The 263,711-nt window shown below is 40.5% G+C and overlaps 2 protein-coding genes across 2 annotated transcripts; both read right to left on the bottom strand.

Moving 5' to 3' along the window:
* Positions 1-10,923: 10,923 nt before the first annotated feature.
* On the bottom strand, positions 10,924-207,812 carry DISC1 (DISC1 scaffold protein). The gene is given in 16 exon segments (XM_068676788.1): positions 10,924-12,698; positions 12,700-12,804; positions 19,519-19,629; positions 29,202-29,246; positions 35,936-36,179; positions 56,516-56,576; positions 110,204-110,392; positions 122,751-122,853; positions 127,348-127,402; positions 141,983-142,218; positions 146,091-146,220; positions 149,655-149,802; positions 184,841-184,910; positions 188,208-189,196; positions 206,885-206,941; positions 207,529-207,812. Coding segments are annotated over 16 exon segments (2,691 nt in total). The 5' UTR covers positions 207,602-207,812; the 3' UTR covers positions 10,924-12,623.
* A 19,237-nt stretch (positions 207,813-227,049) lies between these two features.
* TSNAX (translin associated factor X) lies at positions 227,050-248,057 on the bottom strand. Its single transcript, XM_068676793.1, has 6 exons — positions 247,913-248,057; positions 247,101-247,208; positions 244,398-244,512; positions 242,681-242,811; positions 230,024-230,151; positions 227,050-228,853 (listed from the first exon to the last, which is right to left on the bottom strand). Exons 1-6 carry the CDS (start codon positions 248,016-248,018, stop codon positions 228,479-228,481), a joined length of 963 nt encoding a protein of 320 aa, XP_068532894.1. The 5' UTR covers positions 248,019-248,057; the 3' UTR covers positions 227,050-228,478.
* Between the last annotated feature and the right edge of the window lie 15,654 nt (positions 248,058-263,711).

Genomic DNA, 263,711 nt, shown 5'->3' on the forward strand with positions numbered 1-263,711 from the left:
GGTGTTGGAAGAGCTTGTGGTATGAACATCTCACACCTGTAGCACTGAATGCTTTACGCCTACCTGGGGAACAGCAGGGAGATTACAACAGCTGATAGTCCAGCCAGACAGAGCTGATGCTATGTCTTGTGTCGCAGAGCTTGCCTTACTAATGTTGGTTGAAGCCAACCTGGGAAGGCAGCGGGTTCTGTGACCATAACTTTTTGGGCTCTGGACCTATTCTGTGTGCTTTCCTTAAAGATGTACAAAACCACACAAGACAGATGAGTTTTGCTGTGGAGAAACCCACCTTCTGGAGTCTTTCTGAAAAATCTTTGTAGGAATCCAGGTTGGGGGGGAGAAAATATGTAAAATGTACCTTCCAGCTACCAGGGCAGGGGGATAGTAATACACTCGGGAGAGGGAGCAGGTCTCCCAAATGTCATTTGGGAAGAGTTACAACAGCAACGAGTGAACTTCTGAACTTCAGTGTTCTTGGAAACTGCTAACCTGATGTGAATCTGCTTCCTGGCATGTAAAGCAAACTAACCTAAAAAATGCTTCAGCCTGTGGTGTCGCCATCTGCTATGGGATGGAAGCATCTTAATAGTGGATAATAAAGTATTTTTTCCTGTGCTAGCTTCATGTATTCCTCTGGAAATATGGATGGGCCCTAAGTACTTTTCCCAATTTTCCCAAAGGTCTTTCACGGAGCCAAAAGGCAGGGGACAACCCCAATCAAGGATCTGGCCCAACCCCTAGGTGGAGCAAACTGCTGTGAATTTAAGAGGTGTGGGGATGCAAAGCCTTTAGTTAGAGGTATGGGAGGAGGGCAGAGACAGTTGTACTTGCACTGCAGCACACATACCAGACACCCAGCACAGGGACACAGGCAGACCCCCTTGCCCTGCTTGGCTTAACAGAGCCATTGCTGGACACATCTAGTGCCTAATGGTCTCTAACAGCAACGCTTGCTAATTCAGAGTATGTGGCTGGGTATAGCAATGGGTACCAGTCCATGGGTCTCAGTTTGCCCTAAGATGTTAAAAAATTAGCTATCCTGTCAACTCTTAGTGATCCTGAAATTAACCATTCCCTCACTTTCAGTCACAGAGTGCATTTCAATGGGGTGGAAGACTGGCTGTTCTTCAATATTATCTGCCCTCCACTGCCCAGATTGTTAAGAGAGGTACTGAGGCTTCATTTAGAAGTCAGTGAACTGGAAATATGGCCCTGAGGCTGGGGAGTGGGAGAAAAAGGAAGTACCATGTTCATGCAGAGCATTTGGTATTTAAGACTCCGCAATGCTTGTGGAGTAGCCCGATCTCTGGTTCAAAATGGCATGAGAAACACTGCTTTGCCAGCACTCCCAGGGCTGCACGTCCTGTTCCCTGGTTCAGTGGGGTTGGATGGAGCTGCCTTTCCTCATCCACAGACTGCTTGGCACCACCACCTGTGATATGTCTACTGAGTCAAGATGGGCTCTGTGACTCCTGCAGAGCTACTTTGAAACTGGTTAGGCATCATCTGACAGAGATACGGACGTGTTGGAGCTCTCATACACAACACATCTTATGCATTGAAGTGTGATCCGGCTCGATAGGATGATTTGTCCCATGTGCTGTGTGCTCATCACGCAAACATGCCCTTAGGGCACATGATGCAGTTTGGGATGGGTTGGCAGTGGCGACAGCTCTCCCAGTGGGCAGCTTGGATACTGTGGGCTGTAGGAATGGATGCTGAGCCTCAGGAACAGGCAAGGACATGAGAGGTACTGTCTGTGCCCTGGCTGCTCTCCACCCAGCCTGGCTGAGGAGTAATGAGCTGCCTGCCTAGCAGAAGAGACTCTTGTGAGAGGGCTCCATCTTGTTTCTTGTCCTGACTGCGGGTGTTTTCTGAGCAGATTGGTTCTTGCTGGTCCAAAGGGTACAGTGAAGGAGGTCAATTGAGGGAAGATGTCAGGGAGCTCCATTTCACCACTGTGCTTCCACGTGATGTGCAGAGGAAGAGCAAGGCAATGTCTGGGATGCACTGGGGGGTGATTTCTGAGGTAGATGTGGTCTCTCCCTTGCTCCTGCTGAGCATCCTCATCCCTCCTGATGTGCACAGCAGCTCCTTAGCACCACCCAGCACTCCAAATTGGCTGCTGAGTTCTGCCCAGCTGTGTGTTAAATAGCAAAACATAGACCTATGGAGGGTTTATTTGCTGCATTGGAGTGGGCTTCTGCTTGGCAAGTGCATGTTATTCACGTTATCTACTGGGGTGGAGGACATGCAGGGGTTGAGAAGGGTGTCCTCCTTGTGGGGTCCAGCGTGGGAAACAAGCAGAAGGCAGAGGGAAACCTGGCAGGAGCTCCCTGCAGACCAGGCAAATGGTGGGGGGGGCCCTTGCTTCTTTGGATTAGCTCTGCATGTGGGCACTGCCTTTTACATCCTGTTCCTTGAATCTGGGTGAAGGAGGCCTTTTGCCTATTTATACCAGATTTGTAAGAGTCTACAAATCCTGTCAGGGAAAAAGAAGTTACTGTCCCTGTTTTGACATAAAGTACAAAATTTGTTCCATATAAAATCTGCTGTCATAGTAATACTGCTGCTGTCTCCAGGTGAGCAATTAGATGATGCTTGAACTCCTTACCTCACCAACTCTTTTAACCAAGAAGGCATTTTTTTCTCCTAATTTTATTAATCCACACAATGCAAGGAACAGCACATACACATCCTTCTGTAACGTCACGCTGTTACGCTGTTCACACAGCGATAGCAGTGACTCATGTTCTGGACCAGTGTGGCAGGTATTACGTGTGAATATGTGGCCACTTCTGCTCTCGTAGGGCTGCTGAGAGCATAGGTTGGCGTCGATACCTAATGAGAGAGGGGGCTAAAGACAGAGCATGTTTTGGAAACCTTGTTCTTCCCAAATGATCTTCAGCATTGCTGGCTAATGTTTCATCCTTTCAGTATAGATAAAAATGAGGACAAAATATTTCATTTGTCTTTTTGAAACAGCCCTGCAGTGTCATTACCCTACAATGACTCCCACACTTTTTACAAAATGAGACTTCGTTTTAGCTGGAGGAAAAATGTTTGCAACATTTTCGGATGAGAGTTGAAGCAGAAATCTAAGTAAGGTATTATTTCCCTTAATGAATGCAGTGATGGCAATGCTGCTGCCACTTTTTAATGTATATTTGCCTCTGGGGTCTTGCTGGTCCTTACAGAGAGGGACCCATGAAGTAAGCTGCCCTAACTTGTGCCCTTTGAAGGGACCTGCCCCATGTCTCCTGCCTCACCAGACGAAAAGTGTCAGGCTCATGAGTAATTTGTAGAAACTCAGCAGTGTCTGGCCTGGGTCTGAAAAGCTGTTTTCTCTTTATTGCAAGAAGAGCAAGTTGCTATCGCACTCTGAAAGCTTCACATCTGTCTCTGGGCTGGAAGAGCCAGCCTTGTAGTTTACTTCTGCAATGCCTAGCCTCTGTTGCAAACCTTCATTGACAAATGTCATCATTTTGGGGTTTTATGAGTGAGAAAAGAAGAACTAAGAGGGGCTGTCTTATACCAGTTCCAGGAGAGAGATGCACAAGGAGCCCTAGCATAGTTCAGATGCTGTAGGGATGTGGTGGGCATCTGTGGTTGCAGACGTCAGAGCTCCTTATCTCCTTGTCACCTTAGGCCAAGCTTTCCTTAAGCAGCTCAGCTGTTACTCCCCAAAGGGCAGGAAATTGTTCCTTGTGCTTAACTCTTATGTTCAGGTCAGTGCTGCTTGTGTAGATGCAGCTCAGGAATTAAATGCTCATACTGATTGCCATTACAAGCATCTTACGTGAATATCTGTCTCATCTCACGTTTTCCTAACATCTTAAGAGCAGAATTTGGGAGCCATATCAGTGGCGTGCCTCTTGCCTCAGTTTTTCTCCCAGTATCACTGTGTGACTCCCCTCAGAGAGCTCTGTGTGATGCTGAACACTGAAATGTTCCCTCCAGCAAAACCTCTTAAAGGATTACTTTGACTTGTGATTAAAAGTGGCAGGGAATACTTGGCAGATCTGAGACTCTCAACAAAGCTGTGCAATTTGATTTCTGGGCTTTTTTTTTGCCTTTTATTTAGTTACTTATGTTTGAAAGCTAACAGGCTGCCTACCAGGCTTGGGAGGGCAGGTGAGTTTTGGTTCGTTCAAGACTTGATGTTTAGCCTGGGAGAGGATGAGGTTGGAAATTGTGTACCAAGGTTTAAGAGAAGCTTTCCTTTTAACTCTCGTTGGCATAAATTCTGATACCATGTCCCCTGCTAGAGGGGCTGTGTATCTGCAGGGGGAGGCTCTGGAGTGCAGTTTGTGCAGTCACAGAGCACGCACCCTTTCTGTGGCATGTGCTTCACAGAGGATGTCTTATGAGCCTGATCCATCTGCATCAGCCCAGGGTTACACAAATCCCTGCCTAGCTGCAGGTGACCGTGATGCATTTTCTTCTATTTCAAGCATTTTCAAAAAATTTTTTACTGCAAGCATTTTCAAAATCAAGCGATGTGTCTGCTCAGGAGAGGTGTAGACCAGAAAAAAGCACCTGGTGCACACCCCTTGCCAGATGCAGTGTGTTGTTGCAGAGGGGTTCCCATAGACTGGCCAGGGCACCTGATTGCCTGCAGGGGAGAGGTGAGTTTGGCTGAGGCTAAAAAGGACAGAGAGGCACTTGGTAAAATTTATGGGGATTTGGGCTCACATTCTCAAAATCATTGATGTGCTTAAAAACCCTGAAGGATAGAGACTTCTGCCCTTCCTTGACTCTTGAATTTGTCTTTGTTGTACATGTATGTTGAGGCAGAGGAGTTAGCCTTGTCCTTGCACAGACAGGAGAGGAGGGATGTGAGCATATTACTGCAGTGTCTCAGGGTTCAGCTGGTGAGGGACAGTGAGTTCAGTGGCTCAGGTCTGCGCCGCGGGTCCCGCAGCTTTTCCTCCTCTTGGGGAGTGACTGGGGCAAGCCCATGCCTGCCCAAAATGTGCTTTCTGCCTCTTGCTCCAGCTGCTGGAACTAAACTTTCTTGCCTATCAGGTTGTGCTTCATCCGTGTTTCTGCAGTGATAGGGAGAAGACGTGCAGATGCTTTGGGCATGCAGTTGGAGGCAAGTGGTTCTGCTCCATGCCCAGCTGGCCTCCTCTGCATGAGGCAGATGTGCACAAGATGTGGCTGGAGCTGACCTATGGGGATGCTCGCTCCCTGTGGGGCTTGCCTGCCTCCTCCAAGCATCGTGCCCTCAGCAGGCTCTGACCTAGGGGAGGTGGGGAGGTCACTCAGGCTCTGCCTCAGAGCCAGGGTGCAAGCCCATGGCCAGGGGAGGATGCTGTGCGGATAGCAAAGAGGGGAGCTGGAAGCACAAGGAGATTGGCAGTGGGGAAAAGTCCTTGAGTTCTGGGATGAAGCTTGCTCCTTTCTTTTGAATCTGAGATTTTAGGACATGCATAAGCTGTGTATTAAAGGGATGAATGTGGAGCATATGTGTCTGCCTGAGCTGTTACCTGTGTGGATTGATGGGGAGAAGCAGCACCCTGGGTGCTCCTGGACATGAGACACCAGCTGACTTTGCTCAGGCTGCTGCAGAGGACTGCCCATTTGCAGGAGTCATCGTTATTTTTTCCTACTGATCTATCTCCTAGAGCTTAAGAACACCTCCCACAATAAATAGCCCAGTAACCATTAATAGTTGTAGAGGCAAAACCTGATCCTTACCAACATCCTTTGCTAAAGATGAGCAGGCTCTGTTACCAATTTATAGGGAAAGTGAGTAAAGAAATCCCTGAGTGATCATCCCCCTGACCTCAATATTTCATCTGGGAAGAACTTTCCAAAGATTGAGGACTAAGGCTACAGAAGGGGAGACGTTAACCAGGCCCGGTGATTTATTTGTCTTTCAGGAGATAACATTGCTGTTTCAATTTTTTCTTTCTACTGCAGAAGTTCTTTTTTATTTTAATAGAATTATTAAGCATTGACATTTAAGCAGACCCAATCAATATTACATTTCCAATTCAGGATAATAAAAAAAAAAAAAAAAAAAAACACAGTAGAATGAAAGGGAGGGAGTTGGTGATGCCTTACTGTTCCCATGTCATAGCCAGGGAGTATTGCTGTGCTGGGAGAGCTGCTGTGGGTTGCTGCCTGCCACTCAGTGCTGGGAGAGATTTCAAGCAGAGCTGGGGGTTCGGTACAGCTGCTGCACATATTCACTCAAAGAGTTTGGGGCACTTGATGGGAAGACAAGGAAGAAATGTTTCCCGTCAGGATTAATGGAGAGAGACTGGCTTCATTTGCTACAGCTCATTACAGAAAATTAGCAATGACAAATCACGTATGGCTGTGAGAGACAGGGTGCTCTTTTCACCTTTTCCTTCTCGTTTAATGAAAATAAGCGGCAGCGGATTGATCACACGCCAGCACCCTGAGCCAAGATAGGCACTGCCTGATGGGTGCAGTGCTGGTTGGGTTTCTTTGGGCTTTCTTCCTCTGCAGAGGATGTAGTGTGGTGCTGCAAACAGTACAGTTGGGGCTGTCTCTCTGAATCGCTCCCTAGAGAAAGCTGGAGAGTCTCTGGAGGATTTTTTGAATATATCACCAAGTGCTTGAGAGAACTCCTTTGCAAAAGCAGGGTGCAAAAGAGCCAGGTACAGCAGCACACTGACCCTCAGTTTGAGCAGAGCTCTGGGTCAGGGTCTCCCTGAGTGAATGGTGGACTTTACACAATGTGTGAATGATGATGGCGTTGGATGTTGTGTACATATCTATCTTTTGAAAATATATAGTGCAAGGACAAGTTCTAGAGAGAAGAGAGGTGAGAGGAGTAAGAGCGGCATTTTCACCCTCTACAGAACCTACCAACAGTTACCACATGCTTCCCCCCCACACTTTTTGTTATTTTGCTTCGTTTCCATGAATAGTTGCTTTTCAGCCATGGAGAATTCTGTTCGTGGTGGGCAATCCCTTCTCACCCTCTGAAACAGCAGCCCAGGCCATGGACGGGGTGTCTGTAACCCTGAGCAGCAAGTCCAGGCCAAGTGCCACCCTCAGGGAGTGACCCCGCACTCCCTGACTTCTCGGCGGCACAGACACACCTTGCAGCCCCAAGGAAACTATTTGTGTTAGACAGGCTGCAGCCTGGTCCCCCCGTGCTGTAACTAGCCCCAGCCACCAGCTGGGTCCACCTCGGCCACTGGAGAGCGGAGCGGCTTTCCTCAGTGTGCTGGCAGGGTGACGCGGGGCCTGTGGGGCAGCCATGTTGAGGAGGGCTGGGTGGGAGGCAAGGACAAGGCAGTGCTGTCGGCCTGCCCCTCACGAGGTGCCCTCAGGTGGCCTGTTGGGATCATTGGGACTTATGATAAGCCCTTACCTTTCGGTTGTTTTTACTGGCACTTGCTTTCCCTTTTGAGTTAAGGTCCAAATCAGGGAGTAGGTAAACAGGGCTTTCCAACTTGCAGCCACCCAGCTGCTACGTCCACCTCCGCAGGTAAACAACAGCTTATCAAAGCATCTCTGCTTTCTGTGATTTGTTTTTCTGGTTTTGTTTTAAAGCCATTAAGGAAAATGTCTATGTTTAAGGCAAATGTGGCCCTTCCTCAGTCGCATACGTATAACGCAGGCTGGAAAGACCTGAGTTGTGGTGGTTTCTGTGCTGTATCTAGGATGCAGGAGGACTTGTTTGCATACTTTCTGAAAAAAATAAATTAATAAAATCCCAGGTTTGCTTTAACTTCCAGTGATGGAGTTTCTTGCTCCAATGGTCAGTAACTCTCCCTGCTAGAAATGTCTTGGTTTTTCATTGTGAAGGATTCTGCTAGATGCAATAGCCAGTAGGAAATGGAAAGCCTTCCCCATGTAAATACTAAAGAATGAGTGGGTCACCTCTTGAGCTTTAGCTGGTAGTTATTCACAGTGAGAGCTTTATGGTCTTTTGTTGTAAGGAAATTTTCCTAACCTCCAACCACGTTGCACCTCCTTTTGTGAAACTGCATCTGCTGTTACTTTGTGGGGACAGCAGAACTGGCCGTACTTGTAAAGTCCTGTCAGTGCCTTGTGCCGGTGGCAGCGCCATGTTCCAGCTCTTCGCCTTGGTGCTGTCCACCTAAGTGGGGAAATAGTCTGGGCAGCCATTTAGCTGCTGCTCCAGGAATTCATGTTGCTGAAAACTCACATTTCAGCAGCAGAGTAAAGAAGCACCCGGGTCCGTACGTGCAGAGCCGTGCATGGCTCCAGGTCACCACTCGAGAGTCCTGCACTGGGGATGCTCGTACTGGGAAGCAGGCACAAAGCTCTAGGTTTTTGGGAGTGAGCTGATACGCTCAAAATTTTGCGCCTGCTTGGCAAGACAACCCGGAGGGGTGTCCTTTATCATTTCATTGTTGGAAAAGTAATAAATCTGACATTGTTTTCTTCCCCTTGTAAATTGGGTTGTCATTGTGGAAAGGTCTTTTAATTTTCCATTTCTACAGTGAGATCTATCATGTGTCTCCTAGCTGCGACCCTGATTATTTGCCTATTAACTCTTTTTCCACTTAGTATTCCTGTGTTGCTGCTTATTATTATAAACTATTTGTTCAACTTTGCAGGCTATTATAAGAACAAATAGCCTAGTGATGTATTGATTTTACCTGTGTCTTTGACAATGCCCCAACAGCCCCTTCCCTAAGATACTATTCTTCCAGACCAGAAATGAAGGAGAGAGGGACTGAATGCTGTGCATGCTAAGAAGACAGACATTTCTTTACTCACCCAACCCCAGATGCTCTTTTCCCAGGCCTCATATTCAAAACTTCATTAGAAATTTGAGAGAAATGCTTTACTGTGGCTGCTGGCTTGGCTGCTTTTCAGGTTCAGAAAGAACCTCTTGCATTCACAGGCGCTTTTTTCTTTTATTTTCTTTCTCTCTTTTTTTTTTTTTTTAATATCTCTCCAGAAACTTGTATTATCCTCCTTAGCAGTGCAGAAAAATATCCACATGTGCATAATATTTTAGAGCTTCTTTGTAGCATATGTTAATCTCTGAGACTAAAAAATCTCTTGGTCCCAGTCTCATTTTTAATAGGATAGTAAACTAAGAGGATACACGAGGATTATTCTAATCTCACCCTGGAGCTCCCTCCAGCGTGACTGCCTATCTGGGCGCTATTATTTAACTGTCTTCTCCAGCTCTCTAGAAAAGATGTGCTTATCTTGATTTAACAAGTAATGATAGGAAAAGCAAAAGACTGAGACGTCAAGCTTTAAAAAAGAATGGATTAGTTAATTGAGTGAGAAAAATATTAGGGTAGAGCTAAACACCCCTTTGGGGTGCTGTTCCTCTCACATCCTTTCTGCCCCTGGGTACATTTGTGTATGGAGGGGGGGGTGTTAAACACAGCCCACTCCTCCTCCTCCAAAGCAAATGCAGTGGTGTGCCTGAGGTGAGCTGCCCTCGTCTTGCAGCTCAATGCTGTGGCAGGGATTTCTGTGCACAGAGCCTCTATGGCTCTTCTCTCGAGAGCCTCAAGCCTCTTGAGGGCTGGACTCTTAGATAGGGAGAATGCATGTGCCAGGCATAAAAGGGGCTTATTTCTGCTGACATGTGTCTGCAGGTGATGGGAGACCAGTGGCTACCCGGAGGTGACAACATTCTAGAATGTGTGTGCCAAACTGATCCTTGGGGCACTACAGCTGCTCTCCTACCTCTCATCGTTCCACCATGGCAATGAAGGTGTGTGAGCGTGATGTTGACCTCAGTGTTGGAGCCAATGCACAGACACAGTTCCCTCACCTGTGGAGAAAGGTTGAGGGAAGGAAGAGCCTTCCTCCCTTGGGTGAGAGAGGCAGGCAGGCTGAGCCAAGCCCGGACGCAAACACAAGTTTTATCTGCCTGTATAGCTCACTGGATATTTCTCTCCTTTTCACACTGCAAATAGCTTCCTTTTGCTGTGATAATCTAGTTTTGGATGTGTTTTTAGACTGTTTCCAGAAGGCATCACAGAATTTCCCAAGCAGAGGAATCACTGCTGTCAACAGCTTAGTAATAGTCATGCACATTTCTACTTTTTTCTCCTCCCTCTCCATCCCGCCTCCCCTCTCCCGAGAATGAAATTTGTAAAACCTTGTGCACTGCTCAGAATCCAAACAGACATTTGGTTAGTTAAAAACATATTTCTCTTTATTCGGAAGTTTTCTATCCACAGATAAAAGGCAGCCGATACATTGCATAGTATACCTTCTATTTTTTTTAGTATGCTTATTATTCAGTACATTGAGAAGGAATGATTGCTGGCTCTAACTTCCCACAACAAACAGTGAAGTTAATGGAATAATAAATTAAAGTAGTAGTAGTCCATATTATGTATAAAATAAATGTTAATACATACAAATATGATATGAATGATTGATTCAGTTTCCCTCCTCCTCAGGAGCTCAGTGTCTCATCAGAGTGGTTGCATGAGCTGAGTTTTTATTAAAATGCAGCAGCACTCTGAAGCTGCAAAACACAAAAGCCACGCAGGTTTGTTAAGCGAATGGGAACGCTGTCAAGAAATGATGCTAGGGAGAATGAGATTGCTTTTGTCCCATTCCTATGAGGGTAACCATGCCTGTTGTTGCTGCTGCATGGAGGAAGGCTTCACACTTGACCTGTGGCTGGTCTTGGCTCTAAGGCACTTGGAAAGGAGAGCCATCAGGCCTTACTTAGTGTGTTATTTATCTCTGGGCTGTCCTTGCAGCAGGCTTGTCATCCTATAAATGCTCATTGCTGGATATTTATGGTGGTAGTGCACAAGCAGCTTCTAGTGGTCTTTAGGATACCGCTGTAAGGGAGCTCTCTCCTGTCAGTGCGCGTTGTTTTTTTGTTGACCTGAACTCTTGTGGGTTCCCATCAGTGCTTTCTGGCTGACCGCTGTCCCCAGGCAGCCATGGGATGTGTGCCCAGCCAGGGTTTCCCAAGTGGGCTGAATGTCAGCAAACTGCAGGCTGCCACCTGCACTTACCAGTTTCAGAAAGTGCCAGATCTAGCAGGGGAGGGAGCTATCAAAGAGGGACTGTCCAGCAAAGCTGAAGAAATAAACCTAGCAGGGTGGCAAGAGACCTCCATCCACGACTGGGGATGGGAACAGAGAGCTGGAGTCCGTGGAAGGTAAGGATCCAAGAGTCTTTACCACAACACAGAGGCTGATCCATATATAATACAATGATAAAAGTCAACCACATTCTGAATTACAGGGTTGTAATTCCATCCCAAGGATCTGATGACATCAGAAAGCACCTGAGCTCTGCTGCCCTGGTTTGACAACCATATACACCTGGATGCAATTATAACCCTGCTGTATGGCTCAGCTGCCTGGCACTTTTTTCCTCCCTATGTATTAAACATTGAGGTAGAAGTTTCAACTGGCATTAAAACACATGGAAGAAAATGAACACAATCTTAGTGGGCTAGTAGTCCAATGACCTTCCAAATTTAAAAAAAAAAATCATAAATTGGCTATAAAACAAGTAATTGAAGTAACAGAAGCAAAATAATTCTAAAAATATCATACAAATAGTATTAAAAAGTACAGTAATGAGTTGCAAGACACTTGCTTGATCTACTGGCTTAAAATAAATGAACCAGAGACATTTTGTTTTTAAATTCTCCCTCTGCAACCAAATGGCAGAAGCAGAAGTTTGTGGTATCAGATACATTCTGGTATCCAAGAGTACATTATGAATTCCTAAAGGTATTAACCGTTTTGAACAATGATCTAAAGATAGGTCATTTGTTCTAGTTGGCTTCAATGGAACATTGCTTTTTCTTTCCTATTAAAAATACGTGTTTAAGTATGTGCATATACATACGTGTCTATTGCAAAAAAATCTGCATTCCTTCTTAAGTTTATAAGGAAGCTCAAAATAATATAGCAGTAATAATAAACTTTACAAGGAGACCTAAATGATTTACTGTTCATACAATACTTAAATACAAGGAGCACAAATCAGCAACATAGTATTTTTGTGCGCTTTACAACCCCTGTAATACTAAAACAAGTTTATATTAATACCTAAATGAAAATAGTTAAACTACTGCTGTAGGGGCTGCTGTTAGTTACCTCTACTGTACTCAAAACCACCGAGTAAACAAGCTCCAAATTTCAGTTAAAAGAACTTGGTTAGCTTGAATTTCATCCTATTGATTTAATTATTGGCAGGAATGTGCAAATACATTCAGTGTAAGAGAGCTGTTAAAGCCAAAGGGAAAAAAAAAAAAAGTTCTTATATTCTTACAGCTATTTTACAAGAAATACTAGATGTTCCAGCTTTAACACTACATTTTTAAATCAGGGAAAAAAATCCATGAGTAAGGAAGACAGATACTGTTTACAAGTCTTCAAGGAGAACATTTCACTGACATTAAAGGCAACTTTGCAGACTCACTTGAAATGTATCAATTTGTAATCTACACATTTACAGGGGATGCTCTGCTCCGAAAGCTGTTTCCCAATCTGTGCCAAAGCATGTGAGGCTGCGTGGAATACTTCTGATGATAGACCTCCGGGCTCTGTTTCTCCATAATTGATTTAGTTATTAGTTATGCAGGCAGAGAAGAGATCCCTGAGGCTTGGTAAAACAGTATTCAGTTACTAAAAGCCACCCTTTGTGAATTAATGTCATCCTACCAGTTCTTTCTGCTCATTATTCCTCCAAGTCTTGTTTTCCTGGACACCAGCTGTCACAGAGGAAGTCTCCAGCCTTTTCTTCTCCTGCCTCCCTGGCTGGCTGAAGTTGCACCAGCACGGTCTGGAGTGTCTCCTTCACCACCTGGATCTCCCTCTGCAGAGACTGTGCAAGCTTTATTAAGGAATAAATCGATAGGTGATTGGCAGCCCCTTTTCTCTTTCCAAGTTATTAAATAAATTGTTGTTCCGTTGCTCACACCAGATGGCCATGGCTATCTAATTGTAGCTTCAAATTCTTCCAAATTGTTTGGATTAAATATTAATACATTTCTCTCACTTGCTTTTAAAAAAAAAAATCCAGGAAAAGTTCTCAAGTAGCATTATTTAGCACTCAAAAAAAAAACAATCAAAAAAAAAAAAAAAAACAGAAAGAAAAGAGGGGATGGGGGATACTGCTCTGATGCTGTTCTCATGGGAAGGAGGGAGATGAAGAAATTGTATTGTGGATGCAGCAGACTTAGCCCCTGGTTTTCTGCTGGATGGTGAATTTTTGAGCACCAGACATAGGGTGGCTCTGACCCAATGGCAACAGAAGCGGTCTGAGACATAAGTGACCAGAGCTAGTGTGGAGTTGGTGAGCTAGGCACTGTGTTCCAGGACAAGGGAGGGGAGTAGGGGGGTCTAGGCAAGGTGGCAAAATTAATCCTCTCTACTATAAAGCAGAGAAAGTGTTTATGCCCTACTTATTTTCCATTGTCTACTTCAGGTTTCGTTCCAGGCACTTAGAATGGCTCATGTCTCTGCCTCTTACGAGGCGCTGACCTTCCCCTTCCCTCTTTCCCCAGCTCCAAAATGACAGGGAGAAGGAATTGGGGATGGTAACCAAGCTGTGAATGGGTGCAGCAGTGAGCAGACAACAGCAGGCAGGACCAGAGATACACAGACACAGGAGGCAGTAGCAACAGCTGAGACATGCACAAGATTTCAGGTGGCTGGTCTTCCTGGGGCAGTAGAGCTTTCTGTTTTGTTCACTAGTCTCTCCTGGGAATAAACACAGCTTGTACTATCAATAGATCACCCTTTCTGCAGATAAACTTACTTTTACATCAGTGAGACTATCCACCTCTGAATCCAAGTACAAGGGCTGGACATAGCACACTAAGACAAACAACTTTATCCCCTCTCCCCTAGCTTACACAATGCAGAAAGCAAATCAAGAGGGAGCCAAATCAGAGAGATAAACCAAGAACCAAGTCTATGTGAACAAAACTTAAGGCCCATCTTCAACCACGCTGAGAACAGCATTCCTTCCTGTACAGATACAGCTACAGGGCAAAGACCCCAAAAGGGGTTCAAGGGAAAGAGAAATAAGTTCATCCCTAGCAGTAAGTCACCATCAGGATTTCTGAGAGAACCAGAATGTGCTTCTTCATGGGAAATGAAACAGGTTGACACTGAAACAACTCGCTTTCAAAACCACACTGCACAGGGAGAATAATGCACAAGGACAGGCTTTATCCTTTACACAGCCCATCCATTATGAAATGTTGTTTTACCCGACCCTGATGTCAATGCAATGTCAAGAAAAAAAAAGACACCCTCAGGTTATGCGACTGCAAAAAGTGAGCTTCTACTTTTGAAAAATTGTGACTACAGTGAACCAGAGGAAAGCCACACAAAACACTGCTTTTCCAGGCAGTCACAGTTATGCCTTTGAGAAGCCTTTTGGCTGCTTTTGATTCTGCTATCACTTCCTCCAAAATTCATCTTTATGCGTTTATGTAACATTTGCTATGATGTTTTACTTTTAATTCATTCACCAGGAGTATTCATGCATACTTTCAATTTCTGGACAGCTCTAATGTAAAGGGATTCTGTCCCTGACTACCCAGTAGCAGCACTAATGACTAATCAGTAACAGCAGCACACGCTCAACTTCTCCTATCCTAGGATCTCAAAGCACTGTACAAGGACAAATTAATTATGCCTTACAGCTTCTCTGAGGTAAGAAACATTATTATTCTCTTATAAGTGGTCCTGGACTGTCCACAACTCTGCAATTTAATCAGGAGACTCTGTTGAAAACCTGACTGTGAAAAGAGAAATTCTTCAGTTTATGAACACCATGAAGCCTCTGAAATTTAATTACTTCTGATGTGCAGTCTCTGACTACATGCTGTTATTTGTAATATCCCAAGAGATGACAAAATTCTTTTCAGGTATTAAAAAAAAGGCAAAATTGAAACATTTCACTGCCAGTGGATCAGAAATCTTGAAGCATGAAAGAAAAGGAAGGAGACAAGGAAAGAAACAACCATCAGAAAGACAGAGCAACAAGAAAGATGACTGTGTGGTCTTACCTACAGCAAGTTTCAGTAAACTCACGAATAATACCACAGTCAGGTGTAGACCTGCAACTGTCAAACAAACCTTTATGGCTACGCAAAATACATGACATAAGGCTGAGAATGGAATCTCTATCTGTATACAGACGTTATATCTGTGTAACCGGCTTTATCCATTTTAAAAACACAAAAAAACTTCAATGTGTATGGGTCCACATGCAAATGTTGAGCCAGTATCAAAGGCCAGAGCCAAACCAAGTTTCAACAAGGAATGTTTTCTGGTTCTGCTATCTTCCAGTAAAAAAAAATGGCAAAATCTCTCTGATGTCTAACAAGCAGTATGTTAAAGTAATTGCAAACAGCATCACACAAACCCAATCCATTTTCTGCAACAATGCTGCAACACAAACATAGTCTTATTTGAAGCTTTTCACCTGTTTGACTTCCTCTGTCTTTAAAAAGTCTTGAGGAAGATCGGTCAGTATCTGGAGCATGTCTGGCACAGGCCTGATTCAACGGACCGGAGCTGAGAGAGCTGGGACTATTCAATCTGGAGAAGAGAAGGCTCGGGGGAACTTATTGATGTGTATAAATACCTGAAAGGCAGTAATACAGAAGAGGGAGCCAGACTCCTCAAGAAACAACAGGCACAAATTTAAAAATAGGAAATTCTATCTGAACACAAGAAAGCGTTTCTTTACTGTGAGGGTGGTCAGCTACTCACATAGGTTCTGCATAAAAGTTGTGGAGTCTCCATCCTTGGAGATAATCAAAACCTTACTTGACATGATCCTGGACAACCAGCTTTAGGTGTCCCTGCTTGAGCAAGTGGATTGGACCAGATTACCTCCACAGGTCCCTTCCAACCTAAAAGACTCTGTGATCCTACACAGCATATGCCAAAAGATCTGCAAAAGGGTAAGTCATTTCAGTGTTTAATTGGAAAGACCCATGTTTCAGACTGACGGCAAAGATGCACATGGGTGGAAAAGCACTGACCTACCTCATGGCACGAACAAGAAAGGTGGAACCACATTCTCTCAACGTGACAAACACTGGGAAGGAACCACCACCCTGTCACCCAAAATTAAAATCAAAGAGGACACCACTGCTAATTCTTACTCTTGTGGGATCCCAAAATTTCCTACAGGTGAGGTACAGTCAGGGCCTGAACTCTACTCTCCTGATTCTGTGGAAAACCTACACTAGTGTAAAGCAAGAGGTAAATGAAAGCCTACCATATCATAAACATGAAGGATTAGCAATGTGACCTGCAATGCTTAATAAATGTTTAGGCACAAAATTCTGTTTTCAAAATAACTTTAAAATGTCCATTTTATGGCAAGGGGGGAGGATTGTATGCTTTTAACATAATAGTATAGCCAGGTTTTCATCCAACAAAAGCATTTTCACCAGGAGGAACTATTACATGCATTCAAATTGTCTATCAAAACGCAACTGCTAATTAAGAACAAAAATGACTGTGAAATTGCAATATAGGCTCCATTTAATTTTACTGGGAATTCCAGGCCTTTACTGTCAGGAAAGTAACACCTCTCATCAGTTCTGCAGACACCAGAATGAGTCACCTCTCCTCCTTTGGTTTTTCCAATTAATGATGTGGACTGTTTTCATACACTTTCCAATGATTAACTTTAATTGAACGTTTTGTGGGTTTATTTGGTTATACCACACTGAAGTTAGCAAATATGTCATAGTGCTCCAGATGAGCTCTTCTCCACACTCCCCCATTGTTTGATGCTTTTTATACAAAAGTAGTTTAATATTTACTGTGGAAAGCTTCAATATTAAATGAGAATCCCAAGTGGGTCTGTGCAAATACTCAGGACCAAGAAATTTCACTGGATTTCTCCTTTGTTCAGGTTGTGCTGACAATTACAACTAGCAGCACAGTTGATTTAAGTGTTCTGTGCCATCAAAATGTAGAATGAAAAACAGTGACATCTGGGATTTTTCTTCTAATACAAACTTAATTATTAATCAAAGCTATGACACACACTAAACATTGGCAAATGGCTCGAGAGCATCAGGAATTTATTTTTCTCAGTGGGGTCTTTAAAAGTATTCTAATAATAAGACAACAGTACTAATCTACATATGTGCAGCCCCCAGTCAGATTTTTGACCTAACACAGTTTGTAGGATTTATATATAAGACAGTTTTTAGGGGGATGAGGAGAAGGGCAAAAATAACCAAAACCGAGAGTTTGAAAACATATCCTGCCTTCATTACAATTTCAGATTTTTATAGATGCTACTCACAGAGTGCTACAGATTTTTAACGAAGACTGCATAATTGCCCAACATTTACGATAAAAAGTAATTTAATTTAAAATCAAATGAACTACAGTGCAAACAGGATCTCCATCTATTAATAATTGATTCTTCTACTGAGGCTAATTATTGGCACCAGTCTCAGTCCTGGTTCCTGCAATACAGACTAGTTACCTATAAGCAAAAGTTTATTTTATAGGCACTGGGCAGTTTTTAATTGAAAACAAACAAACAAAAAAACTATCTACAGCTCTGTAGCACTGTACTAGTTATTCTCATTCCTTTTTTGAAGCACAGCACAGTGATTACATGTACCAGATGGTAACATTTTATGCACATTGATCTGGACTACCTCTGAAATAGCAACTGAATGTTAATGAGTGGTAGCTGAACTGCCGAAGTGCTTCTCTCTGTGTCCCTATGTTTTAAACATGGTTTCTTATTTTGTAACTGATGGTCTTGCTAGGAGGACCGAGATATCACAGGGTGTGCATTTCTGCATTTAGATAATGTGAACTGAATTTCACCGATAGGGGAAATCAGATCTGTATCAGACAACTGTGGCTAGGAATGAGATTAGTCTACAACTCTCCTCAACTTCTAGTGATTAGATCTTTATCTTTTCAGCTTACTCATCCAGTTTCAGCAGCTACAAAGAAATATACATGGTCCATAGAAAATACAACTAAATACTATTATACATGCAGTGTGTTTTCTTCAGGAATCAACAAATCTTTCTTTAAGTGTATTGCACCTTGCATAGCAAATAATAACTATGACAGGACCTGTCTTAGTGAACAGGTCTGAATATGAACTTAAGTCTACTGCAAAGATGGGAACAGAACCCATAAATCCAAGCCTCAGTGTTTTTCTACTAGAGTTAATGTGTAAAGTTCATTTGAGAGCAAACATAACTATGAGAGGAAGGACTCTGCACATACACAAGACACATACGTGCACGTAGTTCTAAAAAGAACGGAGTCGAGGGAACTAAAATTGCAACTAAGCATGTGTGCTGCAAATATGATCTACAGAATATTGCAGACTGTCCTGTGGCAAATACAAGAAAATATTTTTTTTTGTACATTGAAATGCTTAGAAAAGAAAGATTTGAAGTAGTGACAAATTAGTGACACTTTTTTTTTTTTCTTAAAGCTTTTCATAAATAACTTTAAAGAAATCAGGTTTCTAGAAAACAAACTTTGGAATAGTTGGCAATAGATGCCCAATTACCTAAAACAAGGTAGTAGTTCCACGTGTTCTATTGATTCTCTTTTCTAGTTTTGTGCTAGAGCTCTCTACACTCTTTCCTGGAGGACTGTGCACTTCTGTTTGGGAGAAACTGAATCCTTCTTAGTTCCATTATCACCTCAGCTCACCTTCAGGTGCCTGCTAATCTCTCCAGACCTGAATGCATTCATCTTTCTTCCTTATCCCCTTGTCTACTATCTCTTTTCCATTACAAACTAATGAACTAAGTACTCTCATCTTCTTTAGTCTCATTGGTTCTTATTCTCTTTTCCCTTTCTTAGAAGAATAAAATCTCTTGTGTGTTTTTTTTTTTTTTGAAAAAATACTCTGTGCTCTTAAATTCTGAAAAATTTCCACAGATGAAGGCCCAACAAATGCCTCTGTAAAGGTTAAGCAATCTTCAATCAGATACTGAATGACAGATGAAGCACAGAAAGAGATAAGAGTGCTTTATAAGACATCTCATCTGGTCACTTGCACTGGAGTGTTAGAGGCAGATTAGATTGCATAGGATACCATATGATGCCTCTGCTGGTCATTTTTTTTCAAAAGGTAAAGAAAGCCAAATTACATGTGACAGTATACACTGTCTGAGTCAATGATGTAGCATTTAATTTAACTAAATCATGCTGGGAAATGCATGTGTGTCGATGCTTAATTTTGGTGCACTAGTTATTCACTTTTGTGTGCATTACCAACAGAAGGACTGTAACAGTAGAATAAAAGCGTTTCAGTGCCTAATTTCACTTTACAAAGAACTAACTATCTTGTGCTGAAATCAATTAAGGCTGGATCAGACCACAGTGCAAATGCACTGTAGGGAAACTTAACTACAACAAATACTCCCACTTCAGCAAGACAATCAATTCTTCTTGTCTTAATATATTTAATCTACCTTAAGAACTAGTACTCTATGTGAATCTGAAAGGCAAATATTTCACATACATACTTACACAGATATATATCTACAGATACATCAAAAAGGATATGAATAACTCCTTCATCAACTCTGCAGACTGAAGTTTGCAGTTGGTCTTCCAGATGCACCAATTTCTCACTTATTGCTTCACATTTTTCATCCAACTCTGTGGAAAATATGAAGAACTCCTAAAGGAAGTTGAAAAAGAAAATAAAGCAGGTTTGCTGCTGATGATACATTTCTACATGATATTTCCATCAAATTAAGGGCAAAATAAAATATTAGTGATGGGATATGATATTTTGCAGTGCTAAGATATTGCCTGAAACCAAATTCCGGTTAAAGAGATAAAGTTGTTACTATATAATAATTTGGTGATTTATATGGAATGGAATGTGCTTGTGGTCGCAGTCTATTTCCCAGCAGAAAAAAAGTCATGATCTCACTTTCAGCAGAGGATTAAAGGGGTGTGAAGACTGAACTGCTCTCCCTCTCCCCTGTTGTCTCACCACAGCAGGGGAGGGAAAACTCATGCTGACTACACCATTTAGGTTCCTAAATTTCAAGTTGTTTTCGTAAATATGATTTACACATTTAGGCCATTTCAACATTTCAAGAAGCATCATTTTTGGCATCTCACATAAATACAAAAACGCACTTGCCTTTTGAAGAAAAATCTGGCTAGAATACTCAGGGACTTTGTTCAACTGATCAGAGAAAACACATCGAAGTCTTACAGAATACAACATGAAACTACACTTTGTTACTATGTTATGGTGAAATAAGTATAAATTTTCAAAAGTAATGGTTGTCTACCTAGACCTTTATAGAGGGAAAGGCTTTTTCTATTTTAAATCAAGTATTCTAAACCCATTACAAAGGCTGTTCCTATAGATTTGCTTGCTGTCAGATATACTGCAGAAGGATAATTTGTATCTTTTATATTTTGTATTGACTTCCTCTTTGAGAAATGACTCAAATAACCAGCATAACTGAGTGGGGAAAAAAATCAACCAATTTGTGCAGCACTGAGATTAGCCTTTCACCCTCCAAGGCATCATAGTGCTGTCTACAGTGAAATACAGGGGACATCTGTAAAGAAAAGATTATGGTGTCAGGATGAAGTTTGGCTGGAGCTGCATTGAAAAAAACAGATCATTCATCAGCTGGAATACAGACAACTAGATTTTCTCTAGACCTAGAGTATGTACTCATCTATAGCCTGCTACATATGTGTCCATATACAAATATCAGACAATTTTTGCTCCTTTGAAGAAGTACTGGAGTCCTTTGCACTGATCTATAATATCATGCATCGGTGGTTGTTTGAGTGAAATCAAGTCTTCAGTCAATGAAATTGTGCCAAAAACTGTTGGAATGCTGCCCACTGGGAAAATCTGATTTTTGGTAAACACATTTACCAGACCTCAAGTTTGTGCTACCCTTAGTGTTTGCGTCATGCAGTGCGTACGTAGAGTCAAATGTCAGAAGAGGTCTGCTTGCTGGTACATCCTCTGTTACAGCACAGAGCTTTGACCTTTTGCCTTCCTATGTCTTCTGCCAGACACAGCTATTCAGCAGATCGCATGGGTATGCAATGAGCTCAAAGCCTGGACAAGTGAGCTGGAAACAGGTTATGTTGCAAATGCCCACAGCTTAGAGGCAGAGAAGCACAACGTGAGAACCAGCCAGCTGAGTCCCTGGCTCTGTATGTGATACCTGAGCAGCCAAATTCAGAGTTGTTATCAAGTATCAGAATCTACAACAGAATTCAACAGAGGTTATAGATGTAAAATTGACCCATTGTTTTCAAAAGAAGAACAAGGTAGGAGAACATGCACATTCTCCCTACATCAACTAGGAATGTCCTTGTCTCTAGACTGAGGATGAAAGACGAGGAACAAGTCTTCCATCCAGCTGTTAAATCGTTACTCAATAAAACAGCAGGACTCCATATGCTTCTAGGGAGTGGGATAACCCAGGCAATTTATATCAACAGAAAGCTTTTCATGAATCACTCTATGACACTGACACACATGCAAGAACAGATGACAGTTGTCTAAAAGAACTTAGGTCTCATGCTAGGAAGAAGAGAGTCCATAAATTGTAAGTAAAACTTGCCTGCTCTGAAAGAACATCTAAAGTGATGGCCATTCTGGAGAAAGCTCAACTTCTGAACACTTTTCCATGGCAGTTCATTACCCATGGAAAATCAGATCTTCACATAATCATCATCTCAAATGCAAGAAAAACAGGACAAAAAACATGCAGTGCCACCCCATCATCAGTTAATTTAGGAATTTATATTTAGGAAGAACAGCTTTTATTAACACACAAGCTTTTCAGGACTGCTCTGACAGAAAAAAGCCACAAACAAAGTTTTCAAATCAGACTCTTTCTACAGCTTGTGCACTTAGGCAAAATGAGTTAGTCCTGTACAGATCCTGAAGAAGTGGTATCTTATAGAAACATGTAAAAAGCAGGCTTTAGCTCTTGCAACATCAATATATTGTATACTTTTGTCTGATCCACTTACTGCTTTTATCAAGGGGATACTGTTGACAGTAGGACAGTGTATCCAGAGAATTGGTCAACAAATTAGCACTGCCACTGGTGGCTGTAAGAGATCTATTTCTTCCACTTTAAAATGGCCCTGTTTCCCAGCTAGTAGATGCAAACACAAGGAGTTCACTGAGCAGCTAATCCAAATGATAAGTGCACTGTCTGCATTTGTTTAGACCTGCTGCGAACATCCGTAGTGGAAATTTTTCCCTAATCAGTGCCAGTGAGCATACAGGGCAAATCGGATCTCCTAGACCTACCCCTTCTCTGCACTTCAGATGGGATGAGAGATGCTGACAAGGGACAGTGCTTAGAGACATGGTTGGCAAAAAAGGCTCCAAGTTGCAAGTATGGCCTAGTTCTAAGGTGGTCAGGTCCTTAAAACTCAAGATAAAATATAATTACAGCCTGAAATTCACACTGAAATTCATCAGTAGGTGTGTGCAGCTACCTAATCTGATTTCACATTTGACATTTTCTTTTCCTTTTAAAATAAAACTTTACAGTCAAGTAAAGAAAGGTCCCAGGAATGACAGAAGGAATCCATGAGCCAGCCCTCAAGCCCCTGGGACTTCAGGTGAATGCTCATTCTGTAGCAAAGGCATCTCACAGTGCTTTGCATCAGTACTCACCCATATTTTGGGCTTTCACCCTGCTGCAGTTTCTGACAAGGAGTCTACTGGTGAGCTAAACATGCTCAGAAGTAAGATTCTGTGCTTCTTACAGCCATTCACATTAATTCCTCCGTCAACTAAATACTTAAGATTCTCCCTTGGAGTAAAATTTCCGTTCTAGCTCACATGCAACAAATACAGTAAATCTTCCTGATTTATTACATTTTGAATACACAATGAATTACCTAAAATGTAACAGAAATCGTGTTTACTTTGGAAACTAAGATAAATGAAAAATGAGTACTAGGAAAAATTGTGTGCTCAATGAAGAATTGTTCCATCAATACAGAGAAGCAGGGAAATCTAAAAAAGTAGAAATCCAATCAAACTTATTTAGGTCTTTGCACACTTGTACCCAATTTAATCGTAACTGTATGGTTATGACTGCTCTGCGGTGTAACTAAAATATCTCCATAAGGTAGATGTTACATTTTGTTAATCTTAAAAACTTAATGTGCATTCTGCAGCTTTAATCTAGCAATAATAATGTATGGATGAACTTTTTTGCATCTGTATGACACAGAACTGCCTTTTCAGCTGAAATGAGAAGATCCTCCATAGTTTAGACAAGCATTGTCTCTCAAGGACGTACTCACAAACACTAAGGGAAAAATGCAGGGGAGTTTTCCTATAGACTGTATATAATCATACATGGATTATATACAGAACACGTATAGAATGGCCATTCTTATTTTGGATTGGAAGGATGTGGTGGTGCAGACGTTTATAACTTTGGTTTAGGTACCCTAGTTTAATATCAAGAGCTATACATGTGATGGTAAAAACATGCACTGCTCGCAAAAACATACAGGAAGAATTCTAAACATTCAATCAATTCCACAGCTCCTGTCCCTGGACCCTCATATGAAAACAGTATGCTAACCCAGAGAACTAGATAGGAAAGGTCCCTCTCAGAGCCTTCCATGCCTGCTAACATCACCGGTAACATTTTTATTTGACATTTGTCTATATAAACAGGAAACCACTGTCAGTGACACACAAACTATTCAGAACAGCTCCTGGTTGGAAAGTGGCAATTCACACTGATCAACATCTTTGAGAGGAAAGTGGAGGCTGCCTCCAGCTCAGCGTATTAATAAAACACAATTCATCCAAGCTCGTAGGTTATGTCGATACTACAAGCTGGTCTAAGTCTTAAGACTTCTTTGGTTATTTCTGCACTAACAGCGCTTTTAGGAAGCAGCTAGCAGAGACTGCAGCAGTCAGGAAAGAGCTGAGATGCAATTTTGCTTTATGGATTTTTGTGTGAATGGGTATATAGCTGGTTGGGATTTATTTTTTATTTCTAAATCCTTAAACATGTTAAAATGGTACAAACGTGGGTCTGACTTGTTATTTGTTATGGTGGTAACTGAAGAAATTCTTCTGCCTTCTCATGCAAAATATAAATTCTTATTCTGTCCCAGACGCTGCACAGCATCAGTGCATCGAATTAAGAGCAGAGGAAATGGCTTCTACTTTAGTCTTCTGCATTTCATTTTACCCTTTTACAAGCCATTTTAGTCACCTATGAGCAACAGCTCCTCGACAGCATTACTCGAGTAAAATGTTTGGTCAGCTTTTCCAGTGTAAACTCCTTCTGTGCTCTCTTGGATCCAATTCAGCAATTTTATACGGAAGAATCAGTATTCTAGTAGCTAGATTAATCTAACTCTATTAGGGATTAGAGCCTCTATTAGTCTGGTTGTTGTGCTGAGAAGCAGGCTTCCCAGATAAATCCTTAAAATTTGTTCTTAATACACAGGAACTTTTTAGGAGTTGCCTTGCTTTAAACTAGCAGTGTCATAACGCTAACAAAATAAGAAAAATAGAAGCCTTAAAAGACCTTATGCAAAACATCACAGCCAGATTTTTTTTCGCCTCTACTAAATCCTCTAAGAGTCAAAATCATTCAAAGCAATATAAGTAACAACTACAAAAAGCTGCCCTTGCAGACAGATACTTTTTGTTACGGCACAAGGCTTAGAACAGTGACTTATTGTTTGCAGAAGTGCTGCATGCTTGCCCTCACCCCTAGCAGAAGTTAATGGAAATTGTGAGCACTTGAAACTCCAAAAAGCCAGGCTAGGGCATCTCTTAAATCATTTCTAGAAACAAAATGGAAATGTCCATATGCTTGTCCTGCTTGAGCAGATGCTTCGGTCGCATGCTGGCTACATGTGCGTGCCCTTGGTTAGTGAGCTGCATAGCCACAAAGTGTCTGCAGTGAAGGAAGCCTTTGCCTCTGCCCTGCATCCCAGAATTGCTGTCCTGTGTGCACGGTCCTGGGCAGGTGCTGCAGGTGAAAAGGGCAAAGCAGCCACTGACAGCAGGCCTGATCTCATACGCTGAAAATAATGCTTCTTACTTCCGACCACCGCCATCCTAGAATCATGGCAAGAGCAATCAGGACGCAACAAAGGGCCACAAAAGCCCCCTCCATGGTTTGTGGTGAGATCAAGCACACTGTTACTGCCCTCAGCTGATGCCTGTCCATACAGCTCTCAGCAGCTGACAGGGATTTTGTGGTTCCAGCTGTCAGGGCAGAGTTTGCTCCAGGGCTCAACCATCCTTACAGTGAGCAAGTTTTCCTAATCCGAACTTCCCTTGCTACAAACTAAGATGTTTTCATTTCATTTTACCCTTACGCACCACACAATAACTGATCATTACCCTCTTTACTATTATTTTTTCTGTGACGGAAGATTTTGACTTTGACCAGATCTAGATTTCTAAACATTTTATTTGTATTCCTTTCTTTTCTTCGGCATGTCCCTATCTTCCACACGGATACCCAGACCAGTGCCATACTCCTGTGGAGGCTTTGACATTCTCAGCTAAGCACAGTAATTATTTCTTACAACTGACATTCCCATTAATGAAGCTGCAAATGACTTTTGCCCTCCTTTGCAACAGGATCAAGGTAATGAATCCCACTCTGTTTGCAATCCACTATAACACCAGATTTCTATTCCGCAGTATTGTCATCTTAGCTGCTATTTACCATCTGTATACGTAAACACGACTTTTTTTCTGCCCTGAGTGCAATTTGCACCTGTCTTTTAACATATCACATCTTATTGATTTCAGGCTAGTCTTTCAATCTATCAGGAACATTTGGAATTCTAATCCTAATTGAAATTACATTGGCTGGCACATAGACTCCTGGCCTATCTCCTTTTTAAAGGCAAATACCAACTCTGCCTTTTACTGATCCCTTGGGACTTCAACTTTCCTTTAGGAGTTCTCATAGAAGCTTGTTAATGGTTTGGAGATTGTTTTTGTTGGCTCCTATGCACTTCAGAAGGAATTTCATCAGTCTAGCCCGACCAGTGCATCTCACTTACCTTCAGACCCTTCACCATGTTCTTCTCTTGCTACCTTGTTGTGAATACTAACAGCGTTATATATATAATGGTTTATTATTTTTAGAAAGACTTCAAGATAAGAAAATAAAGAAAAAGTTCTGCACTCTGCTCTCATTTTATCTTCTCACTTAACTTTCTTATTCAAGGACATACTGATGCTTTCTTTCAGCTCTCCCTTACAGACAGCTTACCACTGAAGTCTCCTGCCAGTATGCATCTTTTGCTTCCTGAAACTTAGTGTGTACTGTGGTCTTCCTGGTTCACTCTTATAGTGTGCACTACTCTTTCACAGGGTCATCATTAGCAATACTTTTTCCTTTTCTTTTCAGTATTCTTATGGGCCACTGAAGAGTCTCTGACGTGGATGGATACATGGTCTGTGACTGCTTGCTCTTTTCTGCACCAAAAGAACGTGTTGCCTTATTAGAAATATGATGTCTTCTGGAGGGTATCATCTGCTGTTTCCTCCTACCTGTTGTTTCCCTGATTTTCTTTTATGGAGGTGGCTCTCTGACTTTCCACAGAACTAAGATCAAGGATGTTCCCTGGTTACTTCCGCTCTTATCACCTTCCACTTACAGACTGCTAGCTTGTTCCATCAGCCTGTTTATGCACATTTAGGAGACTTCAGCACTACAACATGCTCCTGTTTCTCATATGCAACAACTCAGGCATGAAGCTTTCCAGACAGCTGTTTTGCAACTGTGAGCTACCTCCCCCACCATCACGTGCTTTTCCCACATTCCCTTTGCTTGCACCAATCCTTTTCCCTCCTCTGCAGGGATACAACAACACATGGGAGTGTTAAATGACTCATCAAAATTACAGCCTGATGCTGGCAATCCTTCCCTTCGCATATCTTCCATTACAGCTATGGAGGAGCATCCTTGGAAAATCATCTCTGCGAGAATAGAGCTCTCCATTGCCTTCCAGCACCCTGCTGCAGCCTGTGTGACAGCAGTCTTCCCATTCTCATCTCGAGTAGATTCAAGATCTTCCCTGAGTGCAGGCTTCCTCAAATCAGTACAGACTACTGCATCGACTCATTTAATTAAACTGGGACAATTCCAGTTCCTGCTGTGGGAGGATAAGGCTATTTACCGACTTACAAATAAAATTCACAGTGGGCCAGGACTTGGAAGAGAAACAAAAGCACCAAATTGTTTTCTAGTGTCCACGTCCCGCTGTGCTAGGAGTCAGCATAGCTGGGTATCATTTATAGGTGGTTGGTAGTATTGTTTGCTCTGCTCCTGAGTCACTAAAATGCAACAATGTGGAATGAGTAACAGAGCTCTCCTGCAGGCAACAGGGAGACTGACAAGGATTAAGGGACCAGAGCGTTAAAGGAACATTTAGGCAAAGCCTTGACAGGGCAGAGGGTGCTGACAGTTTCATAGATCCTTTATAAAGCTGTCTACAACTCTACCTCAATCCAGCTGTGGCAGCGTGGTAGAGCCTGGCTTTCTAACTGATTTCCATTTCCTTTATTTATATTATTGCTCTTGATTCTCTTTATTTGTTTTTTCCCCTCAAAGCTTCAAAAGGGTAAGGTTCCTCTGCCTGCATAAGATATTCAACTCTTGCTGAAGACTTCCCTAGCAGTACCGCTGCATGCCTGGCTGCTCTGGCACATACATAAGCCCAGCATGCGTGACACTCGCATGTCCTGGGCACATCTCCTGCTAAGCAAAGGACAACTTCTTTACTGAGGGTCTGGGTGTTCAGTGCAGCTCACAGCTGCACACAAGCACACAGTAGAGCTTTCATATGTAATTTTTAGTCTCAAGCAAATATTTTGTCACCTTGGCATCTATCACTACCAGCATTCCTCTATGCTGCCTTTTTGGCAGTAGGGCTTTTTGGTACCTTTATCCTGTAGGACTACCCACTCCTACTTCACATCCATGGACATAAGCACCTGCAGCTTTGCTTTAATTCAAAGCAAAATTCACAGTTGAGAGAGTTTTTTTTGCATTTTGTGGTGAACGTTCTTTTGCACAGTTCACATCCACTGTCAAGGATTTCCATTTTCATTTATGCTGAATTCACACAAAGCTAAGCAGTCCATCCGAGGCATGTTCTCATGTCAGTCCCCTTGTATACAAGGTCAACATCTGAGCTTGGTCTTGCAGTAGATTATCTTTCCTGGAGCATTCCAGCTGCTCCACAGCCTTTGGATTCATTGGTGAGGATCCAAAGAAATATCTCATATGAATAGTTATCCCAAATTGCAACTCTCTTCTGGTTTTGTGTGTGTTGTTTGTTTTTTTTTTTCCATTTGCTTGGCTAACTCCTTGTCCCTTGTACTTGTCAGGTGGCATGCATACTAATATGGGAGGTGAACTGGGGGTTACTTACTCATGTAATTAATTTGTTGGCTGGACAAAATGCATGGATACTAAATTTCCTTAATATGTAGGCTTCAACCCAGGGCATACTGATCACACTGAATCCATACAGCTCCTTTAACCACTATCAATCTCCTTACACATATATTACCTAAACTCTTAGTTTGTATGTAGACAGTAACAAGCAGATTTTTCTCATCACTTTCATAGGGCATCTTATATTACTCAATTATCCTGGACTTTGCTCAAATATATAGACTATGATCTGACATCTTTTTATTTATGAAAATAGAGTAAAATGACAAATATCAGTTATTTTTATTCAGATGAAAATCTTATTGATATGTGTTCTGTTTTATGCTACTATACTTTCCAAATAAATTCAAGAGGATTTATAAAGGCATTTTTAGTGGTACACAAGAAGCCAAGTAAAACATCATGATTTTGTTCCATTCTTAAGCATTATTATGGTGCTACAGCGAGGTTGGCTGACTATAATTGGTTCTACATTTCCCCAACATATCCTTTCTGTTGTTCATTTGAATTAAAAGCGCTGGCAAAGTGAAATTTAACTATAAACTCTCTGAAATATGCAGCAATTTTGCCATTATCTTCGATGGAAAAAAAGAATGGGCCAACTCTGATTGTGCCTGTGTTGTTTTTCTAAATGCTTACATACTACATAGCGATTTTGCTCTCAAATTTTTACCAAAAGGTAACACTATAAGAACAGGTATCATTAGTTCTAATTCAACCCCAGAAAAGTCTGTACAATGTCACCACTTTATACTGCCTAGAAAACACTTACCTCAGATAAATGACCCTCTGCTCCAAATGAAATGTCTTCCACAACCTGTTGCAGATAAGTTATTAAGTATATGGTACATACATGTGTAAACATTAATATTTCAATGGAACTTACAAAAACAGTATAGCACATAAAAAGTTATATAAGCTGAACAATTACATCATTTTACTACAGATGTATGAAACATTTCAATTGCTTTTCTAATGGGGCCGTGGCAGCCACCCAATATTTAAAGCTAAATTTGAATACATTTTATTAAAGCCTGAATTTTGGCTTCCCTGTTAAAACCCACAAGGAACACTGCCTCTAAAACTGAAACACTAAATATAGATTGAGACAAACTTCTCTACCAAACTCTTACTGATCTAAACACCATTCAGAAGTCTACAGAAATTTTCTGGCACAAACCCTGTAAATGATTTTGGGCAGGAGATTCTGCCCCCACTGATGGTTTTTATTAGTAACATGTGGTAACTACAGTTCCTCTTTCAAAACTTACTTTGTCTGTAAAGTCTGTAAGAAATTGGGCAATTTTTCACTGAATGAGGAGCAGTCAAAAATTTCATGTTAATGTTCCTGGAAAATCATTAATACTTATCTCAAACAACAATATTGGTAATATCTAAATAAACAGATATAGGGATAGTGCTTTGATAGGGCAATACTTAGTATCACAGGTATGTATGTATATGCATAATACAGTAGAAAATCATTACTCTTCCATAAGACCATTACAAGTTCTGCATATTTCAATAGTCTATATGAAGAGAAGCTGTTTAGATGTATTTTACCTACCATACTCATTTTGTTATTCTATTTTTACTGCAACATACTTGTAAGCATTAAACTTACTGAGATACTGTTATCTCTATCTAAAGAGTTAGCGTGTTTACCGATAGATATGACAGTATCACTCGCAGCTAAGGGGCATCTTACTGCACAACCACATGTGTGACTGTACAACAATGATCTGATCATTGTATACAAGCCAGCTTCCTGTTTTTACAGCAACCCTTTCCAGCTTGGATTAATACAGAAAACATTCAGACACTGACTTCCACTGATGCTTAATGCTGACATTCAAAAAGATGATTAAATTTTAAGTTTCCAAATTACATTTGAAGCTCCACAAATACAATATTTAATTAAAACTCAAATGAATGCACAGTTTATTTAGCTTTCTAAAGGCTTTGTCCTTTACACATTGCACATTTGCCTCCTGGATCACAAGCTATCTCAGTGCACAGTAATGAGTTGCAGCCCGTTAACTGAGGCTTTCTTGTTCCTTGCTTTTGATAAATTCTGAAAAATGTTGTGTCATATGCTGTGATGACTTCTTTTTAATGACAGACAGTACATTAAATATTATAAATATTTCATAGCTGCTCACTTAATATTACTTAAAACATTTAATATCTTAAAAACAGTGAATAAAATGAATGCTTTACAATGATAGAACCTTCCCAACATTAATGCTTTCAAAAAGACTTCTAAACATCTTCCCAGATGGCAAAACTGAAGTATGCAGAGGTGAGGAAAGAAAACCAACCCTTACTCTTACCTCTTTTCTCGCTTCAGTAACAAGTGAAAATATGAGAAATGATCTACAAAGAATTCTGATGGGAAAACTACCAAAAACGCTGACTTACAAGAAAGGTAACACTACTGAATTTTGGTTTTTACCTTGTAACTTTAATCACCTCAATTTTCTTGAAATCTAGTAGGTGTTTCTTTCCTTCATAGTGATTAAGAGGGAACACTGCACAGCATGCCAGATAGCAGAAGAAGAAAAAAGGATAGGTCAGGAACTCAAGCCTGCGGGTACACACATACTCATGTTCATCAAGATACTTGGTGTTAGGGAGGTCCCAGCACACACACATCTCTATGTTTATTAGTTATCATTGGTGCTGCTAGCATTATTAATATGCGTTGCTTACACATACATTATCGACAAACAAAAAATAAAGCAAGATTTCATAAGTAGTGGAACAAGCAAGCATTAATGTCTGAAGAGAAATGAAACGCTACTGCATACTTTAGGAATCGCTCACATGTTCATATATATGCATCTAACTACGTATTATCGACCACAGCAACTTCCATCTCACTCACGTGCAACCTGAGCAATATTACTTGCAGTTTAAAAGTATGGATCATTTCTGGGATGAAAACTAGAACCCATCTTGAATTCCTCAGAGACTTGGGAGAAAAATCAATCTCAGTTAGTTAGCAAAAGACAAACTAGAACTGCACTGGCAGGGCACCTCATTTTCGGCAAAACAGCCACTACCTGGAGAACACACACTTACATGAAAAATCAAGAATTTATTTTAACTTCATTAGAAAACAAGTTGACTTTGACAAGACTGAGACTAGAAGTACTGTCTACAAGTTTGCGTCAGCACTTTTTAAAATACTATATTCTAATAAATTATCTGTAGCTGAGAAGGGTAAACCTTAATTTTAAGTAACTTAGATTGTTTCAGGATTAATTTTACTGGCCTCACTTTATTTAGTTTTGACCAAAAAATTAGTCATGATGTTTCAGTAACCTGAGCTGCCAAGCCATGTGATTGTCTTCCTTGCTTAGCAGTCAGTTTTATAAAGGAAGCCTGGCTTGCAGGATTATTTGGGGTATGCCATAGTCTGCTGCATAAACAAACTGATAAAAATTTCTCTACTGTCTTAGAAAACACAGTTATGAGGACTATAAAGTAACTGTTGACAGTTAATAAACCTGTGCTCACACATGACAGTAAAATATCTGAACTTTCAAAGAATTTATACCTTGCATATTTTATATCAGAACATTCATATCTTGTGATCTAGTGAGGATATTTAATTAAAAATGAAAAATGTCCCTTCTGCAAAGCAGTATCTGAGGATCTAAGCTAGGGGTTATTTCTGTTCTCCTATTCTTTTTTTTTTTTTTTTTTTTTTAATTCTTGTGTTTGTTTGTTTCTTTGTTTTCTAATGAAAAATACACAGAAGGCTAATTATATGCAGGAAAACTGCATTTATAATATACATCGATAAAAACAAATCCACTGCTCAGTAATATTTAGCCAGGTAGAACATGATAAATAATTGGGGTGCTTTATTTATAGCCTTTCACCATCAGGAGAATTAATTACCTGGGAAGGCAATGCACCTTCAAAGGCATATATACTCATATGCTACGAGTACTTGCAGTACTGTTTTGAACTGAGCAATTCAGTAATCTCTCAATACAAAGAATGCCACTCTTTCCTTCTGCTTCAGTGACCAACAGCTGTCTGTTTAGAAATTCCCTAATGGAGAGCAGAGATGACCCAGCTGAAGAGAAGGGTCCTTCTAGAAATGTGGCAACCACATCAGGCTACCCCTCTCACAAGGAGGGCACAGACTCGTTAAATAATATCTAACTAAGTATATTTGACAAATACATGTTTTTCCACTAGGTACCTCCACTTGATAAATGCTATCTCTTGACTAATGGTTATAAAACTACTAATGCACAACAGTAAGATTTTCTGAATGAAAGTGAGAGACATGGCCAAGGTAGACATTAAAATCTACATCGCCACATTTTTTTTGTTTTGCTGCTGTACTGGCTCTGGCTGGGATGGAGTTAACTTTCCCTGCAGCAGCCCATACGGTGCTGTGCTCTGCACGTGTAGCTAGAACAGCCCTGGTATCACACCGGTGTTACCTCTCTTGCTGAGCAGTGCTGGCACAGCAGCAGGACTCCCTCCAAACCACCCCAAAGCCAGTGGACAGGAGGTGGGCAAGAGGTGTGGAGGGGACATCATCAGGGCAGCTGACCCAAACCCAACCAAAGGGATATTCCATATGGTTTGGAGTCACACTCAGCAATAAAAGGTGGGAAAGGGAATGGAGAGGAGGGGCTCTCATTATGAAGACATCTGTCCTCCCAAACAACCACTACATGTATTGAGGCCCTGCTTCCCAGGACACGGCTGAACACAGCTCATTGATGGGAAGCAGAGAATTTTATTTTTTCTCTCCCTGTGTTTCTGTGTGGCCTTTGCTTTGTTTGTTTTGTTTTGTTTGTTTGTTTTTCCCTCCTCCTTTTCCCTTTAATTAAATTATCCTTATCTCAACCCGTGAGCCTTTTCTTTTTTTTCCCAGCACACTTTCTTCTCCCCCTCTTCTTCTGCAGAGGGGGAGTGAGAGAGTGGTTGTGGTGAAGTTCAGCTGCCCAGCAAGGTAAAACCACCACAGCCACAAGTATAAACCACTTTTAAAATGAAAACATTACAATACCATATAACAGAGCATTTAATGCTGCAAAAGTGGATTGCCTTTCATAGAATCACAGAATATCCCAAGCTGGAAAGGACCCATAAGGATCACTGAGTCCAACTCCTGGCCCCACACAGGACCACCCAAAAACCAACCCATGTGTCTGAGAGCATTGCTCAGATGCTTCTTGAACTCCAGCAGGCTCGGTGCCCTGACCACTGCCCTGAGGAGCCTGTCCCAGTGCCCAGCTACCCTTTCAGTGAAGAACCTTTTCCTAACATCCAATCTGAAAACACAACTTTCAATGAAGTCAATTTACAAATCAAGACATTTTCTCCCTTTTAATATCTTCTCCACTTCAAAGCATTAAAAAGGAGGTTAGCACAATTTTTAAGAAACGTGTCAGGTTCACATGTTTGCTTTTATATTCTGCCTTGTGACGAACTGCTGGGAGATGGCAGGAAGCAGTATGCTACAGCTAGCTCTTCTCTAAAAGGTTAGATACTGCCTGTCACTCCTACTGAGATCCCACCAGCATTACTACCTAAACTGTAAGATGCACTTGATTGTGTAAAACTTCTATATCCCATAAGGAAAAAAAAAATCTCAGATCCTTAAAATACAAAAACTATCGACCAGCCCAAATTCCAGAACCAGAAAACAGTCTATGGGTTTTGTTCATTTTTTATGGTTGTAATGGGTTGCGGTTGTCACTGATGCATAACTTATATTCAATGGTCTTAGCTGCAGGTAGCACTGAAGCAGAGGAAGGCTAGTCAACTAAGCTGTGGTAAAACACTGCTCTGTTGCTCAACCCCTTCTAAAAGCTGGAAAGTGAATGAATGTTCTTATAATAACATAACTGCTGCTTTTTTTCCCTTCAGTTTTCCCAGTCCTAGGAGCACTGTGAGAACAGAAGGACCTCCATAGGTCCTTCACTGATGGGCATTTTAGTGTTTGTATTTACACATCAGCTTCTATATAAATTATGGCACATTCTCAAAGTGGTGTTTAATCAGGATGCCTGGACAGACCAGATTGCAAGCAAAGGCATTTATCCTACGAAGTTTAAAAGCAGCTAGATGAAGAGCTGAAGTTAGGTGGATAGTGCCCCTAAGTTCCATCTGTAGTTGATAAGAGACAGAGAAGAAATTATCAAAAATTGTGTAAATATACTTTCCCCTTCCACTAAACATATGGGGAACCCGTCTTTCTGATTCCTGCACCTCTATCCAGAACCCAAAGTCACCTCACTTCAGTTGGCTTTATGTTATTCTAATGCCACTTTCCAGGGAAATGATACTTGCAGAGATGAAATGGCTGATATCTCCTGCATGAATCTCAAGAGTGCTACAGAAACAGTAATAAAGCCCCAAACCTTCCAGAGCTTCCCAGATGCTTTTTTAAAAGGGAATCACGGCTTTCCATGACCAACAGAATGGCTCATATTACTTCAACCAACCCATAAGGATATGATGAGAGAAAAAAAAAATCTCAGAGGAAAAAACTAAATCAAATCCACAGTTGACCATTTACAGTAAAAACCCTCTCCATGTGGATTCAGTCTGGAAAGTGTCTTTCCTAGGCTGCAAGTACTGTTGAAGCCCAATTTAAAAACAGAATTTTACTAAAAAGAAGAGACTTTACAGTAAGGTAACACCCTGCTTTCTGCTAAGTCTCAGCCAGTATGAATGCAAAATATGGTATCAGCTTTCAATGTAATGCACAGTTCAATGGCTCCTAGCACCACGTGGGATTAAGCACACTTTTAATTTTTGTCAATCAACTGAAAAAATAACTCCCGTCGGAGGGTCTTTTTGTCACAGTGCAGCTACTGGGTCACAAAGCTTTTCAATAGCTTTATTTATTTATTTATTGCCTTGACAGTGCAGTTAAATGATTTTTAGGTAGTTGCAAATATTTAAGCAAGGATGGCATTCCAGAGCAGAGCACAAAAACTTAAAAGAAATTTCTCAGACCCTTTAAATCTCATGATTTTTTTAATTCTTTTAGTATTTTCTATATGCCGGAAGCCTACCTGCATCTGAGCTAGGAAGCCTTTGACCTTTTCACTAGGGAAGGAAAAATTATCCCCTCCCCACTACAGCTAACACAGATCCAGGGCTAACTAGTCAGTAGAACTAACTCAGAGTGAAACTCATCAGTGAGATGAGGAGTAGCTGGTAATCTGAGTTAAATACTTAGAGAATCTTAAGATAAATGTTTTTCCTTTAAATCCAGATGTAGAGTCTGGATTCACTGCCTCATTAATTTCTAAATTTTAAGAAGACTGATGGTTAAAGGAAAAAGGGTTGAAGGGCTTCGGAGAAGCTAATAAGCTTTTTTATTCATGTCCCATATTGGAGGCCAGATGTTAAGTTCATTCTTAAACTGCCCTGCTGACCCATCACCCAGATTTAACTCCTCCTCTCAAAATAAAAACCAGCAGTATCACTTCAAATCCAGCTGTAGAGTATTTCAGATACCTGTTTCAGCTCACTGTGCTTGGAGCAGGGAACACTGCCCCACTCTGTGCCCTTCGAAAAGTGACTTTCTTTTCTTTTCTCAGAATCAGAAGGGCCATCAGCAGCCATCTCCAGCTCATCCATTTGGTTGTCCTCTTCCTCCAAACCACAGCAACTGGTTTCTTTCAGTTGAAAGCCTCGGATCAACAGCTGACAGGCCTCCAAGTCAGCTTCCCACACTCTTTGGAGCAGCTGGCTCCCGCAGCTGAAATAAAAGCCAAAAGAAAATAATGCAGATCAGGGAGAATGGTTGCTATTTCAAGTGGGGTGACTACTTGCGATCAGATAGAAAAATATAAAAACAACGGAAAAACAACAGCAACTCAAATACTTCCACAGAGATAGCACAAGCTATTTTGAACTGAAAAGCAGCAATATGACAGCCCGATGCAGAAGTCACTTTAAAAAACTTTGTGTTAAGACGTTGTTTCCAACAGTAGGGCATACACTGGCTACGTGTGACCTTCTCCTGATCTGATACAAGTCCAGGAATCTTGTGATCAGAACCAGCACTTTCTTTGCTCTGTCAGGTATACAGACCTGTCAGCAGTCATGTGGCTTTCCTGAATTTCTTATAAAATATCAACTATGAGCAATCACACTATTTACTGCATTAAATCAGCTCTAGTTTTTGGAAAATAGATAGAGTGACTGCTCATTTTCTTGTTACACTGCAATGTACATGCTTTGACTCTAGTGAATCAATTAGATAAAGCTGGTAATACTCTCCTGTCCTTCAGTTTTCTACCTTTGAATGTTGTCCTTATCTCTCCCTAAAATGTTTTTGTTTTATTTATTTATAATTTTATTATCCCACTAAAGAAAAACAATTTATTAGGCATTTCAAAATACCAAATTTCTTCACACTTTCAATCTATTGATCATCTCTGAGATGGCCACATACGTTACAAATACTAATCCTGAGATATGTCCAAGTAGATATTTTTATCTGAAGTAAATGGCAATTTTATGTATAGCCAGTTTTTCAGAACAAGATACTGAATACTAACATCACACTGCTCTTAAGAGATGTGGTCACATCTCCATTTAATACATCTTGTCTCTAAGGAGCCAAAGGATTAGGTTGCCTGCTAAAATATCATTGGCAGAGCCTGGAATAGGACTCAGAAGTGCTAATTCCCACGGCAATACACACTTCTAGACAGATTTGAATACTATTATCTAATAACCACAATACTTCTTCTCAGTGCTTTTCAAATCATATCACTTGCTATATAATAGGAGGCAATTATAAGTGATTAAAAGAAGGAAAATAACTATCAGATTTTAACTTTTCTGACCAAGTTAAAAGCTAGCTTATCTTTTATTCTGAATGAAGGATAAAGGAGATGCTCTGCTCACAATGAATTCATTAATCCAACAGAGGTATATTTTTAAACTCTACAAACACAAGGCGCCAAGATGGAAAATTCACAAAGCAGTATTTTGAAACTGAGAGCAAAACCAGGCTCCAGAAGCTGTGGTACTTGATGTGAACTTAGCATCAGTATCAGTGGTTACTGAGGGTAGGATGCAGCATGAAGTCCTTAAATCAGTCCCCAACAAGAAGTTCAGAGTGTCACTAATTAGAAAGGGAAAAAAATCTTCACTGGATTGCAACTCTATGCTCCATCGAGGTAGCGTTTTACTTACCAAGCCAGAAACATAAAATATCCCCCACTGTTTCTCTATTTGTCAGTCACACCATCATGGTTACACAGTCAAAACATCTCCCTGCAGATATACATATGCCCATTTACTTGCTTTTTGCAAAAGTTTGCTTGCAGCTATATATGACATATTATAAAAGACTCAAAACACACCAGAGACCTGAGTGATAATTTCCAGTGGATTGCCTGTTTTTGGTTATTCATTTTAATGAAGAACTCTATTGACAAAATTGGGACAGAGATAGTGATATATGTAGTATTCACAGCAGAGAAGATGAACAGCATATATAAAAGCAGAGGGTAATAGTGCCTGGGCTGCAATTATTCACCCATGACTCAGCAATTCAGTCAACATGCTTTTGATTATGTCTTACTCCCACTTTACTAATCAGCAATTACTGAATGTGCCTCTAATAGCTTGCTCTTATTTTAAAGACATCTTTGTTTTATCATTGTATCAATAAAACTCTGATATATCTTGACCTCAGATACCAAGTAAGAATGTTAAATGATGTTACGCTGAACTTTTCAACTGCAACCAGTAAATGCAAATATACCGGGATAATCTAGGCCTACTTAAGTCCAAGGACTCTGAATTTTTTAGTCTATATTTTGAAATTCAGCATTTAGAAGCATTTTTCAAACATGCTTTTAAAGTGAAAATTATTTGAAGGCTGCAAATAGCTTACAGAGAAGCACGGACCAAATAAGCATTAAAAATTACGTTGTCCCCAACATGCAAAATCTTTACATGTTATGACAGGTATAAAAGTAAGCTCAAGTGGATTTCAGAGTTTGGTTTGTGTTTAATCCACTGTAAAAGTGCATTTGCAGTCTCTATGAAATGAAAAGTATGTGGGTGCCTGTATTGAACACAGTGGGTTTCTCAGGTACACAACTTTTCCAAATGATGCAACAAGATTGGGTGAGATTTTATATTATTCCTGTATTCATAAATCCTTTATGATGTATTAATCTCTAGATGTTATATGCCTGTTTGTACAATACCAACAAAGTATGGTGTGGGAAGTTCAACAGAGGTGGGAGGAACAATTTGCTGGAATCCACAACACATCGCCATCCATCATCCATTTATACAGACCCAGCAACAACAAAGCATACCTTAATCACCCAAAGATTCTGCATTTCCAAGTGCCAGAGGGCTCACAAGTCCCAGGTGCTAGCTGTTGTACAAATACCAGCAAGATTGCAAAGAGCTAGATACAGACAAGGATGTTCAAAGAAACATTGAGACAACAGTGGACTGAACACAGCACATTAGTTACAGTACAACAGTTTAATTAGATACATCAGCAAGTAATTAGTCTAATCATCATCAAGCACACCGAGATATCATCGTGAATGAGAATTTGCAGGAGGCCAATGAAACAGGTCTATGGTTATCTAAGATCTCCATCCCTCCATACAGGAATCACGTAGGAAAGGCAAAAGATGTTGCTGTAAAAATGTAATGGGATGCCACACTGGGATACTGGTGTCTTTTATTATCTTTAGATGGAAGTCAGTCTCAAAAAAAAAAAAAATGAATAGGTGGAAAAAGATTGTGAACAGCCTTGACATTGAAGACTAGAAGTTATGTTTAATGTAACAGAACAGAGGGAACCAATGGAGAAAACCAAAGTGAAATGATCAGAAAGACAGAATTTAAAAAGGGGAAGGGGGGAGGGAGGGAGGGGGGGACGGAGGGAGAGCAGTCATTGCAGTAGCAACAGCATTTGGACTGGTTGTAGGGCAAGACTGCTTTTGTCAAGTAGATGCCAGAGAAACGAATGTTGAAGTAACTGAGATGCAAGACTCAGTACAAGTGATTTTTTAGCTGGATGGATAGCTTGGACAGGTCTTATCTCCAGGATATCATGCAAAAAGAATCCAAATGAGCAGGCCTACATTGACTTAAAGAATGGCTGAGACATCCACAGGAACTCAAACAGAAGAAGCAGGAGAGAGAATTCTGGATTAGGTCAAGTTGATGAAGATAAAAGAGCTGTCAGAGAAAACAGAGCTGTTTATAGACAGGAGGAAATGAATGTGGAATGGAGAGGCTTATCTGCAAGTTCTCTTTGTAATGTGGCAGTTGAAATTATAGTTACAGATGCCTTTACGAAGTCTCAAGTAGGAAGCGGCAGCCACAAGGAGTTTTCTAGGGAATGACAGCACAGACAAGGGGGTGCAGGAATATGGAGGGTATCTTCAATCTACATGTAACACTGGGTGAAAATCATGTTGAGAGTCACATCCAACAAGGATCTTCTCTTTCCTCCTTCAAGTCCAAAGAACATTGCTCCTCAGTCTTTGCACAAGATTCCCAGAGACACCAGTGGGGGCTCTTTATGTGACTCTCAGCACAACATTACTCTAAAACTATTTATAGTGCTAACTGGAACACTGAGAACACAACTTTTCTATTGAAGGCTCTGCAGACATACAAAAGGCACATTCAGTCCTGGAACATTATAGCCTAAATGAAAACATGCCCATGTAAAAATAGCCAAAAGACTTTATATTAAATATGATAATAAATAAATAATAATTTTTAAAAGCCAACACCACAAAAAATGTCCCCCCCAAAACCTCCTGGAAAGCAAATTGGAATCAACACGCGGAGATGTCACAACTTGTAAATCTCACCATCTCTCGATTTTAGGAATGCCCCTTGGTGAGTGAATCGTTAAAAGTGGTTTATAACACCCTGAGGTCAACATTGTGTGTTGATACAAGATATTGCTTATTTTAAGGACAGCAAAGGGAAATCCCTCTAAGAAGCCACTGCAAGTGAGACTGAAGCTAAAAGGCTGCATAGCAAGACGTCTATTTGGAAACTGCATAAACAAAAGCTAATTTACCAGGTGAGATTAACTAAGAAGAAACACTCCAGACAACTTCCTTCTAACAGGCAAGCCACACTAAGGTACAGAGTCAGGAACACACATACATACCTTTTTCTAGTACCAGGCACATTTGTTCACACACTGCATTCACTGACGCTAAAGGTAGCTTTCTCTGACCAGACAGCAAATGAAGTGCAACAAAAATACTCTGGCAGAGACAAAAGGGATTTTCACTAGGACAGTTAAAATGACTGGAAAATTGTGAAGCTTACAGAAAATGGCAACGCAAATCAGAAGACTTCACTCCATATCCCCCTCCTTTGTTGATCTGGGGAAAGTTGCTCTGTATTTCGGTCACTCAATTCTATTTATATTTTGCACCACAGGGAAAGAACTAGCTCTTCCTACTCTCTGTTTAGTTGTCTTTGCTGCTTTTTCTTAAGGCAACAGTCATGCAATGAACAAAGGAGGCAACCAAAAGAAAGAAAGTATGGAGCAATAATATTTAATTTACTGGGGACTAGAGGAAGAAAGCTGTGGTGCGTTACTCTTTGCAGAAACCCATCCCTCTGATTTGGTTTATCGTATTAATTCAGTCATGCATGAATAGCTCAGCTTATATTTGACAAATATTTACAACTTCAGGAATATATTTTGCTTTTCTCTTTTTTAAAACAAGGTTACCAGCCTGATCTTTTCTTCATCTTCCACGTTCACTCTTACATTTAAAGATGCCTACAACCAATCTGTTGAACAAATCAAGAACTGCAATGTTCTTATCAGTGGGTCATGTGAGGCTCTGGTGAACGGGAGTCACATAACCCTGTTTTCCCTGTCTGGCTGGTGTTCAACAGCAGTCTGATAAGGAAGAAGGTACAGCTAGGGCTCATCAGATCGCAACTTGCAGCTGGCAAACATGAAAGTGAGAAGAGAAAAGGGTCAGGAAAAGAGAGGAAGAAAACCTGGACTCTCGTCTGAACAGCAAAACTTATTTTCTCCTTGCCTGCACACTAGAAAGTCACCTTTTATAAACATCTGAAATAAAAAAAACTTCTGTTTTTTTCTTCCTGCAACTTTCTCTAATCCTATAAAACCCCTCTATACACACCAGTTATAGAATCTCAATTTCACAATTCAATTCCTTGCATTGTGTTTCTTCTCTGCAATCTCCTCAGGAGCTGAAAATCTCATGAATTCACTTTGTATTGTTTTGATCATGTGTTTCTCCCCCAGTGCGCGAGACTTATTTTTCCTACTCCCTTATTTCAAAGCTCAGTGACAACATTTATTTGCTGTTCAGCGTTATTATTGCACTTCTCCGTGTAAAAACAAGACTCACTCCCAAGAGGTTAGGGGTCTCCATTCTCCCTTGTCAGATAATAACCTACTTTAACTCCTACCTTAGAGACTAACTAGAGCTCCTTGGCAAAGTCTGAAGCTTGCAGTATGTTTCTCTGGCACAAGTGATTTGCTTCTTTAACCTTGCCTTCTCCCTTATAAAACATACAATAATATCTAGCAGACTACACAACGTAATATTTTACTGAAAGCATGAAGAACATAACAAGTAGGTGCCCCTCTGTAGATGTGTGGTGTAATGACCTACTGGAGAATGCTCTGAACCAGAACCACATAGCCCAAGAAATCAGTCCTCAGAATCCCAATCTGATTTCTGGATTCTTAAACTTCCAACACCCAAAAAATATGCTCTGGGCTGACTTTTCTAACATTTAAATCTTATAAGCCACAGACATGTTCTCTGTACAACAGTCCTACCCAAAAGACATCCAGCTCATCCAGCCAGGATGTCATGGCACAGCACAGAGACATGGACACTGCTTTCCTGCAGCTTGGAGAATGGATGGTAGCGGTGGCTCTGCTTTCTATAGGATGCCAGAAATGTCCACAGGAAGAGATTTGAAGAAAGAGGTGAGCAGAGTCCTCAGCCCAGCCCTCATGGTGGTGAGAGCTCCTTGTGGCATTCTTCTCTCTATTACTCAGGGATGTAGCAGGGCAGAGTATACCTGCAGATGCAGTACTTTATAATATGTGAGGGTATGAAGATGTATGTATGTATGTGTGTATGTGAAGAGGTACACATATAAAGAAAACAAGCCTTTTTAACTTATAGAATCACAGAATCACAGAATTTCTAGGTTGGAAGAGACCTCAAGATCATCGAGTCCAACCTCTGACCTAACACTAACAGTCCCCACTAAACCATATCCCTATTACATAAATACCTTCCTTTTAACACAATGGCAGCGACACTGAAGTCAAAATCAGTGTACCGTCTATTATGTATTTCACAGTGATACAAAAGTAGGTACTGAAGTAGGTGCTGAAGGATCAGAATCTAAACTAAAATCTAAAAATAATCTGCTAATAATCATGACCTCTTTCCCTTGTCCACAGAAGAAAAAAAATGATATAAGGTGTTAAATCTGTCCGATGCTAATATTTTATGTGAAATATGTATGTTTTATGACTGCTCTTCCTTTCCTGAAAGGACTGTTCAAAATAAGGAGGAAGAACCATTTTTCTAGTGCTTAAAACCAATAATGGAAACTTGATTAGGGTTATTAAAAAACAAGACACCATACAATGCTGAACAACATTTTTGTTGTTTTCTCTTCAATCCTCCAGCCATTTATTTTACCCAGCACAAAACTTTAATCACGGCCTGTCATTTTTCTATCAATATTCAATGTCACTGTGTTATACTTAAATTATCTCCACTGGAAACACAAAATGATAGACTGCTGCAGCTGATGCTTTTCACTTTGGTTCTTAATGCAAGGTGGATACTGGAATGGAAACTGACATGTCAAACGCAGGAAATCAACTAATTTACAAGGGAAGGAGGAAGGCACCTTGTAGGAAGAATTTACTACTCAATTTAGTCCCTACATTTACTGTACAGTTTATTTTTACTATATTACCTAATCCATAATGTAAAAATTTACTGCATGCTTTTAGGACTATTTATTTCTCTTAAAAAAAAAAAAAAAAGGTATAGAGTAATGGACCTCTATCCCCACCTCCACTGAAGCATCAATTATAAATAGTCTATTCTAACAGTGAAAAACTTAACTTTGATAGATGAGGAGAAAACGATCAGGGGATTCTTCTTATTAAGCAGGCCATAAAGCCATCTTCTCAACCATAGTTTATCATTCACCTCATTCATAATCTGATAAAGCACCTTCAAGTTTGGTACTAACACTGATAACTCAGTCTGCATCCTGCTTGCCTTTGGCCTCTGCAATAACAGCAAAGCCCCACAATGTCATTAAACAGTTGGATTTTTTTTTTTTTTTGACTGGATGGGAATTGCTGGAATGAGATTTTTTTTCTGCTCCATTTAGTATCTGATCTCAAATGAGAATCCAAGGAGGTGCGTGAATTAGCCCCAGTTTTGAAATGCTTGCATCTCAGGATCCATGCATTCATCTAAGGTCTGTTCAAACCACTGAGCTGCTGCACAAGCCTAAATACTATCATGAGTTTGAACCTCACAATATTCAAATTCTAAGTGACTTCCACTGAAATTCAGTGGCTTTCAAAGCCACAACCGGTTCTAATTCAAGAAAATACATTTGTTTCCAAAGGCATACAATGGGAAGAAAGCACAACATTTGAATTGAGGCCACATTCTCAGCTGTCATAAATCCATGCTGTTGCAATAGCAGCGATGTCTATTTATACCCCCAGAAGAATGCATCCTTATCGCAAACCAATTAGAAGAATGAGCCTGATCTCTTCTTGTTTGTTACAGCTTCTGACCACAAGTGGTAGGAAGCATATAAAATGAATTTACAATTCCCCTATGTTTATTTTTTATTCACCTCTGTTCTCGAATATAAAAAGCCACAGTTTATGATATATTCCCTCTCTGAAAGGGCAACAGATTTAGAATTTCAGTGTCAAGTGAATTTGGGAACATGAATCATCTTGTGTACTGCTGACTGAGCAGGAATTAGGCATGTGTGATGATAAAAAAAATAAATTAAAAAAAATAAAAAAGAGGGCAAAGAAATGCCCTTTTAGAAGGGATACAATCAGGAGAGATAACATTCTCACCATGTAGGAATGTACCTTGAAATTCAAACTTTGTAACCAGGAAGACACACCTGGAAAAATGAGAGTTGGCCAAATACTGATGCCAAGAGTTGTGTGCTTCCGGAGCTCCCCTGGAAGGTCTGAGGGCACGGTACAAGCTGCTGTAGCTGCAGGGTTGAGTAAGGTCAAAGAGTCAAATCCTGTTCTGGCTCAAAAAGAGCAAGGCAGAAAGAGCAGGCCCTGCAGACCCTCCCTGGCTGGACCCTGTGAGCTACGAGGCACCCTGGGTGCTGTGTGGTGCTGCTGGCTGCGGCCTGCACCTCCTCCCAGACTGTGTGCTCACTCCCAGTATTAAGCAATTGAAGGAATGAATGCTCCCAAATGCTAGTGGGAAAGGCTGTTAGAGCTGCATGCAAGACAGAGCTACACTACATCTTCACACTCAGGTTATGCAGGTGGTGATACTTGTTTTCTACTGGTTTAATTACCATGACACTTGTATCTAAAGGGCCAGTCAGGACTTTGTGCTAAGTCTTGTCCAAACATGGGATAGGATCATTTGGCTGTATCCCTGGACAGCAGGCAGACGATATCAGATGTCCATCCTCATCTTCCTTGGGCTCTCTACACTCATTACTACTGTTGATGGCAACCCTGCTTGAGAGATGACAAAGCTTTTGAGAAATGCACAAACTGGTTTTGAGTCTTGCCTGCAGGGATGCACTCAAATCCAGTAGCAGTAGGAAAATACACATCCACCTCTGAACAATTTTCTCACCAAGTTAGAAGGGATCAGGTCTTTCTCACCATGTATATTCACCTATATGCGACCACCAGGGGACTTGGTAAGAGAGCACAAGCTGAATGTCACAGACACAGAGGCGACAAACAGCTTTGCACATCCCTCCCTCCTTCACCACATGTATCCGCAGCTGAGAAAGGTTTGCATGAAAAGAGCTCAAAGAGAAGGTAACATCTGGGTGGGCAGAGTTGGGCAAGGGACAGGTGATGGTGGTGGGCACTTTGAAGATGGGTACTTTGAAGAGTTTGAGGCCATGATACACTCACCTTTATCTCAGTAAAAATTGACAGACTGAGAAAAAGTCTCACAAGACTACTGAAAACAGTATCCTACTTAACTGGATGTTTTCCATTGATTTATCAAACTTAATCCCTAGTTTGTGGAGTGCCTCTCAACTGACATGCTCTTGCTAAACATCTGCAGATAAAGCTAGCATTTCCTGTTATACACTTTCTCCATTAACTGGATGGGAAAATGAAACCTCTGTCCTTTAGCTTGGCAGAGCTTCCAAAGGTAACTAACTCCTCAGCAGCTACAGCACACAGCAAATATGCCCTAATCTTCCCAGAGAACACAGAGTCAAGCTCATGGTCTTGGACCTTATCTTCAAACATCCTCCCTAAATCGGAGGATGAGATCAGTCGTTGAACATATTCTCTTTTTGAAGCAGGTGGAGCTTTCTGTCTCATAGCCAAAGCCTCTTTGCGAAGGAAATGGTAAACTATTAAAAGCAAATCAACAAAGCTCATTGCTTCAACCTTCCTTTCATTGATGCAAATATACGTTAGCACAGACATCTACAAGGAAAACTACAGGCTTCCAGGTCAAAATGCCAACACAACCTACTCTTAGGGGTGAGGAAGCCAGTGTGGCTGATGTTAGGCATGTAAGACATTCAGCATTCACAGAACAGGATCCTCCCACATTCATTAGAATCGCTGATTATCAAACAAATAAAAAAGGAAAACATTACTTCTGCTCCAAAACGAGTAAGTCTTAGCACACCAAAGCAGCAAAGTGGTGCAGAATTCCTTATTCTTGATGATGCACGAGTTTTCAGCCCAGAGGACTGTCATAATATTAATGAGTTTCAGCAGATTGTTGAACCGTGGCTTTGTAGACATGACTGACCAGCACCAGAACAATACAGCACAGGAAAAAGGCATACTGAGGAATACAAGATCCTAATAAAATACACAATTACTAACCATCTAGAGAGGCTGCGAACTTTCAGCACATTTTCTTTTTAAGCAAGAGCAATACTTCATGTTTTTCTAAGGGGAGACCCAGCCTTGCCCTCTGATGATTTCTGCTATGCTAAGGATAAAATGAATGGAAGACAAAGAGCCTGGAGGGAAGGAGCGGGGTGGGGGTGGGAGCTGAGGGAAGCTTTCTCATGAATAGGCTGCAAAATCCTCTGTCACCTTGTCTTTGCCAATGCTGCACACTAACTACGGAAGTTAATTCAGTTACTTAAACAAAACAAAACAAAAACCTAGCCTGGATAAAATCTGAATTAATACGGACAGCGAGTTACTAAAGGCTATGTGACTGTGTGCTCTTTGTGCTTTTTTTTCCTAAAGCTTTAAGAGATGTTAGAAACTGGCCCCAAATCTGAGCTCCTTTTTTCCCCAAAAAAGATCTATTTTCAATGCTGAGATTAAATTAAAAGCAACAGAGCTCTCCCCTACTTATCATAAACCGGTACCATCATGTACCAGTTTCCCCATCTCCCAATTAAGAAGATAAAAAGAAATTAATATTTGTAACCCAGAATTCCTGAATTAGGAAAATAAAACTAAACTAAACTAAATAAATAAAAGGAAAGAAGAAAAGGCAACAAAAATTGGAAAGTCAGCCATTCTTCTGTTGTTCTTCCATTTATGGTTTTATATAGAAGCCAAACATTACTTTAAAAATGTTCTGGGCACAATGTATACCAAATAAACATTGGTGCGATATTAATTCCCCACTAGGACTTAAAGTGGAAAAATAAAATTTGTGTACGTCCTTTTTCCCCCTGACAAATGCTGGACCTGGGCCTTCTCATCGCACCCCTCCTCTTCTGCAAAGAGCTCTTTCCACACATCAGCCAGCATATGCTTTTTTGGGAATCGAAACAAAGTCCTTCTCCACTAGCAGCCCTCTCTTTACCTCTGCAGGGCCAGAAGATGATCCTTGCTGCCACAAAAAACATAGTGGGCTCCACGAGTGCAATTATCTCCTATCTTGTGAAGGCTGCAGACAGGAGCAATGGTCTTCTGCCAGCAAGTGAGAAGATAAAGAAGTAGATTACATCCTTTGCCCTCCCTCATTTTTACTGCCCAGGCAACTTGTATTCATCTACAGATGGGTGCAAATATTGGTTCTGCTGCTGCTGAAAGACACAACTGAGAGGTTGGGGACCAAGAGCTGCATCCTGGCAGAAGACATGAGTTTATCTACCAAGGATCTCCACCATGGGACCAGATCACCATGACGATGAAGAGAACATTATGCCAGAGAGACATGATTACAAGTTCTAATCTGCTGCACTTTCAGAAAGATCATTTCAGTTTCCACCCTCTGTGGGTTTTAGCTATGGTTTCCACACCCAGAAACAAAAAGAACAGCAAAGAGTCTTGACTTTCCTCCATCCCCAGTTAATCTAGGCTAATCCATTTCCATGAAGCAATGCCATCAAATTTCTCACGAGGTTATTTAAATTCAAATTTACTTAGCATTTCCAAGATACTACATGCTGGGAGGACATTGCAGACATTTTCAAATATATTGCAAATGATTGTGAAGACACATAGAACATTTAATGAGAATCTGTGCTGTGGTCATGCAGTCTAAGATATCCTGAAAAATAATCTGCTCTGTTTTAAGGGTGAGAATGGATTTTCCGTGATTTAAGTGAATTTTTATATTTCTACTTTCTGATACTTTTTTGCCCTCAGTGACATACAGAGAGGAGATACACAACAACAATAGTTCTAAGGAATGAAATTGGAAACAAAATAAAGAAGGTAAGAATAAATTTTTAGAAGCGGAAATGAGACAAGTAGAAGGAAAGGGGAGAGAAAAATATAAATAGAGACCAGGGAAAGAATTGGAAAGCCCTCTCTCCAAGAATACTAACTTCAAGAACAGCAAACAAAAGAGCCCACAAATGCTTAAAGTAGAGGAGGGAATAAAAATGAGTTAGAAAGGATATATAAGTTTTTATTTTTTGTTAATTGGATTCACCATTGTGTAAACTAAATTTTCACAGCTACCCCCAAAAAAAGGACGTATCTCCTAAATAAGGCTGGGCTAGTACAGCAAGCAAAAATTACCTGCCATTTATTAGCTAACACACTTAGCTGTTTGCTTTTCAATATTCACAGCTCATTTTATTCATGAATATTTTGGGTGAGCAAACTTCCCCTCACCAGAATACTTCCAATGCAAAAGATCAGTGGGGTAATAAAGCAGCTTGAATATTGTTTCCGAATACTGAGTGGGAGCAACTCCGCATATGTACACTATCTTCGCTAATTTCTTCCTCCCCTACAGAAATCTATTCAAAATGCTATTTTTGTTCATGAGTTCCTAAGTTCTTGTTACCAGTTACACAGCTGAAGTGATAATCCTGCAATTCATGATATTATGACCTTTCCACAGCAAGTAAGCACAATGACATAAGTTGCTGTTTTCAGGCTGGAAAAGAATATCAGGAAAACATAAGCCTTTAAGAAACAATAACCCTGTTTTCATGACAGCATCTCTCACGTAAACTAAAAAATAAGGTGACTGAAACAAAGAGTATCGTATTGTTCAGAACAAGGAGAATTGATTCTCCAAAGAGAAGTGTTCGATTGTCCCTACGTGTGTTTGGTGACACTGCAGTGTTCTTTAAATGTTTCTGAACCCAGACAAGTGTTTTGCTGCTGGTGGTGGCTGAGAGTTTTTTGTGAACCTATCAGTATGACAAAACACCACAATATGTTAAAACAAGATGGTTTTACTTTAAAGAACAGCAAAACAGATTTGAGGCAGAATCCCTTCAGATGTCACAGAAGTGTGTAATTTCCTTCCAGTTTTGCAAATCTGATAATGTATGTACTATGTTCGCTTCCAGTGGCACCAACATCTAACCACGTTCCCAATTTTCGACACTTAAGATAGCCACACAGGGCCTAGTCCTACAGTCCTTTGTTACAAAGGGAGGCAACACAAGTGATTGCACTGACATGCACAAGCACTTTGTCAGGTAGATAAGAATAAGCAACACCTTAAAGGCATTGGCAAACAACATTTTGGGAAACTAACCTCATATATTAAATGTTATATAAATATATATACATATTATAAATACAATATAAATATATAAATATATTACATATATGTATTATATTACATATTTATATCCCATACGGACATGACCAATAGAGAAATTTAACCAGATGACAGAGAACCACCCATCCACAAGGACATTTGGCCCTTTTCATGTTCTCTGAGCTCTCAGACCATGAGCCTGTCCCCTCAGTGTGCTATTGAGAGTATTCATACCCAGCTCTGCTTCCAAAATCATTTTGGAGACTTAGCGTGTTATAAAGGAGACCCAAGACACATGGTATCTAAACTAATGAGATGAATAACAGGCGACAAAAATGACTGTTGTAAGATCATTCATTTTCAAGTAAACTGGAATGTGATGTGTTAGCAATTACTGCTGAGTTGCTCTGTTATGGCTTGGGACCCTCAGGACATTGGAGGTCTTGTCTGAAAGATGCAGCTCAATGTAGTTGACATTCAAACGCATTAAAAATATTGCCTGCATGAGAAAACCACAAATTTCCTTTACAGGAATGCAAGTCTTGCTAAATACACACAATCCCCTTCACATTTCGGTGAACAGGGAGCTGCAAGGTGTGCAAATGAGCACACCTTACAGCAGGGTACGACTCTGCTACACCGCATGTCCTGAGCACCCAGGAGTTGAAAAAAGCCATTAAAATGAAAACAAACACTGCTGATTAGAAAACAAACCAGGACAAATAGCAAAAGACAATCAATTGAAGAAAAAAGGTTTTACATACATTGACAAAGTTACAAGGTGCTGTATCATTTAAAAATCAATAATGGCAAAGCACCATCACTGCAATATTACATCTTACTAGCAGGCATTTCCTACTAGCTTCATTTCCACATTCTTGCAGATTAACACAGAAAATAGCTCAATAAAACACCTTTGTGTAATTGTCACCAGTTATTCCTGAAAAATATTATTCCCCCAAAATAATTTCATGATTCCTATCTGGGAATTAGAAACAGCAACTAAAAAGCCACGGTTTTGTGATGAATGGAAGCCACAGGATAATCTTTGAGGCCTGCGGAAGAGTACAATCACATTAAATTCCCTCAGCTCAAGAAATGTCATCTTTACATCGGCTGGTACAAAAAATTGTTTCCAGCCTGAGGCAGTTATGATAAGGGATTTAGAAGCCATCACCATGTGGGCCATGAGATACAAAGGAATGCATCACTGCATATAAAGCGTCTCTTGCTCCCAATTTCGGAGCTAATGTTCTCACAGCTGTGTATGACTTAGACCAGCTGGGAAGAAGAAAGGGACTAAATGAGTCACTGGAAGTATCCAGCATTTTGTCTAACCTGTGTTTAACACTACTGCAGCAGAACTGTTGGTAAGCAAAATAAGATCAGACGATGATACTGCACGGGCTGGGGCTGTGTCCTCTTGGAAGCAACATACAAAACGCCTGATCTTTAGGGGGAGGTAGGCAAAGATGGAATTTCAGTCATATCCATGCACTGCTACAATGCTACTGCCAGCTGAAACAGCCCTCAGTGCAACTGAGGTGGGTCACGGGTTACACAAAATTACCGCAGGCCATCTGGCACTCCCCAACACGCTCGTGCCGCTGTGTATACGAGGGGGGGAAGCTTTTGGAAAGCCTTACTAGCAGCCTTTGCACAGCAACTCTGCTCTAGCAGCTGCCAGACTTTGTGCACAATGACATGCAGGACACTAACAGCCCAAGATGAAATCTCACCCCTGCAGAAGATAAGAGGCTGCAGACCGCCGTAGAGGGGTTTTGTCACCAAAATGCTCAATATTTGCGAGCTTGTGCTTGTAGGCTTGGATACACAGCCTGCTCTTCAAAAGCACGGTGCCAAACTTCAGACAGGGCTCTGAGTGTGTGCACTTGGACATGAGGACCTCACCTGACTGCAGAAAATCATGACTGTCTTGAGAAATCCTTAAAAGCCTAATTATTTAATTAGTGATGAAACCAGCACCTCCTGGGGTTTCTGCTGCCTCAGGGTTCAATTTTCCATGGCAGGTCTGGCTCTTGGATTTTGAGTGTCAGCAAAGGGATAAACGATAGTCTCAAGCTCTTTCGTTTCTCCTGATGTTTCATTTTCTCTCTGCCTCCTTCCCCCACAAAATGCATTTTTCACTTGTTAGATGTCCCTTCATCACGTAGCGTATCTATCATTAATTGTTCAGGCTATGGTTCAGGCATAAATCGTATATTAACATGCAATGCCACCCAGGAAATATTTGGTATGTTAAAAGAAGTTCTTAAAGCAAATGTCAAATGATCCACAGCATATAAAAAAGAAATATTCAGCTGCCACTCTCTTGCAACAATTCTGCCACATTTATTCCATCTGCTCCAGAGAGCAAATTTCACAGATTATCAGTTTCTAATGAATTTCACAAGGGCAATGTATTCCAAATATGTTTCTACAAATATCTAGCAGATGGACACATGAAAAATAAAGCATTGTTATCTCATCCTATATCTCATGAAGCTGATTTGCAATACTAATGATACTTAGTTTTCTTTGGTATAAAAGCCTCATAAATATATATATATATATATATATATAAATAAAACAGGTATTTTCCTCTACTACCGCTAGAACATCAGCAGTGTCTCCAAAGGTAAGAAAGAAAGAAATCCATTTGCTGCCTATTTTGTCGATATAACCGAATTCCTGGTTTTTACACAGCACTTTGTAAGATAACCGTATTTGCCATGGAACATTTACTAGCTTCTGCAAGGGCAATGGTCTGAAAGATATATATATTTTTTAATTCTACATTCTTCCACACATTTTGGGGGGTTTCTCCAGCTATCAAATACAGATCACACAGAGATTGATCTTGATATGCACATGCATTCACACAGCCCCCTCTGTGATAGAAGTAAAATAGACTGAAGCTAGGACAGAGATTTAATGAGACATAGGGCACATGTAAAATGTGACAGACGTACAACTGGTCACATAGCATGGCTTTCATTGTGATATGTAAGCTATCAGATAACTCAGATGATGACTTTTCAGACAGAAATACAGATCAGAGGTTTCTTACCAATTTAAAAGGCAGGTGATTTTATGGATAACTTCAAAACCAGGTGAGTAACTGCAAACGCCAAATCGAGACTTAGATTCCAACATCTAAGCACCTAAACAAATGTGAGTAGGTACTTACTCTCGGTTTCCACTGGTCTCAGAGGTGTTTATTAGTACCCCACACATTTTGCAAATTGTGGCCACTTTCATTAAGTGCTTAAGTGTTGATCAAGGAGAGCATTCAGCACTAGTGGTGGGCAGAAGTTGTCCACGTAGGACTTCTTACATGTGATATACCCATAGAAATGTCTTCACTGAGCACAGTCTCATTGTCTTGACTCTGACTACTTCTGTACTTATCTTGTTTAACAGCAAAAAAGTAAAGCAATTTGCAGTGACATTGGTACATGGAAGCAATGGCAATGGTATTTGATTAATACCATTATTTTAAAGAAGAGCTAGTGACTATAAAAAATAACAATGAGAGGTTTGAAGTATATTGGTGATTGGAAAAGAGACAGCCTGAAGGATTATTAAACCTGCTACTTATTTATTTTTTCTTGAAGGATACTGTTCTAAGCAATCGTCAGTCCATTGTTCAGAATGCAAGCCGTATTTTAAATGGAAAAACAATATTAAAAAATCAGTGTAGCTAATTGGCAGTTAGCTTCTTTTACATGAAATTATTAGATACTGAATATATTTGCTTTTTTGTCAATTCATTGACAAAAAGTTCTTCCTTCTGTAAATGCAAGACTATTAAGGAGTACTGTTCTTAATCAATCATTAACGCTGTATTAAACTATCTGAGAACAAACCCATTTTTGGACTGCAGTCAAAAGTGCTATACTTCTTCCTTGTTTGTTTGTTTGTTTTTCAGAGAGAAAGAGAGAGAGAGAGAGAGAAACACATTAAAAAACACATTACTAAGAGCTCTACCTTGTTTTGAAGCTATATACCTTAATTTGAATCTAGGTTGCTTCGATGTGAAGTGATGTTTCATCTGCAGAAAAACTTAAAAAGTTTATTTGAATTCTTGTTGCACATGCTTTATCCTCTACTGGTCTCAAAGGCACCAAAAAAGTGCATCCATAAGCCAGATGTAAATTTCATCTCTGAAGACGAAGTAAAATGCAATCTTAAGAATGCAATCTTAAACCATATTCTTTAAACTTTCCTTAGAGAATAGGTCTTTAGCTTATGATTTTTAAGGAGTAATATGAGCACCTACATAAAGACCTAAAAAGAGAAACAGTCTCTCAAGTAACTTTGCTAAGTAGGGGGAAAAAAGCCTCTTGGGCTTATGTTTACTTCTTTTGCTTACTCACGCTATACAGCAGGTGGAATTAATTATTTAGAGACCGAATAACCTTTAAAAAAAGTAACTATAACCACTTAATTTGCATAAATATAAAACTATTTTAAAGATGTAGTATCCTGCTTTCTGGTAAAAACGGCATACATTTTCTCTTCCCACCAATACATAAAGAAATTCTTAGCCCTTAATTACATAAGATTAACTATTTTTAGAATAGCACCATTTTTACATACTGAAAAACTGTGACTGGTTCAGGACTGAATCTTCCCTGTCTGGGGGCTTGGCCAACACTGTTGGATTATTATTATTATCATTATTAGGAAGGGAAATTTCAGAAGTTTGGCTCTACCACAACAGTCTGGAGGGTTGGAGCATCCAGGTGGCCAGTTAGGACAGAGAAGCTGATGGCAAGCTCTGAAGTGAATATTAAAACTGCATTTACAGCTGCACTGACACACACACAGCACTTGGACTTCACATATTTGTGTCCCCAGCAAAGGCTGGGGAGGACACTCATCTCTCAACAGCACAACTTTGAAGCCTGCAGCCTTGTAATAGAAAACCTAAACTGAAACAGGCTAAGGCTTGTATGGTGCTAAGGAAGGCAATCCTTGTATTAAATAATTAAATAAATAAATAAATTTACAACACTTGAAAACTCTTAGATCTGCAAAGTAAGGTTTGAAATGGTCAACTACTGTCCATAATGAAATGTACTAGCTTCCAAAATGCAAAGCAGTGTGTCAAGAAAGGGTTTTAGCTTTTAATCCTTGCCCTGAAATAATACTCCTCACAGAGGCAAGATGAATACCAACAGTTCAGTATCAGATTTTCATCCACAAATGCTAGGAATAGGGGAAAAAGCACGCTGAAAGCTCATAAACACTTATCAAGACACCTAAAATTGTATTACAAGTTAAAGTATGGATGCTGTAAAGAAAATTCCAGTTTCCAGACAACCCAAATGTTATATAAACAGATGTTAACAACTAAAAACAAACCACTACTGCAAAGCTATCTGATGAATTCTCTGAAAGCAGAAAAAAAAGAAGTCTGCACAGCTTCTCCAAGTATTTAATATTAAAGAGAGATTTATGTCATTCTAGGAGCCTGATATATCATTTGAGTTCTCACAGGCTAGAAGCATCAATATATGTTGCTATACTTTGGTTTATTTTTTAATAAAGACTAGGGTGTTGTTTTTTTTTTTGCCCTCCCCCCTTCCCCCCCCCTTTTTTTTTAAAAAAAAAAAAAACAACCCACAGGAGGCTCTTAAGACTTGTGTTAAACTTAAGTATTTGAGACTTCTCTAGCTAAGTTGAAATCAGAGTTCTGAAATCAGTTATGAAGTATCAAAGTTATGGGGGGTAGGCAAGACAGACACAGCTTGATCTTTGAAGTCCACTTCCATCATTTTTCACTCAGCTCAGACTTAGTTTAAAGTATGAAAGTTATGCAAAATAAGTACCTCTATATTCAACAATGTGAGTGAGCAACTTTTAAAATCTGGAAACATTTCTACCAATGCAACAACAAAATGAAGGCAAACAGATTATTAATTATACCTGCTCAAAGACAGAAATAGGAGTGGCATTAATTTGGGGGGGGGGGGGGGAGGTTGCATTTTTATTAAGGCATATGCATTTTTATTAAGACATAAACTCCAAATACAGCCTATGAAAGCTTTTTCTAGTATAAATACTTGTGGGAGACAAAGTCCATTTTTTCTATCACAGCAGTGGTGCAACATTTACTAACAATCCCTCAAGGAGCAGCCTAAACCTTGCGGACTAGTCTAGAGCCCCCTTCACACAGCAAGAGGAAGAAATATAAATGCTAGCATTCCTTTAAAAAAACAACACAACCATAAATATAAGTGTATTCTGCATTAGGATTCAGTTCCCAAAATATCTCCATTGTTGTCTTGGTTTCCATTTGCTTTCTAATTCCCCAAAATAGCATTCTTTCAAAACTGTTATATAAAGGGTCATTACTTGTTAAGGACGCCCAGAATTACAGCAAGGGACTCTGGCTCTGCTCAGAGCTCAATTCTGCATAGGAACAGAGGAGTGCCTTTTCAATCAGCTGCAGCATCCCCAGTACTCCACAACTTCGGGATGTTCAGTGGTTCACACCACAGATCACAGCACCTGCAGGCAGAGTTGGAGGGATGTGCATCAACTGTATGCACGCTCCCTTGTCTCTGGCTGTACCAGCTCTGCTCAAGAGCAGTCTTGTGTACTGGAGAATCCCCCACACACTACTTATTTCTTTTACCTGCATCCATTGGCAGGCTGCTGGCAAAGCTCCTGAACGTGGTGAGGAACAGAGGTCATAACAAGAACATTTTGGGGATTTCCAACCTTGAACAATTCTGGTATTACTCTAACACAAGTTCAAAAACATTCCCTAACACTTTTATGTATGTCAATGATGCATTAAGAAATATTTTTAATATTTCAGAGGTTTCCATGATACTGTTCTTACCTATGTAGTTTATCTTCCAGCATCTCCATATACTTTTCAGCATTTTCTTTTACACTGGTCACTGCAAGACAAAATTCTACAATTAGGTAATGGTATAACTGAATAGTTTTTATTGTTTAAACCAACTCATCTCTTACCCACATATTTTTATACACATCAGTTGAAAATGAGAATTCCAATAATCTTTCCACAATTAAATTACAGTATGTCTTCCCCCTTTTTTCTTGAAAGTCTATTGTATTGTATGTGTACCAAATTAATATATCTGCTGATCAAAGCATCACTAAATTAACCACTCAGTTGCACCAGAAAAATGGTGAGACTGATGAATGCACGTATCATAGAATGTATCTTGTCAAAACAAACCAAAAACCCCACACAACACAGCTAGATCTTCATCTTTACCTTCAGGAGAAGTAGGCAAGCCTAATTCATCAATCCCTGAGCAAGAGTCCTTTAAAATCCTATGAAACCTTTATCAAATTGATTCCATCAGAACTGAAAATGTGGTATGCAAAGCTTTTTATTGACCACACAAGCTTTTTATAACGTAAAAAACAACCAAACAAACAACTTAGGACCTAGGTATCATCTCCACACACGAGTCCCTACAACTTCTTCACTGAGAACGAGCTCCAATGAATTACTTACTCAATGTAACACAAAATAACAAGGCTATGTAGGTCCTTGGTACTCCACCCTGGGTATGAATGGGGGAAAAGGCAAATCCCCTCTAGGAAAATGGAGGCTCTTCGTGGATCATCACATTATTATTATCATCATCTTTACCTGGCAGCTGCTCCAAGTCTAGTAGGACTGTTAATCGGTTAGTCATTTTGAAACCCTTAACTCGCTGCACATCAATTCTATGTTCGGTTTACGTGAAGACACATTCTACAGAGTATGGCTGTTTCTACAGGCAAAGCTTGCTGCGTGGATCATCTACCCTCTGAATTTACCCATCCATCTCCTCCTCCCATCTCCCCTACAATACAATGCTTCCAGGTTGAGCTAACACAAATCAAGTGCTGCATGTATTTATCACTTTCCCTCTCTCTCTTTTTTTTTTTTTTTTTCATTTTTTCCCCCCATAACATAGAATTTCACACACTAATGTCTAGTTTGAACACTTGGTGTTAAACAGGTCGGTTGTTCTAAAGTTGCAAAAACCTGCTCAGGCAATACCATTTGCAGCAAACATCAGGGTCAATGTGACACTGACTATCTGCAGAAGGTGTTCACCTGGTCAGACAGAAGTCACACATAGCTGAAGCAGTCTCCACCTCAATAGCAAACATGGGACATATTTCATGAAGCTGATTCATGTTTTTTTGTTTGTTTGCTTGCTTGTTTAAAGCGAGAGGTTATCAGAATATATATATATATATATATATACATATATATATATATATATACACACACACACACACACCCTAATTCTCTATTAAAGCATCACAGTGTCATCCATGGTATCATTAATCCAGAATCACTGTCAGAACATGTTTTGCAACACAACACCTTGAGCCAGCAGGATTATGGAAGATTATACTGTATATAGACAACTGCATTCGTTTCTACATTCACAGATCTATCTCAACATTAGAGGAGTGCTGGCAAACGTTAAGCAAAAGGTTATATGAGGATTTTTGCAATGGCACTGGAAACTAAACAAGTTCCCTTATCTTGTAGCAGAGTTTTCTAACAAGTACAGGGCTCAGTAAAAGTTCTTGCTTTCATTACCATCCTTTTATTCCCGTGTTTCCTGTGGAAGTGCAGAGAGCCTGCAAGTCTTCTTTTAATGACACGCTACAGTTTTATATAAACTACAACCAGCTTTTCAAAACTCCCTATCTGTCAATTTGCAATGTGTTGACCTGAGGTTCAGCACACACTTTGATAACAGATAGCTTCAAGGTATGTGGCTGCTGTACTTCCCATTCTCTTGCCATTGTCGTAATATCCTTGAACATGAGCTGTTACAATTCAGGGGCTTATTCGTTCCAATAATAAAGTCAGCAGATATTAATAATTTTTGGAGAGGGATGAGAAGAGGTGGAGAATCTGTTTCACACTCACTTTGTTTCTAACCGATATAGTGACTTCTTATGTTACATGAAAGATAAACCTTGCTTTCAATTTCTCCTGCTGTGCATGTCACTTTTTAATTGGGTATGATCTGATAGAGTAATTCGCACTTTCACAGTTCAGTCCTGCCCCTACATGCAATTTTACAATGCCCTTGAAGCACGCAGCTTAATATATCAGCATTATTCAATGACAAAAAGTAATGGACAAGAATACACCGCCAGTCGAAAGTAGGTCAGTAAAAAGCTAACACTCATTTGGAAATCACCTCACATCACTAAACCACACTCCCTCCCGTCAAATGTTTTAACTACATTAAAAGAAATGCAAACTTTGCTGCTAAAAGAGAAAGCTATCCAGACTAGCTTTGTCTCCTTGCCTTCTTGTGCATGTAATTGAAAGAGCTGTGACCTGGAGATTTTGCTTGAAGGAAAATACTGCTTAAAAATTCGGTGGGGGTTGCTTCCATCGTAACAAATTGCAAGCAGCACCGCAACAAATACACAAATACTTTCAGCCTTTTAGATCATCCATTTGAAATAGAAGACAAGCAACAAATTAGCAGGTTTTTTGTTCTAGCTTAATGAATCTGTTCACCATCACTTCAAAGCACACAAAGTGCAAACTGGAAGCCATGCATGCCTTAAATCTAGCTAGGAAAGTACTAGATGACAGACCAAAAAAAAAAGTAGTAATAATTTATGAGATTCTTTTCTATATAAACATGCCAAATGGTTTATTTTTATATTTAAGTGAATGAGATTGCTTTTTTTTCATCAGTTCTCCAGGGATTTACATGCTTAGCTCATATTGGCCTTAAGGGGAGTTATTAGAATAAAAACATATAAATACCCATGGAAGATCAGGCACCAGGGTATTTACTAAGGTTAAAAATATACTTTTCTTGTGAAGCCTTAATTGAAGAAAAGTGATTCAGCATTTCTCTCTCGTGTTACATCCTTCCCGCCTACAGCAGCAAAGCCCAGTCTTAATATCAGTCCTGGTGCGATGGGGCTGAGGGGCAGCAGTGAGCTCCTGTGGTAGCCTTTTAGTTGTCACAGAGTGCAAATCTACCATTTTTAAAGCTGCATAAACATCTTACAATAATAAACTTACATAGTCTTTCAAAATATCATGTGTGTTTCTCATCTGAAAACAGCACCCCAGGGGTAACGTTACTTCTCTTAATTATCAGTATTATTTGAGCCTACATGTGAAACTATATAATTATTTTTATCCCCAATCTTGGCTCTCACTAAGTGACCTTTCAAAGACCATTACATCTGCTTTTGATTCCATCATCAATATTTTCCACAATTTTCAAAAAATGAGTATCTGACTTGATACACCTTGAACCCAGTGGAAATTCCAGATGTGGCTGCTTGGCACCGCAGAAGAGAAGGTTCTTAAAACCGAAGTAAGTGCCTCAATACCATACTCAATATCATAGCCATTTTAAGTGCTACCCTACAGGTCTTTAATACTCCATCAGACTATTGGACTTTTTTTTTTCTTTTTTCCTTTTTTTTTTTTTGTTAGTGAATGGTGACACATTTTGACACATTAAAGGTTCGAAGAGCTGCAACAGCTGCCAGCAGACCTAGACCCAGCAGAAAAAGAACTGCCACACATTGCCTGCCTGCCTGCATGACAAGCCCGAAGCCAATTCAATTAGCCTCTCCTTTCCCCAAGCATTACTTTCCTTCTCAAGTACTTCATTAGTCAGGCAAAGTGAAACTCCCACTGACTTCAATGTGATTTTTGCCCGACTTAAGGAAGCGGGATGAGATTTGGCTCTTTAGAATGATATAAAAAATAAAATTAACTGCAAGGACATGCAGTGATCCAGCTGCAGTAAATACTGAGGGCAGAATTAGTTGCAAACAAGGTTGACAGATGTCCTGTCATTATTCTATCTTTGAAGTGTATAAATGATTACTAATGCTAAGAGGAATGCAAAAGCAGAACATGATCAGTTGAAACCATCTGATCTTTTCTGTAGTGGAATATGTGCCGTATTAATGTGTGAAGTTTTGGTCTGAAAAACTGTGGAAAAGCTTCAATATATTTAAAGGTTAACTTGAAAAGCCAGTCAAACTTCAGAGAAGACATGTCAGCTGCTCAACTGCATGTCAAGATGATTTATCAAGCCACAGTAACAAGATTTTGGATTACAGAATAGTAAGGAATTTTGCAACTTGCAGACAGACATGGGAAAAACCCAAAGAACAAGCTTTGAATAAAGAACAACTGCCTCTCTCCAGTGCGTTATTCCCAGGGAACTCAAAAAGAACAAAAAAGGCCAGAATTAAAGAGAGGAAAATAGGTGGTTCAATAAAGACGTGAAAATACTCCAAAAGAGCTGTTATTCTGGGTCAACTCAATAAACCAAATTCTATTCTGGTTCACTGATCATTTTTCAGTAACAAAATAAATATTGAGATATGTAGTTACTACCTGTCTCTTCAAGTGACTGTGTTTTGTTTTAAGGAATCTGCTAATCCTTTAAATATCATTATAGAACAGCACAAAATTAGCCTAGGGAAATTACTGCCACTGGAGACGAGGTGGTCAAAATTTTGGAGTAGTCTAAATGGTTTGGCTGTTCCACAAATAAGAAGGTGAGTTGTGAAGACAAAAAAAGGGGCTCAGCACCTATGATGTTAAAGCCCCACAAGTAAAGACATAACCTGGTATTGATGGAGTTGAAGGTAACATTGATTTATCATAATCCCATCCCACAAGAGGACAGAGGGCTTTTAGCAACCTATTCTCAAATGCCACTACACTGCCTTCACAACAATGATGGATGCAGTATGTTGCATCTTGCCCATATGAAAATTTCCAGCATCATCTTCAGGTGCCTTTCCAGCACCAGACAGTCAACTCCTCTGATACAGTAGGGCAACTCTTCCAATATATAGGAATAACCTATTAGAGGATCCAGCTTGAGTATCACTTTTTTACAATACTTTGATCGCTGATCTTAAAAACCCTACAGTATACTGCCAGCTTCCATTTCATACCCTCATATTTTTACAAAGATTGAGAAGCAATAAAAATATATGAAAAGTAATAATGAAATGCAAAACTGGCAGAGCACAGGACAGCACAGCTTTTTCCCACTTGTGCTGCACTGAAATAGGAAAAGAAGAAAAGAACAAAGTGAATCCCTTTTCCTTAGGATGTTTCTCGTGGGGTTGATGATACAGTAGGTCTGCTGTTAATGTTCTCTAAAACACGTAGGTACATCCTGAACAGCACAGTCTTACCTCCAGACATGTCTGGAGTGGGTGGACACTGCAGTACCCAACACAACCCAGCCTTCTCTCTTTGGGAGACCCAAGTACCAGCTCATTTGGAGAGATGGCAGTGTTTCATTCACATGTAGCAGAAACAGGCAACGAACACGCTCTTTGGTTTTTCAGAGAAGGATCTCCATCTGCTTGTCTCTCTGCATACAAGGCTCTCATATTATTTATAGCTAGCTTAATTTGTAGCCTTGATGCAACTTAATGAATCTGAGCCTGCAATGAGTTAAGTTGATACCTTGACTTTGATGTGAAAAATTGCAGCTAAACATATACAGTAAGTAGAAATTACTGACTTGAGCAGGGAGGCCACATCCTGCCCTCAGGCTGTATGTCAGGTCAGATGTAAGGCACAGAAAAACTCAGCATGAACTGAAGTTTGACAAAGAAATAAATAAAGTTAAAAAAAAAACACACACTAGATCTTATAAAGAGAAATGACAGGAGATGATAGCAACTCTGCCTGTAACAACTTGTATTTCTATCTTTCTGGGTGAGGCATCAAAGGTTTGCAGAGCTGAAAAGAGGAGGGGGGAAGCTGTGCCTCATAAAAAGGCACATTTGAAAACCAGACATTCCTAGAATTTACCTCCTAAACCTTCTGCCTTGTATGTGGCACTTTTCATCCAAAGAGACAGGTGACCCTTCCAGTTCTGTGATGATTAAATTGCCTAAATTGAAGGGAATTACCATAGCTTCATATGGATGCTAAGCTTCTTTCAGATTTCTGTAAAATCTAGTGAGCCAGACACAGAGGTTCCTCCTGTGCTACATGTGGGAGAGAGCAGCAGGGGAAAGGCAAATTACCTTCTAAATACTTTCAGTAAATACTCTAAATGCTCTACTGTCAAAAAAAAAAAAAAAAAAATTAAAGAATTGTTTTATTATTCAATCTCAAAGCAAGCAAAGCCTTCAAATTAAAGGGACTGTAGGTGAAATACTGAATCGGCAGTGACCAGAGCACTGAAGTTACATGACAATTACCTTGATACTTTAAGAGGCTATAAAAAGTGCAGGGAAGGAGATTAAGGCCCAGGGTCACACAGCGATAATGCAAGACCACCCACCCGTCCAGCCTCCAGGCCTCCCAACTTAGTCCCCTCCTGCACGTACCACCTCTCGGTAATCACAGGCCGGGAACAGAGCCCCTAACCACAGGTGTGGACACTTTTCCACACACAACTTAAAAGCTATGAACGTTGCATTTGGTGTGCACTGAAGGGAGCATTAAACTGGCTGCAAACTTGGAGAAAAATGCTCCTGCCTTTCCATGCACGTGGCACTGGATGGCAACGTCCTCGCTTCTGGGAAGCCCGAACTGAGCCCTGCGTCCAGGCATCTCTCTGCTTTGAGTTTCTGACATAAGCCAACATTTCCTAGAAAGGCCTTCTTCATTATGGATAGGTTTTACATTACTTGAAATTAGTTGAGAAGTGGAACCACGTGCATTTTTCAGCTACAGCATGACTGCAGGGCACCACTTTGGGAAGCTGGAGATCCCCGCTGCAAACGTGCTCAGGCGACTGAGGCTCTTCACTTCTCCTACAGAAGAGGCAAGGTTTGAGTTTTACTCTTCCAACTCATCACACCGATAGGACCATTATACAATCATTTATCAACATCCCTTAGCATAGGAAGTATCTTTCCAAAAGCCATAAGGAAAATTTCCCTTCACTTTCCATTCCTATTTCCCTTCTGTTCTTCACTAAGCACTGGGGGAGAAATGAAGCAGAGGGCAGGGGGAGGGAGAGCAATCTGCCTATATTTTCTTTGTATTTTCCCTCACCCGTTTTCATTCCTCTGTTGACCATCTGTTCAGATTCCCCCCCACTCAAAAAAAAAAAAAACTCTCTTTTTTCTCATTTCTCCTCACAAAGCAGAGCCTGAGCATCAAGGAGAGCCATGTGTCCAGTTTGCTCTCTGTGGATTGTCAGCAGTCACAAGAGATCATCTGGAAACCATTACACAAGCTAACAAGACAGCCAGACTCGACATGTATGAAGGCACTAAAAGAGTTCAAACTTGTTACTTGAATTACCACAAGTTTTTTCCTGAAAGTAAGATTTATTTTAACACAGTTATATAAAACAAAAAGACCCAGAATGAGCCATTTATATAGCTATCCAAGACAAACAACAGAGAACATAAGCTATATTCAGAGGCTAAGCTCCCTGCCAATAACTGAGAACACCTAATACCTATATCATGAAAAGAAGGAACAATTTAAACTTTTTTTTTTTTTTTTTTTTTTTGGCTGAGGAGACAAACTATAAGACAAGTGAAATCTCAATTCAATTACTGGCCCATTATTATCTCATTGCTACTAGGGATGATCGAGTAGACCGTCAGAGGTATGTCACAGCAGTTCAGTAATGTCAAGACTTCTAAAACATACAGTAGCTGTTTTAAGTTCTTCTCACAGTGGTTGTTTTGCTGAACTTTCACATATTCAGTCCTACACCTAATATTTTAGTCCCTGAATTACAACCAAAAATTATATTAAATGAGTAACCCACTTCGCCTTTTAATTTAAGGTCACAAAGGAAACACAGTCCAAGATTTCTTTCAACCATTCTAACCCCTCCAGAAACTCTTCCAAAATAAAAGGGCTCTGCAAAATCTCCTGCTAGTCTTAATGTTACTGATTAGCTTTTCACCAGCTCAACAAGTATAGCTAGTCAGGCTATACAATCCACTAAGAATCCAGGCACCCACACAGAGACAGCCTTCAGCCAGAAGATAAAACGTATTTTATACGGCAACAAATATAATTATTTAATGCAGAAGTTGTCTAAAACTTCTTTATGGAGTAAACCCACAACAAAATGGCACAGGCCCAAAAGAAAAAAGAAGAAAAACAAACCCACACCAAACCCACATTTGACTCCAAATGCTGCCGTAGAATTTGGCTACTAAAAGAGATGAAAGGGAGAGATGAGTACAGACATAAGTGCTTTGAAAAGCACGAGAAAAAAGTGTGTTAAAAAAGGCCAATGTTACCACTGAGAATGGAAAATGACACTTATCTTCACTTCAGTAGAACAAATGGCTGCTAAGACATCAGTCCTTCAGATGATTTGAAAGAAAGGAAAGTAGAGCTCAAAGGTATATACTGAAGGTTAGAAGTAATACATATTGCAGTAGCTATGAGAAAAAGGAATATTCAGCATCGCAAGCTATTTTTAACAACCTTGAAATGACATCAAATAAAGCAGAGACTTCCTGTACCAACACTTCCAAATGATAACTGCAAATAGCACTAACTTGCATTTTTGCACTGCTGTTTTCTCCAAGGAGCTAGAACAGGTCTTCAAACCGCAGAACACCTGTGGAAAAGCATCAATTTCTTTTTTTGAAAAATAGCTGACAATGAATAGCAGTGTAGAAAATGAAAGTGTCCCACATAGTCTGATACAATGCGGTTTTCAGAAACCCTCTGTAAACCACTTGGCCACCGTTGGCTGTAACAGGCATGTTTGCTGCATTGCGACTGCAGGGCTTCCAAAGAAGAAAAAATTGTGGAGCTGCTCAGCAGAGCCTGTTCTGCACTCATTCCAGGCAGGAGGACTAAAGCTGATGAACTTAATACACTGTCTTTCTTAATCCCTAATAATCTTTGTCTTGACCTCCTCCTCCTCGCACGACGCAACCTGCTCACAGGCTTCATGAAGCTCATCAGTAATATTTAGATTCACTTGACATACCAAGTAAACACGATGCTTTTGACCACAGACATGCAGTCTCCACTTAAAAGCTTCTCACCTACTAACCTTTAAAGCTGGACCAGAGATTTACAGAGATTTGGGAAAATTCCAGCAGTTGAGCAAAACAGATGTAGCTACAAGAATAGATGTGCACTAAGTGCCCATGCTAACCCTAAGCACCACAAAGGGCACTCACAGATACAAGTGCACGCTGAACTGCGTTCAAGACAGGATTATTAATTTAATTAGCTGGCTTAAAAACAATGCTTAGCGTACAAAATCATTATTTACTTTCTTATTTTCTAGCACAAAACTCTAATACACACTAGTGCTATTGAAAAAGAACACTTTAATGTCTCTAAAGTGAAGACATTTCCTAAAAGATGATAAAGTACATTTCACAAATGGGTTACACATACCCCTTTCAAATGCACTGTAACAAAAGATTCCAACGAAAAAAAAAGAAAAAAAAACTATCTCATTGCACATTACCACATATTTTCCACCTATGCTACTGTGTATTTTAAATCTTTTTTCCTTGATGCCCTCTTCTGTCACAAGAGCAACAGATACATTTGCATCTTCCCCTTAACCAGACAAACTATAAAATATTAGGGTTTCCTGATAACCTTTTGGGCAAAAAAAGGGACATAATTCATACTTTGCTTAGAGAGATTATGAAAAAAGCAGCCCTATTACAAGTTGAGAATGTATTTCTCAATAGAAGTGAACAGTTTCAGCATTGATAGAAAGTCTTCTACTTGAATTAAACTGTAAGACCTGAGTAATGGCCATAAAGGAAGGGAATTAAAGACCTTGCCCTTCACATGGAGTCTCAACATTGCTACGTTATAAGTAGGATGAGTGGATTCATTCTTCAAAGCAGCACAATGCTTTAATACAGTAGCTTATTTTATATATATATTTTTCTAATGAAAACAGCCAATTCTGGTGGAGCTAACCACCAGAGCTAACTCTTGAGTTTTCCCTACAATATTTTTCTCTACATTTTGTCTGTCATACCATCCCCAGCTGTCTTCCTCCCTGACTCCTGAATCTATATGGTTTGTGTCCCCTTTTCTCTTCCATTCTTTTTTTTTTTTTTTTGTCCCCTCTGCCTTTCAAATTTCTCTCTCCCCTAAGGTGTAAAACATTTGTTATCACAGGGAATTTCACTTCTGGTTTGGTCCACATAACAAACTTGCAGTACTTAAGTTACTGCCAGGAAGGAAAATTTCTAATGGTCTAATAAAATAAGGACTCTCAAGCCAGTAGTTTGAGGACACTTTGCTGGTTATTCTGTTGACTTTGAAATAAATTCCCAATGGCTGGTGTAGACTCTTCCTATGGTAGCTTAGTTTAATACGTTCTAATACCAAATGTCCTTAGGTACGAATTAATTGACTTAATCTTCATGGCACAAATTATTTTTCAAGTGTCATCTGGAAAGTTTTAATTTCTGAAGAAGTTTTGAAGGGATAAGCTAGAAGTCAAACTGCGGTAAAGTCAGGTTCCTAATCTTCAGGACACCCCCAAACCCATAGCAACAGCAGTACTGTGAAGCTGCTCCAAATGAGGATTTTATGCAAAATGAGGATTTTATGCCTCTGCCCTCAACCTTCTCTTTTCACTAAGGTGAGAAAGCAGTAGTAACTCCCACTTCTGAGCTGGCCACTCTCAGAAGCCACTCTCAGAATGTTGCCCTTCAGGCAACATTCACTCATTACTTATCACTCCTTCACAGCTAAGACGGCTAGGTAGATAGGCCACCAGCTGGACCACACCTTATTACAGCTTTGAGACCTCAGGAGTGAAATTTTCCATCAGTCCCACAGCCTAAACACAGGGGAGGATGACTTGGGTTTCCTGCTTAGGTGGGCAGCTAGCAGTTCAGGAGAGGCAGTCTGCCCAGGCGGCAGTAGTGCCAGAAAGAGAAGTGGATGGAGTCAAGTAGGAAAAGTCACAATGAAGAGCAGGTTGGAAAGTGATTGCTGGAAGAACTGAGCCCAAGGGAAAACTCTGCTGGTCTGAGCTGGTCTGGCAGCCGATGGGCACATTACAGCCTGCTTTCCAGGGCACTTACTTCAGGTCTGAGTAGAGACAAGTGCTACAGGGCACCATACTGTACGCTATTTTCTCAGCTGAGCTGCTGCCTCTTTGCTTGGCTGACTAACTGATATGTCAGTTGAGCAGCTGAATACCTGTCTTTTTCTTTTCTTTTTTTTTTTTTTTTCCTTCTCCTTTTTCCCACTTGTATTTTAAAGGCTGGGCCAGAATGCCCATTGTTTAACGCAAATGGACGTGTATCAGCCTGTACCTTTATGTGAAGTTGAGGAATGTGCAACAGCATTCTCAACTTCAAGGCCTCTCACAGATTTTGCTGCTTACACCTGGCCAACCTGTGGAAATGAGAAATGCTCACACAGCAATGCTTCCACAGGGTTAGACTGCAAGAAGCCTTTTCAAAGCTGTGATTGTGCATTTTAGCTGTGAAACTTCCAGTGATATCAGCAGGAGTCACACAGCTAAATCCCCAAGCAACGCTTTCGGAGGATGACTTATATTTAAAGGAGGATTAGAAGAAAATACTTCTTACACCATTTTCCATGTAACATTATCAGTCTTAAATTCAGAGAAGTATGGAATCATTTGGGGGGAATAAATGATTCACTGGGTATCAATTTTTCCATCCAATTAGGTTGGGCAGCTACGCTGAGTGTTTAACACATACCCCTGCTGCCCCTCCCTTTCCACAGAGTGTATATATTAAACACAAGTTAGGACTTCTGGGTTTTCAACTTTGTTGATTTTATATTCCTTTCGGGATTTAAAGTACTGTTTTGTTTAATTATTTTTCCTCTACTCATCCACAGTATTGAATGACAGTAATAATGAGCTCAGAATCATTGTACAAATCCCAGTAGGAACCATTCATAGTTTGTTAATAGGACATTATATTTGCATTACCAAGTGCAGTTCAAAGCACATTGTGTAAATTAGCTCCGAGGGTTACTACCACGAATCTAAAACCAGAACATCAGGTCAATTAGCACAGCTCTAAAGCACATTAGTTTGGTTGAAAACATAAAGGGTATGATTAAAATTCTAGGAAATCCTCTCCTGCCCTGGCTAAGAGCCTCTCAGAAGAAGGCTGGTTTTGCCTCCGGGAGACACCAGAATGCCTCAGTTCACACCAGTATGGCCTGATCCCAGTGACCCCAATGCCTGATAAGCAATACTGGCCTCTTCTGAAGCAGGGGAAAATTAACTTGCAGGTGGTGTGGAAATCCTCAGGACTCCACAGAGACGCTTTCTTCCCCGTTCAAATTAAAAGAACAGGTGAGAATGAGGAAAACTTGGAGGGCCTGGGAGTTCAGCATAGAATGTATTTCTTACATGAAAATGCAATTAACAAAGAAAAGCATATTTAGTTTCTACCACTGAAAGAAACCCTACTACTATGTAGCACAACCAATCCCACATGCAACAGGCCAAAAAAATCAGTTTAATAATGACAAGAGGAAGCATACAACAAACTAAGGCAGGAAGTTCCCAGTAACAATATAATGTATATTACTGTTCCCAGTGCTATACTGTAGGATTATGTGTCTTTTGGGCAAACAGCATGTGCACATGCACACACACAACTATGCAAGTAGCTAATGAACTTCAGAGATCATATACAGCATTCTTTGGATCAAACTGTTGGAAGAGAAGCACACAGACATAGCAGGAGAAGGCACATCATAACAAAATTCTGCGTCAGGACTATAACTCCGATGAAGCCAAGGGATGTCCCAGATAAATAAAAGAAAAAGCCAAAGGGTATTACTATCTGGTCAAATCAGTTGATTGGTCTAAGCCCTCTAGCCAATTCAAGTCAGTCTTACCAAGCTATCAAGTCAAAGTATTACATGGGCTATACACCTCTGCTAAGCCAGGGGATTGATTTTAAGATTCAATCCTGTGGGTAGGAGGCAGCTTATTCGCTAAATGCTAACCCATTTGTTACTCTCTGCAGAGACTATTTTACTCTCTCATTACTCTTTGCAGAAACATACTTGAAGCAGTGGCTAGATAACTTCAAAAATTACATAATCTTGAACCAAATACTAAGATTTCAGATTACACAAAAGAAATCACTGAATGGCAGGGTTCACAGTTCACTGCATAAAAATGGTCATTCCTTATACACTGAGATGGCTGTATCTGTGACAGATTTCATCGTTAATATTTATAATTCATTTCTTTGTACCACGTACATAACTGTTTGGTAACTGCCTAATAGATCTGTATGAGCAGAACACGCTAAAGATTCTGGCAAGTCCTGGAAGAAATGACTGAGATATATGCAGAACAAGGTACAAAAGTATAAAAGAGAAGATACTGGAAAATGAATTTGGATGTTTGAGTCAAGTACCCCTGTGAAATGCTTCTTGTTCCATGACCACTACCAGCTAAAGAGCTGGAACCTCCTTGTGGATGAAGCTGTGAGAATGAAACAATTTGCCTGTATGAAATATTGGGCATGCTTTTCATGAGAAAACAGCACATAGATACATAGCAGATTCCACCCTACCTGCAATGCAAACTGATGGGCCAAACAGAAAGAGGTTTTCAGTGATTCATAAATTGAATATTCAGCTGGGCAAAAAATGCTTTACACAGAGGACAGCAAGCAACACATGAAAGGTCAGCAACTACACACAAATTGAAAGAAAATGAATATACAGACAAAAGGCATATTTCGAAAGTAAGCATTTTAAGGTGCCTACTATTACATGAAAACTCAACAGTAAAAACAGATGAGCTAGAGTGACCAGCAAAATAAAAGCTATTTGGTGTAAGTGCTTCTGAAATCGGATAGAGTAACACAAATCAATGGACTGCTTATTGTATCTACTTATTTAGTAGTTCGGGAAGGCTTAGATTAGCTTTAGAAGGATTAGATTGCAAGGAGAAATGAATTTACAAAGGCAGAGAAGCAACGTATTACCGCAAGATTCAACAGGATCTACTGTAATGAAAAATCTGCCTTTTCAGGCCTATTCAGCTGAATTTGAATTCTACAAAGTTTGTATGATCAACTCCTGAGGTATTTTCTTTCCTTACTTCAATTACAGATATTTGTTCCAATTTGCTCTTCTTTTCTATTGGGTTCCTGATGGCTAATGCACCTTCCATCACGTTTTATATCCATTAAAGAGGTAGAGAAATTGCCAAATATTTTATTCTGTGGAAATAAAAGATTTTCTGTCATTCTGCACTTCTACATCCCCACAGCAACATCAATTAGAATTTTCTCTTTGACATACACAGACACAAATATATGGGAATTTGTGTCAGACTTTTCTTCAAGATATATCTACTCAGGGTCAGAACAAACAGAGGAGAAAAAAGCTGCTCTCTTTGCTCTCTTTTTTTCAGATGAGACTGTCAGTCTGCTATCACTTCCCTAATGAGAGAGTGATGTAACTATTATTCCTAATTGTGCATTATTCCAATTTTCAGCACTTTTAAGACTAAATTGCCCAAAGAGAAAGGGGCTGTCCAAAGGGGACCCATTCCCTAAGAAAATGCATGTGAGAAGGAGCAATTAAATACTCACATTCTAAAAAGTTGTGAAGCACAATTGCTTAATAATGATTCATTTCAAATGATCCCAGAGAACCTCAGATTTTTTAATAGCTTCATTCTCGGTGGTCTTCCCCAGAAGATATTTAAAAAGGGCACGACACAGCAATCGGCAGCAGGAAGCGAATACTGTTGCACTAATACTGAAAGTGGAGTATGTCAGCAAAGAAAAATACAGTTGCCTAAATTTGATTTCTGCCATTGCATCCTTGCTCAGAGATGTATTCTTGTGGGAAGTGCTGTGATATTTGGACAGCTACAACTCTTTGAAAAACATTAACATGTTGATGTTCTCTCTATTTATTTTTTTAAATGCTTTAACGCTTGTTCTCCCACTTCCTAAAATGGAAGAGCCAGTCGACCCGGTCAACCTGGTCAAATGGACAACAAGGGGCCAGGCACGGTCATTTCAGAAAACTCTGACACTTCACCTCTTTCTGCCTGAAGTTACCACCTCTTCCTCCTGAGCTTTTTCTTAAAATCTAGCATTTTCTTAAATTCCTAGCATTTTCTTAAAATCTACTCTCCGCAGTTTGAGGAGACTCTTCAAAACAACTTCCATCCTGCCTTTAGGTGCATCATAGCCATCCATTTTCTACTTGGGAAGTCGAGCTTCTCATTCATGAACGTTCAGGACCAGGAGGATGCTGGGCAGCAGACACCCCAGGGCCTGTTCTCCAGCCCAGTGCTCCAGAGCACCCTAGCAGCACTCCAGCCCTAGAGAAAGGGAACAGTGCCACCTTCTGATCCCCTGCCCTGAGCTCCTGGGGCATGCCAGCCTTCTGCAGCCAGCCAGGCATGTAATGACTTACCCAGATTCAGATGGCAGAGCAGACCTGCCGAGCTTGCAGTGTGCAAGGAAGAGCAGAGGCAGAGAAAACGAAGGGGAACAGGAAAAAAAAAAAAAAAAAAAAAAAAAAAACTCGCATAACTGCTGCTGTCACCCCGCCAGAAAAATCGCCTTGTATTCTAGTAGGAATCATCTTCGATTAACCTTTTATCTTTTGGCTTCCTTAGCCAAGAAATTAGCAACCAAGGCATTAAATGAAATTGGATTTCCTATATTTGATTTGCAATGTTTTGAGATTTCATCAGTTCTGAAAGGTGTTAATGCAATCTGCTTTCTACCAGGGCATGGGAAGCACAACACACACAGAACTCACCCCATCTATAACAAAAATAAAACTCATTATCCTTCCCTGTCAATTATTTGAAGAACTTTTTCTTTTGTTTTGACCTGAACTGAACAAGAAACATACTGTAGTTTCAGTGTTTGCCTCAATTTTCCTTGAGGGCAGTTTCATCCTTAGAAACAGCACAATAACGCAAAGGCTCCTTACATAGAGCAAAAACATACAGACACCCTAATAGGCTCTAAAGCCTTTCCACAAACTTCTGCTGGTTTTTTATGACTCTTAAATTATCTCTGGTGCTGCGGATTGGATAATCATGGCATTCCAGATGTGAAGTAAGGGACCAGATGGACAATAGAGAAAAAAGAAACCTTCACTGTTCGAAAAAAATCTATTTTAGGAAAAAGCTTCTTACAAAAAGCATGGAAGCAGCAATGTTCTTTGGCTACAATGATGGGAATCCTAGCTGATGGGAACCACAACTATTTCAGATCAAGGAGCTCCATGGTAAAGGCACAGCTTGTATGTCTGGACTGCATTTAAGGACAAATCTCAGCCCCTTGAAAATGTGCTTTGTGCCACTGCAACAGCTGAAATGAAGCGAGGGTTCCCACTTTTGTCCTACACAGTGAGTGGATGAGATGTCTTCTGGATGCAGCTAGCAGGCTCGCCCTGGCTGTGACAGCTAATAGAAGTCCCATTTGGGACTTCTTGGCAAAAATCAGAGCAGCTCTCAGGCTGCTCACACTTCTGCCCAGGATCAGATCCCTGCCAGCAGCCTCCAGATGATGGCTGTATGTTACCTCCTCCACAAGGGAACCCCTGTGCCAAGGACCTGCTTAGTACCCTGCCTTTAAAAGAGCACTGCTGGATATCCAAAACTGAGGAACATCCTTCAAGGAGAGAAATTGTTTCACCATTCAGCAGTTGCATGAGCAGACCTGGAAAGGCATGGGCACTGCAACAGTACCAGAGACAATTTGATGCAGAGACAGGACCTGAATCCAACAGTCCAACAGTCCAGACCAGAGTGATTCGGAAGGTCTGTGGGAATACATCCTTGATGCCAGAAGTAGTCGGTGTTGTGGAAGACTGCTTTCCAGCCTCCTGCACAGGAATACACCGCCCCTCACCAAAGGAGACCTGAGGCAGGCCAACTGTTCGTGTAGGGCATCCAGGGTGGCAGATCTGCAGACTGATGATGACTGACAATTCATACCAAGGGGGTCGTCAAGCTTGCCTCAAAGGAGAGTGTAACTTGGAGAGGTCAAAGCAAAAAGTTAATAGGCTGGTACATAAAACAGCAACACACTCTCACCCCTCTCATCCTCTCAGCAGGGCTCTGCTTTTGACCTCCTTTTTTCCTCATTTTTCCACTTCCACTCACCCTTCTTGAAAAGGCTGTTAACAAAGGCGTCTCACCTATCTGCAGTCACAGTGTTAAATACTGGCATCAACTACCCATGTTCCTATAGCATCAGTGAGAGCATTCACCTAAACCCAGAAACCACATGCAGAATATTTGCAGCTGAGGTGGGCTGCAAACCCACCAGGAAAGCTTATCAGGAACTGCTGCAGAGAGAGGGTGAGGAGGTACCAGGACAGTTCATTTAAAGTCTGATACATAACAATATGATTTTTCTTTTTATTTTTTAAGACAAGGGGAGGAACACAGTAAATGAGATATGGGAAAATCCCCTGGCCCAAAACAAAAAAAAATGTCCCTGTCTGTTCCACACGAACATTAGGGTTTCTGCATCTTTGAAAGAACAGTCAATATAAAACAGCATTTTGCTGAAATTGCTTATCTGTATTATTTAATATGCTGTTGTGGTTAAAGCTGGCAGGCAGCTGAGCACCCCAAAGCTGTTCACACACTCTGGCCCCTGCCCACCAGCAAAGAATCAGGGGAAAAAGGGAAAAGAAAAAAAAAAAAAAAGGAAAAAAAAAAGTAACACACACCAGTTTTGTTGTTCCACATGAAGCTGGATGGTGTGGGACATCCCTTTGGTCAACGTTGGTTAGCTGGCCTGGATCAGCCTCTCCCAGCTCCTGGTGTACCCCCAGCCTCCCTGCTGGCAGGGCAGTGTGAGAAGCTGAGAAGTCCTTGGCTTAGTGTAAGCACTGCTCTGCAACAGCTATGAGCATTATTCTCATCCTAAATCCAAAACACAGCACCATAACCACAATTTTTCAGACTTTCCAGCAGAACTAATTGAAAAAAACAATAATAATAATTTAAAAAAATCTTCAAAAATCCCCCTGGAAAAAAGTATATATTTCTTTTCTGGTGAGCTTTAGCTAACTTGAAGTATTTATTGATTTATCAGTGAAACAAAGAGATAAAAAGAAAAACAGAATGGCCTCAAGTATCAATGTAGTACAAAAAGCAGAAGCCTCCGTAACTGGCTTATCTTAAAAACACTTAGCAAAAGCTTTCAAAAAACTTACACACCAACTCTGAGATACGAGTTTGAAGCACTTGTACATTATCTAGGTGTGATAATACCTCCTAACTGAGGGAATGCCCTCACCTTCCAGAGATGGCACATACGCACTTGGAGAAGTGAAGAAAGAAGAAATAACCTATCCTGTCACTCATCCTAAAGTTCATTTTTAATAAATACCGTTACTAATTCTCTCACTGACCGTATTCCACTTTGAATCCTTTTTCTTGGTGATCCACTGAGATCAGCACCTCTCAGCACTTCCAGTTCTTGGGGAGCAAAACTACCACACCAAGACCTGTCTTTAATTGCTTCTCCTGAGCAATTAAACCTTCTCCAATAGTAATGGATTTTGAGTTCAAGAGTCTCCCAGAGCATTCAGGAATGTCACTAAAGCTCTGCTTCAAAATAGCCCCAAAACATCAGCATACTCCATAAAAAAACAATGGCAAAGACAGAATCCTCTTTAAATTGTTGTGAGGAAAAAAAGCAAAATTCTGAATTTCTAAAGAAATAAAGCCTTTTCTTTCCAGGATTGAAAGGGGCTATCTCTTCTTTTCCATGGAGATTGTATTAAATTCATCACAGAGAATGCTGGAACAAATTACTGATGGGGTGAGGCATTGCAGATTGAATCAAAGAGTTCAAATAGATAGTGCTCACAACACTTCCACTGGAAAAAGAAGCAAAAATCTCTTTGCTTCAATCACAGTTCTTTTGTCCACCTGCATAAAACTCACAGAGCCTGAAGGACTACTGCTTCCTCTTCTGATGAGCACTGATGGTTCACAGTAGGTAACCAGCACAAGAAGATGCAACAAGGATAGAGCAAGGGGTCAGAGGCTTGAACTCCTCTTAATGACAACCTGTATGGAAGGGGAAGTCAAATACAAAATGTTCTGAGGCTCCACCAGAATACACAGAATTGAAATGAGATAGCAAAGCTATGGCAATAGTTTTCATGGTGAAAACCCTTAATGCTATGCTTATATAAGTAAACAGAGATGAATTTATAATTTGAAGAAGTAGAAAGTCACAATTTTCTTGACTAAGTAACACTGCCCTCTGATGAAACTTATAAATATGTGAGTCTCAGTAGCATTGACCTGTTTTGTTGTTTGTTTTTTCCCAAAAGAACAGCACTATTTTATTAGTATTACCTTTAGTTCTCACAGTTTTGGCTTAATATAAATAACACAGAACAAAAAATAAAATTATGCTAGTGCAGATCAAATGTATTTTTTTTTTCTCCATTTAAATACTTTAGAAGCATCCAGAAAAAAGCACAAAACAAAGATAAAAATGCAGGTCAAGTGAGGATAACTTCACTTTATCCTTCTTGCTAATAAACAAGCATTTGCACATATTGCCTCAGAATACTTTTTATCTAGTTAGCACAAACAGCTTTGATATGGGAATTAGGGACAAAAATCATTGCTTGCTAATCTCTTGCTTGTTTTCAGTTGAGATAAACTAGAAAAATAGGCAGATTAAAAAACACTACTGTTTACTTGTACAAAACATATCCATTTGTGTCTCAAAATATTCTTGAAGTTGCACTTAAGTGAAGAGTATTTGATGGTACCTCTTAGAGAACCCGTATTAAAAAAATAGGCTTTCGAGTACAGGCACACACCAATAATATCATGGCAAAGATTCAAAAGCAATGATACTTCAAAGAAACCAGATTATTCTGCAAGGAAATACTAAGTTTATCAATCAGTTTTTGTCCTCGTACATCAATTCGACTTAAATATTTGTCTTAAATTCAAATAATCTCATCTGGACTCGAAACAGCAGAAAGAGCTTCCATACAAGAAACTTCAGAAAAGCAACAGTAAGGAATGACTACCTGATGGAGCAGAAGGAGAAAGAAAACCAAAGAGAAGATTAATAAGAGCTTTATTCTTGTAGTCACAGTTGTGACTGTAAGTGATTAGGCCTGCACAGTGCTTTGAATGGGAAACACAATATTGTGTAACAAGTCTTCTCCAATCATACCATTTGGAGATGAAGCAGGGTTCATTTTAATGCTGCCCTGTAATACCTGCAAGAAAATGCTACGTTTTTTGCAATGTGAAAAATGGGTCCTGCCAGAATAAAAGATGGACTTAACCAAGAAAGGCAGCACATAAATGAAGTCGTTTTGTTGTAAAACACTGACTGCCCCTAAAACTGTACCACTGTATTTTTGAAATCAGTGTACAAGAAGATCTGAGCTTGCAGTTCACTGTTTTAGAATCCTCAGAATCCTCTGGTCCCAGGCAAGATTTACATTTTTAGTTCCTACCCAAAATCAATAGTTTGGGACCATTCATTGTATACTATAAGAACCTAAGTAGAAAATAAATTGAGCAACAACAATCAAAAAATAACCATCGACATTAGCATGTGACTCCTCAGAGCTAAGTAAAGACCTTCCTTCTGCAACTGAAATCAAACAACAATAAAAAACAAACAATACTTCTCCTTTACTGGTGATCATCACACTAAAAAAGAATCATCTCAGCTTATTGGGATGTAAGGGTGCAGGGGAGGTTTTTATGTACACTCCACACTTTTCAATTACTTATTTCTTCTAGACGCTAATATTGGCCGAAGGAGATCCAATTAGTATAAAATTCAAATTTATTTCCTTGTAATTATACAGCCCATAAATTCCATTGCTTTCAGGCACACTTTTACACATGCCTGAGTGGAGTGCCATCACTTCATCTTCCCTATAGCTGTTTTTCCTTAGTTACTGTTGTGGTATCACTGGCCAAGCTACAACAACTGAATTTTCCCTAAATGCTAAGACAATTTAATTTCTTCTGGAAAAGAGCTCTACAGCTCTACACTTTTAGTCCAGTTATAATAATTATTATGCAAATCCCTCAACTCCGCATGGTTACCCAGCCTTAAAACTCATTACAGATTCATTAGAAACACAGTTGCTCCATCTTCTTTTTCAGATACTTTGAAATTTAATAATTACCATAAACTAGGGGAACATGCTGCAATGTGAACATTATATTCATCACAAAGCTTTGTGCTAGTGCATAGGATTCTTTCATGCTTAATTTGTTATTAATCATACTTTAGATTGTAGTCTCTTTGTGTTTTGTAAGTTTTTTGTTTTTTGTTTTGTTTTTTTAAACACTGAAAAAAGTCCTTAGTTTTATTTAAATAATTCCCACTCTGGCTCACGTATTTTACCTAAAATATTGAAAAAAGTGTGTAAAACTGACAGACTACATTATTTTTAATAGAACATGGAATCATTCAGAAGAGACTAATGCAACCGAGAGTAAGGGTGAGAGGGCAGACAGCTTGAAAGAGGGGGCAACATCAGCATCTGTGCTAGTGTTTTCTCCCAGGTGCACAGATGCTGAGGTGAGGGAAGCAACCAGTGAGCCAGGATGCAGGACTGATAGGATCAAATAATGTAACATCGTGTCTCAATTTATGAAGGCAAAAATTATGTACTAACCTAAAAAAGCAGGAAATTCCTCCAACACATCGATGCACAAAAGTAAACTGCAAAGATATCTCAAAATTATAAAAAGTTATAGACAGGTGTTTTGATGCTTTTAAACCTCAGGAAGTTCCAAGTTCACTAATTTTGAGATTATTACTGATTTATTATTGCAGACAGCAATAGTTAAAGTCAAAGGTAAATACAGAGTGGATGATTCAAAAAAATGTTCATCATAAAATTGGTGCCTTCATAAAGTCTTTCAAAATGGAGGGGATTTTAATTAGTTGAAATTGATGGTGATGAACAACAAAGATGGAAAACAGATTCCTACTACTGTGGACATGAATTCTGCTTAACTAATCAATGTAATCAAATGCATAAAGAGTCTTCACACTGGAGCTGCTCCCAGCCACTTCCCACGGGAGGAGAAGGGAAATTTTCCTTTAACATTCAGGAAGCAGCAAAAGGGGGAGAAAAAAAAGTGTGTTACTATCCTTCACTGTCACTGGGGCAGGCAAATACGATGATGGTCTTCAGATAAGGCACATGCTGAACCCTCCAAAACTGCTTCATCTGTTACAATACCTCTTGCTGTTCCAGATAAACAAAGAAGATACCTCAAAAGGTACCAAAACCCATTATCACAGCAAACTGGAGAAGAATAAAAGCAACCACGGCAAGTTCACTGCAGAATGCTGACAGCAACCCAAGCTTGGAAATTATGTAATGAACTTCTGCAAAATTTCGCAGCAAAGCTGTTTTTCAGGCAATACAAATATGCTGAAGACTGGGAAAAAATGGAAAAGGGAGGAAAGCAGGATGATTCATTCAGCACTTTTTGCGTGAAATAAGTGGCCTCTACTTGTTCACTGAAGGATAACTCAAAACAAATCTATGCCAAGCTGTGCAAACAGGGAGTGGGGGTAAAAAAAAAAAAAAAAGAAAAAAGAAAACCCACCCTACAACTGTTGTTTAATAGTGACAGAATTAAGGATGAAAATAAATTATTCAAAAAGAAAGAGAATATATGCATACATACATATGGATATTCTTTTATTTTTTTTTGTGGAAAAAGGTGGGGAGGGTCTGCAAAAAAAATGCTTGGTGCATACGTTCATATCCATACATGCTGCAGTAAAAACAGGTCTCAAAAGTAGTTCCTTTAGTAACTTAATGAAGCATGTTTTTGCATTAACAATTCAATTCTAATCCCCTACTCTTCTTCCTCCTCCTCTAATTTCCCCAGAGAGAATCAATAAAGTAACTTCATCTGAAATATGCCATCTAGAACAATGACTAAATAGGGCGCACTAACAACAAACTAAAATTCCAGCGCAGAGACTGAACTGACCATTAAATATAAAGCATGAGGAGATAATTGATACATCTAACACAAAGGTGATAGCAAAGCAGTCACCAGCTTATTAGAAGTCACTCGACTGCCTGGCTACTATAGTAGCAGAAGACCTTTTGGATGCGAAAAAAACATTTCCCTGACATTGTTTCTCTTCAGGAGTCACTGACTTGAACACGCATCCCTAAATCACATATTACGTAGTTAAAATAAGTGGCACAAGGCTTTAACTTATAGTTTGGGGAGAAAAAAATATCAAGAATTAGTCCCTCATTGATAAAATTTAATGCTAGACTTCATTACTTCACAGAATGTTTGATCTGTTTAGAAACAATCTGCTAGAGATGATAAAGACAGCCACTCTTTTAAGAAACCATTTATCTTTTAAGAAAGTGTTATCAAAAAATCAAGTCCTGTTTTTTTCCTTTCTTATGAAACTGACTGACTGCAGTAGGTCGTTTACTTTCTGAGATGTTCATCCTTCACTGTTAACAGCATTAATATTTCCACCACACTACTGTTAGCCTCACAGAAGATGAAAAATTCACAGCAAGAGGATAAACATTATGGATCAGCAAACCAGTAGATCAGCAAACCTAAGATCCACTTTGCTGCCAATCTCATTTAAGCGATCAAAACTAAAAATATACTACAGAGCTAGAATCATCTCTGTAGAAAGGTATTTCAAGACATTTTTCATGAGGATTTATTGGACTAAAAAGACTAAAATAGTAAACACAATAGTTATTTGATTTAGTAAACTGGTACAAAATGTGCCAGACTGCATACTGTAAATAAAATGCTCCCAAAAGGCAGCACTTGATAATATACATGGGAGAGATCACATTTCACAGGTACAATATGCCTGAACAAACACCAGACAACATCATCAACATAATATGATGAATAAATGAAAGAAAAAAAAAAAAAAGTATGTTACAATATTTTTCCTGTGAGGTTTTTAAATAATTTCATTTTTTTCATGTCTTCTTAGACACTGTTCTTCACACTGTCCATCAAAATTCTTTAAAATGCCGGTTACATAGTTTAAGATTCTCAAAAACTTTTACAGAGATGTTTGTTTGTTCAGAATTATACATTCTTCATAACTAGCCAAAAGTATTTGAGACATGATTGACCTACAGAAAGGGAACTTCTTTGTGTTACTTGAAAGAATTGTACTGTTCTCCTCTTCAGGAACATTACAAAACCATTATGTGACAATTTAAATGGCACAGTAATAAGGTAGGATGGGAAAAAATCTTTAGATGTTGTTTTCTGATACAGTGCTAGCAACCTTTTCAGATTTAGAAAACTTGTGGATGACAAGAACTGATACTTCAGAATAGTGAAGTAGTCCAAAGTCCCCATTTCCTAATTACATGAAATTTCCTAATTACAAGAAATTACATTCCTCCTGCTTGCTCAGAGGAACAAATGGGAAAGCAGTGAGAGAATAGATTGATACTGGAAGTAATCTTTGAAGTTATTCCAGAGTGTTTTAAAAAGTCACTCAAAGGCATATGAGTGAAATGTAGCAACTAAAGGAATGAAAACCAAGTTTAAGATCTTCCACAGGAGGCTTTCTCTCCTTTTCAGTAATGTAGGTACTAAGGAGCTTAATCCCTACTAAGTTCCAAAGAGATGCTCAGAAGTGCCAAAATTGTTCTGAGTATATGACTTAAGTTTCCAAATCATACTGGACCTTTTGAAAGCTGTGACCTCTTTGCTCAGTCACTAAAACAGGCTTCTGTAAGAAATTCCTAACTAGAAAAAAAAAGTGTCTTCAGGATAGATGTGGTTGTGGTTAAGACAAACCTCCCTCTCTCCCACTTTTCCTTCTGCTTTCATCAATAAAGGTTTTGTTTTGTTTTAGTGCAGTTTAACTGGTTTTATTGAGAATACTGGAACTTAAATTCCCAAGAGGGGTGAAGAAGAGCGTTGTGCAGTTTGTCCAGATATCAAAGTCCTGTGTCTTATGTTAAAAGCGTCCTCCTTACAGGGGGTGTTTTTCTCCATTATAATTTAAATTTATTCCATAATTTTTGCGGTTATTTGTAGATGGGAAGTCAGGGTAGTTGCATAAGAAATACAATGCTTTCTTAGCAAAAATGATAGACAGCACTGACTTAGAGTTGGCAAGAATGGAACAGATTCAAAAGTAATTTACCAGTTCTTTGTAGTGTAAGTTTTGATGATGTTTCAGTAGAGATTAATGGGGAAAGGCTTCGCTTTAAAAACAAACTTGAAAAATATTTTAAAGAAAAAGTCTGGGGGAAAAATAACTTTTTGCAAATCTATTCTGTATGTCATTACTTTTTGTTTCTACTAGTTGTTTGATGTTTTAAGAACATGTGAGTGTTAAACTGGAAATAATTAAGGACTTCAGAAACCTGTAGACTTGAAACATTCCAGAAAGCCTTCTATGGAAATGACTTGGCACGATACGCTGTTAGGTCTTTTTAACCAAGAGGCAATATATATATATATATATATATATATATATATAGTTCACAGCAAAATACAAAGAAGTCATTTCAAACATTTTCTACTCGACTAAAAAGTAACCTACTCCACAAGCTCACTGAGGACACACAATATATATCATTCTAGTACTTTGGCAGGAGTCTAAACCACTCAACATGCCTCCTCCGTTTTCTCCAAACTCTGATTTCCACCATCACCTAAAGCATCCCAAGGTCAGTACCCCTGTTTTGACAGCAGCACAATGCTCGATATCTTTATTTCAGGGATCAGTTTATTCAAATTGTTCCACTGATCATTAGAGAGGAAAGAGAGATCACCAGGAAATATCACTGTCTGTTGTCTTGGTTAGAGACAAAGAGAAGTAAACCTTCCCTGGCAGTCCGGATTTTTCTCCGTGAAGTCAAATCTGTCAGTCTATCCCTCCAGGTAATAAGAGAAATGAAATGCTGCCTATAAAGGAGAACCAGGCCTGCCTGGGTCTTTGGAAAACAGGCCTTTGACCTGTTTCAGGAGAGGGCTGCAGGCTATGAACTCAAATGGAAAGAAACATTTCCCTGAAGTTCAGAGCAAAATACTTAGCTCTGGAGAGACACAAGGCTGTGAATACATCTCTCTCCTTAGCCTTTCTTACCAGCTCGCTCCAAGCAGCTGCTGCAGATCTCCTACCAAGGCACTAGTTCTCCCCAGGTACAGCACACAAGGCCCATACACGTGACACGGTGGTGGTCTATGTCCAGAAGTCAGCTATCAGCACTGCAGCATCCAGTGCTTTCAGGTCAAGTCTTCTAAAACTCTTTAAGGACCGGTAGGAAAAGCCACATGAGGCTGTCTGTGAGAGACGCTGAAGAAGCATTTGCCTGGCACACGCTGAGGAGACAGGCAGGGTTGGCCTCAGCCCTGTGTAAAAGGATCTTTATCTCAGAGGGGCTGAGAGCCTAATTAATTTGTGCTTTAAAAATCCTGCAGAAACTTGGAAGAATGATGATGCTCTGCTCACAAAGCATTAATTCTTTTCAGTTTAGTTTAATTCAGGCTCCTCTTCCTTTACCTACATCAGCGTGTCCCACAGCAGACGCACCATATCAAGCCTGGAAGTAGAACACACTTTGCAGTTTGAGACTTAATGATAGTGTACATTGCTTCAATGCATTGTTTTTAAATTCTGTATATGCCAGGCTGACTAAAAAGCTAAAAAGTAAATTAAAACCTTAGACTGAAATGAGGCAAGTGGTTTTGCTCTTTGTTCATCTCAGTTGTCCTCAACGTGTCAGGAGGTTGGGAAAGATACATGCCTACACATCTGTGGCAGACTGTGATTGCCCACAGCAAAACGAGGACTAGGCACAGCTGGGTGGTTTAATTCCCTGTTGTATTTATCAGGAGATAATGCTTTGAAGGTAGACTTACTCCATATTAGAGAAAAATAAATACTAGGGAACTAGGGACCTCCTACCATTCCTCCTGTTCACAACCAGGTTCTGCTTCCAAGTAGGTACTTCACAGAGAGTACTAAATGCTGAAGAACAACTATGCCAGATTCTGGGATACTACCCCAGACACTGGGAACGTGCTATCCTAAAGCCATGACAACAAGGACCACAGTCTGTCAGTCTGGGGACTGGTCAGACGCTTTCCACTGACACTCAGGTACCAAAGCTAGCGGTACAGGAACAATTCCTCCTGCCAGTTACCTTAGACAACAGGCCTTGCTGCACAGGATTGCAGAGGCTAAACACACAAACCCCACTGCATCAAATACACAACTGAAGAGCAAGCCAACCTCCTACATTGTTCTGTAAGACAGTTTTAATCTTGCATTTTAACTAAAAAAAGCCTGGCTTTTAGTCAGTCCTAATCTGCACTTCCACTTTTTAGCTAATCTTTAAAAGAAAGAAGTGATTCTCTTTGGATAGCAATGAGTAAAACATGCTTATTTGCATCCAAATGATGCTTTATGTGAGAATACATGCTGTGGATTCTGAAAGCATATGACATAAACATTATTTAAGAAGTTACAACCTACCAGAGTTGTACCTTTGTATTTCTTTTATTAGGAAATGGTAAGCTGTCTTCACAGTAATTTTAATACTGTATTTATACCAAAGCTCAGCTCGAATGAAAGCAAATCCTTTTAAAAAAGCACAAAAGAACACTGCAAAATGGTATTAATTCACTAAACAAGCAACTTCTAATGAGTTGTGTATATATGGGGGAAGATAGGTTTACCCAAAGTTGGATACAAAAGGAAACGCTGCTTTAAATTAAGCAGTGGATGCAACCAGTTACGGGTCCAAAATCCTTCCAAGGTTACAGCCCTGGCAGGTCTGTGTGTCCAAACATGGGTTTGATTTGCAGATTGGAAAAGGGAAAACAAGCTCCTTACTAATTTAACTTGGTCAGTTCCTCAGTGTTCAATAAACCAGCTGCTAAACTGAATCAGTCAAACAAACAGAAAATGATCTCACAGCTCCTGCAGGAGAAGCAACAAAGATAAGGTGCTGTCAAAAGTCCAGTGTTTGAAACAAATTGGATCCCAGGTGCCTGGAGTTCAAACTCCCCTTCAGATCAGCAGCTGCACTTTTCTGTTAAAATTTTAACTGGACTGAGTTCAGTTCTGTTCACAGGCAGCTAGAAATGAAAAAAATAATGAATATCTCATAGCAAGCTTAGTTCTTTACTGCTTCATAATAATACCAAACCCAATTTCAGATCATTTGCTGTCACCTTGAGTTTTAAATGTCCCCCAACGTGTTTGTTGTTTCATAATCCTTCCCAATGCCTTTTCCTGGCTGCAACCCCCGACCTTTTCCAAGTGGGAGGATTTATTTATTTTTAATCACAAGAAAATCAGGCACACCTACAGAGCACCGGTTCCTCTAGCTGCCACGTCCCCATGGACCTCTTCACTGCCAACATATCCAATTTGGTGCTAATAAACCATAATGAGTAAGCAAAACACACTCCTAACCCAACCATGTGCCCCCTGAGGGTGCCAGCAGATGGAAAAAGGAGAAATCACCAGCAGGGCACTGCCAGTCACCTCGGTGCCATTTTCACCTCCTTTGTGTGTTCAGCCTTAAATACGTGTTATAAAGAGGGGATAAAAGAAACAAATCTTTCATGTGAATACAGTTCACTCATGGAGATATAAAATCTAGATGATTCCATTCACGCTTGCATGGAGAAACATATCTAATACCGCTTTAGCACCTGAAATGATACAAAGCCATTGTAATCTGAATCAATTGGTTTCCTGTTTGCTACACAAAGCAACACAATAAAGCTCAAGGGGTTTTGTCTGCATTTGCAAATGCATCAATTCCCAGAGCAGAGAGCTGAAAGTCCCTCTCCACAGAGCCCTGGTGCAGCCACATGAAATATTGCATTCAACTCTGGACACCTCATTACCAGAAAGATAACACATTAAAGAGAGTTATTAGAGAAGCAACAAAAATGATAAGTGGAGATTGAAGAGATTAATTACACGCAGACATTAAAAGTTAACTACATAAAGGTTGGCTAAGGAACAACTTTCCAGGGGACACACTAGCAGCCTGTAAATATTTGAAGGATATATATGCCAATAAGGAAAATGAATTATTTAGGACGGCAAAAACTAGATACAATTAGGAATAACAAAATGAAATTAAGAAAGGTCTGAAGCTCAAGGAAAAAAAGAAGCGTAATAGAAGCCAGGCTTTGCAAAGTCTATCGCCTGGATGACTTAATAGGCCTTTTGTATCTCTACCTCCTGTAACTCTATGATAATAATGATGGAGCGAAAGAAAGGACTCCAAGTATGAAATCCAATTAATTCTTTGCCAGTAGGCAAACCAACTTATCAGATATTTTGGCTTAGCAATAAGCTTAAGCTTGGCATGATAGATCCTACCTGTCAGTTATTCAGATGTAGCTTTTTGTAAAGTCTTCAGGGAAGCCAAGAGTATTTTTATACTTTCATTAAAACAGAGGCTACATCCATCAAAGAAGGAAGTTATATTAAAAAGATCTGTGGCATTTTCAGACTAATCTGTGCATCTGACCGGTGCCATATTTAGCATTATCTAATCTGTTTTGTGCATCTAACAGACTGCAAACCCTTTGGGGCAGAAATCCTTTCCTACTCTTTATATTACACAGTGCTGGGTGTGTTGACAGTGTTCAACAAACAATAGCCAATTCCAAGGCAGGAAAGAAGTCTGTGTTAGCATGCTGCAGTGTTATTTTCAAGGGATGAACCCTTACATTAGTAATGGTTCTGGGAGACTTTGTGTACATTCCAGCAAAATAACTCTTCTCTCAGGAAGAAAAAGAACTTTAGAAACACAGAAAATGCATCAGAATGCTCAAAAAAAAGTAGACAGGTATGGAAACTGGGAGGAAGCAGAGAGGCAGAGCGTAGAAATGATTTATAAGAGGAGAAAAGTAAATACTGAGACTAAAGTTTAGCAGTAAGTGAGGAGTGACCCTGTTTAACAATATGTAGAGGCAATTCGTATGCACTGTGATACCACCTTTAAGTGCACGTTCAGACATCACTTCTCAAACTCTAACCATTCATCACCAGGGGTACTTTTACAACAGCCTGTATTAGTGTACTTCTCTATTTTCCAAGAGCTTCCTCCAGAGCTCTCACAATTTATTGACACTCATTTGGCACATACAAAACTCGATGCAGGAGCGGGTTCTGTCAGAGGAGCCAACGAGTCTGCTTTCCATTTTAGCATCTGCCAAAGTTAATTTCTGAAAGAGCATATAGGGACATACATAGTTATATATTGATACGTTGCCCTTTAAGGTATTCTGAATTAAAACATAACAAGTCACGGACTATTTATAAGATCAGTGGGAGCAAGTTATAGCTGGCAGCCCACGTGGCACACCTGCATACTCTTTCCCTGACAAATCCCCCCTTATAATATTAAGTATTTTGTCTGCATATTAATATACTTAAGACTCCTCGTGGTTATAAGCTTGGAATCACATACGATGAACAGCTATACACTTATTATCCTGAACGTCTGGTTTAGGGCTGGGATAGTGCCTGCCTGCCTTGCTGTTGGATGAACTTCCTTGGAGAGGCGATACCAGTGCCAAACGAAATACTGGTGGCCAAGGAAGGGACAGGTTTTTCAGAGACACTTTGTTTTTTAAATGATCCTAGTTAAGCGTATGAAGCATCTGTTGTGTACTGCTCTGTGTATGCAAAAAGGATATTCAGGAAAGTAATTTACATTAAAGAAGTAAAATGAGGGAGATAAACACTCCTACCTCATTTACCACATACCTCAAACAGTGTGCATTTACACAGTTGCTAACTTCAGAAACATTTGCAATGCAGCTTCTCTTTCCAAGGACAACATTAGCAAGAATTTAAAAGACATTCAGAAAATTGCATGTTTCTGGTTCTGTTTCATAATCCTCACTATTTGGTCAAATGAAACCCAGGCGCTGATGGAAAACTTGGACATTTTTATTCATAGAAATTTATTATTACTGTCAATTTTCAAATTTGTGTGGGAACTGGTTTTGTTTTTTAAATATTGCAAAACACAGATGGAAAACTGTATTTTTACTCATTGTTAATTAAACAATTAGTGATCCAAGATTAAATACATATATATACATGAAGTAATATATTTAAAGTAGGATGTAAATCTTCATTTTATAATCACTTATGTCATAAAATAGCCTCAAATCCAGTCCAAGTTAACAGGACTTCAGCACTTTGGATAATTCACTCCACGGGAAAAGCCAAGTCATTCCAGAGCCACATTTATCCTGAGAGCTCACTGCCAGCTTCACCATCTCAGTTGTCAAGTAGCACTTTCAGGCAGATACATTTTTTGGAACTCATAAAAACCAGGGGCAAGACAACCACAATGACAAATAGTTTTGTATCACTGGTGGGAAACAAGCTCTAAATAAAGAAGGATAGCAGAATTCTTGCCATCTCAAGTGATGTTAAGTATTTTTTAATAATATTTTCCAATATTAGCTAGAAATCCCATTTGCAGTGGTTATATGGCTGCCAGAAAAAAAAATAGAAACCCCAGCTGAAGATGAACAACTTCTAACCTTGCATTCAGTTTTGATGAACCCAATTAAACCTTTCATGTTGCCCTTCAGCTGACCTAGATATTTGTCATAGCAACCACTCAAAGCTATACAGTAGATGATTTTCTAAATAATTTAGACAAAAAAGGAAATGTAAAGCCACCCTTCCGACATTATTTTAAATATTTACTCAGACTGCTGTTATCTTTACAAGGCTTTTTTTTGGATTTTTTTTCCAAGCATTTAAAAATACTTTATTTTAGGATGCCTTAACTATATGCCACTTGCACTGAAGCCAAGAACTTTTAGCTTACTGCTATCACAGCACCAAGCAAAGGCTGCAATGAATCCTATCAACCAGATCTGAGACTGGAATTGCATTGGAAAGCCTATCCTTGTGAGATTCCCAAAGCAATCTCTTGTTTCCTTCTTTACAAGTCAGTTAAAGACCCAAAGAGGAAGATCAATGTCTGAATGGGTTGATTACCAGGGGGAAAAAGGGCCCCATAAAACAACCAAAAAAAGGCCAAGGAGGAGGATGGGTGAGGGAAAAGCAAAGGAGAAGTGGCAGCAGCTGTGTAAGGTGTTTGATGCCACGGACAACTGAGCACTTTCTCCATGCAAAGGCCAATATTATTTTGTTGCTTTCAATTCATGGACTGTTAGAATTACGCATGGAAATCAAACACTGCTCCAAGCTCAAGCATCCAGTGGTAGAAGGATGCAATGACTAGCAGCGTAGAAAGAAGAGATGCTATCAGTTCTGTTGTTAGTATGTACGTGTTCTTGCAAAAAAACAGAAGACAATTTGAAGACAGAGTACAACCAATGAGCCCTGTGCAGTGGCCTACAAACCCTCTATTAACACTATTATCTTGATAACCCCAGAGACCCTCCACACACGATTTAGCCTGTCCAAGCTCTGAGCTAACACACTGACTTCATGATTAAAATGACAAAAAGCCAAAAACTACTTAATGTTTCAAGGGAGTCTTCTGGGCAAAACCCATGAATACTAATAAGCATTTTCCACAAGATTTTACAGCCCTTCAAACTTATCATGAAAATCAAACCATCATTTTTCGCTTGAATATAACTTTGCAGTTTAGTGTCTTGTATGTATGTATTACATTACGTGCTAAGATAGTTTATAAGACACATTAGTCACTGGGAATAAGCACTGGGCACTTCATAAACTTCACAACAAACATTTTTGCTATAAAATCTTTCAAGAGGAGAACTTTAATTATATTCTGAAAGCCAGAGATCTCTGTAAACAGATCACAGCTTTAATCTCATCTGTATCAGACAGCAAAAGTAGTAACATAACTCCTAGAATGACTTCTATAAATCTGAACACAAAACTTAGCATCCATGGGAACTTTGCTTTGAATCACCATCCTGATGAATGAAACTCAGCTGTAACCATGACCATAATACAGTAACCTGTTTACTAAGTGTTTTCACAAGAGACTACCACCTTCTTTTCATAACACTTTCTAAAGCTTCCATCCCATTCATATCCAACTCCCTCATTTCACCCCAACACCAGAAGTTCCCATCATCTCCACACAAATCCAAAGTCAAATCTTTGGGGGTCACAATGTAACTGAGGGTTCATTTTTTCTTAACGCTGATTTTCAAAAATCCTTTTTGGCCGTGTTCACATCACAACATTAATAATTATTTGACATACAGAGGGCCAAACTCCATTTTCTACAATGATGGTAGAAATCTTGCTGTTCATCACAGGTCCATAAGTACACCTACAGAAACCACTGCCCATTTCCCATTGGGAAAAATGAATTAGAAACAACAGCCACATTTGTAGAAGCACATTCTGAAAACAAACAGCTTTGCATTGTATTGCTGCATCCATAGTTGCACTCTGAACAGACAAAACTGTTTTCACATATGCAGTCAAGGATGCAGATGCATCTTTTCCAGTAGCTATACATAATTATACAATTATGTATATACGATAATTATTTGGCTGCATATACCTATCCTTGTCCAGTCCCAGAGCATGCTAGACTCATGAGAACACAGCAGGTAGGCATTTTGGACACAATAGATTAGCTGCATGTGTGCATACAAATCAAACAAGCACACTTGTCAGGGCCTTGTAAGGATACCTGTGTAAATTAATTTCTCTCCACCTTGATTAGCTTTCTTGACAGAAGACACGGACATGTCCCCAGTATGCACAGCCTGAACAAACTGTACAAAGCAAAACAGAGTTGTACTCAAAACTCAACAGATAAAAGAATTGATGAGAAGTCCTTTATGCAAGAGATAAATAATTCATGACATGTCAACAAACCAGTGGGAAGAACAACTTCTGACTGCTAAGCTTTGGGTTAGAAAGACATTGACATTCTAGATCCTACCCATCATTTTGAAATTCTCTTACATGGTATTTCCAGGTATAATTGGGTGATGACAACGTAGCATTTAACAGCCATTTTCATTCTTTTGTTAGTTGTTATTTTAATTGTGCATAAAAGGTGTCCAGAAACCTGCATTCACTAAAACTGTTCGCATTCCATCTTACATCAGTTCTTCTCTGAAGAAAAACAAGAAAGAAATCCAGAGAGCGATGCAATCCAACTGCAAGAAAAAATGACAGGTTTTCCTTGCTCCCTTACAATAGAAATAGTAAGGTGAACATATTACAAATAAAAACAAAATAGGAAAAATCATCATCTCAATAAGGCCAACCATGAAATTCACATTTCCCTCTTATTGCTAAACAAATGGCTAAATGATAGCAGTGAAAGGAAAATGGCTGCATAACTCAACATAACAAATCATATTCTGAAACAGTAACTCGCCTGCAACATTTGTATTGATTCTAACAGATAATAATATCTCCCCTTAAAACATATTTCATGTCATCTTCACTCCATTGATCAGGAGTGTTTTATAAATGTTTCAATCAGCCTGATGAGGCTTTTAGCTACACATATGCATCCTGCGATTCCATTGAGCTCCAAAAATGCTCAGGTAGTGCATGCTAAGTAAAACGAATCTATATTTTTGTTACGGGTTGTTTCCTTCTATATACCCAGTGCCTTGCTAAGAACATGCTACACTAGACTTACCAGCAACAATCAGCTCCTTGTATCTTCTGTAAGAGAGCAATTGTAACAAAAAGGAAGGCTTTTTCCAACATATATTTTATATTTGGCAAATTATTAATATTTTTAAGTTCCCTCTTGATACAGGTCCAGATATTTTTTCATCTTAGCACACTGTCACTGAATTCTAGTTTACACTGAAGAATAATATGTTAAGTCTTACACATAAAATAAGTTTGCTGTTATACTAGAAGGATGTATTACATATGCATATCAAGATACAGATGAGCAATGACATTCATGAAAACTGTTATTGCATTTATAACACAGATCCTAAATCACAAGTTTGTATTTAAGATAAGTAGTCAAGAGACAGACACTGGGGGCTATTAAAATCATTAACAATATATGTCTTCTTAATGGACTGCAAAGATGTTAAATCTGACACACTGAAGTCAAAATCTCCCATGCACACACCACGACATGAGCATTAGTACTCACTGTTAAAGCAACTCCCCTTCCATTTCACTATTCCAATGAAATTAAATCCTAACTTCCAGGGAAGAACTCTAAGAGGAAATTCAAGTAGCATGCTTATAACGCAGTGCTAGTCCTTGTGCTACTTCCATCAAGGTGTAAAATACCATGAGATATGCTGAGCTGTTGCATTATCTACTCATACTCTTAGGAAAATGAATAGTGATCAGCAATTCATTCTATACAGACTAGCACCAGCTCAGAAATTTTCCCATGAGTGGATCCATCCCAGAGCAAAATGGAAACCAGGATAGAGAAGGGCTAGTCTTTCACTGTCAGTTACTTCAAGTATTCAGTTATCCTTCTGAAACTAAGCAAGGTTCTTACAAACCAAATAAACCTTCTTACACACAAACTAAAATCCCACAAGCAACAAAGGAAAATGGCATTTCTACCTTCCTATCTCTATCAGTAAAACTCATCATGGACAGAAGGCTAGTTTTATGCACACACTGTGTGTAAAACATGCACACAGTGTGCATAAAACAGAAACAAATCTACAGCACCATCAATGCACCCCCTTGTTTCCTCCCTGTGCTGACATTTGAAGAGATTCATCTACTATGAAAAAAAAAATACAATTTATGCAGCCCAATCACTCATTACCATACTGACATTTTAAAATCTGGCTTCACTATATGTCGCAGCATCACCAGCACTGACCAGGGATAACAAATCAGTTTCAAAGAAGCACTCTGATATTTTGAAGTTAGGTCAAACAATGCCCAGACTCATCTGGTCTCGAGAAACATAATTCTCTCATAGTGTCTTTTCTTCAAGCAAAGAAGTGAGAATGTGGCCCCATCCAGCTCAGGAAATATCTGGTGCACAGGCAAGAAGGGTTAGAGGTTCAGCGTGACCTCTCCACTCCTCCATCGCTTCATTCTGTGAGGAGATTGGTGTCCAAGATCGTTTTGAATCAAGCCAAGCACAGACATGTATGAGGATATTCTGCTTCCCAGATCCCTCTATTTGCCATCTGTTTTGCATCCTTTGCTTTAGGAAACGTTAGACAGAAATCACAAGCCTAAGCAAAACATTCTGTGATGCTTCAACAAATCAAAAAACTTAGCAAAAGTTTTACAGCTTCTTTTCTCACCAGCTCTACCTATTACGCAGCTGGTAACGTGCACTTTCCTGTTCAGCTCCTAAAAGGCAAAGCCACTCGCTTACTAGTACTCTTTTTGAACAGACTTAAAGGAAATGCAGAATATCATTATTCCATTATGCAGCAGCAGAAGTAGCATGAAATACACATGTGGTAATGCTCCCTCTGTGTTCCTATGATAATTTTAAGAGAGTTTATTATTAGTGTGATTAACAAGGTTCAGCTCAATCGTATCACTTTAGCAGCAAACATGAGGTCTGTGAGCATACTTCCTTGTGACATTTACCCACTGAATTACATAAGTTAGTCTTTTTCTCTTCTGGAATTAACTCTTAGCCCATTAGGAACCTGAATAAAATTCATATGGAGGCATCCTCCTCCATATGAAACAGCTCCAGCTCTTTTGTAATGCACTATTACTTTAAAAATTTACCATTAGGAAAGGTGCTGACATAATATCCTAATTTTAAATGGTTATTTTTCCCCCTGTTAAATCCTCAAGTGTTTTGAATCCTGCACCAGGGTATAATAGAATGTGAATAAGTAATGAAAGATAAAGAAGTGGATTTAAATAAAATATCCCCTATTACCATTCTTAATTCTTATCTATTGTTAAGACGACAGCCATCTGGAATATTATAGCAAGGTGGATATATTCTAGAAGAACCCGGACAGAACAAAATGTAATTCTAAACTAAGAAAAACAATCTTAAATCAGGTTTTAGGAGGGTGCCTTGCCATCAAGAAACAGCTTCATTTCGTTGATTTATCATGTTTTGACCTGCCTTTTTCTGGCATGGAGGCTGGTGATCCGGAGTTGATGAATAAGGCTGTGCAAAGATGCTCCTGCTGAAGTTGTCCCGCCGGCCCCTCGGCAGCCCAGGAATAACCGCAGCGCTCGGGTCTGTCGCGGCAACATCGCCCTCTCGTGCTGCGAGCACGGCAAAGGAGCCTCCTGGCCTCTGGAAGGCTATCATTACTTTAATTGCAGATTAATTACAGCCCTTCGCCAAGGTCAAAAGGAACATTCAGAGGCAGCAGAAGGGGTATTATGTGGAAAATACGTTATGTTAGAAAGCCTATTTTAATGTTAGATTTGACATTTGCAGCTTTAATGAGCACAGGGATTGCCTCTCACATTGTAAAACCATACAGTAAGGCATCTCTCGTGTGTACCAAAATAGTGACCCTCCAGCCCCCACGCCATACGAAATTCAGCAAACACGAGGCTTTTCTCTAAATTAGATCATTCCTGAAAATACCTTCTACTGAAAATAATTCTTTCCCAAATGAGCCTGGCCAATACTTTTATGTGATCTGTAATTATATTTACATGATATTTGTGAGGACATCAAACTTTTAGATGGATCCAATTCAGAAGGAATGAAAACAGCAGTGCAGAGTGGCTGCTGAGTGCAAGTGGTAAATCATATAAATTGCATAATTACAACTTCCCGTGGCTCCAGAGACGGTTTGCACTGAGTGATAAAGTAGGATGTGTGTTATAATGCCCAGGAAAAGAAAACTCAGCTATGGTAGACAGGACACAGATGTGATAACACAGTCCCTTCTCCACAGCACGTTCAACTTCTTGCCTGGAACACAGCATTCAGCAGCAGGGACCACCATCCCCTCCAGCCTTGCCCTGCCCTGCAGATCAGGGGACCCAGCCAGGTGGATCCAGATCCTAGATGAAGAAGAACCCAGATAATGCACACTGAGGTAGAACCCTGAACTCTGGATCACTGATCTCCCACCTCTTCATTAAGGAAAAAAAAAAAAAAGTTTCAGTTCCAGAACTCCTCGTTCTGTAGTTTTGCAGAAGGAAGAGATGTAAGATTTGATTTTGGCTGAAAGAAACATTTTGTGCATTACTTAACCATGAGCTTCCTCCAATCTACAATAGCGTCTTCAAATTTATCCTCGGTTTTGGTTGGAATCCCCCTCTTCTCCCCACCATCCATTAAATTCTTCCACTGAAGCATTACTTTTCTCTCTCAATTTTCCATTTCATTAAACAAAATGAAAAATAAATTATTTGCAGTAGACAAATCACAACTGCCCTCTCAGGACAAGGGAGGAAGAGCCGCTTCCCTTTCCTCCTTTACAGGTCTGCTTTCCTACAGTTACACTGAACTGAGTCTGTATCACACCCTGCCAGGGCAGGGCCGTGCCTCACCAGTGCTCTCTGATAACGAAGGCCACTGCCTTGGGAAGCTGAGATCAACCTAAAATATCCAACAGGCAGGCAGGCACAAGGCAAGTGGCAAAGCAAGAACTGGCATAAGGCATCTTGTGATACTTAAGCCTCCATAGCTGATGACACAGACTCTGGTGCATGCTACAACAGTTTAACTCAATGGTACTTTCTCTCTACTAGCAAACCTCACCTGTTTTCCAACCAATTTACAGCCCACATACCTACTCTGCTGTTGTAACTGCTCACAGTAAATCAGATTGTCCCATTAGTGTTGAAGCAATAACTCACAGCAAAGGGGGTAGCTAGAACGTATTTCAATCTAATAAGATAAACGATAGTAGACTTTGATATACTTTAAATAATGCCTTACTCAAACCTACAGACTGTCATTTGGGGGGGTGAGAAGGTTGCCAAACATAGGGAGAGTTAAAGAGTTTGCTGTCGTTTGCACAGTTTCACAAAATAATGAAAATAATGTGTGAAGAAAGCAATAATCTACAATATGAACAGGGAACAAAAACTAAATGAGTTTTGCCTTGTGCTAGTGGCCTTTTGCTGTTAGAGTCAAATAACTTCCCAATTTCTTATACAGTTATTCTTGGACAACAACACTTCCGTTATCATATTTTTTACCTACTTTTTAACATAAAAAGCTCACAATACTCTGACTCAAACTGTTCCCCAAAGAACCTCTATGTACGCAAGCAGAATTCTTCATTAAACAATCACCTTAGGTAGGCTGTTTCCAGAAATGTCTCTGCCTTTTTAAACTTTACAGCTAATATAATTTCCAGAAACATCTTGGGTATACAAGTTTATCACCAGTTTTACTGTTCAGTAGCAAAACACCGCAGAGGAAATAAAGACAAAGAAAGAAAGAATAGTCCCAAAGCCAAGTCAGCTTGGGCTCCCTGATGCTTAACGTAGCAGAACTACTCCTCTGCGGAATCATCACACGCTGCCTGAAGAGCTTAGTACTTCATCACAGCTCAACATGGTCCTTCTCCTAACATGCAACTGAAAGAACAGATGGGAACTTGGAAAACACTGCTGGAGAAAGACGTTTCTGATGTGTGATGATACAGCTATGCCAGGGTTACCCAGCCACGAACATTTTAAGCAATACACTTACACTTAATAGGCAAGGTTAAAAAAAAAAAAAAAAAAAAAAAAAAAAAGGTTAATAAGGAAACTGTCCAACAATGTATGTTTACCTGAGAGCTGTGCAGAGTGTTGTCTCTAGCCCAGTTCTCATTCACAAGAGCAGACCACCTTATAAGGAGTGGAGACCAATATTTTAAGAGAAGGCACTTCACCACAGCATCCATCTATTCTGGGACAGGAAAAAGAGCTGGCAGCATAAAACACTACTCAACTTGCCTACCACTGAAAGAGAGACAGGTCTCCTACTGCCGCGACAATTTCAGATACATTGCTGCTGAGGGGGGTGAGTGATATACTGTAGGTTAGTCCCTGCTGGGGACTCCACAAATAGTAAAATACAACCTAAAGGAATTTATTGGGATAAAAAGAAGATGTGTACAAAGGAGAAAGAAGTAGAAATATCTGCTGATTTAGCTTATTACCCTCCAGTGAACTTGTAGGCTGGAAAAATACTCATCATCAAGTACTGGTCATTTTTAGTGCAGTCACCTAATTAGCAAGTCCACAAATCATGCAAATAGAATGAAGGATTTTTCTGTAACTTAAGTTTACTACATGTGGATTGCAACAAGAAATCAGCCTGCCGTCTTTACTAAAAATAAATAATGTTAAGCAGCAGATATGGAATGCTCCGTTAAACTGGGGAAAAATATAGTTAAAAGTAATTAACAGAAAATGAAGTCAACAACAGAAGTCTGTCCATGCAGCTTACTTTAGGATCCATTTGCATCAGAAGAAGAACTCTCAGAAATGAGAGAACAGCATAATTAATTAATTTGTGCACTCAAGATACAAAGATTACAGAAAATCCAAATGGTGTGAATAGAGAAGAGGAAAGATAAAAAATAAATGAAGGAAGAATACGTGTTAACTGGACTTAGAAAAGATGAAGGATCACAATGAAAGTGAGCATATAAATAAGATAGGAAGAACAATTAAGAAGAGAAAGAAGAAAAAAATGTAAACAGATTTGAGCGGCTGAATTCTTTTTTCTGCTGCAAAGATGCATGGCATTTATCAAAGATATTACAATACACGCTTCACAGGAAGGTTAACGCTAGAAAGAGGTTATAAAATAAACACTGGAATGCTGAAGATGGTGGACTCTGGGGGTTCAGAACTTTTAAAACAAGTCCCAAAACCTAAGAGAGTTTTAAACGATAGAGTTTCTTACTTTTTTATATTCCTTTGAAAGGCATAAAAGGATGCCTTGTATCCTACTTAAGGCGATGCTATAGAAGCAGAACTAACTAATAAATGTACCCTAATGGTTCTCAGCTGCGTTTCGGCATTTTAGAGATGTGACAAAGTCTTCTAACACAGGAAAAGATCTTGGTGCGCTGGTACTCTATCCTGCAGAACGGTGACTGCGTGTTCCACTTAGACCAGCAAATACTGGTTTTCAAGGTCAAGCAGGCAGCTTGTAAAATGCTATGCACTTTTACAGTGTTCTCTGTTTCCCTGCAGTCTCCACTTCCCTAACCAATCCACTCATATGCTGCGTAAGTACCCTCAGCAGGGGTCACCATGAGAGGCAAAATGCAAGCAGCATAAGAATGAGATAACACCTCCACACTGCGCCTTTGAGGAATTAAACAAGTCAGAGAAGACTTGGACGTGGCAGCTTCTTTCAAGAATAAATAAATCAGGTAGAGAGAGACAGAGACTGTGATCTTGGTGAATTGTGCATTGCCCTGGAAAAGGTGTGAAATTGTGTTCTGTGTGATTAGGAGCTCAGATGAACAGAACTTCAATGAATTATTGAATCGTACAAAAACAATTTCATATATAGCATAAGCTGGACAAGCAAATAAACCATGCAAAGACCGAAAAAAAAAGTATCAGGAGCTAGTAAATAAAAAATGAAAGAGAAACAGGGGGAAAGAAGAGAACCAGGAGTTACTGCAGAACACACTGAACTATAATACTAATAGAAAATGTTAATAACATTCTGCATTGGACATCATTCGTCTAGAAAAATATCAGAATAGGAATAGCTTCTCTATTTATCATTATATTGATCGTAGAACCATTCCAGCATGCAAGTCTCTTGCAGCCTACTGCATTCACCCATGCTGGCCACGCACAAAATACGGGCTTTGAGATCACTCTGAATTAACTCCAGTTGGAAGTATAAAAAATGAACTATTTCTGGGAATTTACAACAATCTTTGATGAACTCTGACAAAAGTTAATTGTTCTTTCCGTTAAAAGATGAAGGATTCATTTTTGAATTGAAGTTGTCAGCTCCAATTGCTGGCCATCAGAAGTGATCACTTATACATTTGTCTGCCACCATCAAAATTTCCCCACTATCAAGTTTTGGTCTCTGAGTAGCCAGTTCCAGACTGCCATCAAACGATCTCAGCCTTCTGCTTGTTAAACTGAGCAGACACGCTATGTACCTTGAGCTTACCCTAACTAGGCTAGTCTCACAAACCTTTAATCTCCCGCGACTCCTCTACAAATTCTACTCAATTTTTGTAACTATTGACTTCATTCCATCACAGAGAGCCATCTGTGACATTCAGAAAGATATGAAACAGGCAAAAAAAAATAATCACTAGTTCTATCTTTTGTCAACATTAGGGAAACAGCTACTCACAATGCAGATTTATTTTCTTTAACAAAAGCAAAAAAGACTACTGCAAATGACAATCTCAGATGTTCATAATCATTTCCAACTGCTGTCCAAACTAATTCAGTGGTCACTGCAAACACACAGTTCATTCAAATAAAGACTACTCAAGTCAACAGAGAATGTTTTTCACTGCCTGAACTTTAATAAAGGTACGATACAGTTTCAGGCTACCTGGGATGAGAAAGTAAAGGCATCTCATATTTGAAGCCAGTGTTAACCAGCTTCATTGGCAAAAAAAAAATAAATATTTAGATACATAGACTTTACTGCAACCCATATTTCATCAGGTTGCATACAAAGCTTTTCAACTGCTGGCCAATTTGAACACGCAGCATCTTCAGGCTATGACACTGAGATGCAATCCATGTGGTTTGGGGTTGGTGAAAGACTTTGGGCTTGGTGTAAGCCAAGTACTTAAAGCTTATTTTTAAGTTTTCCCAAGATTTTCATTATGTAGAATGTAAACACAAAACACATGGCAAAAGTAGAGCTAAGGTAACAACTATTTTCACTTACAGCATTACAATTCCATCCAAAGTGCTAAATTTGGGATTTTGGTCCATGTTGATGACTTATTTAAAGGGCATCTTTCCTATCAAAAAATGCAGCTGATCACATCCTGACCTAATAAATGATGCTAACTTTTTTTCATAGGTACTGAACAGAAAGAACCAATTTCATACCAGGGGTTTAACATTTTTCTGCTGAAATAGGCACGTTTTTATTTTGATAACGACTTGAGAATTAATGAGAACATCTATATAACCTCAAGGTTGTATACTGGAAACATGAAAATGAGAGCAATACATTTCATTCAGGTCATTCTTCTACTGCAAAACCAAGAATAATGCTACAGGTGATTTTGTTTGGAAATGCCACATTCTGAATGCTCTGACTTGAAAAGAAAATGATTTCTTCCCAACTACAGAGAAACAATGTCCTAAATAAATAACTCATTGCAGGAATCAAAGGGCTATAAGTTCACTGAACTAAAATCAAGCAACTAGCTTTTAGCTTAAAAACTACAAAATAAAAGCTGTTTCTTCTTTAACAGGAAAGGCCTTCCAACTGACTTGATTTCTGATCAAGTTCTGCTCTTTTTTTATGCAGCCAGCACCTCCAGCAAAGCAACAGAACCTGCATCCAAGCAGCTCCCATCACAGATACTGTAGTTCAATACAGCAGAACGCCAGAGGTGAAACCCTCAGCTCTCCTGAAACTGCAGGCAAACCTCTAACTGATATCAATGCATCAGAATTTCTGCCTCTGTGGATTTTTGAAATTCTCTTTCAAATCAATCTTTGAATATCACGAATACAAGAGATCTGCAATTCCTGTTGTTGTCTACGGGACTTAACATTTTTCAAAGGTTTTTAATGTCAGGTCTACAAGAGAAATGGCTGTTGCTTATTTGCTTTTTTTTTTTTTTTCTGGCATGGAACACAGATAACCTTTTCCCATACCGTGTTTTAAAATACAGAAACTGGAAAAAAAAAATAGCAGAGAAAATGTGGCTAGTACTTCCAATCTAGATATAGGATTATCTGCACAAAAATACACATAGTTTCAGTCTGTCGTTTCCAGCTCTCGTTGTTAATTATATTTCAGTGCAGCTCACTAGATAAGAGGCATAATCCAGCCAAAAGTGTATAAAGGTTGTAGTCCAAATTATACAATGTGTCTTCCAGCTGATAATTCCAACAGGTAATGAACTGTTTAATCTTATGCAGCCTGGCAAACACTGTCTGTTTATCTTTACCCAAGCCTTCAGCATGCACATCAAACCAAACATACCTTCTGCAAATATGATGACTGAATTGTCTTTTCAGTTAGAATATAATTAAAACTTTAAATGAAGCCATCTACTACAATATTTTTGTATAAAAAATTAAGCAAGGTTTGAATACAAGGGAAAAACAGAGAGTAAACTCTTGAAACTTCAGTTCGATGCACTTCTTACCTGAAGAATTAACTGGTTTCTGCATTCTCAGCCTACCAGTTGAAATCTGGGAGGTAATCAGAAATAATGTTAAGCACTCTAGCACTTGCTGCACGTGGACCACAGATCCTCTGCACCTATAGGTGGCAAAACCCCTGGTCTTATACTACAAACAATCTGCTACTACAGCCTCCTGTGCTTAAGCTTTGAGCCCGTGGATCACAGACTTCACAACATAATTAACTGTAAAAGCAGCAGCCATCACCTCCACTCCCTATACATGGAAACCATGGCAGAAACCAACTGAAACAGGAGCAAACCCTCTGTTCCTGCACCAGTGAGAACAGATATCAAATTGATGGATGGAGAGTTCCATCTCCTGGCCCCAGGCATTAGCAACTCCTTGTTTCTCTGCCTTCAACTCCAGTTTATATGTCCAAGAAAAGAGGGAGGAAGGAAATTCTTGGATGAAAATTTTCAATTCCTGAATAGGAGACACAGGACACTTAACTCTGCTTTGAGTAACAGGGTTTACATAACCTCGGAGTGATCAGTTAGGATTTAATGGAAGAACACAAGAAAAAAAAGGCAAGAAATGTAAACACGTTTCCTCAGTGGAATAATACTGAGAACAAACAGTCTCTCTCTTTTTTTTTTTTTTTTTCCCCTCCATTTAAAACCTCTTTATTTCCACTCTTTTATCTTGGTAAAAGGTATGAAGTGAAAAAGGTTTTCTATTGTATAGCACTCTTTAGTATAATGCAGGCAACATTAAAATAATGTTGGGGACAAAACCAGCTGTTCTAGAGAGGATTACAATTTCAGTGTTTTATTCTGTTTTCACAATCAAAATCATACCTTCCTTGCCTTTCAGTAAATACTTTCCATCACTCTAGATTTGGTTATATTTTTGGTACCTATGGGTGGATCTATGGACCTTGGAAACCTGTATGATTCAATTAACACACTAGCAGCAGACAGTCATCTCATTCTTTTTAAGTATGTAGGTATTAAGCGAGAAGTCAGTCAAGGATTATAACATTTCAGAATATCACAATTACAGAAACTTTCATTTAGCTTTTACCTTCACTACTGTATTTGCAAACACGTCAAAGAAAACTGTAAAACCATAGTAATAAGAAAGAACGAAGCAGAAAAAATTAACTACTCTGCATGTGACAATGAATGGGAGCAGAAACTGAAAAAAAAAAAAAAAAAAAAGGAGTATTTCATAAGAGTGACACCCTGAATTCAATGTTAATGGAATGCCAACCCAAGGGTTTCTTTTGACTAGAAGTTCATACTCCTAGGTTCTGTATCTGAATATTATCAGTCAGTAACAAAGCAAAGAAAATTTCACATATAAGAAAATTATCCAACTTTCCATGTAGTCACTGAGGTGAATACCATCAGTTATAAATCTTTAGATTTAGGCACAGATTGCACACATTAATGTTGGCATTGAATTAGATTTGTACACTGTAATTCAAAAACACTGCCAAAACTGTTATCTGTAAATATCTATGCAAAACAGCCAACTCAACAGAAACCACCAAACCAACCACCTGGGTGTCTCAGTTTCCTCATATGTGAGGCAGGGATAGTAATATTTACCTTTCTTTGAATGGTAATTCTGTCCTACCTGGTAATTGTAACTACAGGTGCTGGCAGTTGACTTGGCTCTGTTCTGGGCACACCAGCATCCTCAGGCCTGCTCCACCTTTCTGAATGCTGCTCAGCAGCTCCCGAAAGACTTTAAAGGTGGAATTTTCTCAACAAAGCATCTAGAAATAGCAGCTGTATACCACAGGTACACGATGGAATTAGACAATGTACAGTAGTGTGCAAATACTATTAGCCCAAACTCTGGCAGAAGTAGCAAAAACCTTAAAGAGAGGGATTTGGTCATCAGCAGCGCTATTTTCATGCTAAAGTAGTTAGAATAGCAAATGAAAACCTGTTCTATCTGTCCAATAAGCAGAAGACACTATTTTTTGTTTATTTCTTAATCCTGGTATTCTGGCATCCTAGCACCTCATTGATTCCGAAAAGAGCTTTAGTCATAAAAAAAAAATTAAAAATTTGCCAGGTTTTAATATGAGCTCTATACTTCAGGAGATGTAGTTGCAGAACTGGAATCTAATGAAGTGTGGTTAGTACTGGTGACATATACTTCCAAAATAACTCCAAATTCTCTCATCTGTGTTGCTTCAAATTTATCTTGCTGCAACTCAGTCAGCTGAAGCAGAACTAAACTAAAAAGTGGAGTAATGCAGAAACCTAGAACAGAGATGGCAAATCAAGAATAATTTAATATAACACAGCCCCCAGAAGTTTAATGCAGTGAGCACACAGCTGCCATCAGCATTTCAGATGTTAAGAATGCTATCAAAACTTTTTGCTTTTTTGTAACAGGGTTGAAAGTTACCTACCAAGTTTGGATCCCTAACTCCTAATACAGGAGGCTGTTCAGTAGCACTTTTCAGCATCAGATTATACTTCCATGATTCCAGCAGAACCACTCTGTATCTCTGTAGCACTGCAGCTTGGAACCTTGTTATCTTTACTGCTTAACCTAGTTAAACACAAGATCATCGTTGCCAATGAAGAGAGCCAGCTTAAAACTTCAGACCAAGTTCTGTTTCTTAAACCTGGTCCATAAATACCTCTATGACCACAGAACCAATACTGGGTTACTTCAGTTATCTTTCTGTTGTGCAATCAAGTCATCCTGCTGTCTACAAATAGAGAGCATAACACGGTATATAAAACTTTTCAGTAAAGTTCACACTGTCAGATCTCAGAAGAAAGAAACAGAGGAGAAGTTCAACCTTTGAGTATCAACAAAGAAAAGGCCTGATCAAAAGACCCCTATAGATATCAGTAGGCTTTGAATCAAGCTACACTGTCAGTTCAGGTTGCACGAACAGACATGTTGTATTTTTTGCAATACAGGTATTTGCATTTAATTATATAGAACAGACATTAAAAAATAAAAAACCTCCATTGCACTTATATAAACCAAACCTATATATTGAAAATCATAAAATATTTTACATATTTAAGTGAATACCATCAGACAAGATTAACTTCATAATCACAATTATGAGCAACACAATTACAAGTGAATCAAGACATATGGCAAACAAATATGAAAAAAAAAAAAAAAAAACAGACTAGTTTCCAACCTTCTCAATCCTGACAAAACTTCATTTCTAGAATAAAAACATTTTACATTTTGGTTATAGGAAATGCTCGGCAGAATGCAGGTCTTTATCTGCTACTAAATTCTACAGTTAATATTTGCCAAAAATGTAGCTCCTTAACACACACAAAGAAAGCTCAACTATTTAAATATTATTTAACAGAGATATTAGTAGAAAACAAAATCACTTATTTTATATAGATTTTGTGGAAGGATGACATGGGTGAAAAACATCAGTCTAAATTTGATCCTCAAAACTTGATAACTTAGGGTCTATTGTTATAAAATTTTAAGTCCAAAGGTAGTATATGGCTGGATCTTCTAACCTGGAAGATTCCAAGTGCTTTAAAAATGACACAAGAAAATGAGAACCACACTCACAATCAGTGACATGCAGACAAGAACATGATATGCATAACAGTACAAGTCCGAGCAAATGTAGCAATACCAATTTTTCAAATGAAACAGCAAAGAGAATACCAATCAGCAAATGCAATTACTCAGGCTGTATTTGGTAAGGACAACACAAAAGGAGCTGTGCAAGGTTGGGCTTCTTGTTTTGTTTTTGTTTTTCTCTTTCCTCCATTTGTGTGTGTTTGTTTATGTGTGTGTGTTTTTTTGTTGTTGTCTTGGTTTTTAGTTGTTTGGGTTGTTTTTTGTTTTTGTTTTCCTTTTCTTAGGTGGACCTGGTCTTTATGTGCTGCCTAACAGAAGGCTGCTGCCTACTACTTTGGAGCATCAGATGAATGTCAGCTCAGAATAAAGGATGCTACCAGCTGCACTGCCAGTACCACTTCCTGCACCACCAAGGGTTTTATACTTTCTGCAAAAGCTAGAGTGAACACTGGCTAAATCTGACAAGCCATTCCATTCCACCACTCACATGAATGACGACAGGCATCTCATACAGTTATGACACGTGGAAGATAATGACCTTGCACAAATTAGAAGTGGACACACAATGAGACTCAGAACAGCTTCTTTCTCAAGGAAGCCCATCTGTTACATGCTATGTGGTTTTCCTTTAATGATTTATTTAAACAGAAGCAATCAAAAGGTTTATCTTTTCAGTTTAGAATCAGATAATCATTCAGATGCAGGATAAACTGTGGAAACAATATGGAAAGCCTATTTGGTGCAGAAAAAAAATACTCTAAAAGAAAAAAATTAAAAACACCACCTGAAAAATCAGTAAAGCAAAATGTGGTATGATTTTTCCCATGACATAGACGCATTGAATTGATATTTTTTGAAATCATTAAAAATGGTTTCATACCAGTCTTAATATTCTTTACACATTTTCCAAAAGCATTAGAATCATTTAGGAAGAAAAAAATGGAAGCTTCTGTGTAATAATTATTACTGAAAGCAAATATTTAACCTGGAAAAAAAAAAAAAAGGGTTTCCTAGTGGGAAGTACATCATCCATGCTTCTCAGACTTTTAATGCTGAATCTGTCAGAATAAAAATGTGTATTTAAAAAATAATAAAAATGGTTTGCAGTAAATAGTTGTTAACAGTTTGGTAAATCACATCCCATACATTTGTATCTGAAGCACAGAACCTGCTTTTCTTAAATAACTCAGGAAGCAAAGTCAATATAACTTTAAGCAACACGACTACTGGTTTCTGCTGTCCACATGGTATTAAGTTTCAGACTAATTAACTACATCCTGTATAATGACCAAATATGCAGCTATTTGAATAATTGCTATAAAGTGACTAAGAGAATTTCTGTTATTCTTCAAAGTACATTCTGAATACCATATTTAATCCTTAAGTAGTACGGACAAGCCTGCATTTTTTTTAAAAAAAGCATACCAAAAATGGACCTGGATGGTCTCTCTTCCATTTTAGGACAAAAAGCTAGAAGATACTCTGTGCAAGTGTTCAGAGTATGTGCACTGAGCATAAGTAAGAGAAACTGAGTGCAAAAGACAATTCCAGCTTCCTAGAAACCCTTCAACTACAGTCGATTGATTATTTAATAAGCTCATTTTCAGAAAACATCAGTTAGCCTACAAGCAGGCTGAGAAGAGCTTCAGGTCTTATACAAGAAATTTCTAAGACAATAAAACTCTCAGTGAGAGTTCAGCAGTAAAGACTGAAATATCACCTTCTAAACAATGGTTAAAAAGGAGGGGGAGGTTGAAAAGCTATTTTGATGTGCATGATAGCCTTTATATTTTCTCTAGAAATTAATTCAGTATAGATATTCTACTTAAGGCGACTTGGCAAGCATAACCTAGCAATTAGATCGTGAAATACAGTTTTGCGCAATACATACATTATTTACCAGAAGATGCTTTCCCAAAAAGTGTAATAGTGACAGAAAATGGCTAAGTGCAGTCAGAAAAGGAATTCAGAAAATGAGGTAGGAAAACCTGCCCTTCGGTACCAGTAATGAGGAAATTGAGACAAGAGGGTAGGTTTCATTTCCAGCCCTAGGTTACAAATGCCAATCAGCACAAGCCAGGATTTTTAAGTGCAATCTAGCAGTTTGGCAGCCAGGCAAGTAATTAAGTTTCACTTGTCTGGAACAGGGTTTGGGTTGTTTTGGACTGCAAAGCAATTATCTTCCTTGCCATAACAAAACCTTTTGACTTGATGAGGCAGATCCGGTCAACAACAAAACGCAAAACCTTCAGTGATTTCCCCAGAACCATTATGCCTTAAAGTACAGGAATTCCTGCAGTCAAGAAAAATGTAAGCCTCACACAAAGCTATGTAATTTTAAATATGTTATTATTAAATATTATATTATTGAATATTTTACATTTTAAACATGTAATTTTTTATCTGTTTATTTGACGTGATTAATTCAGCTCAATCGGGAAACTTGGTTTCACCACCATTTCAGGTAAAACGGCACAACCTCTGTGTCTCTGGCTTTCCTGTCTGTAAAACGGCAATAATAGTTGATCCCTTTTATAGAAATGCCCTCAGAAGAAAGTTACTATATAAAGGACAAATCAGTACTATTCATCTTAAAATACTAATCAATATGTTCCTTTTTAATGCTTCTATTATCCAGCGGGAAAAACATTTTTGAGCATCTCTAAAAATATGAAAGGATTTTTGTCAAATCTCCTTTATAGGGAGCACTGACAGCTCTCAGCACAGTAAGCCAAGCCTGATTTTTGCACTGCATCTGCAATATCTTTTATACTTGGGCAGCTGGCACAAAGTGAGAAAATTCATTAACATGCTAATGATGTGTCCTATTTAAAATTCCAGCTCTGATTATTGTGTGATTAAGTCTCTTCCCTTGACGTCTGTTTCCTTATATCTGCATTACTGTGAGAAATCAACAATTACTAATGAAGTAAAAAACAGGTGACCAATTTATACACAAGAGAAAGACAAACATACACACACATTTCAGCATTTCTTTTTTTGTTGTTGTTCAGTATTTCCCAGACAAAGTGGTATTGTCTTCAGTAAAATAAACATTTCCAAAAAAAAAAAAAAGTTTTAAGTTGACAGGGACAAAAGATAACAGTTCAAGTGCCTGAAAACACAGGAATAGCTTTGCATAGGAATACCTGTGCAGAAGGTTTTTAAAGCACTATAAAAGAAAAGAGGGAGAGATCATGATTCAGGGTATGTAGAAGATTATTGCCTGGAAACAATAAAAAAGCAAGAATGAGAGGTGACAGCAGCTCCAGTCAATTTAACTTCCTTTCCAGGAGAAAAATGAAGCACCTCCTTTCTGCATTGAAAGACATTTAAACCAATTAGCTTATTTAAATCAGCACAAGCCTTCAAATAAGACGACGACTAAGGGACTAAGACATGGTCCTCAGTAACTTGGGTGAAGGTGGCCCTGCTTGAGCAGTGGGGTTGGACCAGCTGACCTTACAGAGTCCCTTCCAACCTCAACCACTCTGTGATCCTGTGACCCTACTTTCCCTATGCTCAGTTTATGGACAGACAGCTATTTCATAAAGAGTTGAGCTGGATCAAAGCATAGCACAAACCCATGCAAGGAGGGATCACAGGTATGTCCCTACTGAGCAACAGGAACAGATCAGCCAGGCTAGTCCACATCATTTTTGCTATATAAAGTTAACATGGATAGTTTTGCCTCCAGGGAATTATGAAGAGGACTCACATGCTCCCTTACAAACTCTGGACAGAAAGCTAATTAAAAAAGAAAAAGACAGGGGGCAGTAATGTCCTCAGCTAGTACTGATGGTTAGAGAAAGGATTTTTCTGCCTGGCTCATAGCTATAGATGGAGAAGTCAGACTAAGTACGAATGGTCTGCACCAAGCAGTGGTACCAAGCAGTCGTGCCAATTTTATCTACAGCATGGACCAAACTGCTCTTCTCAGCAGCAACATGAGTTTTATTAATTTTATTTCATAAAAGTTGCATCTTAAAGAGGGCATCAATCTGTTTACTATTTTCTAGACTGTATCAGAATGCAGTTATCCAGTTAAATGTGGTGGTATCAATCTCATGCTACCGTTCTCAAACCTAAAGGAGATTCCATACCTTAGAGGAAAAAACAGTGTAGATTACATAGAAGGGGGACAGGGAAGAGAAAAAGGGAATTTATGCATCTCTGACCAGCATGCGCTTGCTAGAGTTTTATTTTAATGTAGGAATAAATTTCTGCTTATGCCTACAGAATCACAATAAATTAAAAAAAAAAAAAAAAAGTCCGAGTAATAAACATCTAGTGTTTTGCAATTTATTTTCACAAATTGTAGGACAGTAAAGGTCAGACCGAGAAGACACCTCATTACAGCTACAGAAATGCAAAGTTAAAAACAGTCTGTGGACTGCTAACAATTCTGTTACTTCAGCAATAGTCTTGCACAGGTTTTGTTTGAAATACTGCTGAAGAAAAATACAAACGAGAGGTGCATATGCATTATAGAAAGTTTAATTGTCCTAGAAACAAAAGAGCAACTAAATGGACAGATTGGAAGGTCAGAAACCTCTTCAACTCACTTGCAAATTCAAGCTATGAGGAAGTATTATTGACTGCTGTGGTTCTCCTGAGTTTGCATCACATGGCTTAGGTAATTACGCACTACTTGGAAGAACCAATTTTTTAATTTTTAGCCATTTTACTTCTAACAAAGCAAGTTCTAGTCTAGTTGCGTGTGTGTGTGTGTGTATTCTTCTATGCATTTTAAAAATACTGCCTTAGACACATTCAGTTGCCTGAAAACTTTTTGCTTCTAAGATAGCTCTGCCTATCCACTTGCCTGTGAAGAGACATCACGGACTTTGAAAACAGGGGCACTGTCCACTTCTCAATCAACCTACCCATAAGATCCTGAAAAAGGAATGACATTTCAAACCCCGAGAGCTTTAGAGTAGCTCTCATATTTATCTTTAGCTATTTATATGTAACTATAGTAACTGTATATTTGTAATCAAATAAATATTATTCAGCCTTTCCATTTAATCCAGAAGCAAGACCATTTTATCTAACTTCAGGAGAGGGTACAGAAGACAACAGGATAAACCAAGTCTAGGACTGACTCTTTTGTTAATTTGTCAGTAGCTTCCCCAGTAATTGGGGAGAACTCCCCCAGTTCCACCATGACATTGTGAACCCAGTACACTGCTTATGCTTGTATGTGAGCTGCATTTGGGAAACTTTTTAACCCCCATTCAAGCACAAATTTAAGAAAAGAACTCTTGTGTTCAGAACCATGCACACATTGTACCTCATTCATTCACAGCTATCACCAAAGCTTTACTAAATAGGTTGTTATTGTCACAACCAACAGCCACTGTTGACAAGTAAGACTACATGTGCTTTTTCTGTACCCAAGTTCATGCACAGTATCATCATCACTATTACAATGATGGATTTAGAAAAGAAAGGTTTTGAGAACTGGGCTAAGATAGATCTCATAAAGCAGTATATTGCTAGGATATCCCTCCTCCCTGCCCCATGCACCTCCTCTCTAGTGAAAATAGCTGACAGATTATTCAGCATATTGCTATCTAGGTCCTCGACAAGCTTCACTCAGAAAATCAGTTAGGTTTTTCATTTGTTTCTTATTGTTGTTTTGTTTGTTTGTTTGTTTTTTAAATGCACAATGGTTTGTCAAAGCCAGTAGACTTCCAGATGCCTGTGACTGAGCAAAAGCAGTAACAGCCAGTGAACTACTTACCAAAGGCAGTCTCTCCTTGTTCAAGTTCTTGTTTCAGTCTGTTGTAATCGTCTTTAATTCTCTCTAATTTTCGGATGTTTCTGGCACTTAAAACCTGCAGCTCATTTAGAAGTCCTTCCAGCCCCTCCTTCTCAGATGTTAATGATCTTATTTCTTCTGTCAGATCCTTAGCAGTACCGAAATTACTTCCTGCATGTTTTGTGGGGGCAGGGGGAAGAGGGAGGAAAGAGACAATGAAGGAGACACTTGCAACATCAGTAGGTTACACAGCAAACAAGGGAAATGAAGCAACTATTCTTTCCAACAGCAAACAAAAAACAAATCAGGAAAGAAAAAAAAAAAAAAAAAAACTTTTGCAAGTATCCATTTTATTAACATGCTACAGTCATAATTGCATCAGATTTAACCTCTTTAACCTCATGCACATAGAAATAGCTGCTTTTTTTCTTTTCTTTTTTTTTTTTTTTTTACTGATACAATTAACATTTTTGGAGAATATTTACTCCTAGGGTCTACACTTCAGAAAGTGTCATACTGAAATTCATTGATCATTGTGCTGTCACTTTTCTTACCATCTTTTGGTTTTGAAGACCTCAACTGACAATACTTCTACGATAGGTGCTATCAATCCACTAGACTCTGAAGCATTCCTCCTTGAACAATGAAGCACTATGCAGTTATTCACAAGCACCAGAAGGTTGTTTATAAATGACATTACATTTCTTAAACAACAAGCACCCACTGAAAAGATCATCAGGAGAAAATTCTGAGAAAACATATTTAAAAGTCACAACTCTCTGCTTCTGACTCTCCATGAAGTGTGAAATCTCAGAGACAGGCAAAAAAAAACTCAAGAATTGCCAGCTCACTTCGCCCTGTAGTTTTCAAGAAGCGTTCAGGTCCTTTAGACAGGGATTCAGACTACAGTTCAATTCCCAACCAGTTTACAGCTTGGCCTAGTAAGATTTGCCACCTAACCTTTCTGAAACCTAGTAAGAACCAGGAGAGGAACGTTTCCTTACTTCACAGAGAGGTTGTACTTATAAATACACTAATGACAGCAAGATGCTCTGCTATTAAATGATTTTTAAATAGTAGTAACTATTACAATGCTACATTTATACAGCCATACCTGTGTTTTTTTCAATGACTCAGCAACTTGATTTAGTTAAAAAAAATCTCAGAAGACTACCTGAGAAAAACAATCTCAATGTAGACTTGCCTACAAGGCCTAAAATTTATATCGTGCAAGAACTAAACTCCAGCATTATCCTAACTTAGGAAAAACATGGCATTATGATCTAGTAAGTAGAGGCATTTAGAATCATAAAACCATAGAACGGCTTGGGTTGGAAGGGACCTTAAAGATCATCTGGTTCCACCCCCTTCCCCCTGCCATGGGCAGGGATGCCACCCACTAAATTTATTATTTATAAAATTTGCTCTTGAAGCAAATACTAATGTGAAGCACAGCCAGTTATACACATAAGAAGTCTCATCAGCTTCTATACTATGTGCATGATTTGAGGCTCATGAAATTTGAAGTCATTAAGTTTGTAGCGCTTATTCAGATATAAAAGCTTCCTTGGACTTTTCCTTTTTTCAGGCATATAATAAACTATTTCTTATACACAACAATTTTTTAATTCAAGATGAATTCCAAATCAAATCCACATCATCCTTTTTGCCTGTTGTCTCAAAAGCATTGGTCACAAAGTCTTAAATGGGAACAGTTGCCTTCTGGTCATGTAAAAGGAACATGAACAGAATGAAAGTATCTGGACGAGTCAGAAGATGGCAAATCTTCTAGCTGCTGAGAGTGGCTCCATTCCTCCAGAGCAGAAGAACGAATGAAAACACTTCCACCAAATAACTACAACTAAATAACTGAAACAAAGGTTTCACCAAACCTTTTTTTCCTTAAAGTACTTTTTCTTTCTTTTTAAGAGATCAAAACTTCCCTATTTCCACTTCTCAGCTAAAACCCCATTTGCCAGTTCTATTTATCTTACAATTATTCATACAACTAAATAACTATAAATTATTTAGTTGTCTATTTACAAATAGTAGAATCTGATGTTTACCAATGCATTTATAGAGAAAAAACAGGGCAAATCTTACTATCTTAACGTGTCATGTTTCCAAATGGGCAGAACACAGCAGGAGATAAGCATGACCACTACACAAAATTGATGGGGAAATGGCAGATATTCAGATATTTCTAAAGCAAAAAGACCTATAATGAAACAGTGTACTTTTATTTCACCTGAACTCATCCCAAGCATCAGCACACATGAGTCTTAATAAAACATGAAGGCAAGAGATTCTTCATTAGAAACTGGAGCTTGCTGTTACGTTTCAGAAGACAGGAAGGAAAAAAAAGTATGATATTATATATGAATGTTTTATACATAGCGAATGGATACAAATTCCCAGAGGGGAATTTTATATCAAAGCTAAGGCTATGAGGAAATGGCATCAGATACATGCCCAGAAGCCAAAACTGCCTGATGCATCTTCCCTGACTGCACAAATCTCTGAAAGCCTGCAGTGAAAATTCAGAAGAGCAATATGAACTCATGCACCACAGGCATCATCAGTGAGCTTCTGACCTCAATCACAGCAACAAAAATAACTCTTTCCAAAATGCTGTAAGAAGGTTGATTTAAAAATTAATATATAATCCCTAGCTACCAGCATTAAAAAAATGTTGTTTTGTGTTTAACAAAGTCACTTTGGATGATGTAGAAACATTCTTCAGACACATGTTAAAACATTTTATTCTGCTAGTATCCATGAAAATGTTAAAATTCCTCTTTTTGGTTAATGTTTTTACTTAAGCAAACACAGTAACTGTTGCTTTATCAACCAGAAAAAGCTGCATTTTATTGAGACATACCACTAGAAGAACTAGTTGGATGATACCAGATAAATAAAGCCAGACATAACTCTTCCCAAGAATCACGTGAAGTAAAGTTGGGATTATAATAAAATCTGTAGTCAGTCACCTGAGCTCAGCCAAACTCATATTTCTGCTAGCATAGAACTTCGAAGTCCTATTTTCATTTTCCCATTTGAAGTATACAGTGCTCTGAACAGGCTGAGTAGCATGCTTACAGCATACTGTCATAAGAAGCTGAGTATGTGCACGTTATAGTAACGTTCAGCTCCTCAAAGTTACCTAGAAGTCAGCAAAACAAAAATACAACCAAAACACCAAAGAGCAACAACAACAAAAAAATGAACTTCCTCCTTAATCTTGCCCTCTGGGGCCCTCTCCACTCATGCACCTCCTTCATCTCCTTCTCTCCAACCACTGACATCAGGTAAGCTCCAACAGCTTGATTTGAATGCCAAAGAAATACCAGCCAAATCAGACAAAGAAATCCACACTGGCAAAATAAAAAATATAAAATATTTATTCCCAGGCACAACATAGCTAAATAATTCCATTTATTCACCGTAAAAAATGAATAGTGTATTTAGATTATTTTCTGCTCTTCCCGAAAATTGTACTAGAATGGCTACAAACTGCAGCTAAATGGTACTCTGCACATCAAGTATCTGTTCTTCATACATAATTACATGCTATTTAAACTCATGTCCACAGTAACCACTCATCGTCAGATTATACTGCATAAGGCAGACTCTTGCCCACTTAGGAGCCTCAAACTAACATTACATTATTTTGATACCATTTACCAGCAACAAATTGACTAAAAATACCATTTGAAATCTATCCCATTTTGTAAAAAACAACAAATGGGTTATTACTTAAGCTTTGTTCAATAATTCCCTTGCAAAACATAAGACAAAGTTAATGGCCCAGAGCCTTTTTACGCTAAGTTTTTATCATATTTATGCCAGAAATTATGTGCACTCATAGTTTCCATTATTTATACTCAAAGCAGAGTGGTATGTCCCATCCCTACTGAAACTAAATTCATTACAGTACAAGCAAAGGAATGATTTTTGTGTAACACTAAAGCATACATACTAGACATCAGCCTGAATGCAAGAAAGAACAGACTGGTCAGTATTTATCATTACCTATAAGCTTTTTCTTTGTAGACTAACACTACCTTTAATAATACATAGAAGAGAAAAATTCTGTTTTACCTTAGGGCATTTACCACCACGGTATTTATCAAAGGCGCTGGAATTCAAGGCTGAAAATCCTCCACCCCATGATTAATGAGAATACAAACCAATTCCAACACCAGAACAGAACTTGAAGAAAATAAATATCATTCGGCTTCTCACAAAGAAAAGAGAAAAATCTAAAAACGTGCAGGGAATAAAAGATTTTGGAAGCTGTAACTGTATAGCAGTAACAGCATCTTTGAAAATCACAAATAGCAAATGAGGGACAGTCTATTATCCCCTAAAATATTTTTAAAGAATTCCAAGCATCTGAATCACAATTACTGTTTTCAAGTAATAACGTGTCATCAGTTTTTTGAAGCAGAATGCAACAGAAATGATTGATATGATCCTGAAAGGTAAAATGGAATAATCCAGACCCATCCTCTTGACCCCTCCCCTTCAGATATTTGTATACGTTGATCAGATCCCCTCTCATTCTTCTCTTCTCCAAGCTAAACAGGCCCTTGTATGATAGATGCTCCAGTCTTCTCATCATCTTTGTAGCCCTCGACTGGACTTGCTCCAGAAGCTCCATGTCCCCCTTGTACTGGGGAGCCCAGAACTGGACACAGTACTCCAGGTGAAGCCTCACCAGGGAAGTGAGGATTGCCTACAAGGATGTTATGTGAGATGGTGTCAAAAGCCCAACTGAAATCAAGGTAGACAACATGCACTACTCTCCCCTCACCCACCCAGCTAGTCATTCCATCACAGAAGGCTGCCAGGTTGGTCCCCTTGCTGAGCCCATGACTACTCCTGATCACCTTCTTCTCCTCTATGCACTTGGAAGTATGCCCAACTCAAAGCGATTCCTGAACTCAAGGACTACCCGATGGCATGGACACAAATGTGTGCACACAAGCTTCCCCACGTAACTGGTTTCCCCTGCCTATTACATCCCCCAGCCACCTTACACCTTTCAATCTCTTGTTCTTTTACATCTCCTCTCTCTCCTACCTCTGCCTCCCCTCAGTACCAGCGAAGGAGAAGAAATGACATGCTCAGGGTAGGGAAATGGCCCAGACCTGATCTCCATGATTTTGAGGGCTTCATGAAATCAGATCATGCCACCTAGACTTAGGCACCAAAACTTCATGTGCTCAAGTTCAGGGGATTGTCACCTTGGCTTCCTGGACAGTCTGTGGAAAGAGGGAAAGCACTGACAGGTCCTACAGACTGCACAGGGGTTTTCTAGCATCCCCTCCAGACCACAGCACGGCCTTTCCAACTGTGTGAAAGCATCTTCACTTCACAGCGCTCCCCATCTAATGTTTCTCCTCTGAGCACAAATCTCTGGAAAAGGAACTGCCAAGAAGATTATTCTACCCTCTCTTCTCCTCCAGGGAGAGCAGGTTAGGTAACAGGGGAGAAACGGAGTAAGTTGCTACATGACTGACTGGCTGCTCTAACAGAAGCAATGATTTTCTGCTGTCTGGTCACATATTGTGTTAGAGCTTCAGCTACAACAAATTGTCTTGGAAGTTCACTGCAAGCCAGTAACACCCAGCATTCTCATTTGGAAATACAATAAAAAGACAAATTACATATATGTCTGAGGTCTATGTGACTGCTTAGGAGTTGGCTTTAGGGGCTCACAGGCGTTATTTTTTAAATGGGTTCACAGGCTTGCAAAAAGTATATCACTTGTAGCAATATACAGCAGAAAACTTCAGTTCGTGAAGCATGAAGTGAGCATTGTGGGAACACATGCCAATAAACAGCATTGTATGCTGGCACAGGACATTGTGATATGGATGGGCATGAAGAAGAATTTATCTCAACATGCCTCTGAGCCATCAATCCAAACTGCTGCTGGAAGCGAGATGCTGAAAGTGGAGAACCAATTTTGTCATCTGACAAGACACAGGTCTCTGTGAGTCTCCAATTCACCAAAAAACTACACCTTCATAAGAAGGCATAAAGAGGCATTGGTATTCTCGCCCCAAAGACAAGCTGGATTCCCCACCTGTTACCCAACAGTACTTCTCAAATGTTAAATATACAAACGAGAACACCATCCCCTTCCAGTAGAAGATATTAAAAGCTGTATCTAGCATGGCAGGGGAATGTATCAGCATCCCGTTGACAACTTTATGACCATACCTAACCTGCACGAAACGACAGAAAGTAGCAAAGGAATGAAACCAAGACATCCATATTACCAAAACACACATATGCATGGTTGAAAAGGTTCTTCAGCCTCTACTGACATCTTCCAGTCTGACTGGTCCCCTCTCTAGCATACTCATTCCCAACAGAAATACTTAGCTCCAAAGCTGGAAGGCTGGTTTCTTTCTTTTTTTTTTTAATCCTTTCTTACAATTGCTGTTCGAGCCATGCAGAACTTAAATAAGCATCTGAGTAAGCAAAGAGGTAACAGCGCCAGCATCAAATTTTGTGTTTAGCATTTATGTCACGTTATTTCTAAGCTACACTTCTATGCAGGAATAAGAGGGGGAAAAACACTTTTTGGTTATACTACTCGAAATCATTCTACTGGAAATCAGTATTTCCAGTCACCTCCCATTTGCAGGTATTTAATGATATTGAGACAGTGCTAATTATTTGATGATGACACAAGATCTCCTACTGGTATCAATCAGAGTATATATATTTTCAAATATATATTTTATATAGTATAATATAAATATAAATATGTATTTTATATATTTTTAAAAATCATATATATATATTAACTACTTTAAAAATCACCTTACTAGCTTCTGTGTTTGGATCTAATTTGCATTTGCAGAGACATAAAGAAAGTTAATGACGTGCATCACACAGACAACTACACAATGAATTCAGTTTTTTGTTCACATTTCCTTAGCTACCCACTAGCCACTCTGTGGCTATCTGGTCCTACACTTTAGGCACTCCCAAGAGAGGGAAAAAAAATCACAGAGCACATAAAGAAACTGCAATATTTATCAAACATAATGTATTTTATTCACATACAGGAAACAGACCGAATGATGGCTAAAAATACATTTTAGTTTACATCCCTCCTCCTATTCCCAAATTATTTTCTCTCTAAGGAAAAAAGAGAAATGTAACATTTCTCACATATGATTTGATTTCTTGCAGATCAGCCTACAGAAGGAAAATAAATTTTACTAATATTTCTACAGTTACATTCACACTTGCTTACAGATCATCCTGTTTGAATTTTCTTACTAGTTTAGGTTTATTTGATCTGCAATTTATTTATTTCCCCCCAAAATTTTGTGCTACATATGCCCACCATGCTATCAGAAAGAACATAGTATCGTGTTCTGCCATATTCTTCCCACACCTGATGACAGAAATTTTATGAACATGTTAGGAGCTACTCTAAGAAGCAATTGTTATAATTATCACACACAGGTTTCTAAGCACTGAAGCTACTTCTTTGTTTGTTTTTAATTTATACAAAATCTTTTACATGGTAACCCAAAAGATTTCACCAATAAGTATTCACAAATATATATATCAACAGTAAAATCTCATGCCATCAAGAGTACTTGTTAGTTATAATTAGCTAAAGCTACTGATTTAAAATCATGTACAATATAATACGGTTCTGCTAATTATGTTTGGAGAAAAATTTTGGACTAGCATCTTGGGAGTATGAACTCTAAAGTTATTTATGACAATAGGCAAACACCAACCAGAAGTGAAGGAGTTGCTGATATGAAGGACCTGAATTTTGACTGTTGATACAAATAGCTCTTAACTTTCAAGAACATTTTTTTCATATGAAATCTCAACATAATGTAATCAATCTACTATATTTATTCTACTACCTTCAGTAATCTGAATGCACTCAACCCCTTTTTCTTTGTCCTCCAAACTTAGTTTTACACTCCTTCCAAGGAAAAAATAACAGCGAAGAAGAACTTTTACATATGTGGCATCATCTCTAAAGTCTTTACTGCATCTTTTATTATACAATTTTAAAATTAAGGTATTAGACTGTCAGGAATAATAGAATTGCTATGCTTACATTGCATTTATTCTGGTATTTTTCTCTCAAAAAAGATCAGCTACATTTGCATATGTTTTGGTGCAAATACACCAATACTGTAAATCAGCGTGACAGCAACAGAAAATGCAGTTCATACAGAACATTAATGCTGTATGAAGCTCTCCAGGTAACCATTAAAGGCTGTGGTACACATCAAGCTTTCCAAATCATTACGTCATGACACGTGTAAGGTCTGACAATGTATTAATAACTGTATTCTTACATCTAACTTAAGGGATACATGAACCCAGATACATGCAATTGCATTCAGATGCCTTTTAGCTTTGACACTGTTCCCAAAACCCCTAAAACTAACTGCTTCCTCACGGAAAATGCTATGTTGAATGAAAACAATGCAACATCTCTTCAGAGGAAAACAGTTGTTTTCAGTATCCATTAGCATTGTTATTTGAGGAAATTATTTGAATGACTGATCCAACTGCTATGGTAAAAACAGCAGAAATACCATTTATCTTTGCCTAAAGCTTCCAAGACTAAATGAAAACTCCTAAGTATGTCCCCCAAAATTTATGCTTACTGCGTTTCATATACATATATACCATTAATAATTGCCTCTGTATCTCCTACTATTCCAAGGCTGCCTTTAAAGCTGCATATTACCCAACTGAAGATTCTCTCCCCTTCTAACATTTTAGTATACCCGGGCTGTTGATCAACCTTCTATTAGCTGAATGTCAGTTCAGGGGATATGTACATGCAATATATTCTTAAATCTTGTCCAGTATTTTTAAGGTGGAGACATATTTCTTAACTATGTCTTATTTAAGGGATGAGTATCCATGTGTTAGGCATAAATGAATGACAAGAACTGAACAACCTCAGCCTTCTCTATATTATCCACTGCTCACTGTCTTCACTTTAAGTAAAAAAGCTTTTTTTTTTTAAACAAAAAAAAAATCTCATTCTTCCTCTTTCCTCTTCCACATTTACCAAATTGTTTCTTCCCAACTAGTTTCTCTACCAGCTGCAATTCATTCTGCATCCTGGCTTTTCTGTTTTTATCAATTCATGAGCTAAGACTAAAATATTTCTATTTTTTTGCAGAATTTCTTTTCAACTTTCAGGTCTTTAAAACATCAATTTCTGTCATTCCTGTATCCTTTGCATACTACTCTACATTTAGCATTAATGAGTGTCATTACTACATTACAGTGTCTGCTGTTAGAGAATTACTTTTCACCCTTGATATTCAACCAGTTCCCTCCAACGACAAAAATCACATCTAAAATACCTGCTCCCTTGTATGTTTTTCTACCTCTCACACTGCCAAGTTGCCTTCATCACCTTTCATTAATGCGTTTCATCATCTTCAGTGCTTCCTTCCCAACTTACAGTCAGCTATCTGTTATAAACAACCAACCATTATTACTAATTCCATGCTTTTGATGCTATTAGTTTACTCAGAAAGCCTCAGTTATCTTCCATTTGTGATGGTAGCAACGAGGAACTACTTGGGTATTTTCTCTTCACACTGGGATATTAAATTGCATTGTTTTGCATCTATGCCTGAGCTTCAGAAGACGCATTTTTGGTATACAATACAATACCTTTCCCCTTCCTTGCCTATTTCAGCATAATTTGTTCCTCATTAAAGTTACACATCTCAGCTTTTTCCTCGCTTCTCCGCAATATCAATTCATGTTTGGTTATATGCCAGAAGTTCACGTTTTTCTTTTAAAATTTCAATACTTCTCTTTACACACACACACATCTAAGGCATCTAACACCCTACTTCATCATTCTTCTGTTTTGCAGCTCCAGACATTTTCATTCTCCAAAGCCTGTATTTTAAATTTTTCCCCCCTTAAAAGAAGGAAAAAAAAAAAAAAGTAGCTCACTTATAGGCTTAAAGTCACCAGCTTCCTACAAAGCCAGACTTGAAAACCCCTAATTTTTACAAGAAAGAAACCCAGGAAGTGTGGTACAATGTGCTGCATGTCTATACAATTGTGTTTCCTAGGGTACCCTAGGAATGGAAGCTAGCCAGCTATGGAAGCTAGCCAGATTCGGAGACATCAATAATTAAGTCTTGATAACCACACATTAAGTCACAAAGCCCTCTTACTGATGTCAATAGACACAATTTTAGACAGGGATTATCTGGAACTTTTTTTGATCATAGACGTGTCTCTGTTGTTTTACAGTCCAGTATGCCTCAGACAAACTGCTCGTTGAATATGAGTCCAGACACATTCCTTATTAGCAAGCCCAGGATTGAAAACCAATTTACAGATGTTCTTGAGAAGGCTTCCACCTACAACCTTATTCTAAGTAAACCCCTTGAAGACAGAAAAACTTCTGGATGCTTATTTTCCTGAGAAAGCATTTACAGAAGTGAAGCATTCTCTCGATATCACGATATCATCATCTATTACACGAGCTAAACAATTTTTGGATTTACTTTTACACATACTATAGCTAAGAAAGAATTATTCTGTGTGAAAGTATAGGTTAAAGTGGCATTACTACGAGATTTTCAGTTGTGAGCGACCCCACAATGTCTCTGGGCAACCTTGCTCCACTCTTCAATCACTCACACAGTAAAAAAAGCATTTGCTTAAGTTCAGGTGGACTTTGATATGCTTCAATTTGTAGCATCAAATGCCAGGACGTGATAACAGTGGGTGCTTGTTTTTAACAGCTAACTAGTCACAAGATGGGAAGGGGGTGTCAGAGGTTTTCAAACATGTTCATGAAAGATGCCGTATATGAAATTATATTTAAAAAAAAAAAAAAAAAAAACGACAAATTCTGTTCAGGCAAAATTCCCAGAAAGATAATAAAAGATTTTTGCCTTAGCGACAATTTAAGATTGTACTGTTCACAGTCATTAAAATTCCCTGAAGTAAGAGTTTTTCAGAGTAAGGAAAAAAAAAGAAATAGCGCTTCTTATCAGTACCAAGAAATAGTACCAACATTTCTTAAAAAGCATGAAAAGGCAATCATAGTCATAGTACTGAGAAAACAATTTATAGAAATACCAGCATTAAATTGTCTCTTGAATTCATCCCTGAAACAAGCAACCTCTTTTAAGAGCTAACAAGTATAAAATATTGTTACGAATGTTTTGGTAGTAGTCCTCAAGTTTTCATTAACTCTCCCAAAGTGTCATACTGAAGTATGTATTTTCTGGCCAACTGCTTCCTGCTGGCAGCATGAAGCAGTTGCATATCCAGTTTGGGGTCTATTTTGTTCTCAATATAGCCATACAATGGCTGGGGAAAACTTTGACCCCATTTCTGAAAGCAAGAAAATTACCTACATTCAAATAGCCTAAGGGCAGAAAAGGGTGATTATTCAGCTTACCTTGTAGGTGGACACAGAGAATTAAATAGGGTTTCCATTCTAAAAAGAGTCATGAAGAACAAAGAAACTGACCATGCTCAGGACCACTACGAGATCTGGTCTTTAATTTCCTTTAGGATTTTGCTCAAATCTGACATTATCCACTTCTGTCAAACAAACCATGTGACACTGCACATGGTTTCAATTTAAAATCATTCTGTGCACAGTTACAAGATCCTAATATCTAGTTGAGAAGGTAAATGACCATCAGATAGATACAAGATGTCACTCTGACACATATTAAAAATCCCCTAGTTGTTCTTCTTTCTTTAGTGTAACACTGGAAAATTTCTTATACCCAAGTCTACATTCCCTTCTCTTCAGCTTCCTCTGAGACGGGTGTCTGGTGGAGAAACATATACGCACACATTTGCAAACAGTTTGCTGAATTAGAAAAGTCACCTCTTCAAACTTAGAGAAAGAACTGCATTTTTTGCTTTTTTTTCCTTAGTAAATGTGCACCAGTCCCAAGTAACTGGCATGTAAAACCGTTATGAATCAGACTGTAATCACATTTCAGTGTTTTACTGGTTGTAAATAACATGCACGAGTGCTCCGAGGACCAAATTGCTTTTTTGCTGCCAACATTAGTTGTTTAATGATCTGAATAGCAGTAGCAGCCAATTATTTTCCTCTGTTTTAAATGTCATTTACAGCCATATTTGCAATTATTACACCTTTATAATAAATTTATTATGACTCTTAGCTAGAGAGCTCAAACATTTAACTTGTAACGTCCAGGAAAAGCTATTGATAATTATTTACCAATTTCACTTACGGAAAAATATCATGTTCTTTGCCCATTTACTGCCTACCACACAGGATTCTCTTAGCCAGTAGTTTCCATCCGTGGAGAGAGGCCTGGAGCACCTTACAGAAGACGTGACACAGCCTGGTTCTGCCAGACTTGCCATGACTTCAAGGCACCTAGCTAAGTGCAGATCAATGACTTTTCCAAGAAGGCTCAGCTGTGTAAAGGCCTAACACACCACTCATCAGTGTAAGCCCTTCTCATCACTTCAAACTTACCTGATACAGCCAGCATTTTGGCTTCAAGTAGAGCAGGTAGTTGAGTCTCAATATCACTCACTTTCCTCCTCAAAGTACTGCAGAGCTTCTGACTTGTGCAAACCTAGATTGAGGAAGACAGCCATGATATATAATTCATTCATGTTAAAATACAAGGCAATTTAAATGGGGCTTCAAATGTTCTTGGTTTACAGACATGACATAACATTCTACAGCACAGTAAAGAAGCTTAATAAAAAGTGATGTATTTACAGAAATATCAAAGATGAATCAAGATTTCCAGGCTTTGCCACACATTCTGTTATAAAAATAGAGAACAGTATTAGCATTAGCTACCTGGATGGCAAAGGACATGTTTCACCACTAGATACTGAGGTTTATTTAGAAGAAAGGCCAACTGACACACTGTACATTTTCAGATTAGCAGTGATGCCTAGAATGAGTGGAATGTAAATGAGACAGGGTTTGGAGTTTAAGACTTCATAATGCAGAATGCCCAATGATTTTTATACAGAAGATAGCATGCTACACAACTGAAAAAAAAAAAAGAAAAAAAAAAAACAGCTGTCATTCTCTAAACAAGCAGTAACAGCTAAACATTGTATTTCATTTCACCATCAGGAGACACAGCTGAATTCAGTTCAGTTTCCGACTTTCCCTCTCTCTCTCTTTTGTCTGTTTACCTGGAAGTCCTTCGATCATAACTGCTATTAGAAACATGGAGAGATATAAGGAAGGAAAAAAAAAAAAAAAAAGATAAAAAGAAAGGAAGTTCAACTGTTTCTATACTGTAAGTGTATATTACCACCTCAGAATGACCTTGTCTATTGTACACAGATCATACAACTACACATTCAAAAGTGTTTGTTCTTACTCCATACTGCATCATTTGCGAAGGAAAGCAAAATGAACAGAGAAATCCATCTCACTAATGCCTATGCTCTTGTTCTGAAGGCAGATATCAAGTAGTTGCTTAGAATTGTAGCTGACACTTGAGAAAACATTGCATTCACTGGAAGCAAGGGCAAAGCAATACTCAGGAAAGAGACAGGCCAGTCGTGAAGAGATGAGATGTGAAATGAAATCTCCAGAGGAAAGTTTCCCTACTCTTCTTGATATTTTTTTCTCAAAAACAAGTATATATACCATGCATATTAACAAAAGCACAGCTATCACGCTATTTTTTAAGAGCCCTACAGCGATAATGACTAATGTTTGCATAATTATAAGAATTCAGATATGACACTAACTGTAAATCTTAGTAAAAGGTTAATAACCTCTTGCTCTAGCTGACAGCACGTTATAATCATAGATACATCGTGATTTTTTCTTGAGTCAACTATCAACACAACTATCCTCCAAGCAGTGAAGACTTCTGTCTCCCTATTAATTTAAAAACATATTTCTCATCACTTCTTCACCTATTATAATTTTTCAGTTCCCAGATATTTCACTTTTTTTCAGTAACGCCTTCTAAGTAACTTGCCTACTGATATACTTTAAATGTTAAAATAACCCAAACCTGTCAGAGGTGAAAAAACATACCCAAAGAACCCAAAGGCCATTTCTGTCGCACATCTCCAACATAAATCTTAAAGTTTTTAATGACTTCCTTCTAAGCAGTGTTCTCTCTTTAGGGGTACTGAATGGCTCAGTGAATTGCAATTAGATCAGGATCTTTCAGCTCTAGGAAATCTGCATGAATACAGCCCATGCTGGTGGTAACTCAGAGTCATTACCAGTAGACAGCTGTTTGGCAATTATGCAAAATTAGCTGGGAGGAGGTTTAATCAGTTTCTAGTGAACACTGCCCACTTTGTAAGCAGTACTGTCACAGAACGAAGCTTGCTGGCACTCTTTATTAATGGACCAAAGGCAGGGACCAGAGGCCGAAAGGAGGTTCCTGTAACTCAGAGATGATTCTTCTGGAACATGAGATAAGCACATTACTGAGCCTCTGCATGTATCTATGTCACACGCGTTCTGTGGATAAATGAAAAACATTAATCTTCAGAGCTATCACATGGCATAGTTCAACAAAACTAAATGAAAGACTGGGCAAGGCAAAATAATTTAACATCCTCTAAACTAATAGCTCTGCTTCTACATTACATCAATTCTACCCTGTGAATTCCAACTCCTTTAAATTTTTCTAAGTCTTTTATCCTAATAACAGCTACTATTATTCATTACAGTAGCTTATTCAGCCACTGAAGAAAGCTTATTTCTTAGCTAACAAAGATGACAAATGCTCACGAACAACACCCTCACTTGCTCCACTTCAACACGCTATCCTCATCTAACCATCTGCATGTCCAGCACTTACGCTCGTAACCCCAGCAATGCCCTTGCCTTGTTCCCAGTGACCAGCTCTGCTGCACTCCATCAGACAAGGAGCTCCAGTTCTTTACAGACCAATATTACAGCATCTATTTTAAAAATCCTCTGCAGTGTTTTACTGGTTGGTTGGTTTTGTAGACTTCCAGAAAAAAATAAACGAAAAAAAAGTCTCTTATTTAGGAATAAATCCTACAAACCTGCTGTTCAGATATATAAACACTACTCAAGAAGGCAAACTATGTGAAAACAATAGGATGCTGTTCAGCAAAGGTATGTGAAATCAAGCTGAAAAGAAGCAAAATATCAAATTTACCCATTGTCATCCTTTTCCATCTTGCCAGTGTATGATGTTAATCTAAAGTGGCAGAAACAGGCAGAAGGACACAGACTAAAACACTGAAATTAACTCTTCCTCCAACCATCTCAAGGAAAAAAAAGAATTTTAAGTAGCCTTCACATTTCTTTACAGCTGTAGTTTAGAAAAGACATGGAAATTCTCTTTGCACTGTCTGAAGAAAGGAAGAGTCCGCCTTGATTTCCCATACAGCACAATTTTGCCACGTGCAAAAGCACATATTAATTTCTGAAGAAAAAAATGTGGGTAAGGGGGATTATTCCCTTCACCAACAAAATAATATTAGCTTTTGCAGCCTCAACTGAAAATAACATAGGTAAGGCAGAAAAGGCCACATAAATACTTGTGGTACAGGGGGAAGGAAGAAGCCTTTGACAAAGTAGCTTTTTCTCCATACAATAAAAAGGTTTTAAAGACCATCTCTATTCAGATTGAGAAGAAAACAATAAGATGAGATGATTTGAATAAATCAAATAAGAAATGATTTGTAGGAGTCTGATTATCTGCTTCTTATTTGCCTTCTCTAATAAATAAAAGCCATCACACAAGAATGGAATTAAATTAAAATAATATTTTACCTACTGAATATTTAAAGAAACAAATATGCTGTGGAATTCTACCACACAGACTTCTCACTTGCTACCCAATGTTTCAGCTCTTATTTAAAAACTCTTTAGATACTATGGTTATAAAATAAAAATTTAAAATGTACAGGCACACATTTTCAGGGGAAATGGCAAAATCTATAATTTATGTTTTACTTTGCATGTAGCTTGAAACAACAAATCACCCTGAGCTACCAAATCTCTCATTCATTTTATTCATTTCATTCATCTGTAGATCAATTGCAATCTTTTCCTTGCCGCTTTATTTGTAGTCATTAAAATAAAGGGGGGAGTGTCATATTATAACATCTATACTAATATTTCCCAAGAGGTGTGCATATGCAAAGAATAGAGGAGAATGAACTCAAAATAAAGTAAGAGAGGAGGAGGAGGGAGAGGTATTCAGATGTAGTCAACAGCCTTTTCAACAGTGAATGCTAAAAGTGTTGGGCATAATGATTATGAAGAACAGAGTACAAAGGATAATTTTTCACTAATTTTGGAGAACTATTTCTATTAGAGAACTAGCATAATAAAAAAAATATATATTTCCAAGAATGAATTAATTAATGATTAAAAAATAGAAATATTTTCCCTTTCCTGTTCCATACATATCTATCAGAATTAGCTAAAATAAATAAACCTCCTTCCTAGAGCACTCCAGAGCAAAGATGCTCTAAGGCACAATGAGCATTTTGTGATAAAAAGGAGAATTCTGTAATCTTTCTTAGAAGGAGGACCATGAGAAATAAGAGAACTAAAAGAAGAGTATAACATCTCTGATTAAAACAGAAGTATGACGAATACACCACAACAATTATTTTGGTGTTTTTATGACAGGGTGAGAAATAGATTACTAGTTTATTATTAGTGAAGGAGAGGGAAAAAGAGGAACTATATTAATATTCTTCCTTCACTCCAACCAAACCAGTCAGGTAGGAAAGTAAGAAGCAAGAGGGGGAACATCTATGACCAGAGTTAGTGCTTCATAAAAAGAAAGCGAAGAAGCCTCTTCCTAAATAGAGGCCAGCAACAAGACTGCTCCCTGGCAAACATAAGGCAAGAAACAATAGATTACTCCATCTGCTTCCTTGGAAATAATCTCTGTGGCCTGTCCAAATGTAAGTATCTTTTTATAGAGTGTCTGTTTAGAAACATTTAAATGCAAAATCTGTTCAAAAGAAACACAACAAAACAAACTTTCCAAAATACAGACAATTTATTAAAATGCAAGATATTATCTGCTTCTCTAAATATTTTGAAGAAAAATGAAAACTGATAACTGACGTGTACTTACTTTGGCAGTAGTTTCTTTAATGGACGTGCTGAACGATTGTTCTTTTTCCTGAAGGCTAGAAGGGATTAAAATAAAATAAAACAAAGTTGACCTTCTCTGCTCATCACGGTCTGCTTCACAAGACACATTTTCATATGGAAGCACATAGGCTTTCAGATGACTCATAACAGCATAAAAAGACAAAAATCAAGATAAAATCCATAAATTTCTATCCAACTTCTATCCACTTAATCCCATTTGTTTGCAAACTGATTCATAGAGTAGCTTTACAGTTCTTAATTATCAGGTTATAAAATAAACACATTTCCCATCTAAACCACAGTGACGATTACTTGTGTAACTGTTTTATCTTAGAAGTTCAAAGCAGGGTCCAGGGCTGGCTCTTTGCTAGGCTACCAACCAAACACCTAACAAAAAGGCAGTTCTAGCAGAGTTGGCACTCAACTATCCTCTTACAACCCAGTTTCTAACTCTGCCAGGAAAAAAACAAAGGCAGTCATTTGTTCTCATGGTAATTTTAAATATCACTACTCATTTTCTTTAGTTTAATGAAAACCTGCAAAATATTTGTACCAAATTGATTCAAAATTCATGTGAGATTTTGAGCATAATCTATGCTTATGTTAGCAAATCCAAGATTCTCTTCCATAAACAAAACCACATAAGTTTAGCACTTTATTGAATTTATATTATTGAACATAAAATAACTCTGTGAATTTATTTACAAGCACTAAAGATACGAGTTACATTTTAACAAAGTTCAAAGATTCAAGCCAAATCAAAGGCCAGGAGTGAGTATAGCCATTATTCTTGCCACAGTAATAGTTCCCTCCCTCCTATTTTGTAGGTGTACATTTTATACAGTGTTCAGTTACATTATCAGGCACCATTTTCTTTTCCGTATGACACCTCAATTCAGTGTACATGACAGTCAGCACTCCCCATCAGCAGCATTTCAATTCTTCCTTTTAGCTGCATTGTAAAAATTCTCCTCCTTTCACAGCCCAAGAGTGATATTCTTCCTGAATAAAGAACCTTTAATCTATTTCTCAGCCTTTCTTTAGTGTTCATCGCTGAAGTACCCAAACATTTCAGAAACATCACAGGATTTATTTCAATGATACCCTTGCAAGATAAGGCAGCTCTGTATTCATTTTCCAGGTGACAGAACCACAAAGGCGCTGCCATTCAGGATGCACATTAACACCCAGTGCCCACTTCGATGTGCACACAGGCCCTGCTGCCCACCTCTATGCACTTCAGTTTTTCTTTCTAGAACTTGCTAATTCCTGTTTTCCAAGCACAGCACTTACTGAGTTCCTCTTCAAAAGCCAGCACTCGTGTTAAGTCCTAATGCCAACGTACGCCAGGTTGGAGCTGCATTCAGTTACTGAGACCTACAGGAACTGGGCTGTAATACCCGGCCCAGCTTCACACGGGAAGCAAGACAGACTCAGAGGCAGAATCCAGCTGGCTCGTACATCATTTAATTGCGTTAATGAGGAAGCTATTTGTATTGCTTTCCCTAATGCCCTGCTTCACAGTGCGCACACCTTTTCGGCCTGCAGAACAGCAAGGCCAAGCACCTCATTAACACCACAGCACGCCAGGATCCCTCCAGCTCCAGATGATGCAGGCCCCTCAGAAATAGCTTATGGCACTGTCAGCTAACGCCTGTGCAAAGCAACAAACACAAATACAGCTGGCCAGCCTCATGCAAGTGGTTTAACAACGTTTCCCACGTAGTGTTCTCCAATTTCTCCCTTAACAACCTCTTCTCCAGCAATACAGGGGCAAAACGCGAAACGCTACACGTGAAATTATGCCATTAACAGCGTCCTGCCTGCCTCTGGGCATGCCAGGGGGAACAAACTCTTTCACCATTTCTCTTCTCAGACTGGGGAGCTCCCAGGGACTTTCAGCATCAACCACAAGCAGCGTTGGAGCTGGCCAGGTTACGTAAAAAAGAACCGGGCTTTGTGTACAGATGTCAACTGGGAGCAGCAAGGCTGCAGTGTGTAATTGAATGAATAATGGGTGGCTGACCCAATTGTTCTGAAACTGGCTTATAAAATTCAACTTTAAAGATCCAAGACATAATAAAACATAAAGTGCAGTTATAGCCAGAAGAACAACAGTATGAAGACTGCACCTCTATTTAACAGACCTCCTCAGTGTGCGTTTCCTCTCATCTGTTTATTTTCCTCACAAAAAGCCCCCCTCTCTCCCCAGGTTCACATGATGGTACACTCCCCTGCAGAACTCACATAGCTAACAGCGAGATCAATTTTTAATTTCTTTTTTAAACTATACATCCAAAAGAGCATTACAAACTGTGATCTAGCTGTAGAGCCCTTATTGCTAACAAGGATGCACAGACCTATGTGGACTTTCAGGTGCAGTGCTGAGTGGGAAAAAAATACCCTCTTTATACTCTTCTTTCTGTTTATTAGCATCTATCAAGTCACCGAAAAATAAATATAAACACTGCCATTTCAATGAGAGCAGCATTTTAAGAGAGAAATTTATATTAATCTGAGCAATATCAGTAAAGAATAACAGCATCAAATAAATTATAGTTCTAACTCAAGCTAGTGATAGGCGTTAACCACAGACTGTAATCAGTTACAGCATTCATGCAGACTCTTACAACTGTATTTTTATTATTTACAGCACGAATTTCACAGTAGTATTTTATTTTGAATTTGTTAGCCTTCAGCATGCTACTGTAGGAATTCCCTATCCCTTGTAGGGATTAGTCTATCATACAATTCACACGCAACAACCAAAACTGGGTACAAACCAGTCAGGGTTACCGACTACAAACTGTTTATAACCAAGTTTATTCCCAGGCTTTCTTCTGCCACAAAACACTGTCACAGAGAAGCCCCTCACAAGCTTTCCAATTAACTGACAGGCTAATGCTCCAGCTGACCCGCAACAGAAACCAGGCGGTCAATACCGATTCATTCTACCAACAAAGGGTTTTAACAGCCACGATCTGTTACATGTGACTTGAACCAGAAATACTATTTTCTTTTACCAGCACCCTGGAGCATTATATTTCATTTTAAGAGGGGTATGCTGTCTGCTTAGAAGTTGCTTTACTTACAACTATCCAGGGAAAACGGCTTTAAAAAGAGCTCCTTAGAATAACACTGAATTCTTGCCTGGGAAGAAGGCCGCAGTTTTGACTCATTGCTATTCTTCTCTGGCAGAACAGCTAATCAAGAATCTGACTGCTTGTCCTCACAGTCGCTGCAATCTATTATAAGGACCATTTGCAAGTTACTTCTCAAATTCAATATAAGCCAACTCCATCGCCGAGAATGTAAAGTTCTTGACCTGACTGATAGGAGGACTAGAATAAGACAGGAATTCAATTAACGCAAATTTAAATGACTAAATGCAGGAAAAGAAAGGTTATTAACACTTGCAGAACTGACAGCAATCTATACATCATATACAATTTTCTCATTCATGCAGATAGCCATATAGGCTATTTAAATTGTTTGCAATGATTTACACACATTAGGATCCTAATGAGGAGAGAAGAAAAGCAATGTAGACTTGCTACATCATTGGGTCTCGTTGTATACATATCAGACCAGAATAGGAAAGCAGAAGCTAAGGAATTACCCTTTTTGGATGATAAATGAAGTAACACATTGGCAAAACACGGACTTCAGCTGGAGAACTGTAGGAAGATATGGGAATATTACACATACAGGACCTGAGGCTGACTTGGCATGTAATAACAGACTATGTGAAAAATTTTAAGACCCAACTACTTCAAGCAAGCCAGTGTCTTGTAAGTATCTCATTTTAGTGACCTTGAGGAACACAGATATTGAGTACGTTGAATTGTAATAATATAGTTGGAAACTGCTGAGATAATGCTCACAGTCAGAAATGGTGTGCAGGCAAAAAAAAAAAAAAAAAAAAGCAATGATTCAGAGATTCAGTATAATAGGGGATAGCGAAGGCACACTGGGAATTGAGTGGTCTGGTCACTCTACCACATGCTTCCTACATGACCAGAGAAGACATTAAATGTTATTATATGACAGTAAGTATTTAAAAAGCCTTTTAAAGAATATTCTAAGAAGCTATAATTTACATGCAGGAACTGCAGATACTATGGAAGTAGCTTTGTTCAGAGGAAGGCCGAGTAGCACAATACTGGGAAGAATGGCTTTCTACTAAAGGAAGGCATGTTTCTGAATTTCTTTCCTTCCACTTTGCTAGTATACTTCCCTTCACATATGAGACTATTGTCTACTCATGTTTGGCTTCCTAAGAAAAAATTCAAAGAATGAAAATGGGCAAAGGCAAGTCATGCTGATCTCTACATTCAAGATATATAAATATATACAGAAACAGTTCCTGTATTAATGACAAAATATACATACATTGACAAAAAATGTAGTCAGAATGCAGTCTCTATAACTGCACAAAAGAACGTGCTACATGTGGTACCAGTATAAATAAATAACTAAATTCTATACTGGAAATTCTTATTTTCGTAAAGAAACTGAGCAAGCATCTCTGATCTAAGCCTGCAGAGACTGAAAGACAAAGGGTGCCCTTTACAGCAAGTATTTTTCCTTACATTACTGCCACCTAACAGACTACTCTAGGTCCTGCTATTTCACTTTCTAGCTCCATAGCATATTACAGTCAGCAAAAACCATATTTCAATTCCTTTAAATCCAGATACAAGTCAGAACAATTTAAAATTACTTCTATTCAGGTCATATGTGTATGAGAAAGCACGATGGGCTGAATCTCAATTCATATGAATATGAATTCCCTCCTAAATAAAACAATTATTAATTATTAAGGAGTATTTTCATGATTATCAGCAAATTCAGTTTACAGTGTTGTTTGAATTTGGCCTTTGAGTAGTAAGACTGCCCGATAATCGATCAATAACCCAATACAGCCTGCAGAGAGCGTGACTTTTCTAACTTGAAGTTTCCTAACAGAATGCCTTCTCAGATTCTGAAGTAACAAAAAGCTGTGCTCTCTCAGAAGATCAAAATACACAAACCAAGCCCTGTACTTGTAATCTTTATTCTAGCAGCAAACAGAAACTGACCTTCCAAAAAGCCTTTGTCCAGACCTTTGTAAAATCAGAAGTGCTACTCAAGGAACATTTGGTGTAAACATCTACCACAGCCTACATCAAGGCAAAAATCCAACAAAAATCCACCTGAAATTTTAAGTCTGGGTACATCAGTGGGCCTTTAAGGAATAAATCCACCATATAAAAATCAAATCAAATGATCAATAACTTTCTTGTACTTTTACGGTTCCCTTGATGTGCATATCTCAGAAGGCTTTGAAGACAAGTCAGAAAAAAATAAAAAAGGGAGGTTTTGAGCAAAACTGTACTTAACAAGGGGCAGCTTTACCCTAGGCAGGTACAACTAGAATTGAAAGAAAGAATAAGAAAATGTACTGAAGTTTTCTTGAGAAAAATTAAGAAAAATTAACAGTCATTATTACAGAAACCACATGCAGATTTTTACCAGGACAAGACCTACAGGGGTGTTTCTAGTCCTGTGCTTCTGCCCAATTAAGAAGTTTCAGAACTAGATTGCTTTAAGTATACTACGGTGAAACAGCACTATGTTATACATTTATCCTTCTTTTTTTTAACACTCCACCACAAAGTTTGAGTCTACTCAATCAAGACACTGGATGACAAGTTTATCTTCATTCTGTGTGATCTGCTCATAAACCTGACTTGCTACACATCTGGATATTACCATAGGAGAAAAGCAATATTTCAGCCAAACACATAACTTCCTTTTCAACTTTGTGCAATGATCCACAGGCCTTTGAACAACAGGATATACACACAGCATATCTCAAGATAGGGAAACAGAATCCTCCCTGAAATATAAGTCAGAGTTTTCCAAATAAACTCTGATTTTTCCTTAGATATACAGACCATGGAAAACTTCTATAAGAAGACAGAGTTGGTTAAACATTGATAAAAATGCAGAATTTCTGCTGAACTGAATAGTGAGAATCCAATTTCTCTATCTAAATCTGTCAGTGCTCTTGAGGTGTGGACTTTGACATGAAATAGAAGGAGAGAAAAGTGTATAATTCATACTGAAGAGGAAATTTGTGGCAGTTACAAGGAATAGTCACCTGAATAAGAAGTAAAACACAAAGTGTCACCTTGGAAAGTTTCCAACCTCAAAAATTAATCTGATTTGAGACAAAAATTATCAAGAGATGTACTCCAAGGTATAGGAGCATTGGACCTTCTGCACCATTTTAATCTGCAAAGTTCTCCAAGGCATATGAATGAGAATGCAAAATTATGCACCTAGCTCTGAAACATCAGAGTTGGTTTTGCTCCAGCAATTTGCTCTTCTACCTACTATTTCGCAGAGAAGTATTTTTTTTGTTTTATGTCAAGGATGACCTCAATACATAAGCTCTTTTACTCAGTGTTCATCAAGAAGCAGTCCTAGAAGTACACTTTCCCAACATTTTTGTACAACCTCAGCTCACCAGGAAGGTTTCCCACTGACTCATGGGGTGCTGGGTGACTGCACTTGCCTTTGTCTACTCTCAGAGACTAAGCCTTGGTCGTATTTATGTGAAATGGACTATAATAACAACTCACCGCCTTACCCAAAAGCTCTTACTTACACAAGATTTCTAAACTGAGACCACCCTTATTTGCTGCCATGCTGCCAAACATTAGCTCCCATTACAGGAGACTTGCAGAAAACTCAGAGTGTTAGATGATACTTCGTGATCTTATGCAAGAAAGATTAATAAGGTTGGTTTTGTGTGTTTTTTTCTTTGTTTGTTTGTTTAACATAAAACCTCTCCAACAGAAACAGCTAGTCCACAGTCACTTTGCTGGCATCTTCAATAAAGATTCCAAGCTGAATTTTCATTGTTAGGTATTGAGAAATCTTCTGGCCTTACAGAACACCATTCAGACAGCTGAAGTGTCCGCCTGTTTCAAGCAAGCACTCACACACTGCTGCGCCGCCCGCCACTCTCCTGTCAGCTGCTGCCGCAGCGCAGCGTGGTTGTCTCAGTTGTTGTTCCAGCTGCTACCTGAAACAGGAGCATCAGACTGAAAACAAAGGCACAATCGAATTCTCTCTGTAGCAGCAGTTCAAAACATCACAACGCTTTCCCCACATTTTCCGTTGTGTTAAGAAATCTCCATTCTTCTACTACATCTTTCTGTAGTGCATGAGAGAACTGCACATGAGCTAGAGCCTGCCCAGGGCAGCTGCAATTATTCTCCTAAGAATAACATCCTCTGTACTTCACTGACCGAAAGGGTCTATCCCCGGACATCGCTGTGAACTGTTTCTCTTTATTACATACAAATTCACTATCATACACTGACAGGGACAGCTGGTCATTTTTCCCCAAAGAGGAATAAATCTCTTTAAAATGCACACATACCCAGAGGAATCAGCACATATGGGGCCCGGACGTTATGGGCTGCTGCATCTCACTGGATGCTGCTAAGGCAAGCAGGAAAAACCAGATGCTCAGCAGGGAAAAACAGATTCCTCATTACACTGCACACATGGGTACTCAAGCGGATGGTACTCATCTTTCTGCTGTGACTTTTTTCCTTCTACAATCCTGCTTTGAAAGGATAAAAACCTGCCTCCAAGATTGCTCCAAAATATTTCAGGCTGCTAGCAGTGATCTATTCTCAAGGTTTGAAGACTTATTTTCTCCTTTTCTTACTGTGCTTCCAACCCCTTCTGTTCTTCCAAGGAAGGCCAGTGCCTGTGGTGCAGAAGCAGACTTTGTGGAAGCCCTTTTCCTCCCTACAACAGAGGTTCCCACTGCACCACTAGATCTGAGTCACGATGAACCACAGAGCCACGGAACAAGGAACTGGGCTCAGAAACAGCAGCAAGGCACAGGCAACTCTGTGAAGTTGCTTTTGCCACAACTTCTAACTCTGGCAGCTCCTACCTTAGAGGAAGCAAATTCATTTCATGTGCTGAAGCACAGACAGACATTGTCTGGCATGCCATTATTCGGTATAAAGTTTCTTTTAGAGTCGCTCCCACAAGTGAGAAAGAAGAAACAAAGCCACTTGCCCTACAGGTCTACCCTTCCATCCTAGGCAGAGAACAAGAGAATGAAATCAATCCTAGGCAGACAAAATGGAGAGGAAAGCTCTTATCTGTCTACAAAAAGAAAGCTGAGCTTCCTAGCTAGTCAGAAACAAGAAGCAGGCACAAAACAAGAAGCAGGCTCCTTCTCTCACCTACAACTTGACTCTCACAAAAACTTGTAGCAAACTCCTTTGAGGAAGCTGAGGCAAAAGTCTCCTCGAAACACAAACCCAGCTGTGGGACACTGCTGAAAATGACACAATCGCATTATCACAGCTTGGGCTGTGGTCTGACATTTGAGATGAAATTTGGAGTTTCCCTCAAAAAGCCCTTGTGGCAGAGGTAGCTGGCTGTGTGGTCGGTCACTCTCCCTGCAAATAGACTGGGGAATTTCCAAGGGCAGGGTCTTCCGCAGATGCCAAGAAGCATCTGTGCATCTGCTCCTCCACTGCAAACTGCTGCAGTTTTTGTGAAGGTGACTGAAGCTTAGCACAAAGAAAAATTAATGGATCATTAAACAAAAGAACTACGATTAAAAACACAGGGCACCATGCTACCTTCATCACATCTAGCTATAGTAGCAGCCGTGGTGCCAGCTCTGCTTTATTCCAAGAACCCCATAACTGTATTTTGGTTCTTCTAAGAATGTAGTCAGAGAAATTTCCTACCACAGAGTTGTAAAATTCTGTGTTAAGCTTTAGACAAAAAAAAAAATAAAATCAGAGCAGTTTGAAAGGGCCCTAAGTCAAGCCAATAAGGCTAATACTCAGGCTGACCTGTGCATCCTCCTCATGCCATGGGAAATGATTCTTCACTGATCCAAATTAAGTCAACATGAGCACGCCTGGGGGGAAAACTAAAGCTGTCAGAAGTCTTGAAGACTCCCATGCCCAAAGCTTATGACTGGGACACAAGTGAACAACAGGAAGAGCAGTTTCTGGTGCTGAGCAGTACTTCTTTGCATGGCATATTCCATATGTAAAAAGTGGTTTTCAATGAATACACGTGCTTATTACATCACTGGTGAAATACAGATGTATCTGGGAAGGCAAACTACAGTTAGGCCATGACAATCTACACCAGGAGAGGTAAAGACTGGTCAGAAGAACAGAAAACTTTTCTGTCAAGGAAGCACCAGAGGATTGCTGACACCCTCCAAGAGCAGCATGCAAAATCACCCACCAAGGGAAAGACACAGAAGGAAATTAAGTTGCATCAGAAGGACGCAACAGCAACTTCCAGAGAAGTTGCTGCATAATTATGCAGTGTGCTAAGAGGTCTACTAATCATCTGGTCTTCATGGTCCGATTCATAACACGGCATGGTAATCTCTCAAAATATTCAGGAAAAAATAAAAATTTAAAAAAAATGAGATTATTTTGCCTGTCTAGCCAACATCACTTTCTATTTGTAATCAAGCACGATCAGAACTGTGAAATCCTGAAAAAGTACAGACAACAAAAAAGCTCAAAACATCCCCCCAAACTCCCATAAGTAAGGACTTAGAGTATCAGGCATTCCAAGTACAACTCATTTCTCTGCTAGCCTCCACACAGACCCATCAAATAGCCAGAAACATTAGCATTCTGTGCACTGTAGTAGAAACTTTTAGATGCTATAAACCCATTTCATCCCTTTGCTCTTTGTATTTGCATTACCCCTCTATTCCCAGAGGATATTTTTAATATGTATGCAGTTGCTCAGAAACAGCCAAAGAAAATCTCAAATCATACATTTAAAAAGGACTTTCTCAGACAGCATGCACATTATCTAGCAAACAACAGGTACCTTTTTGGAAAGATAGGGTCCAATTTGTTTTGCTTCTCCTAAATGCAATTCTTCAAAGCTAAGACTTTTGTGGAAAGGCTGATGCGAACACATACGGCTGTATCATTCAGGACTCTTCAGTAATTTCACAGAGCTTGCTAACCACTAATTTGACTAGGAATTTCAAGAGACATTACTTTGAAGAACAACAAAACGTGTACAAAGCCAACTCTCCTAATGAAAGTTGCCCATTCTGAACAGTGCTTCTACTTTTTCTAACCTAACAAAGGAAACTACATGTAAGTCTTGTTTTCTCCACTTTCCCCAAGAAAACCAACTTCTCTAAAAATAACACCTTCTTTGGCTTTACCAGGCTTTGGCCTCAACTGAAGTTGCTGAATGCTCTGAGTATATTCCAACTAATAAGGTTTTCAATCCCCTGAGCATTTGTATTTCACTTTGAATTAATCTTTGTCAGATGAGCTCCAGGCATCACTGAAGCAGAGTGAACTGGTTGCATAAAACTTCAAGTTCAGTTCCTTCTGCCACCAGCCCTGACAGTGCTATAACAACTAATACACAGAGTAGAAAATTTCCATAACTGCTGAAGATCCCACACATACACTGTGGAACAAATTCTTACTAATTAAAAACTGCTCCATGGGAAGGGTGGAAGAAGAGGTGGAGTATTCAAATATTTTGAAAGATATTTAATTGAATTTCTTTCTTTCAAGCAACATTCGGTGCCCAGACAATAGTCCATATGGAACTGTGCGATTTATTTTAAGGATGACATGCTGTAGAGTCACATACATCTGGAGATATGGGTAAAACCAAAAGAAAAAAATGCTAAATGAAACTAAATATGAACATAATGAACAGAAGCATAACAGACTTCCCCAGTTTTCATTGTGATGTGAAAAGAAAAAAAGGAAAAAAAAGAGAGAAACTGAAGAGACACTGAAAAGAGTAAATCAAATAATTAAATTTGTTTTATTTTATAATTAGAAACTACACAGTTTCAGAAATACGTTTTAAGTGTCCCCCTTTTCAGAAAAGTTTATGAAGAGGATTCATTTTGTTACCTTTGCAACCTCCAGGAGAAAGTTCACACTTAACACTTAGACCTATTTTTCTCTGATTTCAGTATGTCATCTTGAGTTAAAACACAAACGTGTCATGGCACACACAACACCAGCTGCTCCCACTTCTTGAACACATTTCTAGCACACAACCCCATGCAAGGGAGCTGAGCTTTTATACTGCAATTTCCTTCTTTTAGAATAATGATCACACCCTTTAATTTACCAAGGGTAATTAGACCTGTCTTGAGCAAAATGATGATGTTGTATGGTCTCAACCTAGATAAGAATCCCTGTCAAAATGGAAGCTAACATATTTGATTGCACATTAACTGGCTATGTTTTAACTTAGGCCCCCAGTAGCCCTCACCAAAGAGCCCAGGGTAAAGTGTGTAACATTTGTCTTCAAACTCAAAGCATGTTATAGTTACTGACAAAGGCTTTTTGTTTTCAGAAAAAGTCCACCACAGAAAAAAGATAAACAAGACAAAACAAAGGATTATTAATCTTCCTGAAAATAATAATGCTTGACAAGAAAAAAAAAAACTTGAAACAACGCTCAACCTAATGTCACACTGACTTGCACCCCTCCTTCTGCACATTTTTATCTGGGTAATTATTCTTCATTTAAGATGTTCTCTCGCATTCCCTGAAGTTTGCTTTAATAAGTTGCTGTTTAATAACATTAAGGCCAAGAAAAGCTAAATAATTTGTATTTTTATGGTGAGCTGCGAGCCACTCAATATGATTCATTATAGCACAGATTGTTTAAAGAGATGCTTCACATCAGCCCTGCATTATTCCAGTGCTGAAAGCAATTCATGTACCCAACAAATAATTATGCAAAAGCACACTTTATATAGTACTTTACTGACTAGCACAATGCAGTTGGAATAAAAACACAATATTTTGCAACCCTATACCCAGGAGCTTGTCATTTATAGCCCATCAGTATTGAACGACTTTTGACATAAGCACTGTTCTTTAGTAAATGTGCATGAATAATAGGTTCATTTCTCACAAAGATAGCCCAAACTTTAGAAGACTTTCACGATTTTCCTTTGCAGTGACTCAAAATCATATGGACGTTTCCAGATTTTTTTTTCACATTATATATCCCAGGACTTCAGAATTTAAAACTAATATGCTGAACTGGCTTAGTCAAGTTTTTAACCTCTTACCTAACATACTGATTTAAGCCAATGCAAGTTGCAATAAGGGCAATTCTGGCTAGATATGGGACCAAAAAAAGTGTTCACAGCAAGGGTGGTCAAACATAGTTTGCCTAGTGAGGCAGCAAAGTCTCAATGCTCGGAGATATTCTAAACTTAGACAGATGGGGCCCTGAGCAACCTGATCTAACTTTGAAATAGTGGTCCTGCTTTGAGCAGGAGTTGGACACGATGACTTCCTAAATTATTCTATAATATTTTAATGGGCTGTAGCAGACCAAGAAGCCACATCATACACAGAAAACTCCTCCAATTTTATTTTTTTTTTTAATTCACAGCCACCATTTCCTGCAAGGGAAAGAACCTGTTGAACAGAGTGAAGGGTACACCTTGCTTCTTTGAAAGGCCGCATCAGCCAGGTTGTGACATGTTCCTACCAGTTCACTTTTGCTTCTCATTTGAAAAAAACAGTACGCTAGTGCTTCACCAATGGACAGTTGCCAACTCCCTCAACAAATACAACCCACCATATGTCTTTCCCATCTCAGCTCAGTGCTATAACCATCAACACTCTCCACCCTTCCTCTTGCCAATTTGCTTTGTTGCCGTTTGCCAGATTTCTGCATTTTGCATTCCTGGATACATTATGGCCCAGAGTAAGAAATGTCACTGAGCAACTCCCTTCCAGGGTACTGAAGTTCTCAGCAGGTAAGAGCTGGCTTTGAAGCTGTAGGTTCAGATCAAGTCAGGTTGCAATGGACCTAAATGCAGAGATTTCCAGTTTCTGAACCAAGGGCCCTAGGCTCCACGTGACTATGCAATAGGTGGGCATTTCCACCATTGCCATCAGGTCACATCCAAAAAAGCCTTTGTACTTGACAAGAGCACACAACTACCGCCTGAAGTAGGAGATTTAAACTGTTCCTGAAGGCTGTCAAAGATGTCTGACTAAGCATCCTGTCTCATCCTAAGCATGTCTGACTCATGCATGCCAATCTAGCATTTATTCAGCCCCATCTACAATAGGGGAACGAAATCTGGTTATGGTAAAGAGAGCAGAAGAACCTGATCATTGGCCCCCGTGACACAAAATTTGATCAATACACAAAACTAAAACAGAACAAGGCCCATTCAAAGCGTCATTCAAAAAAAAAAAAAAAAAAAAAAGGAAATTATTTATCTTTATTAAAGTTCTGAACTCACTGCCAATAATGAATGCCTGCTTTCCCTGAAGTCATTGTGTTATTCATGGCACTGGGCACTGGTGAGCAAAGCACTCAGAGAAAGTTGCTTCTGAACCAGTACTAATTAAAGACATCTTTAAAGAATATTCCGAAGAGTTAAGTGCAACTCAAATGTTGCATCAGCAGTCTGAGAGAAAAAAAAAAAATCTGAATATTCTTTTGTAAGCAAATCCAAAACTAAGAGAAAACTCAAATCAAAGCATGGGTTTTCAGACAGACTGCTCGAGACCTTTTATTCCTCAATCTCAGGAACACAAGTATAAGCAGCTATTAAAACAAACTAAACAAGTCAAGAAACTATTTCCCATAACCTAATTTAAAATTTTAAACAAACCTCAAAAGGTTTTGGGATGTGTCCTCTACGAGACGTTCTGCTGACTTAAAAAAAAATCTGTATAAATTAGCACACATGAGCAGCAATTCCTCATGAATGTTAATATAACTAAACTAAATCCAATAAACATGAAGAGAGGAAAAAATTGGAAGCAATATAGCTATTGCTTATCTGGAAGGAATGAAAGTTAGGATAAACGGGGATTTTGTTTTGTCCTGGTGACACAGAAGAAGTAACACTTTCAAAGTTCCATCACCAACATCCCATTGACTGTCAGTAAAGTTTAGGCCCTGAAGCACTTCTATTGCTTTTGTAAATAAAGATGAGGTTATTTCGAAAAGGTTAGCAAGAGTAGCAACTTTTCCATTTAAAAGAACTGTGTGCTGTGCATTTAACTGTAGGTGTCCCAAAAGTCTTCAAGCTCCTTTCCCTGCTACCTCAATTCCACTGTCTGAGCCTAACGCTTATCGCAGTAGTCTTTATTACAACTGGAAGTTCATTGAAGCAAGAAACATCTCTAAGATTTATCTGGATGGTGCCTAGTGCATGTTTTCAGACTGCAGGAAACACATTGCAATTACTGCATTATCAAACCAGGGAAAAAAAATCCAACGGTTAACGAAAATAGCTTAAATTGATGACAGGTATTAACAACTGATGGATTCAAATACTTTCTGTAGGTGGCTCTCTACCATAAAATAATATGAAGTACAAGACTTTCAAATCACTGCAATGTCTTCCTTCCTGTAGAAGTATATTCGTATCTGTTCTTAGAAATTTTCAAGTGTCTGAACCCAGCTAATTAGCTGGCACAATTACCAAGAAAACAACTGGCAGCCAACTCAACGCCACACTGGGAAGGTACAAGACCCTTTACATCACTGACAACATATTGATATTTAAATACCTCTTTATTGTCCCCGGAAGATCCAAACTGAATGGAATTTGATAGGAGGATGCTAACGTGTCATCCACAGCCTTGCTTATTTCCTGTAGTTCTCTCAAAGAAACACAGCCAAGTAAAGCAGTCAGTTCACAGTCCTGTGACTGAATAAGCCTGTCTTGTTCTTCAATTTCTCTTCTTAGCTGTTGATCTTTTGCTTCCAATACAGCCAGCCTTGCTCGGAGGTCTTCAATTTCTTTCTGCGTGGAACAGAAACCACAGTTTACTATGAACAACATTAAGGACATTGGTATGTCCCTAAAATAATGTCTTAGAAGCATCTTGAATTAAGGTTGCCCGATTTAGCACAACACTAGATGAGAAGACAGCCTTTTGTTGACATGCAAAAATCCTTACATCTGTTGTGTTTAGAAACCAGCATTTCTACAGTCTGAAACCCCACCTGCATTTCAACACCGTATGGCAGGTTCCTCTGCCAAAATCAACTGCAACAAGCACCTTTTCCCTTTAAAATACACCAGTAATTCCTAAGTTAAAAACTTTGTTAAAAAAAAAAAAAAGAGAGAGAAACAATATCTCAGTTCAGCCATAATCACAGAATCCTGTGTCAGACTGACAGCTAAGGTGAACAACCATCTATCCATCCTGCTGCAGGATATCCCTGCAAGGGTTCCTCCAGGCTTCCCATTCAGTATCTGGCACAGGACACAAGTGGTGAACCGCTATCTAGTCCTTTTTATTATTATTTACTTTTAATTGGAAACACAAAATCCCTCCTCCCAACTTAATAAATGACCGAAGCTTCACCTTAGTTGCACTAATCCTGCCAGAAGTTTAAACACCACATATTATGATAGTGATGTTTCCTGCAAAAGCACATTCTAATTTCTCCTTGGAAACCCAACAGATGGCTTGCGCCCAAGGAACGAGCACTTCATGAAGGAATTTGGGTTGCTGAGTTAATAAAATTATTTAATATATCGTTTTTGGCTCATTTTTTCCCAGAATTTGAAAAGGAAATTAAAAAAAAATACAAATAAAAATCAAACTACTCATGATCTAAATTGCTGAACGTCATGCTGGAGAATTTGATTCTATTCCTACATTTCTTACAGTCTTTGTAAAACTTTGCAAGCCATTTAGCCTATTATCTGCACACACAGTCACAGATTGAATGTTCACCATTTTCCATACAACCTACAAGAGGGGTCTCTGAAGTACTATCTATAGACTCTCAACAGAAATCAAAGCTTGTAATTTCCTATGACCTTATTCAGTCCAATTAAAAAAAAATGTGGGGGGAGGGAAAAAAAAAAAAAAAAAGGAAAAAAGGACCTCTTTCAGGTAAGTAACTAGGCATTACAAAACTGACATTAAAAATTACCACGTAGCTTTTAATGATAACTCACTACTTGATTCTCTATCTGTAAAATTGGCATCTCTTCAACCAAAGACAGTTGCACAGAAAAAATTAAGTGGTTTTGAATCACTCAGATGCCATGCTGATTGATGGTGTAAAAAGAGCCAATTCACCAAAATTAATAAATCTGCATCCAAAAGAGGGTTTGAGCGGTGTACAGTAAGAAGATTTTGGGGCTGGATATCAAGTAATGAAGATAAAATGCTATTTTGAATATCTCAACAAGTACTTCTTCAGCAATGTATGAGAGATCCAGAAAAAAAACGCATGCTTTTATAATTAAAGACTCAAGACTTTCACAAAACATACATACCATGTGCAGGTAACTGATTTTTGACTTTTTCTTTTTTTGTCTTTTTAAGTGCTTCACTTTGAAACCTTAACATTCTTCAAATGTTTTCAGTGAAATTTAAGCAAAGCTTAGTTCAGTAATGCTCATCTTATAAACAAACGTATTTTATGCTTTGTTGCACTATAAAAAGCTCCCTGACTCTCCATGAGTATTACTTAAAACAAGAAACAGTCCCCTGCACATGAAAAGGTTGAAGTGGCTCAAAAGAAATCAAGTTATATTAGTGCTGTGCAGTACATACATCAATTATTTTCCACCTTTGTTTTATTATTTACATTTCGCTATAAGGAAATAGAGTGGCCCATGTTTCAACCCACGGGTGTTTGGCCAAGGACAGAAAGGTCAGCAGGCCAAAAACATCAGTGTTGTTTCTTTGAGTCTCAAATCAGGCTTTTAGTGTGCACAAAGGACAATTCTGTCTCTGTATTACTATATTGGGAATCCTGCCAAAATCTTAATAAGCCCTACTTAATACAAAGACCTTCATATTCTTTGCAAATGTCGTAATTGCAATCACTGCAATAAGCAACCTACAAGGGAACAGAAAAGGAGATGAACAGAATTTGGTTTTACAAACACTTTTAGTACTGAAATATTTTTACAAGTTAGATAGCAGAAGCATACAATCTGCATTCACAAAGAAAAAGCTATTCTGCTTTGGAACAGTTTACTCTTGAGAGAATGGAAATTTTAGCCAGTAAACTGGAATTTTCTCTCTTTTCCAGAAAGGCCAAGAAACCTTTAAAGTGTTCTTAGGGCAGCCTCCAGGAATGGATAAGAAGGACAACGCCTCAGCGTGGAGCAACAGATGATATTTAGCTCACTAAACATAAGCTAGAGTTTTACTTTTTGCATTTGAGTTTAAAACTGGGATTTCTAACATGACCACTAACCGCTACTAATGGTGAACATCAAACTTCACTTAGGGCTTGTGTTGTCCACGAAGTACAGATTGCAGTAGAAACATTACTGGGTAAATCTGAATATCATCACAAGCTGTATCAAAGCCCTGAATATAAATGCAGAACCAGCAGGACAGAGGGTAGAAGGAAAGGGAAAATAGGGCTCAGAATATAATAATAATAATTTCAGTTATGTGAGACTTTGGGACAGATTAAAACCTTAACAGATGCTGGAAGCCACCAATCATCACAGGTCAGCCTCTTCTAGAACTTAAAAATCACAAACATTTTGATCAAAAATAGTGTGCCTGTAAAGGCTGTGGCTAATTTGTCCCTAGTGTCTCTATATAGAAATAAAAATTCACCTGGAGTAAGCATTAAAACATTACCTGGCATGAAATCTTAAGCACAGCAGTTTTCAGATGGATAGTTTGATGCAGTTGGCTAGGTATCAAGATTACCAAAACTAGTTTTCCAGACGCTGGTAACATTAAACTAGACTATATCTGTTCTTACATGTTTATGAAATAAATCCAAACAATGCAAAGGTAATGACTAGGATGGAGAAGTAAGTTATCTGAGTATGACTTTGCAATGGCCATCTAAGATTTTTTCACCATTTCTTTCTTCTTATATATATGTATTTGTTTGTATACACACATATTATTTAACTATTAGATCAAAGGAAGAAAAGTATTACAAATAATGAGATTTCAAGAAAAGAGCAGAGAAATAAAACTAAGATGTCACAGTTCTGAATGTTACCACCAAGATTTAAAAGGAGATGGAGCAAAGACCTATGCTAGACAGTAAATTGAGGTTTTTGAAAGGAAAAAAAACAGAGCTAAACTATGCTTAAACGGCTTACAGATTTAAAATTGGACAGAAGCCATCTTAAAACATTCCATTTGCCAACACTACCATGTTGTGGCATCACGTATCAGTGTAAAGTTATGCTGGTAAATGCCAACTGCTCCGTGATGATTGCTTCATCCTAATGAAAGGTATCAATCATCTTCCAGGAACAAAAGCTGGTAAATCACATATTGATAATCAAATCTAACCAGAAATGGATCAAAGATTGCATCTGTCTAAATTCTTTGTTTTCAAATAAAAATTTCTGAAGATCGATGAAAATTAAAAATGGCAAATTAGGACATAAAGAGCAGACTTAAAAAAAGATAATGAGGAAAGTTAAAGCATACACACAAGCCACTGAGCCTTCCAGCTTTGCTTTTCTTTAATGAGATTAACACAGCTCCTGCGGCTGCCATCTCCAATCATCACTTAGATTATCAACTGGACTACAGCCAAGGCTCTAATTGCTGCACAGAACAAAGTCACTATTACAATAAGTTTATTTAATTCTGTGCGACAGCTTACAAGCTTTTTCCCACACAGCACTGGTTCTTTGAGACAACTTGGCAGGTTTGTTACCTGTAGCCATTTCTTTTCTTGAAAAAGCTGCTTTCGTTTTGTGGCCGAAACCTGCATCCTCTCCTTGTAAGTGGATCTCAAAAGTTTATGTTCGTTTTCATGCCAAAGCTGGGTTTCCTCGTTTCTAACCCTTTGAGGGAGGTAAAGACAAAAGCTAAGAATTAGTGTTATCACTGGGTATTGACTGTTTCAAGATTAAAGAGGTAAGAATGCTGCATGTTACCTTCAGATTCATAACACTCTGCCACCAGAATGATTACATCTTAAACAGATACACAGTTAGTGAGCAAGACATTTCCCTTGGCATATCTTCCTTTATTATATCAAACATTTACACTGTTTTTACAACACGCAGAAGAAGGAAAAAGGAAAACTTGTATAGCTTCAGGCTTCCCCCAGCTACTTCATTTTTCAGAAATTTATCATTCACCGCCTTGAAATAGACAAAACTAAGGCATGTAATTTCCATCAATACAGAGAGAAATCTCTTTCAGACAGAAGTTTAGAAACTTGCCAAAGCCATTTTTTTGCAGCTTCTGTCAGCTTTTGGAACCCACACTAGAGATCATCTGGAGCGTTTGCTCCACAATGCCAAGTTTTATTTCTCTCTTGCACAGCGAGCTCTTTCAAACTCGCAGTCAGTGGGATTCCTCACAGTGGTCGGTACAGCCCTCAGCTGTAAATCTTTGCATGATTGGACCCCAAGATAATCAGCGCGTTACATTAAGTGTCAAGTTTATAATCAGCCTCTCAAAATGCACCTGCAAACAACACAAACCTATTTTGCCATGTATGTTTTTGCGTAAAGGCATGCACACTTGTAAGGCCAATGGCACTTCCATGTCCATCTCCTGAGACAAGTACCTACATTTCCACATGAAGGGTAGTGATGCATTTTAGTAGAGTGTTTAAAATAAATAAATAGATAAAACTTTGTCTCAAATGAAGGACATTTTTGAAGCATGATTTCCCACTGTAATCTTACAAAACAAAAACATAAATGCCACACAAAAAAACATGCATCACAGGTGGTGTAAGCGTGATTAATCACACAATTACAATCTCCATGCACAGCTGTTTAACAATGTAGAACATAAGATTCATGTCTCTTCTGCAGCATCATAAGAATACACGCTTTACTCCCTCTCTGTGGGCTAAAATGTACTAAAAAAGGCAAAAAAAAACAGTTCCAAAATAAATGGCATTATTACTTAAAACAAAATTCATGTAATGATTGTGTATCTTCATTTCTGCAACAACACAGTAAATCAGGCACCCATGTGTGAGGTGCTAGGATATCTGTGTATCTGTGCCTTGCCTTACAGATTATGGGGGCTTCGGCCAACCACATTTTCCAGCATTCTTTTTTTTAAAAAAAATAATAATTTAAAAAAAAGAGGTAAGGATGCTACATGTTACCTTCAGATTCATAACACTCCACCACTAGAATGATTATATCTTAAGCAGGTATACAGTTAGTGCAGGGTTTTTTTTTTGTTTGGTTGTTTAAAGCAAGCTGCATCTTTCTGAAAACTGCGTGCAACCGAAATTTCTAAGCAGCTGATCAAAACCTAGAAAATATTACACAACAACCAAGGTTTTCCTGAGAACCCCTTGGAAATCACATAAATATCTGCCTGCTTGGTATTGATGAAACAGAAACAAAATCTCCCTGATCTCACTGAGCCTGTGTTACCACACGAAGTTGGTATTGTTCCTAACCTAAACATAACCAGACTTGGCTCCTACCACATGCCCACAATATCCCAACGCTGAGTGCATTTACCTAAAAATTCATCTCATAATTCAATCATGTAAAACAAAATCAGGGCATGAACGTCAGTCTCATATATTAAACAAATAAATTGCCATACACGCTTTTCATTTTAAAAGTTCTTCATTTGCAAGAAGATGAGACTGGCTTGATTACAGTAAAACTGCAATGTTCTGGTCTTCTGGGGCTAGTCATTTGTTTCATTTTCAAGTTGAAAAAGGACACTTTGGACATCGCTGTTTTGTTCTGATTCAAAATGAAAGCAAAGATTGAAGTCTACAAATTTTCCTTGAAGAAGTGGTCCAGCTATACTATATAAAAATGCTGCTGGAACAGAAAAAAAAAAATTAAACTATTACAACTCCCTACTGAAGACAAAGGGTATGCTCGCTCCCATCAACAAAGGAGCCAGACTGCAGACAAGTGGTGTGAAAGGCTATATGAATCAAGCAAGAAAAATAAAAGGTGCACAACAACACAGTCAAACTCAAGCTCAAAGAAAAGAGCGTGTGCAAGACAGAAAAGTGAGGAGTAAGAGGATATTCATCTGACCCTGAAGAATGGCACTGCTCTCAGACCTGTGCAAAAAGAAGAGTTACAGATAAAATCATCAGAAAGAGAGCAGGAAAACTTTCGTAAACGTATACATTATTTGTATTATATACATATAAATATAATACATATATTTTATATAAAAATAAGCAGACTACATTTTTCAAGGAAGCTTTAGCAAATCAATTCCTGTGACACTGAAAACACTACCAGCTCTAAATCCAAAACCATTACAAACTAATACATAGAGAGAACACATTTTAATGATAAAATACTCTAATCTTTAGGGAATGGTAAAACAGCTTCTTAGAGCCTCAAAAGTCAGGAGAAAATAAGGAGTGAAGTTAGTAATGAAACGTTTCAAACTAAGTTCTAAAAATATAGGCTAAAAATACACTTAAAATCCAATAGATAATTTCTCAATAAATCCTATTACTTGTACTGATTTTATCTAATTTTCATGTATATCAAAAAATACACCAAAATTTATTTTCTGACACGCCGCAACCTTTATATATACAAGCTGCCAGAATACAAAAGGTTTTTCTTCTTTCATTTGTGCTACAACATTTGAGAATAGCTTCCAACACCTATGAATAATCCTCTTGCTTCTAACAACAGTAACCGGTAGCATAGCTGAAGAAAGACCCAGGAATAGAGGCAACTTTTTCTTCCTAAACTAACTATCTCCCTTGGGTCGTCCAAGGCATCTCACATTCCCCCAATCTTTGAAGTTGTTCTCCCTTCAAGAGAAGACTGAGAAGTTATTTTTGTGACTTTGTACAGTGCAGAGCACATTACTGCCACCTAACAAGTGATGCATAAAAGGAAGCTCCTAAAGATCTATGCATCTCAAAGAAGAATCTTTTTACTTTATATTTAAATGTCCTTTCATTGCGTGAAAAGGAGCGTCAGAATTAACTCCATGGGGAACCTTTGTTCAAGCTGTCTTGCTGTCATATACCTAAGCTGCTGGGTCAGGATTCAATCCCACTCCCACTCAACATCAGTCAGAAAAGTTCGATTCAATTCACCATTTCATCATAATCAATCTTTTTGAGGGCAATTCTGAAAGAACTGTGGGAAAAGAGGGGGAAGGCAAGTTTTCATAAACGTGCTCCATATTGATATGCTAGAAGGTCCTTAAAAACCTGTATTAAAATTCTTCACAAACTATATTCCATACTTTAAGAAAGACAGAAGTGTTATTTTACATAGTAAGGAGGCATCAAACTCACCGATCTGCAGCCCAGCGCAACGTTGCTTGAACTTGGGTAACAAACCTATCCAAAAAATTGCTAATTGAAGGGTGTCTTGAAGGAAGCTGGAATTTTAAAGATTTTTTTTCTTTCTCCAGTTCTTCTAGTTTCCGTCTAAATTTATCAGCTAGACATTCAATTCAAAAAAAAAAAAAAAAAAGGTTACTTAACAGTGAAAAAAAGGTTCTGCTTTAACTGAAGAAGTATAAGGTTTGATCAACGAGAAGTAAAATCCACATCACAAATGGTCCTTTACCTTTTGATAAAATACTGCAGTCTGTCTTGCTCCGGGATGAATTACTGAGACTACAACAGACAATATCAGATAAGCAGGATGCTCAGCAACTTTGTTCTATGACAAAGACAAAACTGCAGGCTTCCCAGCACTTTCACAGAGTTTTAATCTGGTAAGGCTCAAAGTTATCAACCATGCTCTTTTCCCAGAGTAACAGCTCGGAACTGAGTTCTCTGAAAACTTCCACTTTTCACTGGTCCAGTTTTAAAACAACCTTAAATGGCAGTCCAGCATCTAAGGTCTGATTTTTTTATTTTTTTTAAGTGCATTGTTATTAGATCAAGAACTGCAGGACTACCTTTGATAACTCAGCTATACATTTCGACAGAAAATTCACATGCAGTTATAAGAATTTTAACAATTATTTCATTCCAGACTCTCCTGAATTATGCTTAGCTTATCATCCAACAAAAAGATTCACTTTCTACTTCAAATACAAATGACAGTGGCCATTTAAAGAGTGCTCTGACTCTCCTGTAGCTCTATAGACTTAGAGCAAACACTTCTCTATATAAGTTAGTCTTTACTTTGTCTTCTTCCTCCGTGTAGAAACCAAAGGAACATGGTTCTACATACAGATAGATATTTCTGGTATGTTTATCCTCTATTTCTATGGTGCACACATACTAGGCAAAAAAAAAAAAATCACACACAGGATAGATAATAAGCCTGGCTGGTCCAAGCCAGAACACCTTTGATGATACATTAGTCAAATCAGAGAGTTTTGAGTTAGTCCACAAATGGAAAACCTTTACAATCCAGTACTTTCCTTGTGACCTTGCTGTCTGCAATCTTGTGTGATTAGCATTCCTTCCCTTCCAGCATTTTCAGTACATGTTACTATCAGAATAACATCCATCTGTGCATGCTTTTTACCGCTTATTTTCTTTCTTTTTCCTCAAAGGGGTTTTAAGAAGAGAGGTGGTTTACATTTGCTGTTTTAGTGAAATGATCCATTTTTACAATAATCTATCATTAGTATTGATCTCCCTTCCGCTTCTGTGGTGATGGGGTGGAAATAAAGACACAGACTGTACTAATGAGGCTAGATCTCCCTAGGCCTGCAGACTGTTCCAAGTAGTTAAACTCATGCTATTATTATTATTAGGGAGAAAAATGCTGCCAGAAGGCTCTAGATGAAATGTGTATATGCTTATCCTGCAGAGGAGAAGCCCCTCTTCAGCACTGGAGGTGAATCACATCTGTGGTGCACTTCTCAGGGGCCACAACTGAACAGATTCTTCCCGTCCCTATCTCCACAAGGAAACTGCACAACATAAACTACCAAAATATAGCAGACTTATGACTGTGAAAAGATGAATGACAAACTAAAAAAGAAAAAGGTAGATTGCTAATTTAGAGGGCAAATAATACAGCTGGGACTCTACAGGGCAGCCTGACATGAAACAACTCAGCTAAGGCCAGACTGTCACTGGGAAACCACTGAGAGCTATGGTTATCCACAACCACTCTAAGAAAACAGCTATGTATATGGCAATAATGATACTTCATTTCACATCAGCATGGATATCAATATAGCCATAGATCTGACATGCTCCAAGAGTTTTTTGTTTGTTGTTTTTTTCCCTGTTTAATAGTGGGGTGTTAGAGTGTGCAAACACCTCCTGGTACTCTCAGCCATAGGAGCAAAGGGCAGGCATGCCACAGTCATCACTAGATCTCTTGCAGTTTTTAAATACATGGTAGATGAGCGCCCTCAAAAATGATGATGAACCACCATGGATCCTACTGCACCTATTGCTCCCTTGGGACTGGAGCTCTCCTGTGCGCACCTCATTGCAGCGGTGGGCAGGTACAGCCAGTCCAAACCATGGGCTCAGGGAGCACTACGAGCAAACACACAGCAGTCCTGCTTTCCTCTGTCTGCAAATTCATCTGACAGTTAATTCTGGTGCTAAACAGCGACAGAGCTCAGGGCAGCAACTTGAGGGCTGGCTGAAGTCTCAGTGAGGACAGATCAGAGCTGCCAGCAGAACTGCAGTGCTGCAGTAACTCGCACGCAGACTATAAAACATACACACCGCTGGGGCTATCAGCAGAGCCGTCTCATGCTCAGGATCCTGGTAATACTGCAGTGGACAGAAACAGCAATTCTACCAAGGTCCTCATCTGTTTTCCTCCACTCTACCCCAAACTGAGAAGGGACAGCCAGGCAGGACACTGCTGAATGCTTTTCTTCTATATGTGTTCTGACATAGCAGTGCTGGCTTAGGTAGCTCGTTAGGCACTACCCCAACCGTATTATGCAAACCAGAAATTAGGACAACTAACTGGAAATAGTCCTGAGCCTTGTGGAAATGCCTTCAGTTATCTTTCTTTCCCTAGGCCACGCCATCACAGCAGATGAGGCAGCCAAGCAACTGACAGCAGACAACAGTAGGCAATGGTTATTATTAGCAGGAGAGACAAGTTTTGGACAAGCATGTATTAGCAGCCTCTTACAGATTTTTTGTTTGTTTTGTTTTAAAAAAGAGCAGTAAGGGAACACCCAAGTTATTGCCAAATCAAACCAGGATCTCTCTCACAGAGCAGTATTATACAGATTTATTGGCTTCAGGTCAGAAGCGATATATATCTGGAGCTGTTCTGTGTATGCAATGTTGAAATAAAAGCTGGGTCATCCTGGATGACAAGGAGCGGGCAGGACCATTCCTTCTTGGGACACCTCTGCAACTCCATTCATCAGCAACTCCACAGGATATAGGGACGCAGATGAGAATCACAAGCCCGTATTTTGACCAGAAAAATGTATCAGCATTTGCATCTCATGTGGAATTTCAAACACTAATATCAAAAATATCGCTACTACAACCAGAAAAGTAAGAACTGAATTGTGGCCAATGACCACTGATGACCAAAACAAGCAGAAACACCTACTTTTTGCTCAAATCATTCACTGTTGGGCTTCCTTCGTTACCTGAACAGGATTTATGGCAACTCTCTACAGCTATTCAAAGAGTTTGGACACATGGCAGAACACGCTTTCCCTTCCCAGCAGGTATGGCAGCAGCAGCATTTACTGTTGTAAAGCTTCCCAGGCATTCATCCATAACAGGGCATCGCCAAATGGCAGGCTTCAAGGAAGACATAAAGACTCAAGTGCAGAAATAAACTACAAAAAATGGCCTGGGGAGAAGAAACAACTAAATTGCATTTGGGATGGCAGGGCAGGAAAAGACAGGATCATTCTGAGAGATCCATGTGACAGGACTCAGAGGTACTACTACTGTGACTGAAAGATGGGGAATTAACAACACAGGTTTATACTCGCGCTGTGCTCTCCAAAACCAGCTGCTGGGGGATGCAGAAGACTGGTGTTCTCTGTATCCAGGGCAAGCAGCTGGAAAATTTGCACGGAAAAAGGAGCAAAAGAACAAAACCCATCCTACCATACTTCAATTTATTCTTTGACATGATTATGCTTACACAATGTTTTTGTGTCCAGTCGTTTCATCCTTCCCAGCCCTAGAAACTGGCTATTTTTGGAAGGAAAACAGATGAGGGACCCCACATGACACTTCATTCTCTCGTTAATTCTTGGCTGCATCCTGCTTTATATATTCCAGTCTACACAGAATTCAATTAGCTTCCACTACGAGACATTTCTAAATCATTTGTTCCACTGGTATTTTAGAAGTATTATTACTGGACATATCTGCTTGTCACCTTTCAGATTAAAAAGACTGGTTATCCTTACTGGTTATCCTATCGTCATCGGGGATTACACCCCAAGAAGCTCCACCACCACCGAGCTGAATATTGCAGCACTCAGCTTCTGGGCTCCTCTTTTATAAAGGAGACCCCTCAGTTTGACCTGGCTGATGTCTTCAGTGCATGGAGAAACTAAGACACCTCAGTGCCAGCTGCCAAGCAGGGAGCCATGCAAATAAGGCTTATCTCAGTCCAGCTTTCCATGCTGCAACTCAGGAGAGAACTAGATGAAGCAGAAGTAATGGAAATGATAAAAAGTCTAGCAAAGATGACACATGAAAGAGTTCAAAAAGATGGATTTTGTAATCTAGCAAAGATAAAGACTGAGGGAGCAACTTTCAGTACACCAGGAAGCTGCAAAGAAAGAATTAATAAAATGTGTTTCACATCTACTCAAAACTAGAGTCCTCAGTAACAAACCTGAGCTGCAACAAAGGAGAACAGGAAAAACAGAGACAGTAAAGCATTAAAACTAGCTGCTTGGGAGAGCCAGGAAATCTCTATCAGTGTTAGTTTTCAGGTCAAACATCTCTCAGGAGTAGCTCTGGCATAGTTTTTAAAGCTGAGGCCAGCAAAATCAAATGTATGCTCCTGAGACCCCTTTCCACCATATTCTCTAGGATTTTCTAGCCAGGAAGCAGACAGAAAACCTTTGCTATTCTTAAGCCATTAGGCTCAAGAACACCACTTTCTTTTACCCTCATTTTAGACTTTTAAGCATGCTATTTCTACACAGAAAAGACCTTTGCAGAATTCCGGAGCTCACTGATGAACTGAGACATGTAAAGAAACCACATGAACTCAAACACATACATCACAAACACATGTTTAATGCTTTGTTCCTCTATCCCATACTTCACAATAGGTCATCTAACACAGTTTACGTGTAAAAAGCAATTCCCTTACTTGAGGAAGTAGCATGATAGACATTCATATACAGACCATTTTACATGCAAGCACTTGGAATAAAGTGTAATTCCCTTTACCAGCCTTTTATTTCACTGTGGTCTGCTACTAGCTTGCCGACTTGGAGCAATCCTATGGATACATTAGACAAAGCTCCTACTTCTGTGCAAAAGCCAACCTTTAAATTGCCTCCATCCCCACTGTTACTGCCTGATGCACTCCAAACATCCCACTCTGCTTGAAGCCAGCCCAGGGTGCAGGCGTGGAGAGGCAGCCTACCTGCTGTTCTCAGCCGAACAGACAGCAGCCTGAGAAATGCACGGTCTCCAAGGATCATGCTTTGTAACAGCTTTGAGCAAAGGAAGCAATTTCCATAATTTTTAATTGACCATATGAGAACATCTGGCTACCTACCTAGTTTTTACGTATTCTAATGTGGTTTTGTATTATTATTATTCCCATGAAGCGCAGTTTCACTTTATCAAAACTATTTATCATCATTTAAAAAACATTTAAGGAGATCATCACAGTGAGGGTAGAACTTCATTTACTACATCCTGCATATATTTACAGTTATTTATGTCTGCTCTTTGCTGATAGGTGGTAAGATGATCAATCGTGTTATTCTATGAGCTGCTGGAGGACATTAAGAAAGCATTTCTTCAGCTGGTTCAACTAGAGAAGACCATTTGATCCTGCCCCACAATTATGTAAACAACCACTTTCTTTCCCTCACTCCTCTCAAATATCTGAAGGACTTAAAACTGGATTTGCGCACAGTTTGCACGTGAAAATCACACACTGCAATCCTAAAGTCTTTTTCTTAGCTGCTAGGTACTTCCAGAGCCAGGCAGCCTTCCCAGCATTTGCTTTCTTAAAAACCTGAAAGCTTCCTAGATGACTTAAGTATTTTTATATGCTCAGCATCAAAAATATTTTATAATCTATTTTGTACAAGCAGAACTCCCAAGATCCGCCCAGCTTCACATAGGAACAGACTAAGAAGCAAAGCACAAAGCATCCCCTTACCTCGGTACTGCTTCCTGAGCCTACAGCGCTTGTTGCATGAAAGCCTTCCTAAGCAAGACACTACTCCTTAATCACTGCTTTGAGGGAGGGGAAAGTCACGAGTGGATCAACATTTACCCACTAGAAACTTCTCTTTTCTGTGGTCATGTATGTTTTTGGTCTCCAAAATACTTTATGACAGACAATTTCAAAATGTAATTATGAATTCTATCAACACACACCCCAGCTGATAATTTTAAATCTAAAGTCTGATGATGTTATTAGGTATTTCTTTTTCTTTTGCTGTGAATATGAGATAACATTCCATCTCTGCTTTCCCCATACATCAATAATTGAGGCATTTTTATTTTCAAACTGCACCATTCATTTTTCTGGACAGACACTTACATTAGCTAAAGCAATCCTACAAAGGCTAGGAAGTGAAGAGTCTAATTGGGATCTTGAATGTGACTAAAATGCAGCTAGATAAACAGACTATTAAAGCAAGGTGTCCGTAGCCCAATTACAAGCATTGGTCTCCTGCAAAATTACTTGCAGGAGAACATGCAGACCAATTAATGTCCAAATATAACGCGCAAAGACATATCCTGTGATCAGAAATGAAGGCATTACAAGCAACTGGAGTCTGCATATGCTCTTCATTTACGGATAAATTAACCATTTAACAGTGTTAAGCAGATGCATAGTAGAAAATATTAGACTCCTTCCAAGTCCAGGCTCTCTGGATGTGTGTAAACAGGAGCTTTAGATTACATGCGGAGAGTGTAAGCCTCCAGACAAGGCCGTAACCCCTGGGTACCACAGCCAAATGTTCCTGTTCCGTGTTCTGTTCATAAAAGGATAGAGCATAATGCAGGTGAAAATATCCTGATTACCAACCACTTAATTTTTCCATTTCAATAAAAAAAAAAAAGGTAACTTTGTGAAATTCAGCACACCGGGCGTGCTCCTGAGGTATCAGCACGGCCTTGAGGAGCAGCTGAGCAAACCAAACTCCTGGCTGCTGAACAGCCTTTGGAGTCTGAAGCAGCCCTGACAAAATTCACCCTGAAGCAGGAGGGTCAAAATCTGTTCAAAGTGCTACATTCCACTGTTCGTTGTTCTGTGTGTATTTCTCAGTTATTTGGCACTCATACTATGTGTGACAAACCCTTCTCATTCCCACTTCACCCTGTTGAGACGCTAGATGGATGCTTTCCTTTGACTCTGGTGCTATTTAAAGTTAAAAGCCCAGTAACCTGACAAGCGTAAGAGAGTCACCCTCCTGAACTCCCAGCCAGACTCGAGGCACCAGAGTGGCCAAAACACCCAGCAAGGACCTGAAGTCACACTCAGTACTCCTGGCTTCCCCTGCTGTGTGCTACATTACCTGCCTACAATTTCTCCACTCTCACCTTTCCTAGCAAGAGGAGACTGGCATATATAACACAGGAGAGGAGAAAGGAAAGGAAACCTAGTTTTCCAAGCAGTCCCTCAGATAAAAGCAATGGAGAACAGCATCTGAAGGACTTCTTACAAGCGCTGCTCAAGCTGACGGTCTCCCAGTGTTTTCCACCCTCAGTCCACACTAGTTACAGCCCAAGGAAATTGCTGTGTCCTTAAAAGACACAGAACATTTCAGAATTTAATATAGCGAATGTCAGTGCTGCAGCAGAGTTGGGAGCCTGAAAGCTTTAAAAATACAAGAGCAGACACATTTCAGCTGTTATATTTCTTATGAAAAGAAGCTTGACACTTTGGCAGAAATTGATTTTCCCTCGCTAATTCATATTGGATTTGAGAATGTTCGTTTAGGTTTTGAACAGAAAGTGCAATTCTTCAAAATTTCACCAACGTGGAAACTTCCTCAAAACATACCATCAAATTTCCTTTCCATTAGGTTTTCCACCTACAGTCTACACTTGAACATTGAAAAGTCTATGCTGTGTGTGAAACTTCTTGCCAGAAGGGCACCGGTGAAAGCCTAGTGTAGACCCAGACTAAGTTTTGTCCAGTGCCCCTATTTCATATAATATCCCCAGCAAAAGCATTGGTGACAAATTTCCACTCAAATCTGTAACATGATCTCCATATTCTAGCAATATGAGTTAATCAGAGCAGTGATTTATGGGCATAATCCATAGGAGTTGGTGGGGCTTGTGAGGGTGTAGGTAAAGGTACTATCAACGTTAGCTGGAAGATCAGCAAAAAGCCCCAAAACCAGAAAGGTTCCTCCAGCTGCCTCTGGGAAAGGAAGAGGGTGAGCATCCCATAGAAACATAGGAAAAGCAACATTTTCTAATGCTGGCCAAGTAACTTAAAAGGTTAACCACACAAATCAGTATTCTGACATTTTCTTTCTCGTTATCACCTGACAGTGATGTAGGCTGACCTGTCCTTACAGCTGTTATTTCTAGGCTGAGCTTAAGGCACATCATGACGATCTGGATAAACTCACATCTCTTCTAACATGACTATCCTGCAAGCAAAGTAGTTATTATTTGCCACTATCATCTCACAGAAAAGCCTCCAATGTAAGCCAAAACCCAATCATACAAGGCTCAGACAACAGGAAAAAAAAAAAAAATCCTACTCCAATAAACCTACAATCGACAAAACAAACAACAGTCAAAAGACAAATGGAGAAGACAAAGCAGAAAAGAGCCAGAATGGATGAAAACGGTGCATAATATTTCCATCGTACCAGTAGCTAAATCTCCACTGCCCTTAATAGGAAACTTCTGAAAAACATTACATTTTGATAATGTTTTTAACGGCAACAATTCTAATAGTGAGAATTTAATAAGTATTTTGCATCACAGCACAAACTAGCCACTTCCATAATTTGCTAAATGCTGGAGTAATTACATTTTTAAAAGTGCCTGACATGCCTAACAGTTACTGGAATAATGGACAATTTTCTGCATATGACAAGCCCTTACTCATCTTTGTAATTGCACTAAAATAATGGTACAATTCCACGCAGTGTCTGTCCCAGCTAGTCATTATCTTTGGATTTGCTGCATTTGTAAATTCCTTCAAACACAACAAGGGTTTCAATGCATCGGCATTTTTTGGAGACATCATTTCTGTTTTAATCAATTCACCGTACAAAATAAACAATGCCCTGTTGACTGTTTGCTTTTGATATTCTCTTATAAGCATCAATTTCCAGTGAAACCACTGAGATGTCTGCATTTCCAATATGACTTTACAGTAAAAATAATATACGATAACACTGAAAGATACATTAAAGGGAAAAACAAGCTGATTGCTGGTGCACTTTATTTGGTATCAACATTATTTTGTAAGCAGTGCTGACAGTACTGTCACTACATATGAAATTGTACAGAAATAAAGAAAAACATGTATGGCTGATTCCAGGCTGAATCTGCATTTAAAAAAAAAAAAAAAAAAAAAAAAGGAAAAAATGTAAGGAGGTAAGGCTATACAGCACAATGGCATAGATCCCTATTCTGAATTAAATTTTGCTCTGAAAAAGATCCCTCAAAAGCAGGATGCTAGCAGAAATGAATACAAACTCCTTGGGTTACAATACAGCCATAAGGATACTCCTTCCTTTTATTAGAATTGGCAGAGAAGGAACTTTGGTAATGGTTTCCACATACGTGAATGACTGTCAGCTATATTTTAATGTGAACAGAGGATTCAGTCTTGTTCCACTATATCCCTTTCCTCATTCCAAGAATGCCCAAGCCAATACCTGCCTTTCGTAACTGCCTCTGAATAAGTACAACTGGTCAATTAGAAGGTAGGCCTGTCAATTAGCAAAGAAGCAATGCGATCCCTTGCAAAGAATGGCATTATAATGTGTGATACCTGTCATTTCAACAAAGGGAGTTCTAAATACTCTACAAAAAATAAAGTCTGATGGACTACCCCTTGGCTTTTGTATCAAGGATTTTATGACCAGAGACAGCCAGATTACATTGGGATTTTTTGTACCAAGCTCTATTTAGGCACACATCGTGGATCTAAAGTTCTTTGTTCCAGCTGTCAGACAAAGAAAAGGATCCCTCATTATTGTCTCACCTGAACATACTGAGAACACCATCCTGAAATACAGTCTGAATGTTGGGAAGGTTTGTGGTTTTTTGTTCTTGTTTGTTTTTTGTTGGTTTTTTTTGGTTGGTTGTTTTGTTGGTTGGGTTTTGTGACAGAAGTACAAAACTAGTATAGAGAATAAAAGGAGTTTTCTGCAAGGTTTATTTTCATATTTTTAAAAACCTGTTTTACCTGTGCTGTAAAAGTGCACACCAAAGTATCACAAGTGCTAGGCTAAGAACACCAGTGAGTAGGCATCAAGTTGCTTTACGTTGAAGTTTGAAAGAAAATAGCACAGATTTTAAGATGTGGTGGATATTGAATTGTGCAATTGTAACATCTAAAGAAATTGGCTTGCAGTTTTGTTGAAGTTACCAGCTACAGGTCAGCATCACCAAAATGCAATTAGATGTTATCCTCCTTCTACAGTGAGACACAGTGATGAAAAGATATCCAATATTCCGTCTTATAGAATGGATATTACATACAGCTAACTATAATGAGAATATAAATATGTGCACACAACCTCAAACTGATTGCTCTGAAAACTGCAGAGGGAAACTCTGCAAGGAAACTTGAAGCTTTGCTCTAGAAACAACAAGAGAGAGTAGATAAAGGAAGTCTTTGTGGTAACTGGGCTGAAAAAAAAAAGTGCATTCATTATGGGTGAGTACTTGGATGACAGAATTTTGCTTTTAGTTAAACAAAATCTTTCTTTTTCCTCCCTCACTCCATGCATTCGCTTTCATGAGTTCTCCACAATAATGGTCAATGCTTTATCATATCCCAAGTCTCAGTTTTAAAAGTCTCTACAATCTCAAATACATACATCTAATTTCCTGTTTCAATGTCCCTTCTTTATCCCTGATGCCCTTCAACTTCACCTAGAATTAAACTGATACACTTTCTGATACACTCTGCATCAGCAGATGCAAAACCCAAAACTGTATACAAACTATTAAAGACGCTGGTGTAGTTCAGCCTAGCCACATTTCCAATTTCACCATCCATCACTATTTTAGCACCCAGAACCCAGGAATTGCACTGTTTTACATCATCCAGAAAAGGTCATATTCTAAAACAGAAAACAGTAAAAGAAAAGAGTTTACAACATTTGACATTTCTTCTCAGACTATTTTGTCTGCCATAAATCAGAATCAATTCACATATTTTTAAATGTTTTTGGATTTAATTAAATTCCACCAGCTGAAGAAACCCGAATTCAATGACAAAGGATATCATTTAAACACAGAATAGTTGCTGACAATAACTGGTGACTTATTTCCTTGCCTATCCTTTTGAACTTGGTTTCACAACCCAATTCCCTCTTCTCTGGGACATCCTTACCCCAGTTTCTCCCTCCTCTATTTCTCTGCCTCTTCATCCTCTTCCCTTCCCACACCCCCCATCTCAGCTAGCATCTGTTTCTTTAGTCTCCTTTCTTTCCCAGCAGTGATTTGGTTCCTCCTGAACTTCTGCTGGACATAGAAATTCACTCCCAAATTCACAAATAGGCCTCCATCAAAACTCCCCCTTTCCCCAACCACACTCTCAACTGTAATCAAAGGCTGGAATAAAGTTAAATTTTGAGATAGGACAACAGAGGAAATAAGGCTTTTTAGCTATCTGATCTTCATCTGCAGTTCGTTGGCTTGCATATACTGAGCTCTTGACTCTTTCCTAAATACCATCTTCAACATCACCTTCTCAAGATTGTTTTTGGTACTAATGCACGCATGGGGTGAACATAAAATAACTGAAATCATTTTGGGCTGTGAAACACAACCGTAGTTTGATCACACAACTGTAAAAAGGAAAAATAATAGAATGTTAAATGTAAAAGCTGTAGTCCCTCTTTTTCCTGGAGACTGTATCTGAAGCACACTTTGTCCAAATTTTAAGTCATTAAATATTATCTGACATTCCCATAATGGCACCAAATTCTGTAAAAAATACAGTAAGTTTAGGGTTTTCAAAGCAGTGTGAAATGTAAACATCTCTACTAAAACACGTTCTCAAACTGAGCTGTAGCACAGGCACGTCTCACTGCAACATCTTATGGAAGACAAGCAGATATAACACGCTTCCTTGAAATGGCAGCTGTGTGTTCTGCATGTTGGGAACAAACCTTGGAAAACCTGGGATTTCCACCCCAACACAGTCCTTTAAAAATAACACAGCCTGTATGTTAGGGCAACAGGGTGCAAAGCAGAGCTGGCAATTCTCTGTTTTCCCATCCTCACCCATCCACCAGATTTTCTGTAGTATTTCTTGTCAAGTTATCAGCAGCTTAAGAGTATGATAGGAAGAAAACAGTTAAAGAGTTGTTTGATTTCCCCATAGGAACCTCACAAAGCAGTCTATCAGCCTGCTTTGCACTGGAAAGGCTGAAGTGAACAAAGGAAAGCATTACCATACAAAACCTCTCCCACATGGGTGTGTTTTCCTTTTTGCTGCTTCCCATAAGGCTCTCAAAACACAGAATGCTAACCAAAATATTACAGGATCCTACAGATCTCCAGCATACCTTTAGACAAAATTAAAGAATAGTTACAGGCTTATATGCATAATCAAGAAACACCATCTAGAAACTCTTTGCCCAGAGTTTCCTTTTATGCATCTACACGTATCTGCATCTTTATGGAAGGAAAAAAGAAAAGAGAAAGCAGTAGGGGTATACACCACAGTTTCATGGGAAGGGTTCTGCCCATGGCTGTTAGGCAGCTTGAAGTGGCGCTGTATTCTCTAATGAGCACCAATTCCCCAGTGCTGCTACAGGATCTCAAACAACCCCATTTCTTTCAGTTTCTAGGTCCTCTCTCTGTAAAAATGTAGACTGTAACAATTGCTCCACGGGGGCATCATTAGGCTTAATTAACACCTGTGTGAGATCTTCAGATAAAAGGATTACTATAATTACACAATATTAAGTGCTTCTTGCATAAGAAACCCTGTATTATCCCTTTCATAACTTGACCTTTTCGTAGAACTTAGTGCCTTTCTTGTTCTTTTAGAGGACTCTTCCCTATTAAGGACTGTCTTACCTCCTTAATCTTGTAATTCCAAAAGTAGGTAAAGCCCAGTCTCTCCTGTTTGATAAGAAGGGAGTCTGGAGTCCTTTTTTTTAAAAACAACAACAACAACAACAACAACAACAAACATTGTCCTCTTGCCCCGTCTTCCTCCCTTTTACACACTTTTCACATTTATGACCTTTTCATTCTGGCTCTGCAGCTGTCCCTCCTGTCCCAGTCCCAGCACAGAACCTGTGGAGGTGTTTCTGGCACAAGAATTACCCTCCCCATTCACAAAGCACCGGCAGGGCTGCATACAAGGATCACAGCACAGCAGTGTGGAGACGACCACAAGGCTGCTTATGTGCACCCCACAGACCTTTACCTGCTCTTAGGTCCCAGTTCAGCAGCAGGGTTAAGAACAAGAGAACATCCCACAGACCCCAAAAGCAAGACCCCAAAGCAGGACCTGAGGCCCAGCTGTGCCAAGCTCATGTGGCATTAGTGGACTCTGCCTAAGCACAGCAGCTGCAAGGAAGCTCAGCTCCCTCCATCCTCCACAGAAGAGCCCTCGCATGTCCTACCCCAGAGGAGAAGAGCAATGCCAGGGCAGTCTCAGTGCTCTCTGTGCTTAGCACGGCTAGATGTGAAAACTCTGAACCCAGGCTGGCTGCCTTCTTTCAGCCTGAGCCTGCAGTAGACTCTCCACCTACCTGCTCATCAGAGCCTCCCCGGGCTGGAAATTCAAGTTGCCAGTCGGGCGGATGCCTTGCCTGAGAGCCAGGTGAGAACCAGAGCCAGGAGGGAAGGGCAAAGAGGAGCAGAGTTTGATGGGACTTGGCCTGCAGAGGTAAGGGCAGGAGTGCCCGCCAGCTATTGCCACCCTCTCCTGAAGGGGTTCAGAAAAGCACATGCTCCAGAAAGGACATGGGATTTGCCATTTTTGTAAGAACTCACATAAAGAAGATGGGACGTCTTTCATGTGTAGTGCTGTAGTGCCAGAAGGCGTGGGTTCTGCTTCAGCCCTGCAGCTGAGCTCTACACACATCTCCTACAAGCATGGAAAACAAACGCACTAAAGCCTGCTTTTTCCTGTAGCATGTGGTAACCACAAATGGAAGCGCTGCAAGAAATAAGTTTATTAGCATACAGCTTCCCAGTAACTAATATTTGCCTTCTACATGAGCTACAATTAAATAGCACTGCTACAATAGTGAATTTGGTTATGAATTTCACACTGTGCCACTACATCCACAACACCTCAACAGTTTTCCACAACCACCAGAGCGGCTGTTCTACCACAGCAAAATAAACACTGCCCTCCGGCATCCCTCCGGCATCCCACCTTGATTCTGTCCAGCAGCATCCTCTGCTATTGATATTGTTCGAGCACTGTCTTTAAAATAACAAGCAAGGATTAAATGGATGTGTCTAAACAGCAACTTCCATAAATATTTTTTCAAATACCTCTGGCAAATGCAATAGAAGATATCTGCTTTCCCCTCCCGCAGCCATTCAGCTCATTTTTACTTTACCTCAACTGGACAGCTTAGGAAGAACTGTGGTAAAATATGTAGATACGACAGATGGTATTTGCTGCTCTTTTATCAGTCCTGCTGCTTAGTAGTTTTCCAAAGTCATCATAATTTATCACTTGAAAAGTCCCAAATAGATCCTGGGTTCCACTACAACTTTGCCTTCCCTATTTTATGAGGGAAATTATTTCTGCTTACAGGAAATATTGAATCTTCAACTAAGTACCAGAACTACAAGAAAACACCTGAAACAACTGACTTCTGCTCTTTGCTTTTAAATTTCACCTCAAAAAGCCTTATTTCAACAGGTCTGAATAGAAGCTGTCCCCTGTACTTCACAGCTGGAGCAGTGGGACAGGGACAGCTCAGCCTTCCTTTTACAGTTCTCTTCACAATATCCACCCTCACCTTAAAACATGCTCATAGCTCTCTCTTCTGCCCCACACAGAGATTCTCTCTCTTCCCAGAATTATATGACAAATTATTTTTTTATATATAAATAAATAACCAACCTACTCAAAATATACGGTCCTCTTAGGAGAAATGTCTTCTTCATCATATATTAAAAGCTGTTCGTCTGACTTTCATTCTCCTTACTTTTATGGACAGAGATTTTAAGACAAGAAACAAGGTTAAAAATATCACTACCTGGCTACAGAACAATGACAAGAAGAGAAAGAGTCAAAACGATAGGTTTGACTCTAAAATACCACTTTTTGAAGACTGCGTTGCTAGACTCTCGGTTAATCGGTGTTCAGATTGCAACTCTGGCAGTGGTCATTTCTAAGCAAGACATTCTTCGGTGACAGAGGACATGAAAATAACTTTTCTCATGTTATTTACTAGAGGCTTCACATTTCAACACATATCTGCTTCCAAACAATAAGCTCCTGTCAAGTTAGCGTTCCATCAAATCTGTCAATTGCAACTCATTTTGTGCTACAGGACAAGCCGACACATTGCATAAAGGTCAAGTGGAAAAATGTCCCTTCCACTACATCAATGTCAGAAGTTGGTAAAGGTCACTCCATCCAATAATTGCGAGTACAGAAAATAACTTTGTTGCAATCTACATGATTTAAAAAAATAATAATACTGTTCAAGTCCTTCATTTTTTCCAAGATGTGACACGCTAACACCCCTGTCATTTTCCTGTGGCCCATATGCTCTAATGAGAGCAGCTTGACCTACAGGCTCTATAGTACAGCAAGTATAACACAAAATTAAATTAAGATAACGTTCCTGTAAAAGAGTGAAAAATAAAATCCTGGTATACCTCAGTTATAACACCTTATAACTGTGAAGCTCCAATCAAAAGAGGAGTTCAAAGGGCTTCAGAGTCTCATTAAAATTTGGAATGCTGTGCTAAGATGAGCGATGGTACACTCATTTTACAGACCACTTGTCTGTAGCAGAGTGAATCAGCTTGCAGACTTAAAAAATAAAAAAGCAAATACAATCACATATTCTAATACTTTAAAAAAAATGAAAATCTGCTGCACTTCTATTTTCTTATAGCTTCTTGTTCCTGCATAAGAATTCATTCTCTCTCTCATCTGCTTCTCCAGAAAGTGTCTCTCTATTGTTTGGAACACCGTAAGTTGTAACATGCAAAATTAACGTGTACAAATACAGAAGTTAGCTTTACATCAGTTTAACACTGGAGCTGCAGCCGTAAGGCTGAGCAACCCCACTAACGTAGCTGGATGTATGACCCTCATCATGAGGGTAAGCCTGGCTTGCGTTGCAGAATAGCAGAAAAGAAGGGGAAGGAAAATGCTGAGGCTCACCTTGTCTTGCTGCATCAATCAAAAACCAGCTCATTTATAACTCAGTATACTCTTAGTCTCCATTATTAATGAAAGATTTTAAAAGGAACACTGGCGCGTAGGATTCAGATCCTGTACCAAGATAAGTTTGGAAGAAATTTTGCAGTTACTGGGAAGAGTGGTAGAAAGATTTTACACATTGGACTCTAAAAGCAGAAGACCTCAAGGATCTCCCTCACCCTAGTGTGTAACCAGTGCTCTGATTACAAATCTGGATGCCCAATACTTACAAAGTTACCTGGGTCCTACCAGATTCTCCCAACACCACCTGCATATAAGCTGTGTGCATCCTGCGTGCCTTTCTTCTTCAATCAAACCAAGAAGAAACTTTTTGTTAAAGAAACAAAAAGTTAATCAGAGACAAATGCAACTCCATCTCTATGACATATACCAAACATTAACCACCTGAACCAACTGAAGTTTTGTTATCGCCAACGTTAACAGCAGGATCCAGCCATGCTGTGGGTATGTACTGTAAGATGCGCAGTGCAGGTATCTGTAGCCACATACCTCTCTTTCAAAGCACTTTTGCTTCATTTAGGGGGAGAAGAAAAAAAAATGCGGCATAGCATAGTAACTTGTAGCTCCTTTCCTAGGTTTTCATTTCCACAGTGAAGTGGAAGCTGGAAGCAAGCCAAGGGATGGGGTCACATTCTTCACAGACCTCTTCACTGCCACTTCAGCTGCCATACGAACGAATGGGAGTGATGTTTGTTTTACCCTCTGGCATGATTCCTAAACGTGTCAAATTCAACTAGTTATTCAAAGATATTCGATAACAACACTATCAAGACCTTAGAAAGCCACAAAGGAATTGTAGGTTTCTTCAGCAACAAGCACAATGACTGACGGCAGCTCTTTAACGATAGGTTGTGAGCAGATGCAATAAAGCACATCCAGAAGAAAACAAAATTAGCCTCAACATTATGGGTTTTCCAGCTGTTCAGTAAAGAAAGTTAGGAAACACATTTTTAAAGCCTCTTTTAGGTTAACAAAGTACTGTATTCGAAGACTCTCCCCTGAGATGTGGATGCTTTATTGTAACTGCATTACCACAATTGAAAATACCCCCTCCTTTCTGGAGAACATTATTTATGTTTACCTGGAAACTTCATCATGAGTGCATTACCAAAAAATCATCCTTGCCAGCTTTCTCCTACCTGAAGAAGTAAAGGCTTAAAAATCCCTATCTAATAACCTAAACATGATGAATCTCACATCCTTCTGAAGCCTGTGGAATCTTCAGGTGCACGGCCCATTTGCAGACTGGAGTGGTTATAAGAGCCTATATCAAGGAAGAAAACTGTGATGTGTTTTTTGGTTGGTTGGTTGTGTGTTTTTTTTTGTTTGTTTGTTTCTTTGTAATAAAGGAATGAAAAGTTAAGTTCACAAACCTTATCTTGCATCTTTCCAAGCACAGTCCAGCAGCATGAATGTACACACAACACAACACGGGCATTTTACACCAGCAGAAGAATCAAAAGCAGTGTTGAAGTGACAAGAATTGCCAGACTACATCAGACTCAGGTCCAACTAGCACAAGATCCTGCCTGCAGCAGTGACAAGTGGATGTTTCAACATTTCAAAGGATGGAGAGAAAGGCCTGTAGGGGCAGCCTGCCAGTCTCTGGAACGCTGCACACACTCCAAGTGCCAGGAAACCCTACCAAACTCTTCGGCAGTCTCCAGGAATTACAAGACTGTAATATCCTGTACTTAATGCAATTATGCTGTGATGAGTCCCGAGAAACAAACCTTCAAATAAAATTCCTAGCGCTAAGTTTCCAAACCCTTTTTCAAAAGTACATTTTTAAAGAGAGCTACGCAGAAGCCACAATCATGGCACAATAGGAGATGTGTCAAATACATGAAAGAACATACCGAAATGAAAAAAGTATTTGCATGAAGTTTCAATGAAAGTGAAAGTGTGAATATTATTCTTTCAGAAAGCTCCTATAGAATATTTCCCTCTGTACAACTACAGTATATCCCTGTTACTGAGCTTCCCTGATGATCAAAAGCCTTTTTTCAAATAACTTCTGTAGAAGTTCTCCCTGATGATGCTAAATTTGCACTGTCATCATTCTAATTTGCATTCATCTTCTTTCCCCCTCTGTTACTAGACAGGAGAATTAACATAAAACTCCCAAACTTAGAAATAAAATATTTTGCAAGTAGCAAAAACGTCCCTTCTTCATTTCAGATGCTCCTGGTGACTCCATCCAGTTTCACTAATCTATCTTCAAAATCCAAACAACTTATCATATGTACATATACTTAACCTGACTTTAATTTAATCCTTTTTCTATGGCAAGAATTAAGGTATTTGATGTTAAGGTACCCTCTAGCACTACAGCTTCTTGCCCTTTCCTAGCTTGGCTCCATTTTTCTTCACATGTAAACACGACTTTGGCTTCCTCATTTAAATCCACTACAGACAAGACCTATCTGTGAAACTAGAGTACACATTTCCTCAAATCTGGCAGAAAGGACTGGAATCTTGTTTTGCTCTATGGCAGCTGGCCACAAGGCTCTCACTGGGCCCAGGCGTGGAGCTCACCCAAGGATGTTACAGCAAGGTGCAATTCCAGCTGAACCCCTGATGTGCAGGCTTGTCACCGCTCCTGCACTCACAGCAGGGCTAAGAAAACAATCACAAGGCCAGCAGTTTTAGCTCCAGGCTGCAGGCTAGAAAGGAAGAAACAAAGACATTTGTGTAAGCTTTAGGAGCCAGGTCAATGGAGAGGTGCAGCGATAGCTCAGTACAGCTGCTCTGCTCCCCATACCAGAGGTAGACTGGGAATTTCCTAGAGGTAATACAGGTAGGAAGGATGCAACTGTGTGGGACTGATAGAAACAGAGAAGGAAGGAAGGAAAAAAGGAACAGTGATGCCTGTGATTATGAAGGTGCAAAGGTAAAAGACATGGCAGAAAGCACAAAAGCAAAGTCTGAAGGAATGTGATATGAAGTGAGAGTTGTGGCTAGGAAGTAACAGAAAGGACAAGGAAAGCTAGAAGAGCATTTGAGGGTGGACATTTGATGCATCCTCCACCATTTGGGGGGAAAAACAACAAGCAAATAAATATATGACACAATTTAAATGTTTGCATTTGGGGAAGAAAAAAAAAAAAAGAAGAAAAAAACACCTACCAAAATCCCACTGTTCTTCCAAAAAGCCAGAGGTACAGTTCTGTTCTTTGACTCCCAGCAAAACTAGACAGCAATAAGTTCACACAGCTCTTTGTATTATACTTTCCTGCTAAAATACCTATCCCTGCGATCACATGTAAAAGGCTTACAACTTCAGGGACGGTGAACTTCATTAGGCACTGAAGATGGCCTGCAGAATCTGACCCAAAACATTCACAGCCAGCAGGAAAATATCATGCAAAAATATACACTGCCATCACCCAAATCTTTCTCACCAGTTTACAGAGGGATTCAAACCAGCAGATTTATATCTGATGCAAGCAGCTATACTGTGAGGCTCCCTCCCACATTAAAGAGCACAGTGGCTTGACCTCCAGCTCCATTCATACTGCACTATTGTTCCTCAGGCTCCTGGGTGCTTCTGCAAATAAAGGAATGCAGGGGAACATCACCTGGCAAGAAAAAAGTCAGTATCTTTCCACCCTATTGAAAATTAACTCACTGAGAGAAGGGGAGAAATAAGATGTCCCTTGTTGTCATGCCTCCACCTTGATTTCAGGTAACTCTGAGACAACAGAGTGACTATTTTGCAGCAGCTCTGCAGCCCAGAGGACTGCTGCCACCACAGGAGTGCAGTGCAGCAGCAGGCTGATAGTATCCATCGCCCCCAGGGGACCACAATTAGCAGGTGAGGAGCAAATTCAAGCCCTGCTCACCTGGTGACAGACAGAAATAGCAGCAGCACAGGCTAAGGAAGCCTGCTGAACAAATGCATAACAAGGTCATGGGAGAAGAAGATGCAGGATCTCAGGGTTGGAGACAAAGGACATTTGCCAAGCACATTCCTGAAGTACAAAGCAAAGTTACAATATTAGGATATCTCTAGCAGTAAGACAAGGTCATGGGAGCAGATGACGTGACAGTGGGAGACACAGGAAAGTGAGTTTCTTGCCTTTCGATCACTGAAGTTCCTCACAGCATCCTGTGCATGCAGGTTGATCGTGCACAGTCCTCATGCCTGAAAGACTGGAAATCTTCACTTTAAAACAGCATCTGCTGGGGCTTGATTGCAGAATAGGAGCCCGGTAACTCCCCACAGTTAAAATTAAGGCAGTAAAGAAACAAACACCTGGTAACCCTTCACCAGAAAGGACCCCCAGGTAGGGTATTTCTGAATGAACACGTGCACAACCCCAGGCGAGAAAATCCATGCGTGGATAGCAGTTCTGTCCCGCTGGGGTTACCCTGGTAATTAACACTCCCTTCTTCATTATGGTCACGCGCACAGATTTCATTAGCAAGCAGCTGTCCGTGCCTCGAAGTTACTGAGAAATAAGGAAGGCAGCAGCCATACAAGGCTCAATACAAAAAACACACGTGGCAAGAGCACCGCCTGCACAAAGACCGTGAACCGACAGTAAGGCACTGAGCACATCTTGCTACTCTTAAACACATCCCAAATCTACAGGATATTCTTCAAACAGGTACTGGAGGCCCAGCTGGCCTCCTCACTGATAGAAGACAGGGTAGTTACGAATATTGCAAGAGCTGGCAGTGATGAAGTACTCTTTAAACTTTTTGAACCTACCCTGAGCTCCCAAGGAGAACGTTCTCTGCCTAGAAATAAACATCACTACACCTTCATCCTAACCTTCAAAAAACCTTCAGAAGAAATCTCCACAGCTAGTTAATCTCAGCTGAGCGAGACATGAGCGCCAGCCTCTCTGGATCTCTCCTCTGCAAGTAGGTTTGTGCTGTTGCTTTGAACTCCTTTGCATAGGAGAGGCAATACGTATATTTGGTGCCCTTTAGCTGGCCCCAATATCTTCCAGCTACTCACACAGGAGCTGAGAGGATAGGTCTGTGCACTATACACTACTTTAAAGACCTCCAACTGTCAAGCCAGCAGATGAGAATTAAATGAAAGTCTAGTACTTCATGCTGTTTTCTTGATTTTTCCGAAGGTTATGCAGTGTACTCTGGCACAGGTAGCCTTTCTGGTTGCCTACCAGAGCTGTAATAAACGCTTTCGTTACCTTCCCCAAGGTACTTCAAAGTATTCTGCACCACAAATAACATTCAGCAATATTTCTGTTAGGTATGTATAGGAAATAGTTGAAACAATGTGTACCGTTGCATTACACGGCAGTTAAATCTTAAAAACACTTTGGTAAATTAAGGTCAACGTACAGTACGTCTTTGTAATGTCAGGGCAAAATAAATTAAGATCTTACAAAAAGTATAAGAAGATGTGCCTTGGAACTAATAGGCATCAATCCTACAAACCTGAACCACCAACCACACAAACAATAACTCTTTAGGTCTTTCTAGACAAAGAATATGAACCCCACGGGGATCTGCCTTATGTTAAGGGAACTGGGGGCAGAAAAAAAAAACCTTATCTTGGTTAAGAACTCTCCAGCATCGAGGCACTCTGCTCCAGCAATGGGGCAGGCACAGAAGCCAGTGACCTGGCACATCTGCTGTGGAAAGAAGTAGCTTGACAAGAAGCACAGAATGCCAGGAGTATGCAGAACTCTAGGAACTCAAAGTTTGTCTGATATAAATACAAGAAAGGCTGCCTCTTTGGAAAGGGAAATCAAGGAAAGCTTCTATGAGCAAATAAAGAAAGCGTCTCAGAGGAACTAATTTTCCATCTCTTCTAACTTCTGAAATAAAAATTGATTTTGTAGACGACCACTTTGGTTCTTTATTAGTTCTTCTTAACAGCATTCATTCTGAAGGACAATTAGAGGCACTTCACAAGGAAGCTTCTATTAAGCAATTATACCTATAAAGTTAAAGCAATGAAAAAGGGCATCTAGACAAATTAAAACAGGCACGGCAGACTCAGCCTCTATCTCCAGAGAGGAGACATGATGCTGTTGCTTACACTCAAGGGAGGCAAGGGAACAATAGCTGACACCACTAACAATACAACCTCTACAGGAACATACACGGAGGTGAAAGAAACCTCTTACCACCCTCCCCATCACACAGGCTTGTTAGAGCCAGAGCCCAGGTTTGCTTCCTTACAGCTACAGCCCAGGGGACGCTTGCCCAGCAGAAGCAGGAGTGCTGTGTAACCCCATGGACAACTCCAGCCATTACATGCCCTGTGTCTCCAGTAGCCACCATATAACTGAGCTCTGAGTGGGATGGGAACAGAATTCCTTTTTTTTCCTCATCTGAGCAAAAGCATCATTTGTCCCAGTACCTATACACGTTAAAAAAAAAAATCAGTTTCACATTTTTTTGACACGTAGAATAATTTTTCTTTTCCATTCAGCAAATAAGTACGCCACAGAAGAAGGAAGAGTCAAATGCAGCTCACCTGTTTTGCTACCCAGACTGTTTCTGAGTAACTCTTGGCTGTTTACACTGGGGAGTCATTAGAGAGCCGTTCAGAGACATGCAGCCATATCTTCTCATTGCTGAATTTAAAAGGAAGGGGCTTCCTTCCTTCTTTTTTTCCCAAGAGAAGTAATAGCAATCAAATAGTTTTGCTGAGCATATAAGACTGCACCAAAAAATCCAGACTGCCTAGGCCAGTCAGTACAACATATACCCATAAGCATAGGCAAAGTATCCTGAAAGCATGAAGAGCGAAACATCTCTTGCATAAAGTACCAAACAAGTTCAACCAACAAGCAGAGCTGCACATAAATGACACAAGAAGGTGAGAAAGCAACAGTAACAGTAGAATAATATCAGAAAGCTATTCCAGTAGCGGTGCTTCTGGAGGCACAGTTCTCTAAAACACAACTAATTTTAGTTGTTTAAAAATTCTGCTTTGAATTCAAATATTCCTCATTCTTTCTCCTCAGCATCTTCAGTGCTTCTTTTTCTAGAATATCTTACTTTACACATCATAAAAAATGTAAAGATATATACTTTTTTTCTCTTTAAACACTCAGACATCTTGACTCTTCTCCTCCTAGGTCCTGAGAAGCAGATGACCCTAGCACCCCTTTGCTCAGAACTCCTCGCTGTTTCCATTCTTTTGGTTAGATGGCAGCAGCCGAACCAACTCTTGGAGCGTGCCTTTGACTTGGGTAATGTAGGTGACTTCTGTTCTTGCTCATAAAAGTTTTTTCCAGCAAGGAAAGATGATAATTTAAACATTTCAAACTTACACACCCACACTAAGATATGAATTTGGGTGCTGTGCTTATGGGTATTATTTCACTTTGTTTTTAATTACTGCTGGGTGCTTTAAAAAGAGCTGAGATTTTTGTTTTATTCTTTCTTTTTTTCCCCTCTAAAGGGCAATTCATAGAGAGCATACTATCCCTGGACAACAAAACTATGACATTTGGCCTACGAATACAGAAGATACTGCTTGCATGCACTGGGAGAAGGTCAGGATAAGCATAGCACCCTTAAGTCACCGGAGCTACTTAAACCTGTGAACGCCAGACTTCAGCAGAATTACTAACGTGCTCTTGTGCTTCTTGCTTCCAGTTCACCTGTTTGACTCTTGCTCAGATTAAGGATTGAGAACTTGTTCCCCTTGAACAGTAGTTGACAGAGGAGGATTTTTCAGTAATAAAAGCCCCTAGTCGGCTTTCTACTGCATTCTGGTGTACTGCAGGGACCTTCTCTCCCTGAATTCCTACATGGTCATCATTAAAATAGGCATTTAATCTCAGCTGCCTCCTGCTGAGAAAGTTCTTGCTGTCACTCAAGCTTCAGACTGAAAAAAGCCAAGTGCAGAGCAGCAGCCAGAAATCATTCCCCCACTACCCGAGTATGTAACAGCATGAGCAGTCACCCATATCCTCAAGACTGAGTAGGTGATGGTCAAAACGCAGGGGAGAAAAAAAACAGATGACCCTTTGTTGGTAAAATATTCGAATACCATTTTGGGGACAAAATGCCACCGTCAGATATTTTAGTTCTAACAAATATGAATTCACACACACTTCATAGTTTCTGCAGGTCTAATTTATTGCAGACAAAGCTCCTTGAAGAATTTTGTGTTTTCACAAAAATCCAACCATGATGGGAACTTCCTACAACCCATCTTCATTTCCTCCTTAACGCCTACCTGGGTCAGTCCATAATTTAGACATCATTTGAAGATGGAAGTAAGTTGCCATTTCCACCCAGTACTCAGCTGTAGATAGGACAGTACACAAGCCACAGCTTTAAGCTGACTGATTAAAACTTAAATCTACCCCAAGCTTGCTTGGTGCCAGGCTCAACCAAGGCACGATCAACCCAGTCAATGCAGTACCGCATCCTGTAAATATAGGTTGACAAGACTGTGTATTGACAGAGAAATGGGGTGTAAGGTTATTCTGAAGAAACCAAACCCATTTGATGGTGTACAGCAAGATCCTAAATGCCTCTGCCATTTTTCTCCCATCGTGTTCCATCTGCAATCATTTACTGTCCTGCTCCAGTAGCTGCCATCAGTCTCACAGATGAAGTGGCTGTGGCAAGCAGACAGCAAAGCAATTTTTTCCCCATCAGAACTGATGCAATGGAGGGGAATGCATGCAGGGACTTGAATACACACAAATCAAGTTCACAGGGACTGTGTATACGATGTAAAAGAGGGAAACAGGAGCAAGGTCAGCTAAAAGAAATGCCACCTTTTTGGAGAGAATAACCATTATTAAAGTGCTCGGCTGCTCCACCTGAGACTGAAGACCTTAAGTGAGTCTTCTCATGTAAGCACTCGTGCTGTTTCCTTCTGAATGGTAGTATTTTCAAAGACCTTTGCAAAATGATTCAAAATAAAGCTAAGTAAGGGTGAAGGACAGAAAAGGTCAGTGACTGAGCATGCAGGCTCACAGCCGAAGCAGGGGAGATCTCAGAGCAGCGCTCCCTTCCAGAAGGCCAGCTCTGCTTTCAGCTGACGATGCTCTTTTTGCATCTGCCCTATCATCTACGCTGTTCCTGTAAATTCATACTGTAACGGAGAGCTTATGAATTACATTCATTTTTATGGGAAAAAAAGGTTTTGCTAAGTGACATACTTTTGGGAATGTATCAGGGAATAACAGAGTATGCCTATACACATTTAGAGGTTGCCTTACTTTTTTTGAAATTTCAAATCATAAATAAAGGTGAACCACACCAGAAGAGATGAAAGTTTCATTTGTGAAGTACAAAAATAGTGAACCACTTTAAAATTTACTTTATAAAAATTACACAAGAGCTTTTTATACACATTTGACAATGAGAAAAATTTACTTATAGGTTTTGTTTTTAAGCCAAACCTTTTAAAGTATAAAATATTTATAAAAAGAATGAAAAGAATAAAAAGAATTACTCCAAAAACAGATAAAGCAGAATTAAATTTAAGAATGTGACTGATAGTCATACCCCTATTCATATGCCTTTTTTCCAATGCCCCAATTAATTTCAAAACATGTACAGTTCTGCAAGTGCCAGATTGCTGGTGAGACTGCATGGTTGACCTTCACCTTTATGATCAAAAGAAAGAGATGAAAGTCGCAGCACTGAGCATTACCATCTCTTCCACCTGTACCCTCCTTTAGAAGATATCCAGCAGCCTAAATGTACTCTTCATCTACAGATGTTTTAATTTTACTTTTTCAAAGTTAGATAGTATCAATTCTGAAGAATTATCTTAAAAAAATAATCCAAGACACCCAATAGCTGGAAAACAAAACAGCTACAAAAAAAAAGAAACACACAAACTTTCCCCAATAGTAGTCAGAAGAAAATGGTGATGGTTGTGAGAGTTCCCCTAGTTCCCCTGAATATTTCCCCAGCTTCTGGAATTTTTCCAGTTCAAGAAATCTCCTGAGCGTGTTACGGGGTGGGGCTTCTTTGTTGTTTCGTTTTCTTGCTTAGTCCAGTCTCTTGCAGTCACTCCACATCCACAATGTGCTTTAATGAAGAGATCTTCACACAATGGACAGCTGGCACATGGAACCATTTCCTTTGGTTTGGCTGGAACCTGGATCACCTTGTGCCCCCACCTTAGGTCTTGTGCCTAAAAGTATGCATAGGTGCATTTCTTGCACCAAAAAAGCATGCATACAGTCCATATCTACGTTTAATTTTCCTTGTGCAGTTCCCAGCCTACTCAATCATTCCATACAAAGCTGTTCTTTATCTGAACATCTTTGCTGTCCTCTTCTGGACCTTTCACAGCTGATTATACCCCTTCTGAGATGAGACGACCAGAACCGTACACCTGCATCAGGATTTGAATGTGGCACAGTGTCTTCTGTTTTGTCTCCTGGTACATGTGTAACCTAACTTTTATGACTTATTGCAAAGTAACAAGTTTCAGGTGGACTTGCTTTTTTTTAAAAAAAAAAAAAAAAAAAAAACTTCTGCATTTTCACCCTGAATTTTCTAAAGCATAGTCTCTACCATTTTGTAATGCAAAGCTAGAACTGTTTTTCCCCACATAAATCACAATCATGGAATAGAATCATAGAACAGTTTGGGTTGGAAGGGACCTTAATGACCATTTCATTCCAACCCCCCTAGTAAAGCTGGAACAGTAAGACAAACATCCAGGCACACAAATTCTTCCTAAAGGTGGTGTGTCCATTGGTTTGCCAGGTTGTGGTCAGACACCTGAAAATACTGAAAAACAGTGTCTGAAAAGTACCAAGATCCCTACAAAATGCCAGTCTGAGAAAGCAGTATATTTAACTCAGTCAACACCCTTGCTTACAGTCACAAACCCATCTTTCCTGGCTGTTTCACAACACAGGAGGAAGAACGTGAAGAAAAACTTCCCACATTACTGTTCACACAACTTAAACCCTAGATCTAGGCAAAAATGTTATTAAAAAACATTTATTCAAGTCTGCATAGTAAGTATTAAAATTATATTGTTATGTATGTCAAATTCAAGCCTCTGTCTCCTGTGAGCTCTCACTTAGCATGCCTGCATACAGCAGCTTTTCAGCACACTTCAGTTCGTACTTCCTTGCAACACACCTTTCAAAAGCTTGTTCAGGCAGAGACAGAAGCTGAAAAAAAAGCTCTTCAATTTAGATATTGTAATTCTAGATGTTAGATTAGCTGCTCCTGTTACAAGGCTAGGATTTTAGGGTTGAACATTAGGACAGCACAAATATTTCAGGTTCAGCATGCCATGCAAAAAAAAACAAAAAAACAAAAAAAAAAAACAACCTACAGTGAGCCACCTAGTTATAATCAGGCCTTTTTGTTGAGATTTATCCCAGGTGCTCTATTCTACACCACTTTTGGTGCAGTGCACCAGATGCTTCATATAGTGCCACAGCACACTCAAATCCAGGCTTGTTTAGTTCTTTACTACCACCAATACAACTCCCCATGAAATTGAATGAACCCTGGATGGCTTCTAGCAATATAAAAGTTAAAGCCTTTTCTCCAAAACATTATTTCTCCAGCAAGCTGCTGATAGCAGGGAGACAGAGGGACTTGGGAATGCCAGAGGATGCATGAATTAACAGCCACCAGTAAGTCAGGGGGACAGGACATTCTGCAATGACCTAATTGGAAAGGATATACAGCTTTATTTCTATTTGGTCCCAGATTATGTCTGCGTTATGCTGATCCACAGCACCTCACTTTGCTTTTTGTTCAATTTGACACAGATCAAACCAACCCAACTCATTTACTTCATTGATTTTTTTTTTATTCCTTAAAAATCTCAGTGAGCATGAAGACGTTCCAATTACTTCCCACCTCTCTCACAAAAATCAAAACCAAACACAATGACTAGCATTCAACCAGTAGGACGGCAGCAGAAGCTTAAAACTGACGTTGCATGGGATCAGCTTGTACACTCTCACCACCAGCATTTCCTGCAGTCTCTTAAATTTTTGTCCAAAGCCTGTTACTGTGTAAGAGTGCTACAAATTTCCTATCTTCATCTTTTTGATTGATATTTATTGCTACCATGCTATCACCACCCTAAAAAGACTAAACATGTCCATAAAACATGACTTTTTTTTTTTTTTTTTTTGCTGCTTTAACCACCCCTAACCTTCCATAGGCTAAAGAAAAGAAAATGTGCACAGCTCACACATGGTGGAAGCAGCACAAGGAAGCATCAGAGAGGGCTGACATACCTACAGAACCATGAATATACCCAAGTATGGGCAGTTGGGTCTGGGCACATAAGACAGTAGGGAAACCTCAGGAGAACAGAGAAGTTAATTGACTCAAGGCAATCCCACTTTGCAGCTGAGTTTGACAAGCGATGGAAGGTCCATTGAGATCTCCAGTAAAAGAATCTTAAAAAATTCACCCAGACACCGCCCAGTGACCAGCAACGTGTGTTGTCAGTTCCCCACGGAGAACTGGCATTGGAAGTCTTGTGTGTTTGCTTTCAAACAGTAGTTACAGCCTTTCAGCATCTTTTTAATCCCCAGTTGCACAGAAGTTATGCTGCCATGCCATCTAGGAGTTTCTGTCCGTGTCCAGCCATCTATTAAGCAGGCAGTAATTAAAAAGAGCAGGTGTCCCTCCACTCCTTTAAAAAGGGAAAGACAAGGGCAGCAAAATCAATTTCTAGTTGTTGGTTGAATTAATAGTCGTAATGCCTCCAGGGGTCACGTTGCAAATGGAAGACAATTTTCTTATTTGAAGTTAATATTTCTAAAGAGCAAGGGAAAGATAAGTCTGTCCTGAATATAAAAAAGGGCTGCATGTTTTTGCAAGTGAAAAGTAAGCAGATGGGCTGGGTAGCAAGAGAGCCATGTCACTCAGTCAGTGGGTACTGTCCAGAAAGCATATCAACACTTCTCGTGAGTTACACCCATCAGAGCTCCATGCCTCAAACTGCAATTCAGCAAGTACACGAGTCAATTATGCATAATTGCTTATTTTGTTCTGATTTTTTTGTTGCTTGTTTGTTTGTAAAAGACTAGCCAGGCTGTCTGGGAACAGCTTGGCTGCATCATGGACTGAGAAAGAGTCCTGCTATCATAGGAGGGGTAGCCTGTGGTGTCAGTTTTAGACAGCAGATGGCTGGGAGTAGAGAAAGCTTCCAAGCACATGGTATGCCAAAACTTCAGCAATTTTCTTTTTCTCAAGCAGCTTCCAGGAACACAAAATGTAGCTGAACCTCTTCCTGCTGGCCAAGACTAAAATAAGAGAACGTAGTAGAATCCCATAAGATACTACTGCTTCCTGAAAAAATATTTAGGCTGCAGAGTCCAAGCAAAGACACCGCATTACCAAAGCAACTTCCTCTTCAATATTAGCTAAGGAATTAAAGATATAGAAAGTATGATGGCATTTTCAATGTGTGTGCATAAACAGACCAACAGCAAGATCCTGTTCTGCCTCAAAGACACACCCTGACATGACAGAAACTGAACAACAGGGACAAAAAATGAGGGTCAACATCAAAAGCATTTCCAGAAGTTGCTGACTGTGCCTACCCTACACATGTAAAGAGTAAAAGATTATGGTAACGAGAGCTGTTAAGTATAAAAATCCAAGGTAGTAAAAAAGATAAGGTAAGTATTAGAGTCAAAGGAGTTTCAGACCTTTAAATTGTGACCAGCTCAACCCCTGTTCCTACTCTATGATTAAAAATCAATAACAATTTGATAAGCCTGACTGCATAAAAAGAAACGGTTCCTCCTGCTAGTAGGCAGAAGCCAAGACCAAGCATTTGAACTGCAGCGTCCTAGTCCACACACAGCTGGCACCAAATTAATAAATGGATATGGATGAAAAGAGTTCCCCTTTTAAATTTCAGACTGGTGTCTTGATGAGAGTAAGCCAGATAAGATGGAAGAGTTGTGATGCTTTTGCTCTGTTTTGTTGCATGGGAAATTAAGTTTAATTTATACTTCACATAAGCACTTGCTTTCCATAACCACCCAAAACCTTTTTTTGGAGGTTATGTGAATTAGTCAGAGAAAGACAGGATAAACAAGATTCGTTCAAAGAAGATTAGGTTTTGATAATTTGCATGAGCCTGTCTTCCTATCCCCTTAAAACCTTTACTCTGTAAGTTTAAAAAAAAAAAAAAAGTAACCCAAGACAACATACCCACAGATTCCAGAAAGCTTCTACAAAATTGTGGCAGAAAAAGACTGAGAGTACAGCATAACAGAAGTTGCTCTGTTATAAGCATAAGAGAGTTGCTCTGATCTAAGTGGCCTAAGAGACATCCTAACTTCAAACGTGATCGTGCAGGGAAGTTACCATTCCCTACAAGCTAAGAGTCTGTATGCTCACATTCCTGTATACATTTAAAGAACCACCCCAGTAGTTCTGTAAAAACTTATTTCTGAAGAAACAACAGGGCATGTGGAGCCAATAGTGCAGTTCAGCAGCCAAACTCAGTCCCAACACTTCATTGCCAATCCACTTGCCACCTGCACCAAGCAAACTTGGGAAGTTCAAAAACCACAGGAAAGAACGGGAAAATGATTCTAAAATGTTTGGGCAATAGATTTGTACTGAGCAAAATACATTTGCTTCTACTGCAAGCACAACTCCCACAGACACAAAAATATGCTGGCTTTTTTTTTTTTTTGCCTCCTATATTCAGCAGTATGTTTAACCTTGGAGCTGTCAAGCTCCATCATGAATAATGAGCCATGACAACATTCCAAGTGATCCTTGGAGAACAGACCAATTTTTACTATATGCTACGCAAGGCAAAACGCCGTTATCGTATTCCCATGGCATTGTACCTGCTCTGAAAATATACAGTAATGTGGCCATCAAGAGGAGACCACAAGTAAATACAGAAACAAATCAGCTACTTCCAGATATTTCATCACGCAGAGATGCAGAGTAAGCAGTAACACACGAAGTACCCTAATGTTTCCTATTTAAAATTAAATGAGGGCAGAGAAGGAGATTCATCTCTGTGAATATGCATTTTATACAAACACTTCCCAGCCTAGAAATACCCGTGTTTGAGGCAGCACACAGTCACCACAGGAGGATGAAAGAGGGGCTTGGTGGCATCCTGCAGATCTCGCAGCAATGTACTCACCTGGTGACCTCCAGCAGATGAACATGGGACAGAAGAACAACCTCTGCCCTGACGCACTCAGAGTGCAAATACCCCCTCAAAAAATACACACAGCACTCCCAGAAAGTATAGGAATAAACTGGGGTTAATTGAATAACCAGTTGAAGTTCCTCTACACCAAGCCCCTACCACACAATTGCAAGCCTTCAGGAAGGACAAAACACAAGTAATGGCAAAAGTCATTTCTGCTGAGCTCCTCCCAAGATCAAAAGGAGGAGGAGGACAGAACAAATTGACTGGGGGGGAACAGATAACTTGGAAGAAATAAGCTAAGGCTTACAGCATTTAAACATGGATTCACAACTCTCCCAACAACACCAAGAGTTGTAGCTCAAAATATCCCTTAAATAAAACAGAGAAATTCATCATCTGTTCAGGAAACAAGTGCTATTCATTAACATGCACCTGAAAACACAGATGTTCTCTGACAGTCCCAAACAGCAAGCACCTGTTTTGTGTTTATGCAAAGGGGAAAAATCAAATGTATCCTTTCTCCTGACCTGTTTGCAGCGAGGTATTTGTTCATGCCTTTTGGAAGGGGGCAGCTTAGCCTTACTGTGTGTTGTTTCTGGGTCTAGTACCAGAAGTAAAGATGGCACTTCCTCCTCTCTGCAGGGGCACCATTTTACCTACACTTCAGTTTCAAAATTTGCTAGAAACTATGACAACTTCCAGAAAGCACTGGAGAGCATGGAGGCATCAATGTCATTTAGATGACATGACTTTCTTCAAGCTGCTAAATTTGCAGGAGCAGAGAGCAGAAACCAGTTCTGAGTACTAAAAACTCCTTGAAATAATAGATCTCCTTCCCGTTGAACTGCTGCAGAGAAAAAAAAAACTTCCTGCAAGACTAGATGGCTTTTAAAAGAGTCAAAGTCAAAAAGCCATACTGAAGTCTTGTCTACAGGTAAAGTTAGACCTGAGTCACTACCACTGAAGCAAGTGATACAGTATTTATTGACATTTTAGCTTCTGATCTGGAGGTATAGCCACTGGTATGCCCCACCTCCACCTGCTCTCCTCTCCTCACTTCCACGTACACAGCATTTCACAGCTAGCTATCTGCACCGCCCAAGAGCTCTCCCCTTTCCTCCAAAGCACTCCCAAATCCATCAGTATTCCGATCTCCTATTCAGAACAGCTCTTTCCTTACCAGAGGACTCCCTATATCCAAAGAAATCCCCCAAGTTACAGGGACAACAGTTTTATCTGAGTAGTAAGAACATCCTAAGATCTCTGCATGCACCATGCTGGCTTCTCCCACTCCCCAATAATGTATTTCCATTTACAGAGCACATCATAGCTGTGTGCGTTTAGCAATTCCATTCCCTGCTAGCAATATTTGGCAAAAAGATCCCTTTAAAGAAGGCTAATTACAGATTTCAGCCAAACAGAAATTGGTACCAGGCCAATCTGCAAGCTCTTTAATAAGCTTTTAAACTTCACTTTACACCACACACGACTTTGTAACTCCTCTGAGAGCAGTGACCGCTTAGTTCTAAAAGCAAAGGTGGAAAGCACGCCCCTGCAACAGGTGGAAAGAAATTTGTAGCTCTAATTCTTCTGGCAGCACCCATACCTGTCTTTCCCTGGAGATTACCAGCCTATGTTTCACAAAAAAAATAATAATCAGGGAGCCAGTTCAGGATAAGTAGTCTCACACACAAAATGGCTGACAGTCGTATCAGAAGAGGAACAAAGACCAGTAAGACAGAAAGTAGGTCAAGGGCTCAAAAACTAGGAAGAGAAAACATTAAGGATGCATGGTCACGCACTGGAAAGGAATGCAGCATTTTGTGAGAACATCTGCATTGAGATGGAGTTCCAGTTTTCAAAGGGATGCAAGAGTCCAACATGAAGTCTTTCACGTGTCTCAGTATCTAGTCCCATAACAAAAAAAATTCTTTCTGCCCATATGAGCCAGACTTGGCACAGAAAAGAGCAATCCCACCCACAGGTGCTCCTCAATACCCTTTGTCCTGGTCCAACTTTTGTTCTATATAAACTGTGCCGACAGCACCTGGTGAGATCAGTTTGCAGCCAGACCATTTTCCTAAGGGGAACTGATGGAAGGCTGCAACCTGCCCTCCATGCTACCTGTCCGAGAACTAAGGTAGAAACTGGAAAGTGTAATGGACAAGGTAAGTGTCAACAGAAAGGTGGTCCCGTTTAAAATTTACCAGACCAAGAAAACTAAGCAAGAACCTTCTGAGCAAGGTTAAGCAAGTCATCATTTTCCAAGGTGGTCATGACTACATGGCATCAGATCAGGTGTCACACCTGATATACTTTTTTTTTTTTGCTTTGTTTTTAATCAAAGTGGATGAGCACCCAGAGAATTCCAGCTAAAATCTGTGGGAAGCACATGCACTTCACACACGGCTGTCTCCAATTGGGAACTCAATCAACATGTACTTAAAAAAAAAAAAGAGTAATAAGTGTTACACATGTAAAATATATCAATGTCTATTCTATTTGACAGAGATGAAAGCAATGAATAGATAACAACGTGCTCTGCTTATAAGATATCTAAAGGTTCTCCTCGTAAACTTGGAACAGTGGCAGATTTTTCTTCTGTGTAGACCAAGCTTTGAGAGGCCAACAGAACCACCCTTCTGCAAGGGCTACACATCTTCTCCCAAGACACTGCTAAAATACATTTGTCTTGTCTTCTTGGGGTTTGGGAGATGAAGGAGGGAACAGAACCATGATATGAATGCACAGCTTAACACTAACTCTGGCACAGACACAGGCAAGCCACAAGTTTGACTACTCAAAAAAAAAAAGTGAGAGGAAAAAAAGGGGGGGGGGGAGTATCTTTTTCAAGCTTTATTATCTGAAGTGCCCTTGCAGGTCACTGAAATACTTGCAGTATTTCCCAAATGAAGACAAATTTATCAGGAAGAACTTCACCTAGAACTTCAAGACTGTTAAAATATGTTTTCTGTAACAGTAGTCTGTGTTCAGAAAACCAAGAAGAAACCTGAGATGTATGTTAATAGATGCTCTAATTATTAATGCACACACACACACAGAGCTTATGAGAGGTGCCAATCCCTTTGAATGGGAAAGCACTATTCAAATACAGATACTTGCCAGCAGCTGTATCACCAGTCATATTCCCTAGTTGGTTTTGATTCAACTCAGTGGGCATCAAGTTAATCCCACAGGACAGTATCATTCACTTTTATCGTAGCTACTGACCTCATTTCTGTGTTTGAGCTCTGCTGTAGTGTCATGACTAAATGTAGCAAGCAACAAATCACACTCTGTCAGCAGCCAGTGCCTGTCCTTTCTCCTTTCGAAGCTTTCATTCATTTCTGTATTTTTTCAAGTCATGCTGCTTCAAAACAGCTGATCCAGATGGTGGATATTCGCATTTCAACCTTCCCACATGGTGATGTGGCTCAAGAAAATAAAAACTGTTGCTACCTGCTGCTGACCTACTTCTTTCTTTAATTTGTTTCCTGCCATACCACAGAATGAACAATAGAGTTCAATGAACTCATCTTCCATACCTAACCACAGCAGTGTAGCAAATATAAAATAAAATTAATTGGGATGTGGTGGGGTGGTGGGAGAGGGGATATATGAGGAAGCAGCATGATTCAGTGGGAGGTAGGGGGGAGCAACTCTCACCTCTGTCATAATCATCTTCCTCTATTGCTTTTTCCTGAAGCCTCTGAAGCCGTAAGATCAAGGATTTTATCTACATACAGAAAAGAAATACTTATAAAGAAGTTGCATTTAAAAATCACTATTAATTTTTACATAATATAAATTTACAGGATTACTACTACATCATTAGAAATGCCCAGTTTTGAGAGGTAAATCCAACATTTGTTAACTGGACAGATCTATTCAGAAATCAGCTGAACGGCAGCCACTTGATCCAAGCATGGCTTTAGTCCAAGCATCTACAAAGAACAACAAACAGTATTTCTTGAAAAGCAAAAGAGCTTGTATGAGCATTGACTAACCAAAAGGGTAAGGATTATTATAGGATTCTGTCAGCGTAATATCTATTTTTGATCACATTCTACTCAATATTCTGTTCTTCAGTCCATTTAACAATTTTTTGCCTATCCAAGTTTTGCACAGAACAAATTCAGAATTCCATATGCAAACCACATTTCCTTCAGCATGTAAAAAGAGAAATACAGTATGAATATTTTGGGTCAAGTGTACTCATGATATGGCACAGAAAACTGTGTTCACATGCTGCCAATGAAGTTTCATTAAAATATAATTTAGGCTCATCTAGAAAGTGTTGACGTTTCCATTTTCTGAAATGTTCATGTTACAAATGATAGATGGGAGAGGAAAAAAAAAGCACATACAAAATGCCCTTACACACCCAAGAAGAAGCTATTAGGATACAGTTTTATTTCAAGAGCTAATGCTTCTTTGTACTGAAGCTTCATCTTTTACTAAAATATTTCAGAAGGCCAGGTGTGCATTCAAAGGACATTAAAGGTTTTTACTCTTAGAAGAATTTGGTTAAAGTTATGCAGCTCTTTCCTTATTGCCATGCCAGCCACTGCCAAACATAGCTACAGTTATAAAACTGCAAAGCATTTTCTTATTAAGTTTACATGTGACCTGTACCAACAAGCCATTAGCAGCACTGCGAAAGGTAAGCCTGGAAAAAGAATCAGCATATATACTGATAGCCCAAAGCCTGAAAAAGTGTTTGGGAAAGCATTTTCCACTGCAAGAAGATTCGTACTCGAGACATTCTGCATCTACAAAAGATTTCACTCCTCCCTGGAACACTTTCATATTTAAATCTCTCTAGTTAAGCTGTAAATTGCATACAGAAAAATAAGTACAGCCAGTCAATAACTTACCCGAAACATTTAGTTATCATGACTACACAATCAACATTCAAATTAGGCAAGACATTTAAATTAATGGTATCTCTTCTAAATACGTAAGTGAAAGAGGATTGGTCAGAAAACAGACATAAAAGGTAAAGCCAGAAAAAAAAAACTTGATTAATAATAGGCTACAGGATCCCCTGAAGGAAAAACAAAGAAAAAAAAGTCATTGCACACATTCCCTTTCCATCAAGGTTTTTGGTGTTGTTTTGTTTGGTTTTGTTCTTTTAATTTATTATTGTTTTTCACATACAGAAACACCATTTTTTTTTCCTCTGAGACAGGCAAGGAACATGTAACATATTGAAGGGAGGCGCTCTGAATCCTCACCATAAATTATTTTCTGTATTTTATGCCACGCTTTTGATAGAGTTCTAAAGGAGCCCACAGTAGAAATGGTTCAAGTGACACTTTTTTCATATATATGATATATAACAACCATCTAGACCGAGAGTACAGCATTGCTGCTTTTTGCACCGTTTATTCCTTCATGCACTCACAATGGCAGGTCATTTAAAACCTGCTTGGGTACCACAGCGCAGGCATGCCCAGGGCTAACTGACTGATACTGCGACAATCAGTGCTTTCTGTTTGCAGGCTAGAAAGACGTTTGGAGCCCCAACTAATCAAAGGGCTGCTTCAGAGCAGCATGTCCTATACCTACCTGTACCATGTGATGACCACTTTTTTTTTTTTTTTTTTAAGTACAAAAAAATTATAATTTTAACAACTTTGGCACTGGCTCCTTTGCTTGGCTAAGATAGTCTGTTCCCTTCTGAAAAAAATTGAGACTTGCTCATTATTATTACAATTGGAAGATGCCACAAATTAAACACACAGGACCAAGGGCAAAGATGTCTAGAGGCACAAATTCCCAGTTCTCCACTCAAGGAATTAATGAATGCAGAAATTAAAAGATAACAATGTTTCTTTTGTGCCTATCAGATAAGCATACCAAAAAGACAAAGTTTTGTATTTTTATTATGTTATATATTCCCAAATTTGTATTTTAAAATAGAGAATTAATTTCCCAAGCCACCCCAGACTACGGGCACCTCATTACAGGCAAGACACCAAAGAAACTGCTCTGTGGTGATGTGTTTGAAGCCTGTAAACATACATAGGAGAACCTAGTTTGAGTCCTACTTGCATCCCTTATGAAAAATAAGTATCAGAGAGCATTGTAAGCCCAGGTCAGATGACATGGGCAGAAAAGCACAAATAATGTTTCTCAACCCACTGCCTTGCCCAGACAGAAGAGCTGTGCAGAGCCGCCTCAGAGGCTGACCCAGTGCAGATTGTCTCCCCAGCCGTAAAGACAACAGAGCGCATCTCAGCAGGTGTATTTGTGCTCAGAAGTCACAAAACCTGGGTTTCCCCCCGATCCTCAAAATACCCAAGACCAGAAAAAAATCCTGCTGTATGATAAGGAATAACTGATCCTTTCTAAGGTTTCCTCTCACACAACGAATGTATCAGGTGAGACTGCTTGTATATATAATAAGTATGTATGTGGGTATATACACATGGGAGAGGGGGAGGACAGCTTCTGACTTGACAGCCCAAAATTCCTCTAAGGTAGAAGGAAAAAAAAAGGCAATATTCCCAGTCTGAATTAGGGCAGGGAACAGACCCCAGTGTATCATCATGCAGAGAGAACACTGGTCTATTAGATTACAGGCTACCCTTACAGGTGCCTCTCCCCTAGACATCTTTAATTGGAAATGTGTAAGTTTAGCCAAAGTCCAGAGTTATTAAATCATGATGCTTCAAGGAAAAAGCTCTTACCACCCTCAAGTTTTGCACTACGTATACTCCAAACTGCACACAAAATAACCACCTGTGAAAGCAGCCCTTGCTGAATTTAGGAATTAATGTGCAGCATATGAGAAATACAAGCAAGGATCATGGTTTCAGTAGGTCATAGGAACAAAGTACTGCAACATCAATTTGAAAATAGGTTCTTTCCCTTTTATCATGCAGACAGCTACTGTAAACTTCTATGAAGAAATGCTGCAAAAGCTGTTAATATTCCAACTCCTACGTCAGGTTAATACTTCAACACTACCAATGTAGCTGTTTTGGGAACCAGGGGGAGGAATCAAAGACGAAATGTGATTACAAACCTTTAACATACTCCGGTTGCCAAGCTGGCAGTCGAGTAGCACTGGTTCATACTTTTTCATCAAAGTATCCCAGTTATGGTCACTAACAGTGAAACTGCTTTCGTAGCCTGAGGTGACAGAAGAACCAGCAGATGCTGCATCTGAGGAATCTGTAGAATATGAAAACGTTGCATCTGTATCTGACAGAGAGACAGTCTCACAATCCTGTAGTTTATCATTCGCTGTGGTCTCATTTTCATGCTTCAAATTGTCGCTGGGCCTAGAGAAGCAATGCAAAGCTCCTGAGTGCTCATGAGTTCTTGCTGTCTCTTCTAGCTCCTGTAGATTTCCTGCAATGCTGGCATGCAGAACACGCTCAGCTTCCTTGACGGTTGCCTTGCCTTCAGCACCACTTACTCCAGAGGCTGAGTTCAGGGAGAGCTGTATGAAGCTGAATCTTGAACTAAAGCTATCGTGTGAACCAACAGAATGAGAAACAACTTCTCTGTCTGGATATTCACAGTTATTATTCACTTCTGTCTGATCCAAGGCATGCATCTTCTGGGGCTCACTCACTTTGGTGCTGTGGCCCATCTGCCGGGCACAGCATGCAGTAGAAGCATCTTTGCTTGTTGCTTCAGCAGGGTAAATCGGTATCATTGTGTTTTCTGATTGTGGATTCTTGTAACAAGAAAGATTTTTGCAGCTTCCCAGCATACTTCCAGTAGCACCCAACACCGTCACCCCGTCAGCAGGGACTACAGCACTACTTGGAGTTGAATGGCAGTGTAAGAATTCAAAGTTCTTTTTGTATGGTCCACAGAGACAGCAGTTCTCAACGTCTTCGCAATGCTGCCTGCCATGTTTGAACTCTTCTGGGCTGAATGGCTTGCAGGCACCCAGGGACTGAAACTCGATCTGTCGCTGAGCTTCTGGCCTCATGTATCCAGGTCTTTTTGCCAGCTTCTTTTTACGAAGAGAGCCTGAAGGCATTGAGTGCTCTGAACCATCTGGGGTGGGGGGATAAGAAAAAAAGTAATTAAGGCATTTCTGCAGTTTTCCAGAATTAACATATTGTAGCATCTGAAAATAATTATTTCAGGAATTTCAGACAGCTCATCAGTTATCAGTTTCCATTTTGACTAAACAAAGACACAGACCATATTGCGGATAGAGGAGAAAAGGTGTTATCAGAGAACTCTGCGTGCATTCATTCACTTTCTAAAAAGTCTGCACCAGCTTTTAAGTGAACTTCACTGACATAACCGTGCCCATCAGGACACAAGCCCATGTATGACGAGTCCCAGCCTCCCCTGCTTGAAGCAACGCTCTACAATTCTTCATTCTCAAATCGCAGAGACTTAATTAGTTGCAGCACAGAACTTCTTTAGTCTCTCTGATGCAGAACAATTTTCAGGCATACAAGCACATCTAGGATAGCACCGAACCTACATCAAAAACTTGAGAATGATTCACAATCTGTTGCTGTTCTCGTCCAGTTTCTTGATCATATTTGTTCTTCATTAATACAATCAAACATTTCAGATCCAGTTTATAGAATAGATGCAGCTCTTTAACAGTCTGTGGCTGCAAATCTGTTACTCTAATAAGATATTTTATAAATCTTCATTTAGATTTACCATACTACCTGCTGTCCAAATAATAAGAATAGAAATTTTGAGTGCAGGACCATCAGTCCTAGAAGACTAACACGACCATATGGTTGGAAGCATTATTGCAATATTAATGTCAATTAAAGAGGTCCCCTAAACAACGGCTCAATCTCCCCACATACACATTATGTACACAGATGAAAAGATAAGATTGGCTGCTTTCAGAGCAGAATAGAAAGAACCAAGATAAAAAACAACACTAAAAGCAGAGGATTACAATGTGGCATCTTGTCTTTGTTTTCTGTATGTTTCTATACAAAAAATAGGTCATTTGAAAGAAGTCAGCTACATGAACAGGTTAAAAAAAAAGATTACAGGGTGACTACTTACAGTTTCTTATGGATTTACCGCTAGTCAAAAAGTATTCCATTCTTCTATCCTGCACACAATCAATGGGAATACAAGCTCTGCACCATCATCCATTTTGTATCACAAAAACATATTGAACTGGCTTATTTGCCAGAATCGCACTTCAAAGGGACCTAGTGACTAGCTGAATTATGCCCTTGATTAGCTGCCTTCTATTCACTGAAACAGAATCAATTGCCAGAATCCCAGGTACTAGGATTATTCTGAGAGCTGACAAAGGGGCCTTCCAAAAGGCAACTTCTAGGATTTTTTTTCCCCTATACAGTATTAATATTCACCTCCAATCACAACCCTTTGTCAATTTTTCATTGACAGACTTGCACATCCTCTAAACACCTTGGCAACTCCTAACAGAAGCTTCATACATACCTCATTAGAACAACATGTCATACAAACATTTATACCTGAAACTTCTCAGTTGAATTTTTCCAATATTCACAGCATCTTCTCTAAGTGAGCTTCAATGAAAGCAATCTGAACATTTTGCAGATATTACAATACTGGCATCTCACTATGGCACTGCAGTTAAGTTTTTGTATTTTGCTTCTTATCACCATAAATTAGGATACCCCAGCTGTCTCTCGCTGTCTCTTTTGTAAGAGGAAAAAAAAAAAATCACAGAAATCAGAAATAAAAAAGGTCATGGAGTCCATCAGCCTGTCTACTATAAAAAGACAGTGAAATGCTCTACTGGGAGTAGTTTAATAGAAATTGTAACAAACAGAAACCACTCTTGAAGGGAATAAAAATTGAACAAAATGTTCTTTAGAATTTAATTATTTTATTTTATATACAAAATACAGTCGAGATTTGCCTTCAGCAGAAGAAATCTGTCATGCAGAAAAAAAGTCACTCTAAGACTGGATATATTTTATCACAGTTTACAAAGGCTAGTCACAGGCTTTGTCTGGAAAAAAAAAAGTAGAAAAGGTTCTTCAGTTTAATTAAAATCAGTTTAAAATTGATCTCAGTAAATTACTATGAATTTCTAAGGCAAACAGATAATTACAGCTCTTTAAACACCACATTTAAACTAATGTAAGTAAGGTTTAAATTGTTAAATATTTGCATCACATGAACTAGATGCAATTTCCTTTGAGTTAAATTGGTACAATCCCATTACCCTGAATTAGCCCACCTGAAAACCCCACGTTTCTGCGCTGCTCCCCACGGGCACAGGTAACCCTCCAGACAGAGGTTTGCCATCCAGCTCCATTATGGGCTCCAGATCTGCCTTCTGGTGAGTCCACCAGCCCAAGTCCATCACCTGGCTACACCACTGCCCAAATTACACAGTCCAGGATAGCAGTCCAAATCACGGGCAGTGCTGGGGATGCTACAAGGAGAGGGCTATTGGTCCTTAGTCAGTAAAGGGGCTAAGGCCCCAAGTTTCCCATTCCTGGGGCACAGTCCTCTTCCTTAGGTCACAGAGCTTCCATGTCAAGTGTTGAAGCCCCACAGCTATGCAGAGGTCTTCCAAGACAGCCCAAGCCACCAAGGATGCCACACACAAATGGGTTTAGGGTCTACACAGGGCTTTTCCGTTGACCGCAGGGCCAGCCTTCCCCAAAAGAAGGGGAGGGAGGAGGCAGCCACAGCCAGAGTCTGACCTCCACAGCCAGAGAGCAGCCACAGTCCCCTCAGCCACCACGAAACCCAAACAGGGCATTACCGGGGCTTGGGGTATACCAGTCCTGCTCTCTTTACCCATCTATTGTGCCCCTTTTTTTGAAATTTAGAATCGCTTCAGTTGGTGTCATCACGCATCTCAAATTAGCCACAACTTCTAATCATTGCTTTCTATATCTAATGTCCAGACAAGGAAACTATATTGAACCAATTCAGCTTACTTGTAAAAAGGTCTCATTTTTCCTCATTATTCCCTCAGTTTTGTTTCAAGACCATCAAATAACTGCTGAGTCCATGGACTTAGCCACAAGACTACTGAAATTGCACCTTGGAACACTGGAAAAGCATCTGGAGATAACTTTTAAAAATATGTAACATTTTAGTGCTGTTTGCATGAGACATGCACCTAGACAGAAAAGCCACAAACGCAAGAAAGGCCTTTCAATTGCAATATTACAACTCAACTTTTTAAAATATTCATCGTGATCCTACAAGATGCAATGTTTATTTTTCATTCAAGTGTCTGATAATGTGCAAATAGCTTCAAATCCAAGATACAAAAGCCCAGCATGAACCTACTTGATTGCAACAGATCTTTCAGCACAGCAATCTTTCACGATGGCCAGCATTTCCTAATGGGTAAGAGCTCAGAGTCAGAACACAGAATTAACAGGGTCTAACACCTGAAAACAACTCATGAGCAGCAATGCTGCTCAAGTCTCAATTGCACCAACAAAATGAAACTGGGAGAGATGAAGCCAAAGAGCATTTATCACTGATGGGAAGAGCATGTTTCTCTTGCACTCAACCTGAAGCTAAGGAACAGCAGAACAGTTACCTAATTTATTTTAGATAATGAATCTTCATTTTTAGCCACAAAAGTCACCGTTCAGTTTTTCGACCAAAGTGCTCTAATACCATCTGTAGAAGGATAGTCATAAGAATGTGAAGTGCTTATAAAGTCCACCAGGATTTTACAGATCAATACAAACTCTGCAGTAATTACCTCCCTGCCCCTGCTTTAAAACCCATGATGCAGAATACTTGCAAGCTCATTAAGCTCTCCCTGAAAATAAATGAGAAGTTATATATTCAGTTTTAAAAAGGCCTCAACTATCTGCACACACCTACATCACACACTGTTGATTTTTATTAGAATAACAAATTCACCTTCAGAACATTTGCGTGGGCCAGCTGCAGTGTCTGAGGAAAAAATATTGGGTCATATTCAAAGCCAAATATCAAAGCACCACTCCAAGCCATTTCTGTAGTGCTGCTTCTCTTGAGGAAGCCCAAAAAACCTGCATTAAACTGTATGCAAACAAAGTAAGTGAAATGAAAAATATGTATTATTTATAAAGGCACACACAAGCTTAACTTTTCTCAAGGACTAATTAATCTGACATGACAATAGCCAGGACCGTTCAGTTCCTTGGTCAGAAAAATAGGTAAAATTTTGTGGTTTCTAATTAGTTACCTTTATCTCGTTTGCTGAATTTCAAAAGACACCACAAAATATTCAAAATAAAGTGGCACCGATCTCAACACAACCTCTTTTATAATAAACCTTTAGCTTCTTTATGCAAGTATGCTTTCTAATAAAGTTACCTTTCAACACAGATTTTTGTAACTATTAAAACATGAAGGTCTCATCCAGCTTTTTCACCTTAATTATTGAATGTTAGCTATACTTTGATTTATCTACCATTTTATGAAGCGTATCTATCAAAGACAAGCAATGGCTGAGCTATATTATATTTGTTCCCATTTACGAATGATTTCCTCACCGAGGGCTCCTATAATTTCGAAGCTCACATGCTGAGTTTAGTTATTCAGCTGCTAAATTTCCAAGATGTCACGTACAAAATATACTCTGAAGTCATTAAATGCTTGTTAGTTGTTATTCTTCATTAAAAACACTTCAAAGATTCATGCATTTTAGATGTCAGTGTCCTGCCTTTGCCACTGTTTAAATAATTGTATTTTTATTGACACGCTCCCATAATACACATCATCCAGTTGTTACATTTGAGCCACTTTCCTCCTTAATGCAGCAATTCATTTTAAGCCATTTGATGAAATTGCGACACCCCTCTCTAGAGTAAGGACCACATTAGCTAGCTGATCACTACTTCCAACATGCCCATCAAGTGTTTTCCCCCCTTAAAAGAGCTTCAAACCTGGTTTTGTGTTGTTAACTCTAAGACAAAAAAAAAAATAAGATCTATTAACATGTAAACTAATAAATTTCAAAACACTTCCAAAGACAGTAACAATCACCTATTTAGTCAAAGGGGGATACCAGAAACAGCCTTTTCATTAATTACGTATCTTAATTGTGTTCTATATTGCCACCTTCAAAACACAAGCACACGCCTGCATCCATCACTGTTCAGCAGGGCATTGACTACAATACAAGCAGGCTTTTTTTCCTCAAGCAAGCGCCTTGCTGAATCAAGGCCCATGCACCCGTATGCAAAAAGGCACAGAAATACACATTTCTGACCTTTTTAAATTTAAAAAGGTAATAACTACCCAGCCTGTGAAAGCACGCAGTTGCACTGTGAAGGCCTATTTGATAACTAATCAACACCCTATGGCTGGCAACCTGAGATCCAAGGCTTGGCTATTATAGGAAATTGTATTCCTCCAAGTCGAATGTAAATTACACCATCTAACTCCACCACTGCAGCCTTCCAAGGAAGCTCATTTTGTTGGTCAGTAGAACAAGTGGACAAATTCACTCTAGAGCAGGCAGGTGACTCCTGGCTGGCTCAGTGAAGCAGGATCATTTAGATGGCACAATAGTGTTGAAAAATTACATTTCTGCTCTTCTCATAAGCGAGATTTCTGCTTTTATGCGGTCGGCTACTTCTACAGAAGTCCTGAGAAGGAGAAAATAAAAGGAAAGCCAGGGAAGCTCAAGACCTTTGCTATAAATTTCAGCATGGTCTCGCTACAGACACGCCTCACACATCTCTGCCCAGCACAGCCCCATGAGACTTGCAGCAGACCCCTGGTGGACAACCACATACCACAGGGGAAGCCACAGGAGGCTCTGGGAACACGATACCAGCACCGGGTGCCTTCACCACCGTCAGTAACAGAAGGCACTACACTTCCCCACAAATAGCCAGCCCCAATGGGTTTAAAGCCTGTTCTTTACTCTTTTTACTTACAGTTAAATGACTAATTAATGCGCCCACTTTTCAAACGGGCAGAAGGACACAACAGTTGCAAACCTGAAGAGAGGAAGCACAACAGAGAAGCAATGCTTATCTCAGCAGTTGTTTGTTTTAATGGTTTGTTGTTGTTTTTCTTCCTGGACAGGGGGAAAAAAACCTTTTGTTCACAATTTCAGTGCAAAGTTCCGTAGAGGCAGCCCATGCAAATGGCTCAGAGGGAGAGGACGTTCTTGTTCTTTCAGTCAAGATCTGGAAACATTCAACTACTATGCAAAAATTAGGGAGAGAGGATTTTGCATGAAGCTTAAAAGAAGAAACTGAAGTTTGGTTATGCCTTAAATTAACATGTCAGCAATACTTAATGGATTTGCAGTCATATCCCATAAAAGCATTTCACCGTACATGTATGTAATTATGAAATTAGCACACAGCAGTCCTTTTTCAAGAATGGTCTAGTTAACACGCCACACTTCTCTTTCATCACTCTGTCTACTGAGTGACAGTGCAGATTCCCACCACTTCTGCTCAGTCAGATCATCTACAGCAAGACTCTAATATAAAACTCATCGGGGGGAAGAGCGAAGTGTGAGAGCACATTGACAGCAGTCAATTTCTAATTCAAGCACAGTTTCAGTGCTCCAGCTTGGAGATTTGAATTTTTAATTTCACCGAGAGAGCGGGATCCAAATTAAGCATCTGATGCACAGTCAGTCGGAAAGCAGAATTGAGTTTACTGAAATAGAAAGTAATTTTCTCTTAACAGCTCAGTAGTGATCACATATAATGAAAATAAAACAACATGGCAGTTGCTATATTGCCAAGGGTGAGGAGTCAGTATGCTTTTAACTTTACAATTTAATATCAAAGTCCCGTGACAAATGCTCCTCTCCTTTGTCCGCTGTAGGAAGTTTACCTCGCAGCCCCAGCCAGGCTGTCACGGCGCGATGTCAGCGCTGTCTAAACAACAATGAAGACAGAATGAAGGTTCAGACATCAGGAAAGCTGAGCAACAACACTGGGCAGAAAGCACAGCAGCTCAGGATGCAGCTTAAATACAAGACAGTGCAAGAGTCACGTACACAGCCTGCAGTAAGAGCAATGCATGGGACACAAAGCCCACCTGCGGCAGAAGGGACACAAACTGCACTGTTCCCTCTCCCCACTCTTCCCAAAAGAAAACCTTGTGGCTTTAAGCAAACCCCCGTGACTATACGCTCCCACAAAATTTCTGTACTCAACTATTCCTCCTCTTTGCAGGACGATTGTGCAGATTGTGCTTTTGCTAGCTGACAAGAAATCTCCACTCTGCTGGGTGTACCACCGAGTACAGGCTGCAACGCTGCTCTCCTATGCTCCACAGATGGCTTCAGTTAATGCAAGACCTTGCTAAAGGCCAGCAGGTTATTCAGCATCATTGGTTTTCGGATGTTAGAAGCCAGCAAGGGGTCAGCCTCTGTGCTCCAGCAGGACGAGCATGGGTTCCCCGAGAGAACTACACCGGTAAGCAAGGCTGCACGCGATATCCCTTCTGAGGGCTTCTGCGAGGATATGCTTGACCTTTACAGCCCTTACCTGAGGCTGCAGGCAGACAAAATGGAAGCTGGAAGCTTGCTTTATTCGGCCTGAGAACACAGGGGTGAAGATAGCGACTTTATCCTTTTCCTCCGAGACGAGGAGAAGACTAAAATGTTCAGGTGCAATTCTGAGATCGGTTTACAAAGGTGCCATGGAAGTACTGTAGCTAATATTGCTGAAACTGCAACAGAATACTAACCACAGGCATGCAGCACACAGCTGAGAAATCACAGCTCCTCCGGAATAAGACAAGACAGAAGTCACTCTGCCTTAAGTCAGGTATCTCAAAAAAAAAAAAAAAAAGTCAGGAGACAGAATTGTTTCTATATATAAAGCAACTGCATTGAATTACAGAAAAAAATGATGCCTCTGACAACGCAGAACTGACCTATGTTGCTCCTGTGATATCAACAGCAGATCACGTTTAAGGAAGTGAATTGTAACACAGAAAAAAAGAAGATAAGAAAAGCAGTACACCACCAAAAAGCCACATCAAAACCATGAAAAGCAGTCAAAGCTCTGTACAGTGACAAGTTCAGACACCACCACGGCTGCCTGTTATCAAGACCCTCTTTCATTTAGCCAAACGTGCTCCAACGTGCATTTTCTAGCACTAAGCCTGCATTTCCCAGCCAAGCAGGGAGCAACCCCTCCTTGGTGGTACCCAACAGCCACACCACAAAGCCACGACTGAGTCCAAACACAGATGTTTGGCACCACGGCCACAGACTAAGGATTTGCAGCAGCACCAAAATCCTGTCTTCACACAAAATTTAGAATTCATGACCGCTAGCAGCAAACAAGGATCAGTGGACATACTCATGGCAGCCAGCCAGACCCCATGCTGAGGGAAGACACAATCGACACTGACAGCTCTACTCCAACTCTTTCACTTATTTTGCCTCCACCCCACGCTGCTGACACCAACACTACATCTTTTCTGCTGCTCCCACCACACCCAGCATTCCTTTCCACCGACTTCCAATGCATTTCTCTTCTTGGTCCCCAACTAGCTTCTCACAAACCAACTGCTCGTTTATCTTGAACTAAGTGCAAAAGACTGTTGAACCAGAAACAGTCCCAAACCTGTGTCTCTGACCTAACTGTACAGGTCACACTTGCATACCATACGGCCCCGGGTGAAAACCCTCCACAAAGCTCCCAAGCAGTGTTCAGAGCCACAGAGAAGCACTCTTCCCCTGCATCACTCCTCAATACCACCTCTTTGGTCCTTTCCAGTTTCCCCTCTGTCCTGACCCCAGTATGCCCAAGCTCCCTAGGAGCAGGCCCCTCACAACAGCAGACAAGCACATCTCAACTCACCTCCAAAAACCCTCCCTGCGTGAGCTTCCAGCTCCTCCATCCCACCCAATTCCTTTCCAGGTGAAAACCCCTCCTCCTTCCCACTCCCCCCAGCACAGCTGAGAAGTTTCTAGGCTTCTCCAAGTCCATTCAAAAGGAGCCCGACCCTGCTTCAGCTGTGACCACTGATTTCATTGCTTGTCCCCAGGTGCCTGCCTTTTGGCCAGGAGGGCTTCAGCCAGTCCTAAGGGCTCCTGTTACCTCTTTCCCAGCACACGTTTTGTGTGAGCATATAAACTAAATCCCACTTTAAAGGCACGCTGGCTCCATTCATCCCTTTTGAGATCTTCTCAATGAAGACACTATTGTAAGAGCTTCTTTCCTCAGACAGTAAATCGCTGCAATTCACATCTAAGAAATCAAGACAATTACTTGCCACAATTTCCTCTGACAGTCTCCCCGAGATAACATATATTAGCCAATAATACAGGTTGCATTTATTAACATACACCATTGACATTCAACAAAACCATAGATTTTTGCCAGAAGCTTTTTTTTTTTTTAAATCTTTTCTGTCACACATTATTTGCAATTCCTTCCTTAAGTATTCCTACTTAACTACAAGGCTACAGGACCCGCTACCTTTCATTGAACCCTACCTGTCTGCTCTCGTTATCCAAGTAAGTTTAAGAATGGTATTTATCTGCAAAGAAATTGTGCCCTTTCATGAGATAGCTTGCAGATGTTTCTTGGGCACCAAAGAATCTGTATGATACTGTAATGAAGTCTTAAGTGAAATACTTCAAGTTAAAAAAATGAGAAGTTAATGCAAACAACAACAAAACAAACAAAAAAAAACAGGCTGACCATAGAAAGATATAAAAGGAAAATTGTCTTGAAGAAGTTAATGAAATTTTTCTGTTCAATCTATCCTCAATTCAGCTTAGCATTTTAGAAGGGATAAGAAGTGCTGATTGTACCATATGGTGCTAAACAGGCACACCTGAAACAATCTTCTTGGGTATCAAAATGCTTGGCAGGAAGAAAACAACAACTTTGAGTGCCATTCAAGTAGTAGTCCAGAATTAACATAGATCGTGCACATAACTATTTCCAATAAATTCAAGAAAAATTATTACAGGCTTTAGAAAACCTGAATTCTAGGACTTGGCAGGGTTCTCTGCAAGGTAACCCACAGAGAGAGGCCCGTCCCCTTCAGATGCGAGGACCTGGCCATGGGGCAGTGGGGATTTCTGCCCCTGCTGCTCTCAGCATTGAGCAGGGTACTTCTGTTACACAGCCCTCTTGTACACAGCCTTGCTGTTATTAATGAGTAGCTGACAGCGCTGCCATAGCTTCCTTTTGGGGAAAGTTAAAGCATTGCAAGAGACATTTGATCTCCTCGGTCCCGAGGCACGGCATAATCTGAAGCATTACTTTGTGGTTAAAAGAGACCACGTGAGGAGTTAGCTGAAATACTCAGAGCACGCCCCAGACGGGGCTGATCACTTACACAGGACTCTGAAAGACCTGGGGAGGGGAAACATTTCCATTGTAAAAACACACCTCAGGCTTTGCTCTTTCGGAACTCCTGTCTTTATTGAAAGGATCGCAGATCTGAAAAAAGCAATGTTTAGCCAGAATGTGAATATTCTCAAAACTACCAAACCTTGAAGTCTTGGCTCTCCCTGAGGCAGATCCTGACAATGTTATTTTATGCCAAGTCTGCACAGCAAATTTTCATTGGAAACTTCAGGTTTAAGTTAAATTTTCACCACAAATTAGTAAAAATAAATAAATAAATAAATAAACTTCATATTTAAGTGACTCCTTCTTAACATACCTATAATACAATTTGAGCCTGTCTACATTTTTGTACTCCAAACTTGACAAGTCTACGCTAATCCATGATTCTGACACATGAAAGCATATTTATGAAGTATCTGAGTGAAGTAAGCCCAGAAAGATAGTTCAGTGGAAGAAGATGTTCATTGACTGGCTCCCTTAGTGAAATAGGGCTACTTTTAAGCCAGAAGCCTTTTAAATCCTCTATTGACTAGGGAAAGGACAACTCAAAGGATTCTGAAGTGACTTGCAAGAACTCCACAACCTAAAAATCATTCTCTCCCTTCAACCCCCAGTGAACAGGAACATCCTGCATGAGCAGCCTTACAAAAACAAAGAGGTGCCAATAAGACCGAGAGCGATGCTGAGAAGATGCATGGATTTTCATTCCTGTACAATAAAAGTGTCATAGTGCATTACTGAGCAAAAACATATGAAACGTCTTAAACTTAAATTACCTCAAGGTCTGAGTCATACGCAAGGGCTTCTGTGTCAGAGAAAATCATGAAGACCGAACTAAGGACATCTTTAAGGTTAGAATGCCCTCTTTGGGTTTAAAGATATATTTGCAGCAAATTTCAGCAAATACAGCAATTTTATGCCACAGGAAGGAAAGAAAATAAGAGAATGCCAAGTGCGCCACTCTCAAACTAGGTTATAAATGACACCTGATTCACATCTACTAGCAACAATATTCCTAAGATGCTACATACCAATAGGAAAACTTCACCCCAAGGGCAGTCAAGCAGTGCAGCAGGCTGCCAAGAGAGGCTGATCAGCCCTTGGAGGCTTCCAGGGCCCAGGATAAAGCTCAGAGCAATCTGCTCTGGGCTCAGTCAGCCCTGCTTTGAACAGGGAGGTAGACCAGAGACCTGTCCAGTCCCTTCCAACCCAAACAATCCCATGATATACCCCAGCTTTAAAAACAAGTCTTGGGATTTGCAGCATTCCACCTTTTTATCCATACACACATCAGTTCAAGCGTATCTTCTGGGATGATACATGCAACTCTGAAAGCAAGCAATTCATCCAATTTTACTTCACAAGGGAGTCACAAGGAAGTTAGTAAACAGCTTCATCATATCCTAGAAGGCAGAAACAGCTGGCTTTCTACAAACAAAATTAAGGATAAAAGTTCAATACTTGGAATAAATAGGTTCTTAACCAGCTTTTAAGCATTCAAGACACACAGAAATCACAAGCTTCAATGATAGCCAGTGCCTTAAGCAAGACAGACACAATAAGGCATACCATAAAAACTCCTATTGCTCCACAGTAGCAGACCTCTAGTAGTTAGCTGGTGATTAAATGATGCTCATGAGCATCACTTAAATGTCACTTTGATCTACTGCAGTTATTTCACAAAATGTTTACTGCCAAGACTTTTTATTGGCTGTACAAACATCTGAAAGCACATCTCTCAAGGCATCATTCAGTTTGCTATATTAAAAATTATTTTGATACCTTTTCTTCGTCTGCTTTCCAACGGGCAGAAAAGAGGGGGCCATCTGCTAGACTGCAGCTGTCTGAAGACACTTGCCTTTGAAAAACCTAATCCCTGACATGGTTCCAAGGGCATTACACAAAAAAAAAAAAGAGTAGCCCCCTTTGAGCACCTGCCACAAAACCACTCTCCCTCACAAAGGACCTGGAGGAGGACAATCACCCAGGGACCACCACCTCTACCCTACCCAGTCCACAAAGTCTAACCACAACACGGGCATGGAAGAAGGCAAACCTGAATGCTCTGCCTCACACCTGTACCAGGCACCCATAACCAGCGACATGGGTGTATAAGACTGATATAACTGAGTGCACAAACACCCAGATATTTCTCTGTCTCCTTTTCTTGGTTTTATTTACTCCTTGGTTTCTTCCCTTTACTTCTTGGTTTTCCGGGGCTGGTCTCTTTCTTCTTACACCACTGTTCAGTGCTGGTGTTTACAACACATACACAGGCTGCCACACAGAATTCCTTAGAGCAGCCTTACATGTAAGCTGCCCTCTATAGTGTCTTTACCTCACCTGTTTGCTCTTTTTTTTTTTTCTTTTTCCTATTATCATTATTATTATTCCCTGCTTACTCTCTGCATTTTAACCCTCCTTTTTCAAGCTTTTCTGGTACTTTCTATCATGGTTTTCAAGTCATTAGAGGCCATTTTCAGAATGCACAACTGTTCCAAAGCAGAGGGCTGGAAGACAGACAGCAACTCCACGTACTCCTCACATGGCTTGCGCTGAACACTCATACTGGCTTTTTTTAAACCACAGCCACTCTGAATTTGCTACAGCCACAGACTTCCAACTTAATGGCTGGCCAAAGCACACAGAGCTTCACTAAGACCTGGCAGCACAGAAAGCAGTAACGCAAACGAGTGCGTGCAGACCCAGTTGAAAGGTTCGAGCCCTCATCAAGAGCATCGGTGCCACCCCAAGCTCACCAGAAACACAGGGAAAATGTTGCTACACACCATTATCACTAGTAAGAACACAGGTCAGGAAAATTCCCTATCTGCTAAAAGAACAAATAAAGCTATTAGGGCTCACTGCATACAATGTGAGAAGCAGGAGCTGGGCTTTCCTTACCTCAGAGCAACCTGAGACCACCCAACCAGCGAGCTATTTCCCCCTCCTGTCCTCGTTTGCCCAGGAAGCCAGCAAACAGCCTTTTACACTGCTCCATTACCTGGAGCAGCCCTTCTCATGGCCACGGCTGTACAAGACTCAGACTACAAACACATGAACACTACAGCAGCTGCCTTGCCACAGCCACGTTCAGATTTCCCAGGGAAAGGGAACGCAACACCCATTGATTATTAACTAGTTTGACATGCAAAACCACGCTGAGGAACAGCAGCCCCCTCTCCTACATCACCTGGGTCTCCATGGGCTTTTTGCAAGAGGAAGCACCTGCACCTCCATCAAGTGCATGAAATTCAATCTCGCCACTGCCTCAGCAACTGTCCACAGCCAAAACCCTATGAGAAGGGAAAGCTCCTGTCCCCAAAGCTATGCTTCCCAACACCTATGAGAAAACAAGCCTCTACTGATAAGATCATCTGAGCCCTCCCAATGAAAAGTCAGGTACTTTACAGGGCTGAGACACTTGGACTTCCCACAAAGAGATTCAGTGATAATCATTCCTTGGAGCCCTGGGAAGTTTTAGTGAGGTAATATATTTGTGTGTAGGAAGGGGAACAACCACACCATAAGAAGTAGACAGCTACAATCTAAGAAAAAATAACCCTACAGCTATAACCTTTTGGCTTTGTAAGTGGTCTCTGCCAGCCCCACTCCAGGTGTCTGCGTATCTGCAACAGTGATAATCCATAAAGCTAAGCTGATATACCAGTGGAAAGGATACTTACCAACATATCGTCTAAGATGAGTAACAAAATACTTTCAGTATCCCACTAAAGCAGCAAGGAAGTGGCTTATTAAGAAGAAAAAAAAAAAAAAGAAAAAAAAAGAAAAAAGTTTCTTCTTTTGCCAAGCTCTCTGAAGACCTTACAGCTTTCCAAAAACAAAATGAAAGGACCCTACGAATGGTTTCCTTCAGTGCCCAAAACACACTTATTAGACCCAAAGGCACAGCTGCCAATAAATTCAAAAACGAGGCCATAGCCTCACCTACGTGAGCTAAGCCAGGGACTGCTCTGCTCACCCCATCAATCAGCAAAGCCACGAAGCTCCTGTCAAACTTCATTATGTACAGGCACATTGAAAACATCACTACTATTTGACTCTACTTTCCCATTAACATTATAAAGAATTCAGCAAGGCATTGAAAAGCGACACCAATGCCACATGCCCCTTCTTATGCCAGCTTGCAAAACAGTTCAGAAGATCTAATTACACCAACTCCCACTTCCTGACTTGTCCATAGATACTACGCCTTTCATCCTTGTTCAGTTTTACAATACTCACCACCAACCTCCTGACTTTTCCACTCCACAGGTTGCTTCCAAGTTGCTCTAAGAGATTTTTCTCTGTCATGTTTTCCTGCTCTGCTGACCTCTCACCCCAGCAAAAGAAGCCTTTCAGCCAGTGCCCACTAAATCCCTCTAAGCAGCCAATTCTGCTGCCATTGCAGAGAACAGGGAACGGTGGAAGATAATTTCACATATATCCCATTCATTCTGCTCTTAGTTTCAAGTATCCACTTCTCCCATGCAGTTCTTTCACATGAAGATTTTATCATCTGAGCATATATACACATACCTTCCTTAGCAAATTACTGTTCCACTTGCAGTTCTGACTTGTGCGGTATTTGATCTGATCTAGAAGTGCAGGTAATGCATATACCTTTGAAATGGAGCTAGCTAAGCACTATTAAAAAAAATGCATTTCTACTTTCCACCCCTAATTCTGAGAACACAACTGTTTATGCAGCAAATACTGACTGTTTTGATGTGAAATCTAAATGTTTTCACACTCGGTGTGCCTAGGTGTTGTTACAAATAAACATATTGAGAGAAGGCAAAAAGAGCAGAGTAACTATGTAATCTCCTCTGACATCAGGGTCCTGCAACAAACAAACATTTGTAAGACAGCAAGAAAGGAAGGAAAGGGAGGAGGGAGCGGGAAAGAATAGAAAGCACCACCAATCATTAGGCAACAGGGTCCCTGTTAGTAATTTATCATATAGGGATAATTAGAGGTGTGCATGTTGAAAGGAAGCAGGGCTGTTAAACGAGGGAGGGTCTGAAATAAAGACTGCAGTCCTGTACTGTAAGCACAAAGGGGAGACGGAATCCAAATTCGGCGTGCCCCAAAGGAATCGCAAAGAACAAAGAAACCATACTTGAGGCACGCACATGATCTCACTGCTGTCTGCAGACTTTAGATTAGTCATTAAGCCACTTTACTTTCGCAGCATCAATAAACAGGGAAATAACTCCACATCAATAGCTAATTCAAGTTTCATACAGCAAAACTGCATTTATCAAAGTATGTCAATAGCTGATCTCCACTTCCACAGCATCAGTAGCTAGGAGGCTCAGAAAAGAAATGTCTCTCCCCAAAATCATATTTCAGGTGAGCAGTTAATGGGATCTTTTAGCCTACATGCTAAAAGGGGAAAAAAAAAAATACACACTTTAATGGAGTGTTAAATAGTTAACATAACCCAGAATTAAGTAAACAGCTCCAAAAAAGAATACTACAGTACTTAACATAGGCGCAGTAGCCTTTGTTCAGTGCCAGAGAGCCAAGTTTTTCCTCGTGTGACTGCTGATTTACAAAGGGCACATTCATCCCTCATACATAAGGGTTTTGCAGCAGTTTTCCTTCAAGAATATTGAATAGTATTACAACATACCCTGGGCTCAATCCTAATCTAAGTGACACAGCATGAAAGGGCTGCTCTCTGGAAAAAGACACGACATGCTAAGGATGAACTTGGAAATCACTATGGCAACTCCACAGGTTCCTCTCTGTTTACCTTTAAGCCCGATACTCCGAAGGTGGTGTGAAAAGCTGTTTTCACACGAGTTGTTCATATGTATTACGTCCAAAGCCAGGAAAGGCTGCAGACTGTCTGCCGCTCAATTAGGAAGAACGTTTGCTCGAGGAAGCCAAATGCTGAAATGAAAAAATCATAACTCCTGATGAGCGCTCAGGAGGTGCTGCACACTCCAGTAGATCTCATTTGAAAGGTCAGGTAGTTCAGTAGCTGTAGGAGGCCCAAGTTATGGTGAGCAAAAAAAAAACCTAACCAAGTGTGCCTAATTTGCGAACAAAGTCGGAATTAACCTTTAGGGTTCTTTGCTTTAGTGAGTACAAAACATTGTTTGCAGTGCTTTCTGTCTTTCCGTTCTTTACAATTAATTTATACTGGCGCTAATAAATCCTCTTTTCTTACATGACCCCACTACAATTCCAGAAGCAGCAGCTTAGGCCCAAACTTTTGACTTCATTTTACTTGAAGAGAACAAAGGCTGATTTATCTGAATTTAAAGAGGGAGGAAGCCAGTGGCAATATAGTACTTGGTCTGTGACCACACTTCCATGCTGCTGGATAAGTTAGTAGTATAGTGTACAAGAACAGGTTATTTTGACTGTCCATTCTTGAAGAACTGTAGAGAAAATTTTTAACTTTTACAGTATAAACACTGGGAAGTAAGAAAAAAAAAAAAAAAAGACATAGATGGACATAGTTTTAATCTCAAATGTACAAAATATCAGGGGGTTCACATTCCCTCACCCCACATTTCATGGGACCACAAACCTCTAAATTCAACTATTTTTATTTTTAAACCACATATTTGATTTAAACATCCTTCCTCTCAGTTTCTTAAGTGCCTAAAAACCATATCAATGGAAAAAAGATCTACTAAAACTTCAGCCTTAAAGCACTTTTAATCTCTTCCTAGAAGAAACTAAAACTTTAACTTCAGCAATGAGATGGGGGAACAGCAACGCAATGCAATTAAAGGGACTTACCACTTAAACAACATGAAAGTTTTAATAAAGTAGAACTCCCATTTTCGAGTTACTGTAAGGCCAATTGCAGATTAGAAAGAAAATGATTAAAAACAAAAGGACAAAAACAGAAATAATGAATCACAATATACTGTGTTCATTTCTTTGAAAACTCTAATTTACTTTTAATTGTCGGCAGCGCTTGCTGGTATATGTCCTGTAGTATATTTTGCAGCAGCCTTTATAACACAGGCACTTCACTGCAGAGCTCTTAACTCGCTATTCAGAAGCATAGCAGAAAGTTACTCAACCGCTTGTACACAAAGATTAGCGTGGATTACCAAACCATGAATGAGCTGCTTTCCACTGAAACGTTGGCACGGCCAACCAACGTGTTTGCAGAAAGTTTCGCTAGGCTACCAGCCCTTGCAGAACCGCACATCCGAAAAACCAGAAAGGCAGCTGACACACCCCAAGAGTGATCCACCTTTCTTGCTGAGCTCTCCTGGGAAAGGTGAGATGTGTTTTTTTCCAGCATTTCCCCACGGCTCCAGCCCTTCGCCAGCACCGGCAGCGTGGGTAACGCGGGCAGCGCTCGCTCAGCCTGACAGCTTCCTGCCGGCTGCTGCTTGGAGGGAGGAGGCGACGAGCGGCTCACCTCTGCTAGAAACCTCACTTTTAACACTCAGTTACTCACATACTCGCAGACACATGAAGCTGGCTTCTCTGTGAAGGTGGCAGTTTCCCTTTCGTCCTTTAAAGTGAGTTAGGACAGACGTGACTGTTGACTTCTGAGAGTACGGTTACTTCCCTCTTTACAGGCAGTGAGTTAAAATACATATATACAAACACTTACACACACATGCATGTCTTTACAGCAATATGACTCCTTCCACGCCAGCAGAGGCGAAATTACACAGTTGTCAGCGCTTAAAAACACTGAAGGTTACCTCAGCGCTATAACAAAGTTCCCTAGGCAACACTGGCTGCGCTGACCCTCCCTGCGAAACGAACGCTAAAAACCGGCTGGGGCCTAGAGGACCAAAAATCAAAACTTTAAATAAATAAATAATCAAATAATTAAATAAATAAATGGAAAGCAACAACGGCGGCTTGGCGCTGGGAAGCGGGAGCGGATCGCTCCTCATGCTGCAGCCCTGACCCCTTCCCAGCCCCACGCAACCCCCCCGACCCCAATCCAACCGGCACCGCTCGGGGCTCTCGCAGAACCCCTAAAACCCACCTAAAACCCACCCCAAACCCTTCCCGGAGCCCGGAGCCCCTCGGGGAGGAGCCGCCTGCTGCCGGCCGGGCCCCCCCGGGGCTCTGCCACCCGCTCACCTGGGCTCGCCGCCCCCTTCCCACCGCGGCGCCGCCTGTCGGTGCCGCCGTGCCGGGGCTGCGGCCGCCACATGCCGCCCCCGGCCGGGCTCCCCCCCGCCTTGCTCCGAGCCGGGCGGAAAGCGGCGGCCACGGCCCCTCCCCTGCCGGGGAGCCCCGGCCCCGGCCCCGCCGCCGCTGCCCCTCCTCCGGCCCGGCCTCCAGCGGCCGCCCCGGGGCGCTGGGAGCACGGCGGGGCCCCGCCGCCATGGCCGCAGGGGCAGGCAGGGAGGCCGCGGCCCAGCGCTGAGGGGGCGGCTTCGGCTGCTCGGGCGGAGTGGGAGCGCTCACGGGGCTAATTTCTGCCGAAATCCCTTCCCCAGTTTTGTGTTGTAGATAGTTCAGCCCTCCATCATTTCTCTTCCCTTCCCTGGTTAACACAGTCCTCCACCGTTTATGAAGTATCTTCGCTTCCCTAGTTAACGCATCCATCACATCTTGCTCTCATTATATTTCTAATCTCACAGTTTTTATTTCTTTTGATAGCCATAATTATGAGCTTTATGTAGACTTAGGACTATCCACTGACTATGGCTTGGCACCAAGTCTGCTAGAATAATGCCTGCTTCAGTCACGTATCACCACATCCTCTGTGCTCACCCTGTGCACGGAATCAGCATTTTTCAAGATGCCCTTCCACCCTCGTTTTCACAACACTCTTCCCTTTTCAATACCATTAAATATTATTATAAATTAAATATACCACTTTGTGTACTGAGACGTTTCCACAGCATTCAGAAAAGTTGCGACAAAAAAAAAGCCTGGTAAGTTTAGTTAACAGCTGACAGCCTACTGACATTCTTGGGTTTCAGTCCGGTTATTAAGAAACACAGGACATGCTAAGGGAGGTTTGACCTCATATTCCAGCCCGTGCCCTTCCTGACTTGTGAGAGAAAATAATGAGCAGCTGCGCCTCACGTGCCAAAAATAGCCACACATCCTTCTTTCTTCAAGTTTGCCATGCTGCTGCTGATTCAGATGATGTCAGCTTATATCAGCCCCAGCTCCCATCACTCGGAGATAAATTTGTTGGAAGAGAACAGCTGTACTGGTGCAGACAAAGGGCTCAGCCAGCACAGCCTTGCCTCCAACTCGAGCCCAAGGCAGCTGCCTCAAGAGAAGGAACAAGGCAAGCACACACAGCGCTTCCCCTTTGGACTCTCCCACCCTTTGAGCGATGTCAGCTTAGGGGTTTCCTCTGCTCAGTTCCTTTTGTTGAGTCGGTAACTTGCAGTGGGTCTCACCATCTCCCTGTGGCTTGTCCAACCTCCTTTGAACACACTTTGGTTTTGGTGTCCACAGCATCCTCCGGTGAGGGCTTCCCCACCTCTCCCCCACTGCACGTGGCACCAGCTCTTGATGTTTGGTTTGAGACAGGCTGTGGCTAGCTTCCTTTGACAGCTGCCAGGATTTTACGCTTGAAGAAACAGATTTTTCCCAAAGTGTCCATGCCTCTGATGCTTTTCATATGTGTCATCACATCATGTGATCCATTTTCCAAACTGCCTGGTGCAGAGCTACCCAGACCTGCCGTGTACAGAAACCGCTCCGTACCTTGGAGTGTCTTTGTTGCCCACCTCTAAACCTTTTCTATTACTGCTTTTTGGGGATGAGGGTGCAGGTTAGCCATGGATTTCTACAGTGGTGGCATCTTTGTGTTTCCTGTTGTATTCTGTGTTCTTTTACCAAAAGTTCATAACATTTGTTATCTTTTTTTCTGATTCTTGCCAAACATTTAGCTAATATTTTCTGATATTTTACTGGCCCCTCATTTCCTTCTCAGTGATCGTGATCATCTCATAACTTTTCATCTTATACGAGAAGCTAGGATTGTTCTTACCAGTAGATACCAATTCAGTTCATACACAGTTAATTTCATCTGTTGTTTGATTGCACGGTCATTCAGCCTCCCAAGTTCCTTCTGCAGTTCTTTGTAGTCAGCCCTTGTTCATACTGCCACAGATAACTCACTATCATCAGCAGACTTGCTTCAGCAGCTCATATGTAGAACATTGGATGTTCCAGAGGAGCTAATCTGTCCAAAGCTACCAAAAGGTAGCTGTTCTACAAGTTAATAAAAATTTACAAGTTAATAAAAATCATGGCATGAACTGTTCTCGGACAGAAGCCCCTTCTAGTGAGTTTTTTCGCTTCTACTCTGAACCTACTCCAAGAGTTAAAGTGTAACGTAAACTTCAACACTTCACCTGAAGTGGCTTTGCCTTACCTCATGTGTACCTATATCAATAGATATAATTAAATAAACAAAATACACCGTATTAGAATACGAAGCAGACTAATTCATTAGCTTGGTACATAACCACCAGTATTTTCCTAGTAGAGAGAACATGGCAATCTATTATTTTTTTAAAAATGAGCAGCTTTCCAACAAACACCCTTGTTCAAATGTCCAGCCATCAGAAAGGGCTTGGAGAGAGATGGCAGGTAGGTTCCACAGAAGACTTTAAGCATAACCAGAGAAAAAGGTACAGGAGGCAGACAGACTTCTGAAGCCTATACTAGTAGCTGAGAACAGTATTTTGGTTTTTAATGCTCTTTAAATTGTACCCTTTAGGGAAGGTCTGATCCAAATGTCTGGATGAGACATCCGGAGCTTACAAGAGAAGCTTCCCACCTACAGTTTAGTCCTGATGAGCTTACAGGTGGTACTCAGGTGTTTAGTAAGATTGGTGCTGCAAGAAATTGCACAGAAGAGCATACTTATCAGTGGGTATGGTATGGCTGTCTTCTTTTTTAGATTAGAGAGGAGGGAGTTGGAGTGTTTCGCTATTTCTTCATCTCCAGTTTTCATTAAGCTGGTATATACAGGCACAGCTGCCAAAAGAAATGGTCCTGCCTGTTCCCCCGCTAGCCCTTTTTCAGTTGTCCCTTCCCTTCCCTTCCCTTCCCTTCCCTTCCCTTCCCTTCCCTTCCCTTCCCTTCCCTTCCCTTCCCTTCCCTTCCCTTCCCTTCCCTTCCCTTCCCTTCCCTTCCCTTCCCTTCCCTTCCCTTCCCTTCCCTTCCCTTCCCTTCCCTTCCCTTCCCTTCCCTTCCCTTCCCTTCCCTTCCCTTCCCTTCCCTTCCCTTCCCTTCCCTTCCCTTCCCTTCCCTTCCCTTCCCTTCCCTTCCCTTCCCTTCCCTTCCCCCTGCTACTGTCTGCTTTGTGCTGGCAAGGGCATTTGTCTAGCTGTACAGTAAACTGGGAACAGATGTGGATTTAAACCTTCCTTTTTTTTTTTTTTTCCACCAAAAGCCTTTCTCCAGTTGAAGGTGCCTATGAAGCTACAGCATTAGATGCTGCACCAGAAATCCTGACAAATTTTAACAATCACTGCTGTGTAGTGAGTGCAGTGCTGCTGCCTCTGTCCTTCCCAGACCACTTCCTGAGCTCTTGTGCCAGCTCAGAATTGCCCTCTCTGCTTCCTATTCCTTCTCTCTGCCTCTCTGATTCTCATCGTCTCCACATGGCTGCTTCTTTGTATGGTACCTTCGCATCAAATCGACATCAGTGTATGAGAACTCCCCTCTGCACCTGCTGCCATCATGAACAGATTTCCTGTAGCTCTGTCCTTTATGACCTCTGTTTTGTCTCATAGCTCAGCTGCAAACTCTCCTTTTCTTCTTCTTGCATTCATCCTTGTGGTGTTTTTTTTTCTTCACCCAATCACTGCTATACTAGAGACCTTCTCTATTTCAGTGGTAAATAACGTATTCACCAAAACATGCTGCTGAAGAAAAGGCAGCTCTATTTGCAAATTCAAGTCAAATTAAGGAGAAAAAAAAAAAAAAAGGTTTGCCTATGCCTAGCATAAAAATGAGAAAAGCCCAGAAACGTTAGAGCTACTTGTTTTGATTTTTCAGGATCAAGACATCTTGATTTTTCTTAAGCTAGGTTCACAGATGGCACATTTGCTGCCCTCTGCATAAGCCAGAACCCAATGGTTACCTTCCATGGCGTGGTCCTGCCAGAGCCACAACCTCTGAGCTGCTTCCTTTTCATCCCTGCACCTTCATGACTCAGCTTGACACCACTTCTTCCCCCTCAGCAACATCCGTTACATGGAAAGCTAACTCTTTCTGCCGTGCTTCATATCACAGAATCACAGAATCACAGAATTTCTAGGTTGGAAGAGACCTCAAGATCATCGAGTCCAACCTCTAACCTAACACTAACAGTCCCCACTAAACCATATCCCTAAGCTCTACATCTAAACGTCTTTTAAAGACCTCCAGGGATGGTGACTCCACCACCTCCCTGGGCAGCCTGTTCCAATGCCTAACAACCCTTTCGGTAAAGAAGTTCTTCCTAACATCTAACCTAAAACTCCCCTGGCGCAACTTAAGCCCATTTCCCCTCGTCCTGTCACCAGGCATGTGGGAGAACAGACCAACCCCCACCTCGCTACAGCCTCCTTTTTGTGTACCCATATAGTGTGATAAAGTCGCCCCTGAGCCTCCTCTTCTCCAGGCTGAACAAGCCCAGCTCCCTCAGCCGCTCCTCATAGGACTTGTTCTCCAGGCCCCTCACCAGCTTCGTCGCCCTTCTCTGGACTCGCTCAAGCACCTCGATGTCCTTCTTGTAGCGAGGGGCACAAAACTGAACACAGTACTCAGTTGAACACAGTACTCATTTTCATGAGTACTGAACACAGTATTCATTTTCATGTCCAAAGCCAGAAGAACTGATTTCACTTTCAGTGCTGAAGTTCACTACAAAAAGTGTTTTTTCTGCCCCCCTCCCCCCAGAAAAACAGTACAATTAAGTGCATTTTGGGTTTATCTGAAATGAACTTCAAATTATATGTATTTTTAGCTCATCCACTGATCTGAAACATAATTTTTTACACAGCTTTAATCAGTGTTTAGCTCAGATATATTACCATGCCCTACCCAAAATGAGATGTTTTCTATTTGATTATGCATTAGTTAACTCTGCAGGTACTTGCAGTAACTCTGGAACATGCTTTTTGATGAGATTTGCATAAAGATCATTTTCATAACAAATAAATAAATAAATAAATAAATAAATAAATAAATAAATAAATAGAACCAAGGTGCTTAATGCAAAAGATGAAACTCCCAGTTATTAAACCACAGAACTCCTGGAGACTTCAGCAAAGCCAGGATATTGTTTAAACCAATCCATGAAAATCCGAAAGAAACTGGTAGGACTTGAATGTTATTTTTGTTACAGGTGATTACATTTCAGTTTCCAAAATCTTCTTTGTTGTTCATCTACAGCTGTAAGGGAGCAGCAGCTGGTTGTCTTTACTGGCATCATTTTCTGAGTCTTTTCCGAAGACAGTGACTCGACTGTACAGGATTTTTTCTGGTGTCAGGGTAGACTTCAAAATGAGACTAAGGCTGATAGCACATTACCAGTCAGTTCAAAATATTTATGGGATTAAGAGCCATGTATTATAGATAACTCAAAAATGTTTTAAGCCCTAATCTGGTGGATATACAAATCAAAAGAGTTAAGCCTTTGACTGTTTATTTTGACCAAATTCCTTCCTATAAACTTAAATTATTACAAGAAAAGAGTTACTTTCCCTAAAGGCACCTGATCAGTAGCCAGCAAAATGAGGATTTATATTGCTGTACTCTAGGCTTCAAAAATGGATTTCAGGGACCTTCTGTCCATAGCACAGTACAGCCAATAAATACCCAACCATTGCTGCATTCACCTTTTTACATCTGGATATACAATTATTTTCTGTTGAACTGTCATTATTAGGTGGTTGTTTTTTTGTTTAGTGCTGTTTTGTTTTGTTGGTTGGTTGTTTTGGTTTGTTTTACAGCAATGTATAATTGGATTTGAACTTGCTATTATTTCACTGTAGCATTCGTTTTAATTGACCTTATACATGTAGACGATGCATTCCTCTTTAAATAGTGCCTCAGCACTATCACTCAGTCACAGAAAGGTTTCCGAAAGCTGCACAGGACAGCAGGGTCTCAGCAGAGGTGGAAGGAGCCAGGAGCTGGGCAGGAGGTGAGGGGAAGAGTTCAGAGGGGGAGCTGGCATAGGTTCCTCTTGTGGGAGCATCAGGGCATAGGGGCTGGCTAAAGCTGTGTGGGAGCATCCAAAATGCGCTCACACCTGGGTAGCTGCAGACATACTCTCCTGTAATCGGCTGGGCATGCTGGTGGGATCTCTGAGGAGATCAGTACTTCCCATGGCTGAGCTTCTGGTATCACAGAGCAATGATCCTGCCACTTGCACACAGCCGGTCAACGCAGCTGCTGTGCCTGAAGGGACAGCAGGCACTGGAGGGTGAGCATCCTGGATTGTACACATGAAGTACCCAGGTACCCAGCTGTGAAGAGCATATAAACATTTCAGCTTTGTCATCAAGCTCCCGATGCCTTTGTTTTCCCCATTCACATTCCAATATGCCTTATGTGTGTAGGAGCATTTAAATGATTTAAGCAAAAATACATTATTTAAAAGTGCAGACATGTAAAGCAACACAAGACACATCTTCCCTGCCAGACAAGGACCTGAATGCCAGAAATGCAAGGAGTACAAGTGCAGGACTACGGAGAGGTGATTGAAAGCCCAGTGTAATTTGTCTCTAGCTGGATGACGCAGTCTGGCTTCAAATCCAACCTGAAGCCCTTGATCCATGTATGACTGTACTGGGGCCATCCTTACACCAGAGGCTGCAGGTTATCCTCTGGCTGAACATGACTATGTTAGCAATAACTGCAATTTTTAATTTATTTTTTTATTTTTTAGTTTTTGCTGCTCTGCCTTTCAGGAAACTCACTGAAAGAGAAGGATTGAAGGGCTTTGTACAGGGAGCACAGGCAGTGCCTAACTGTGAGCTTGTGGCATATCCAGCAGACTCCTGGATGCAAGATTGGCATTTACTTAATCTTTCCCTCTGCCCAGAGGAGAAGGGAGGCAGAATTCTGGCATCCAACATGCTATAAGTGACCACGTTTAAGCAGTCAAATCCCACCCTGGGATTTTACCCCAATAGCAGTGTTTATACCCCTGGTGATGAAGACTATTTTCTTCTTCTTCTATCTAAATAAAGTGAACTCTACAGCTGCTGATGAAAGCCTTTTTTACTAGTTCTTGACTTACTTCTGTGGGTCTTTGATGTGCTGTCAGAAAACCCTTCAGTGCTCTTTTTAAGTGGGAACACTCCAGCAGGACACGTATTCCAGCAATGGTTTCATGTAGGGCTTTTGATCCCTACCCACTTCTCACCAATTGTGTATCCAAAGACGGTCAACACCTTATCTTCCACCACACTGGGAGCTCCTACCGAGTCGCTTCTCTGTTCTGACCTTTCTAAAGTGTTTCGGAGTCACTGCTTAGCCTCCAAAACTCACCTCCTGTAAGTACAGCCTGTATTCCTTCTCTTCAGGTATTTAATTTAGCAAGGGATCTTAGAGCTGCACCGAGACATCACTTGCCTGGATGGGCTCCCTACCGAGCAGGCCAGGCCACTCTGTGTGATTCTTGTTCTCATCATTATTTGCCACTTGGCAAGTGTTTTCACTATCCAGTTTCTCAGCAGAAATGTTATGTTTACTCTCAGATATTGATAAAAACATTGAATAGCACTAAGTCTCACACTGCACCGTGCAGACTCTCATTCTTTAATATTTCTCCTTGGACAGCTGCATTTTTTCAATTCCCTAGATCTCCCACTTTCTCATTCCTTGTCCTCACCGGCAGATGGAAGAGCTACATCGAGAAACAAGCCCATCCCATCACCAAGACTCTGCCTAAAATCCCCCAAACAATACCGTTAGGTCTCCCTGACTGCTGACTTCACATCCTCACTACTCAGCACTTGCCCGAGAATGTGCTGTGGGCGGTGTAGCAGGCATCCAGACATTTCTGAGGCAACAGGAAAAAACACATTCTCTTCTGTGACCTCCATGCGCCTTGTTGGTCACAGGTATTTTTCTGACTGGGCTAAACCAAGAGCCAGTCCTGCTAGCAGAGCTGTTGTTTCTGCCTGATTAGAATCGTAAAGGAAATATTTTTTGGTCGGTGGTACAAACCACACGTAACAATTCTGGGAAACCTGCTTGTTGAAAATAGATCTTTGCTTTTTAAGAAATAAACGATATGAATTAAAAAATCCTCCTCATTTTGTTCACAAATTCAGGAAATGCCATGAGATGACACAAAGATTGTCACTTGTTAATGCCTGGAAATAGGAAAGCTGGTTTCATTTCAGACGCCATCAGATAACACCTTTGCCAGAGGATGTTATTACAGTTTTAGGCTAAATATATAATATAAATAACCTGTCTTCTGCAGTACAAAAAAATGTCTACTGGCTGGAAGCAATTATTGTGAGATAATACATGGAAGTCTGCCAGCGGGGCTTGTTAGGTTTTCAAACTCCATATTTATAATATACATTAATGCACAGCACTATCTCCTAGCACCGCCAAGGTCCAGCCCTATCACCGTATTTATGAACCTAATTTATGTATCACTGGTAAAATAATAGGGCTCAAGTAAACCATGCAGTGAACTAATCTAAACCAAACCCTTAGAAGGGATTCATTTCCATTCAGGAAATACACAACACCTTTAAATGGATCGCTTTCCATGGGAGTGAATTATTATTCCAATTATTTGGCCAGCTTTATAACTTGCCAGTGGCTCAGTGCCAGCATATGGCTTAACAGGCTAATAAAAAAATTGATTACCAAAGCCACCAGGGCAGCTGCACACGGGATGGCAGAGGGGGAGAGCTGTGCATCCATGCCAGAACAGCCCCCTTGGTCAGATGTGAGGCCACATGTCACATCATTTCCTGCGGTCAGTAATAAAATTAACCAAAAGTACTCCTGAGAGCTATCTATCTGCACCAAGGAACATGGGGATGTGGACCCAGACTTCCCCCCACCAGTGACCTGCAGAGAAGGGATAAGGGTCCCACCGAGCCATGCCTGCCATGGGGACAAGGGACCTCATCCCATGCCCCCAGGCGGTCCCTCTCGTATTTAAATGGGATGGGAGGGCAGAGATGCACAGGGAGGGAAGGGTATGGGACTTTGACAGATTTTTGCATTGCTGGGTCAGCTGGTAACAAAAGCTGTGACCCAGACTCAGGGTGAAACCCTTGGAAAGACACTGGCAATGTCTCATGGGCAGGTAGTGGGACCAGATTCCTACCTACAGAAGAAACCTTTACCACAGAGCAGCTTGTCTGCAACCTCGGGTAGAGCAGTGTGCCTGCACAGATACTCTGTGATGGTTGTTGTCTCAAAACATATGAGTGTCTCATATATTTTCTTGGTCACAGTGAACAGAAAAAGTTTCTCTGGGAATGGATGTCTGGATGGAGATTAGGCTGTATTTGGAGTTCACAGTTCCTGAGAGATTTGCCACAGAAAAGACTAAACTTGGCTCCATTTAAGATGTGGAAGCCAGCCCCTGGGAGACCTTCTCCTGGTGGAAAGCTACTGAAGCTGTGCAGATGCCTGCTTTTAAAGCGGTTGGGTAAGAATCAAAGTTGTGCTTCCCTTTTCACTCTTATTTCCCTATTCCTTACATTAGGCCTATTTTTAGAGCGAAAACGGAACAGGGCTGAAAATGCTCATCTGAATTTGGTCCTGATCATAGGACCAAATGCCTTATCCGTAGCACAGAGACAAGGCTTTGGGGTGGGGGAAAGTTGCTACAAGGTGCTGACAGCAAGTCTGCTGCTCTTCTGCAGGTGCAAACTCCTAATTCGTCTGTGTTACCATCAGTCTGTGTCAGGAGAGCAGAGACTTTGTGAGTTCCTTCAACACCTTTAGGGGCTGAAGCACCTTCTGGAGGGAGGTTCCTGTCCATCCCCAAGGACCATAGATGGAGCCAAGGAAGATAATGTTCCTCAGCCAAGAACCTCTGGGCCGTGCAAATGGCCATGCAAATGGAGCTGCTGTGGTTGAGCCCTTGGGAAATTATCTGCAAGGGAAAATGTGGTGAGTGGTTGGGCAGCAAGAGGGAAAAGCGAGAGAAACAGGGAAGTCAAAAGAGGAAAAAGGGAAGAAATGGAACAAAACGAAGATGAGTGGTAAGAGCAAAAGCAGCTGCAGAAGGGAAACAGCAAAGAGAGTGTGAGAGAAAGTGTCTGAGAGAGAAGGTCAAGCAAGGGGAAGTCAAAAGCAGAAACCTGTAAGGAATTTTTTTTTTTTTAAAAAGGCAGAAACAAGTAAGAAAGCTGGGCATCACATGGAGAAGCCCTCACCCCAAAACTCTCCCAGAGGAGCAGCGGCTGCCCGTGGCCACAGGAGCCCCCGGCTCATCCATCCCAGGGCTGGAGGGAGCTCTCTGTGAAGGATGCAGCAGCTCGCCCCATTCAGGCAACTCCTGCTGTTCCCATTCCCAGCACGAATTTAGCCCCTGGGAGCCAGTGAAATAACCTCTCCACCATTACAGCATCTTTTGATGGACACAGGGCAAGGTTTCTGATGTGTGGTACCAGCGGTACACCATGGTTTTATGGTTTTGTTCTCTTTAAGATACAAAAATGTTGGCAAATTATTGAGGGCGTTTTCCTTGCTCTGCTGCCAAAATTATCACAGCATGACCAAGGCAAGGTAAGCACAGGGAAGCCTGCAAACACACTCTGTGGGTGCAGGGAATCTCTGGAAAACACTTTTACTTCAATTGCTGAAGCGTCCTTCGTATCTACGAGGTAGTTGGAAAGTTACACGAGTGTGTATGTTACAGGAAGCGATTAAAAATCACTTACTACTTCATAACAGTAAATATGCTGTTAACGGGCAAAGCTGAATATGGTTAGCAGAAAGGAGTGTGGGAGACATTAGCCGGCATAATCACTTTAATAGAGCCTATTACCTTTAATGGGGCTTTTGCGAGTACGCGCACGCACGCAGACGCGCACACAAAGAAGATACATGGGTGGAAATAAGAGTCTACCAGAGCCAAGCCACAGCCTAACTGTTACAGACCATTGACAACAGTGGTGTGCGTGCAAGCCTAGTTGTAAAGTCCTGTAAACACAGTGAAATGCACTTTCTCTCTAACACTTTCTGACCACTGATGCCACGAGGAAGCAGTGCCTGAAGGGTGAGGCAGCACATGTGCGATGCGAACAGCCGCCCTGCGAGCGCGTGGCGCTGCAGTGTAACATGCCACAGAATCGGAGGAAATTCTCACAATTGCCTATTTCCCTGCGCTGCGTTAAGCGATTGGGTGAGCGCAAACCACAGCTGAATTGCAGGAGTGAGTCACGGAGTTCAAAACAAGAGCATCCACTAATTGTTCCGTGGAAGAGGCTGAGAGAAGTATAAAGGAGGATTTTGTGGGGTATTCTTTTGCTCACTGTGAGCTTTGTATCCCCTTGCTGGCTGTTCTGATCTGGGAGTTTATGATTCATAGCACAGGGAGGCACATGGGAGGGTGGTGAGGCCCTGGCACAGGCTGCCCAGAGGAGCTGTGGATGCCCCATCCCTGGAGGTGCTCAAGGCCAGGCTGGATGGGGCTTTGGGCAACCTGGTCTGATGGGAGGTGTCCCTGCCCACAGCAGGGGGCTGGAACCAGGTGATCTGTAAGGTCCCTTCCCACCCAAACCATTCTGTGATCCCATTATTCACTGTTCTAGGGTACAGCGTCCCTCATGGACAGGGTTTTGTGGTGTGGGCTTAGAACAACTTTGAAGCAGTCTGGAAGGAGCTCGGACACCACCTGATGGCAAACTAGGAGGACAAATAGGCTTACTCCTAACGCAGATTCCTGGCCTGCAATTGGTGTCCTGTAGGCAGCCTTCAACTTTCCTCTGAGGCGTGGAGTCTCCCCTTGCTCTTACCACTGGCTTTCTGCTTGAGGTTTCATAATATTCTCTGCCTAAATCACAGCTGACCTGATGCACTGGGATTTTCTGAGCAAAGGCTTATTCAGTATCTCAGTAGGCTTCCCTGCAAATCAAGGAGAGCCAAGGTGCAGTTATCATTGGACTGGAGTCCTGTGCTGTTCACATTTCAGTCCCAACCTGGAGTCAAAAACATCAACAAAGAAAGCAGATGAATCACTAATGCCAAATGGGATTTGCACGTTGGTACAGAAAAGGCCTGTGAAGGCAGATTCACTTGGCAGAAGCTCAGGCAGCTGGTTCAGAGGCAGATAGGAGGCACTTTATGCAGAGACAGGGTTTTCTTCCCATTGAGATGGTACAGGGCACAAAAGGTTTAATGACCAAGGACTAACCTCACCCTTGTTCCTTGCTGAATGAAGAAAAGAGTGGCTGCTCCTGAACTTGTGCTCCTCACAGGTCACATCTGGGAAAAAGGTTCTCTGGTGTTGGCAGGAGGTGACCTCAGTTACATTTTTTTTTCAAACCATCTGAATTGTTATAAAAAATTAAAACATTTTTTTTTTCCATTTCCAGAAATGTAAAAAAATTAGTGGGCTGGGAAGGTGAACAAAAATTAGAGAACCTTGTTAAAAAAAAAAAAAAAAAGAAATTTCCCATGTTTTGCATTTGGATTCAGTCCAAAATCCATTTACATTAAGAGTACTTGTCAAATTCTTGTCAGAAAGGTAAGAGTTAGTAAAAAGATCTGCCAGGAGCCCAACTTGCTGGAAAATTTTCCTGTTTGGGGACGATTTACCAGAATAGTAACACTTACAGTCTTAGATTTAAAACAACAGCTTGGTCTCAGCTGTCTAAAAAAGCCTTGTTGTATTACTGCCAAGTCATTAGCTTACAAAGCTCCAGGCCCTGTCTACACACCAGCCTGCCACCAGTTTAACTGAAATCACTATTTAATCCATTTAGAGCAATCAGTGCAACCCTTTTTTGGTAACCAAATTAACCTAAATCAATACAAGCCTGTTGCAAACAGAGACAAACAATTTAAGGACATTGACATCAAAATCTGCGTTGACTCAAGCGGTGCAAGTTTTGTGGGGAGAGGAAATCTCGGGTAAAGCCTGGGAGATGCTGGGATGGTCCCACTCATGCTATAGAGCTGTGCCTAAATCACTTTGTGTTGGGGTGTCCTGGGCACAGTCCTGGTTGCTATCACTGTGTTTCCCTTTTAATTCCTAACATTTGGCTGTCTTTTTTCCTTGCTGACAAGCACTGAGTTGATATTTCCATGAAAGCAATCCCTGCATGTTGGTGTTGAAAGGGGGACACCAAGGCTATTTTTCCCTGCGAGTACCATGTCACATCTACCTACGCTCAGCCTGGTTCCTCTCCTGCCTGCAGCCTCGTAATCCACTTCTCCATTTTTTCAGTCATCCGTTGTCTTTACTATGGTGGGTAGTTAACAAACTGCCATTAACAAACTCACCCACCTCACCGCTCACCTCCTGTCCCACACCTTTATGGACAGGCTCAGTGTGAGTGCACCGAGCAGGGGGAAGTGCTCAGGAAATAATCCCAAATCACAAATATGTCCCTGTGCCCCAGCTCTTCTGTTTCCAGGTGCTGCATCAGCAAACCCTGGTGGTCACACTCTACAGCAAAACGCAATTCCCAAAAGCAGAGGAGGCGAGCATCAGCAATGAGGCAGGGCCACCCACGAGCCAGGCACAGTCTGCCGAGGTGCAGACACCTCTCATAGCTGCCTGTCTTGGGGTTTTCCTCATGCCCAGTGGCAGCATCAGGTTCAGAGCAGAGATCCTGATGACTTCGGGGAGAGCTTTGAGCTGAGGCAGAGCTACGGGATGTAGCTGCTGAGTTTCCTACCAGGGCCAAGGATTTCAAAATGTTTTTACAGAGGACACCAGCTGGAATTTCACTTGACTTTATCCAAAAGACTCAGAGGACTCCAGCTCTCTCCTTCCTTTACACATGGTGTGAGTTTTCATCCTATAAATTCAGAGGCTCGTACAAGATCTCAGCCTTTGTTAAGCTGCGGTGGAAAAAGACGGAAATCCCTCTGAAACCTGTGATCTTCCAAAGGCAAAGGAACTGCTCTAAAACAAACTAGCATCTCCTTCCTCCTGTGGCTGTAATCCAGAAAGCAGTTTACATGAATGGGGTATCTGGCCCCCAGCTAAGCTTAGCCAAAGATGCTCAGATATGACTGTGACAATATAACATAAAACAGGGACAATTTGGCATTGCAGAGAGTGCCTGGACAGCAATAGCTGGCTGCAGCCACGTGCCCAGGTGCATCAGTCTTGCCCAGTGCAAATAATGACTTGGGTTGTGTTATCCTGTTTCAAAGCCCACCGTGGTGTCTCATGATGTCCCCCACTATGGTGTGTGCCGGGTCTCTCCTGGTGGCCAGGGACATCCCTGAGGAGCACAGGGCAAGATATAGCTGCTGGGCCATGCCAGGACGTTGAGGAGCTCCCACTCACCTGTACCATCAGCAGGCAGAGACCCAGGGCTGGAACAACCAGCCCCAGCCCCATTCATCCACAGGGTGCAGCACAGCTCCTGCTTCCATGCTACAGACACCGAGTCTCGTGGTTGTGAAGCCACTTGTGTTACCCAAGGGGTTTCTGTGGCAAACACGGTCACCGTAGGCAAGTAAACAGCTGCATTCACACATGCAGAAGCGTTTGATTTTGTACCAGAAGTTCAGCAGCTAAAAGAGACTTGCATTTTGTTATATGGGTAGCATGATTATAATACATATGAAGGAATTAGGACTCAAGTTTATGAATCCTTATTAGCACTGGTACTCCTTAATGTACTACTTCAAATAAAAGTATTGTATAATTCACAAGACTTCAAGTACCTGTCTAGTCAAACTTTCTCATGGATTTCCATTAATACCATACACACTTGCTGGGATACAAAATAATTTGGGGAACAGCATGTTTTCCACATAGCAGAAGGAGCTGAGTATAATTTATTTCAATCAGAGACCTACCTAAGCCTAAAAATGAATCTTGCATTGCACCACTAATTGTGTTTATAAGAACTTAAAGAGAAAACAAAAAATAATTTGTAACAACAAAAAAAAAACTTTCAGTTATTTCTAGAGCTAGACACTAGGTGGCAGAGCAAATATATGTTCTCTAATAATTCACAAACACATCCTTCCAGTAACAAGGCAGGGCCAGATAAACTAAATTAAGTATATATTTAAAATAATCTGAAATCTTGCAGCTGGTCTACTTTTCCTGACCAGTTCCTGTAGAGCACAAGCCCTGCTAAGACTGGGTTTAAACCTTTTATGCTACTTACCATGAGCGTTACCTTCAATTTAGTGATTTAGTCACAAACTCGTGTCTCTCTGCACAAAAGCCCACAGCTCCCCCTTTCCTATACAATCCATTTTTAGAGTAGGGCTCAGGAAAACTCTACCTCATAATTTAACAGATGACAGAAGTTTTATACACAGATGTGGACCTCAAATGTGCCCAAGTGGTTTAGGAACATCGGTGTAACTGCTGATCAGTAGGACGAGCTGCACGGGTAGAGGTGATTAAGAAATGAGACTGTAAATTGTTCATTCATTGTTTCTTTGCTCCTGCAAAGCCATGTTTCTTCCAGAGGAAGAGCATACCTGTCTAAGTAGCTAAGAAACTAAGAGTCACTGTGGGTAAATGCTGAGGTGAAAACGCTGGAAAAAAGGTCTGGAACAATGAAGCGGGAATGCTTTGCACCACGAGATGTCAGCAGGCACCCAAGGCCCAGAGCCCAGCCCCATCCATGGCTTCGCCCTTGTGCTGCAGGGAGCAGGAGGCAAGGTGCCGGGCTGGGGGCCTGGAGGTGCAGGGGCAGCTTGATAAGCAAGGGAACTGCTAGGAGAAGAGGTTCCACCAAGAAAATAACACGAGAGGAGTTTGTTAAAGCTGGTTGGAAGTTCAGCCTGAGTGCTTGTGACGCAGCTGTCTGCCTGCGGGATGCTGTGCGTGCTTTGCACATGCCAGAACCGCACGTAAGCAACCTTTGCATTTCAGTCCCATAAAAGGGGACTGAAAAAAGAGCTGCTCCTTGTGCTGGCTGGTCCCAGAGTGCAGCACGAGCTCGGATTAGCAGCGGTGAGAGATGGGATGGAAGCTGAAAGAGATGAACCTAATTCCAGGCTCCCAATCAGTTTGCTGTATGGCCTTACACTGCCTCATCTTACTCATTTGTCCTCACAGTTTTGGCATCTCCTGTCTGTCATCTTCCCCTTTAGGCGTGAGGTATGCAAAGCAAGACCACCAGCTTTGAGGAGAGAACCCCCCACACCCCTCAACACTTCTAAATCTGTCAGTGCTTAACAGCATTCCTGTGACACTGAAACACCAAGGGCTGTCTACGCATCTGGTCCTGTCCCCAGGCATGCAGAACTTCATTTCAACAAAACCTAGGCTATTTCCAGATCCACTTATGTGTGGTCAGTTTTGTCAGCTATTTTTTCCTAAAGCCATGACAGGAGAGGACCTTGAGAAAGAACTAAATGGAAGTGGTAGGACCCTTCTGGAGCAGGATCTGATGATGGGCTCAGGAGGTCACCCGGCATGATGTGGCAGCGGAGGAGCAGAGCCTACACAACAACAGCCCCTTTCTTTGGGAGGAGTAAACATCTGAATGAAAACAACAGTAGGATAAACGTGGATGAACCCACTTGTCACTGGCCTACAACATCCAGCGGGGGGGCTGGGAGCTCAGGAGGTGGCAGAAGGAACACCAGAGCCAGCTGCAGGCCTGAGGGAGGAGCCATGAGAGGAGCCATCACCGCGCCTCTGGCCTCCTCTCAGGAAGGCACTGACTGGCTCCAGAAGAAGTCATAGAAGAAGAAGCCTCTTCTGCTACACCCTGCCAGCAGCCCTTTCCAAGGGATAATGAGTCAGGCAAAGGGAGGAAGAATTGGTAGGAAATTATACCCCTCAAAGACAACCTTCCTCAGAACTGGAGAAGAAGCTTCTTTCATGTTTGTAGACAATTTACCCTGGCTTGTAATGGTTGCAGACCTCAAAAGAACTAAGGCTTGCTCACCTGCAAAGGCAGCATGAGATCTGCCCGCCCACCCATCCATCCTCACGCACGGTGCCATGGCTGCTGTAGGACATACACTCCAGGCCTTCTGACAGCAAGTACCAGACCTGTCTTCCCCTCCCAGGCAGAGCTGTTTTCAGATTTGGAGGTGCAAGTAGACCAACCTACCTAAGAAACCACCAGCTTCCTCTTCCTGCACGGAGATGGTTTACCTCACGATGCCAGACAGACATGGGAAGGACCAAACCATGCGATGGACATGGGCAGTGGCTCAACAGAACCGTACAGCCTAAGAAGGATAAGTAAAGACAGGAAAGAAACAGATGGGGTTGAAGAACCAACAACATCAAAATGGACACGTAGACAGCACACAAGGGGGATACAGTGGTCACCGTAAGCATTCCTTTATGGTACAGGAGATACCCAACCTTGGTTCCAAGAGTTGCAGCTGCTGGCAGTTCACACGTCAAGGATTGTGCCTACTGATACAGGAGCGGAGGTAACACGCGTGGGAAATGGCGTGGTGTGGGAACGAAGAGCTTGTGGTTGACTTGTGGCAGCACAGCTGGGAACCTGCAATCCCTGCTCAGTGCAGGACCTGTTGGTTCTCAGCAGCTCCAAAAAAACAAGTTCCCCTTATTTATTACCTGAGAAGATAGATGCTTTGGGGACCTTGCGGTCATTTAAAATTCGGTTCCTATGGTCTACTCTAAGCCTCTTTTATAGCCGAGTCACTCAGTTTCAAAGCGTTGTTTCCAAATTCTCGCAGGGCCGTCTTCCTGTCGCATGTCCTCCCCAAGTCCCACCCTACTCGCATATGCAACCTCTGTCCCGCAGCTCATCCTGCTCTTCCTCCACGCTCTCCCACTCCTTGCCACTCTTCCCCCCTTTGTCTCTACCTCACTTCCTTCCATTTTGCCGCCGTACTGCCTTCACCCTTCACAACTAACCCTTTACTGTCACACTTCAGGCTTTCCAAAGCTTTGAAAAGTTCCCTTTCCAGAATGGGAAGTGGTAAACCAAGCTCCCATCCCACACAGTCTTCTGGTAAAAATCCCACCCTCCCCCTTTCACTTCATCTCCCTCTACCATCTTCCTTTTGTTTGTCTTGGCTACTCCTTCGTCTGCTCTTAAATTAGAAGCTCTTTGAGGGCAGTGCCAGAATCTGGTCTGGAGAAATCCATACGGTACCTAACGCTGTATATTATATAGTACAGAGAGTCTATTCTATTTTATTATTATTATTATTTTATTTTTTTTTTTTAATTTGGATAAACTCACTGAAAACCCAAGCAAGTAGGACTACATAGACACACGTGTCCTGTCAACAGGAAGCTTCTCTTACATAACTTCACTGACAGTTCTGGAAAGCTAAATGCGGTCGGGCTGATTTTCCTCACTGCAAATTAATAGCCAGGACAAAAGTCAGCCCACAAAGAAAAATCATTTCTGAGAAAGGAGGCTTTAAAAAAGCAGATGATTTTTAGCACGCAGAGCTGCCCTCGCGAAACATCTGCTATGACGTAGCCCTGTTCTGGCCCCAGACCAAGCAAATCAATAGCTCCACAGAGTAATGGGATAAGAAAATGGGAAAACTGCCATTGCTTGTTTAGCAGCTTGTTTTGCTGATAAATGTCTGTCACTTTTCAAATAGCTACAGTGTAATTGTTTTGGGGGGAAAATATTTCCTTGAGCAGGAGGTTTGCAGGCCATTAGCTATTTCCCATCTGTGCTGGTGTTCTAAGACACCACACATACACTTTGCTCCCTATTAGAAATTATTCACAGCTTTGGATTACAAACAGGCAGCCTGAAGTTTACAAATCATGTCTGCCATTAAAAAGCTTGTTCTGGACATACAGAAAGTTTAGGTATCAGAAGCGTTATAACCAAAATGTTATTTCTGAAGGAACCTCTACTTGAAAGTCTGCTAGAAAAAATACTTTTCATGTATCTTTTTAAAATAATGAACTGTACAAAAGTAATAGTTACTTGACTAAAGCAGTGTCTCGTTTCATGGCTACAGAGAATATCGCTCATCCCATCCCTTTTCAAACTGTGCCATGAAAATGTTCAATTTCTGCCCGATAGCTGCTAGGACTGTTTAATATCACACAATACCTCTAATAACTATAGGCTTTCACTTCACGCGCATCATCCTAATATGCAATTACTTGAAGCAAATCTAGCTGTGCTAAAAGACAGCACTACTCTCTTACCTGCTTCAACTGAAATACTAGCTGCATTTAAAAAAAAAAAAAAAATTCCTTATCAATAGGTGTTCTCCTCTCTTTCCCCTCCCCCATCAAGAAAAAAAAAAAAGAGGAAAAACAAGGGGAAAAATATGGGTACCACAGCAGATTTATTCCAATGATAAACTTGTTTTGTCATTTGAATCATTTGAATTTAAAAAAAAAGTAAATTAAAATGCAAGATTACACAAATTTTCAAACCTAGCTGCTTTTTAGACTTCACTGAATAAAATTAGTGAAAGAGAGAAAAGTTATTTGTGATTAAAAAGCGCATCAGTGGGTAACTCGCACCTTTATTTACTACTGGGACTGACAGGCAAAAGAACCAACACACAGGCAGTGACTGCTTTTCAGAATTTATTGTAAAAAAAAAAGTAGTAAACAATAGGAAAAAACTGCTCCTTTTTAAACCCACCACATATTGCTTTATATGGAAACAATGGAAAAATGTGACAGAAACATATTTACCCATTTCTGTCCATATATCAGATGATCCAAGCTACTCAGGACACGCTCATGGGAAAAATATTGGCAGTATCACAGCATATGGAAGTGGAAATAAAAAACATGCAGTATTTTCAATTGCAGTTGGGAGGCCTATTTCCTGGAGTCTAAAGATCATGTTGTTTTATCTGCTTTCCTTTAGCATAACGTACATTATCAGACTTCCATAACTTCAGACACCGGCAGAAAGCCCTGATTTTTTGCCAATAGTGACATACCCACCTCAAAGATAAATGTGGAAGTCGGAATGTCTGCCTTATTTCTGTTTGCAATTTCCTTTCCATAGGAACATGCACATGATATAGTTCCTGCTAACAGATATTTAAAGCTTGGCTTGCCCTCGTTCATTTATACCAGTCCAACCCCACTGGAGGTCCTCAGGGCAGCACAAACAAAGGAGAACAGACTTCCAACACCACGCTTGTTTTGACCAAGTGCTTCCCCTAACACCACATTCAGCATGTTAAGAATACATGGCAAGTATTCTGCTTTTGTCTACAAAGGTAGCAGATTCTGCATTAGAAGGTGTTACAGAAAATGTAAATAAATAAATTCCCCAATTTTTAATGGATTTTGTAGTTCATATCAGAACATCTGAAGAACCTGTGTAACTTAAAGAGGGCTCAATTTAAACAGAGCCCTAGAATAATGAGTGCACGGTAATATTTACCTGGTGTAATTAGCTTCATTACCAACTGGCAAAAAGTTGACTTAACTTCAATTTCATGCTTAAAAGAATTAGTCAGAGAAAACTTATGTTACATGGCACCTTCAAGACCACCTCAGCTTCAAGTCAAGGGATGAACTTACACATAGGTGTGTTGTTTTAGACATTACTTGAGGACAGAAACCAAATACTCAGAAAACAGGGCTCAGCAGAAACCTATTGATAAAACAGTACCTAACCATTTTTTTCACTGCTGCAGTTGCTGGAAACTGATTGTAGTGACCACACCAGTTTGAGGTGACTCACACAACGGCCAGCCACTGGTGCAGACCACTGGGGAACATTTGGTCGTTCTGAAAGGGGATACAATGGAGCAATACAGGAAATTCCATGCTGAGAGGACAAAGTCAAACATTTGTTCTCTTGCACATCATAAAAAGTATTTTTGGTTACAAATTACTATTGCAAACAATCTTCTCATAGATAAAACTAAAAATGTCTCTAACTAGAAAGCTTTGGGAGTCAAAACCCCACAAACCATAACTAATAAGCTTTATCTATGCAAGTCCTCTCCCCTTCTGGGCTGTGACAGTCTCCTTATTTTAAGACAGACCTTCCTCTTGGTCAATCAATTCTGTTTTGGAGGAGAACACATCAGCCAGCATGTGCTTTGGGATTTCAGATCCCCGTACTTTCAACGTGTAGCAGGCATTCTCTACTTTTGCCAGACTCTGTTTCAAGGTATACAGCTTCTTCGATACTTCATAAGGTCCAGTGTTGCCAATAAAAGTAAAACCATCATAGATCTGACGTAAGAACTGGCTCAGTTCAAAAGGTGTGTCAATGTCACCATTTCCAACACTGCTGATGCACAGCCGCATCAGCTCTCCAGTTAGGTCAGCCACTCCCAGCAGGTAATCTACGGGTGTTACCTTCAGGCTCCAAGTGTTTGGTTGCTTATCCTGGGAACTGGAGGTCTGAGGACAGATCAGAACAAAGCCCAGTAAAGACAAGTAGGCAAAAAGCAGAGTAAAATCGTTCAAATATACACTAGTTTCTCTAATGCAACTGTAAAGCAATGGTAATTACAAACATTCTGGAAACTGAAATTGCATGGCACTTAACAGTCTGATTTCAGAAGTACTATTTACTTATCTCCCTCCAGCATGCCGTAAGGTATGAAAGCATCCTTTCCATTTGAGATGTGATTTCCATTCTGACAAGCACGATAAACGCACCGTGCTTCTATCACCTTTATTTGCAGAGTAAATGCATCTGTACCAATGTTTATTTGCATATGCCTTTTTTTTTTTAGCTCAGATCTCAGCCTAATAGATTTAAATTTTCATTGAATACTCTGTCCAAAGCTACCAAAGCAATCAAGAATCAAGAGAGCCTGCATTACAAAAACAAGACATATCATTTTGTAATAGCATCTTGAATTTCAAAACATTTTCTAGAAGAAGTTGATAGGTATAGTTCTCTCAGATCATTTTTATATCAGCCCAGTTCACTAAATTATCTAAATAAATATTTCATGAAGAAAAGTCATCACAGAGCGACAAGGTTGCTTTTCAAGTTTCCAATACTTTTTATTTCCAAAATAGTGGTGGATGGGAAACAACATACATCTGTTTCTATTCCTTTGCTCCCACAGTGTAGCATCCACTCAAACTCACCCATCTGGTCTGCAGTGCGTGTGCAGAAGTTAACAACTTCACAATTTGTGAAAATAACTGTACCACTACTGGTAAGAACCAGAGAACGTAAGCTAAAAACCTGGCCCTATTTGCAAGTATCTTACTAACAGAATGAAGAAGGGAAAAAAAGCACCGTGTCTGGCCATTAAAAATCCCTCTTCTATACTTGTTTCTTAGTATTTTGCTATCCTGGATGGTTCTGCCTACTAGGTGTTCTGTTTGCCCTAAATAAAGGTGATGTGAAATAAATAAACTCGTATCCCACTGATTTAGTTTACCACTAAACTAAGTAAGTTTTGAATAAGCGAGTCAAAGCCCCCATGCCTATGTAACACCATTCCACTCACTGGCCTTATTTAATCCGATGCCAAAAACGTGGCTGAGCCCAGTCATCACATTAACCATTTCTGAAAGATATTTGTCACATGAGAAAAGAAAAACTTTTACCGTGTTTGTTGTTTCTTCCCTGTCTTCCGCTGTAAATACTAGTTGTTTATTGATCTCTTCAACACTAATTAAAGATCGTGTTTTAATAAAATACTGAAATGAAGCTGCCTCAACATACTCTTGAAGTCCTGCAAAAACAGCATAAATAAGCTAATGATTCAAACTTTACAGTAATGATCCATCCTTGATTCTTTTTCAGAAATCTTTTAAGTAAAACCATTTTAAGGTTACTAGCAGAAAGAGAACACACTCCAGAAATAACATTGAATCATTATTTAACATAGCACACTTTTGAAGTACAAACATCAGACCAAAAGCACAGCAGATAAACATCTTCAAGTTTTTACTCCAAGCAAACTTCTCATTCAGATCCTTCTGTAATATCAGTACAAAGCATCACGTTACTCTCAGAAACAGGCTGAACAGCAGCTCCCCATAGCGAAGCTTGTAAAATACAGCATTTGTATGATGGAGAGTGCAAATCACTGTTTCATGAGGTCACAGACACGGGACACAGTACAGAGAGACTGCAAGTAAGTCAAAGGCAAGGCAGCTGATTTGAAAAAAAAAATGTAAAGAAAATTTTCCCTTAATTCATGTTATTACCAACAGTAAATATTTGTTTTAAAATTAATTTCCCACTTCTTTATTTTGTAGGAATTAGTGAAAAAGCTCCTTAAAACATTCAGGATAGGTGAAATTTGTGTTCAGGACAAAGCATACATTGTTACAAGTAACTCCAGACAAAGAAAAAAAAACACACAAACAACCAGACAAGGCTGTGATGTTCAACAAGATGAGCAACAGCTCTGTCCAAAAGAACTTACACTCTAAAAATAAGGCATGCAGGAAGAACAAAAGGTGTACTGAAAAGGAAATAAAAGATAGGATAACAAATATAGCTTGTACCAGCTTTATATGCCATCTGCAGCCACCTGTCACAACTGCCTCTCACTGCCTACTTGACAGATGGTGATTTTCAGTATGCATTATAGCACAGGTGAGATCTATAAAAGAGCTCGAATGTTCAGACAGTGATTTCACAGGTTCTATCAATTTTTCCTTCTGTGCACAGGGCAGATTTGGGGGAAGAATGCGGGAAAAGTTCATGAGCAGAAGATTGATGTTGGCACTGCTGGTGGAAAAAAAAAAAAGCAGAAATGAACCTGGAGCAGACAGCCATGGCAGGATGAAGCTAAAAAGTTTTGAAGACAAAAACAATACATGTGTATCTGACCTAGGGACAGAGAGAGAGCCAAAAGAGGAAGTTAAAGGAACAGACTGTAACGTGACAGATCTTAGCAGAAGAACAATTCTGAACAATTTTAAGGGGATAGTTTCACTTTGGGAGAAGCAGAGAGGTGACACTGTGGCATCATGCAAGAAGGCTAGGCTTAGACAGTAGCTTTGCCAGTATGTAAAGTGAGAAAATTCAGAGGTACCCAAGGGTACCAGAAGTAGAATCCTGGTTCCATTAGAATAATGATAAAAAGCTCAACTGACCACTACAAGGCAAGGATCTCAGATAATTTATTTTTCTTTAATCACAATGAAGAAGTCTAAATCAAAAAGAAGGGAGCCATCGATTTGAATAAAAGAGGAAAGTGGAAATGCCCAGGAAAACTGGAGGAGACCTCCAGGGAAAATGTGATTGTGGGCCTTTCACATTACAATCGTAGTAACGTATGCTCAATGACCTACATTTTCTCTTTTTAAATATGTATTTGCAAGGTGAGTGGATGCAATTCAGTACACACCCTTTACGCTTCTATACAGCAGCAGTGAGAAAAGCAGAACAACCAACCAGAGCCACACTCAACACTGCTGTTCCCAAATAAGAACATCCTACTACAGCCATTTCTTGTACACAGGGCAAATAAATGCAGTAATTTAATCAGCTGAATTCAGGTAAAGAAAAGCTATTCAGGATCTTCTAAGATTAATAACTTCAGAAGTTGCAGAGAGGTAGATTCATCACCCATTCTTCTCCTGACTTACCCTGCTGATATAACACAACCGGTAATTCATTATGACATTTTGGCTCTTCCTGTGGATAAGCTATAAACTACCACACTGCAGCACTTAACATGACATCTGTGAGAATCTCTGCCATCCATGGAGATTACCAGCTATGGAGAATCATCTTTGCATTTACCCAAGTTCTCAAAGAGATCAAATCAGCTCCCAAACTTCTCAATGTATGTTCTCAAGCAATGTTAACTCCCATCTTTAACTCATTGCACTTTAACTCCTCCACACATATTTTGTTCTTTCCCAGGCTGTTTGGCTCCTCCTTATATTTCTTTATGTGTATATATATATACATAAATATATAGACATACACATGCCCACATTTTTTGCCTCCTCTCTTCCCATCCAATCTGCCTTGATCCACTATTCTCCTCACTCCTGTCTAACTCCACCATACAAAAATTACGCACGAATTAGTTTGTCATTTGCTTTCACCTTTCACACTTAGCAGATCTACCTCTCTGTATTTATAATCAAGCCTTACAAAACTTTATTTGACATTGTTACCATCGCAAACAGACTGGTAACAACTTCCCTGAAAAAATATTAGTATTTTAAGCCCTTCTTCCAGACATAGCTACAACGTAACTTCCTAATGACCCCAGACCTTGAAATAAGGTGTTTTCATGTGCAGGTAGAAGGATGTTTAAACACGGTATGTTTTAGCTTAACGGAAGGACATCCGCTAATTTCAGCAAATAATCCCCAAGGTGAAAAACCCCATCCCATTTCACTACACCATCCAACAATACCTTCCCCTTGTGCTCGTTTTGGATTTATTCCAAAGTTGGCTTCTTTACAGATTGAATTGCCAGTAATAGAATAGTTTGTAAAGCTACTTTTATGCAATACTTTTCTAGCATGCACTCACAAAAAAAAAAAAACAATAAAAAGTGTTGTATTATTTCCACTAGCACTTGTTAATATTACAAATGTAAAGGTAACACTAAACATTTTGATATTTTATCACATTTACACAAATAGCTTGCACTAGTGATAAGTTAGTCACACACTCTTCCATATCTTGAAAATATATTTTCTACATAAGAAATGGAAAGTTACATTGAGGTATCTTCTGAGCACCTATCTATAATGGAGATTTTGTGTCTGAAAAATTGTGCATTTCTTTTCCATATGAATCAGCTGATGTAAAAGATTTACCCTTGTCTGCATATACAAACTCTGGGAAATATCAGATAAGCAGTTTTTCTGAGAAACTCAGTGTTGTACTAGCAAGAAATCAGGATTCTTTCAAAACCCAAGTCACTGGAACTCTCAAGCCAAGAGTCAAATTAATGTGCAAGGGGTAGGAAAAGGTAATTGTGCTTTAAAAATGGGTAATGAACTCCATAACTGGAGGAGTCAGGTAAAGGTAAAAAATGTAATCCTACCTGATATATATATATGTATATATATATATATATATTCCTGTATGCGCTGAAATTTTAACTTTGAATGACAGATCGAACAAGAGGTGAGTTTCCTCCTAACATTTAATTTACTCAAATTTCCCTGAGATGATTGAGGGATTGGAACATCTGTCCTATGAGGAAAGACTAAGTGAGCGGGGCCTGTTTAGCCTAGAGACGAGGAGACTGAGAGGGGATCTTATCAACCTCTGTAAACACCTGAGGGGACAATCTAAAGCGGACGGGGCCAAACTCTTCTCAGTGGTGACAAGTGATAGGTGACAAGGGGCAATGGGCATAAATTGAACCACAGGAGGTTTCGTTGCCGTATGAAAAATAACTTCATTACAGTTCAGGTGATGGAGCACTGGAACAGGCTGCCCAGAGAGGTTGTGGAGTCTCCTTCCTTGGAGATATCCAAAGCCCACCTGGATGCAATTCTGTGTAACATGCTTGAGGTGACCCTGCTTGAACAGGGGGGGTTGGACTAGATGATCTCCAACCTCATTTATCCTGTGATTCTGCAATTCTCATTTAAGCATCAATTCAGCAGTTAAAAATGGGTTAAAACGGATTTCATGCCTCTCAGTTCTTGAAGTTAACAATGTCAATGCAGTTAGCTTCCTGAACAACCTTCATCTCTGTATTTCTTCTTAAGCTAATCTCCTTCTCTCCCTTCAACCCTTCGCTTTCCTCTTTCTCTACATATTTTTACCCAAACTTGCAGTCTCTGTTAAGGGATAGAAAACAAGTAGATGACAGCCTGTGTTATCTTCCCCTGCTCCTCCACTAAACCATGCACGAATCACAGGCCAAAAGCAGCCACCAGAAAGATGGTAGGAAAATATACAGTTAGTTACAACTATTTTCTTCTGGCATCACAATATGATGGGTAAGGTACATTATTTACGAGGAGAGTCACATGAAACTACCCAATTGCAAACTCATTCCAAAATCAAAACAGTCGCAACTCTACCTTATCACATTTAAGCTGCTAGGGTACCCTCTCTTAAAAAGGAAAGGAAAAAAGAAAAAAAGGAGTCAACATTCTTGTGGAAATTCCAAACTGAGAAAAAAAGTTAAATTGAGAGCCTTTATTGCCTAACTCCGCAGACCATGGGGAACACAGTAGATTTAAAGAACCCACTGCTACTAGCCTGTTGATCAATGAATAAGAGAACTGGTAAAATGAGTAATTAATTAACCAAGTGTATCAACTGAAGTAAGTACAAGCAATAAATTTTAAAGTATTAATATACAAATTAAATCATTATGCTTTAAAGTTAGCATCCTATTGAGTTGAAACTGACAATTCACACCTCAGCCATTTCAATTTGTCTGCAGCTTTGGCAACAATTCCCTAGATTCACAGTTCTCTTTCCACACACAAGTGGTAAAAACTGAAGTAATTAATCTAAAACTGTGGCTGTGAAACAATCCAACAGCTGCTTAGTTGATTGTGAGTGTGAAGTCAAAGGTTAATTTTATAACAGCATACAGAAAGAGTATGAAGCCAGCTATCCTCTGAGAGGCTCACGACATAGACATCCTGTTGTGAAAAAGGCTTAGAAGAATTTTAATTCTACTCAGGAACAGATTTTATACAATGGGAGTAACTAGCAAATACAAATAAAAGCACAAGAGCAAATGTCCATAAAAGGTTACAAATTTGAATAATACTTCTGCTATTTCCATTCACTGAGTAATACTTCAAAACCTGAGTCACTATGACAGGGAGACCTATGTACAGTCCTTGAATTTTGAAAGGATCTGGGAAAGAGAAAAACACAGTTAAATCCATATTGGCATAAACATGCTGCTCCATTGTAACTATTCAGTTTTGAATCAGTTTGGCAATCAGTGCAAACAGATGGGAAAGTTTGACAGAGAAATAGACTTTGTACTACCTTATATTGATTACTAATAGAATGTAACTAAAATAAGAATGTATGTTAAATCCGGCAGTGATCTGTCTAAACTGGTTTACCTTTAAATCAATAGCTAAATTGATGCAAATTTCTCTCACCAAGCCCAATGTTTTATTGATTAGTCATTTGCTACTTGACTCATCCATGACCACCCTGAGGCTCTGTTCCCTTCTAGCTGCATGCCTTGAAGTGTTGCATTTCAGATGCCTAAATGTTAGGACTGTTTGTACTTTGCTTAAAGTTGAATACACACCAAAGTAAGGGAAAAGGAAAACCCAAGATTAGTCTTTTTTCCCCAATAACTGAATAAACAAATACATGCTCACTGTTAAATACGCACGGGTGCCTGTGAGTTAAGTCATTTCTCAAACAGGCACAAATACCCTGCAGAGAATATTTTATTCTCTCATTGCAGAGAACAATTTGAGTCTTTTTTTGTTATTGTTATTAGAAACATGTGTACATATGATAAATGCTAGTTTTCTTGTAGATGACTCACTGTGGATGAAAAGTTCACAACCTTTTATTTTGATTTTACTTGAAGAACCAAGGGATGTACCATGGTTACTTTTTAACAGAATGTTTTGTTCTTGAGGGTTTTTTTCATTGGTTGGTTGTTTTTTTGTTTTGTTTTTTCAAAAAAAAATAAAAAGTGAAAAACTCTGGAGATGAGCCAATGCTCTACATGAGTTCTTAAATATATATAAATTCCTGTGACAAGTAGTCTTCCTGATCTTTGACTACCTCCAGTTCCTCTGAGAACTGATATCCAGTTTTAAAGTCATTCAGTTAGAGGGCAAATTTTACACTACTAACAGCCTTGAGGGCAACTGTTCAGATACCAAAGAAAGGAAGCTCTGAGTCAGCCAGTATGCTCGACGATCAAAGAAGGAAGAGCACCTACCACAACACAGCTTTCTCAGTTTAAACCCAATAAAAAATCCTCCTCAGGATGAGGCTTTTTCTGTGTGAAAGTCCTGACTAACCTAACCTGATCAGAAGTACTAATGGTAGCCACATATTCTCATAAATACAGATCAGTGGAGATGACAAAAAAGGCACACCATGACCCTCCAACCCCTATTTCTCACCATGCGACTGTAAAAAAAAAAAAACTAATCATGATGTGCTCTACTAGCTGTTTCCTGTCATGGAGCTTCTCTATGACACATTCTCCTGTGTGGTTTAAACATAAAAAGGAGTGTACATTTTTCTCTAATCTTCTCTAATTCTCCAGCAGCACTCAGTTCCCATAAAGGCTGGAGAGCTCTGGTCTGTGAATGACTGATGTTAACAGCTGGAGGATCTAAAACAACTCCTGAGTCAGAGCACAAGGACTCCTCCATTTGCTAACTATGAAACAAAATTAAAGGACAATGTCACAGGTTTCAGACTGTCACATAAACAACAGCAGTATTTCCTGTAATAGTGCTGCAGAGCTTCAGGACAGTTAGATCTCATGTTAGAACTAGGAAATGAAAACCTGACCCAATCCATAGCACACATCTTTAGGAGATTGTATATAGCTGCTCTTATGCTGCTGAATTTAAGGAGTATGGTGAACCCAACAGCTCCTCCATCAAACACAGCATGCTCTGTGTGAGCACTGGTCATGTCCAACCCACATTCATTTTCCCAGGTTTAAGTTTTTGTGAACGGACATACAAATCCTGCAGCAGAACATAAAACATGAGAGGCTTTGCAATTGCTGAGTGTTTACTTTCCTTGGAATAACCTAGAAAAAAAGCATGAGACAGAAATAAACAAAGGGCAGTAAAATGCAACAATCTGAAGATATCTAGTTTCAGATAAGCAACTTGCAGGGTGAAGAAAATCGGTCTGACAGTTTGTTGGCACACTTGGCAGCGCAAGAACATCAGAGAAATGGAGAAATAAAGAAAGCAAGCAGAGGAATTAACAAAGTTATATGTGATAAATATTGGCTTCTTCACTGCAAATTCCGTTAATTTTTCAGTATAATCAGGAAACTTTGTTTCCATTTCTGGCATTTTACCTCTCACCCACAGCAGCAAAGAGATGAACTTTAATTCTTCAGCTACATCCTGTTCCTGTGTTATTATGTTTTCCCACCATCTTGCAGAAAGCTGATTGCTTCCTTCATGGATAGCTTTCCTTTCATGTTTTAGGTGTATTTAAGTTTTTTTCCTGGGTGAGACATTTCCAACCCACAACACCCTTCTTCATGCAGTAAAAAGCTTTTCCTTTGTACATCACCCATTCTATCACAGTTTTGAACTGTAAAAGCAAAAAGTTCTACTGTTTCTGATGTGCAGAACTGTTCTTAACCTTGGTTTTATTTTAGAAATATATATATATATAGGAAAAGGTAGCTAGCATAGATCGAGTACAAGATGTTCTTTCTATCTTGTGAGTGAAAAAGGTAAGAACAAAAGAACAGGTAATACAAAAGTCATTACACGGACTGTTCGTTTAGTTTGTGTTCTAAGCAGAATCCCTTTTACAATACCAAAAGAACAATAGTACTTAAACAAGTGATTAGGACATCTAAATCTGGCCTACTTGGACAGACCTCGCCCATCTCCATGTTATTTCTTGCAGCATCACGTCTGGCAGTACTGCATAATGAAATTAAAATATGGTCCTCTAGCACAACTAAAGTATTTCCTTTTCATCCATGCAGACTAAACCAACATTGTCCAACCCAACAACGCAATTTGTTGCTGTATGATTAGACTCCTGAAGCGACTCTAGATGGGACAAGACAGGAGACAAAAATAAGCAACATTATATCGTTCTCTCAGAACACCAATAGTGCCTGCACGAGATAAATTATGAGCTAGACTGCGTCAATGCTGAACTTTTACACAGAACTTCCCGCACCATCATGGGCAGCAGCAGTCACGGAGCAATAGCTTTGACAAGGTGCTGACATTTTACAGCCTCATCATCTAATCCTATTCGGAGCAAGTGCAGACATGATAAAGAGCTAATGAGCTGCTCTGTGCAAAGCACCCCATTCACCATTCCTGCTAGCACAGACACACAGCAAACAGCAAGGTCGGCCAGCAACGTTTGTTACACGTTCTCACCACCCTATGCTGCGTTAGTGAGGAAGCCCCAAAAGAAATCTGGGTTTCTCGTTCCAGGTTTTATGCACTGCTACCAGCTGTGCAGATAACACCACACCTAGGCTTGCTCCGAGCAGAATCTAATGACCTCATTGTATAAACAGCAACGTGCAGCTTAAACTATCACTCCTAAGAGCTTTCTCGGTCAAATTGCCATACAGAAAACAGTTTAACACCTCAACAGCCTTATTATTCTCACACTGCACCTATCCTATATTGCTAAGGGACAAAAAAAAATAAATGAGTAAAGCTTCAATCAGCTGGAGACTTCGTTTAACAAATCGTGTTAGAAAGATACCCCACTCGTCCCCACACACCACCCTATCGCACATCTCTTGGCTCCCCTCTGCTTTAGGCAAGCTTTGCACTTATACAGAATTAATTTAGATAGTACTTAGAATAGTTGTATAAATCCTAAAACGTCACAGGGCATACACTTTCTGGCCTTTAAGGCTTACACAGGTTTTCTTCCTGTCTACTACTGACATTTTACGTGAATATTTTAGAGTTTATATATATAATCCTGAAAAGTTTCCTCCCTTTGCTCCATAAATTCATAAAAAACATTCTCAGCCCTTTTCTCGCACAGCACCTCACAAGGATTTTAAAGCAACAGTACACGTTTCCTCACAGGATATATAAGGTATACACTGCGAAGTGGGGCAAAGGAGCAGGAATTCTATATTACAAATAGTAAAGCTTTAAAAATATCAACAAAGCCGAACACTTCTACCAGAACAAATGAAGAGCTCCACATTAAAAAAAGACTTCATTATTTCAGTATCTCTTTGTTTGCTTGTTTAATCATCCCCTGGGACAATCTGTACTGTTAAGAAACGTGTAGAAAACAGTCATCAGTTTTTGTTGTTGTTCAATTAGTGCTATACTCAGTGTTTGAGCTCATGCAAGTGTCCTTTGGGGAAACGTCCTGCGTGCCATTAGCACTATTCTTAATGAGGGAAAGCATGAAACTCCTTTAGTGCTCTGCCAGAATTGTTTTATCTTCAAGTCAAAAGAACAACTGCTTGGAGTAACCCCAAAAAAAGCATTCAACAATTGCAAGTGGCAAACAATATTCCCAAGCATTATACTCATAGTACTGTTCTATTTATAGGCTAACAGTTATTATACTGAATAAAATATGTATTAGGCAGCTTTATTATGCAGACAGTTATGACTCCCCAATTAAGGCTGCTACAGCAGTTTCCATTATAAGCCCAGTTTTGATCCCTTTTACTCGTTCTGAGACGTAGGGTGGGGAACAGGAGGATGTTTCATGTTTGGTTTCAAGACAAAGGAGAATATTTTTAGGAAGTTTGAGGTTAATTGGACATGCTGCTTTTGAGATATGGGACGTAGGCGTTTCTTTATTCTTTTTTGAAGAAAAAAAGAGTGTAACTTTTAACTAGTTCTCCAGAATTTCTTTAAAACACAAAGTCAGTATAGAAAACTAGGTGAAAGCCAAGATTTACAGCTCTAGGAAATGCATGAATACAAAAGATCTAGCACCTTTCCTAGCTTTGTATTCAGAAAGGCACGCAAACTGTTTCCACTGTGAAAAAAGCAAAGCAGCAATTAAAACATTAGACTTAAAAACAAAACCAAAAGCAGCATTCTTAATTCTTATCATTGTTTTCCATCCCAGTTACAGTTCTTCCCAAACAGCAGGGGGCATGGGGTTTCAGCATTCCCTCTCACTGTTTTTCTTTACCTAACTGTCCCTTCTTTCTTCATGTCTCTAGGTTTTCTATCTCAGCTTCATAATCCGGACAGCAAGCATCTTCACATCTCTGTCACCTCCTTGATCCCAGCATCAGCTCTGTCAAGATCTACAAGTCTTTAAGCCTGCACATCCCTTTTTTTTCCTTCCATACGACTAACTGAAGAGTGGAGGATTCAATGAACAAGGTGAGAGCAAAGCTCAGGCTAAAAGATTGCATTTCATACCTGTCATACACACAAGCTCATTTAAATGATGCCTAAAAGCATTCCTTGTCTTCTCAGTGGCACACACGTTTTACATGTGTAGCAGAGGTCTATCATAACTTGGCCCATTCTACAGTGGTCAGATATATCTTTATCATTTTAAGAGACATACACATTTTAAGAGCTCTTATTTAAAACATTGGTGACAAGTTTTAGAAATGCTGATCTGTGCCTGATAGAATATTTTCAGTTGTTTTGTGAAGAGCTTATTCCATTCCATTTTGATGCTGACAGATATCTCTATGTAAGTCAGAAATCAATTATGAAGGAAAATTAGTGTAGCTAATTGTGTATGAGTATTTACTAAACAAAGCAAGCTTGAACAGAAACTTCTTGCTAATTTCTTTTTTTTTTTTTTTTTCCCAAGTTGTTATTGCTGGCTGAAGTTTACATACCTTTCATATATAACTAACTTTTCAGGTTGGCAGGGATGTATTTTTTAATATCTAAGAACAACTTTGTTTTTAATCAGAGGAGAAATCTGGAAGTAGAAGCCTAGTGTAAGGTTTGTTCCCTTACATTATAGGACATAGGTACACATAGAAGTTAACAAAAGAAAAGTTTCCATATGTCTGCTCTTTTGGCATACTCTTACATTGAGATTAATGCCAGTTAATCCCAGGTGAGCTTCCCCTCAGTAAAAACAGCTGTAGGTATGGCTCTGAATTTACCCATGGGAAGCCCCATATTAAGAAAATACAACTCTCGTGAAGCAATTGAGCATGGCATCTGGTTACCCTGTAATAATTCTGCCCACATGGCAAGGCTGGCAGTTTGTACTGTGAGGTCTCACAAAGATCCGTGAGGTAGCACACCTCAAATGCTGCCTTTACACAGATAGCCAAGAATACTACACGAGTCACAGGGGACTAATTTCACTGTTTTTTCAGGCAAGTTTACAGGTCTTTTCAAAAAACTGTGTTCATAAAACTGAATGAAAGGATTCCCAGCTTTTATAAACAGAACTTAAAATGAAAATCCAAGCACTTGAACTAGCATTATTCACCATTTGAGGTCACTTGTACTGTCAGAGTTCTGAATCATCTATTCCTTTTCATTGCCTCATTACAGTACTAAGCAATAAATAGCAGCAAGATTCACACAGGCTGTAAGTGGCTCTTTTAAGAGTAACTACTCATATTTAATCCGAACAACCCAACGCACCACAAGTGGCTGTGGAATTGGAGTCACAGAAAACTAGCACGGCAAACTCGTTCTGTTTCAGAAGTTCCAAACTGAACATTCACTTAAGAGCTGACTCACTCTTACTTATCCATGTGAACTTAAGTTTGTGTAAAAGTTAACTTGTGCAGTATTTATCTTGTAAAATACTTCTCTCCACAGATGTATTCCCTCTGGATTATAGAAGTAAATTCTTTTTAGACAATTAAATCGGGGCAGATCTTCAGTTCTCCTCAACTGAAGAAGTCTTGCCCGAAAAAGAAAAGATATACAGGATTCCAGTATGTCTAAAATAAGATAGGTAAACGCAAGACAGTTTTATAGCATAACCAGGATGTCAAAGAAGCAGTTACAGAGTTTACTCATGTTGCCACAAACAAGGCAAAAGACTTTTAGGTAAGAATCTGATTCAGTAGCAAAGAAGTGTCATTTGTCAGCAAAAGTGATGAAAGCACTAATACTTAATATCACAAGGATGTTAGTAAAGGCAGTAAAAACTGTCATTTAATGCTTGGAGCACCTAGACAGAAGCATATTCGAAGTCTTCAGAAGAGAAAAATACTAATTAGAGATTTTAAGTTAACTTTATCAATTCACAATGGAGTAATTTCACGGGTTAGTCACACACATGCACGCACACCCCCCCCAAGTTATAACCTTTTCAGCTCAGGTAAACGAGCATGTTGCACATACTCCTCTAAGTCACAGAGGAGCAGCCAGTACATTTGTTAGAACTACTCCCAGCTTTAGTTTAGGTCAAGGTCCAAAGCTTTCCAGCTGCAACAAATTCTTGTTTAACCACAGTGCTAACAGGACTGTAGGACAATAGCCTCCCCAGTACCAGAGCTAACTGCAAAGATGAATCTGAGTCCTGATTTGTAAATATGTATTGTAGATATGTTTGTAGATACGTGCTAAATTCAAACCTGCTGCATGAGGAGAAACCACATTTAGGTAAGAAACGGAGTTTAGTGCAAAACAGAATATTTTCCCTATTTTAAAATAATTTACCTGGAGATATAGCTCTGTGGAACTGATACATGTCTTCTCCAATCAGTTCTTGTGCAACCTGCTTAATCTTTCGTCTGACAGCATCTAACTTGACTTCAGATTCATTTAGTATTTCTTCCCCATTGGGAGCACTGCAATCATAAAGCAGAAACTGAAAAAGCAGCTTTCAGAATATGATCAAACAGTTGAAAAGAAGTTAAATTTTCATTTACTAATACATATTCAATAACTTCAAGAAAAAAATGTAGTGGAAAAAGAAACAGTTTAAACTTTAACACCTATTGTAGATTCCAAAAGAAAGATTTTGCAGATTGTTACTGTGAAAATAACTGACCAGCGAAACCTAGTTCTGGTAGCATATTTATTCCAGATAATAACTGTAACAATTGCTGAAGAGGGAACAATAAGAAACACTTGCAAAGGCTTCAAAAAAGTACTCTGGAAAATGAGCAGCATTTACAGAAGTCCATTAACCTCTCTAAAAAACGTCAGCATTTTGTATTACAGAGCACACGTGACATACATACGGAGTTTTAGAAAGTAGTTATGACCTATGTTATTAGGAAACAACTGAAATATCTGATTTACAAACAGTATATACTCGGCACGTATGTTTAGTTTATCTTATTTCCTTTTAAATCACCTCTCCCCAAACCCCAAATAATCTGTGTGGTCTATCAGGCTTGCAGTCTATTTGGGGACTACATATAGACTGGTCTCAATGAAATGTTCAAAAGCAAACAGATTTCTGAAAGTAAAGCCACATTAATGGCTAAAAGCAAAGGAGTGGGAAATAAAAATAGCAGCATGGGAAGCTTCCACTCTCCTCAAAACACAAATATCTTAAACAGGTATCTAAAATTCAGAGTAAAGGGGAATTTTGTTGTTCTTTTTGTACCAGTTCCCAGCAGACCTGGCCCCTGCAATGGGGCTATTTAAAATCAAGGCTGTAGCAGTTACTAGAATTATCATAATAACTCTTCGCAGAAGACCAATTTAAAAAGGGAGCAACTTCCTAAACCCTATTTATAACTGTTACTACTACAGTACCTATAAATAGCTGCTACTACAGCAGAAGCGTGCTGGTAAGAAAGAAAAAATAAATCTGGGAGAAGGAACAGGGAGATCCGTGATAGCAGTTACACGTAGGACGAGTAAACATTCTATACAACAGGCTATGCAAAGCTTCTCATTTTTCTGTTTTCTATTTTCTCCATGGCTTTCAACCATTGCTTGAAGGTTCACGAGGACACAAAATATATAGAAGCTCAAAACTTCACACACAAGCCTCTTAGGTTGCAGAAGTAGTGAAGTAAACAACCCAAGCTGCCTCCTCCTCCTTGCATTGATGACCTAGGCTAGGGTTGCAAAAACCAAAACAGGGAAGTAGCAGCAGAGGCAGCTAACCTGAAGGGAGTGTGCACACTCTTCTCTCCCAGCTTGCTGGAAGCTGGAAAGCTCTCATCTGCTGAGATACTCTACTACTTTGATCCTATTTAATACTTCAGTAAAACCAACTACAAAACCTGAAGCAGCATCTATTAATTCGTTAGCTGGAGTGTGTGTTCATTACCTCATATCCACCCTAAAGGATGTTTATGGGAAAATAATTAAATCTTTCTCAAGGAAACGCTGCAGCTATTCATCACAAATAGAGAGAACACTACAAGGCAGCTTCCAGGTTTCTGTGAACACCTTTGCTCTCAGTGTGACTCACCTGGTAAACCTGTGGAGCAGAAATATCGTTCTTTTGCTTTCAATAGTTATATCACGACTGAGCTTCACAAGCCGTTCGTATTTGTCATGCCTGGTGTCAAGCTCCAGCTGAAACGCTGCGGAGTCAATGATTACAGAAACAAGCACGGTTAGCACAGCGTGCAGCGTAGGAGAAAAGCAGAGATCCTGTGCTACAGGAACTGCTGTGGGGCTCAGCCCCACCAGCCTTTTCTCTGGGGTGCCTTTCTGCAGTGTGGGCAGTGCTGTGGAGACCACCATTGCCCCCTGCCTGCCGGAGCTGCTGTGCGACAGCTGCCTGCACATCTCGCATGGCTCACCACACAGCAAAGCCACAAAATCACTTCTGAACAAAATACAGCAAGTCCCATCATGCAGGAACGTGCCTAACAGAACACTCACAAGCATGCAGGAACCTAGCTCTGACTTCTGGCTCTTCAAAGTCTCTTTGAGGAATGGACCCGTATCCTTACACAACTACATGGCTATGAAACTTCAGTTTTGAATAGCAAAATTCATCAGTAATTCCACTTCTGTTTAGTAAGTCAGGTTTAAATACATGTCAACAGTGATGATTCTTTAAGCAGCCCAAACCACTGTAAGCTAAAATACTTGTTTTAAATAGTAAAATCTATTCTGCCATAGTTCTGTTCAGAAAACTGAGTTAGATTTTCACCCAAATACACGAAGACAATTCAGAAATAAAACCCTGCAATCATTAGTAAACAAGACTCATCGTTTTCTGAAAAGTTAAAAACAAACAGACTAGTAAAAAGAAAGCTTATATTTTATATCAGAACTAGACTCGGCCAAAAGCCAAGTATTTTAACATCTTTAAGAACTAGAAGTAGCAAAGCAACATTATTTAAAATAAGATTTCTAACTTTCTAATTTACTTACTGTAAATTCTCTCTGTCTAACTAGAATGAAGATGAAGAAAGAGAGTATGCGTATCTACTTTTCTTAGTGAAAACTATGAATAATAACGTTTCACATATAACATTAACATTTTATAGGCTAATATTCCACTAAATAAACTGTTAATAGATACTTAAGAGAATTTAAACATCCTGCATAACTGTGTGAGGTGTTAAAGTGTGCAAGGAGATGCTTAAAAAAACCACAGAGGTTACTTTCTTAAAGGGTCTACCAAGTGACTATCCTTTAGAAAAACATAGCAGTTCACAGACAAGCAAGTTTATATGAAGCTAAAAACCTGTACTTCTCATTGCCTTGACAAAAAAATGGATTATCTTTTTTCTGTTGTTGTTTTTCTCCCCCATCTTCCTCTAGAACTTTAGAAGAAGCCATAAATGTTCCTCCTGATCTTTAAATCTTTCATATGCCCTACTGGTGTGTCTCCACCAAATTCTGAGAGTTAAGTCCACCACTGACTTATCGTCAAGAAGAAATATTCCATCACTCCAGGGCTTATAAGCACCAGTGGAATACATAGCATGGATCTTTGAAAATTCAGGATAAACTGCCTCCCTTACTCTGTTCTGAAATTCACCAGACACCACTGACAGGATCACACGGGAGAGGAGGAAAAAAAGGGTTGTTTTGAATTCAAATTAATAGCACTTCAAAAAAAATGTTACATTTGAGGGTGAAAAATTAAAGTTGAAAGTACTGTACTCAATTTAGAGTGCAAGGGTATGTACATTATTTAGGGTAAAAATTCAGGGGTTGAAGTTTATCATCCGCCATGCTGACTTATACCGGGGAAAAAAAAGAAACATCTGTTTAGAGACGGCAAGGAAATTACATGGTGTTGAAGGGACCATCTATAACAGTCATCCAGCTCTTACTTCTTCACCCTTTTCGGCCTCATGAAAGAAAAGAGGGGAGACAAGGAAAATTTTGCACTGAGATTTAATCTGGTCACAGTATTACATCTCCTGCCTTCATCTGTTGAGGCTTCTCATTTCTGAAAACCACCTTTCCTGTGCCAGGGCTAAATTTAGTTAGTTAAACTAAATTCACAGGAAATTAAATGTGATTTAAATCCTCTGAAAACAATTTGGTTTGAGGGAAATCCACACTTGCTTATTTAAATAAATGAAAATATAAGCTAGTTTTACAAAGGCACTTAAAGTGCAATAAGTGTCTACAAAAAGATATACCTTATTTTGTTAAACTCCCATTCTTAAAAAGCGCATGTATAAACAGCTCACAACTCACAAAACAATGCATCCAGATTTACATTTGACAGCTTAGTCACCTGTGCAACAGAGCTAGGGGGTAACAGTTAAGAGCCTTCTCAGCCTCCCTGCAAGCAGCCACCTCCTCTTGTCACCACTATGGTGGAGATTTTGCACCTGTGCAAGTCTCTTACATTTCTCTGCCACCAAAGCACCTGGGCACCTTTTGTCTGCCTGAACACTTCTGCAATTTACTTAGCATCAGGTTCAGCATGAGCAGGGTGGGCAGCGGGAACAGGAGAGTTAAGATGAAAAAGGAAACAAGTCATGAGTCAGGTGCAGCCATGCCAGATCCAATTCTTGAGACTTAACTGCATAAAAACCAAAACACCAAGCTCTAAATGTATGAAGCAGGACTCCAACTAGCTTCAAATCTCCCCCCCTCCCTGAGAAAGCTGGCTTATTCCAACACTAAATACATAATTTCTAGCAAATTCCACAACACACATTTTTACAAACTGGCTTTCCAAATTCTTACTTACATTTAAAAGATGTCATCAAAGGCGAAGACGGATTAACATTCTCTTTTTCCTCCTTTTTTTGACCCTGTGGGAAATTGTCATGCTTTCGTTTTCTGAACCCACCTGATCCTATTAATAGAAGAAAAAAATAAAATAAAATAGTTTTGCCAGAACATAAATAACCTCAGAATGTTGTCTTCAGAGCCTTTACGATTCTATCAGATAGAATGAGGTAACCCCCTATTACCAGCTGATGTCACCTTCACATCACCATGCCCCTTGTTCCACCATATTCCTAGTGAAAACTTGAAAAACCCCTACCAATTTCAGCGGATGAGCACACCAGGATCCCAACTCTTTATTCACAAGGTGTTCATAGCCTTTTATGTTTTCTTTCTGTAAAGGCACTGCTGCATGGCAAATCTTGCGTGAGCACGGGCCTACAGGATTATACCTTTTTAAAAAAGGTATTTTAGACGCAGAACTTAACAGAAATCATTAAAACCACTACAAGTGGTGTGATTTATCGTACAATAACTGATTGTAACTTATGTTATTGGCGTTCTGTAAGCAAGAAGACCAGCGGCTTAGGGCCGTTTCCCCCTGTCGCCATTCCCTCACCTCAGGTGAGCCACCCGGTTCTAACGGCTCCCCCCCGCTGTAACCGCCACAGCCGTGCCCTGTGCCCCCGGGGGCCAAACCCGGCCAACCCCTGCGCCCAACCACACCCGCTTAAATACGCGGAGCTCCCTTAACCCCCTCAGAAGGGGACCACAACCAAAAGCTCCTTAAAATCACTTAAAAAGCTGCGAGGCTCCCCCGCCGGCCGCTACCTTCCTTGCCGCTCATCCTCGCCCCGCCAGGCCCCGCCGCGCCGCCACGAAGGCCCCCGCGGAGAGGCGGCCCCGGCAGTGCCTGATGGAAGCGCTCCCGGGGCATGACGGGAGTTGTAGTCCCGGGAGGGGGGGACACTCCTGAGGCAGCAGTGCCCTCAGGGCGGGGCTCGGTGGTGTAGACGATGAGGGAAAGGGAGGTGTGAGGAGTTAGGGAAGAACGAATAAATAAATAAATAAATAAATAAATAAATAGATAAATAGATAAATAAATAAATAAATAAACAAACAAACAAACAGTGAGAACCCCAGACGCTTCAGGTTATCACACTGAGATGTCACACAAGGGCTGCGTGTGGCTGTGCTCCGCATCCAAGGTCCATAACAGATCTCATACCCGAAAAATAAATAAATAAATAAATAAAAATATAAAACCCAGGAACTTCTCCACTCCCTTCACCCCTGAGGTGTGCTGTCCTGGGCAGGGACCTCCGCTAACGCCGCTCGCAGCCGGTGCCCCGCAGTGAGGCGCTTGTTCTGCCGCAGTGCTGTCAGCAGAGGCCTCCTTGAAGCGATGCCCAAGCTGAAGGAGAACGAAGCTGTCCTCCTCCAGGAAAGCCCGAGTCTGATACCAGCCCAGCTGGACGCTGTGCAGGGCAAACACAGCCAGCTGAGGGGCTGCATAGCCTTAGAGAGAAATGCTATCTTTGTGATGCCCCCCCCTAATTTAAATAACCAGCCGGAGGATGTCTCGTAACACCACAGACAGTCCGAGCTGGAATTAGCTCCGCATATCCTTTTGTTTTTAGCTCATGGGGTTGCCTTGGAGATGGAGGGCTTGGCCATAACGCTCTCTGTCGTACTGAAGCGTTCGCATCGGGCGATCCAATCCTGAGCGCGTTTGACAAACGAGCGAGTGAAGCGAAGTGACAAAAAAGCTTACGAAACTGTCACAGGGGGATTGCATAAACCGGGGTCAGATGTTGGATCTGAGGCTGTTACATGACCGAGGATGTTTGCAGCTGGCTGACGAAAGGAAGCGGGAGGTCAGCTGGTCCGCAGTTGTTATAACAACAACCTGTTATGTCTCTTAGGCAACAGGGATGCCCGCAGTCTTTTGGCAGGGTGGATCGGGAGGATGATTTCCTCTTTTCCCGGAATAATGTTTGAAAACAGCAAATGCTTCGCACTTGGTTGGATGTGGGAATTCTCTCGGAAGCCGCAGGACCCTGACGAGTGCTCATAGAGCACTGTGCAGCCTGTGAGCAGGGCAGATTTGGGGAACGGACGCGTAGAGGTGTGTGACAGCACCTACAGGGCTGCTGCACCATCCAGCTGCTACACACAGGGAGAGACCCGACGGCACGCTGCCTTTCATCCTAGTGTTTAGTTTATGTCTTCCAAGGGAAAACTGGCAAGTGACGGGCGATGAATAATGTACCTATGGGGAAAGTTTGTTTCTAAACATGAACAGTTAGTGCCTGGCTTATGTCTGGGGTGGGTGCGCTGGCGATTTCATAAAGATTTCCTTCTACTGAGGCAGCCACATGAAAGAATTGCTTTGGAGGAATTCGAGGTGAGACTATCTTTATCCTGCATCTACATCAACACCAACACCCTTGGAGCAGTAAAAGCGAAGTGCAGAGACTAACCTTTCTCCCCCATCTCTCCCATTCCCCTCTCTGTGCATGAGCTCCCTGCAAATTACAACTGAGGTGATGCGATCCTTTACTTCTCTAGCTGCTTCAGTGAGGCAGGGGAATTGCCAACTCGATGAGACTCTGGGCTTTTGTACCACAGTGGCAGGGCACAGAAAATGTGTAGGCTAAAGAAAAGGGTTGTCGTAGTTTAGGAGAAGATGCTGACGGAGTAAGAGTGTGAACAAAAGAAAAACAAAACACTTGCCTTCAGCTCTGGGAGTCACAAAATGGAGGTCACCTAAGCAAGACAGTCTCAAGGTGCAGTTCTCATCAGAAACGGCAAACCCAATCACACCACAGCAGAATTTGCATGCTATTTTCCATATACCTCGGTCTCTTTGACCTAGGTACCCCCTGTTCCTCACACCCAGTAATATGGCTAGCGTAACCAACAGGATTTTATGAGGCGAATGGCCGTTATCTGTTAGCATGGTGATCACATAGACCACTCCCTTTCTCTCCCTGCCTTTTTGGCATCGTGACAAGAACATTTGCCCACCAGTGTTGTCACTAGGATGTGGTGACACCCGTTATAGAACAGGAAAGCCTCGTGTCGGCATTGTGATAAGGAAGGTTGCCCACCAGCCTTGTGAAAGCCCGGGTGCTGGGTCAGCAGGATGTGATACAGATGTTATGGGACAGGGAAGCCTAACAGCACACCAGATATTGCCCAAAAAATCAAGCAGCTGAAAGACCAGTGTGGGATTTGGACCAGAACTGCTGCTGGCTGACAAAACCCGTGTTCCCCTGCTGGCTGGGGATGCCTCCACTGTCATCGTCTTCCTCTGAGGACCGAGTGACTGATGTGCTTTTAGGTGTATGCCAAGTCTAGATCATGATTATTGTATCATGTGTTGGTTATTAAGAATCTGACCCAAACCGCAGAGAGCCCTAGTGATAGAAAAGCCTAGGTGACTGAAAATTCTAGATAAAAAAACTATTTTAATTACTAAAAATTCTGTGTAACAAGGAGTTACCCTGCCTGCCCAAGGTTCTCAATATCAATAAGCTTTGCTATTTTTTTTCTGTGATATAGAGCTCTAATAATAACCATAGCCCTGTGGCCAGTCCCCATTCTAACCAGCAACCCTAAAAGAACCTGTATGTCCCCACAGAATCAAGTGACAGTCTCCAATCTGAGCCTTACCCATCTTGAGGAGTTTCAGGTGCTTTCCAGTGTCCTCAGTACCCCTCAGATAAGCAGTGCCAAATGCATATTCTCCTTCATTCTCTTGGTTCTCTCCAATGCTGGAGGTTTGAGGTAATGGTTCTTAGCAAAAGAGCTAATCTGATCCATCTGCAGCTACCCCTCTGTATGAAGGAGACTGAGAATGGTGTTTGTGTCTACATCTGAGAGAGGCAAAATATTACATTACATATGGAAAACCCTCTTTCATGCCAATGTAAATCAGAAATAATTCCGTCTAAATTGGGTACCACTGAGATGACTATCAGGTCTTGAGAATTCCCAATGTACAGAATATTTTATGCTGTGGTATAGGTAGGGCTAAAAAGCACAGCGAGGCTCGGGTAGTTAGAGAAATGCTTTCCTAACAATTCCCACCAAAATATTCTGTTAAAAAGCAGTTAAGGTTGCTGCAGGGCAAAACACACCCACACAAGAAATGACAGGTTAGGGGAACCTTCTTCCCATAAGTTACTGTGCACGCCTCGTATTAACCACTCCCAGTGACAGACTCCAAACCCCAACAAGAAGCTTCCCTTGTTCTGCGGGATAAAGAAACAAACGAAATACCCATCCCTCCTACACACGCAGTGCAAAACCCTCCGGCTTCTGCAGCACTCACATTAGTGGCTGGTGCATTTGTAGTGGCTATGGCAATTTTGGGTGAAAACTGGGTGAAAACAAATTCTCCCCGAGCATGCACTCTGCTGGTACCACTGGTCGCAGGGCCCCTTGTGGACTTTGTCAGGCTGTTTTCTCCATATCTGATTCACCACTCCACTTAGTAGACCTGTTCCCCAAGGCAGAGATGAAGAATCATCTGTTGCTTTTTATTAGGTTAGAGGATGAGATACTTGGTATGTTTACACTGAAGTAAATCTGGTTGCCTTGCAGCAAAAAAAGTAGCTGCATCTGCACCAGCTATGTGCATTGGACTTCTTCTGGATGATTTATTCGCAGCTGGGGCCAGAGAATTTTTATGTTAATGGAGTTTGCACTGAAGAAATTTTGTGTGCACACCTTTGTTCCTCAGTGTGCTGGTGGTCTTCCACCTAGACTCCCTTACAACTTTATTCCTACACCTAGCCAGTACTTTCATCTAAGTTTCTTCTGCTCCATAGGGTCATGATGACCAGTGCTGGCCAGGTTTCGCTTCATTGTTCAGATGGTAATACGGTTAGTTCTGCCCTTTTTATACCCAGATGCTCTAGAAACAATGTCTTGGTATCGCACCAGCAGACTTTACCTGCAGTCCCTGTGCCACAGAGGGCTTTTGAGCCTTCTCATACTCTGAGGGACGTGTTGGTCCAGGTGCAGAAACCAAAATCTTTATGTTGGGAACATAAAGATTCTCAGGGGACAGTGACTTCTCCTTCCATACAGAGCTGCAGAATTAGACAAGCAGATGAAGTATGGTAGCGCTCAATTGAAAATGAGCTGGAGAGGACTTAGTCAAGAAGCATTAGTCTCAGGATGTAACTTCATGTCATGTGTGATGGCCCTGAAAATCCTGAGGATGGTAAGACTGAAAACCTCCTTACTGAAGCTACCATACACATGCCAATGCTGTGACCTGGTCGTAGCCTGTTACTTGACCACATCTCCAAAATTCTGGCCCTGTTTCCCTGACTTCTGTGCTGTGTGGTCAGCTCCAACCTGATAACTGGAATTGTAATGAAATTGTGTTCGTGACAAGACTGAACACTTTATTGTTCTGTTACAGTGCAAAGGCCACAAACAGTAAACCAACAAAGGTTTATGCATTTACAACCCCATCTTTAAAATGACAGCATGAAGTTTGCATTTTCCTGTCCTCCAGGAAAATCTATTTACATCAACAAATCCTAGAGTATCAACATTTCTTTAGAAAACTGCAGTAAGTGAAACATGAATCCTAACATCTTTCTAATGCTAAATGCCCTTATTAATAGTTTCTAACTTCACTGTGAGCTGTGTATGGGTAATACACAACACCGAGTGAGCTTGGAGCAGGGGGCTTTTCAGGATACGTATACATGACATACATATCTCTACTCACTGCTCTAAGGGTATGAGATTGAAATGTGTGGAATCTTTCCCCTGTTTCCATAAAAATATCACTTCCCTGTCACCCGACACTATGGGGACAGGCAGGTTCTTTAGGGATCCTGGGTAGAATGAGGACACCACCGAGTTATGGCTATAATTAGAGCTTTAGTACCACATGGAATTTTTAGCGATCAGCGTAGCTTATTGTTATCTTGAATTTTTAGCACTCAGTGTAGCTTTATTTTTAGCTAGATTTTTCATCACCTGAACCCTCTTCAGATCAGGTCAAATTCTTAATAATCAGTGCAGAAAGCAATAATTACAATCTAGACTCAGAGTACACATAAAAGCACACGGGTCACTCACTCAGTCCTCCAAGAAAGCAGGCAACAGCAGAGGTCCCTCTGACCACGGGGGGATCACAGGCTTTGCCATCCAGCTGCAGTTCTCATCCGAGTCCTGCTTGGGACTTGCAGACACTTTGATTTTGCGGGCAGTATCTCATGTGCTGTTTCTCTTCCCTACTTCACGATGGGGGTTAGACCATCCTGGTTACCCTGTGCCAGGAGCTTTCACAGCACTGGTGGGCAAATGTGCTTTTCACGGTGCTGAAGAGGGGGAAGGAAGGTAGGTGATATGTGATCAGCCCGTATAATGGGCTGCTATATAATATTTTTGCTTTATAAAATGGCATTGTTTCTGCTGCCCATATTACCAGGCGTCAGGAGCAGGGGTACCCTCACAAGCCCATATGGAAGTCATCAGCATCAACGCAAAGCTTCCCTGTAAGCATGTTTGAGCCACCGTCATTAAAAATACATTACACATACACCTGTACATGTTGAATTCTTGGAAGAACATGCCTAGACCCCAGAAACCCAAGTGCTTTCTGTGGGGATGCCTGCGGGGGACAGTGATCATAAAGCAGCCAGAGAGCTTAAGGAATGCAGAGATTTCAGAGGCTGTATGATTACCCACAGCTGTACAAACACCACAGTGGAGAAAACAGATTGACCTTGGCCATGTTTTTGAGAGTGCCAGATAACCAGGTCCTTAAACAAGCCCTGTTTCAACACGAAGAGGAAAGAAGAGACAGTGACCTCGAGGAAGGCCAGGAAACACGGTGATGACTAAAGCAGCAAAACTGCAAGTCAGCAACGTGAACACCTTTGAAGGACTGGTCTGGGATAGAAATGGGTGGTGATGACAGACATCTGCCTTGTGTACCTGGCAGTGCAAGAGGTGGATTGGACTGGGTATGTGACCACAATATCTTAGGTACAAGCATTCTTCAAAGCACTACTTATTGTGCTTTAACAGTCGCATAAATAGCCACGGCAGTGAAAACTTAGCCTGTTTACAGGGAACTTGAGACAGCATTTAACAGGCAGAGAGTGTTTTAGTGTATTTCTAAATCCACAAGGCCATGGATGTCCTTTCCCAGCTTTCCAGATTTGTGCCTATGTCCTGGTGTGGAGAGACCACTGCGAGGCCCCATTTAGCAAATAGCTGCAATGCTCATGTCTCTGACCTCCCCTTCACCCTTGCAAATAGATGTTTCCTTCGCTGTTTGCTCACATGACTGGGGCACACACCCTCCAACACCAGGATCACTTGCAAAAGTGCAAACACGATCACTAGGCTGGCCTCATCCGCATCCCTTCTCTTATCTTGGGCTGAGCCCCACTAGGGCTGTTAAGTTAGATGCTTAACCGCAGGGAATCTCTCCCCCCATGCTGGATGAAATACTGTTTATCAGCTACCTGCTAGAGAGACCACTAGATGTTAGACCCATAAACTGCAGAGGCCTGATGCAGGATGAAAGCTAGAAATAAGCTTACTGCAGAACCTCCCGTAATGCAGAGCAGGCTGTGGAGACGATCCTAAAAATAGTAGTGGGAGGGAGCGTGAGGACAGAAGAAAACCTTATCTTTGCTAATCTGGAAACCTGAACATTACACAATAATTGTTCTTCTCACCTTATAAATTCTGCCCTTGCAATGTGCAAACCCTCAGGGATACAGGTTCACTGCCATGTAGCATCTTGCTTGCTAGTGAATAAAGGAGAGATGTTTGGAGGATTGTAAAGATCTCTGTGAAGAACATCACTGTAGTTCACAAATGAGAAGAGTTCCCTTAAATAGAAAAAGATGGCAGAATGAAGAGGGAAATGAATCAGGAGGTGAAGGTCACTATTCCGTCTTAGACACTGGTGGGGGATTCCCCATCTAGCACAGGGACTATAAAAGTGCTTCCCTGTTGAAGCTTCACCCAAACAGCTGCTGCTGGCTTGGCAGGGAGAGCATCGCTCTGAGGAAAACCAACTCCCATGTTCCCCTGATGCTGCAGCACTGCAGCTCTCAAAGAACCTGCGTGACTTGAAGGAAAAATATTGTTTCTACCCTGACCGTTTTGCTCCCCTCCTTCAAACACTACTTTTATATTCGACAGTCAGCAAAGAAACTCTTTGCAAATTTTACAACCCATTCTTCCCAGAGCCTGAGGGCATAAGGCATTCACACAGTGCACAACCTGGGAACTAAAGTATAAAATATGCACATAAAGGACATATAGAGCCTGCACAGGAGGTCCTGAATCAGGTCAGTGAACCCACTTACGCCTTCAGGGGCAAGAACTTACCTAACTGATAAATTAAGTGTTAAAAATAGACCATGTTAAAAGCTGATGAAAGCAGAAGGCACAGCGTATTATTTGGATCTGTCACACAAAAATTGCGTATCTGATTTATGAGAAAGTGTACAGAACACGTCCTCACAAGATACCTGCCAACTGTATATCGAGACCTTCACAACCAATTCAGAGGAATGAGTAATTACAAATTGCATGTTACGAGTAGCTGGGAAACAGGATAAGATGCAGGATGGGTCTTTCAAAACCAGGTGATGCCAAACTAAGCAATCATTCTTAGATGTGATAAGCCAATCTCATTGGCAAAGGAAGCAGAGTAGATCTCACCTATTGGGATTCGGTAAAGCATTTGATTCAGTGCCACTACTTACCTAATTAAAAGGCAAACTGGAGAAGCTGGAGGTTAGTAGGCAAATCACAAAGTGGTGAGGAACTGCCTGAAGGGAAGAAGATAAGTAATGTTGGAAAGGTCCCGTGCTGGAACCAGGGGGTTCCACTACGACCAGTTGTAGGGATTTTAGTATTTTTACTGATGATTTAGATACCAAAATAAATAAACAAATAAATAAATACTAAAAAAATAATTCAGCCAGAAGTGTTGCGAAACCTGACTGACGTGTGATGAAATCTGTCAACAGCAGAAAGCTGGAGGGTGTTGCCTGTACTCAAGAAGTTATGGATATCACAGGGAGAGATCCTTGAGTGCTGAAGGTATGCAAATAGAGTGCAATGCTGTAGTAAGACTCATGTGTGAGAGAACTAAGAACAATAATTTGTGCAACAAACAGGACTTGGAATGACTGAAGAGCTGAATTTGAATCCAGAAGATAACCTGATGATAGCGTGATGACTGTGAGCTCGCAGAGTAACACTGCCATTAAAAAAACAGGCACAGGAGATGCTTCCTCTGGAATACTGGATGCAATTCCAGCTAGCTATATTTTCTGAAAACCCTCAACCTGGAGAAGGAACTGTGAAGAGATGTCCAGGAAAATTGTATGAACTGGAAGAATTTCAGGAAAGCAGAGGATGAGAGAGCTTATGATTTCTCTTCATAAATACCTCAGGGAGGCACGGGGGGAAATGACTGACTATCCAACCTGAAGGACAGTCTGACACAAAACACCTGAGTACGAACTGGCCATCAGCAGACAGTTCTGAAATTTGAGGGAAGTTTTTAGTTATCCAAGGCATGAAGAAACAGGTTTCCCTCATAGGAAGACGGCAGCACAAAAATGTTACCGATCCTCAGCACGAGGCACAGCTGGATCCTGAGGCAGCCGTACCTCACGGTTGCCTGAAGTGACCGAGGGCCACCAGGCCCAGAGGTTGGAAGGCTCCACTCCCACCTCCGTGCCCCGCTCCTGTCCTCAGAGCAGCCACAAAGGGTGTCCCGGCGAGGTGAGGCGTTCCTGGACTTCGATCTTACACAAGCAGGTGCCTCACCGGTTGCACAGACGATGAGGCAGATCTTTGAACCGCTGTCTCCCAGCCCTCGAGGAAGGTCGCTCCCTTTTCTCACAACGCCGTGCAAAACACAACACTCTCCTCTGTCTCTCCTGCTGCCCCGGGCATTGCTTAACACTTGCCAGTTTTCCAAAGCTGCTCTTCATTTTGATCTTCAGCGGTAGTTAAACGGCTCATTCCTCCAGCCCAGGTGTGTCCTTTGCCAAACACGAGGGAGCAACCAGCTGCAGTGACACAAGGGTTTTGGGGACACAGCAAGCAGCAGGCCTGGCTGAAACTCACCTGTGTTTTCACCACAAAAATGCAGGCAGACTGACAGGGACAGGGAGAGGGGGAGGAGTACAACTCCCACTGGTTATCTATGGTGTGGCTACACATTTGTGGTGGGCCTGCCACCACCGGGAGAAAGGAAGGTGTATTTTGATCAGTTTAATGTACAGTCTTTTCCACACTTGGCTACTTTAACAGCAGTGCATTGGCCATGGTGGACAGCATGGTGGACAGACCTCCAAGGGCAACAAGTCACCTCATGAGGGACAGCTTTGTCCCCATGCTAGCACTGCTTCAACACGTAGCTGTCCCTCCTGAGCTTGAAGATGACCGCCAGCAAAATGTCCCGTGTCACCGTGGCACTGCCAGCCATGCCAGGTTACCAAACCGCCCCCTGTTTTCCTTCAGCACAGTTCTGGCCTTGCAGCAGCTGGAGTGTCTCCAGAGCCTCTCTGAAGCCACCCCCTTGGCTCTCCCTGCTCCTTGGCTGCCGCTTTCTGCGGTCAGCGGAAGGAGTGGGCAGCTGCAGGGCATTCCCCCGCCCCGCTGAGAGCGGCCACTGCCGGGAAAGTAAAAGCACGCCTTTGCTTCGAGGAGCTGGGCTGAATTTTTTCATCTCTGGCTTGCTTGGATGTAAGCTCTGCTGGCGTGGAGGAGGCCCTGGGCCCTCTGTGGGCTTTGAGATCTGGCGGGTCTTCACGGGGAGCGTTCACGAGGGACAGACCGAGAGCAAGGGGATGTGGGGCAGGGCTGTGTTTTAAATTCTCTGTCGGCAGAGTACAATCCTGGCCCGAGCCTGGGCTTCCTCAAAACACTCTGATACCCACAGACATGGTGACGGCACTCAGAGGTAAACCTGTTTCTGGGCAGAGGGGACACACAATGGTGCCAATAAGTAGCTCAGAAGCCTATTTTTAGAGCAGAAGTCCAGCACGCAGGGAGAAAAGGTGCTATTTATCACACTCCTTTAGATGTTAGTCCTGATGTCCTAGTCTGGCTGACCTTTCGCTAGCGTAAAACGTCCGAGGGCTATTTTCATCCCGGTGTTAATCAGCATAGCTTCGGGGTTGGCATCACAGGAGCTTCTTATCTCAGGGCACTGTCCCAGTACAACCTTCCTCCTGAATGCACCTCTGGGCTGAAGATGACAGGATCTCCTCTGCATGCTGACTTCTGATGTGGCTCTACCCCAGAGGAATCCTAAGCTCAGCATTCAGGGTGTCCCTTGTCCCCTCTGTATCCTCCCTCTGCCTCTCTCTCTGCAGCTGGACTCGTCCCTGGAGCCTGCTCTTCTGCTGCGGTACAGAGGGAGGGAGGTGCCTGCAGAAAGCAACTTATGCCTCTTATTTAGACACCTGACATGAGGCGGGAGTAAGTCCATGCCCTTCTGCTTCTCAGGCACCGCATTTCACAAGCAGAAGCACTGCACGTTCCCCTCCTGCCTGTCGCTCTCAGCCATTACGTGCTAGGTAGGATGTTAGATAATGTACGTCCTCCCACGTGCTGGCAGCGCTCCTTCCCCAACTGGCATAAACAACGGCTTTCATCTCGCTGCACGAGATATTCAGCAGCGCTTCGGGTAAAGGATGCACGTTTTCATATCTGGCCGTGATCAATAAACAGTTCCTAGCTATTAGAGCATCTGCCTGCAACATCTAGGGGTTGAATTGTATTGTGTAATGGCTGTTGAAATGGCTATCTTTTGTAATCAATAGCCTAAGAGTCTTTCTCAGGAAGATTTGCATTACCTGATCGGCAGCAACGTTAGTCCAAGCCAACTCGATGAAAGGGACAGTTAATCCCAAAGAGCCAAGCAATAGGAACGTGTCCTCTCTGTGGGGCATCATTCAGCTGCACGCACACAGCTGGGCAGAGCTGGTACAGCTGAAGCTGGTAGTTAGCCAGAGGGTTTTGGGTTTTCTTTTCTTTTGTTTTTACTAAGAAAAACATTCACAGTTGTTCCACCGGAAAAGAACAAGTAATCTGCCCACATGGAATAAATGCAGTTGTCCTTGTTTCCTCTGTGCTTACTTTCACCTTCTGCTAATGTGATTTGGGTGACAAGATTTTTCCAAACGCCAAATTAAACTAAACAGCAGTTTGGTGCAACAGATAAAGAAGGAAAATGAGTATCTGGCAGGCTTTTGACAAATGACTAATGCGTGCATAGGGCAGATTCCGAAACACATAACCCTTGCAGTGTTGTAGAAAAGCAGGCGAAGGAGCTTAACCCATGCACACAGGTCGAGTCCTGCAGCAGCGGGGGCTCTGCGCTTCACTTCCTCCTCTGGCTGACTTTTGGCACTCCAAGGAGAAAAGGTCAGGGCTGGGGCTGGCTCACGCCACTCATGGGAAAACACAAATGGCTGAGGGGAAGCAGGGAGCTGGAAGAAGACCTTGGCACATCAGGGATGCTGTCCCACCACCATCAGAGGAGGGGTGGGAGCAGGGACAGCAGCTGGTACCCTCCCATCCCAGCCTCTCTCTTGCAGCACTGCTACCCAGCCTGCTTCCCAAGCCCTGGTGCAGCTACAATCTGTAGCAAAGCCATCACCGTTTTTCAGCTGCTTCCTTCACTGACAGTGAGAGCCAAACTTGACTCATGGTAACACTCCCCGTGCCTTGGCACCTCAGTGCCCAGAAGAAACTTCATTCTTCCTCATGAAATGAAGACGGCGTTTTCATTTTTCCACCAGGCTTAGCAAACCCACAGCACAGCAGAGCAGACCCACAGCAGAGCAGACCACCCACAGCTGAGATACGACCCACAAAGGGGAGCAATGGGGGTGCTGAGCACAGGGCCGGGCACCCACTGTGCCACCAGCCTGTCCGATGGCAGGTCACCTTGCACGCCCCTCGCGAGGCCACCTGAGCACTTGTGGAAACCAAAGCACGGGGCTGGGAACTTGTGTAGCTGAGAGGGATTAGAGCTGCTGTGCCCTACGTGCTGTAAGTTTCCACTGCTTACGTGCTCGGAGGGAGCGAGTTCCTCCTGCCGAGCATGTGACTGTCTAAGTCCTGAGCTGCTCAGTGCCTAGCCCACACCTCAGCCCCATTTGGATCCACACACACTGCGCAATACCTTCGCAGATATATTTATCAGGCTAAAAAAAGTTCCGTTTAGCTGTTTTATTGGCTGGAAGGCCCGGCTGCACTATCTCGGAGGAGAAAAGAGGCCACCTGGAGCTGCAAAATAATACTGAGGGTAGCGCGCTCGTGGGAGGCTGGGTACTGGGTAGAGTGGCAGAATTCCTACAGTTCATAAATGACTCACTTTCATCCTGCAACCCCTCCCCCAGCTGTGCAAGAAAGAAAAAAAAAAAAAAAAGTTCTACTTTTTACATATTTCCCAGAATACGCGATTTTACTCGACGCGCATTTTACGCTCCTGTTTTGAAAGGGATTCCAGCCTAGTGGGACAAACTCATTCTTGGAATAACTTTCAATGAAATCAGGAGTTACAACTGCACTGGCTTTGGCACAACAAGTCCTCAGGATATCGGTGGCTGCTGCAGTCATGTTTTTGTAGGCAGTCTGGATCTACTAGTTTTCCTAGTATAATAATTGCAGTAAGAACTGCGATGTTTTGTAACCAAACTAGTTTATACTGGCAAAAGCCTGGCTTGGGATGATAGAGGTGACTTACGCTGTTAAATTTCTTTCAGTTCTTATTTGGGAGTTGCTGTTCTATTATAAAATGTCCTTATGCTGGCTGCACGATAGGTGGGGATGACCACTTCTGCATTGTCACAACCGTACCATTTTCTACCACAAGCAAGATAAAACATCTGAACGATTGCTATATTTTGTACAACACATGTTTTGGGGAAAAAAATAAACAACTATCTTAAAAAAAATAGAATAGATTGACACCCTAGGTTAGCCTGCAAGGCAAATTCTGCGTGATGTCAATAAAACATTAGGCACAAAAAGTCCCAGATATTTTTTCACTGTTTCTACCAGGCTTGGAATCTTTATTTCATAAGCTCCGTGTGCAGCCAGCTGCACGAAGCCAGAGCCCATGTATTTTTATTTTAATTTCTGAGATCTGAGCTAATCTTGTTAACAGCATGCAGAGAAATTGAGTGATGTTCTGTCAGTGATGCTGCTTGGTATCAGCACTGCATCACCACTGTGGTACGTATTGTTATAGCACTGTCACTGTTGGCGCTGCCTGGCCAGCCCAAGGGGCAATGCCAATGCCAGTTTGGCTGTGGACAGCCTAAAGAAGTTTTGGAAGGAGGATGCTCACTGCGAGCATCTCAGTGTGCCAGAGAGCATGGAGTTGCAGGGATAAAAGCAAAGAAGGCACAGGGGTTCGTGTCAATGCCTCCTCGAAGGTGAGACTTCACCTCGCGTTGTGCCAGTGAGAGAACGGAGCTGGGCTCTGAAGGCTTGGGGAAGCAGAGGCAAGCAGTTGTGTTTGATGGTTTAAGATTAGGGGAAACCCAATCTGTGCTTGCTGAGAGCAGCTTTATGGTATTTCTATACGTACAGCATGTACCTTATAAGAAATACAGATCGGTGCTGTACTGTTGCTTAAAATAAGCCCCAAGATAAGTCGCACAGCATCACAGCAGATACAGGAGCGCTGCAGGAGGAGGAGGGGTCTCTGCAGGCTCCGGGCAGGTGCTGTCAGGGAAGAAGGGCTCAGAGCTACCTGAACGTGCAGATTGCTTTGAGTAGCCAGTGATGGATTACAGCAGTGAGAATCAGGTCATTTGGCCCCGAGCCTCCCCCGGACGACCTGCTTCCTGAGGCGACTTGCAGCTCGCAGCAATTAGGCCGCAGGCTGGAGGAGTTTAATGAGGGCTGGCAGGCTCTTCTGGCACCCTGCGGCCGCCTTTCTCCTGGGAGTGGTGTGCGCATCCTCCACGGGACAGCCACGGGACATGGGACAGGGGAAGGTGGTGCTGGTGACAAACAGCCCCCGTCAGCAATACAGTGGCCGGCGGCTCCTTCACACCGGCCCCGAGGGCCATGCTCCTTCCTGCAGCAACCTGCAGGGCAGCCAAACCACCCCGCCTGCTCTGGGCGTGCAAAAATCAACCTGCTTGCACACGCTCATCACAGCATGCATGGGGTGGGGGCTTCTGCTGAGATCAGGGTGTCGGGGGAAGGAGCAGCCCTGGGAGAAAATGTCAAGGAAGAGGCACGTGCGTGCCTCTCAAGGATGCTGCAGCAACCAAGGTATGAGACGAGGAGAGCATAACACAGGGTGGCTTATGGAGCTAGCCAGGAAAAAAGACCATGTCTTGTAGATGCTGTCCGAAAATAGTCTGCCAGACTAAAAATAGCATGGATGTCAAGGCTTAAAAAGGGATCAGGGCGCAGGCCTCTGAAGAATGAGAAAGTCATGAGTTAGAGAAAATCAGCCTGAACTTCGCAGCTCATAAAAGAGAAGTGAGTGAATTACACTGAATCCTACTGCCTCATCACAATCTCCAGGAACCTGAGCCAAAACAAGCACAGCTTTATTTACTGTTTGTTTTTTTTTTTCATTTTTCCTGGGATGTGTGAACTGAAGGCTCTGTATGCCAGACCTTCTCATGTACAAACTGTGCTTCCTGCTCACACAGGCCTCTTCTGCCAGCACGTCGAGCACCTGCTTTCACGGCTACCTCAAAAAACCACCCGTAGGACTGAAAAGGGGAGAAGCGAGCAGCCAGCTGTGCCCGGAGAAGCAGGCTGTGTGTGGATCCCACTGCTTTCTGCAGGTCACACACCCGCCTCAGGTTCATGGGGCTTTGCAAAGTGTTTCGTGTGCCACTTTCTCCTGTCAGTGGGTTCGGATGCCCAGCAAGTGAGGTGAGCAGCAAGAAAACAGCTGGTGCCATCCTCTTGAATGAGATGTGAGCAGCTGGTGGCATGGCTTGGTACCACCAGCGGTGTGGCTAGCTGCTGGGGGGCATTCGGGACCCCAACTGTAGACTCAGGACCCGTAGTTCAGCATAAATCCTGCTCAGGTGCTCTAATCTTTCATCTGATTTAACCCTGCATCCCTGCTCAGGGGTATTAAGGGTTTAATTTGTCATTTGCAACGGGACCCAGAGAGGTGAAGAGCTTAAGTTGAAAGGACGAGGTAAGCAGAGGAGCTGCAGCAGAGGCTGCTCCTCGTCCCTTCTGGTGGACGGCACAGCCCTGTATTGGTGCTGAGCATCAATACAAGCACAGGACACGAGCTGGCTCAGCACGGAGGATGCAGTGCTTGGCCCTTGGAGATGCCTCAGAGACACAGGGCAGCTGCAGGAGGAGCAGGCAGGCTGCTGGGGCAGCTGCAGCACCTCCTGGGGCTGCGGGCAATGCCACACCGCCCGCTGCACAATGCCAGGGTCATGGTACCTCCCTGCTGGAACAAAATTTGGCAGGGCAGGGTGCAGGTGGTCCTGGCGATGCACAGCATGCACTCTTCTGCCTCAGCAAGGGCTAGGGAGTGGTGGTGCTGAGCGACCTCCTTGAACCCGCCACTTTCATGCACGTGGTTTCTAGCAGCTAGGAA

This window comes from Anas acuta, chromosome 3, assembly GCF_963932015.1.
Source record: "Anas acuta chromosome 3, bAnaAcu1.1, whole genome shotgun sequence".
Taxonomy (NCBI): Eukaryota; Metazoa; Chordata; class Aves; order Anseriformes; family Anatidae; genus Anas; species Anas acuta.

Excerpts from the sequence above, each read along its gene's own strand:
- TSNAX (XM_068676793.1), bottom strand. The coding sequence starts at position 248,018 with ATGCCCCGGGAGCGCTTCCATCAGGCACTGCCGGGGCCGCCTCTCCGC. Across the intron at positions 247,209-247,912 it reads GAGGATGAGCGGCAAGGAAG|GATCAGGTGGGTTCAGAAAA; the intron begins GTAGCGGCCGGC and ends TTCTATTAATAG. Across the intron at positions 228,854-230,023 it reads GGGAAGAAACAACAAACACG|ACCTCCAGTTCCCAGGATAA; the intron begins GTAAAAGTTTTT and ends ATCTGTCCTCAG.